General features: G+C 41.3%; 1 protein-coding gene, 1 long non-coding RNA gene and 1 pseudogene across 12 annotated transcripts; 1 reads left to right on the top strand and 2 right to left on the bottom strand.

Annotated features, from left to right (window-relative positions):
• Positions 1-51,945: 51,945 nt before the first annotated feature.
• Positions 51,946-87,077, bottom strand: LOC101012274 (annotated as a pseudogene).
• A 4,032-nt stretch (positions 87,078-91,109) lies between these two features.
• Positions 91,110-279,573, bottom strand: CHD7 (chromodomain helicase DNA binding protein 7). Of its 11 annotated transcripts, XM_021942360.2 has the most exons (40): positions 279,299-279,404; positions 231,956-232,062; positions 215,477-217,315; positions 177,325-177,755; positions 163,355-163,496; positions 158,211-158,348; positions 157,099-157,164; positions 150,393-150,448; positions 142,279-142,393; positions 138,069-138,152; positions 136,343-136,480; positions 136,125-136,246; positions 135,527-135,770; positions 134,274-134,450; positions 129,617-129,760; positions 127,852-128,107; positions 121,869-122,079; positions 121,147-121,342; positions 120,325-120,492; positions 119,904-120,083; positions 116,404-116,514; positions 116,109-116,314; positions 113,094-113,293; positions 112,745-112,904; positions 111,579-111,668; positions 109,568-109,657; positions 109,018-109,121; positions 107,552-107,681; positions 107,069-107,141; positions 106,859-106,916; positions 105,952-106,180; positions 105,496-105,704; positions 104,702-105,373; positions 103,681-103,841; positions 101,989-102,216; positions 101,303-101,746; positions 97,054-97,275; positions 95,832-95,972; positions 95,461-95,565; positions 91,158-93,080 (listed from the first exon to the last, which is right to left on the bottom strand). In XM_021942360.2, exons 3-40 carry the CDS (start codon positions 217,139-217,141, stop codon positions 92,160-92,162), a joined length of 9,087 nt encoding a protein of 3,028 aa, XP_021798052.1. In that variant the 5' UTR covers positions 217,142-217,315; positions 231,956-232,062; positions 279,299-279,404; the 3' UTR covers positions 91,158-92,159. The 11 variants fall into 11 exon arrangements, with proteins under 11 accessions (XP_021798054.1, XP_021798053.1, XP_021798060.1 ...); XM_021942362.2 differs by lacking the exons at positions 231,956-232,062; positions 279,299-279,404 and adding an exon at positions 278,599-278,821 and having other exon boundaries at positions 91,110-93,080; XM_021942361.2 differs by lacking the exons at positions 231,956-232,062; positions 279,299-279,404 and adding an exon at positions 219,294-221,539 and having other exon boundaries at positions 91,110-93,080.
• Positions 94,756-131,541, top strand: LOC108587243. The gene is made up of 5 exons (XR_004185827.1): positions 94,756-94,818; positions 103,202-103,281; positions 125,280-125,340; positions 129,635-129,765; positions 131,455-131,541. It is a non-coding gene; the product is annotated as an uncharacterized LOC108587243 (long non-coding RNA).
• Positions 279,574-288,358: the final 8,785 nt, after the last annotated feature.

Here is a 288,358-nt window from a genome sequence, read left to right as displayed (position 1 = left end):
TCTGGTCATCATTTCACAAGGTATACGTATATCAAAACACAATGTTGTACACTGTAAATATATACTATTTTAATTGTCAATTGTACCTTAATAAAGGTGGAAAATTTTTAATTGTATCCCAGAGAAATCTTAGAAGAAATACAGAGTTCTGAAGTAACTCAAAGGATTAAGTTGTTAAATGCACAAATAGAGCTCCTGTTACAGAGAGAGAGAGAGAGAGAGAGGAGGGAGAGAGAGGGAGGGAGGAAGTCATGGGGAAGGAGGGAGGGAGGGAGGGAGTGATGGGGAGAGAGGGATAGCCTATTGGAAGGAGGAGGCCACTGTAGGTCAGCCTGTCCTTTACATTGTGAAGAGTTTGAAAGAGGCTAATAAACCCAGCAGCCTATGGCAAAGGTAATTTGTTTTATATTCCTAGTCATCACATGCAATATTTTTTGGAGGGGGAGAGCAAATATAATTCAAAGAAAGTGATAAACAGTAAAAACAGTACCTAGTGATGCTTCCACCCCTGTTCTGAGACTGTGTGCCTTCCTTGTCCCTTTTGTGGTGCGTTTCACAGCCTGTTTGCACACCACCATCTTGGAAGTGCCTACCTAACAGGCTGAGAGGGACAGCAACTCTGCCACACCGGGGGTCAGTAGCCCTTCTTGGAGGCGACACAAATCACAAGAGATAACTGACTTCCAGGGGTGGGCACACACATGTCTCACTGGCACCTCCCAGTCCCAGCCCCTGGAAAACACATCTGCTTGGCTCTCAACCAGATCCTGGCTGGGAATAATTACTAAGTGGACAGCTCTCCACCTGGTGGATTCCCTGAGCCCACGTGGAGGACAGCTTCTCCTGGGCTCGGAGAGGCTGAGCCCGCTCCGCTCCCAGCTTGCACTTGCTACATTCTACATGAATGAGGTCACTGGACTGCAGATGAGGTAACAGTGCAGCCTGCCCAAGAGCTGTAAGAGGTTACCATATGACGAGTCATGTAAGCACAGTGAGGTCCCCGTGGGGCCTGAGGACAGCTGGACTCTGCTCCTGGCTGCAGAGTGATGGGAGCTATGGGACTCCAGGAGACTGTCTGCACTCTCAAAAGAGCCAAATTACTGCCTAAGCTCATGTCACACCCACCCAGACATCAGTCTACCAGCCTCAGTTGAGAGCAAGGTTCCTGCAACAGGAGAACTGGCTGGCTCCGTGGAAGGTGTGCATGAGGGCGTGCATGAATAAATGACACAGCCACATGAAAGAAAAGCTTTCCCAGGCAGAAAGACACCTGAGGCCTGTACAGCACTCTGCAAGTGTAGCGCTCCACCTTTCTTCACTCACCTAATGGAGGTGGGCCCACCCTTCCAGCATCTAGACACACCTCCTAATAGTCTCTAAGTTAGAAGCAGGCTTGGGAAACAAGCATTTTAAAAAATCAATAAAGAAATTCACTTATTAAAGATCTTCTAAACAAACTGTAGAACAACAGATGCATTTCTGGAGGTGGAACAGTCCTGCTCAATGGTTCCAGGGTCCTGTACTTCTCAAGGTCAGAATGTTCTTTCCAGGGTCAAATTGGATTAACTAAATTCAGTATCTATCTCATGTATTCCTTATTTATTTCTTTTATACTGAGCACTACCATGTACCCAGCACTGTAGAAAACCCTGGGAATGTTGTAGACAACAGGAGGTCACATGCTAACAGACAGTCTAGGAATGCTTACAGTAGAGGGGCATATGTGTCATGGAGGGGAAATGTGGGGGCCACAAAGGCAGAGGGCATGGGGAGGCCACCTAGAAAACCTCATTAAGTTGAGACCAGATCATGAGAGTCACAGTAAGAGTCACAGCAGCAGTGGAGAGGCTAGCTAACATTCACAAGGGGTTAGGGGGTTCTCAGTGCTATGTGTTACAGGGCACATCACATGCCTCATAACGATTCTGTGAGGTGAGGTCACTGTGATCTCCATTTTACAGATGCTCATAGAGCTTACAAGAAGTTAAGTAAATTGCCTGAGAAAGTAATAAAATCAGGATTTGAACCAAGGGAGTGAGACCCCAGAGCCTGCACTCCAGAATCACTCCACCCCAAACACTATCAAAGGGACACAAAAACAAGTAGACTCTCAAAGCCATGCATGGGGATGGTGCCCTGCAAGCAACAGAGGCAGCTGGGCAGGCAGGCAGGGAGGGGAGACTCTGGCAGAGGAGAGCCAGATGATGGGGAGGGTATTTTGTGTGTGTGTGTGTGTGCATAAGTGTGCATACACATGTGTGCATAAGATTGAGAGATAGACAGATTTTGCAAGCATACCAAATTTCAAAGAATTTGAAATTTCTCCTAAGGGTCACGGCAAATTATTTGCTACGGGTTGAATGTGTCTCCCAAAGTTCATGTGTTGGAAACTTAATTTGCAATGTGACAGTGTTGGGAGGTGGAGTATAAAGGGAGGTGTTTAGGTCATGAATAGATTAATGCCATTATACAAATGGCTTGTGGGAGTGGGTGCAGTCTCCTGTGCTCTTGCCCTTCCACCATGAACTGACACAGCAAGAAGGGCCTCACAAGAGGCCAGCACCTTGATCTTGGACTTCTCAGCCTCTAGAATTGTGAGCAAATAAATTTCTACTCACTACAAATTACCCACTCTCAGATATTCTGTTATAGGAGCACAAAACAGATTAAGACATCATTGAAGGCCTTTAGGCACATTAACAAGATGTTCAGACTAGTTTGAAACATGGCTCTGGCTGCCATGTGGAAAATAGGTTAGAGAGCAGTGAAAGGTGTGTTTGCAATAATTCAACTGAGGGATGATGGCCAGGATTCAAAAGGAGTGGTGAATACAGTACCAATGCAGGAAGTCAAGTTCTATGCAGGAGGTAGGATCTGCAGGCCGTGGTCATGGATTGGACTTGAAGGGTGAGAGAAGAAGGAAGGTGGAAGAGGGAGAAAGATGTTTTCTGATGGAGCTGCAGGATGCTGGAAGAAGATCAGGTTTGGAGGTGCCCATTAGGCACTCAGACGTGCAGATCTGAAGCTCAAGAACAAGATCTGGTCTGAAGATAGAGATTTAGGAGTCATCAATGACCTTATTGCTCAATGAGAACCTTGTTACTTAATGCGACAAAAGTGTCACTAGTAACTTGCATTTTTTGATGTCTTCTGTTAATCAGAAAATAGAAAGGTAATAGCAATAATGGGAAAAATAAATATTCAGAAGAAATTGTTTAAATAACTTGCATTTTTTTGATGCTATAGAAAGGCACATTCTCCCCCACTGGAATACAAGCTACACGAGGACAAGGATTTTTTTCTCTTGTTCTGCTCTTATTTCCCAGTACATGACATATGGGATGTAGAAAATGATCCATAAATACTGTAGAATATAAGAACTAAAGGAAAATGCTTTCTAAAATAAAGATGTAAAAATGATACGAGAAGAGTTTTAAAAGTCTTAAAGCATACCAAAAAAATGAAGATTTAAATTCTCCCTCAAACCTTTGCCCCTCAGACCCACTACATAAGACAAGAAAATAATTGTACCTAGGGCTCATCATTCTCCCATCCTTGGTCAGCTGCGTGCTCACTTCTATAGCATCAGTATTTATAACTATATTTGTCCATATGCTGTATTGTTTATAACTATATTTGGGTCTTCCTTTTTTTGTTAGCATAGATTGACTCTAAAACTTTGACCTTGGAAACCACATCTATAATACTACCTTTATTGCATAAATATCATCTACTGCAGTGCTTAGGAGTATGCTTTTTCTCATAGAAAGTCAGTGCATAACACACACACACACAAACGGTAACAATTAGAAGTAATGGATACATTAATTGGCTTCATTGTGGTGATCATTTCATGATGTATACATGTAACAAAACATCAAGTCATGCATCTTAAGTATATACAATTTTATATGTCAATATCTTAATAAAGCTGTTAAAAAAAAAAACTCAATGTAGTAACCATACCATGTATCACTAAGCCTGTACTGTCTATAGAAAGAAGCACCATACATCAAGATCAAATACTTTCTGTTTAATTAAATCAACTGCTGTCATGCCACATTTCAGCTTACTTCACATTTAAACTATAAATTTATTCTGAATATTTATTTTTCTCATGATTGCCATTACCTTTCTATTTTCTGATTAACAGAAGACGTATGTCTCCATCTTATCATGAAAATCTCCCAGGTTCTTCATTATATCAGGTGTGCCATGTAATCTCCTTTCTCATTCAACCCATTCTTGGGCCCTCAGCTCTCCTGTTCTAATTTGGACCAATTGTTTCCTAAGACTGCTGCACAGCTGTCATCCCCGGGCTCCTTTTCATTGCACTCCTAGGCTAGTCCCACTGTTTCTCAGATTCTCATTTTCTTTTTTCTTTGAGACCTTTTCGTTTTAATTCTGCTATGCCATATCTCAGCCACACTCACATTCTCTCTGACTTCTGAAAATACCAAAAATGTTCCCCTTCCCTCCCCTGCCTCAGATCTTTCCACAGCTTGTTCCTTTATATCATTCAAGTCAGGTTTAAATGCTGCCTCCTCATCCAGCCCTTTATCCATCTAAAACAACAACAATAAAAAACAAAAACAACCTGTTTGTCATTCCCTATTAAAACAACTTCTTTCATCTTCAACATAACACTCTCATTATCTGATATTTTTCTAATTTTATTCGTGTTTTTTTTTGTTTTTGTTTTTGTTTTTTAAGACAGAATTTCACTCGTTGCCCAGGTTGGAGTGCAATGGTACAATATCAGCTCACTGCAACCTCCACCTGCCAGGTTCAAGCGATTCTCCTGCCTCAGCCTCCTGAGTAGCTAGGAGTACAGGCATGTGTCACCACACCCGGCTAATTTTGTATTTTTAGTAGAGATGGGGTTTCTCCATGTTGGTCATGCTGGTTTCAAACTCCCAACCTCAGGTGAATCATCCACTTCGGCCTCCCAAAGTGCTGGGATTACAGGCGTGAGCCACCGCACCTGGCGTATTTATTTTATGTCCCTTTCAATTAAAATACCAAGTCCAAGAGAACAGGTTTTTCTTTTTTTTTTTTTTGGTTCTTTCCACCTGTGAATAATTCTAGGCTGTAGGACAGCAAGAGATACGTAGAAGAGGTTCAATGAACACAACTGAAAAGGCTCTCAGAAGGCCACATTCACACACAATACCCAAGTCTCTTCTATGCATCCTCTGACATGACAGAAGGGAGGTCGGAATCTTAGTATCTCTATTCTGAAATCTTGCTACCCTGAGACTATAAGCTCTCAGAGAGATGAGTAGCTATAAATTGGTGTAACAGGATGCTAAAGGACTAGGGAAGATGCTTAAAGAAAAACAGATGGTTGTCATTTAGCGAATTGTTAGGTTTTGTTTAGCTCAGAGGGTGTGTAAGCCGAAAGAAAGAGATAAATTGTTGGGTTTTGCTACTAGAACTATTTGTTTTTAAAATCCCTCCATTGCAAAGTACTAAAATGCTGGATAAATTGCAATATTAAGTGAATTGGTTAACTCTCAAGATAATAAGGGAAATCCCCAGAAATATAAAGTAAAACAGAACAAAATAAGCCATGAGCAAAAAAGTAAGAAAATCAAGAATCAGGGCTGCTTAGGAAACAAAGGCAATATCAGGATTCTAGAGCAGGGTTGGCAAACTACAGCATACAGGCCAACCATCTGTTTTTGTAAATAAAGTTTTATTGGCACATAGCCATGCCCATTCATCTATGTATGGTCAGTGACTGCTTTTGTGCGCAACAGCAGAGTTAAGTAGTTGTAACAGAGACCATATGGCCCACAGGCCTAAAATATTTACTACCTTACCTGTTCTGAAAACTTTTAATAGTTGTTCAGGGAAATGAATTCTTTTGGGCCTGTACAAAGAAAAGGAGAAACCCGAGACTCATATATAGTTTAGATATTCAAAGTGACACACTCTCTAGGGAAAAAGTGGACTAGAAAAAAAAAAACTATTGGTGAAACAATCCAGAGGGAAATCTACCTTCACCACAGCTTCAAGTAAAAAAATATTATTAATAATAGTAATAGTAATAATAAAAACAATAATGATGGTCTGCCCTGAAAAGTTTTAACCATGAGACTGCCAGTTACAATTTTTACATAGTTCTCAGGTTCAGATTTTTACTGCCCAGTGAATCTTGAAAACTCCAAAGAGAGAAAATAAATGTCTGGCAGAGGGAAGTGCAAATCTCCAGAACAAAGCATTCATTACACAGTTACGTGAGGATTCCCAACAGTTTAAGTTCAATTAAATATGTTTTAAAAAGAGAAAAATTTTACCAAACCTCAAGACAGCCAATGACTACAAGAGAGAGAGTCAACAGAAACAGCAAGTGTGATTGAAACTCCAACAACTTCAAATATTAGAATTACGAGATATAGAATATAACTATGTATGATGTGAATTATATACTTAAAGGCTAACATATTAAATTTTATGTTATATATTGTCTTAGTTTGTTTTCTGTTGCTGTAACAGAATATCATGGACTGGGTAATTTGGTTTTTAAAAAGTTATCTGGCTCATACTCTGGGGGTTGGGAAGTCCAAGAGCAGAGCACTGGCATTTGGCAAGGGTCATCCCATGGAGAAAGGCAGAAGCAAGCACACAAGACAGAGACAAATCAGGCCAAATTTCTTTTTAACAGAACCCACTCCTTCCATAATTAACCTACTCTCACAATAATGACATTAATCCTATTCATGAGAGACAGCCATCATAACCTAATCACCTCTTAAAGGCCCTACCTCTTAATGCTGTTACAATGGCAGTTAAACTTCAACCCAAGTTTTGGTGGAGACATTCAAACCATAGCATATATATTTTACCATAATAAAAACACAAATATACTTATGTTTTCTGTGTCAATTTTTTTCTATCACTTTTTAATTCTTTCAACATTTATAAATATAAGTATAAATATAAATGTATACTTTACCATAATAAAAACACAAATATATATTTTTAAACACAAATATATGTATATATATTTGTGTGTATATATATATTTATGTGTATATCTGTATATATATATTTGTATATATGTGTTTCTGTTTTTAATCATGGTTATATAGAGAGAGCTTGAAAGAAATAAAAGATGATAGAAAAAAATTAATAAGAAAAGAGGACTATCAAAAATGATCAGATTTAACAAAAAGCCAAATAGAATTTATAGAAATAAAACTATATCTAATTAAAATCATATGTATTAAACTACATATATATGTATGTACATGTGTAGATGAAAGATACATAGATGAATGAATGCAAAGATAAACAGATAAACTAATAGATAGGTGAAGCAGCAAAATGAACATGAATGACAAAAGAATTTGTGAACTGAAGACAGATCTTAAGAAAACACTCGGAATGCAGCAAGAAAAAGATGAGAGAATACAATGAATAAGAAAAAGGGAGGAAAGAACGAGAAGTTCTAACATACACCCAGAGTCCCACAATAAAGAATAGAAAAAATGGGGGAGACATTCCAAAAAGATAATGACTAAGGAAATTCTAGAACTAATGAATGACATGAATCCTCAGAGACAGGAAGTATAACGCAGGACAAATTTTCAAATATAGCCTGGGCACCTCAGCTCACACCTGTAATCCCAGCACTTTGGGAGACTGAGGCAGCAGGATTGCTTGAGCTCAGGAGTTTGAGATCAGCCTGGGCAACATAATGAGATCTCAGCTCTACAAAAAAAATTTAAAAATTAGCCAGGTGTGATAGCATGTGCCTGTGGTCCCAAATACTCAAGGTGTTGAGGTGGGAGGATCACTAGAGCCCAGGAGTTAAGGCTGCAGTGAGCCTAGATCATGAGACTGCACTCCAGCCTGAGTGACAGAGTGAGACCCTATCTCAAAAAATGATAACAATAATAATAATAATAATAATATTCACACACACTAGGCACATTATGTGAAACTGTAAAACACCAAAGCAAAAGAGAAAATGGTTTAAGTCACCTGAAATGAAAGATAGATCATCTACTACAAAATGACTGTAGTCTGACAGCAGACCTCTGTCAGAAATCATAAAGCACAAAGACAGTGGAATCATGTCATCAAATGCAGAAAAAAATAACTGTCAATCTAGAACTGTGTCCTCAGAAATACTACCTTTCAAGAATGATAGCAAAATAAAAACATTTTGGTGAAACAATAACTGAGATGGTTTACCACTCATAGCCTCTCAGGAAAGAAACATCTAAAGGATGAATATGTGGAAGAAGGAACATGATCCTTGTAGAATGCTCTGTTAGAACAAGAAACACTGAGCTGAATTGCTCAGTGAATAGAGAGTATTTTGAAACAAGAAAAGAGAGGGAGATAAGAAAGCTGGAAAAGAAAAACGCTTTTTGAAAATCAAGTAATATGTGTAATGGGGGTGTTTTACTGTATTTTTGCAGTGTGAAATGCATTGTGGATTCTTCCTGTTGATGTTCACAATATCTTCAGTAAAATATATTGTATTAGTCTGTTCTCACACTGCTAATAAAGACATACCTGAGACTGGGTAATTTATAAAGAAAAAGAGGTTTAATGAACTCACAGTTCCACGTGGCTGGAGAGGCCTCACAATCATGGCAGAAGGCGAAAGTCATGTCTTACATGGCAGCAGGCAAGACAGAATGAAGACCAAGTGAAAGGGGAAACCCCTTATAAAATCAGCAGATCTTGTGAGACTTATTCACTACCACAAGAACAGTATGAGGGAACCGCCCCCATGATTCAATTATCTGTCACCAAGTCCCTCCCACAACACATGGGAATTATGGGAGCTACAATTCAAGATGAGATTTGGATGGTGCCACAGTCAAACCATATCATATACATTGCCCTTCAGTATTTTCTGGTGTTGAGTCTTTTTCTTGGGATGGCATCAAGAGCCAGATAAACGTTCAATGTATATGTAAAGCATGAGCAGGGTTAACAGGTCCTATATGTTGGGTACTGGTAAAGAAAGGGGCATTTTCTAGATGTGTACCCCAGCTCTAATAGGCACAGCGTAAGGAATTTCTGGTGGGAGCTACTGGCATTATTTCCACAGGGCACTTTCATGTTTTTCTCTCCATACCACTCACCATCAGCAAAAAGGATCACTCACTAGGTTGGATTATGGAGCAATCTTGTTACCAACCGGGATGACTAGGGTTGGACTATGTTTTGGAAGAAAAGTTAAGCAACACCTCCATTTCCACCAAGGCCAGGCCTCATCATTGCTGATGGCAGATTCCAAGCACAACCTTAGAAGAAAAGGGAAATGAAAACTCATATGACTAGGCACCAGGCACTATGTTATGTCATTTAGCCATCACATATAAGGTATATAGGACTACAAGGTGGGTATAGCCATTACATAGTGGGAAGGAGGCATGGAAAAGAGAGGCCACAAAGTGTAATATACCCTACCAATTGGAAATAAGTTTGTTCCTAATAATTACATTTAAAACCAAAACATACTTGATGAGATCAATGATCTAAGAAGTTTTCTAGCTAGATGCAACCTGACTATTGCCTAAATCAAGGGTCAGCAAACTACTGTTTGGCTGTGGCCAAACGCAGCCTACCACCTGTTTTTGTACAGCTATGAGTTAAGATTGGTTTTTATATGTTTATAATGGTTGAAAAATCCACAAGAAGACTATTTTGTGACAAGTGAAAATTAGATAAAATTCAAATTTCAGTCCTGCTATGGTAATGAATAGATAATGGAAGGTATGGCCACCTTTCAAGCCCCAGAGGTCATTGCCCTCACTCTAATTTTGATGATTCATGTGTGACTTATTTGTTATCTATTGCAGATATATAAAAGAATGCTGTTATCCTTTTTATAAGAATCTAAATTCAAATCATCTTTAATATCACCAAGTTTCTACTCCCATCACCCTTCAGAACATTGACATATTAACTTTTTGACCTAACCCAAACCCTCCTGCTACTTCCCAGGATACAAAAAACATATCTGCCGCACAGCTGGGTGCAACGAGGAGCGCCCACACAACAGTGCATTGAAAACAGGTTTGGGAGAACTAAGGGTTAAGTGAAGTCCCCCAGGAATTCCAATCTGTTGCAGGCTGCTAATTCAGAAGCTGCCTGGGGCCTAGGTCTTAATATTTGTATGCCTGAAAATTCACGTGTTGAAGATCTAATCACCTCTGTGTTGGTATTAAGAGGTAGGGCCTTTGGAAGATGATTAGGTCATGAGAGTGGTGCCCTCATGAATGAGATTAGTGCCCTTATAAAAGAAGGCCCAAGCCAGGTGAGGTGGTGCACACCTACAGTCCCAGCTACTCAGGGGACTGAGGAAGGAGGATTGCTTGAGCCCAGTAGTTCGAGGCCACAGTGAGTGATGATCACACCACTGTGCTCCAGCCTGGGTGAAAGAACAAGACTCTATCTCTAAAAAAGAAAACAAACAAAATGAATAAATAAAAGAAGCCCCAGAAGGTTGCCTTTCCTGTTGCATGATGTGAGGACACAGCGAGAAAAAAAACAACAATCTATGAACCAGGAAGCAGGCCGTCATCACTGAACCTGCTTGTTCCTTGACCTTGGGCTTCCCAGCCTCCAGAATGGTACAGTACATTTTGGTTGTTTATAAGCCACTCAGTTGATGGTATTTTGTTATAGCAGCTGGAAAGGACTCAAACAATACCATAAAAAATGTATTGGAACACAGCTGTACTCATTCATATACATAGAGTCTAGGCTGTTTTGGCACTAGAAGAGCAGATTCGAGTAGGTGTGGCAGAAATAACAGAGTAAGGGATGAGCAAGACATAAGAAAAGAGATGGAACCATAATTCCAATAGAAGTAGTGCCCACATGGAAACAAGCACCCCAAACACTCACACTCTCTGCATGTGCCCCAGTGCTCACCTCCTACTTCTGCTGCTCTGTCTTCCTCATCCCTCCCTTAGTTCTGAAGCATGAAGTGCTCCCATGACTTCCCCGTATTTCACATGCCTGCTAGAAGGACTTGACCACAAAGCTACATATTTGCCTTGACCACGGCCACAAGCCCCATGTGGCTCCCACCGACGCAGCTGACTCAACCCTGGTCTGGATGGCCCGTCTGCAGAAGGTACTTGGTTTGGTTGCAACATGAGTCATTCTGGAAAATTATAAGAACTGATAAACTCTGCAGGAACCAAATTCTGCTCTCCCATGAACTAATGCTTCTGTCCCAGTCAAGGTGGATAATGGAAGGTTATGGTCACCTTTCAAGCCCTGCAGAGTTCTGCAGCTCCTCTAGCCACCTGCTCCCTTCAGGAGGCCACAAATATGCCCACCCCAAGTTTGCACTCCAGCATACCTTTCTCTCCTGATATAGCACAGTCAGTGGATTAAGATGGACCTGGTTTAAATCCTAGCTCTCTCACTGGACTGTATGACCTCAGAGAGGCCACCTCACTTCTCTGAACCAGTGTCCTCACCTCCAAAATGATGATGGCAAGCCCCCTCTCTAGACTGTTGAAGTTGGCATGGCAGGCAAGGCTTCCTGGTGCGTTACCTCAGCCCAACCTTCCCACACCCTCCCACTCCCCACCCCACTGGAACTGCCCCCTATGCCTCTGCCTTGCTTCAGTCACTTCCTTTCTTGTTTGCATTTCTCTCTGCTTTTCCTGCCTTCTGTCCTTTCGGTTTCACTTCCCGGGGAAGTTTCCAACACTCTGGATTTCCTGAGTGCCATTTCCCTGTGCTATGTGGCCACCCTGCATACCTATCTCATAGTCCTTACTCTGATGCTTCAAAATTATTTCCACGCCTCCCTGCCTGCCTCGCGAGGTCCTCCAATGTGGGAAATTTGATTCCTTGTTTGCCATTTCCAAACTCACTGCCCGGCACATTGGACTCTAATGAAGGCGGAGGGGAATAGAATAGGAAGTGTTCAAGTCACAGGATTCTTGAGTTCTGGAAATCGAGACAATTTGTCCTTTTCATTGCCTATAACTCTGCAAAATCTCACCTCATTGAACTGAAAACTGCCCTTAAGGGCCCTGTGACACAAGCCATGGCAACTCGGCAGGAAGCCTTGTGTGCGCCCCACCTGCGGGCACCAGCTCTGCAGCTCCAGGTTTCAAAGGCTGAAAATCTGGGGGCTGTCTGTGCTACAGCCCCTGTCACGTGTGTGCACAATCGGCGGCCTCTCCAATACAAACAACCCAGGAAAGACAATACCAGTCTGTTCCAAAGACAGAGGAATTCTAAGCAGTTGCTACTTCCTGGATGACTGAGTCTTCTCTACCCTGACAGCATGGACAGTCTGAACAGAATTTATTCAAAACAGCTTTTCCCCCTAGTTTCAAATTAAGAGGCGCAATGTTACCTCTAACCAGTTTGCAATAGTGGTATCGGAAACAGGGAGGTTTGCAGCGGATATTTCAGTATTGCCACCTCCATGAAGTATGCAAATTCAAGGGTAAAAACCAGAAATGAGAGTGCAGGGAAGAATGCCAACTGCCTGCTCACTGTTTTCTGGGAGACCTGTAGGTATAATTTCTACCTCTGATCAGTGTCATTGTGCAAATGATTTTGCATGTACCATACAGACATTTATTTTTTTTAGCTTGACTATCAGGCGAAGGAGGAAAACACTATGGCCTTTTATAAGGGAAACTGTCTCCCTAAGGAAATAATTGAAGGCCTCAATTGCTCGAGTCTTTCAAAAGACAATGTACAAAGCACCCCTGAAAACACTGCGGGGAATAATTCTGTGTTCACTGGGGAACTGGCTAGATGATCTAATAGGTCTTTGCCCTCACTCTAATTTTGATGATTCATGTGTGACTTATTTAATTGTTATCTATTGCAGATATATAAAAGAATGCTTTTATTCTTTTTTTGAGAATCTAAATTCAAATCATCTTTAATATCACCAAGTTTCTACTCCCATCACCCTTCAGAACATTGACATATTAACTTTTTGACCTACCCCAAACCCTCCTGCTACTTCCCAGGATACAAAAAGCACATCTGCCGCACAGCTGGGTGCAACGAGGAGCCCCCACGCAATAGTGCATTGAAAACAGGTTTGGGAGAACTAAGGGTTAAGTGAAGTTCCCCAGGAATTCCAATCTGTTGCAGGCTGCTAATTCAGAAGCTGCCTGGGGCCTAGGTGTAACCACAGCTAGGAAAACAATGCCGAGCTGCCTTATCCTGAGCAGCATTTAGCATTTATCATGGTCAGAAAACCACCTGTTACTTGGGAGAGATTCAAAAGAATCCTGAGCCATAATTAAAGCAATAATGAATAAAAACATATTGCGAATTGCTACCCAAACCCCAGGCAGATGTGTTATTTAACTGTGGGCTTGATCTGCACTATTAATTTAGAATAAAAATAACAGACAACAAAACATATACAGAATCAAGACCCTGCCTGTGCCGGAGTTTTGTTTCTTTTCAAGTCCTTGGCAGTTGTGGTTAGCAACCCAAATGCAAGCAGAGCTGACTTTCTTGCAAACTGGTGTGGTGTCTGACAATACATTAGAACAGAGCTGGCAGCCAATCAGAGTCAAATGAATCACTGGATCCCTGTGCAGATCCATAAATGACAGTTGAAGGAGATGGGCTAGTGGCATGTGCCAGTTGGGTTTTCATTCTCCCACTTCTGAGGCCTTTTGACCCGGCTGAAGCCAAGAGCAGATTTTCTTCCCCAGGGGAATGCACACCTGAGTACTGGGATCCGGCCAGGAGATACTTCTGGTTGTTCCACTGGGAAACATCTGAAAACACAGTTCTCTGACTATCTGTAGAACTGCAGTTAAACACAGAAACTCGACCAGGCATGGTGGCTCACCCCTGTAATCCTAGCATTTTGGGAGGCTGAGGCCAGCAGAACGCTTGAGCCCAGGAGTTCGAGACCAGCCTGAGCAATATGGCCAAACCCTGTGTCTACAAAAAAATATAAAACTTAGCCAGGCATGGTGGCACACGCCTGTAGTACCAGCTACCTGGGAGTCTAAGGTGGGAGGATGGCTTGAGCCCAGGAGGTCAAGGCTGCAGTGAGCCAAAATCCCACCACTGCATTCCAGTCTGGGCCAGCGAGACCCTATCTCAGAAACAAAACAAAACAAAACAACTCACAGGCAAGGAACAGTGGCAGGGAGAGGTCATCTTCTACTTAAATGTTCTGTTCTGTTTGGCAGTGAATAGTTTGTTACAAAGGCTCTGACTCCATCTCATTAAGCTCTTTCCAAATCTTCTGAGAGGAACATGCTCTTGAGAGGGTGAGGGGAAGGGCATGGGGCTGTGAACTGAAGAAGAGAGGGGCAAAGCAATTTTGTGGTACGCGGGTGTTCATAACTTTGTACTACACATTACTCTTAAAAGAATTCAGATTCAGTTGACAGATCTATGCAAATGTATGAGAAGTGGAAAAAGACAAGCTAGCATTTGTTTCAGAGGTTGAAAGCATCACTTTGATTTGCAATGATTTCCAATCTACCTCTTTTTCCACAAGGAAAAATTACAAAGACAAGATCCCTAAATGTCACAAAAGAAAGCCTGCCAATGTTCTGTTGGCATATAGTTTAATTCTTGAACAATTACCCTGCCATATACATTTATTCTTAAATTTTATATATTGACACATTAAATTTTGAAACTGAAAGAGAAAATGACACATGTAAATACCCTCAAACTCAGAACTGACTTTAAAATTTGATCTATTACTATGTATGCATGAGTGTGTGTGTACTAAACCTATGACAAGTGCAAGTTGCTGGTTTATTGCAATTGATTTAATATCACTCTCAAAGACTGACTGTACATTCTCATTTCCTGAAAAAGTTTTGAGTAGCTCTCTTCTGGGACAGGCTATCATGTATATTTAAGACATGATCTCTACAATAGTAAAAATACGTTGCGCTAATATGAATTCCTAGTTGAGAGTGGCCTTTGTGGCTGCAGGCATACTACCGCCCTGTAGTAGCTCCCCATTGCCATTCACATTCACTGCAGACTGTCCTTCAAGACTGCCCAAGTATGACCTCAAACACCTTTTCTGGATTCACCTTCCATTACTCAACAAACTTCAGATCAGCAATAGTGGACTCCTGGATGCTTTATAAAGCTTGCTTATCTTTTTCCTCTTTATGTTTTTGCTCACCCAATTTCCTCATCTTGAAATGACCTTCCAAACTATCCCCATCCCAGCTGAAGCCTGATCCCAAAGATCATTTTCTGAGTGCCATGACTATGCCTTATTCGTGGCTATGTTCCCAGCAGCCAGCACAATATCTGGCAAGGGGTAAATACTCAATATGCATTGAATGAATGCATTTTCACAGCCTTTTTCCAAAATTAGTTGTTTCAATTAAGTCTTTTCTGATCCTTTCCTCTACAGGACTCCAGAGCATGGTGCTGGAATTCTTTGGTGGGACCTTCCGTGTTCAATGTGGTATTACAGTTACTTGTCTACTCCTCCTCCCAGCTCCTCTCCCATCCTGCCCATCCTAGCCTCCTCAACTTGCTATCTGCTAAAGCTATTAATTCATCCACCTTATACATGTACCTTACATGCATAAAAACAATAATATTATCATTTGAATAATGCAGAAACATTTACAAAGTACTTCACATTCATCATCTTATATCATTCCTACCAAATCAAATAGGAAGGCCACCATTTAATAGATAATAACAATAGGTAACATTTATGGAGGGCTTACTACCTGCATTAAATACACAGCCTTGTTTAACCCTCACAGTCCCATGAGGATAGCTGTTTTTGTCCTCCTTTTACAGAAGAAGAATCTGTGGCTCAATGGGCTAAGTAAAAGATCAAAGGCACCCTGTTGGTAAGGGCCAGGGCTGTGGCAGGTGGGCTAGCTGGGTCTGGCTCCAGAGTCTATGCACCTAGTCATTGCACCCCACTGAAACTTAGAAAGCCTGTCTCAAAATCTCAGTGCTAGGGACAGCAGAATCAAGGCAGGAAGTCAGTTCTTTCTACTACATGCTACTCTTCTTCCTCTCTGGAAAGACTACTGAACAAAGAACTGGATTTAGTTTGAGAGCTGAATGTCAGTGCGTAGTATAGCAAAGTGGGAAGAGCACTGATTCTGGACCCAGATTTCCCAGCTTCAAAGTCCAGCTCTACCACTTACTAGCAGAGGGGCATTGTGCAAGCTGGTTAATTTCTCCAGCCCATAGCTTCCCCTGTGGAGGCAATAATAGTATCTACCACATAAGGATTTTGTGAGCACTAACTGACAATATATGAAAAGCTCACAGTGGTCAGGCACAGTGGCTAACGCCTACAATCCCAGCACTTTGGGAGGCCAAGACGGCAGATCACTTGAGGTCAGGAGTTCGAGATCAGCCTGGCCAACATGTCAAAATCCCCCCTCTAATGAAAATACAAAAATTAGTTGGGTATGGTGGCACACACCTGTAATCCCAGCTACTTGGGAGGCTGAGGCAGGAGAATTGCTTGAACCCTGGAAGCAGAGGTTGCAGTGAACCAATTCCACACCACTGCACTCCAGCCTATATGACACAGCAAGACTCTGTCTCAAAAAAAGAAAAAAAAAATGAAAAGTGCACAGAATAGTACATGCTTTATGCACACTTGGAGCCTTGCCTCACTTAGAGAGGGTTCTGAAGCCAATGAACTGTCAAAAAAAACCTTGTCTTTGCCTGTTTGGGTATCCAGACTCTGTATGCTAGCATCACCCCTAAACATTCCAGAGAATGATTTCACTCCATGCAGAACTGGGTCTCACATCTGAGGCCATCCTGGCCCCAGTATGATGACTTGGTGGTCTCACCTACTCAGCCTCACACGTGTGCACGAGAGCTGACCGGGATGGAGGGTAATGTTTCCTGCCATGGACACACATCTCCCAGTCTAATCCCACCCCAGGCCAACTCCCTCTCAGAATTCACTCTTGGCCCATTAGGAATACACTAACGACCATATAGATGCTCATTTTGTCATTATTTCACACATGGTCCTCCAGATGGGACTGACATTCTACACTATCTCATTTTCCATTTGTGTGCACTTAACCCAACTAAAAGGCCACCAGCGGTGCCTGTCTGCACCAGCTCCAAAGCCCCCTTATCTGTCTATCTCTCTACTCCCGGCTCTCTGCTTCTCTCTTTGTTTCCTTCTGTTTCTCTACCTCCGCCTTTCTCTCTGAGTGTCTCACTCCATCTCTCTTTCTCTGTTTTTCTGCATCTGAGGTTTTTCTCTCCCTTTTTTCTCTCTCTCCCTTTCTGTCTCTCTTTCACACACACACACAGACACACACACACACATACACTCATTCCCCAACATGACATGCTAATTGGGCTCCCAAGTGAGTTTGCCTCACCCCTACAGGCAGAAGTAAGTCGAGATGGGTTAGAGAGGACACACTTCACACCTGTCAATTAAGCTCAATTGCTTGTTGCGTGAAACTAGACCCGAAGCCCAGGGCAGGCCGACCTGGCTGGATGAGGCCAAGCCTCAGCTGTCCCTCCAAAGTGGCCTGAGGAAACAAATGCTCCCTCTGTTCTCAGTGGATGAGAGCATCTCTTGGAATGTCCGGGGAGCAGCTGTGGGCCCCTCCATAGGGTGGACAGAGGGGACTGTTCCCAGCAAGTTTATAGAACTATATGTACTGCAGTTGGTCAGCTATTTTTACAAAATTCCAATTACACAGAAGAAGGACAAACGCTGCATAAGGAGGAAATAGATGATGTCCCTGCTCTGATGTCGCTGGAGTATATCAGTAGCAAGTAAAGGTCTTGAACCTGGACTGGCCATAATAGGAAGGAAATATTACCCAAAACAAAGGTGCCTCTATTAATATATTACTTTCTACTTAAAAAGATCTGCCAATTGGAACAGAGCCCGTCAAGAGTGAACCCTGGATGTTGCTGCAAGGCAAGGGTGGAAATATTTTTAAGAGTGGGCTGAGATCCAAGGCTTCATCTGTCATTTTCTTCACTTGACAATTATTTGCAGACTTACAGTGTTGAAAGCATGGGACTAGCCACAGGGGATGTCCCCCAGCCTCACAAAGCTTATGGTTTAGAGGAGAATAAGGACAAGTGAACAAGAGGTGATCCACTGCGTGCTGAGTGTGGGGAACATGGAAGTCCAGGGTGCTGAGCATGGGGGCCGGGGGTGGGTAATGTAGGTGTGCAGTCAGGAAGGGCCTCCTGAAGGAAGCAGCACAGAAGCTGAGGCCTGACTCATGGGTGCGGGCAGCTCAAAGAACTCAGGGAAACACAAGGAAAGGGAAGCAAACAACAAGCAAAGGGAGGGAAAGAGTGTTCCAGGCAGAAGGGACAGAACATGTAAAGGCCAGCATGAGAGAGGCTGGCGAGGAGAGGGAAACCCCACGACAAAGGATCTCATGGGCCACGTTAAGGAATTTGAGTCACATCCCAAGATCAATGGGAAGTTATTAGAGAACTTTAAGTAGAATGCAAGGGTACGATGTACTCAGAATTGCATTTCAGCAAGATGTCCCCGGCTGCTGTCGGAAGAAAAGAATGAAGGCAAGTGGGTGGCTGCTGTAGTAACCACAGTGGAGAGAATGAAGGAATCAAGAAGCATTTAGGAGGCAAATCATTAGGGTTTGGTGGTTAATTGTATGAAGGGCTGGCTAGAAGAAGGAATTGGAAGCTGGGCACAATGGCTCACACCTATAATCCCAGCATTTTAGGAGGCCAAGGCGGGTGGATCACCTGAGGTCAGTAGTTTGAGACCAGCCAGGCCAACATGGTGAAACCCCATCTGCACTAAAAATACAAAAATTAGTGGGGCATGGTGGCACATGCCTGTAATCCCAGCTACTTGGGAGGCTGAGGCAGGAGAATCACTTGAACCCGGGAGACGGAGGTTGCAGTGAGCCGAGATCACAGCCTGGATGACAGAGTAAGACAGTCTTAAAAAGAAAAAAAAAAGAAAAGAAAAGAAAAAAAGAGGAATCAGGCTTTGGTTTGAATGGTGATGCCATTCCCTCCTGCAGGGACTTATGGAAGAAGAGCAGAGTGGTCAGGAGGTGATGAGTGCCACTTGGGGGGTATTGATGATGGACATCTGTGTCACTCAGACTCTTGGGTTGCCCCATGGTCCATCCTCCTGGTGTTTACCTCCTTGGATAATCCCTTTTCCTTGAGTGTAGGCAGGACTTATGATTTCTTTATAATCAATAGAATGTAACTCCTATAATTATATTAAGTTATGTAAGACTTTTTCTTAGCCTGCTGAAACTAGAGGCTCTACTGAGAACTTTATGAAGCAAAAGCTGTATTGGAAAAGGCCACAGGGCAAGGGGCTGTGAGTACCCTCCAGAACCCGAAGATGGCCCCAGCTGACAGTCAGCAAAAGTCTGGGATCCTTGGTCATATAGGCACAAGGAAATTAATTCTACCAACAATCTGAGTGAGCTTGGAAGCAGATTCTTCCCTAGTCAAGCCTTCAGATGAGCACACAGCCCAACTGACACCTCAACTGCAGCCTCGTGAGAAGGGGCAGAGGATCCAGTCAAGCCATGTCTGGACTCCTGGCCCACGGACACCAGAAGATAATAGATATGTGTTGGTCTAAAATAATACAGCATCTAATTGGAGAGAGCCAACAAGCAATTGGATATTAGGTCTGGACCTCAAGACAGAGGTCAATCTTGGAGTTTATTGGCAATTATTAGCACAAGGATAGTAGCCAAAGTCATGGGAGAGCATGCAGTGACAAGGAGAAGGTCTAGGACAGAAACTAGAGGGCTCATCAACATGAGTAGATAAGAAGCCTCAAAAGATTCTGAGAAAGAATGCCCAGAGAAACAGGAGGAAAACTAGAAATACAGTCATATTCATAATAGCCAACATTTACTTAAATTGTTCCATGTGCCAAGTACTGTTCTAAATGGACAAGAGTTGTTAACTCATTTAATCATTACAGCCCCCCTCTGAGGTAAGTACTATTATGTTAGTACCTTTCCATTACAGATAAGGCAACTGAGGTACAGGGAGGATAAGTAACTTACCCGAGGTCAGGCAGCTAGTAAATGGCAACTCAGGTGGCTGCCTTAAAGCCCACATTCTTACCCACTTAAGCAAACTTGACTCCTTCTGTTATAGGAGCAGAAGCCCAGTGCAAACTGACTTAACCATAAGAGGGAATTTACTGGTTCACCATAACTAAAAAGATGAGGGGTGGAACGTACAACATATAATGTTTCAGGTACACTTGGGGAAATTGGTGCAATGCCATCCTTTCCTCTGCCCTTGCCATCTTCACCCTTGCCTCTCTCCATTTCTCAGATCAGCTTTCCTAGTGTTGCCTTTATTCTCAGACAAGCTCTATTGACAAAGACAACTCCTGGCACATCCAGCCTGACATTATCTTCGAGGAAGAAGCCTTGCCTGTTGCTTACTTGCCTTACACCAATCGTAGGAGCCAGGGAGATGAGTTCCTTTTGTGTGTCCTCCAAATTCATATGTTGAAATGTAATATCTAATATGATGGTATTGGGAGGTAGGGCCTTTGGGAGGTGATTAGGTCACAAGGGTGGAGCCCTTATGAATGAGATTAGTGCCCTTATAAAAGAGACTCCAAAGAGCCACATTGGTCCTTCTTCCATATGAGAACACAGAAATACTGTTTATGAACCAGGAAGTGGGCCATTGCCAGATGCCAAATCTGCCAGCACCTTGGTCTTGATCGTTCCAGCCTCCAGAACTGTGTGAAATAAATTTATATTGTTTGTAAGTCACCCAATCTATAGTACTCTGTTATAGCAGCCTGAAAACTCTGGGACAACTCTCTCCCACCCCAATTTTAGACTCAATTGAGAGATAAGTGTAAGAGGCAGGCAGAGTCCACAGAGTCCACATGTCAGATTTAAAGGTGATGGGGAGGGGAGCTATAGTGGAGACATGACTTACATGTTAAGAATAAAAGTTACCCAAGTCATAGGCCACACGGGACAACTGCCAGCAGGGGCACAGCCTGGGAACACAGGCTACCCAGCTAAGCTGGCCACGTGGCATCCTAATGTATTTTCTCATCATAATGCACCTTCTCTTCAGGCAGAAGAGTGGGAGAATGAAGCTGAGCCACACGTGCCTCCTCCTGAATTTACCTACCTCTTTACCCTCCTTCCCACACACTCCCCACCATCCCCTAGGGAATAATGGAGGCGGGGGGAATCCCACATACGCTCTGATTAGAATGGCTTAAATTTTAAAACCTGACAATACCAAGCGCTGATGAGGACATGGAGCAACTGGAAGTCTTATCCATTGCTGATAAGAACACAAAATAGTAAAGTCACATTGAAAGACTCTTCTTATGAAGTTAAATGTACTTTACCATATAACCCAGCAATCCCATTCCTAAGTATTTACCCAAAAGCAATGAAAATCTATGTCCACACAAAGATCTGTAAGTGAACATTTATAAAAGTTGTATTCATAGTCACCAAAAACTGAAAACCATCCAATATCCCATCAACAGGTGAATGATTAAACAAACTCTAGTATCCACACAATGGAATACTACTCGGCAATAAAAAGAAAACATTACAGATACACACAACAATGTAGATGAATCTCAAAAGTATGGTGATAAGTGAAAGAAGCTAGTCTCAAAGGGCTATATGCTGGATGATGGCATCTGTATGACATTCTGGAAACGGCAAAATTATAGGAACAAAACTCAGATCACTCTTTGCCAGGGGCTGACAGTAGACAGAAAGATTAAATACAAGGGGGGATGAAGGGACCTTCCTGGGTGATAGAAGTATTAGATGGCTCATTAATAATAGCAATTACATGACTGTATGCATTTGTTAAAATTTATAGAATTGTCTATCTTAAAAGGGTGAATATTATAATTTATAAGTTAAACTTTAATAAACCTAAAACAAAACAAAAACAAAATAGGAGTGTTATGGTAGTGCATTGGTTCTCAAATTTTAATGTGCATCAGAGTCACCTGAAGAGCTTAATAAAACAGATTGCTGAGCCTGTTTGGGAATCATTCTCATCAGTGAGTTTGGGTGAGGCCTGAGAACATTCATTTCTAGCACATTCCCAAGGAATGCTGACACCACTGGTGCAGGGGCCATGCTTTGGAAACCAGTGCTCTAGTGAAATCCCTCCACATGGAAACAATTAGCAGGAAACAAAGAGCAAGAAACAAGCATTCCTCCCTAACCAGGCATTTGAGCCAGTCCAGGGCAAGTGGTGGATTGGTGAGGGAGACCAGTGCTTTCATGGACGGTCCCACCAGTAAGGCAGGGGAAGTTTCCAAAAGGAAAAGGGGCTCATTTTCTAAAGGAGGAAGATCAGAAGATAAGTAGCTGTATTAGACTGGGTTCTCAGAGAAATAGTAACAATAAGATAGATACAGATGTAGATATAGATATATAGATATATAGAGAAAGAGAGGTTTACTGTAAGGAATGGGCTCATGTGATTATGGAAGCTGAAAAGTCCACGATCTGTAGTCGGCAAACTGGAGACCCGACAGAGCCAATGTTGTAATTCCAGACAATGTCTGAGTCTGAAGGCAGAAGACAGATGTCCCAGCTTGAAGACAGGCACACAGAAAGTGAATTCTCCCTTACTCGGCCTTTTATTCTGTGAAGGCCCTCAATGGATTGGAGGAGCCTCACCCACACTGGGGAGGACGACCTGCTTTACTCAGTGCACTGATTCCAATGCTACTCTCACCCGGAAACACCCTCACAGACACACCCAGAAATAATGTTTAACCAAATGTGTGGGCACCCCATGGCCCAGTCAGGCTGACACATAAAATTAACCATCACCGTAGTGTACTGGAAAGAGGTCCTGATCCAGACCCCAAGAGAGGGTTCTTGGATCTCATGCGAGAAGGAATTCAAGGCAAGTCCATAGAGCAAAGTGAAAGCAAGTTTATTAAGAAAGTAAAGGAATGAAAAAGAATGGCTACCTCATAGGCAAAGCAGTGGCCTTGGCTGCTCAACTGAGCATACTTATAGTTATTTCCTGGTTATGTGCTAAACCAGGGGTGCATTATTCATGAGTTTTCTTGAAAAGGCATGGGCAACTCCCACAACTGAGGGTTCCTGCCCTTTTTAGACCACATAGGGTAACTTCCTGATGTCGCCATGGCATTTGTAAACTGTCATGGCACTGGTGGAAGTGTTTTTTGGCATGTTAATGTATTGTAACTAGTATATAATGAGCAATGAGGTCAAACACAGGTCACTTTTTTCACCATCTTGGTTTTGATGGCTTTTGGCTGGCTTTTTACCACAATCTATTTTATCAGCAAGGTCTTTGTGACCTGTATCTTGTGCTAAGCTCGTGGCTCATCCTTTGACTTAGAATGCCTAACCTCCTGGGAATGCAGCCCAGTAGTCTCAGCCTCATTTTACCCAGCCCCTGTTCAAGATGGAGTCACTCTGGTTCAAATGCCTCTGACAGTAGCCCAAAACAATGCTGTCTTTGGAGAAGCATCAGAGAAGCCAAAAGAAGTTTTCTATAAGAAAGGAGTGGGAATGCTGTCAGATGCTCAGTTAGACCAAGGAGATAAGGACTCAGGTGCATTCACTACATCTAGCAGCAAGGAGGCTACTGTGACCTTGGAAAGACAAGATTTTAAAGGGTAACAGTGGTGGAGCCAGATTGCTGAGGAGTGGTGATGCAAGGTGGGAAGACAAATGCAGGAACTGACACAACCCATTCAGTAAGCATAGAAGACACATATGGGGAGGTAGGCACAAGGGTTTTGGTGGGGCATTGCATTTCCTTCTCAATATGAGAGATACTTAACTTAGGAAAGCAGTTAGTAGATAACAAAAGGTTGAAATTATAGGAGAAAAAGTATGGTCATGGAGTGAGGTCCCTGAGAAGGCAGGCAAGGAGTGCAAAGAAAGAAGATGGGGTGCAGATGTAGGTAGGTTTGTAAGTTTAGTGGAGGGAAATTGAGTGTGTTCTCATCTGCAGGCTTCTGCTTGTTCTGGGGAGGATGTCCTAGGTCAATCAAGGGAGGCACTGAAACTCTGGATTGCAAAGTTAGTCTCTGGAGTCAGAGCTCAAATTTGCTGCATAATAGTGGACAAGTTTCTCCAGTGCTTGATCAATGTCTATGAAATGGGAATGTTATAGGGCCTTTTCAAATATAAAAGTTTTTCCAGCTGTGCCTGAAACATAGCAAATACTCAGTGTTTGCTCACTGCCAGTGAAGAGTTTGAGGAGTGAAGAGAATATCTGAAGTACAGACTGTTAACAATAGAACTTCGAATAGGTCGCAGCTATCAGAGACAAACTCTACTAAAGGAAGGAGAACCTTTGTTAATCTAGTCAGCTGAGAGTCCAAGCAATCTGGGGAATATTACTAGCAACCCTCTTCAAATTCTCACAAGATAGTTAACCTCATTTGTAAAATTATGGGAGACAATGTGCATGCTGGGGAGGGATTAGAAAGTCCTAGATTCTACTACCCCCTGAGCTACCACCAGCTAGCAGAAGATGAGTGATTTGTAGGCAAGGCCATTATTAAGGTCACCTGTAAAGTTGCATCAAAACCCAACAAGTCGGTGTTTCAGAGGTTCAGAAATTAGTCACCTTTTTACAATTGACACCATCAGATGGATTGATCGTGTAAGATACTCTGGATTAAAAGAGTGGGGGTAGTGGGACTTTAGCTAACCTGGAGAGACTGAAGGGGACTCCCCCACCCCCCAGCTCAGTTCATCAGCCACCGGCTAAGACTGCTGGGAGAATGACACTGCTTGCATTCTGCAAGGTAAGCAAAAAGATAACAGAGCTTTTTTTTTCCCCAAAAACATTCCATCTTCCTTTCTGTGTGCCAGGCTGAGTTTGCATTTCCAAGAGTTTTTCCCCCTTGAATTCTTTGGATAGGAGTACATAAAAGTGCTAACCCAGATGTGGTCCCAATTTAATCACAGGAAAAGCAGAACTGCTCCAGTTCTTTTGCTCCTTTTCCAAAAGGTGAGGCAGTTTCCAAGCTTCTGTTTTTCCCTGTATGGCCTTTTCCTTAGGAAGTCACCAAATGGTAGTTACCATGTTTCATCAGTTCTAAGGCACATGTATTCTTCACCTTTTAACATCTCGGATATGGAGATGCATTTTACAGTCCACGGCACCTCAGCCTTGTGTAATAACAAGTTGGCCCATCTTACAATTAATGTCTTTGTTTTGATGGACTATGGAAATTGTCCTTCAGCAAATGCTTTGGTACAGGGACTTTTTGTTTTTCCTAACTTCACTCACAGCTCCATGCATTTGATACGATATCCTCTATTATAGCAGAACACAAGGATTAGACAGATGTAGTGACCCGCTGAAGGCCACATGGTTAGTAAGTAGCAAGTGGGATAGTGCAAAGTCATGCTGCCTCCTGAAATATTTTAGCTGGATCAGTATCATCAACCAACTATTGAACCACCAACCACCATGAAAAGCAGAGAGGAGATGAACAAGATTCACAGGAGGATTAGACCTTAAACTATATATCGCGGTAATGTATATCAAAATTTCAAAACCAGCTATGGGATGAAGCAACCATAGAATTGTTATACTTTCTGGGCCTCGGCATCCTCATCTACAAATGTGGTCACAAAAACAACAATGGCTACCACTTATTGAGGATCTCCCTATAACGGGAACTGTGTCAAACATTTTACCACATTTTCTTATTTAATTATCGTGATAGCTTTTAAAAGTAGATGTCATTGTTCTTGTTGGAAATGGTTGCTTAGAGTGTTTAGGTAACTCACCCAAGATTACAGATTAGAAGCAAGGGAGCTGGAATTCAGCCCTGCCTTTCTGGCACCAAGGAGTACCTAACCCTTGTCCTATTCAACCCCATCGGGAGAGGTAACTGAACCTGATGACCTCTGATGTCCTATCTCTAACAGGAAATGGTCCTGCTTTCACAAATAAGTACACAATGCCCCTATGGCTGGTGACCATGCACTATGATGAGGTGTTTAATTCTAATCTGGTTTTGTAAAGACTTCAAAAAGTTAAACATGGAATTGCCATATGATCCAGCATTTCAACCTCTAAGTATATACCCCAAAGAATTAAATGCAAGGACCCAAACAGATACTTGTATACTAATGTTAATGGCAGCATTGTACATAGCCAAAAGATAGAAACAATATCATTGATAGAAATGCCCATCAACAGATGAACACATAAATGTATAGAAATACAATGGAATGTTATTCAACCTTAAAAAGGAATGAAGTTCTGACACATGATATAATATGAACAAACCTTAAAAGCATTATGCTGGCCGGGCGCGGTGGCTCAAGCCTGTAATCCCAGCACTTTGGGAGGCCGAGACGGGCGGATCACAAGGTCAGGAGATCGAGACCATCCTGGCTAACACGGTGAAACCCCGTCTCTATTAAGAAATACAAAAAACTAGCCGGGCGAGGTGGCAGGCGCCTGTAGTCCCAGCTACTCGGGAGGCTGAGGCCGGAGAATGGCATGAACCCGGGAGGCAGAGCTTGCAGTGAGCTGAGATCCGGCCACTGCACTCCAGCCTGGGCGACAGAGCGAGACTCCGTCTCAAAAAAAAAAAAAAAAAAAAAAGCATTATGCTAAGTGAAATAAGCCAGTCACAAAAGGACAAATGTTTATGATTCCATTTATATAAGCCAACTAGACTAAGCAAAGTCATACATACAGATAGTAGAATAGAAGCTCCTAAGGACTGGGGATGGGAGAATGAGGAGTTCATGTCTAACATGCAGAGTTTCCTTTTGGGATGATGGAAAATGTGTGGAAATGGATGGTGATGATAGTTGCACAACACTGTGAAAGTCCCTAATGCTACTGAAATGTGCACTTAAAACTGGCTAAAATGGGCCAGGCCTGGTAGCTCACACCAGTAACCCTAGCAGTTTGGGAGGCTGAGGTGTGAGGACCACTTGAGCACAGGAGCTCAAGGCCAGACTGGGCAACATAGTGAAACCTCATCTCGACCAAAAAATTTTAAAATTAGCCAGGTGTGGTGGTGTAATACCTGTAGTTCCAGCTGCTCAGGGTGGCTTGAGCCCAAGGGATCGAGGTTGCAATGAGCCATGATCACGCCATTGCACTCCAGCCTGGGCGACAGAGCAAGACCCTGTCTCAAAAAAAAAAAGAGTGGTGAGAGTGGGCATCCTTGTCTTGTTCTGATTCTGAAGGATAAAGCTTCCAGGTTTTGCCCATCCAGTATGATGTTGGCTGTGGGTTTGTCACAGACTGCTCTTATTTTGAGGTATATTCCTTCAATGCTTAGTTTGTTGAGAGTTTTTAACATGAAGGGATGTTGAATTTTATCAAAAGCCTTTTCTGCATCTATTGAGATGATCATGTGGCTTTTGTTTTTAGTTCTGTTTATGTGATGAATCACATGTATTGATATGTGTGTGTTGAAACAACTCTGCGTCCCAGGGATGAAGCCTACTTGATCATGGTAGATTAGCTTTTCGATGTGCTGCTGGATTTGGTTTGCTAGTATTTTGTTGAGGAGTTTTGCATCTTTGTTTATCAAGGATATTGGCCTGAAGTTTTCTTTTTGTGTCGTGTCTCTGTCAGGTTTTGGTATCAGGATGATGTTGGCTTCATAGAATGAGTTGGGGAGGAGTCCCTCCTTCTCAATTTTTTAGAATCATTTGAGCAGGAATGGTACCAGCTCTTCTTTATACATCTGGTAGAATTCAGTTGGGAATCCATCTGGTCCTGGGCTTTTTCAGATTGGTAGGTCTTTTGTTTTTTGTTTTTTGTTTTTTAAGACAGAGCCTCACCCTGTCACCCAGGCTGGAGTGTAGTGGCACAATAGTGGCACGATCTTAGCTCACTGCACCCTCCGCCTCCCAGGTTCAAGCAATTCTCCTGCCTCAGCCTCCTGAGTAGCTGGGATTACAGACATGCACCACCATGCCTGGCTAATTTTTGTATTTTTAGTAGAGACAGAGTTTCACCATGTTGGCCAGGCTGGTCTTGAACTCCCGACCTTAGGTGACCCACCTGCCTCAGCCTCCCATAGTGTTGGGATTACAGGCATGAGTCACTGTGCCTGGCCTGGTAGGCTTTTTATTACTGATTCAATTTCAGAACACATTATTGGCCTGTTCAGGGATTCAATTTCTTCCTGCATGTTCTCACTTGTAAGTGGGAGCTAAATATTGAGCCACATGGACACAAAAAAGGGAACAGCAGGCACAGGGCCTACTTGATGGTAAAGGGTGGGAGGAGGGTGAGGACTGAAAAACTACCTATCATGTACTACTATGCTGGATGATGAAATAATCTGCACACAAATCCCTGTGACACACAATGTACCTGTGTAACAAACCTGCACATGTACCCCTGAACCTAAACTAAAAGTTTAAAAAATATTAATGAATGAATTAATTAAAATTCTATTTTAAAAATTAGCAAAAGAAAACTAGGTTTTATGGACACAAAGATGGAAACAACAGACACGGAGGACTTCTTGAGGCTGGCAGGTGACAGAGTGTGTGTGTGGGAAGGCAACATACTCAGTACTATGCTCACTACCTTGGTGGTGGGATCATTCGTACACCAAGCCTGGTAATTTACCCACATAACAAACCTGCACATGTACCTTATGAACCTAAAATGAAAGAAAAAAATGGTTAAAATAGTGACTTTTATGTTATGTACATTTTACCACAATTTTTAAAAATTGCTCCCGAAAAGTGACTTGGGACGAATTGTGCTATCCCAAATTAAAAAAAAAAAAAAAAAGAAAGAAAAACTTTGAGACTTGCATAAAGGTAGAAATAAGGAATTATGTTCTGGGAGTATGTTCTGGAGAAGCAGGTAAGGGCAAGAGGGGGAAAATTGCATATTCCGAGAAGAGGGAAGAAACAGAAAAGGCGGAGGACGTGAGTTCTGCTAGACAATCCTGGGCACAGACCCAGAGTGTCTCTGAGCAGATGGCAAGTTTGGTCTTGACAGCAAGGAACGGCTGAGGGATTCTATGTCACTGAGAAATAAACCATCTAGCTCAGGACTCAGGGGAATGACTTTAAAAACACACACACACTAGCCCTTCCACATATCAAACAATACTGTATCCTTCCTCAGACCTATAAACAAACATCTGTGCATCCTAATGGTAATTGCAATAAGGAAGCAGTTGACTTAGAAAGTCACTAGTTGGCCTTCAGGAGACATTCACGCAACCTAAGATGTTAATTCCCATCAGACTCCGAATAGAGAGTGTGGTGCTGCTCATGATAAATGTGTGCTGACGGGCAGTTCCTGTGTTGCAGGAAGTGTTTCCCAGGAGGGCTGTGGTGGAACAGTGGGAAGCCATGAAGGACCAGCTCACGCCACACCTGCCTCCTGTTGAAACAAGCAGCACACAGATCTGGTGCTTTCACATTGTTTTTACAAAGAAAGGAATAAACTACTATGTTCAGAGAATCAGGAAGGACTCTAGTACTCACCCCGTCTCAACTCTTGTTTGTGTGGGCGTTGTGGGCAGAGATGAGAAGGGAGATGAGACAATGCATGTCTCACCTGGGTATTGTGGAGGCTGCGGAAGAGTCTGCACTGGTTTCAAGATTTATCAGAAAAACAAACAAAGGAAAGTATTCTCTGAAACAGTAGCAAAAGTCCCAACTCCGGATCAGAGGACGATCATCTCATGTAATAACTCCAGTCTATTTCCGTCAGCCTGTGTGAGTCTAAGAACCAACCCAGCTACATCCATGCAGTCAGGGGGTTTCACCTGCCCAATGTGGGCAGATGGGGGCCGGGGGTTGGGGCCTGGTCACGGCCTTGGCAGCTCACTCTGTCTTTCTGTGTCTCAACTTCTTATGCTAAAATGAAGAGGTAGAAATAAGTAGTTTCTAATGTGCAATGCCTCTAGTTACTCTGCATTGACAAAATTTAATAATAAGGGTGATGTAACACAGACCAGTAAAATTAATAAAATAGAAACAAATTTAATGACCCTAATTCTACCACCCTAACATAAATACTTTAGTTTTATATTTACCTGTCTTTATTCTGCAGGATAAACAAAGCATAGCTGGTTCTGAAAAACACTAAAATGTTTCTCTGTTTTTTCTTTCTTTTTTTTTTCTAAGACAGGGTGTCGCCATATAACCCAGGCTAGAGTGAAGTGACGTAATCCTGGCTCACTGCAGCCTCAACCTCCCAGGGTGAAGCATTTCTTCTTTTCAGAAAAAAAACAAACAAAAAAATTATTAATACATTTTAGTTTTTTTCGTGGTTAAGCCCCTGTACCTTCTAAACTCCAAGGATCTATTCTGCACTATGGTGACTCTTGATGTGTCTGGTATGGGCCGAATTGTGTCCCCCCAAAATTTATATGTTAATGTCCTGACCCCAGTACTTCAAAATGTGACTGCATTTGGTGATAAAGTTTTTAAAAGAGGTGACTAAGTTAATCGTATTAATAGGGCCACTATAGTAGGCAGTAATCCAATGTGGTTGATGTCCCTAAGGAAGGAGGAGATTGGGACACAGACAGATGTGTACACAGGAAGACCATGTAAGGACACAGGGAGAAGACAGTCATGTGCAAGCCAAAGGAGAGAGGCCCTGGAGAAGCCAACCGTGCTGACGCCTTGATCTCTGACTTCCAGCCTCCAGCACTGTGAGAAAATAACTTTCTGTTGTTTAAGCCACCTAGTCTCCGCTACTTTGTTACGGCAGCCCCAGCAAACTAACCCAGTGAGATATGATTGTCTTTCTTTTTTTTTTTTTTTTTTTGGTTGAGACAGAGTCTTCACTTTGTCGCCCAGGCTAGAGTGCAGTAGCCGGATCTCAGCTCACTGCAAGCTCCGCCTCCCGGGTTCACGCCATTCTCCTGCCTCAGCCTCCCGAGTAGCTGGGACTACAGGCGCCCGCCACCTTGCCTGGCTAGGTTTTTGTAATTTTTTTTTTTTTTTGTAGAGACGGGGTTTCACCATGTTAGCCAGGATGGTCTCGATCTCCTGACCTCATGATCCGCCCGTCTTGGCCTCCCAAAGTGCTAGGATTACAGGCTTGAGCCACCACGCCCGGTCATGATTGTCTTTCTGGGTAAACTATACCAATCACACTAACAGTCATTGACCACAGAAGTGTCTTGTGACCAAGACCTTCCATATAATACCAAGGCACACACCTACACACACATACACACACACACACACACACACACAAGCTGAGCTGTTTTACTAGGTACACACCTATTAAATTGTAACATAAATGTGTTTTGCAACAATTTTTTTTGATCCTGTAACAGAACTAGGGTCTTGCAAAGTAACCACATCCTCTGCCTTCAGCTGCTTCTCCCTTCCTGCCAGCCAGCCACACTCACTAGATACTTTGAGAGGAGCCAGGGACAAGGGGTTAAGTGGACTGTGTCCTTCCAGCCCAGCCTGCCTCTTGAATTCTCTCTGAGAAGGTCTGGCCAACAGTCTATCTACTTCTCCAAAACAGAGACCAGAAACACCCCTCACACTTTCTTCAGGAAGGGTGTAAGCATCTCCAGGGATCAGATGGCTCATTTCTACAGCCCTAAGATGACAAATGTTCCAGGGACTCACCAGCAGTAGCCAGAGCAGCCCCTTTACCTTCCAGGAATGGGGAGGGGGGCTTCCCAGCAGCACTAAGGTTTGCTTTCGGATTCAAATCACCAGCTTCCCCGGCAGAGACCTGGGTATAGAGAGTGGCAGCTGCACAGAGACTCATCTGCGTCATGACCCATACAGTTTTCAACAGGGACAAAGAGAACAGGGGGAGCCAGGCAGTCTTACTTTAGGGAAACATGTCACAAGGCTCTTCAATTTGGAGTTGGTATAGCCAGGAACCCCCAAGAGTTGAGAAGGTAAACAATGCACCTTCCCTATATCATTCTAAGGAGAGCATGGAGGCTGAAAGGAGCGTGGCCCTGGCTGCTCATTTTAGCTACAGCCCAGCACCAGGGATGACCTCCAAAAGGTGGGCAGTATGGAGAAGCACTGGACCACAGCATGCTGAGAAGCACCTGCTGCATGACCAACAGGATGGGGCATGAACACCCCTGAGGATTTCTGGTCTACTAAACAACCAGCAAGAACAGCTAGGACAATTGCTGAAAGGCACAGCAACTGTAATGAATGTAACAACCGGCTGCTGCTGCTGCTGCTGCTGCTGCTGCTGCGGTTACAACCTAGTTTCAGCATTTGCCTCAGCCAGATAACTCATCCTCTTTCTCATGGGGAACTCTCCCCTGACCACTATTACCTCCTCTCATTAAAAATCAGCCTCTGCATTATCACTTCCTTTGCACTGTCACTGAGGCCACAAAAATGTAAGGGAGAGAGTGACACCCCGCCTAGCCCTGCCCATGGGTACTTTGTCCTACCTCCCCAATGACATCATGTTTTTGCAGAGTTAGGGAAGAATGAGCCAGGCTTCCCACTGAGACTCTCCAACAAGCCAGGGCTGACCTAAGGAAGTGTGTAACAGGAAAAACGTCCGCCAAAGCCATCAGAGGAATGCTAACCTTTTATTTGTTCAGCGACGATTTTAGCGACCACAACTTCAGAAGAAGGCATTGACAAGACAAAGGCAAGTGGCTCTATCTCTATGTGCAGCTTTCCACACACATCTTCCCACTTACTCATAAGTATGTGAAATATTAATACCCACATTCAACAGAGGAGGTCCTTTCCATCAGGCCTTTGCCCAGTGTCAATTTCTCAGGGAAGCTTGCCCTGGTTATGCTATCTATCAACACTGGTCAAGTGCGATGGCTCATGCCTGTAATCCCAACGCTTTGGGAGGCCAGGGCAGGAGGACTGCTTGAGCCCAGGAGTTCAAGACCAGCATGGGCAATAGAGAGACCTCATCTTTACAAAAACAACAACAACAAATTTAATAGCTGGGCACAGTCTCATGTGCCTGTAGTCCCAGCTACTCAGAGGGCTGAGGAAGTAGGATCACTTGTACCTGAGAGGTTGAGGCTGTAGTGAACTATGATGGCACCAACGCACTACAGTCTGAGTGACAGAGTGAGATCTTGTTTCAAAACAAAAACAGAAACAAAATATCCATACCAACCCCTACGTAAACACATCTGACCCTGGGTATCACCTTAGCAGTTTATCACTCTGATATGCCATCTTACTTCCCTTATTGTCTGTCTCCCAGGATAAAATATATAATGTCTACAATTACATATTCCAAAAGCTCCATGAAGTCAGGACGATGTCTGTTTTACCCAGTGTTGTATCCCCAGCAGCTGGAATAGCGCCTAGCATGTAGTAAAGGCTCATACAGGTGTGTCGTGTGAATAAATAGGGAACTAATAGGGAACTGAGGCTCCTAAGGTTGAATCCAGCAATGCAAGCTATAAAAAGGCAGAACTCAAATTTGCCAATACCAAATTTTCCCCAGGCACTGGTGGAAGTGGAGAAACTGCTGCATTCACTGGCATCATGGGAGACAGAGAGACCATCAAACAAAAGTAGGTACAATAGGACCCAAGGGGAACAAACACAAGTTGTTTGCATTTCTTTGAGAAAGGCTAGAAAAGCAAAGGCAAGTGGTAGGACTCATGAGAAAATACGAAAGTGACAGCTGATTCCAGGCTGGTGAAGGAAGGAAAACATAGGAAGATGAGGCAATATGAAAATAGGAACAGAGCTCTGGGGTGGAGGAACCTACTCCATCCCTAGGGCTTTCTTTAACAGCAGATAGAAAAATGAAGAATTCATATACTATGCTTGCTTCACGAAGAGTCAGGAAAAGAAAGGGAACAACAACATAAGAGTCTAGGTAGGGCATAGTGGCTCAAGCCTGTAATCCCAGCACTTTGGGAGGCCAAAACAGGCGGATTGACTGAGCTCAAGAGTTCGAGATCAGCCTGGGCAACATGGCAAAACCCTGTCTCTACAAAAAAAAAAAAAAAGTACAAAAATTAACCGGTGTATGTGGCGCATGACTGTAGTCCCAGCTACTTGAGGGGCTGAGGTGGGGGGATCACTTGAGTCTGGGAGGTTGAGGTTTCAGTGAGCCGAATTCGCACCACTGCACTCCAGCCTGGGTGACACAGTAAGACCCCATCTCTAAACGTTTTGTTTGTTTGTTTGTTTTTAAAGTCTAAACTTTGTAACTACCCAAGCGACCTCTGAGGGTTGAGGTGGGGGTAGGACTGGGAGGGGCTGGGATGAGAAAGTTGTGGAAGGAGCAGATGGTATCCTAAACCAGGATGGGGAGGGGAGGAAAAGAAGGGAAGCTTGTTTCGGAGTGGCCCAAAGGAGAGGCAAGGAGACTAGGTAGAGACTGCACACTTAGGACTAGCCAGGTGGAGTCTACGAGAGCACTCGGCGCCTCTCTGGAACAGAAGAAACACAGATAGACAGACTGAGCTAGGGCCCAACAATCAAGGGAGGTTATGACAGATGTCAGAGATGGCCATTCCCAGAAGCTATGCCTGGAATGTCCCTTTTTCCAATCAGGAATTCTAAGGAGGGACAAGTAGCCCAGAGAAGCTCCCCTTGGAGTGTGAGTCCTGGACCTAACTGATGCAAAGAATCCTACGGGCTTGCACTGTTGTGGGTACCACCCCATCCCCGGGCACTCAGAACTCCATACTGGAGGAAGATGCCTTGTTAGGAAAATACCTCAGGGGAGACGATGGTCATGGGAATACATGATGACAGATTGGGAATAATGACCTGAAAATGAAAGATGGGGACCAGGTGGTACACTGACCAGGCCAGGCCAGCTTGCCAGCAGATCCAGTGCTGGTGTTTGGGCACCTGACAATCTTTGCTGGAAAGGAACTCCTGATTATCACTTCCTTTGGTCTAAGTGGTCTCAGAACCAAGATGTGGGCATGGCTTTCCCAGAGAGAGGTACCAGACCCTGCCCCAGTGTGAAATGACCTCAAGGAAGCCTCAACTTCCTACCCCCCCAGCCTGCAGTCCTCTCGGCTTAAGTAACCACCGAACCAAAAATCATCTTATACAGGTGAAATGATAGGATGGCTGGGAATTGCTTTATAATTCTCCAGCAAACCAAACAAACCGTGTGGGGGCGGGGGGATAGAAGGAACAGAGTGGGGAGGTGTTGTACATATTGAAGGTGGGAGAGGGTATAAGGAGATTTATTGGACCAGTGGATGGCAAAGTGCCCTTTCCAAACCAGAAGCAGCACCACCTGGGGGCTCTAACAAGTTGCAAATTCTCAGGAGGGAGCTGACCCCAGATCTACTTAAAAATACACAACAAAAACCTCTAGGGCTAGGGCCCAGCAATCTGTGTTTTAACAAGCCCTCCAGAGGATTTCGCTCAGCGGTCCGGATGCTTGCTCAAATTTGAGACCCACTGCACAATACCTTTCTCTCTCCTTTTGTGCCTCTGCTCTGATTTCCATAATAAAGGGTTTAAAAAACCATCCCTATGGGCATTTTTGTTGTCAAGTTGTTTATTTCTTACATCACTTGTCTTCAATTGCTATTTAACTATTGTTTTGATCTTTTCCTGGAGCCAGAACAGAAAAGCCAGAAAGCAGAAACCACTGCGTCTTTCTCCTGCCGCCCACCCCCCACCCCGCCCCCTACACCAGCCCAGTTTGCAAATACAAACTTCCTGTAAGAGACGCCCCCGGCCGACGCACACACAACTCACACCTGAAGGCTGTGTCTGCAAAGGGGCCCGGGAACGACTCCCAGGGCGACGTGCAGGCCGCATTTCGGAGCTGCCCCACTTTCCCCGGCCTTCACCGGGTGCCCTCAGCGCACGCCGGGGTCCTGGCCCCAGGCGCGCCCGCCTCCCGCAGTCCCAGAGTCCGGGCCCAGGTGGCACTGCCACTCGTCGATCCTGTGTGGGCACCCGGGCCTCGCGAGAGACGACCCCTCTAGGACTGACTTTCGAAATGCAGCTCGAGATATGAGTCCCTTGATCTTTTCCGTTCTCCCTTTCAGAAGTTCTTTAAAAAGACGAGGAAGGAGGCGAGGAGAGTTGGAGGTCGAGTCACAGGGTGGGGCCCTCCAGGCACTGTCGCCTCCTCCCCGCTGTTTCGGGTCCTGGATGAGGGTGCGGAGCTCGGGAGACCTGGGCTGTCGCAGGAGGTGAAGGGTTAAGAAGCGGGGGGCCACCCCCCTCCCTCCGCGTATCCAGTGCCCCTTCCTCCTCCTCCTCTCCCTGTTCCTCCCCCCACCCCCCTTGTGTGCTGTAAAACAATCCCTTTGTTTCCTCTTTAAGACGTTAGCCTCAGGGGCCATTATAGGAAAGAAAGGTAGCCAGGCCCTTTTATCTGCAAGAATCCATTAAGCGTGGCCTCTGTGCAGCAGGCCGCTCGGTTATGGGCTGCTCCGCGAGGGGTTCCAAAGTGGGAGAACCCCTCCCAAGGGAGGAACCAGACGCACCTGTATCCCATCTCACTACCTCCCCCCCTCGGGAACTGGAATCCAGAGGGAGTGGAACACTGGCAGCTTTCAAACGAGAGTGAATATAGAGCCGCGGTGGGTCTCTGGCAGAACCCCAGTTTCACACCTTCCTACCCTCGCGCCGTCTCTTCCCGCACACCCGGGAAAGGGGGTAAACTTTCGACGGCAAGATGGGAAAAGACCCTACCCTTCGTTTCCTCAGCGGGTCTTGGTGCGGGGCTGCCACCGTGCGCGGGAGAGGGGACGCAAGCAGCTGCTGGTCCGGGCGACCAGACGCGCACTTGTCTGCCGGTCCCACCGCTTGTGGGTCGGTCCGAGGGTAGGCGAGGACGCCTCTGTCCCGCAGCCCCGCACGCATTTGATTGTGGTACTGAGCGACAGCTACGAAGTTTGCCACTGGGGGACCGAAAGAGGGCCTTTTACGTTTCTTAGGAAGCTGTGATGCAAAATGCCTGCTGAAAGCACTGGAGGTTTCATGTGTCTCATCAGAAAGTAATCTAACACCAATTCATTATTTATATCCTCCCCCAAGAACCAGTCGTCCCAAATGCCCACTCTGCCCGTGCGCTCTGTCTCACCTAGCCGCCCAGTCACAACAACAAACACCGCCCGCAGGCCCAAAACACAGGCTCAGAGACTGCGGCTCCGTATTCTGGATTTGGGGGCCAGGCGCAGGAGGAGGGGAGAAGGCGTGGCAGCCTGGCCCGGGCCGGGCAAGGGCCAGTGTGATACTTGTATCAAGTTTAGTGGGAGGAATCTTTTCTTTTTTAAATTGCCAATAATTCGGATTGTTGAGAGTAATGGTGGCAGGAAAGCAACAAAAGAAAACTCTTTCTTTAAATTCTCTGTTGTATCCAGGTCAAAGACACAATATCAAGTCAGTGTCTCTTGCTTGAAATCTCTGTGGAGTGACCTTCTTTGGATCTTCTCCTGCTCTTTCACCATGAATATAAATATTTTCTCCACTTACCATATGTTACCCACGCACTTCCACAGACCCCACCACCACCGCCCTGCTGGGCTCCTTGCAAAAGGAAAGTCCGCCCTGCTCTCTCCTCTCAGCCGGGAGGGCAGGGGGAGGAGGGAGCAGTGTTGTTCAAGGGACAATGTCACTTTCCTCTTCATCAAGATTCTTTGTCAATTGCTGGGGAAATAATTGACCTCAAGCTACTTCAGTCACAACCAATAGAAAAATGGAACGGTGATGTGTCCAGCTGTTAAGGGGAGGCAGGCTGGAAAACAAAGGTGGCAAGGAAGGGAGCTGACATGAAAAATATGTAAAGCTTCAAGTGCAAATTCTTGGGAAACAGTGGAATTTCATTTTAAAATAAAACCAAAAACCGGAATTGTGTTCATTTGTCATATATCCAAGGTTGCGGTTCTTGATTTGTGCCTTTGGATAGCTTAAAAGGAGAATCCCAGCACAGAAGCCCTTTCATACAGCTGCAGTCTTTTCAGTTCTCTGACCCTTTCCTTAACTTACACAATGGCACTTTTTCCAACACCCTTCACTCAGTTAGCAGCCAAAATGATTCAGCTCCATCTGATTCAGGGGACCAGGGAATAATTTGGTAGTTCTTTGAGTATTGTTTGGCATTTGTTGTTTTTGGTTTAGTTTTGAGTTTTTTTATTCTGTTTTGTTTTTGTTGTTGTTGTTTATTTGTTAGTTTGTTTTGTAAGTAGCAGGAGAAAGCAGCCTGAAAGAGAAAAGGAAAAGTAGGAGGGGTGAGAGGGATAACCAGAGAAAAAGTCAAGAAGAAATTCAGCAATTGCCTTTCCTTGCTTCCCTTAAAGAGATGATGGTTAGGAGTGGTTTGTTAAAACAAATCTCATATTTCAGCCCACAAGATGTCCCATTTATGAAGCTGATCCTGTTCCGGGTTGGACCAATCAGACAAAAATCAATAAGGACATTCAATGCCACCAATGTGGTAAGAAGCAAGAACAATATCAAACAGCAACTCAGCAAGGCCTCAAACATGAGCTCTTAGCCTGAACTGTGTCTTCTCCAAAGAGGAGAAAAGAGGACTTGGGGTAGTGGAGGGGAGGGGGCCGTGGCAATCCAGATGCTACAAAAACAGCCTGATATCTTCCATGGTACACATTTACCTTCCAGTGTGTGACTAAACCAGTGTAGTGGATGTGTGAGTGCTGATGAGCAGCCACCGTGGAAGAACCAAGGCCCCTGCCTTTTCCAGGCCCAGCACTGAAACACAAAAGGTGAAGAAGAAGAATATTAATACGGCAGAAACCCCTGTCACCTGGCAAAAGAGCTCATCAGACTCACAAATATATTTTTGACAGCTTATATCTTCTCCATGGAGTTGTAGGGAGTGGTGAGTGAGTGATAAGGCCATCCTTAAAAGCAAGCAGAAGAGCACACAGAAAGTAAATGCTATCAGTACAGATGCTCAGTGACAAATATTTGGTATCATTGCAAAAATTTCCCCAAGAGCATGATGCATTTTTCTCTAACAGAATTTTAAAAATTTTTGTCTGCTCTAAGATGTCCCCAGGTAAATGCGATAATGGGTACTATGGTCGGAATGCTTGTGTCCTCCCCAGATTCTGTGGAAATCTTATATCCCAAAGCCATTGTAGTAGGAGGTGGGACCTTCAATAGATAATTAGGTCATGAGATTAGGACCCTTATAAAAGAGGCCTGAAAGAGACTCCTCGCCCCTTCCATGTGATGATGCAGCTAGAAGACACCATCTATGAACCAGGAACCAGGGCCTCACCAGACATTGAAGCTGCCTGCACCTTGATCTTGGAGTTCCTAGTCTCCAGAACTGTGAGCAATAAATGTATGTTGTTGATAAGCCCCTCAGTCTATGGGATTTGGTTATAGCAGGATGACCAGACTAAGACAGTCAGTGTATTTCCAAAATTCTCCAACCTCTCACAAGTGCTTTCCAGATCTTCTCCAAGGCTTATTCATGTCATAGAACAATCAGCAGCTATACTTTACTTCTCTCAGAATTACGAACTCCAACCAGTTGAGTGGTATTTATTTAAGGAAAGACTTCGCTGCTTAAGGAACTCTCTAGTGTTCATCACTGTTTAGAGCTGCTTAACCTGTTTCAATGAATAGAGAGATTTTTACATATAACATACTTGAAAACAGCTGGACTAGTTGTATTCTAGCTGCATCTAGAACGTCACCTAATGGTTCACCTAATGGAACTTCACCTAACGGAACTTCACCTAATAGAAGTTCACCTAATGGTTCAAAGATGAAGCTGTTGAGTTACTGTCTAGTGATGGCAATGGATTTGCATTGAACTCTCTATGTTCTCTTTCAGTCTTCCTTATGACCCCTGGCACTTGTTTTCAAGGTGGGAAACCAGGATTGGGGTAAAATCTGTGGATATAGTAGTAAGGCTAATTGGCTCCTGTGAAAATGAAACATATGGCTTGGCCTCATTAGCCTTGCATTAAATCTAACATCTCAAAGTGCAGTTAAATGGACATAGTTCTTACCTGGAACATATTTGTAATTTGGTAGAATCCAATATGTTCTCACCAAATATTGCCCCATCCTGAGATGTTCTGGGTGAAACAGAGGAAATTAAAATAAGTTGACAATTGATATTCTAAATTAATGAAAATCAAATGCTTTCAAATTATGTTTTTCATTCTGCAAATAATTTAGGTTTAAACATCTTAAAACACATTTTTATTATGTATAAATTATGATTATATTAGTAAAAATTTTTAAAAATGCCTAGAAGAAAAGCTGAAAAGAAATCAAATTGTTTATGTTTTTATTTAGATGGCAAGATTATGAGTAAATGATTTTTTCTCATCTTAATTTTCCAAGATGTTGTTGAGTGGTTACAATTACTTGCCAATGGAATAAAATATATGATCATTCCATAAATATTGGTTAATGTTTATGCATAGGAATCTCTCTAAAAAAGTGACTTGACAAGTACAATTTCTCTTTTCTGAAAAAGCAGTGACTTGAACAAGCATAAGAAGAAGTAACAAGAGGAAAGGAGCAGTCATGAGTGCTTCCTACCATCTGTCGGGCATGTCACAGCGTTATCTCATTTAATTCCCTCTGCTGGTAAAGGAGACACTGATTTTACAGAGCAGGGAATTGAAGCTCTGAGCGTGCATGTAAGTTGCTCAAGATCTCACTGGTAAAGGGGCCACTCACACTCAGTGTTTTATGCTTTCCTCCTGCTACATGAAAGACGTAGCAACAGAAACATTTAATAGGTTAGACAAATAAATAAGTGTAACATCCTGTCTTACCAAAAATTGCTGTATAGAACTGGTCTGACCACACCCCTTACACAGAATCCCCCGCCCTGCCTTACACACACACACTGCTGTCACGGATTGGACCAGAATGGTCACCTGACCCAAAGCTGCTGAACCATTAACTTCTCAGTGACCAATCAGATCCTCTCTTCTCAATAATTTACATAAGGAGATGTATAAATTTTGGTAAAGTCTAGAGTAAGCTTTTCAATTCAGATCTTAGGCCAGTTGGGGGAGTAGAAAGGATTGGCTCTGTAGAGAGCAAAGATAACAGAGGATGGAGGCCTCATGGATAAGCAGAGAAGACGTGCCTACAAAGCAGGGAGAGAAGCAGAAACGGAGGAACAAGAGGCCACATGGTCCTCCTGTGTAGTTCAGAAGAGCTTTTCCCATTCTCACAGCTTCCCTGTGAGCAATGTTTCCCATGGAGGTATTTGAACAATACCACATTTTGTTTGAACTAGCTTGAGTGAATTTCTTCTCTTACAATAAAAATATCTCAAACTACAGAAGCAAGGTGCAGTGGCTCATGCCTGTAATCCCAGCACTTGGGGAGGCCAAGGTGGGAGGCTGGCTTGAGCCCAGGAGTTAGAGACCAGCCAGGGTAACATAGTGGGACCCCTTGTTTCTACACAATTTTTTTAAAAGATTAGCCAGGCATGGTGGTGTGCATCTGTAGTTCCAGCTACTTGGGAGGCTTGCGGTGGGAGGATAGCTTGAGCCTGGGAAGTCAAGGCTGCAGTGAGCTATGATTGTACCAGTGCACTCCAGCTTGAATGACAGAGTGAGAACTTGTCTCAAAAAAAGAAAGAAAGAAAGAAAGAAAGAAAGAAAGAAAGAAAGAAAGAAAGAAAGAAAGAAAGAAAGAAAGAAAGAAAGAAAGAAAGAAAGAAAGAAAGAAAGAAAGGAAGGAAGGAAGGAAAGGAAGGAAGGAAGGAAGATCTCAAACTACAGAAGCAAGAAACACACACTTCGTCAGAATCTCAAGTCACAAGTCTCTGCCTGGCTTTGCCAATGATGATCAGTGCTCCCAAACACATATCCATGTGGATATCTCTCAGGAACCTCAGACTCAGTATTCACTGAGTGAACCTATCCATTTCCCTCCACATGCTCCCAGTGTTTCCAAACTCAATGAATGCCACTAATATCCTCCCAGGTTTCTGACCTGTGAGTTCCCCTCAACCCTTCCTTATTAGCTTCCTATATCCAACCTATCTCAAATTCACTCAAATACTGACCCCATCCTTCTGCTTCTCTGCCCCACCCCAATGCAGGCTCCACCACCTACTATGTTGCAGGCAGCAGCCTCCTTGCTGGTTTCCCTGCCGTGGTCTTGCTGCTCTCCAACAGCCAATACTCAAGTCTGGTCAGTGTACACACACACACACACACACACACACACACACACACACGTGCTTGTGTGCGCAGCAGCATTTAAAACCCTCCCATGGCTTTCCTTTTAGGGTAAAATCAAAACTCATGTGCATGGTCTCCAGGGCCCTGTTCATTGTAACCTCTTCAGTCCTGTGTCTCAGCATCCTGCCCACACTCTGCCCAGGCTGAACTGCTTTCAGTTCCTCAAACTTGTCACGCTTCTCTGCCTGAAGGACTTTTGTGTACCCTGTGCCTCTCAATGTGGAACTCCTCCCCTACTTAGCGGCTCTTACTCTTCTCTTGTGCCTCAGCTTAGATTTCATGCCCTCCACATAGTCTTACCTGATCTTCTGAACTTCAGGTTAAGTATCCCTAGTATGTGGCCCTGTGACTTTCTGTGCCTGACCACCCAGAGTACTTGCCAACCTTCATTGTAATTACTTGATTGTATTGTCTCCCTGGTTTGACTGTAAACTCCCTGCAGGCAGGGCATTGCTCTGTTATATCTCCAATGCTGAGCCCATCTGGTGATCAGAGAAGAGAAAGTGGAACCTGGGGGCCTGGTTATATAGCAACTAGAGCATCACAGCCATGAGGTGCTCAGGATCTAGGTGTGTATGATGGTCTTGGAAAAGAAATAGCTGTAAGAAGGACACAGTAAGAACAAAGAGGCTTTGGACCAGATTCTCAATAGATGAGGACAGTGGTAGAGAAGAAAAGTATTCAGGAGAAGATGGAACCAGTATGACTCCAAGACATTTGGAAGTTGAGAGAGGATTTCTGGTTTAGCAGGAAGATGATAATTTGGTTTTGTGAGAGTCTGATTGGGTTTGTGATGGCACAAGAAGTCCAAGTGACACTTAGAGTGGCAGGACTCCAGCTGCAGAGAAGCAAGGGCCAGAGATGACAATTTGGAGGTAACTTGTCTGGAGGTGATGGTGGAGGAATGAATGAAGGAGCTTCTACAGTGTGAGCCAAATATAGGGCCAACAGGAACTTTCCAGTTAAGTCAAGCAGAGCAGAGACGAAGATGGAAGGAGGACTTCAAGGAATGAGTGAGAAAGCAGAGACTAGAGTCCATCCCCAGAGCATACTATGAAGTTACGAAGGCCAAGAGAGGAGAGAGATTAAGGAGAAGCTAGCTTGCAAGATTCAGTGCTGATTGTTGTAATGGCCAGCATGTATTTGAGCCCTTTGCATGAGCAAGGCATATTTTGAGGAACTCTTCATCAATGACCTTGTTTAATTTTCACAGCAAGTCTATGAGATGGGTGCCACTATTATTCTCACTCTACAAATGAGTTACCTGAGGCTCCAAGAAAGCCTACAGCTTACAGAGGTCAGATGGCCAGAAAGCAGCAGAGCTAAGACTCAGACCCATTGTCTTGGAACTCAGAGCTGGAACTTGGGAGATCAAGGGAAAGATGGAATGGCGGGATCGGGGAAGGGGAATATCAGTTTTCTGTGACTAGATAGCTTGATGAAACAAAGCAGAAATCTCTACTGTAGAAGAAAATTGAAGTTGAAAAAGATAGGAAGCCTAACTTCTCTTCTGATGAGTGGAGCCAGGAGGGGGCGACAGTTAGAGGCCAGGAGAAAAGGAGGCCCAAGGCCTCTAGACCCATGTCCCTGCCTCTGCCCAGCAGCTGCCTCCTGCCCAAAAGAGTGAGCTACGGTGGCTTCTCCAGAGACTTCTCTGCTTCCTGACTGTAAACAGCCCCAGGGTTGCCATTCTGGGTGCTTTTCAACAGGCCAAGGGGCCATTGAGAGCCCGCAGTGCAGAGATGAACAGCTAGCTTCCAATCAACTTCCCAGGGGCCCGTGTGTAAAGCTCCCTGCAGCTCTGGCAGGAGACAGAGGCCCTGAGAGGAACAGGAGGTAGACAGACCCACCCATTTAGAGACCCTACTAGGGGGCCTGCCTGAGGCAAACAGCTGGGGTGCCCACAGCACTCCATTTTAAAAGAGGCCAGAAACAGTCAATCTTAGCGCGTGAGTTTACTTACACCTGACAACAATTCTTCCCCCAACATGGAGACCTGGGGATGAAGGCGGAAGAGTCCTCCCACCCCCACCTCAGCCCCTAGTTCCTCTTCTTTCTGCTGCCTCATTTACTCTTCCTTTATTTCTTCCTCTCCCTCATATTTCTTCCCAAGGACTGGAAAACCCTTGTCCATCAAGAACCTAAGTTTAGGAAAGAGAGAAGCAGGGACCCGGCGCGGTGGCTCACGCCTGTAATCCCAGTACTTTGGGAGGCCGAGGCAGGCAGATCATTTGAAGTCAGGAGTTCCAGACCAGCCTGGCCAATATGGTGAAACCCCTCTCTACCAAAAATACAAAAAAATTAGCAGGGCATGGTGGCATGCGTCTGTAATCCTAGCTACTTGGAAGGCTGAGGTAGGAGAATCACTTGAACCTGGGAGGCGGAGGTTGCACTGAGCCGAGCTGGCGCCACTGCACTCCAGCCTGGGTGACAGAGTGAGACTCTGTCTAAAAAAAAAAAGAAAGGAAAAAAAGAGAGAGAAGCATGAAGGGAGGAGAGAGAACCTCTTTTCCCAGGAACCCCAAGTTGACTTGGTCCTTTTGGGGGGAGAAGAATAAAATCTGTGGACTCACTACCCAGGCCAGGGAGTGTGAGTGAAGAGCCGCAGGCCTCCACAAAGACATGTGGAGGAGATTTGAGGACTGAATTTCAGGCCTCTGGGACATACAGGCACAAGGAGCATCAAAGGAAGAGGAGAAAGGAAGCCATGCCCACGTCAGAGGGGACTGTTCCAGTTGGCACAAAACTTACCTGAGAGAAATACTGGTCCTCCATTGGATGGATCATGGGTCTCTCATCTCAAATCTTTGTAACCCCAGCCCCTCCCACCAGTCTGCCAGCTCCCAAGACACACTCCTTTGCACCTCCCTCCCACAGATCAGACACCATTTATTTGTCTGCTGCTTCTGCTGGTTTCAATAAATATGGCTGGCTTTAAAGTCAAGGCAAAGGAGATTTACATATAAAAGGGATGGGGTCTGAACTTTCAGCTGAGTTGCTGGCTTTGCAACTGGACCTGAGTCACGTAGATGCTGGTTATGTGCAGCCCACAGTAATGTCAGCACCCCTGGGGTTGTGCAAATCACCAACTCTGGTAAGCACAGAGGAGTCGGTGGGTGAAGGGACTCTGAACCCCTTCTCCATTCTATTTCTCCCCATCCCGGTGACAGGGGCCTCCACGCGGCTCATCTCAGCCTCAGGCCTTTATGTGGATCTCTGCCTGGACCATTTCTTCCAAGGGGCACCATGGTTGGCTCAAATATCAACTCCTCTGAGAAACCTCTCTATTCTCTTTTATTATCTTCGTGGCACTTATCCCTATCCAAAAGTTATTTTTAAAATTAATTCCTAGTCCCCACTGCCACCCCATAAAAGTTCCATGTGAGTATGGCCTTGGGGTACCCTATTCTCACCTGCATCTGGGGCACATAGGAGAGCACCTGGCTTTTATCAAGGCTGCTCTGTAGAAGTGTATCAAATTGAATTCACTGAAATGGAAGCTTCAACCCACAAAAAGCAGCCAAATGTTTAAAATGATTGTTTATCAGCAATTAAAATTTAGTTTCAGGTCATTATTTTTGCCCATCTCTCAAAACAATAGCCAATCTTCTCCCTAATCGGTTGCCTCTTTCATCTCGCCAGATCCTACATTTGGAATGTCGAGAATATCTGTAGACTCCTGACAGTTAAAGGAAACCTATGGCTTTAAAAAGACGGTCATCACTGAAGATTGCATTAAATACGCTGTAAAAGGAAAATCTCCAAAGGAGATAAAGGGCCTCAGGGGTGGGTGGTGCCTGCCCAGCTGCCCCACCCCTGCAGGGAAACCTGCCCGCAGCCTCCTTAACCCTTCCGTGGCCCACACCTCAGGAAGATGCTGGGAAAGATCAGAAGAATCCAAGCACTACTTACTGACTGGAAGAAAACAGCAAAAAAAAAAAAAAAAAAAAAAAAGACCGATTCCAGTGTTGCTCCCCACCCCCATCCTTTCTTCTTCCAAAGAGCCTTCTGTTCAGAGAAATTAAAGGACTCTGATAGCAGATCACAAATTCAGGACAGAAAAGCTCCACTATGTAGCCAGAGACTGTATTGTGGGTAACCAGACGTTGGGCACTTTTTTTGCTTATGAACTTTTGGACACCATTCGAATAAAAGACTATTTGTTCCTGGACAAACACTCACCAGCAAAGAAGCTTTTAAGAGGAGGGGATATTTTTGTTTTGCATTTTCTCTTTGTGGAAAAAAAAAAAATGAGAGAGTGAAAGAGATTGAGAGACAGAGACCAAGAGACACTTGCTCTACTTACTTTTCACATAAAAGAACTTAGACTAATTTGTTTACTATTGCTGGGGATTCATGTTTACAAGTTCCTGCAGCATTGTGGTAAAAGAAATGCTATTTTTAAAAAGTAAAAACCCACACAAGCCTCCATATTCAGGGTTCTTCTTCCCCTTCCTGCCTTCCTCACTCCCCACTTTCATTTCACAGATGGCCACAAACACATGAGCCAAGTCGAAGCTCAGGAGGCCCTTGTCTTTCTCTCCCAGACCCCTTTGAGACTCCCCTGTGAAAGGGTCATACCTGAACTTGGAAGGCAATCTCTAGTTCAAGTTCAGTGGAATTCTACTTGCCACAAAAGTCACACCCCACCTGTGCTCCTTTTCAGCAAACCAAACTCCTGGCAGTCCTAAATACACACCCTAGATTTATTTTCCTTATATCCAGGGACCATTTCTGAAATCAAGCTAGCAAGATGTTGAATAATGTCCTTTTTACAAGAGGGTGTGCCATAACTGGGTCACTAACTGTGTGACTAATCACGGGTGCCTGTAACCACAGCGACTGTGGCTTCAACCTGACGTGGTCATTTGTAAACCACAAAATGACCCAGCCATCTGCAGGGGCTGCTGGCTCTGGAGTTTGCGGCTCTTCCCATGCCTGTCCCCTCCTCACCCACGGGAGCAATGGGAGCAGCCCCTGGCTGAAACCACCCTCCCCTTGCCTCTGCACTGGCAGCATCTGGGAGGGAGCTACTCACTTCAAACCTCTTCTTACTCAAGTCTTTACAGGCCTGTGTTGCAGAGACAACCGCAGCAGGCATTTGCAACAGTTGCTCTCTGGCCTGAGTTCCATTTAGCAACACTAAGTCCAAAGGAGAAAAAGAAGGGGTCTAGAATAAATTTCTTTTCAAGAAAAAAGCAAAACAAAACTGGAAAGGTGGCCTGAGAAAAACTTCCCCCAGCTAATTTAGGGCTCTTTGTTGTGCCTAACATTTATTCATTGCACTAAAAGTTGATAAAATCCATAAAGTTTTCCCCAATCACTAAAGCAACTTTAGGAATTTTCAACACTGGAGTATCCTTTTGCCCAAGGGTCCCCAAATGTATCCTAAGTTAGGAGCACTAAGGCTGCAGTGCCTCAATGCAGGTCCCTCCCAGGGATCAGCCCAGATTGGGAAATGCAAGAACAATCAACCCCTTACCCTCTGGAGACCCAAGTTCATTTTGGGGCGTCCTGCAGCGCTTCAAGAATAATCTTGGCCAGGCGCAGGGGCTCACGCCTGTAATCCCAGCACTTTGGGAGGCCGAGGCGGGTGGATCACCTGAGGTCTGGAGTTTGAAACCAGCCAGGCCAATATGGGGAAACCCCGTCTCTACTAAAAATACAAAAATTAACCGGGTGCCAGTGGTGGGCGCCTGTAATCCCAGCTACTCAGGAGGCTGAGGCAGGAGAATCGCTTGAACCTGGGAGGTGGAGGTTGCAGCGAGCCAAGATTGCGCCATTGCACTCCAGCCTGGGTGATAGAGAGAGCCTATGTCTCAAAAAAAAAAAAAAAATTAGAAAGAAAGAAAGAAAAGAAAAAGAAAGAAGAAAAATCTTAGGGCCAAGGGGCTTATTTGTAATTGAGGAGGATGATTGGTGGTAGTGGTAAGGAAGATCTGCTCCCACTGCCTCTCAGCATGAACCCTCCACCCCATCTCTCTGAAAATGGCCTTACTTTTTTCTTCATGGTCTGGGTAAAATTGGTGGAAGGTACACAAAGGACTAAGCAACCTCTCTTTCAGCCCCACCCCCTTACCTGTGTTCACCCATTCCCTTAATCTTCAATCCCATTTTTTTTCTCCTTATCACATTAATTCAGTAGGGCAACTGCTTCTGTCCTGGGGAGGGAAAGAGTTTTCTCCAAAAGGACAGACGGAAGCAACAAATGGGAAGGAAACTGACAACGCTTGTGAAATCCCAAACCGGATTGGTAAGAACGCATCATAAATTATGGATCCCTCGAGCCGCCTCCGGCCTGTCACTGCGTGGTCTGTCTCCACGGCGCTCCCCGGCGCGGGCGACACTTGTCCATGAGCGCGGGTCTCTCGGGCCTCAAATGTCCCCGCCCGGCCCGGCCGCAGCGGTGGCCCAACTTAGGGCCGCGGGGGGCTCTGGGCGCTCAGCCGGGAGGGACGCGCCAGAGGCGGGGACGACCCCCCCAGCCAGCAGAGCACAGGCTCACCATTGTTCCCGAAGACCCCCGCGGGAACACCCTGAGCTGGCCTGGGCGCTCCGATCCGAGGCGCCAAGGCCGAAGAAGGGAATGCGAAAGGCGCCGGGGGCGGGCGGGTGGAGAGGGTGCGGGACGTGCCCGCCACCCCCCGGCGCGCAGGTCCCCCGGCCTTGGTGGGCGGTGTGGCGGGACCCCGGGCAGCGCGCGACATCTGCGCGAGAGCACGGGGGCGGGAGGGGACGTCGTCACACTCAGGACGCCCATCTGGACCGACTTTCCTCCCGTGCCAGAAGCGAGGAGGGAGAAGTCAAGGTTAAACGCTGCGGCGGGGCTGCAGGCGGGCACTGGCGGGGGCACACAAAGCCGCGGGCCCCTCCACTCGCGCCCAGCTCGGAGCACGCCGCCCCCGGCCCGCCAAGAGCCCCGCGCAGGCTACCGTGGCCCCACCTTGCCCTTTGTCTTTCCTCCGGAGCAGATGTGCTGTGACCCCTGTAGCATTCTGGCTGTCAAGATTAAAGGAGCTTCCACTCTGTTTCGAAACTGCAACTCTTGCTCCCCAGACCTCATCAACCCCACCTCTTGCTTTTGTTTTTGTTTTGTGTTTTTGGCCACAAGTCAACCACTCATCATAAGGTGGGCAAACCCCTCGGTCCACATTTAAATTTGTTTGTGTGACAAATTGGCCTGCCGTTCCACCCTCTTAGCTACTGTAACCAGCACCAGAGAAACAATGAATTACGAGATTAAAGTTACGGAAAAACGGCTCATCCTGCAGATGTTGTCTGCTGAAGGCTGCTCTATGGACAAATATGTAAAGGGTCGTGTGTGTGTGTGTGTGTGTGTGTGTGTATGTGTGTGTGCGTAAAGCCAACAGCCTCACATTTGTTCTTTGGTAATTTGTCTTCAATATGCCTCCCCCCCACCCCCATGATGAAAGGTCAATTATCAGACTCAAAAATAAGCAACCTTATCTGGCAAGCCTGTACTCCCAGAAATGAATGGGAGAGCTGGGGTTTCTCATGGGGCAGAGAAAAGGGAACTCCAAATCAAGCTGAATTGTGTGTGAGTCAGACTCTGGAGAAAATCGTGGGTAAAGGAAATGTGGGGGGCGGTTTCCTGGATTTCTGTTGCAGGAAGAAACCACCGAAGGGAGGGAGGGCTGTTAGGGGAAGAAGTGAGGGAGGGGTGGAGGAGGAGAGCGTGGGCCGGGAAGGGAGGGAGAAGAGCCTCCTTAAGGCCGAGGGAGAGGGGCGGGGTGGATCGGTAGGAAGGCTGGGGCTTTCTTTGTTTAGTTGGTGTGGACTGGGGCTGGGCTCAGTGAATGTGCCTAAGTGTGCACCGCGCGGTCAGCTGCCCGGCGAGGTAACAGCTGGCACCTGTGCGCGAAGTGCAGCCTGCATTAGCAGCATCATTATTCAGCATTAGAGCATTACAAAGATAATTACTGCGAGTTAGAAAAGCAGAGGACAGAGGGAATTGAAACCCCAGACCCCTTGGCTTATCAAACTCCCAGGTTACAAGTGTAATTTCAAGCAGCTTTGGGAAAGGCACCTCTCGCAGAGCTGTGAGTCTGCCACGCTAAAGGGAACGTTCGGAAGACCCCACGGCTGGAGCCAGTGGCCCAAGAGCTCTTCTCCAGGTTTCATCCTGGCTCAAGGATCAAATTGGGGTCATAGATAGGATGCTGAAGGTCATCACACTAACATTTTCTGGTCTCCAAAGCAGTTCTACTCAGACTATCAGAACCATCCTTTTTAAATCTAGAATGAAATGGGTCAAATGGAGTAGAGTAGGTACTTTGGTCTTTGAGTAACAATGATAGCCTCAACAATTAACAACTGTCCAGCTCTTTTTGTGTCAGACTGAATGGAAACACATTTATGAATTATTTCCCTCAATCCTCACAGTAACCTTAAAAGGAGGGCATGATTATTACAGCCATTCGATAGATGGGAAAAATGAGGCTTTGAGAAGAGTCAGCAAAGTTCTTCAGCATTTTGCTCCCACATTTACTCGGTGTTTTTTCTTGGTCTAGAGCAGTGATCCCCAACCTTTTCAGCACCAGGGACCATTTTGTGAAACACAAATTTTCCACAGATGCTGGGGGATGGTTTTGGGATGATTCAAGTGCATTACATTTATTGTGCATTTTATACCTATTATTATTACACTGTAATATATAAGGAAATAATTATACAACTCACCATAATGTAGACTCAGCAAGAGCCCTAAGTTTGTTTTCCTGCGACTAAATGGTCCCATCTGGGGGTGATGGGAGACAGTGACAGATTTTCAGGCATTAGATTTTCATAAGGAGCATGCAACCCAGATACCTCACATGCACAACTCACAACAGGGTTTGCACTTCTATGAGAATCTAGTGCCCGGCCGGGCGCGGTGGCTCAAGCCTGTAATCCCAGCACTTTGGGAGGCCGAGACGGGCGGATCACGAGGTCAGGAGATCGAGACCATCCTGGCTAACACGGTGAAACCCCGTCTCTACTAAAAAAAAAAATAAAAAAAAAAAGAGAATCTAGTGCCAACACTGATCTGACAGGAGGTGGGGCTCAGGTGGTAATGGGAGCAATGGGGAGCAGCTACAAAAGCCAATCCTGGTCCATGGCCCAGGGGTTGGGAACCCCTGGTCTAGAGAAGACTCAGGCCTACTGTGCCTCCGATTTCCCACTGGTCAGACAGGAATACCATCCTGCCCTACTGCCTAGAGGTTGAGAAGCACATGCCTTTGGTTTTGGATAGCCAGTAAATCCCTTTCTCAAAACCTGAAATTTGCATGAATGCCAGCTCTCCAAACACACATTCTCTCTGCATGTATCCTTGGTTGGGTCAGAAGTAAATCTCACAAAAGTGAGTACTGTACTGTATTGTGATTTCTGGAAAACAAAGTATTTTTAAGAAGTGCCTTCTTTTATAGATTGGTATACTAATTAGTGAAAAGTGTTTCACAAACTGGCTCGGCAAAAAGTTTGCACTTAGCACGTGCAGCTAACTATGTGGGCCATAATAAGGTGAAGAACTTGGGAATAAAAATTAACTTGAGTTTCATCTAGGCCAGTAAACTCATTTGCCATCTCCTGACTCAGACACAGTAGGCTTGAGTCTTCTCCAAACCCGGGGTTCCCTAATCCCCAGGTCACAGAGTGGGAATTTTTTCTAACAACTTTTTTTCTGACATTGTAGTGAATGAAATCAGAGGGGACATTTAATTTCTGGTGTACACATTGAGTTTATACCGTCAGATTATGATACCTAGGAAGTACTATTATTAATAATATAGATCATAACTATTAACAGAAATGACTAACATGAACTGGGAAATGATGATGGGTCAGTTATGACACCAAATGCTATACATTCATTATCTCATTTAATCCTTACAATGGAAGCCCTGGCTTCTACTCCTTCCCTAGTCCCCTCTCCACCCTCTAGCTAGGAAGCTCTTTTTTTTTTTTCCAGGAACACGTGAACTTTATTGAATGCCGTTGTAGAAACATGTGTGAGGATAAAGGGCTGATACAGGGCAAGGAATGGAAGGTGGAGTGCGTGGGAGACAGGTCATGGTCAGAGCTCCTGGCCTGGATGCTGCTTCCTGTTCTATCGATAGACTTGGAAGATCAACACTGGGATGATGATAAACAGAATGATCATGAGGATGTCCAGAACCAGGGCCCAGATGTTCAGGCACTTGGCAGTGGAGGCATAGGCCTGGGCCCTGATCAGGTCACCAACCATCTTCCTATCCCTAGACTTCATGGAGTAGGCGAATGCTATGAAGCCCAGGCAGCAGGAGTTCATAAAGAGGGTGTTAAACAGGGACCGGATGACATGGTCGGGCACAGAGGTCTCGCTGCAGATGTGGATCATGGTGGATGTTGAGGCAGGAGAGTTGTAGGGCACCCCCAGCACAGCTACCTCTTACTCCTCCTTGAGCATCTCACAGTTGCGGGGTGGCCAGCGTTTGCAGGAGTGAAGAAGGTTTGGACTGTGTGGTTCACAGTGTCCAGCAAAGACCAGCTGTCAGGAGCTCTTTTAAAAATGTGAATGAGGCCCGGCAAGGTGGCTGACACCTATAATCCCAGCACTTTGGGAGGCCGAGGTCGAGAGATCGAAACCATCCTGGCTAACATGGTGAAACCTCTTCTCTATTGAAAAAAAAAAAAAAAAAAATTAGCCGGTAGTGGTGGGCACCTGCAATCCCAGCTACTCTGGAGACTGAGGCAGGAGAATCACTTGAACCCAGGAAGTGGAGGTTGCAGTGAGCCAAGATTACACTACTGCACCCCAGCCAGGGTACAGAGTGAGACTCTGTCTCAAAAAAAAAAAAAAAAAAAAAAAAAAATTGTGAATGAGGTCAAGTCCTGCCCTTGTGTTAAAGGCTTCCAGTGGTTTCCCACTGAACTCAGGAAAATTCCAACTGCTTCTCTGGGCCTACAAGCCAGTGCCACCTGGACCTGCCTACTGCCAGTGGACTCTATCAGCCCACAGCACATGCCTCCACCTGCTTGGGTTTCTGGGCCTTTGCACGCACCCCTTCCTCTGCCTGCAATACCTAGCTCTTACCTGGCTAATTTTTAAAAAAATTCTTCCATTTAAATGTCTCCACCTCTGGGAGGCCTTCCCTCAAATCAATCAAATCACCCTCATAACCCGTTCTTTTTCTTCTTAGCTTAACACCATGTAAAATTATCTTTATCATTGTTGTTATTATTATTATTATTGTGCGTCCTTACATCTCCATTTTTCTCCCTGATCCCTAAGAGCCAGAAAGTCAGGGATAGGCATTGCTCTCCATGTATCTTTAATGCATAACACTTTTGGACCATGCAACAATGTTTGCTAAATTAATCGAGAAGCACCCTCAGAGTTAGATACTATTATTATTATTATTATTATTTTGAGATGGAGTCTCGCTCTGTCACTGAGGCTGAAGTGCAGTGGCATGGTCTTGGCTCACCGCAACCTCCACCTCCCAATTTCAAGCAATTCTCCTGCCTCAGCCTCCCAAGTAGCTGTGATTACAGGCACGTGCCACCACATCTGGCTAATTTTTTATATTTTTGGTAGAGACAGGATTTTACCATGTTGTTCTCGAACTCCTGACCTCAAGGGATCTGCCTGCCTCAGCCTCCCAAAGTGCTGGGATTACTGGCATGAGCCACCGTGCCGGGTCGTAGATACTATTATTATTCCCACTTTATAAATGAGGAAACTGAGACAGGAGAAGGTTAAATAACTTGTTAAAAGTTATACAACTGGACCTGGATGGGCATGTGACTATCTCAGATTGCTACCATTGAATGAAACCAAAAACAAAATGATAAACTCACGTGATCTTGAAAAATAATGTTAAAATCAAATTAGACTCTGTAGAAAATGAAGTTACCTTGTGGACAATTTAAATTATTTACATAAGGGAAATATCTCCAAATACATCAGAGATTAACACATCAGCTTGCACATTTATTCCAGCCACACGGGTTAACATTAGCATATTCTGTGACTTCAGATGCAATGTTTCCTACTATTTCTGATTTCTTAAAAGGTTTTGAAGTATTTGAGCACTTGGACTGTTCTCTTCAAACTGTATGGGCAGGTGGGCATTCCGTCCAGTCATTTCTGCCCTCACCTAAAGGAACAAGCAGAATGTGGTTTTATTGCACAAGAGTAAAAGCCAATGCCACCACAAACCCAGTGACCTTCTAGCTACTTTCTAAATCTTTAAATAACTTAGAAACAGCCCTCACCCAAGGGAAGGGTGGAATTTAAATTAAAGAGAAGGGGCTGATTTTATGCTTACATTGCTGAAGTCCCTTCAAAATCAAGTGTCCCTGGTTTCTCCAGACAGGAAGTAGACAGTTTTTTTGTAACAAGGAAAACACCATGGGTCTTATCTCTGTGTTGCTTTCACAGCTTAGATAAACCTGTGTGCCCTACAGAGGAAATGCAACAGGGTTCCACCAAGAACCTGTATGCTGCGGGAGAAGCTCCCTCCAGGGAACTGAAGTCTTCCGTTTCCTTCCAGCGGGAACCATAGCTGCTCTGTAGGAAAATACAGGAATTTGATTGACATAGAACAAAAACCAACAACCCTGAGGGGTAAGGGGATTTTCCTGAAATAGATGAGTTTCCCTGGTTTCACATGATACTGTGTATGGTTTATACTTCATGTACCACAGAAGGCTGAAAATGGTCATTTCCTGGCCCCTCCGGTGGTGGTTTTCCAGCCAGGAAAGCATTCTGACTAACCAATCAATGCAATTTTTTTTTTTTTTTTTTTTTTTACTTTGAATCTTCATGCTACTGAAAGAAAGCCGACTTGTCCTTGCAGGGGTTGGGTGAGAGGGTGGGGCTTCAGAGAAGCAACCTCGAGTTGGTCTTGTTATCAATCATCTCCGCCTATTGTGAGAGTTTGAACAGGCAAAACCTACCCACACACACTGGCGTGATATGCATTTTCGGTGTGTTACTTAAAGCATAAATGAGACGTCATCTGCTTTTCCATCAGATTAGGTTTGGTTTTTAAATATAAATATTCAGACCAAACTGAGATTTTTAGAACTTTGTAACACACAAACTTGATTGTGAAAATATAGACAAGAAAGATTAAACGTATTTTTAGTGTTTTTAAGTACAAAACTCTGTTTTCACTGGTTTGCTTACCCTTTCATATGTTCAAATGTATATACGTGAGCACCAGTGTGTATATTGAGGGAGGGGAGCTTTCGAATCTTGAGACCTCTACACAACGTTTATTTGCTGTTACACTTAAACGAGGTTGAAGTTCAACAAAGGCAGGCAAAGCAGGCCTTCAGTTTGCTTTGGTTTCATAGACACATCGATCATTTCTTCTGCTTTGTGTGGTCGTTGTCAAAATTGTCTGTACATGGAGGCACCAGCAGGGCCAATTCGGCCCTTCAGGAAGGGCCCCCTGACATGCAGAAACTCTTGGTATACTAGATGCAATCAACTGTCTGCAGAAATGATAGACTCTGGGTAATAGTCACTGAATGCATGGCTTAGAGAAATTTAAGAACCCCAGGCCCAATGGGTGGTGAGCATACATTTCTAGGAAGGCAATATCATGTCACCAAATGGGTCCTTGGGCTGGTCACAGTGAATGAAAAGAACCAATCTCAAGAAAGACTCTTCCAAATTGGAATGATAAACATGGGGACTTTTAGAAAGATAATTTAATCCAGAAATTGTCACTCTCTCCCTAATACTGTTGGGGAGAAGAGGGGGAGGAGGATGGCCTGACCAATGGCTAAAATTATTATGCACCCTGAGATGGACCTCCCTGCAATGGAGAAGGATACAGGAGGCTCTTATGGACAGACACCAGCAGCCAGCAGTGTTACACATATTCTTGACCATTTGGCTGGTATATTTTGCACTAAATATGCATGAACTGGACTTATGTTTCACATGTCAGTTTCTTGTGATTTTGATTAAGCAACAGGCAGTCCTAAGCCAAACACCTCCAGGTAGCCTAACAAATCACTTCTTGCCCTGAGAAGCCAGGACCAGACTAGAGACTCACTTTGGTAGTGCCCCTGGGACACCAGTCTGACCAGCCAAGTGGCCCCCTAGATGACCTCTCTTGCTTCTCTCTAATTCAAACAAACAAGCAAACAAGCACACTGAAATGAAACCTCAGGACATCACAAGAACCCATGAGGAATCCTTGTTAACAATCATTTCTTTACAACGCTCATACCAGAGTTGCAACTCGAACATCTGATGTTTTTTTAACACGATTCATTACTATTCATCAAAAGACAGTTATTTTTCAATACAATTTTGAAAAGATACACCCCTAAGTCGAAGTTTCTAAGGATTTTTTTCCTCCAGGAATAAATGTTTGAGAAAGAATCTTCCTGAATAGACATACATATTTTTAATAGAGCAAGAAGCCTGGAATATGTTCCAAGAAAATTAAAGGAAATGCCATGCTTATCATTATAAGGTATGCTCAATGTGGGGAGTAAGACCTCTTAGGAAGTAGAAGAAGGAATAAATGAATGAGTGAATAGGGTACCTCTCAGTGAGGGAATGAGCGATGACCGCTCCCACTGTTTTCTGGGGAGATATCTGTTCTCAGGACTTTTTTCACTGCTGGAAGGAAAGTTGAGTGAGGTGATTATGCCAAGCAGCCTGGAGACAATTAACCCAGGTTTCCAGAGAACATCCTGGTCCTGTCTAGGCTGGTGCTTGCCTCAAAGGCTTCCTCATCAGCATAGAGTTACTCAGGTGATCCTTCAATTTCCCTGAAGGTGTTAGATGAGTAATGTAAAAATCTAGAAGAATTGAGCTCATAATGTGATAAGTAACAAAACTTTGCAAGCCTATTAGAGGGGAAAATTGGAAAGGTTGCAGCCAATTATTAATAAGACAGATGAACATGAGCTGTCTAGAAAGCACTTGGACTCTGGGACACATTGCCAATGCAGAAATGCACAGAGCAGAGGGGGGCACCTGGCAGCCCCAGACAAACCCAGCCAGGAGGAGTGTTTTGATCATTCATGTTAAGTGAAATAACATAAAATCAAGTTTTTTTGTTTTTTGATTTTTACATTTAGAAAAATTTGCATTTTCACCTCTATCTCACACTTATATGAATGAAATTCATTTTTAGTTTGAGTCTATTAACCCAGGTCAGAAAGAGAAGGATAAAGTGATTGACCTCATCTAAAACACCAAAAAGTTTTTCTTTTAGGAAAATGAAATCACCACACTTCCATTGCAGAGGGTCAGGAGCCCTGGGTGCAATATTTAAGGACGCCTTCACTTTCTAGCTCCTGCAAATGCAGTGTTGGCGCCTGGAGTGAGGGTCTCCTTAAATTTTATGCTAGCCTCATGCTAGTTCTGACTACCAGTAATCACAGTTGGGAGGGAGGAAGACAGCATGGTAGATAAAATGAAGACTCCTTTATTAAAATCAAATTAAAGAACTGTTGGGCTTCCCATTTCTATTAAATTTTAGAACTCAAATTACAAAGCTCCTAAATTTCAATTACACTGAAGTAGTCACGAATCTACGCCATGGCCCTGTGTAAGACTATGCTTTTAGAAGGTTCTCTTACTAGTCCCGCCTGCAGTTTAATAAGATTGTTTCTTGCTACCTTTGAGACCCATCTGCCATGCTGTGCGCTCCCTGTAGGTGTGGAAGAGCTGAGCAACGTCTTTTTTAATCTTTGTTTTTCTTTTTTTGGGGGACAGAGTTTCACTCTTGTTGTCCAGGCTGGAGTGCAATGGCTTGATCTCGGCTCACTGCAACCTCCGCCTCCCAGGTTCAAGCGATTCTCCTGCCTCAGCCTCCTGAGTACCAGGGATTACAGGCACCCGCCACCATGCCTGGCTAACTTCTTTTTTTTTTCTGTATTTTTAGTAGAGAGAGGGTTTCACTTTGTTGGCCCGGCTGATCTCAAACTCCTAACTTCAGATGATCAGCCTGCCTCTGCCTCCCAAAGTGCTAGGATTACAGGCATGAGCCACTGTGCCTGGCCAACCTTTGTTTTTCTAAAAGCGTCTCGTGGTCACCTTTTAGCTTTTCTTACCCTTTTTCGTTTTTTCTTATCCAACTCATCTTCCTTCAGTCATTGAGGTTGTTGGTTTCTAGAGTTTTCATCCAGCTGTGCATCCACCAGTGGTATCATCTAGAGTATGAAAAAGCACATTGCATCTACTCTATAAAGATCTTTCTTTCAGCAAGTGTTATGTTAGGTTTATACAGCATAGACAGAGATAATGAAGGCTGGTCCTTTAGGACAAATACCAAATGTGTTCTTTAGGCCATGAAGCTCTGATTGTTGTACTCTGAGCAAAGCCACCAATGGTCGTACCTTCTATGTGAATGCCTTAATTTATAACATGAGATGTGGCTCTATCATCCTGCTCAATCATCCAAGGCAAAGGCATCGGACCTGAAGGAAGCAATCTGGAGGCTTGTTGGTGGCTGTGAGCTGGCTTCCCATGACCCTGCTGATTGATAGGGACACTCTGTCCTAGATGCTAACAGACCCAGTTAGATACACTTCCAGGGAACTCAATGTCAGGCCGTAAAAGAGGAACAACAGCAGAGTAAGCAGAAATAGGAGGAGGCTCAGAAGAGGAAGTAAACAGGAGGCTTGAGGGCATGAAAATTGGGAGGCAGTAAAAGGCAGAGCTAGTCCAGTGAGGAGGTAGAGAAAAGGAGGCGAGAGAGACTGCATGGTAGTGACTGCAGACATGGAGGCAGGAGAAGTGGGAATGGAGAGGATCTGAGAAGCTGACATAGGTTGCTTTTGCCTGTGAGCATCCATTGCCATTTCTTCGGCCACAGCAGCCTGGGACTTCTTGAGTCCCCCACCCCATCCCGCTCTCAGGCCTTTTGTTTTTTCAGGAAGTGGATTGAACCCAGCACAGCTCCCTGCCCCAGGCCCAGGACTGGCCAATGAGAGCATCACACACACTTTCGTGGCCTGGCCTGGTGCTGGGATTAGCATATGACCCAAACCAAGGCAGCAACAGCCAGTGGAACTGGCTTCCAAAATGCCCACAGTAACTCTCTGCAAAGCAACACTCTCTTTGCTGCAGTGGGCAAGCTAAAATTGCCAGGAGCTGACATATGGAGAAAGTGGGTCCCAAAGTAAAGTCAACCCAGAGAAAAGCAGAGCTGAGTGATGGAAAGAGAAAGGCTGAGTCACAAAGGGGGACTACCTCTAGATGGCTCAGACACAAGAGGTGCTATCAAGGGATGCCGGTGGAATGAATATCGCCTGGCACTTGCTTCTGAGGACAACAACATAACTGGATACAGCAAGGAAGGAATCAGCCACCTTTGTTCCTAGCATATGTATATAATTCCAAAACAATGCCTGCTGAAAGACGGACGCTCAGAACACAGGTGCTGCTTAGCCATTGATGGTTATTTTTATGAGAACATGATACATTTATTATCACCCAGTAGTGTCATATCTCACACTCTCAGAGAACAGTCACAAATTTCCAAAATTACCCTTGAAAACCCCTTAGAAGGCTGCCACTTTGCAAACTGGGGATTCTCCAAAGTCCAAGACATCCAGATTCTCCTCACTGCTGGGCAGATCACTGCTTCTTGAGCAAATCACCAATTGGAGTTGTTGGTCTCCATGTCGAGGCTTGTAGAGAAACCACCTCTTTCAATGCTAGGGTCACTCAGTTCACACCGTGGGAGGCCCTCAGGAACAGAGACCCATGGCGCAGATGACAGACTTCCAACTCCCAGCTTAGCCTTCTTCATGGGGTGTAGTTCACTGAGCAGCACCCAAATATTAACTTCCAGGAGAATCTATCTGGAAAGGAACCTCACATTTGGATTGTCTCTCCCCCAGCATGTTAAGCAAGAAAGTGGCATTTTTCGAAGGTAAACTTTGTGGTAATTCTAAAACAGTTACTGGATTCTTCAAAGTGTAAGAGTGTAGCAACGCAAAGGTTTGGCTTTCCCAAAAAAACTGTAATCATTGATGATAAAACCAATACACGTACCATTTCCTCCCTGACCACCTCTGACCTTATTAAGTGAACATCTTTGTGAGAGCTCTGCCTAGGGGAAACAATGTGGCTAAAATTCTTACCACCAGGACACACGAGGTAAAGGTATTGATTGTGTCCTCCCAGAACCAAAGATTTAGCTTAAAGGAAGAAGCTTGATTCAGTTAGCACACACATTACATTCTGAATGCAGAATAGATGAAGATTGGACATGATTTGAGAGAGCACAGGAGGACCTACAAAAATTGAGACCACAGAGTATTGGCAGGGCTTGGAGGTGGAAGGAAGGAGCTTGGAATGAAGAGTGAAAGTCACTGAAGGCAAATATTCCAATTGACTGGATCCACACCTGGCACCTGGGAGGATTAAGGGGGTGGGGCAATGAGTAGAACCAAAGAATATTCCCTTTTTTTTTTTTTTTCCTGAGACAGGATCTTGCTCTGTTGCCCAGGCTGGAGTGCAGTGGCATGATCACAGGTCACTGCAGCCTCAACCTCACGGGTTCAAGGATCCTCCTGCCTTAGCATCCCAAGTAGCCGGGACTGCAGGTATATGCCACCATGCCCTGGCTGATTTTTTGTTTTTTTTTTTTAAAGAAACAGGGTCTTGCCTTGCTGCCCAAGCCGGCCTTGCAATCCTGTGCTCAAGCAATTCTCCTTCCTTGGCCTCCCAAAGTGCTGAGATTACAGGAATGAGATACCACCCTCGGCCCCAAGGAACATTCTTGACAGGCCAGAAATAATAGTCCAGAAGGCATGGGACCCTATTATTTATTGGCTCCTGGTCTCTCTCTACTCCTCCTCCCTGCAAAATATAGCAGACTAATATAATTCTTAAGAGTTCGGGTCTAAGTCAGGTAAACGTAGATTCAAATCCTGACTCTGTCTCCTGGTAGCTGCATGCCTCGAAGCAAGTTATTTCACTTCTCTTTGCTTCAATTTCCTCATCCTGCCAATGAAGGTGATAATAATTCTTCATATCTCAGAGATTGTCTTGAGGAATATAAGAAATAATGGCACATAGAAAGTGTTTGGTAAATATTCGCTGCTGTAGTATTTTTACCGTCCTTAATTATTTATGCAGTGTCTGTGATAATTTACATGTGTATAGATTATTGAGAAGCCACCATTCTCCTCTGGGCATGCCAAGGCTGTATGGAATGCATAGGATGTCACTTTGATCGTATACGTGTTTACAGTCAGCAGAAATTAATTCACATACTAGATTTGTCTTTTACCGCGGGCTTCTGGGTCTTGCTTAGGAAAGACCTTGAGCAAAGGAAGAAAGAAGCTTCAATGTCAATAAGTGAATTTTAATCTTCATCAGAGTGGGCTCTAATTCAAATGAAGTCAAATGACATGTGAGACTTCTTGGACCAGCCTCCCTTGATAGGCAGGTGGAAGCTTTGGTTTTTACATTCCAGGAGTGAGTTTGTAAGGAACTAGTCTTTTCAAAGACCCCAAAATCACACCAGGAGGAAAACATCTGGAATATCTTCATAACAGCCTCCCTCACACACACACTTGTTGAGAAGTGGTTACTCATCTTTAGAATTTCATATTTCTCTTTGAGGATGAATTTTCCCAATGTTGGTCCCAATAGGGAACTTGCTCTTGTTTTAGAAGAATCAAGAGACATCTTTTGATAAGAATACTACATAGATTGTCTGCTGAATATGTTTTCTGCTGAATACCCGATTAATGGTGGTTTGCTCTCATCTGGGTTTTGCATAAGGAGATTTAGATCCATGAAATCATCTGCTTATCTTTTAGAAAGTAAACCGGTTAAGAAAGTAGGCTCTGGTAATAGGTAATATTCATTACCGTTTCAAACAACTCTTTTTTTTTCTGTTTCATCACAGTCATAATTAATTTCATGGCTCAGGTACACGAAGAGATTTAAAGCGATGTTTATAAAATGAATTAGCCTCTCCCTCATCTTATTTAGAGTTCTCCATTGTGAATATACTCAAATTGTAATGGAGAGGCAATTTATGAGAAAGCTCTCTGGTGTCCTTGATTCTGTATCCTCTAGAGGATTTATTATTTCAGCTCTCCTCCCTTGGGGCCAGAAGACAGACCATGTGGCTAAAAGACAGCAGCTTTGATGCTTTTCATTAAAAAAGAATTGTTCTGGAAACATCCCATTTGGGATATTTTGATGAGGCTGAACAGTGGGAGTTTGGAGACGAGAAATGGGGTACATCTATAACTCATTGGTACCGATGCAGGTTTAACAGGAATGAGGTTGCAAATTTAGGTGTATGAGGCCGTGTGCAATCCTGCACAGCCCTGGAATGGGGCTGGGGAGACCTAGTTCTAGTTCTGCTTCTTCCCCTATCTTGCCCTTGACCCTGGAAAAATCACATATTCCCCTGGTCTCCTACTTTCTTAGCAGTAAATGAGGGGGGTTGAAACAGATGAGTTCTAAGGTTTTTTCCAGCCCTAAAATTCCATGATTCTGGGTACAATTGTAAAAGTATCTGTTTGGCTACTTCTTATTTCCACATATCTTTGGGGTTTGGGTGGTTGATTACATATATACTCATCTTTGAAATTATTTCTCTTTGCTTATATTGATCCATATCATGATTTTTTTAAATATGGTTAAGCTAATCCTTTGAGCTGTGTCCAATAGGCAGCCACTGACTATTTACATTTAAACTTGTCCTGCCGTTACACTGGCTGCATTTCAGGTGCTCCACGGCACATGTGGCTAGTGACAACTGTACAGAAGAGCACAGACACAGAAAATTTCTGTCATCACAGAAATTTCTCCTGGAGAGCACTGTGATGAGGAGGAAACCCATTTCTAAATAAGAGACTGGCTCAGGGGTACAAGACCGGCTCCCTTCCCAGAGGATATTCTTCATTCTAATCCCAGGTTGATAAATCATGATCTCTAAAGCCAGTCCCATAAGCAAACACTCAAATTTTTGGCAGAATTTAAGGCATCCCAAAGGCCTGTTTACAAATACCATCCCGCACACCGCCCGTGTTGCCCACTCTCTCTCTCCCTCACCTCCCCCTCCTTTCTCTCCTCCCTCCACCTGTCATGTCCAGGTAGTGCCAGGGCCACATCCAGTATCCCTGATACACCAGCTCAGAGAGGCAGCAGCTGGAGAGGACAGAACATAGCATTTTCCCTCCATTCAAATGTGCCATTAGTGACAGGGCACAGTATCGTTTGTTTGTGTGTTTGTTGCTGTTTTGTTTAATGAAATATTACTGTGAAATATTACTACTAATGAAATATTACTGTGAAATATTACTTTTCGGTCTTTGACCAGAGGAGGCCCCTGTGTGGGTTGGTGAAAAAAGGAAAGTTGGCTGTCACACGAGTGATGAGCATAAGCAGCTCTTTGTGCCTTTTGAGTTGGATTTGAAAAGAAATAACTTAATTTTCCCATCTTCCATGGCTCTTAAACAGAGACTTCAGAGAGAGTTTTTGGCAGTATGTTTAGGCAATAACTTCTGGTTTCAGTGATTGGGCAAACACCATATTCTGCCCCTCCTGAGCCAAAGCCTGGCAAGTGTCCTAGGTGAGCTGAGTGTTGCCTAGTCCCTGCTGCTCCCATCACCCTATGCTGCTCAACTGAGTTGAGGAAGCAGAAGCTTCACTCTGCAGCTTCATCTCAACTTTCCTGCTGGTCACTGTGGCCTACAGCTTCCCCGTGTCTTTGTTTCTGTCCCATTAAGGGAAAGAAAGTGGCTTTCAGGGTACAGTTCTGCAGGCAGGACAGTCTAAGGTCAAGGGGATGTGTCTGGTAAGAACCTTCTTGCTGTAGGGACTCTCTGAAGAGTCCAGAGGCTGTGCAGGGCATCACATGGGGAAGGGGCTAAATCTCTGTTTTTCGGTTTTAACTTTCTACTTTGAGTTAATTTTAGATGCAAAGATGAGTTGCCAAAATAGTACAAAGTGTTCCTGTATGCTCCTCATACAGCTTCCCCTTTGTTAACCCTGAAGTAACCATAATATAATTATAAAATGAAGAAACTTGTATGATTCTGTTAGTCAAATTGTAGACTTTCATTTGGATTTCACCAGTTTTTTCATTAAGGTCCTTTTTCTGTTCCAGGACCGAATCCAGTGTCCCACCTTGCATGTAGGTGTCATGTCTCCTGCTCCCTGCCCATCTGTGATAGTTGCTCAGCTCAGTCTTTACTTGTCTTTTGAAAAATGCTGCTCAGGTATTGTGTAAAATGCTCCTCAGTTTGGCTGTGCCTGATGTTTTCTCATGACCAGACAAAGGTGATACATTATTGGGAAGATATTACAGAGGGGATGTGGTCTTCTCAGTGTATCATATTATGAGGTACCTGATGCCAATATGTCTTATGACTGTTGATGTTAACCTTGGTCCCTTGGTCAGGGTGAAGTCTGCCAGGTTCCTCCATAGTAACATTATTACTTCTCCCTTTGTAATAAGAAAGGAAGGGGGGAGCAAATGAGATAATCTGAGGCTATGTAAAGGTCCTGTTTCTTTTCAGACTTTCTCTCACTAATTTTATCGTCCCTCAGTACTAAAATTGCCTGCAGCAATATGAATATCTGAGTTGTTCTACACTATTGGTTTAGTAACAACCATGGGGCATTAAGAAAAAAAGCACTATGCTTTTTCTATATATAAATATATATATGTATATATACACACACACATATATATATTTGTGTATATATACGTCTATTTTATATATATTTTATATATATATATATATATTTTTTTTTTTTTTGAGACAGAGTCTCGCTCTGTTGCCCAGGCTAGAATGTAGTGGTGCAATCTTGGCTCACTGCATGTAGGAACCTCTGCCTCCCTGGCTCAAGGGGTCCTCCTGCTTCAGCCTCCCAACTAGCTGGTGTTACAGGCACATGCCACTACCCTCAGCTAATTTTTGTAATTTTAGTAGAGATGGGGTTTTGCCATGTTGGCCAGGCTGGTCTCGAACTCCTGACCTCAGGTGATCTATCCACCTCGACCTCCCAAAATGCTGGGATTACAGGAGTGAGCCACCGCGCCTGGCCAAAAGCACTATATTAAATATGTTTATCAATTATAAGGCCCACCTTGATTTCAGAAATATTAAAATATGAAAAAAGGAGAGACCTTTCTGAATGGTTGAAATTCAGCCAGTTTGCTGATGCTAAAAGTCTGTGAGGCTCCCAGCCGTGGAACTAGTGCCCCCGCGGTTCTCAGGCCCCTCAGTCTACACTGCATTCTGATATAACCCTTTTATGGAAGCAACTGGGTACAGTGGATAAAACAGAATGATAGTTCTCCACAGGTGTCTTTTGAAACACCCATTTCAAGAAATGAGAACTCACGACCAACAAACACGCAGGTTCTGAGAGTTTGTGTCATCTCCAGCTTGTAGAGATTCTCAACGCACATTAAACACTCTTACATTCCCTGAGGCATTTGGCAGTAAAAAAGCATGTTCAACTTTCTTTAACTTAGAGTCCAAACCTGGTTCTTGGCAGGACCCCTTTTTTCATGTGCAAACATTGGCCAGCAGGGACTGTGTGCCAGCAACGTGTTTGAGGAGCCCCAGAGGAGTGTGCGGGTCTGGAGTCAGATATCAGGAGTCTGGCTCCTGCTCAGCTCTTAGTCATGAAATCGTGCTCCCCATCGGCTCCCCTTCTTTGCTTTCCTTCCAAGACTCACTGATGTTTGGGTCCTGCTGCTAGTATTCCACTGACATGCTCAAAAAAGGAGCTGAGTGCCCCACTGCAACTCCTGATTCTTGTAACTCCTTTTCCTTCCCTCTCCTCTCTTTTATTTATAAAAATGTGTTCTCTCCTGCTTTTCCTCTACCTCTCCACCCACTTCTCCAGTCCTTTCCTATTCAAAAATTTAGTGTTGCTGGTCCTGGGAGTTCGCAGTTCTGTCCATTATCCCTAGCCAACCTGGTTGACTCTCAGGCCTGCAACCGCCCGTCTTGTGCCTACGAATCCCAAATCTGTATGTCCAGGCCAGACCACTGGTCTGTAGATCCAACTTTCCAACCCAAATGCCTTTCAAATGCCCCAAACTCTGAAAGTCCATAACCAAATAGCATGTTTTCTTCCTGCACCTGTCACTTCTTCCTGTATTTCAACCTCAGTCAATGGCTTTCCAGCTCAGACATTCAAACCAGAAACATTAGGGTTATCTTTAATTCTTCCCTTTCCTTTGTACTTCATATTCGTTTTATCACTAATATTAATAAATAGTGCTTCCAAAATACTCTCAGTCCAATCCCATCCATCGTCATGACCTTCATGTTTCTTCTGACCCTTGTAATCTCTCGCCATTGGCAACAACTCACTTAACTTTCCTCCTGATCGTGGCCTCCTCCCACTTAAAACCATCTTCCAAGCTTCTCTTTCTAAAACAGAAGTTTTGTATTTTTTTCTTGCTTGCTTAATTGTCTTTACTGGTTCCCCTTAAAGATAAATATCCAGCCTAGTTTTCAAGATCTTGAAATCTATTCTCTATATCCCCCTTTAGCTAGGTTATTCTACTAACTTTGGACTATTCGACATTCCCTGACTATGTCATCAACTTTAATAAATATTTACACTCTAGAATTCTCTCCTTACATGTCCCTCATCCTACGCCTCACTTTTCTTTAATGGGCCCTTATTTAGCCTTCAAGACCCAATGCAAATATCATTCCTTCTACTAAGTCTTCCTTAGTTATCCAAGTTGAAATGAATGATTTCCTCCTCTGCGCTCTCAGGCCCTCATACTTATTTAGATGAGTTTCTCACATAAGACCCTAAACTTTATAATCTTAGGGATTTTATTTTATTCATCTATCTATTCCCAAGGCAATAGGTACTCAATGGTAATTTTTTAAATTGTTGATGTATCCCGTGACATGGTGTAGTATATATGAATCAAAGTTTTGGACAATCCTCTTCCCAGTTTTAGGGAATTCCCACCTCACAAGTTTTTTGAAAAACAGAGCCCAGTTCCCATTATCAGAGCTGAAAATGCCAGGTTTCCTTGGCCGCCCTGATTGCTAGGGCAAAGGGATGACTCAGCTCCACCACGAAATTCACGTGCCCTGCACTAGGAGTCAGAGTGTGGCACAAAGAGGTGGCACCACAAGAAGTTCTCTCTGGTGCAGTAATGGTTGTAGCAAGTCAAGATCCCAGGAGAACAGATCCAGTAGTGTTGGTTCTTGTGTCTCATGAACAAGGTGTCAGGTGTGGGAGAAAAGAGCCATAATCTTCATTGGATACGTTCTGTGATCTGATTTGGGGGAATTATTCCTTGTTCTCTCACACTTCTAGAAATTCTCTGAGATTCATGGTATCTTGTTTAATGAGTTTCTTTTCTGTTTAAATGGACAGTAAGTTCCTGCTGCTTAAAACTAAAAATGCCCACAGATGGGGAAATTGGAACCAGAAGTGGTTATCAGAAACAGACCTTATGGTAATGAGGAGAATCTGGGTTCGGTTATCATGCTTAGTTGGTACAGACAGCAGGAAAAAAAATGCTGGATGTGATTCTGTCAGATCTTATGGCATGGTGGCAAAACGGTTCATCATGACCTGTCATCCTTCAAATAAAATGCCCTTTCCCTAACAGCAAGCTTCAGTGGGGACATGGGTCCCTGCTTACAGTGCTATGAAGGTTATGAGGAATTCAAGATCTAAGAGTGGGGTGGTTGTCTCTACAGAGGGGGACAACTTAAAGAAAATACTCAAATATCTAAATTCTTGACTCAAAGCATCGTCTTTAAACTTGGAGTTGTTATAGCAAACTCTTATTTCGTACAGCCTTAGATATGAGGAGGTCAAAAACTAAACTCAAAGTTGGATACTGTATGCTTATGGATTCACAGCTTTCCTAGTCTCTTATGCAAAATGTAGCACATTGGTTAGGAATGAGTAAAAGCCTGTGACTGAAATGGGGACTTGCGGGGATCCAGTGGACTTCAGAGTGTGAGGATCCCCTGGCTCCCCTTGAGTTCTCCATGCAGACCAGGGAAGTCCATCGTCTCTTTTGCAACAAAGCTATTGCTATCTTGTGGAAGAACCTCCCCAACTACTTCAACTGGGCAAAAATTATCCTTATGACCCACATCTACAACTTTCTTAGACATCTAATTAGCTTTTTAACTAGAGTCAAGCCCCAGAATATTCTGGAAGGCCAAGTAGAATACCAAATCTTAGCCCCCAAGAAATTGCACACCAAAGAAGTAATTTAGTTTAACACAAATCTGACAAATATATATGAAGATGTATTGTGAAGGGCCACATCAAGGTGGGAAGTATACACTTGTAGATTGAACTGAATTTCATGGGTATAGGTATATTTTCCAGAGAGTCTGGATTCTTTGAGCTAGCCCAGACAGCTGGGAACAGATTCAGTTGTTTACTTGTTTGGTCAACAGAAACCTGTACTCAATGATAGTCCCTGCTGAATGAGATTGAGATGCCAGGCATTACCTGGTAAAATATAGTTGAAGGACTCCAAAGATGTGGGGGTTGGAGAGTGAGAAAGGATGGGAGCAGATTTATCATGAGCAAGTAAGTGAAACACATTCCCTCAAACCTTACCACATCTCCAAAGAGGGTCCCAAGAAAACATTCCCTTCACCAAAGCATTGAGAGATGCACGGATCAGGTGAAGACTAATGTTATTTATGGCATCATGGTTCCCATTTTCTACAGGATAGATTGCTGATGCTCTTAGTAAACACCACCTCCTGGAGACCCAGAACACCACTGTGGTCCTCTCATCAAAGAGGGAGCTTTTGGGGAGTGAGGTAAGAAATAGAGTTTTGACCAAAGCCCTCTCCCAGGAGATTCAGTGGAATCCTGAACCCTTTCTCCACTGACTGCACGTGTCATCTCAGTAATCAGTCCAGTCCTCACTTTAACTCTCCCTTAGAGGTGAAGTAAAGGCTACAATGGTGGAAGAACTGAATGGAAGTCCTTGACACATGCTCTCCCTAGCAAATAATAAGTAAAAAACTATGTTCTGTCCTTGGGGGAACCGCAGAGATAAGTTCTTTTACCGAAGACTTTAAAGATGGAGGGGCTATACCATACAGAAATCAGCCAGAGCCAGTTTCTGTTGCTTCGGACTAAGGATGTTCATTGATAAAGGAACTGGAAACAGAAGTAGTGATAAGCAACAGAGCTCAGGGTGATGCAAAAGATAAAAGGGTTCTGGAGAAGGAATGGCAGTGGATTATCATAAGGCTAATAAAATGGTTGCTCTAATTGCCAGCACTGTCCCAGATGTGGTCTTTCTCTACTGAAATAAACCAACTCAGCCCCTGGTATTTTCCATGCAAGTACTGATCTCAAAAATGCTTTTTTCCCATCCTAATAATTACAAAACATCAGAAGAAGATTGTTTTTGGCAGGCTGGACACCAGAAACTTTTCATCTTCTTGCTTTAGGGCTCTGTGCTAAAGGAAAATTGATCATTTTGCTTTTCCAAAAGACATCACATTGGTCTACTACATTGATAACATCAGTATGATAGGACTCAGAGAGCAGAAAATAGCAGGTGCCATAGATTTCTTGGTAAGATAGCATAAGCCAGAGGTATCCCATGAAAATGAAATGAAGAACACATCAGTAAACTTTCTGGGAGATCCATGGGGGCACTGAAGGCATATCTTCTGAAAAGTAAAGAACTAATTGTCTCACCTTGCAGCCCGTAAGAAAGAAGTACAATACTTTGTGAACCTCTTTCGAGTTTGGAGGCAACATATGCCACATTTGGCTGTGCTTTCTCCTCCATGCACCAGGTAATTGAAAGGCTACTAGCTTTAAGGAGGGCCCCACCAGTCTCCAACTGGACAAGTCTGTGGCAGAAAGATCTCTTCCATTTGAGCCTTAAGACTGGATCCAAGGGTGTTCAAAGTGCAGGTTGCAAATGAGGCAACTATATGAAGACTCTGCCAGGCCCTTAGGTTTTAGGAGTAAAGCCACAACCACTTGGCAAGAATTATTTTTCTGTTGAGAAAAGATTGCTACTGGACCCTGATGGATGCTGCAAATTTAATCATAGAAAACCAGGTGAACCTGAGCTCTGCATTATGAAGTAGGTTTTATCTCATCCTTCCAGCCAAAATTCAGGCATTTCCCAAAGCACCATCACTTAGGCTGTGCAGATCCTGAAGGCATAAGAAAATTGTATGGGCAGATGGCTCGCACACGCAGGTACATTGCCTACTACGTTATGACCCTTCCCTCATCCTATACCTAAGCCTCATGGAGAATCCTCCTGATCAGTTGACTGAAAATGGAAAAACAAATCTGTGTGTATATGACTTTGCACAGTGTGTAGGTGTTTGCTGGGAGTAGACTGCTAAAGAGTGACACTGACTCTTGAAAAACAGTAAAGAAAGGCAATCATCCCAGCATAACTAATTGGTTCTTCTCATTCTGTATTTTACCAAGAAGGAGATAGGAGTTGAGGTCAGGCTGTGTGGACAGTGATTAATTGTTTGACCACCTAGTAAAAACTTAGTAAAGAGCAAGACTTAAGAGTTGGTGACCAGATCAGGGAAAGAATATAGACTGACCTCTGAGAACAGGCACCAATAATGCCTTGATAAGACTCACCAAAATTCCTTCCAGTGAAGAAGGCGCTCTTTAATAAGGTGGACATGACCATCCTCTCGGGATATCAGTCAGCCACTATCCCCAGAAACCCAGTGCCACCCAATAGGTACATGACGTGAGAGGCCATGGAGGGAGGAACCTATGCAAGGGCTCAGAGACAAGCATGGGCCCTCACCTGGCTGCATATCCCACTTGCCTACTTCAGTGACAAACCCTGAATGTCAATGTGGCACCAAAATCAGGAGCAGCAGCTTGCCTTCTGGTAGCCTGTTGATTACACTGAATCTTTTCCATAACTGTAGAGGTAGCAATTTGTCATCACTGGAATAAAGACTTATTATGAACCTGGATTGCATTGACATTCCTTCCTAACAAGCTTCTTCCTTCATGGCCCACATGGCCTTCATGAACACCTTATTAATCATGATGGTATCTCATACTCACATAGAATTGCTTCTCACTAAAGCACTTTTTTTGTTTTTGAGATGGAGTCTCACTTTGTCGCCCAGGCTGGAGTGCAGTGGTGCAATCTCTGCTCACTGCAAGCTCTACCTCCCAGGTTCAAACAATACTTCTGCCTCAGGCTCCCGAGTAGCTGGGACTACAGGTGCATGCCAACCTGCCTGGCTTATTGTTTGCATTTTTAGTAGAGACAGGGTTTCACCATGTTAGTCAGGCTGGTCTCGATCTCCTGACCTCAGGTGATCAGCTCGCCTCGGCCTCCCAAAGTGCTGGGATTACAGGCGTGAGCCACCACACCTGGCCTAAAGCAGTTATTTTTGAGTGAAAGAAGACAGGCAACGGGTTGAAGTCTATGGGATTCTCCAAGCTTGCCTTGTAGCCCACATCTCAGAAGTAGCTGCCCTTGTAGAACAGCAGCATAACCAAATGAAGACTCAGTTCTAGAAACAGCAAATGTTGGGGGAAATCCTTGCTCTTAAACTAAATGATATTGCCAGTGAATCATCATTTTTGACCTGCATAAATGATGAGTTCATACCACTCGATGTAACAGTTTGGGACATACAGAAAGTGGGAACCAGCGATCCACACGCAGTGGATCCTTCCTGTGAATAGGGATGGTTGGAGGAATAGTAAAGCCTCACAACCACTTGCAGCTATTTTGTTTTCTGACCCCCTAGTTCTGGGCTTTATTAGAGGTCTTCATAAATAAGGGAAGAATATAAGAAATAAGGCGAGGCAGCAATGGTTCCATTGTAAATTTGAAGCTGAGACTCACACCTGGACATTTCAAAGTCCTCTTGCCACTGGATTGAAAAAACAGTGTAGGCCGAGGCAGGTGGATCACCTGAGGCCAGGAGTTGGAGACCAGCCTGGTCAACATGGTGAAAACCCGTCTCTACTAAAAATACAAAAATTAGCCAGGCATGGTGGTAAGTGCCTGTAGTCCCAGTTACTCAGGAGGCTGAGGCAGGAGAATTGCTTGATCCCAGGAGGCAGAGGGCTGCAGTAAGCTGAGATCACACCACTGCACTCCAGCATGAGACCCTGTCTAAAAAAAAAGAAAGAAAGAAGGAAGGAAAGAAAGAGAAAGAAAGAAAGAAAGAAAGAAAGAAAGAAAGAAAGAAAGAAAGAAAGAAAGAAAGAAAGAAAGAAAGAAAGAAAGAAAGAAAAGGAAAGAAGAAAGAAAGAAAGAAAGAAAGAAAAAGAAAGAAAGAAAGAAAGAAAAAGAAAGAAAGAAAGAAAAAAAGAAGAAAGAAAGAAAAACAAAAAAGGAAGTGTGGTGTGTGAGGGATGGGGGATAATATGGGTTTTGACAGAAGTAATCCATCTACTAAGAAAGAAGAAATGGAGTTCTGCTCTGCAGTGGACAATAGGCGCATAGATAGAGTCAGGGGGATTCCCTGGGGTGCCCCAGAGAACTGCAAGGTTCTTGCAACCTGGAGTTGGTGAGTTTTGCTAGGTTTCCTCTTCCTGCATAAATGAACCAACTCTCTTTCTACGTAAGTGAACCAGAGTTGGTTGCCATAACTTGTATCTGAGAACTCTGCCACACTGGGCTATGCCAGGTCATAGCTGTAAAATGGAGGTAAGAAAATTGACCACGGATAGGCTGATGGTTAAGGACATGGATTTATGTATCAGAGAGTTCTTGATTTGAGTCCTTTCTCTGCCACTGTCTAGTGGCATCATAGGGAAGTTACCTGACATTTCGAAGCCTGTTTTCTCATCTATAAAATAGGAATGATGATAACATCCATATCATAGGCTTTTGTAGGGATTAAATGAGATAATCCATATAAAATGCATATAGCAAGGATTAATAGTGTTAGCTATTATAATCTATGTTTTATTTGAATTGATATGAGTCTTAACAAAAAAATACCCAACATTATACAATGCTACTTATTATCTAGGCTGTATCTGCCCCTTTCTTTTTCCTTCCACACCATCCTTGTTCTTGATGATTAACTACAGTTCACCCTTGCGAAGGTGGGAAGAAGGGCATTTTGTGTGCTGGTGGAAGAACTGGGGTGAGAGAAAGCATACCCGAGTGTTAGTACCTGCCTCTCACCAGCTGGGTGGGCTGAAGAGAGTTGGTTCTTTCTCATAACTTGAATAGGTTGGATTCCTCCAGCTTTTTGCAGCTCCAGCATGTGAGGGCATAAGGGGAAGGCTGTGCTTCTGCTGGACCAACACATCTCTGTGGTATGTCCTGTGATGGGGAAGTTGATAGGTGACAGATAAAATAAAAAATTATTCAGATCCCAACTTTCCCCAGCACCAGACCCAATGACATTTCCCCCCAGATATTTCAGTCAAAAGGATTAGACCTTTCCGAGTTAAGACCTTAATGAGTTAAGACAGAGCAAATACTTAGAATAACTTTAGGGTAACCATATAAGTATAAACCATGATACTACATACTTCTTAGATGTGTAAAGCTCAAAAAAATGTTCCAAGTTATTATTTGTTTCCTTTTAAAAAACAGGAAGTGAAACTGACTTGGAAAAAATAACCCAACCTTTATAGAATAGGCAAGATCTGAGTAATTTACTGAGTAAACAAATAACCTAGGAAAGGAAAAGATCTAGTAACCCTCAGAATGTTGAATGAGGGATAATTACTTGGGATATGATGTCATTACTTTACACATTTTATCTTTAATTCTGATTAAGGTTTTCTGAATTTTATTCCCCTAAATTTATTCTTCTAACTAAGTGTATTTTAAAGTGTTGACTAAACAAAGCATTCTAGAGAAAGGCCCAGCAGGGAGTATACATTTAATAATGCACAGTGACTACATCCTTGTAAATTACAACTCTCCTATTCTTGTCTTTCTCACAGGTATGCTGAAACGACAGAGAGTGATCATTAAGTATCTTTCAAATGTTATTATACTTAACAAAAAAAGTAGCGATGTCTTGAATGACAGGCTCTTAATTTAGGTAATGAAGCTTTCACAGGATTATGGGAAAAATATTTTCTTTCTTTTTCGTTTTTTTTTTTTTTTTTTTTTTAGATGGAGTCTTGCTCTGTTGCCCAGGCTAAAGTGCAGTGGCGTGTTCTTGGTTTGCTGCAAGCTCCGCCTCCTGGGTTCACCCCGTTCTCCTGCCTCAGCCTCCCGGGTAGCTGGGACTACAGGCGCCAGCCATCACGCCCCACTAATTTTTTGTATTTTTAGTAGAGACAGGGTTTCACTGTGTTAGCCAGGATGGTCTTGATCTCCTGACCTCATGATCCGCCCACCTCGGCCTCCCAAAGTGCTGGGATTACAGGTGTGAGCCACCACGCCCGGCTGGGAAAAATGTTTTCTAAAGCAATAAAACTGGCATGGTTTCAGAAAATATTATCATCTATTTAGAAAAAAGAAGGATCAACAACACACCATTAGAACTAATCAAGAGTTTAGAAAGTTTGTCAGTGTGATCAACCTACTAAAATGAATAACAGTTTTTATGCCAGAAAATACCCAACAAGAAATTTAAAAATAAGATCCTTCATTCATAATGGTACCAAAATCTATGAACTGGCCAAGAATCCTGAATTTATCTGTGGAGAAAAGTAAATTTGATTAAAAACGTAAAAGATGATCTGAAAAAATGGGGAGCTATTCCATGCCCTTAGATGGCTAACTTGTTACTGTAAGGATGCAAATGTTTTTAAATTAATCCATGATTTCAATACTATCATAATCATGACTAGGCAGTAAATTTTTGAGGAACTCAAATTTATATTACCATGAATATGGAAGAATAAAACACCTAAATCCATCTTGAAAATAGTCTATCAGGTATTTCACACTATAAAATAAAGCATAGCATAAAGCCACAGTAATAAAAAAGGTGTGATATTGATGCAAGAACAAAGAAACTAATAGAATATTACACGCACACACAGGAACTTAATATATAATAATAGTGGCACTACAAACCATTAAGGGGCAGAAGTTTTAGTAGCTGATAATGGAAAAATTTTCTCACTATGGAGAAAAGATTGCATGTTGACGTGATAACAAAGACGAAGGTGACACCAGATAGATGAAAACCTGAATGCGAAAGGTGAAACTATAAAGTCAAGAAAACCTAGGATAAGTCTTTTCTGATAGAGGGCCGGAGACTGACTTCCTAAATAAAACCAACTTGGAAAACAGTAACACCAATAGAAAAATGGCAAAGGGGCTGAACAGGCAGTTTATAAAGATGAAATCAGAAGGTTAACAAACATGAAGAGATACACAAAACTCACTGGTAATGAGAGAAATGCAAAACACAACCATGGGACGTAGATCTGGCAACAAGAAGGTAAGTGATAGGAAATGTTGGTGAGAAAGTGGAGACAGAAAAGTTCATATGCGGCTGGTGAGGTAGATTGACCAGCACAGCCTTTCTGGAGCGCAAACAGTCGTTTCCCAGCTATAATCACCACAGGCATGCATCAATGATCCTTCAGTGCAATTTCATTTCTGGGCACAAATCCTAAGAAAGTTTGCACATGGCTGGGCACGGTGGCTCACGCCTGTAATCCCAGCACTTTGGGAGGCCGAAGCGGGCAGATCACCTGAGGTCAGGAGTTCGAGACCAGCCTGGCCAACCTGGTGAAGCCCCATCTCTACTAAAAACACAAAAATTAGCCAGGCATTGTCATGGGTGCCTGTAATCCCAGCTCCTTGGGAGGCTGAGGCAGGAGAATCGCTTGAATCTGAGAGGCAGAGGTTGCAGTGAGCCGAGGTCGCACCATTGCACTCCAGCCTAGGCAACAGAGCGAGACTCCATCTCAAAAAAAAAAAAGAAAAAGAAAAGAAAAAGAAAGAAAGAAAGTTTGCACACAAGTTCATAAAAAGACATGAAATGTGAATGCTCTTTGCAGCATTCTTTGTAGTGGTAAGGAGCTGGGGCCAACCTAATGCCTGCCACAGGGAAAGTGGGCCTAAAATGTGGTGGACACAGGCGCTGTGCAGTAGGCTGAACAAGGATCCCCAGAGATGCCCTGCCCTAACTCCTAGAACCTGTGAATGTTACTTTAAATGGCAAAAGCTACTTTACAGATGTGATAAAATTAAGAATCTTGAGATGGGGAGATTATCCTGGGTCACCCAGGTGGCCTGATGTAATCACACCAGTCTATAAAAAGTTCTCGGGAGGAGTCGGGAGAAGGCAGGGTGATGGTTGAAGCAGAGATTGGAGCAACAGGCTTTGAAGATGGAGGAAGGGGTGACAGCCAAAGAATACAAGGGGCCACTAGAAATGGAAAAAGGCAAGGAAGCAGATTCTTCTTTTAGAACTTTCAGAAGGAATCACTTGCCGATACCTTAACTATACCTTAGTAAAATAAATTTCAGACTTCTCCAAAACTGTAAGATAATACATTTGCATTGTTTTCAGTCATTAACTTTGTGATAATTTGTCATAGTAACAATAGTAAACTAAGACATGCTGAGTTCATGCAAGAGTTAGAAGCAATGTAGTATATACACATAGAAACACAAATTAATCTTAAAAATGTCAATGTTACAAGAAAAAAGTTTTTTAAAAATCAGATGTGTGAGTTGGAAAACTCAATTATTTTTAAGATGTCATTCTGCCCAAATTGATACATAGATTCAACATAATCTCAAGCAAACTCTCAGGAGGATTTTTTGCAGAAATTGACAAGTTGATTTTAACATTTATATGGCAATACAGAGGAACTGGAATAGCTAAAACAACTTTGAAAAAGAATAAAGTTGGAGGACTTACATAACTTGACTTCAAGACTTGTCCTAAAGCTACAGTAATCAAGATAGTGTGGTATTTGGCATCAACATAGATTAATAGATCAAGGGAATGAACTCTAAAGTCCAGATGCAACACCAAAAATATGATTCATGGAAGAACAAATTGATAAAATGTGCTTTATCAAAACTCAAAACTTCTGCTTTTCAAAAGACTTTAAAGGGAGTGAAAAGAAGCCACACAGTAGGAGAAGATAGTTGCAAATTAAAGTGTATATATGATAAAGCACTTGTATCCAGATGATAAAAATAACTCCCAAAACTTGATAATGAGAAAACAAGCAGTCTGCCCTACAAACTGGCAAAAGATTTTGAACAGACACATCACCAAGAAGACAGATGAATGGCAAATAAACACATGAAAAGATACTCAACTTCATTAATCATTAGATAAATATAAATTAGAACCATTGTAAGATGCCATGGGCCAGGTGCAGTTGCTCGTGCCTGTAATCCCAGTGCTTTGGGAAGCTGAGGCAGGAAGATTGCTTGAGCTCAGGAGTTTAAGACCAGCCTAGGCAACATAGCGAGCTCCTACCTCTGAAAAAAAAAAAGAAGAAGAAAAAGAAGAAGGAGGAGGAGGAGGGAAAGAAAGAAAAAGAGAAAGAAAGAAAGAAAGAAAAAGAAAGAAAGAAAGAAAGAAAGAAAGAAAGAAAGAAAGAAAGAAAGAAAGAAAGAAAGAAAGAAAGAAAGAGAAAGAAAGAAAGAAAGAAAGAAAGAAAAAGAAAGAAAGAAAGAAAGGAAGGAAGGAAGGAAGGAAGGAAGGAAGGAAGGAAGGAAGGAAGGAAGGGAGGGAAAGAAAGAAGAAGAAAGAAAGAAGAAAGAGAAAGAAAGAGAAAGAAAGAAAAAGAAAGAAAGAAAGAAAGAAAGAGAGAGAAAGAAAAAAGAATGAAAAAGAGGGCAGGGCAGGGCAGGGCAGGGAAGGGAACGAAGGGAAGGGAAGGGAAGGGAAGGGAAGGGAAAGTTAGCATGCACCTCTAGTCCAAGGTATTGGGAAGGCTGAGGCAGGAGGATCGCTTGAGCCCAGGAGGCTGAGGCTGCAGTGAGCTGTGTTCGTGCCACTGCACTCCAGCCTGGGTGACAAAGCAAGACTCTGACTGAAAAAAAAAAAAGAAAGAAAAGAAAAGAAAAAGAAAAAAGAAAAGAAAGAAAAAAGCCACTATGTGCTTTTTAGAATGTCTAAAATTAAAAGAACTGCCTATACCAACTGCTGACAAGTATGTGGAGAAACTAAAACATAAACGTTTCTGATAGGAAAGTATAAGGCTACAACCGCTTTGGCAGAAAAGTTTGACAATTTCTTAAAAAGTTAAACATAGGTTAGGCACAGTGGCTCACACCTGTAATCCCAGCACTTTGGGAAGCCAAAGTGGGCAGATCACCTGAGGTCAGGAGTTCAAGACCAGCCTGGCCAATGTGGTGAAACCTCATCTCTACAAAAATACAAAAATTAGCTGGACATGATGACAGGTGCCTGTAATCCCAGTTACTCGGGAGGCTGAGACAGGAGAATCACTTGAACCTGGGAGGCAGAGGTTGCAGTGAGCCAAGATCGTGCCATTGCACTCCAGCCTGGGCGACAAAGCGAGACTCCATCTCAAAAAAAAAAGGTTACACATAAACCTACCATGTAATCCACACATTCCACTTTCATACATTTATCTAAAAGAAACAAAAGCATATGTCTATTAAAATACTTGTACATGGCCATTCATGGTGGTCTTATTTATAAGAGCTGGAAATCAGACATAACCCAAATGTCCATCCACAGGCGACTAGATAAATAAATGGGTATATTCATACAATGGAATACTCCTCAGCCACAAAAAGAAGTGAACTAATGATGCATACAACATGAATGAATCTCAAGAACAATTATGCTTTGTGAAAGAAGTCAGATAAAAAGTATCATACACCATATAATTCCATTTATGTAAAATTCTTGAAAATACAAACTAACCCACTGAAAGCAGATTAGTGGTTGCCTGGCTATAAGGGGTAGGGGAGGGTAGAGGGTAACAGTAACAGAAACATGAGGAAACCTTAGTGGGAGACAGGTATGTTCGTTATCTTGATTGTTGTGATGCTTCACAGGTGTCAAAAGTTATCTAAACCGGTCGGTATAATGTATGCCAATTAGACTTCAACAGAGTGTTAAGATGAACTTGCACAAGTTTAAAAAATAGAATGAGATACGTAACAAGATACCATTTACAAAATTAAATATGTATGTATATACACACACATACAAACACTACACATTTTGAAAAAATACTAGCAAAAATAAATGCATACATATGTAATGAACACACTAGAAATCTGGCTTCTGGGTGGCTGGGTGGGTGGGTGCTGAGGAACAACACCTGGGGTAAGAGAGAAGAAAGAAACAAAGGAAACAGGAGAGAGATGTCATGCGTGCAGACCAATGATGAGCGAGGAGCACAATGAACTAAACTCTGTATGAACAAAATAAAATTTTCTCTTTATTACAAAAAAAAGTTTCCTAGGTCAACAGGATGCATTTTTGCCTCACTTTAAAAGGGAACTTTTCTGAGATTTTAATGAAGCTGATGCAATAATTTTGTCTCCAAAGAAAGGCAGCTTCCATTTTAGTGCTTTTGGAGATAAGCTTGTGGCTTGTATATACCATATCTCTGAAAATCCTGTTAGAAATTCTGCTAGCGGCAAAATGCTGCAATTCAGTAAGGGCATAATTAGCTTGATGTTTATAAAGCTCCATCATACCTTCTATGTAGGCCCATTGCACAGATGTTTAAGTACCATCAAGCTGTGTTTTCATATGTACAGCTAATAATTCCTAGCTGTGGTTTCCCTTTAAATAAAGCCAAGACTAGCCAGAAGATGCGCTTACCAGAGGTGTCCCCATGCAAAACATAATTTACTTTTAGTTTATTGCAGAAAAATGTAGGTGGGGGGCAGTTAGAAAATAATTAAAAGTGTGTGCTTCCTTATAACATGCTATCTTACTAACTGAACTTCTAACCTGACATAAATACATTGCATACTGTAACCTGTTTCTCCTGATTATTAACCTTGAGCGTGGCAACCTATAAATCATGCCTGAAACAGCTGGCGCTCAGCATTGCCCCAAAGGTACATGATTACGATCGTTTTATATATATCTTGGTATGCAGACATGAAAAATTCATTGAAGAGACTGGTATTGTAAGACTTATTGTAATGAATTTTCTCAAAAACATAGATCATGCTTAAAATAGGTGTCTGCTTATTATAATGCAGCCATTTATATCTTCTTGAATTACCTTGCCCATAGCTCAGCCATTTTCTTAAAGTCAAACATGATGATACCTAAATAGATTTACTGCAGTCACTTTGCACTGCTTAAAAGTAGAAGTTTGCCTTTTTTCCCCCTTTTTTGTTAATACTTAGAGAATCTAAGGGTACAGATTTTTTTTAAAGGGGGGAATTATCTGGAAGACATTCCCTAAAGTCATCCCTATTTACTTGAGTTTGTCAACCATGAACACATAGGGTTGAAAAAAAACCCAAAATATTATGTTTCTCACAACTCACCAAAATGTTGCCCTACTCCTTGCAAAGAATGGCTCATCATATCAACAATTATTAGAATGATAAAATGTTAGAGCCAAAAGGGTCCCCAAGTGTCACTGAGGCCCTCACTGTGCAAATGGAGCAACCCCAGGGAACTGGTGACTTTCAATCAAGGTCGCACATCTGGAAAGGAGGAGGTCCCTGATGTGGCCCCAGATCTCAGGTTTGTAATACTGATAGCTGGGAGAGTGTTTATTAGGTGCGGTTCAGGGCTCAGTGCCTGATGCATGTGAACTGGTGGAATCCTCACTGCAGCCTTCTGAAATGGGCTCTAGCATCCATCCACACCACCATCCGCCTCGTCCTCATTATTGCGACCAGTCATCTGGGGAAACAGGTCCAGAGAAATGACGTGGCTCGCCTGTGGCACACAACCTGCCATTGGCTGAGCAGGACTCAACCAGACTTCCGTCAGCCTGAGCCCATCTAGTGGATCACAGCACAGCGCTGAGTGAACGGCCGCACCACCGGAACTGCTTTCACTTCACCTGATGGTTTCTTTTTCGTTTTCTGATGGGGTTGGCCAGGCTTGTAAACTGTTGCTATATGAGTTCATGAAAGACACAGTTTATTAGTTTGGTGGGGCTGCCATAACCAGGTACCACAGACTGGGTGGCTGAAACAACAGACATCTCTTTTCTCACCGTTCTGGAGGCTGGAAGTCCAAGATCAAGAGGTCAGTAGGGTTGGCTTCTTGGGGGCCTCTCTCCTGGGCTTGTAGATGGCCGCCTTCTTCCCGTGCCCTCAGGAGGTCTTCCCTCCGTCTCTGCCTGTGTCCTAATCTCCTCTTCTTATAGACACCAGTCAGGTTGGAGCAGGACCCATCCATACGAACTCATTTTCCATTAATCCCCTCTTAAAGGCTCTGTCTCTAAATGCAGTCCCATCCTGAGGCGCTGGGGCTCTGGTTTCAGCGCGTTCATCTGGGGAGGACACAGTCCACTCCCTCACACATGTGCCTTCTTCTGGTGAGAACGCTACTTACAAAAACACCAATTAGAAATAAACAGCCTCAGTCGCTGTACATGTATAGATCTTCATTCTTTACCTGACGCGAGCTGTTAAAACCAGCAGCACCTCACTTGCTGTGCCCTTTAAAACTGAGTTTGGGAAGGAAGAGCTAGTTTCCCGCAGAGGCGCTCCATGCCCACCGTGCAGCCCCATCCATCGCACACCTGTGCCCAGCGCGGCCGCAGTCCGCGCTTTCCACCCACCGCGGGACCCAGAGGCGTCACTGCTGTGTGGAGCCCTGGCCTTCACGACTGAACAGCATAGCATCAAATGATATTTATAAAATAAGAGGGCAGAAATTCAGACTCCCCAAAGGTGGGCACCTTATGCAGAAACCCTTTTTCCTTTCACCTTTGCTTCCTCCTGGGAAGGAGGAAAGCTGAGGACAGCTCTCCAGGGCCCGTTGTGTTTTGTTTGATTTTTTGACTGAAGGGTGAGTAACAACAAGAGCGTGGTCCTGAGTGTGCTGGGGCTGAGGGCGTGGCAGCCATGGGCACTGTTTGCCATCTGGCAGGGGCGGGCACACCTTGGCCACCCAGGAACCTGTGTTAGCTTGGCAGGGATGCCAGTCAGGCCCTATGGCCAGCTTCCAGAAGCCAGACAGGGAGAAAGGACTAATTTCTGTCTTCTGGCTTTGTGTGAGGGCCTAGGGGAGGGACCTCAAGGTAGTTCAGATTGCCTAGAAATTCTATCAGCCTCTATACTCATGAATGAGGAAAAGAATTCATTCCACTAAAAACAAACACACACTCACAAAGCACTGGACAGATACAATGGGGACAACACTCTCTGTGGTACTGTCACCATTCAGGGACAGCACGCACAATAGTTGACATTGTGAACGTGTTTATTTTGTACCAGTCTAAGTAGTTCTACAGGCATTATCTCATTCAGTCTTCAAAACTGGCCTGCACGGAAGGTGGTATTACCATCCCCACTTGGTGCAGAAGAAAAAGGAGGCTGTCCCAACTGCTGGCTGTCACACAAGCGGGAAAAGAGTCCCCTGGGCAGGAGGCATTTTGCAGGGAATGTTCCATTTGCCTGTGGTTTCTCCTCTTCAGGGATTGGTTTTTCATCAGTTTTCCATTTCTGAAGTGGCGTTAAAAGTAATCCCCAATCACTCAAAGCTGCTTTTCTGGCTCTCTTATTACCCTCTCACAAAGGACGTCACAGGTGCTTTGAGGCCCAAACGAAATTTAGGGACCCTCTCTCTAGAAAAATACGGGCACACATAACTATGCATCCAAATTCAGGGGATTTAGGGCCATCCACATCCCCTCCCACAAAGCCCATCCACGGACCCAGGTTAAGAACCCTTGTTTTACAGCAGGATTTTTCAAAGTGCAGGCAACTAACAACTACTGCATCATTAAGTCAGTTTAGAGGGGAATGATCTCTTATTTACTTATTCTAATGAAATAGAATACAACAGAAAATATTAGAATGTATTGGAATAAGAGTATTGGGAAGCTTTAAAAACAATTTTCATCTAAATCTGGAAGTGTACGAGGCCCCAGGGCTACTTGTATTGCTCACTGGTGTTTGAGAACTGACTTTCTAGAAGCCTTACCTCTTCCCACTCACTCCAAGCTCAAGTCTGCACTGCTGTCTTCAGCCAAGAACTGCCTGTGTTTCAGGACAGGCAGAAGCCTCATTTCTATAGAACACTCCTTATAAGCCAAAACCACTCCGGCCATTTGCTCAGTGTTTCTAGGCTTCACTCTCCTGTACCACTTCTTTAGAATTTGTCAAATGATGCGAAGTTTTTAAAGTGATCATTTATTGAGTGCCAGTTCAGTGCCAGACGCTAAGAACTTTGCATATTCAGGATTTCTTTTCCTTTTTTATTTTTTCAAGATAGAGTCTTGCTCTGTTGCTCAGGCTGGAGTGCAGTGGCACGATCTCAGCTCACTGCAGCCTCCACCTCCCCGGTTCAAGCAATTCTTCCACCTTAGCCTCCCAGGTAGTTAGGATTACAAGTGTCTGCCACCATGCCTGGCTAATTTTTTGTATTTTTAGTAGAGACGGGGTTTCATCAAGTTGGCCAAGCTGGTCTCAAACTCCTGACCTCAGGTGATCCATCTGCCTCAGCTTCCCAAAGTGCTGGGATTACAGGTGTGAGCTACCGCGCCCGGCCATATTCGGGATTTCTAATCCTCACACAACACTAGAAGGAAGGCATTATCATTATTATGCTTCCAAATTTACAAATGAGGAAGGTGAGACTCAGAGACGAACTTGCTCTACGGCACTGCCACTGTGTGTGTGTGGCGGGAGGTACCTGGTTGCTGTCATTATGTGGTAGAGAAACCACACTATGTGATCTGGAGTCCAAAGACCTGCCTGCAAGATTCAACTAAACCACTTGCTAACCTTGCATCACGGAACCTTATTTCTGTAATCTCTAAAGTCACAACTGGCCTATTTCAAAGTTGTATCCATTGAGACAATGCATGGATAAATGCCCTGAAATCTGCAAAGCACGGGCAGATCTGTTATTTATATTACCTACCTCAGCAACACTCTTAGGCCCTGGAAGAACACTGATTATATGCTTTTTCTCTCACCCTTACCCTCCAACACGCCCCTCCAATTGCACATTAAATACTTCCCAATTGGTTGCTACTTAAGGACGAGAATGTTACCTATTATTCCCTTTGTTTAGCATAACCCTGGCATGGCTTTCAAAAGAAAGTGTCCTTAATACACAAAAAGACTCCATGACATTTGTCCCTAAGACAGCAGAGACTCAATGTGGAAAGGCCGAAAGCAAAACATGGCTGCATTTAGTCCATCAAGCAAGAATGTCTAGATACAGAAGGAAATCCCCTTGTGGACACCAGCAACAGGAAGCCATCCTCAGGGCATTGCTGCCTCCGTTTTTAGGTCACCATCGGCAGCACCTAAGAGAAGGGGAATATCATGATCATGTTGATGCAGGAGAGATGTGAGTCTTAGAAATTTAACTGAAGTTACTAAACTTTTTTCTTTTTTGTAATAATTCAGAAGCCTAGATGGTTTATACTTAAAGCAAAACAAGATTAGTTTAAAGCTGTTCCTGTTCTGGATAGTCATCTGGTGCAGGAAGCTAAAATTACAAGGAGCAAGGACAACCGATCAAATCCACATGTCCTCTCCCAGGGTCTCTGGGCTCAGTACCTTCCTCATTATTCAACGCATTTAGCCACAGCTGACAATCAAGTGGCTAGGATAATTTGTACCTGTAACAGCTATTAGAACAGTAAGTTTGTCTAATCCTTCAAGTTGTTGTGGATTTCAGCATCTCCTTGAAGGCAGGGAGCACATCAAGCCCTGTACATACAATCCATGAGAATAAATGTGCCAGATCAGCATGCACCTAAAATCTGCAGATGCGTGTCCAGAAGCGGGTATATCGTAGTACAAAATAAAATTGTAAACTACTTTGGGTAAGCTTTCTGACCAGGACAGGCATGCTGGAAGCATGTCAGCTGGAGATGACATTTTGGCCATTTAGTCATTTGAGCTCCAAATACAAGAAACACCAAGTGATTCTCAAAGTTGCTCTTCTTCTTGCATATATTTCACAGCATGTTCTCCTAGGCTTATGCACCTTGGAAGGCCACTGTTGTTTTGCTCATTTGGCCTGCCCCCAAACACATAAGAAAGCAACATAAATACAAAAAGCTTTGGTTTCCCCGACATCCACATCGTAAACAATATTCAGGTTCTTGTAGTTACTATCCCCAACCGCAAGATTTTAATGATCATAAACAATTGATACCTGCACAGTCCTCAGCAACAGATGAAATGTAAAGGGACATTTTCTGCTTTAATTTTATCCCCCACTGCCATCACCACGTATTCTGATGGTCAATGAAATTCTTTTCGCAAAGGGGACTAGGCGCTGGGGGCCGATGGGCAAGCCAGCACTTTGTCATTGAGTTGCCACGGCTGTGTTACTAACAGAACACACAGGTTCTATGCAAACTGGGACTCCCAAGAAAAGGAGTTTGCGGGGGGCAGTTTGTAACTTTATGTTTTGGAGAGTAAAATTTTTTTCATGGTTTTAAGTAACCCTTGGGGCAATTCTGAGTCAGTCCAGCTGTTCCTCAGAAGCTAGCCATGGCTGGAGGAGCAGAAACCGGGAGCTGAGAAACAGGCCAGCCTCCTCGGGGGAAGAACAATGCCTCCGCAGTCAGACACAATGGCCGCCTCTCATTTTCCACCAACTCTCACAATAAGATGGAAAGGACCATGGAGCTGCCTTGCAGGGCCCCCTGAGCCTAGAGAGAGAACATTAGCTCTGCAGCTACAGATATGCAAATCCGCTGTGAGAGCTACAATAGCCTAGGAAAGCCCCGTGGGTGGGGACAGATGAAGCAACACTGTTCTGCTGGGGCTATTTTCCATCCTTGTAGGAACCATAGGTTCCAGACTTTGTCATCTCAATTTCTACAAGCTGGGGCTGGCTTTTAGGGCCATTCAGATACAAGGTAGAAGAAAGGGCAATATTCACTATCCAGAAATCCTAGAGAATATCCTCAGTAACGTGCAGAAATATTCAGATTGTCGGTTGCATAGATCATATCATTAACTCAGCATGGATATAAAGCCTGCTTGTTAATTTTTTTTTTTTTTTTTTTTTTTTTACTTGAGCATCTTTCAGGCATTCTTCAATAATCACTTCTGTGATGCAGCATGAGATTCTGGAACTTTCTGATTTGTTCTTCAGATCACACCATCAGTTGTTTATTAAAATACCTTGTAGCTTGATTTATTTTAGGTTTTTGTTTAAGATCCTGGACCTGAATTAACATTGATGATGGGTTTATCCTAAAACAGATGGGCCACAGCTAGCCACCACATTCGCTGGAAAAGTCTGAATTCTAGTTCTGGCCACCACACTTGTGTACTACTCGGCCTTGGGCAAATGACCCTGCCTCACCTGGTGAAGGGGTGGTGGCAACAAGACTGGCCTAACTTACCAGGGTGTGGTGTGGATTAACTCGCCAGTGCCTATTAACAAACACAAATGCTGAATTCTGAAATGTCGAGCTTCCCAATTCCTAGGGAAACATGGTGAAACATGTCAAACAGGATGAGTTTTCCAAACTGTCATGTGCACTCCCTTAAACTATTAAATTTACAGCCTGCTTAGGTTTCAGTCATCCAGCCTATAACCAAGTTGATGTCTCTTGAACTGAGGCTGACAATTATGAGGTTTTGGATTGCAAACCATTGCAGTACCTGGCTCCTGTCACAGAAGAGAATCAGGTTTCTCTCATTTGTAATCTTGAAATCGAGCTTTCAGATCAAAATGCAGAGGCGGCAAGGGGACAATGGAGGAAGCCACCTGGAGTATAAAGTGATTCCTAAGCAGTATTTTGACTTAGTGCTACTATTTATTATACATTAGAAAACTATTAGGCTGTCCTTTAGCTACAACTCCAAATTTATCATGACATTTGTCTTGGAGCCCAGGAAGGACCTCATGAGAAGGGAAGGCTCACAGCAGGATCCAACTGTGGAGAGGCACCAGCACACTTAAGTAGCATGCCTGCAAACATGTGAAATGGGATTCTGCCATCTTTGTTCAAGTGAAGAATATTTCAACCTGCTTAGGAGCTAAACACATTTTTAGAGTAAATCATTCTGCCGGGCGCGGTGGCTCACGCCTGTAAGCCCAGCACTTTGGGAACTGAGGCAGGCAGATCACTTGAGGTCAGGAGTTTGAGACCAGTCTGGCAAACATGGTGAAATCTCATCTCTACTAAACATACAAAAATTAGCCAGGCATGGTGGCAGATGCCTATAGGCCCCGCTATTCAGGAGGCTGAAGCAGGAAAATCTTGAACACGGAAGGCGAAGTTGCAGTGAGCCGAGGTCATGCCACTGCTCTCCGGCCTGGGTGACAGAGCAAGACACCATTAAAAAAAAAAAAAGAGTAAATAGTTCTGAAAGTAAAGATATTAGATGTAAAAATATTTGAAATTTTTTCACTACCTTATTCTTTAATTTCATTTAAATTACATAGTACACATTTGATTAAGGAGATCCAAATTAAAATTCAACTCTACATCTATAGATCCAAAACAAGGTTTATAGACCAATAGATCTATCGGGATGGTGGCGCTATGTTGCACTGCATAAAATAACTTATAATACTTAGAAAACGATCATCCTAACCCTTACCAGAAAATCTTCAAATTAAGCGGCTCCTCTGCCAAAAATCTCAGTGATGAAATGCTTAGAGTCTTACATTAGGTAAAATATTTCAGAAGGTAATTTATTCATCTATTTTGCCAAATGTAGCTTATTTTACTACATCTGTAAAACTGTGGTAAATCTTACCTGTGCTTAAGAAAACATAAAATTGCTCATTAGAGAGCCAAGTTGAATGAATAAGATGTATTCTAACTTTTAAGTGCTTGTTAGAAGTCATTTACATTGTTTTGCTTCCTAATTTAAATTTATTGATGGCCCTAGAGACACAGAGATGTTTGCTGTAACACACATTGCTTCAACAACACTCATTCTCACCTCCTCTGTCAGAAGTAATTTCTAAAAACTCTTCCCACAGATAATTAACAAATAATTTTCATTGAACTAAAAAGAAAATTTTGTAACAGACATGATGGAAAAATTTCTTTTCCCAGTATCTTCTTCTAACAGTAATCACAACATTCTTATTTTAAAAAAACAGCATGGTGAACGTTCTTTATCTGTTAGTTTTTAGTAGTAGTCCTGAAGAATACAAATTATTCACTGAGAAGTTCATTTAAATTGGAGGGTCTACCTCTTCAAAACATATCCCAAGTCCATCCACGGCTTTCATTCTCCATGACTGCCCCCTACCTTGACCCAAGGCTGCTACAGCCATCTCACAACTGGAATTCCTGACTCCCCTTTACAAGGGAGTTTTTAGACATAATGATCTTTCAACAACAAGAAAATGACCATTTTTTCTGCATAAAACCTTCAGAAGACTTTCTACAGCACTTAGCATGAAACCCAAATCCTCCACCAGGGCCATCCAGGCCCTATGTAATCTGACCATGCCTCCCAAGTTTTCAAAGCAGATGGCCTCTCCACTCCTTATTCCAAGCTCATTACCAACTCAAGGTCTTTGCATTTGTCATTCCTTTAGTCTGGACCATTCTCCAACTACATCTCAGTCTGCCTACTGCTCATCACTCAGGTGTGAGCTGTCTCCTCCATAGAGAGCTCTTTCCTGGCCATCCTATCACCTTATTTAAGTCTTCCTTGCTCTGCAAACATTTTATTTGTATTCTGTTATCCATCTCTTCGTACTAGGATATAAGCTGCATGACAGCAGGGGACTAGTCTGTTTGCTTTCATTTCTATATTCCCAGCACAGCCTCTAGCACACAGCACCCAATGTTGCTGATGAATGTTAATTACACTAGCACAGTGCTTAGGAGCCTGGGCTTTGGAGTTAGATCAATCAGGGTTCAAATACCAGGCTAGCAATTTACTATCTCAGTAACTTATTTGGACAAATTCTTTTTAAAGACTTGATTTCTTTATAAAATAGAAGTATTTGTGGGGCAAAATAAATCCAAATTTAAATGAGGTAGGTGGGATTCATTTCCTTAGCCAGAGTTAAGGCTCTAATTCAAGACTTTCTCTTAATTCCCAACCTCAAACTTAAGATGTTATGAAGGGGGAAAAACAGCAAACTTTCAGTCATCCTTATGTCATGATTTTCTTTCAGAGACCTAAAAGTGCAGTGTTTTAGGAGCATATACACAGGCTTCTGCAGTCAGACGGCCTGAGTTCAAGTCCTGCTCCTGCACTTAACTGCTGGCAGTGATACCAACTCCCGGGCCTCAGCCTCCTCAGGGAAGAACAGCACTTCCATCAGGGAGCAATGCCAGGAGAACCCTTGGCACCTCAGTGCTTCCTCCACGCTAGGCACACCATCATACCCATTAGTCTCTCACTGAATTGAAAATACTTCTTACTCATGCCTGTAATTCCAGCACTTTGGGAGGCCGAGGCGGGCGGATCACAAGGGTCAGGAGATCCAGACCATCCTGGCTAACACGGTGAAATCCCGTCTCCACTAAAAATACAAAAAAATTAGCTGAGCATGGTGGCAGGCGCCTGTAGTCCCAGCTACTAGGGAGGCTGAGACAGGAGAATGGCGTGAACGCAGGAGACGGAGCCTGCAGTGAGCCGAGATCACACCACTGCACTCCAGCCTGGGCAACAGTGAGACTCCGCCTAAAAACAACAAAAATAAAATGCTTCTAACTTAGGTAGATTCAAGATCTACTATCAAGAATGAATTTCACTGGAAGAACAAAATGCATTTTCCAATATGAAAATGTGAATGACATTAAAGCCATGTCAACAGATGCTGGAAGGCGCACATAACAAGCCAGTGAGCCCCATCAACTCAGGGGTCCTCTGGCCACGAGCAACTGATGGCTTTGCTTTGAAGATCATCATTGCTCTTCAAATCTTATTCTAACAGTGTCACGTTATATTCTCTATTTACAGAGGCTCATAGGAAAATTTCCAATACTACAAAGAACTTTTAAAAAACACCCTTTAATGACTCATTTTATTAAGCAAATTCTCCCTGCTAACATCTTTGTTACTTAAATACTTAAATTCCCTATACTTTAGGCAGATCTAGTTTTACTTTTCGGTGTTTGAATAATTCCCTTTCAAAAAATATTCTCTTCAAGGCACTTTCCTCCCATGTGCACAGCCCATTCACTTTCAGCAGACAACGGGGATGATAAATAAAAGCCATCACAGGATCTGTAAGGTGGATGGTTCAGGTTGTTCCTTTCCCAGAATCATTAAGGGGCATAAACGAACTGAATCTCATTGTCTGGGAGGAATTTGCACCACCTGTCTGGCAGCACACTGGCTGGGGGTGGACTGTGTGCGGACGTCCTGGGGGCAGGGTGTGGAGGAAGGCAACACACACAAAACACTCTCGTCCACATCCCTTCCTCTGCTTTTTAACTGGATGAAAATACGGCTTTGTGTTGGTTCAGGTGACATAAAAAGGTGAAAACAGTAGATCTCAAATTATATTTTACTTTAAATATCAAAGGTCGAAAAGGGGTCCACAAATCAGTAGCTCCTGAGACCGTGCGTGCGCGCGTGCGTGCTTAAGTCGGTCTGTTTCAATTCCACATGGGTTTTTCCACACACTGGTTCCTGGCATCGAGCGCTGGTCTGCAGGACACCAGAGTGCCTTTGTGTCCCTTGCTGACACTACCGCATTGTGTTTTTCTACCCATTAACCAAGGATAAATGACCTAGATATTGTGCCTATTAAAGCCTCATTTTTCTTTTGCCCTTTTGTTCTTCAGTGTACCACATTATCACATGCTGCACACATTTCTAAGTATTCTCAGTCTCAGATGCCCTTTTGAGGGAGTAATAGGAGCTTTTTGTATGCATTTCTGTTGAGATATCTGGAGTGGAATTATGTGAGAGTAATTCAAGGTTTTCTTTCCTGTCTAGTCTTGGAGACAGTTTAGTGTATTACTAAAAGCTAATCTAGTATAAGAGGATATATCAAGAAACTACAAAAGCCAGAATGCTGTATTTGCATCTATTGCGAATACAAAAAATAGAGTGAACACCAGTTTCCCTATATACTACATTCTATAATTACATCTCTGCATATCATGGGTCACTTTTATTAAAAGCATCATTACTACAGTTGGCAGCAATTTACATTTTATCTTACATGATAGCAGTTTTCCAAGAAAAAAATAAAAGGACATCACAACAAAGAAAAACAATACATTTACAAAGTCATGTCTGTAAACTTCAAGGCTAGTTTAGAGCTGAGGTAATGCTGTTTTAGCTTTGTGGCTAAAGTAACAAAGTCCTTTAATTTAAAAAAGGTACCTGATTCTCTCTTCTCTCACTCTTTATTTATTCATCTATTTATTTTGTTTTTACCAGTGCATTACAAGACCACAAGACAATGGAACTGTAGTTCTGTCTGGCAAGAACCCTCCCAGTAGGTGAGTTTTCCAAAGGGACCCTTCACATTCAACAGCTGCCTTATTATTGCTGCGCCTCGGGACAGAGGCGTTCACACTAGCGTGGAGATTGTCAGAGTGGGTGGATGTGTGTGGATGCGCGAGTGTGGGAACCCCATACAGTCAAAAAGGGAAACAAATGAGCAAGGATGATATGTATGGTAAATTTCAGCTTGACCTTCACAGCAAAAAAATTAAAAATTAAAATTAAAAAATTAAATATATAACTTCATACTTCCTTTGAGCAGCACCTTCTTCCATTAGTGCCACTCAGTTACAAATTGCTCTTTATTATAATACCAATGGTACCAAGAGAAAAAAAAAAGCAGAGCATTATGTAAGTTTCCTTAAAAAGACATGATCACCTCTCAAATTTCATCTCTCCTAGGGATAATAAATAATGCACTGCACAATACTTAATGACCAAGATACCTTTTGACACACCTGTATAACATGACTTGAACTTTTTTTTTTTTTTTTGCTACACTATGTTACAGAACAGCTTATAAAACTAGGTATGAACATTAACTGTGAGTGTAAACAGTAGGACTACCACTTGTCAAAAGTTTTAAACACTTGAACTGGAACTGGTACTGGTTATTCATCATTTTCATTGTTTTCTATTTCGTCCCCCCCATCAAGTGAGTCTAGCTCTTCACCCTGTGCTATTTCGTCTTCTAAGAGGGAGGACTCTGCAGTCTTATCCAGGCTCTCCTCGGCATCGCTGCCTTCAAGGGTCTCTCCATCTTTAAAGGGTCCTCCCTCGGCCTTGTCAGCAGCAGCCTTTTCTTCGCTCGAGCCCACGGCATTCTGAAGTCCTGCCAATGCTGGGAACCCAGGCAGCGTCAATCCCCCCAGTCCTGGAGGTAGAAACATGGATGGGTAGAAGAGGCCTGGGGCCATGGTGGACAGGAGGAAAGGGTTGAAGGCTAGTGGGTTTGAGGGCAATCCGGCCGGGGCAGTAGCAGCACCAACAGATCCATTCGCAGAGTCAGCAGCCGAAACAGCATCTGTGCTTTTCTCAGAGTCTTTGTTCTCGTCTTCATTCTCATTTCCTTTCTCCTCTCCTTTTGAAGTGCTGTCTTCCGGTTCTCCTTGACTAGAAGCAGTAGTGGTGTTTCCAGTAGCAGCTGACAGAGGGTTATTCAACAGCCCGCCCAAGCCAAACACGTTGGGCAGGCCCGCCATTCCTGGCAGCATCAGGGGCAGCACAGCAGCAGGGTTCTTCGCATCGCCTCCGGCGGTGGCAGCTGTTGCCAGTCCTGGAGGGAAGCCCATGAGGCCTGCCAGCTGGAGCGACTGGAGATTCTGGAGATTCTGAAGGCTCGTCAGGTCCATTCCAGCAAACAGGCTGTTCACCAGCAAAGGGTTGATCCCTGACGTGGAGGCCACAGCAGCAGCGGCCGCGGCTGCTCTGGCGATCTCACTTTTGGGCCTTCTTCCTCTTCTGCTCGCTCCCTCTCCCCGCACCACAGGCCCAGTGAGAAGGCGGTCAAACATCGATTCGGGAACAAAACCCTGGAGGAGAGGGGAGGCAAACAATGGCTATAAAGGCTGCCGAAGACAACTTGATCTCAATGTGAGCCTCTGTGGTGAACCTGCCATTCCAAATAGAAATACCTAAGTAGTTCTTCCCTTCTAACAGCTCAATGATAAAACTTAATGACAGCAAAACTTGTTTTTATTATTATGTTAGCTTGCTGAACTGCAGAAAAATTGCTCAAGGCTACTCATCAGTGAGGTAAATGTCAAGTTAGCTGCATCCATAACTAACTCAAGAAATCATACATCAGGAAGTACATGATGGGGTACAAAAATAAAGTTAGACAGGATGAGTAAGATCTAGTTTTCGGTAACACAACAGGGTGACTACATAGTCAACAATAATTTATTGTATGTTTTAAAATAACTAAAAGAGTATAATCGCATTGTTTGTAATACAAAGGGTAAATGCTTGAGGTGATGCATACCTCATCTACCCAAAGTGATTATTATGCACTGTGTGCTTGTACAAAAATATCTCATGTACCCTATATATACACCTACTATGTACCCATAACACATTTTTATAAAGGAAAGTACATAATGTATAATTATATCAAATCATCACTTGAAGCCAGGTGCCGTGGCTCATGCTTGTAATCCCAACACTTTGGGAGGCCAAGATTAGAGAGGATTTCTTGAGCCCAGGAGTCTGAGACCAGCCTGGGGCACATAGCAAGACCCTATCTCTATGAAATTAAAAAAAATTATCCAGGTGTGGTGGCATATGCTTGTCATCTCAGCTACTTGGCTAATCAGGAGGCTGAGATGGGAGGACTGCTTGAGCCCAGGAGTTTGAGGCTGCCAAGTGAGCTATGATTACACCATTGCACTCCAGCCTGGGTGACAGAGCAAGACCCTGTCTCTTAAAAGAAAAAAACACCATGCTGTACACCTTGAATATATATTTGATTCATCAGTTAATTTTTGTCAATTAAATATCTGTCAATTAAAAAAATTTTTTGGCTGGGCAGTGGCTCACACCTGTAATCTGAGCACTTTGGGAGGTCATGGCAGACAGACTGCTTGAGGTGAGTTCGAGACCAGCCTGGGCAATGTGGCAAAATGCCTTCTCTACAAAAAATACAAAAACTAGCCAAGCTTGGTGATGTGTGCCTATAGTCCCAGCTGCTTGGGAGGCTGAGGTGGAGGATTGCTTGAGCCTGGGAGGTTGAGGCTGTAGTAAGCTGTGATTTTGCCACTGCACTCCAGTCTGGGTGACAAAGACCTTGCCTCAAAAAACAAACAAAAAAGATATTGTATGGGAGAAAATTTATGAAATAGTATAACATAATATAAACCCAGGATGTTTTATCCCCTCTATAATGTGTTATTTTGGATATTTCAAATATGTGTAAGAGAAAAAGTATTTTTGAAATATGGAAAATGTAATTATATTTTATTATCTACCCTAGAAAAATGAAAACTTATGTTCACACCAAAACCTGTACACAATTGCTTATAGCAGCTCTAGTCATAGTTTCAAAAATCAGGAAATAACCCAGATGTCCTTCAGCGTGTGAGGGCTAAGCCGTGCAGTGTCACATCTATGCAATGGAGAGAGCTACTCGGCAACAGAAAGGAGCGAACTGTGACACGTGACCATTGATGACCTTCCATATGATGAGCAAAAGAAATTGCTCAGTTCTTCCAAACTTATGTCCTTCATGCTTACATTTTATGACATTCTCAAAAAGACACGGATGGAGAACAGGTCAGTGGCAGCCAGGGGCTGGGGGTAGGGGAAAGGACAGTATGAGGGAACTTGAGGGGATAGGGGGATGGAACCCTATTCTGACTAAGGTGTCAGTTCACAAACTCACACGTGTGTTAAGATTGACAGAACGTTACACTGACAGAAAAGTCAGTTTTAATGTATAATTAAAACAAACAATCAGCATGTCATGAATGAACTTTTAAAAAGCTAGTAATAACAAAATCTTTTAGGTAGAACTGTTGTGTTTTTTTGTTGTTTTTCTTAAATCAGAAATCACAATTAATCTTAATGATCTCAACCACCATACATCCCATTCCACAGGTGAGCTGTTAAGTAGACTTACCTGGGGCAGTTCCCCTTGGAGAAGTCTACCTCCAAGACTGTGAATGTATGTTTCCATACAAACCTTTTAAATTGGAGCTGACAAATGAATTCACTTTGGATTAATGATGTATTGATGTAAGAAATGATATATTAATGATGTATGAAATGATGTATGAAAATGATGTATTATGTCAATTCTTTTAAGCTAAGAATAAGTTACAACTGAATAATTAATGGCCAACAGAAAACAAGAAAGACTCGGGAAAACAGTTTTGTATAGCTACCTTTCTTGACAGAAACGCAGTTTGTACTTACAGATTGCTTAACTATATCAGTCCAGTCTGGAGCAACTGCAAATTCAGGATTTTCTTCCAGCCACCTGGGTAGATCCTTCATCGGAGGCGCCATAGCTCCACCCATCTGGGTAGAGGCATTTGACAAATGATTAAAAACACAGTCTTCCCTCTCCTCTCTGTTAATCTACTCCCTACTCCTTCTATAATACACACACACACACACACACGCAATCTGGCAGACAGGATTCACACACACACACACACACACACACACACACACACGCAATCTGGCAGACAGGATTCTTTTCCCTTATAGAAGAGGGCAGGATAAAACACTTCTTTCTGGGCTAAGAAATCACATAGTGATCAGTTCCCTTTCCCAGCGTTTACCTTCTTCCCATTTCGTTTATTGACAACAGGCACCCTTTCTTCTCCCGTCAAAGTGTTTATATCCAATTTATTAGGGTTTCGACATCTATGTCGTTTCTGTTTCGGTTTCTGAAATGAGGAAAATAGCACATCTGCATTCTTCTGCAAAAGAAAAAACATATTTAGTAAAACTGGTATTTAGTACTTAGTCTTCTCTATATAAATGCCAAAGAAAACTGTCAGATCATCTTCAATTATTATGGAAGTTTCAAGAATCATTTTAATTATTAATATTAGAAACCATATTCTTCTCTTTGAAAGAAAAAACTCCTTCTTTACCCCTGTCCATTAAGGAACATGTAAGTGCTGGCTTTTCCTTTTGTCTATCAATAAGCTCACTTAAAGTTTTTCTTTAAATGTTTAACCAAGTTGTGATATTTTTAAAGGAGGCTTTCTATAGTACTTTTACTAATTTCTAGTTAGTGGCTTGAATGAACACAAGAGATGATACCCCATCAACAACATGAGACTGTCTGTAATGGGAACTAACCAACAAATAGACAGATCTTGTGAGGGGGTAGGGATACATTCTGAGTGGCAAGAACACTAGGCTGAACAAACAAAATAACACAACAAAATAAAATGTAAAACCCTACATTTAAGTTTTTAAAAATCAATCACATAAATTTGGAAAGCAAAAGACTTGCATTGCTAGCTAGCAAACAGTTTGTGTGACAAACCATTTGGAGATATGAACTGTCTAATGTTTAATATAAGGCACCAGCGTTAGTTGCCGTAAAAGCAGCTAATACAATCTTGGGCTGCACTAACTGGTCAAATCTCTGGAAGTAATGGCTTCATAGCACTCTGGGATGGCGGAGCCTTGTCTGGAGACTAGAGAAAGTGCATTCAAGAGTGTTACCCCAATACTAAGACCGCCTGGAAACAATGCCATGGAAAGAATAACTGAAGAAGTCACATGAGTTTGATGGGAGAAGCAAACAGTAAGGAAATGCATAATGCACATCTTCAAATAACCATAAGGCTGCCTTCAGTAAGACAGACCTAAAGCTAGTATCTGAAATGAAGAAGATTCAACAACAAAGACCTGGGAAATGTTTGAGACCAGGAAACATTCAAGGAAAAGGCAGAGGGACCAGCTGTCAGGGATTTCTATGTTGTAAGGGAATGAAGTGGACCGGCCTGCAATATTCCTTCCAACTCTAAACTCTGCAATACTCACTGGTACATAACTTGGCATATCAACAGTGTAAGTAGGGTGCAGCTTCAGCCATTCAACTAAATCCTTATTTTTAGGAGCATCTTCCCCCACCAGCCTTGTCCCATCTTCGAGATTGATAACAGGGATCCGTGTGTCTGGGTCCAGCTGTCCGGGAGAAGGAATGTTTCTTGTTGGTGGGGTCTCTATATCTTCTTCAAAAGCTTTGGTCACCTCAGCATCCTCCTGCAGAAAGTTCACAATGGTATGAATTCTCACACAAAGAGAGAGCCTCTGACAATGTCCTATTTCAAGAAAATGCTATCCTAGAATGGATCTTTGATCAAAAAGGGAAAATAGTTACTAGAAACAATGTCAGTTTGGGAACAGCTATTAAAAGTCAGAAAAAGAGGCTGGGTGCAGTGGCTCACGCTTGTAATCCCAGCACTCTGGGAGACTGAGGTGGATGGATCACCTGAGGTCAGGAGTTATAAAAAATACAAAAAATAGCCAGGCATGGTGGTGCTTGCCTGTAATCCCAGTTACCTGGCAGGCTGGGGCAGGAGAATCACTTGAACTCAGGAGGCAGAGGTTGCAGTGAGCAGAGATTGCGCCACTGCACCCCAGCCTAGGCGATAGAGTGAGACTTTTTCTCAAAAAAAAAAAAAAAAAAAAAGTTAGAAGACGAAACTTTTATATCATTCTTCACACTGTAGAATAGTAAGAAGGTAAAAAATGTATAGTCCACTAAGGTTCCATGCTTTGAAATCCTAAGCCAGCCACTGGGAATACAATATGGGGAGTATAGTCTGAGTTGATATGCATGAAGGGCGGCCTCTCAAGCTCTCTTGGAGATCCCCAAATTAAATTAAAGATAAATTTAATTTATCAAAATAAAGATATTATTTAATAATGTTTAGATATTAATTAATTAACAAAATAAATTGAAGATAATTTATACTAAAGGAATTTCTAAAAGCCAGTTTATATGCAACTTATTGGCAATCTGTGCACAATATAATTTTGCTGGTAGTGGGCCATTTTGTCTCAGGTATGTGTGGCAACATTGGAAAGAACAACACTAACTGAAGTCTACAGTTATTTCAACCTCCAGACACCCATTTCTCCTTCCCCACAGCTCTACCATGGCCCAGGCCTGTGTCACTTCCCACCCAGGTTATTGCAATATTCCTAAATGGTCTCCCTGATTCTAACCCCACCTGTCTTCAATCCAACCTCCACACCACAATGCTGGAGTCAGTTTTCTAAAATGCAGCTTTTCCCAGTTCAAAAAATTATGTCACATCACTCTCCTATTTTTTTCAATAACTGCATTCCTATTACCTCCAGGACAAAATCCAAGTTCTTCCGAATGGCATCAAAGCCCTCCATGATTTGCATCCTGCTTTCTCTCCAAGCTCATCTCTGCTGAAGCTCACTTCCTCAGCAAATTCCTCAGTTCGTCAGACCCAAGAGACTCTCTACTCTTACACATGTTCTCTGCCAACCCTTTTAAAATGACCAACTCCTACATGATCTTCAAAACTTAACTGAAGTACAGCCATCCATAGGGAAACTTCTTCATCTGTTTCTCCCCATATCCTCTTCCCTCTACTCCTAGGCTTCCTTTGGGCTCATAAAGTACCCTAGACATGTCTTGGTCATGGCACACGTGCACAACCAGGACACATTATTATTTATCTGTTACCCCTTCCTAAACACTGCATTCTCTAGTGCAAGCACTTGTCAGGACTGTGTTTTCTGACTCTCAGTGCCGGCACAGGGAATAGTGCCAGCTTGTCCACTGTTGCTGAATGCATTCTTTTTCATGGCAGCACAGTTAGAGTGCTGACAAAATACTAAATTCTAGGATCTGTCCTCTTTCATCCAGGTAACACTGCTGGCCTTTACATCTCTTTCCTACTCGGTTTATTTACAGATCGATCAGTGCTTTCCTTGTATTTTCTGTGCATGCACATCACCCCCGACAACACCAAATGAGGAATCCCTACATTTCAAAATGTGACGGTTAAAAAAAAAAAGTTTTAAAAACACATTCTCTAACTTCAATTAGGAATTTTCTCAGGCTTTCTAAATGTGACTTCAGAAAAATATCAACGAATTCTTAAAGACTTAAAATAGTGAAATGAATAAAATCAGTCACACATTTAAAATAGGGTGTGTAGAAGAAAGCACCTGGGTTGCATTATTCATTCCTAACACCTGGTCCAGAAATAAAGCTGTGTCATGATCCAAATATTGAACATAATTGCCTGTAATCCCAGTACTTCAGGCGGCTGAGGTGGGTGGATTACTTGAGCCCAGAAGTTCGAGACCAGCCTGGGCAACATGGTGAAACCCTGTCCCCACCAAAAATACAAAACAATTAGCCGAGTATGGTGGCACACGCCTATAGTTCCATCTACTCGGGAGGCTGAGGTGGGAGAATCACTTGAGCCCGGGAGGTGAAGGCTGCAGTGAGCCAAGATTGTGCCACTGTGCTCCAGCCCGGGTGACAGAGTGAGACCCTGTCTCAAAAACAAACCCTGTTTCAAAACACAAAAAACCCTACAAATATTGAACATGATAATAAACAAAAAGAAGTGTCAGCTGCAGAAACTTCCTAATTTGTTAAAGTTTGTGGAGAAAGAATTTATCAGTCAACAAAATCTATCAAAGAAGTAGTTTCAAACAGAAAGGCTAATCACTAGTGCTACAACTCTGTTTCAGGGCCATACCCCTAGAAATGGTGTTTTAACTTACAGAAAACATATAAGTCACAGCTAGTCCATTACAAAGTATACTTTTACAGGATTCCGAAAACAATCATACCATCAACAAATGTGACCATTATGATGACTGGTGCATTGGTAATCAATTTTGAAAAAAAAAAATTTTTATTTTTTTGAAACGCAGTCTTGCTCTGTCGCCCAGGCTGGAGTACAGTGGCGCGATTGTGGCTCACTGCAACCTCCACCTCCCGGGTTCAAGCAATTCTCCTGCCTCAGCATCCTGAGTAGCTGGGATCACAGGCACATGCCACCAGGCCAGGCTAATTTTTATAATTTGAGTAGAGGCAAGGTTTTGCCATTTTGGCCAGGCTGGTCTTGAACTCCTGACCTCAAGTGATCTACCTGCCTCGGCCTCCCAGAGTGCTGGGATTACAGGCGTGAGCCACTGTGCCCGGTCCAATTTTGAAAATTTACTCTGAATGCTTCTGTTTTAATTAGACTCCACCAGAGGGCAAACAAATTTCAGTGAATGTTATTTTTCGTTTCTGAACTTCAACTCAACCATGTCTTATCCTGCCTTCTTATTAAGCTTTCTCTGGGTTCAAGAAATAGAAAATGGGCAAATAATAATAGGGATGGAGTAAGAAAAAACATGCTGCAACAGACAACTGTCTTCCCTCAATCTCAAATTTCAGTATTTCCCAAACTATGTCCCACTGCTTGAGGAAGGGGCCAGGACGGCCCAGCACCTGGAAGGCTTCCCAGAGCACCCACTCTTCACAACACAGACAAGGAGCTCCAGCCACTATGGTGACTGGGGCTTCTAGTCAATAGGTTCAAGATATATAGTACTAAACCATTTTTCTAAAAAACACATGTAAATGTGCTCTTTGGGATAAAATTCTGGTCATCAGTGAGTCAGGCACCACATTTTTGGGTGAGATGTAGTTGAAGCAGATTAAGAAAGAAAATCATTTTGATTATACTGCATTCATTTATTTCCTCTGAATTGAGAAAGGGAAAGTCAAAATCCATTGGTTCATACGTTCTATTCAAACCTATTCTAGCAAAGATGCAGCTCAGATTTTTAAAATACTTACGGAGGTAGGAGAATTTGCCGTCACTAGCTTTTTATGTAACAAATCTTAGGTCCAAAACGAAACATTTATACTAATTCTAATAAATGCCAGGCCTAAAACACATCAATAGCTTTAAGAGCAGAAACTTGTTTCACCTCGAGAATTCAGAGATAACAATTCTAGGCTCAGAAGAACATGTTTCTGGGTTGGGCTGTTCTTCTGGGAGCAATCAACACATCAGAACTTGGGAAGAATACATCCTCAAGCTACAGTTCGTTCAGGCCAAGTGATCTGTATCAATGATCAGAATCATGACTGTTCACTGTAAAACTATTTCTTTAGTGGAGGAAGCTGGCTTTCATACCATGCTGCTGAGAGAAACACAGCCCAGCAGCGTGAGCATCACGGGACCCTCAGCTGTCAACATGTGCAATCGCCATGCAGGCAAGCTCCCCGACTTACTGCACTCAATGACGTCCGTTTGTGGCTCATGAAAAGCAGATCAAGGCCCTCCACATTTTTCCTCCTTCCCCGCCTCCTCTTCATAGGAGGCTCTCCATCCACTAGGGAGCCATTAAGGAGATGCCTTGTGGGTGTGCGCGAAAGGCCTGCTTGGAGCAGTTCCATTTGAGTCTTAAAGGCATCAGACACTGGTGTCGAGACATTAGGCAAGATAAACTTTGAAGAAAGAGATGAAAAATTTGAGGTAGAACTTGTTGCCTCTCTTGAGGCCTTCGATAAATCTACAACTTTTTCTTGTCCATTTTCTGAGACCACCTGAGACTCTCGAAGCTGGGCAACCATCTCCATGAGATTTCGCCTCTTGGCAGCTCTTTCGGCCTCAATTTCGATTTTTCTCCTCCTCCTCCTCCGCTGGCGAGGGACAGAGAGGTTGAGGGCATCTTCCTATTGAAAAATTCCAACAGAGTAGGGTTGCAGTGAGCCAGAATTGTATCGGCTATATGGGCTGGTTTTAGAAATAAGGAACAAGAAGGTTAAGGAATTAAGCATTCATGACTGGTGCACAGAGCTGAGGAAACAGCAGCTATCTTATTTCTAAGCAGGACCAGTGAAATATAAGCTCCCAAACTCAGTTAAGGCTTAGAGGGCTCCCTTTTAAGCTGCAGAAACAAGCCATTCTAACTTACTTTTGATAACTGAGGAGAAGTAGTGAGGTCCTCACTCCCACTAATGCTGGCTTGGCCGACCATGGAGAGCTCAGCAAAGCTCCTCTTCTGCAAGGGGCTGTCCACTGTGGTGGGTGTGTAACCTGGGATGAGGCCTTGGAAATCAAACATCTGGCGCCTATTTACTGGCCATTTGCCTTTCAACACTGCTTCACAGATGTTGTCTAATCGGTTTATCATTACTCTATCCTGGAGGGAGAAGAAAAGTCACAAGAAATTTTAACAAAGCCCTGGTTAAAATTACTAGATAAATACATCCATCAAGATGCAAAAGAGCATAAAATGTTTAAAAGTCAACTGGAGGACAAAGAGTAAAAGAAAACAAAAGGCAAGAAACCAAGTAAGAAAGTAAATAAACAAAATCTCCTATAATGGCATTGATCTGGCAGAAGGTCCTAGGTGGCTTCAACACAGAAAACATGCTATTTTAAAATTACAAACACTGAACTTCGTAAAACAGAAAAATGTACTAAATAATCACCACCTTCAAAATATCTTCATATTTAAAAAGTAACTCTTGTACAAGCTCCACAGACCTCTGCTGGTGGACGTCAGTGGATGACAATGGAAACCCTGCATTAGCATCTTGCTGCCCAGGCCCTTCAGATCTACAGGCTGGATTGCAGTCCCAGGAAGTAGGACATCATTAGCGTCACTATTAATAAAGTTCAGCATTATGAAATGGGCACCAACCTAGGAACACCTAATGAATGTCAATTTGCATTCCCTACCTATTATCACTTCAAATTTCATTGAAGCGTGTACACTAAAAATTTCTAATTACAGCTTTAGACTGAGTTTCCCTAGATTAAAAGTGCCTGCTACTATAACCTTTGACTGATCTGGGAAACTCCCTCCTACACTCAATAAAGGAGGTTAGCATAACAGGGGAACTAAAGGGACAGACAGAGGAAAGAAAGTATCTTTGACAGTACATTCTTTGGTCAAAATTTTCACCTTGTTTCTTAAACAACAATAATACTGGGAAAGACCAGCCTGAGGGTAGGCTGACTGAAGCTCATTTTTTGTGTTGTTTTAAACCAGACAGCCCTGTTATGGTGATTAGGATGATTATTTCCTCACCCCGAAAACCAGATCTAAATTATACGGGGAATTATTATAAAATTATACTATTTAGCCAAAAAAGTAATTTCCATTTTGCTTTTGGTTACAGATAACTACATTTGGAATTATCTCATAATGTGTTAAGAGCAAATGGGTCAACAGTATACCCTCTCCCAAGTCAAGAAGCTGGTAGGTTTCCAAAAATATAAAGTTGTCTTAAATCTGAAGGCTTTATTTCACATAAAAAATTTTTAAAACACAGTGATAATCCACAGATTATACTAGACAACAGGGGTAAGTAACCTAAAAGCCACATGGAGCCAAAGATCCATCCATATAAACACTTCTATTTCTTATTATCTTTCTTTCACATCACATTTCTCATCCTATTGGAAAAGTGTTCTACAATTTTTTTCTTTGGGCTTTTTCAGATCATTCTTTAAAAGCGTAAGAAAAATCTATAGTTATCTTCATATACTGTGTCAAAAGTTTACCTTAAAATTATTTGAAAAATCAAGTTAGAAAGATTTCCTCTACCCTAATCCCTTTTGGTCAGCCAAACAACAACAGCAACAAAAACCTGCCAACCTTAGGCCAAAATGAGAAGGCAAATGTTCTTTCATGAAGGAGCTGAGCTACTGAAGGATCTCCGTCCTCCATGTAGAATCCATCTCGGGTTTCATCTCTAGCAGTGCTCATGGAAGCATTGCTTTCTTCATCAAAATTCTTCCCTCTAGAGACAGCTCCTGCTGAGAAATGAGTTAATGTGCATTACTCACAACCACAGTATCAGGGAAACTGAAGTTTAGAAAGGACACGATTAAAAATGTGAATACTAATCAGCTCCATTTTATTGAGTACCTACTACATGGCTAGAATGGTATTAGGCATTGTTGTCTAAAGCTTGTAACAGCCATTTCACATAGATGGTGTTATTTCCATCTTGCAGATGATGACAAGAGGCTGAGAGAGGTTAGTCACTAGCCACCTAGCACTGTGCAAGTAAACCTTACAGGAGGATGACAGCCAACCAAGTCATTGACTCAAGAGCCTATTTTCTTCCTCACAGAAAAAAGGGCTGATCTTCTGGCAAAAGTTGAAGGTTCCAGCTACAGCACAGTATGTGCTTCATTTTTACTTTGGGCCAGTTTCAGCAACCTTACTGCGACTTAAAAAATTGGTTATTTTTAGATTCTATTCCTACTCTTTACTTCTGAATCAAAACATAAGCACCAATTGTTTCAAAATGATTAACAATATTTACTCAGTGAATGACCACCTTCCCTCACATTTGTCAAAATTAAAATCACATAGAATTCTTAATACACTGTCACTACAAGCTAACTTCCATCCTTAAACCAAAAGTTGCTAATGTGTCCATGCAACTCTTCTTAAGAGTTTACGTTGTTCAAAATACCATGGTTAGGTGCCATAAGGTGCCAGGGCAAAACACAGGTATAAGCAAAACTTGAAACTATCCCCTCATGGAAGAAAATGTACACTAAGTACTCGTGAAAAAGAAAAGAGCAGGTGCCATGCTGCCAGAAAGCAACGTATCTCACAACCAGCTGCTGTGGGATCGGGAGAGGGGCCAGTGGTGAGGCCTTACCTTCAGGCTGGGAAGACTCTTCCGACTTATCGTCATCCTCCAGCTTTTCCTCTTCATCCTCTTCGGAACCTTTCTCTGAGATAGATTTGGACCCAGCGTCTACGCCGACCTCGACACCTTTCAGTTCATTTTTCGCAGAGCTGGCCTCCGCCTCACATTCCTGCTTGCTCTCCTTTCCGCTGCCGTCGGTTTCTTCTTCCTCTTCTTTGCCCTCACCTTTCTCCTTAGCAGTTGAGTTTTCAGACTCCTCCACTTTGCCTTCCGCTTGTTCCAGTACCTTCTCATCTTGAATGTGAGCAGATGACATGACTGGAGGAGTCTGGCCAAATCCAACTGCCAGTGGATTCAAGGAAGATGTATTACCTGCTCCTCTGTTTTGAGCAAAGTTTTTATGTGCATCCAAGAAGGATAACTCAGGGTCATTGAGGATGTGATAATCTGTCCGACTGACCCCATGTTTAGCAGCACCAACCAGCAAGTCTCGGTCATGCCGTCCACACTCCCACCACTCTGGCAGATCCAAGCTTGGCTGGCAGAGCTTAAGCCTCTCTCCCAGCTGGGGGTGATGGAGAACCTGCTCGCGGATCTTCCGTAGTAGCTCAATGCGGTACAGAGTTCGAGAGGCTCGCTCCTCTGTGATCGGCTCAATTATGGAGGAGAGGTCTGGCGGTTCTATAACACAGAAGGGCTCATATTTACTTGGGAAGAACTCAAAAGCAGTCTACATTGTACACTTTCTTATGTTTCACTTTACTGGTCTTTTCACATAGAGCTTTGTTGCTAAATGTACCTACCATCATCTGGCTTGACAGGCATTCGACATACTCGCCTACACATGGCCACAAAACAACTGAAGTATTTCTCCAAACTTTCATCAGACTTTTTGTCAAGCCTGGCAAAGGCTCGAAATTGATTCCAGTCAAATTGCTGTTTCACAGGGTCAAAAATAACCCCAAAGGTAGATACCACACGGTAAAAATCAGCCTCTTCTCTTCTTGTCCACCTGTTAGAAAGATTACATTAGCTTGCATCACACTTCAGGAAAAGACTTAATATTTACTGTTTCTTTTCCCCTTTCTCCCAGACTTTATACATGGTAGTTATTTGGGGGTGGGGAGACAGACTGCTTTGCTGGAGTGAGCCTTTCTTTGGCAGTCACTCTTTGATATGAGTCCCATCTCCTGTGGGTCTACAGGAGCAGGGCAGAAGGGAATGTACCAGGAGCTGAGTGAAACCCTGAAGAAACTCACTTTTGCCGCTTCTCAGATATAATAGCTTCCCTTTCCGCTTCCAGAGCTCTCACTTCCTCTCGAGGCCGCCGTCTGCGCCGGTCAGTCTTCATTAGGGCCTCTTGCCTCATCTGTTGCCTTTTATAGCTGCGCTGATAGGCAGTAATGAGCCGGCGCAGACGTGTAGTCAGGGTTGAAGTGTTAGGCCAGTAAAGTTGGCCTAACTCAGCATTACTCTCACTGTGCTTGCCTGCGGAAGTGGAAAAACATTTTTGAAATGTGTAGCTGAAATCTTGCAACACACAGAGTATTCCAACAAAACAGGATGACTCGTTAAGATTCAAATGACAGTGTGGGTAAGGGCATCTCAGTGCCCTCATTTTAAAAATATAAATAAGTAATAACATTCGCTTGGAACGTATACACTTATTTCTTTTTTAATTCCTTAGAGGGGGTGAAAACATTATTTATTAGTCCTACATAAAGAAACACACTTTACAGCATAAACTTCCTTATAAGGTACTCTCCTCTAATGTATGTGCAATAATCATCTTGAGTATAAAAAATAACTGCATAATTGTTGTGTAATGATTTTATTCGGTAAAAGGTCAATATTCTAAATAAACTGAAAATATTTTAGGTAAATACAGAGCAAATTCTCTATTCCCAAGAGTTATAGTTTAGATACTTAAAATTTTTCACTAATTAGTGTAAAATATAAATCAGCTAATTATCATCAAAGAAACAGTTATCCTAGCTAAGAAATTCAATGTAATGAAAACACAACCATTAACAAGAATTAAAATGATTCACAAAACAGGTCAGTGTAGAAGAAACAAGGTGTTAAGACACTGCCATTGTGAAGCAGGACAGTCCCTACCACATGAACAATGACTGCTCAGCTGCACGAGCTTTTCTGGGGCCTTACCTGTGGCATGTATTTCCATGGATTCTTCCTTATCCTCTGGAGGAGAATTTGCAAATTCCTTGAAAGCAAAGAAACAGAATGACTTTAATTTGGGGTCTCATTTTTCTTTGTCTTTTAAAGAAAAGGTCATTATCTATAAAGTTTAACAAGTCTTATATGGGCATATAATATTTAATGGAGCTATAAAAGCCAATATACTCAAGTTCATACATCTATTTCATCTTTGAATGGTGTTCTGGTTGGTTTATATTCTGGGTCTTCATCTTCTCTATCAAATTCTCCCCTATGTAAAACAAACATAAAAATTGTTCGAATGATACTGATAAGCAAGAGAGGGAAGGCGGGGTGGGTAGGAAAGAGTAACAATCTATCCAGTGCTACTTTTAATTATGGGTTTGACATCAAAAGCAACTCTATCAGTATTTAAAACATGCAGCCGTGGCAGGGTGGTGGAGGGGGTCTGGAGAGGTCGGGGGAAATGACATTTGGAAAAGAAAAACAAGTTTCAGATTATCAAGATAATGTACATCCTTTAAACAGTCATTACAACACACAAATAGAGTAGACTGGTAAACAGCACTTGAACTTCAAATCTGACACAATACAGTGTGTAGTGCAGGGTAAGAACTGAACGCTGCCAATAGATGTGAAACTGACATAAAGTTTATTCAAATTTTAAAATGTCCTTCTTACCCGTCACCACCATCTGCTAGCATGTCTGTTCCTCTTTGCTCGGCAGCTATGGCCTTGGCATCAGGCATACCAACTCGTTCCAGAAAGCACAGTGCGGGGTCAGCTCGCATGGAGTTGTACTTCTCATAGCCTGTGCCGTGCCCATCCGTGCACAGAAAACACAGAAACAAAGAAAGGCCCCATCACAGGCAAAATCACAGCACTGCCACAACACAAGTTTGTTTCTCAGTCAAGGTTAGCATCTATGTTGAATCTAAGTGGACCTTGTTTTAGTAGAGGATACTATGGAATGCTCCTTCTAGGGAAGGTACTGGGGGCCAAGTTACACCTCAGGGATATTATCAGAATTACCACAAACACTAATAGAAAAACAGGTTCAGAATAACTGCAAGATGCCTGGGAGGATTTCTGAACCTATTTTCCCCCAGATCTAATTTTGCTTGACATTTAGAAGGCTTCGCAATGTTCCTTTATGACCTCTGCAGGGGTGCGCTGAGTCCACCCCCATCCACCCTGTGAATAGCATCAGTCCTGCAGGAACTCGCATGGCTGGCTGAAAAATCCCCATATACGTAAGGCCAGCGAACCTGTCTTATTAGGTTTAGGATGATGCATGTCAGTAAGATGACACCGTTCCCTCTATGGTTTTCAAACTGCAATTTGCTTTTTGACTGCCCAAGTTGACTAGATGGAAAATGGCAGATCCCAACAGTGCACTGCGGGAAAATGATTTTGAGGCTGAGCTCACAAAACGCGGCTGCAGTACATAGGCAGAACAGCACAATTCAATTAGGATGTGTACTACAACACACCGCTCCTAACTGCTGTAGAGCCGCAAGCCAAACTGTAATCATGAAAGGTTTTATAAGCCATCATTCTCCCCTTTAGTCAGGCTGGACTGCTGAGAATACCTCCACGACCTCCAGAGAATTGGGATTATAATCAGGAATCGCTCACTGTATATATCATGCCAGTTCTGCATCCCCAGCCTTTCAAAGTTAACAAGGCTGCATCCCACTCAGGGGAGCCACGAGTTCTCAGCACTGACATTTGTGAAATATTGCTTGGAACAAAGCCCAGGAGGCACTTGTACAGATTAATAGCAGAGGTTAAGCCCACCGTCCACTTTGACACTGGTTGGCAGAGTTAGCAAGGGAAGCCATGCTGGAAGCAAAGTTTAGGGAGAGCTATAGTACAACTTGGCTATTATTAAAACAAATATGGTTTGGGTTTTATTTACAGCCAAGAAAGAAATGTTTTCTTCTCAAATGCTCAACAAACATTCAAAAACAGCATCTGATATTTACAGTTCATATTAGATTTTTAGTACAGAAAAATGGTAGACGCCAAGAGTCCTTTGGAACTATCCTCATTAATATTATGACTTTGGAAAAGAGTATGTAAAGAGTTCTAAATAAAGACCAAGCCATACAGTCGAGATGTATTCAAACAGAAACGTCACTTACCATGTTTGAACACTCCAATTAAGAGGGATTTGTCTGCTTCCTTATCCCACCAATCTGCAGGAACTTCAGCATGGAAAGGTTCAGGGATCCACACATCGGCTTCACTGAAAGACAACATTTATAAGAAATATTAGTATTAAAAAAGAATTCCAAGTAATGAATGTGATACACGGCTCACGTGCCCTCTCTCCCACAATAAACATCTGAGCATGGTGGGGAGGTATCAGCAAAGGTAAAAAGAAAGGGCATGAGTCAGTAGCCCTCTGCTATGACCAGAAAGAACTTTATCACATGGTATCCCATTTTAAGGGTCATCTCAGAACACCAGTGCTTTAGTTCGCACCTCTTTACACTACAAACATAAATACAAACAGCCTTTTCCTGATTCTCATCACATCCCCAAGCAGGAAGGACAAATACCGCATTCAAGATGCAAAAAAGGAGATGGGTTACTAGTGGTTTACGAAGGTTCTGAAACACAATCCATGATGCTTTCCGGCTACCCAGATTATCTCACTGAGGTTGAGTACAAACGTGAGCTCGCACTAACCTTGAGTCAGCACCCTCTAAGATCTTATCTGCCTGGTCTCCTATCACTTCTTGTCTTAGGTAGTACAGCATGCGGACACGCAGCAGGACCCTGGAGAGGAAGACAGAGGGGGGAAAAAGTTCTTAACTTCAGGACTGTTTGCCAACAGTGGCTTTTGGCAGCTGCTGCTGTTCATCCATCATCCTGCCAAGGCTGATTAGCCATGCTGTATGGTAGGCTTGAAGCGTGACAGATGGTGGCACATAATCACCTCTGTGTGGTGCTTTCTGCTGGCTTCCAACAGGCCTGCCTGGCAACCGCTCACACTGCACAGAGAGGGCCCAAGCTCAGCCCAGCCCAGGCGCACTTCATTTAGTTCTACCTAGTGCAGCTTGTGAAGTTTAGACACGTACCCTACCATTGCCTCTGAAGTATTGAAGCAAGTTTGTAAACAACTGAGCAGATGGCTTTCAGTAACTGTTCTGCTTCATTATCTCATAAAATTTCCTCAGCTGCTGCCTTAATACCATTTTTGGAAGCACATCAGAAGTTGTAGGAATAAACGAGATATAAAATCTGGTTTTACTACCTTACAATAAACCCTCAATATGGAATGTCAGGTTTTTCAGATTATACAACTTTGCTTCCGAGAAAAGAAGATGGCGACAGGGTTGGGTAGAAGGTGTGTCCTTGCTCTTCTCCTGTATGAAATACTATGTTAGACATTTTTATTCCTTCTAGTTTTTTGTACCTGGGAACTTAAGTTGTAGTAGCTTGAAAAAAAAATTAGAAAATTAAAATGTGTCCAATTCATTGACATTCTTAATCATTCTCAAGAAATCGATTTTTTAAAACGCTTGGAATTCTAGGAACTAGATTTTCAATCCTGCTTGGAGTTCCTCAATGGCTAAAACATAATTCTTTCAAGAAAGTCCACCTGGTAAGTCCCAAAAGCCAGTGTCTACCAAAGCTAGTATCCCCTGCTGCACAGCCCTGGTGTGCATTGGGGACTGACAGGTGAATCGTGGCCTTCTTGGCCATGAGTACATGATAATACAAATGTTATTTCCCCAGCTGAGTAATCCCATCATGTACTTGTACAGCACTTTACAACCAATGTCTCACACTTATACTAGCCCTTTTGATCTTCACAACAACCCTATGATGAAGCAGGGCAAGTTATAATTTCCACTTTCAAATGGGAAAACTGATGGTAGCAGAAGATAAGTGACAAATCCAAGGCCACAGAGTTACCTTGCACATGGGACAATTGGAACTAGGTCTTCAGGCTCTACTACACCATGCTGTTTTCAGGGTGTGGAAACTGTCCCTAAAACTTCAAAATAACAACTAGGATTCACCACAACAGACAACTCCCGATCACACATCAACAGATGCTCCCCAACAGGCCTTCCCCCAACCACGAGCCTACTCATGGCCAGCATGGGCTCTGGATAGGTCAAGCATGAGCTTGTAAATCCCTGAAGAGACTCACTTTGGATAACTCATTTCTATTTCTTTAGATTTTTTTTCTCTTGTGAACTCATGAGATTAAACATTAACTGTACCATACTGAACAGACATTTTCTAAGAGTGTGAGTGGGGTAGGATTTTAGGAAGCACTTTTATGCCACAGCAGTAACCACCAAGTTTCTGAGATACCAAAAGGGTTGGAGGTAATGGTTCTGAAGATGCCTTGGAGCCTCACCACAGCTCTGAGGAGCAGAGAAGACTTCCGAGCTGAGGCTGCCCTCATCTACTTGGGTTCAAACCTGGTTCTGCCCCTTAACTGGCTGAGGGTCCTTGAGGAGGTTACTCAACTTTAGTTTCAGTTTCCTTGTCAGTTAAATGGGGATAAAAGTCATACTAATCTTAGACAACTCAAACAGATAAGCCATACAAAGCGCTTGGCACGCTGCCAGTATTATGTGCTCAGACTTTGTTGCTGCTACTTTTACAGAGAGAAATGCATACTTATTTACATCCTGCCTCATCCAGCTGAGATCTTGCTGCCGAGGTTTACTGGACTCACCAGGAAAGTGAGTCCTCAAGAGGCTGAATAACTTGCTCAAGGTCACACGAAGCTAGGACATAGAGCTGATCAGTAGCATTGTTGCCTGAACTAGTGATACGGAAAAACGCATATTCAGAATAAGGAAACAACATATGCAGATGTTAGTTTAATAGGAACTGTTAACAGAACTCCAAGCAATGAAATAAATTTAGGTTCAATATTCTTCAATTATCTATAATCAGTTTTTGGAAATAAACGTAAGAAATATGATTCTAAGCTCATAGGCAGAAAAAATGGACCCAGCAACTGAGGTAATATTAAGCAAAAAATAATACATGAACTCCCCAGTCCTCCCTCCACTGTACGCAGCTAGTTGAAGGTGGGATCATATAACGCTGACTACAATTATCTAACAGATACTGGTTAAAAACCAGTCCTCTACAATGTTCATAGCACCATTATTCACAACAGCTATGATAACCAGCCCAAGTGTCTGTCAACAGATGACTGAGACAAACAAAACGTGGCATATACACACAATGGAATACTATTCAGCCATAAACAGGAATGAAATTCTGATACCGTAACACAAATGAACCTTGAAAATATTAAGTGAAGTAAGCCAGGCACAGAAAGACAAATAATCTGTGATTCCCCTTAGGAGACATATAGGACAGACAAACTAATAGAAACAGAACATAGAATGGTAATTGCCAGGGGCCAGGCAAGTTACTGTTTAATTGATATAGTATTTACATTTGGGATGATGGAAACATTTCAGGTACAGTATTGTGAGTGTAAATAATGCCAACGAATTGATCACTTATAAACGGTAAAAATGGTAAATGTTGTGTTGTGTATCTTACCATGTTAAAAAATAATCAGTCACCTAAACGTATGCTCTCCTGTAACTTGACACCACATTTCAAGAAAAATGGTAAGGCTGTGCAAAGGCAACAACTACACCATTTAAAAGTCTTAATAACAGAGCTGTCCCTCCATATCCACAGGAGTATGGTTCCAGGACACCCCTCAGACACCAAGATCCGCAGATGCTCAGGTCCCTCAGTTGGCCCTCCAAATCTGCGAGTTCTGCATCTGCAGACGTGAACGGCCGACTGCATGCATTTTTTAAAGAATAAAAAGGGAATTAAACTCTCCAGGTCCACCCTCTAATAACATACTTGTTACAGTGATGCTTCAGGTGTTTCTTGTAGCTGTCCTCCTGGAACAGGGCATCTGGGTTGCAGCTGGCCAGCCAGTCGGCATCCTGCACCACCGGCTGTGTGCTCTGGGCTTTCACCTTCTTTCCCTTCCTTCCCCTTGGCACAGGGGCTGATAAACCTAGAATCACCATCATAATAATAATAGAAGCCTTTTACATTCCAATTATAGTGTCAATGGCAGAGAGGCAGGGAATGCATGAGGCAGGGAAATACGGGGTGTATGTCACATCTCTTTATCAACAGTGTGTCACGAAGGATCCTGATGGCTTTGTGACCCTGTAGCACAAACAACATGGCGGAAACCTACCAGAATGGTTGACCAAGGCTCGAGTCTGGCCATCCGCTGTGGGTGTGATCAGATCCCAGATGAAGCTTTTGATATTCTCATCGCCTTTGTAATGATTAAGACAGTATACCAGGATGGTTCTGCAGATAGTTTCGACATCTTGCTCAGTGAGCTGGCGTTTATAGCGTCCGTGGGAAAGAATGTCTGTCCACCGTCCCCAACTGCAAAGCAAATATTCAGCATGCCGAGGTGTCTGTGAGTTTTGATTTACGGCTTTACTTTAACAGTCAGGTAGCAGTGTTGGGAAATCCTGGGTCAAAACTAGCAACAATTCACACTGGATGACAGGAAAGCAATCCAGGGTGCAAGAGTTAAAAATACTCCCTTACACAGCAAGCTGCCCCTCAGTTCACTGCTCCTAAGCACAGGAGTTGAAATGCCACAAGAATAACCCCCACAAAGCTAACCTTGGCTTTTCCAGGTACATGCAGGCTGCAACAGTGCAATTTTCAGGACATGAGTTCAACCGAGGGCCTGGAAATTACGGACTTTGCTTCATACTGTCATGATTAGTACATTTTGATGTTGACCAACCATCTGAGATAAAAGGCAACTCAAGATAAAAGGTGTGACTACCCCAAAATCAAGGATGTGATGCTGAGCAGTATATGGCTGCATCGACCCACCTCTAAGGGGATGCCACAGTCACTGGTGAAAGGTTCTGGAAAGTTCTGAGGTTCCTTTTGAAACGGGGAGTAATAACCCCAAGCATAAGAACCCTCACAGGCAAGATGTTCTGCCAACCCTCAGATCCTCATGAGAAATGAGTGGGAGAAAGGACTACGGACAGAAAACAGAGGCAAACAGACAACATGCCATGGGGCCTGACTGCCTGTTTCGTGTTATAATCCCAGACTAAACAGTGCTGTGCTGTTTCATCTGGGAGCTGTGGGGTAAGACCACACAACAAATAGGTACGGGGGCAGGCAGCAGTAGGTGCTGTCTGAGCCATGTCTTCTCCCAGGCCACAGCAGACTGAGCCACCAAGGCAGTGCTCATGGTATGAACAGCCCTCCGCTGCAGACTGAGAGTTGTGTCTGGAGCAGAGAGCAGCTCACATCCTCCCTCAGGCCCTGCTTCTCACCCTGACTTGGTCTCTTGTCACTCCCTGGTCCTCTCTGGCTCCTGTGAACTTCTTGAAGTTTCTCCAACCACAAGGCTAGCTCTCACTGATGGCCTTGGAACACACTGCTCTGTCTGCTGGGATCTTACTTCCCTTCCCTACCCAAATCCCAGCACTCCCTCTTACCCTGGCTGATTTGTGATATCCACCAAGTCACAGGCTGTGTGACTTTTTGTGGAATTCCTCCTTTCACTCCTCCTAACCCCAGAGGTGGGGAGACAACACTGGAGCTGTGTCTTAACAGTGAGCTGACAGGCTCTATGCTCCACAGCAGAGTGCTTCCTTGTCACAGTCTGCACCACTTCTGCTTGCTCACCTGCCTGCCTGAGCCATGACTGTTTTGCTCAGAGCTCCACCCCAAGTGACTGAGAGGATCCTAGACAGTGACCAGCACATAGGTGTTCAGTACATAGTGACGACTATGGGAAGGGGGAAGGACCTGACTGAAAGACAATCTGTGCTAAGCACACTTCTTAGCTGTAGGAGTTATTTATGTGTTCCATTCCTAAAGTTACCCACAGAACTCTCAAATCGGATGATTGTGCTGAAACATGGCAGCAGGCGAGGGTAGCAAAAGGCTTTTGGGGGGCAGGATGTGAGTCTCTGCCCCATGTAAGAAGAGACAAGAGAGGATGCCCAGCTTGCACAGATAATGAGGATGGACTTCTGATGAACAAGCATTTATCAGCACTATGTGTCTGCTCACACTGCACTACGCACTGAGGGCACAAAGAAGGAGCCTCCATCCTCAAGCAGCTGCAAACAGAATCTAGCAAAAGAGGGAGGTGACTCAAAAATCGTAAACAACATGATGAGTGTGATGGGAAGTATAGGCCAGACTCGGTTGCAGAGCACAAGCTGATGCCTGCATCGGACACCCACAGAGAGCAGAAGGGAGGCAGGTCACCTCCCAGTGGAGGTGCACGTGGGGGGTCCTCTAGGCAGTGGGAAGAGCTTGTGCAAAGACACAGATGAGATGGAGCGTGGCACATTGAAGGAGATGAAGCCGTCTGTCCTAACAGAAGCTTGCACTGCCCATGGGAAAGAAACCAACAGAAGACAAGGGCCTAGAAGAGCTCTGGATGCCATGTCAGCATATGTTTGTGTTTACTCTGAAACTAATGGTAATCCATTGGAAGAAATCATCCAAGACAGGACGTCATCAGATCTGTAGAAAGGTTACTCTAGTAGCAGTTTTTTTGGTTTGTTTTGTTTTTTTAACAGGAGTTGCCTATAGTCCCACAATCTGTTAGAGAACTCTTATTGACCGATTCAGATATTTACTGAGCACCGTGCCATTCGAAGTACTGCTTCGGGCGTCACAGTGATTCAGAGATAAATTAGACATGGATCCTGCCTTTTAGAAACTTGTAGTCCAGCAGGAAAAATACAACACTTTCACAAAGTTCAAATGACCATTCATGGTTCACATGAGTTGCAAGGAAGAATTTAACAAGTGAGATTATTGCCTTTGACAATTTTTTATAAGAGAAATATTAAAAGCTTACGACAGTCACAAATTTTATGCAAAGCTTGTAAAGTGAGAAAAGATTTTGTAATTTTGACACTTTGTTCTTATTAATAATCAACATGTAAATCTGGATCTGGCATAATTCCTTAAGGTACACGCAAGCACCCTAACTTCAGGTGACCTCTGAATCCAGAAGCATCTGAACAACTTAGATTATGTTAACCAAATGGCTCCAAAGCCCTGTAAAGTTACTGCAGAAGCATTCATTTGACTGTGCAAAGGGGTGTCACACAAATTCGAACACAAATATAGCTCTATACCAGTTGGGAATTCTAACTATCGTTAGAACAAAATTCCATCTTACGTAGTGAGTCCTACTTACCCATAGACAAGCAGATTCTTCTCCACCCTGAAACACTCACTCCTTGCATAGCCCTGTGACTTATCCTGGGGGCGCCGTGGCTTTGCGCAGGGCTTTTCTTCAGAATCACTTTCCAAGTCTGAGAACTCCATCAGCTCATCTTCCTTCACTGCACTGTAGAGCCTGGTCTGCTTTCTCACTCTTGGAGTATCAATAACCAGGTTGTTCTAACAAAAGAGGAGATACATTTGAAATTTCTGAAAGAGTGGCTCTTGGTTTAGATCAGATAGGTGTTTGAATGGGACTTCTTACTCACCCTCCCATTTAAGGCATCAATATCCAATTCAGCCTTCTTAGCCCACTTTTGCCAGAAATTTGGATCATCCAAGGAAATATCTGTCCTATTTCCAGATGCAACAAAACTGGCCTACAGAGAAAAAAGAAACACATTACTTTGAGAGGTTTTTCTCAGAAGTAGAATGTAAAGCAGCTTTTGTTTATTCATTTGCTCCAATATTGTGCGTTCCTCCACTTGTGCTAGACACTACAGTAGATGGGACTAGAATGACAGACGGGCCCTCAGGCAACTGACTGACCAGGAGCTGAGACCAAACCAAAGAATTACACTGCAGCATGATACATGACAGGGAGCAAAGGTATAGACCAGTGCAGGTGATATACAGAGGAGGGGCCCCTAACCTGGTTCAGGCGGGGCATTGCTGGAAACTGAGAAGAAAAGGCTCTCCCATAAAATGATGCCTGAACCATTTTAAAACATTCATAAAACAGGAAAGCATGTGGACATGTTCACAGCAGAGCATGTGCCATGGCACAGAGGAGAGTAAAGGGGAAAAGGGTAGTCAGGGAAGAAGAGCCAGAGGTCGAGCTGGTGAGGGAGAGGGAAGCTAGGTGAAGCAGTGTCTTCTATGTGTTGTTAACAGAGTTTGAACTCTATCCCGAGGGAACCAGGGACTATTTGAAACTGGGAATAATCTCATTATGGACACAATCATATCTAGAGTCACAAGTTGGAAAGGTCATACCAATGCTTGGAGCATGGAGGTCAGAACACAGCAGAAGAGGCCACTGTAATAATTTACAGAAGAAATAACAAAATGGAGAAAAGAAGGTGGTTTAGAAACATATTCTTTAGGCCAGGCATGGTGGCTCACGCCTATAATCCCAGCACTTTGGGAGGTCAAGGTGGGCCGATGGTTTGAGGTCAGGAGTTTGAGACCATCCTGGCTAACATGGTGAAACCCTGTCTCTACTAAAAATGCAAAAATTAGCCAGACATGGTGGTGCACGCCTGTAATGCCAGGTACTCGGGAAGCTGAGGCAAGAGAATCACTTGAACCCAGGAGGAAGAGGTTACAGCGAGTCGAGATTGCGCCACTGCACTCCCACTGCACTCCCACAAAGCAAGACTCTGTCAAAAATAAAATAAAATAAAATAAAAACAAAAAAATTTTTAAAAAAAGAAACATATTCTTTAAAAGGTAAAATTCTTGGGAAGCTGAAGGTGGAAGGTGACTTGAGCCATGTGTTCAAGTCTAGCCTGGGCAACACAGTGAGACATCATCCCTAAAAATAAAAAAGGCAAAATTAATTAGAGTCAGAATCTGGGTGTATGTGAAATATGAAAGAGGAAGCCAGGAAAAACTTCAGCATCCATTTCAGGCATCTGAATGATGTCAGTCAGGTGGACAAACAGATGGCGGTAGGGGGAGAGACAGGGATGGTAAGTTTGGCTGTGAGCTCTGAGAAAATAATCTGACATAAAGCTGAAAGATGTAAGGGAGAAGATGTGGGTCTCAAAGCCCACAGGAGAAGAGCCTTTCCAGATTGGAGGAGCTGGGATAACTGGACAGCCACATGCAAAAGGAAGGTTGGACCCCTACCTCACACCATACACAAAACTCTATTCAAATGGAATCACAGACCAAAATGTAAGAGTTAAAAACTACAAATCTTGGAATCTAAGTTATGCTAGTGAATAACATTATGCTAACTGAATGAAGCCAGACACAAAAGATCATATACCACATGATTCCATTTATATGAACTGACCACTGTCCAGAGTAGGCAAATCTGTAGAAAACATAAATCTCTGTGAGCTTGGGTTTGACAATGCACTAAAACACAAGCGATAAAAGAAAAAGATGGTAAACTGGGCTTCATTAAAATTACACGCTATTAAGAAAAGAGGAGAAAATATCTGCAATCATATTAATACAGAACTTTCATACAGAACATATTTTAAGTCTGAAATATTAATAACAAGAAACTCAAAAAATGAACAAAGAACTTGAATAGAATTTTTTCCAGAGATGATCTACATCTGGCCAATAAGCACATGAAAAGATGCTCAATATCATCAGAGAAATGCAAATAAAAACAAGAGTGGGATATGACCTCACACCCATTAGAACGGCAAAAACTAAAAACTCAGATAATAAAAAGTATTGGGGAGGATATGGAGTTCCATTTCCTCCATATCCTCATCTATACTTCTTACTATTTGACTTGGAAAGAAAATAGTACAGTCACTTTAGAAAACAGTCTGGCAGTTCCTCAAAGGGTCAAACATGAAGTTAACATAGGACCCAGCAATTCTACTCCTGGTATATACTCAAGAAAAATGAAAACAAGTCTATATAAAAACTTGTACACAAATATCCATAACAACATTCTTCATAATAACCAACAGTAAAAACAACCCAGATGTCCATTATCAACAAATAAATGTGGTATACCCATAAAATGGAATACTGTTCAGCAATAAAAAGGAATGAATTACTGATTCATACTACAATATGGATGAACCTGAAAAACATTATGCTAAGTGAATGAAGTCAGACACAAAAGATCATACATCATATGATTCCATTTATGTGAACTGTCCACTGTCCAGAGAAGGCAAATCTGTAGAAAAATAAAGTAGATTCATGCTTTCCAGATATGGGAGACTGGTACGGATAGGAATAGGGAATGACTGCTAATGAGCATAAGGACCTTTCTGGGGTAATGGAAATGTTTCAAACTTAGATTGTGGTAGTATGTGCTCACGTCTGTAATATGGTAAAGGCACTGAATTGTACACTTAAGACAGGTTAACTGTATAGTCAGTTAATTACATTTCAGTAAAGCTGTTAAAAATAAAAGTACAGAGTGGGCCTTAGTGAGATGGCTAGAACAAAATGCAGGCAAAACCTCAGAAGGGGCTCTCAGGTGGAACCATTGGATGTACTCAGTGGTGACCCTGGCCAGAGCAGCTCTGATAGAGAGGCAGGGAACGGGTGCAAGCTGGACGCTGAAAAAGCTGAAAAATAAGTAGAAAGGGAGACAGTAGAGACAGCTGGAGTAGATTACGTTTGTGTGGATTTTAGCTCTGAAAAGAGTTTATGTATGGAGACAGAGTTAAAGGGGAAAATAGTGGACAGGTATTTTTAAAGGAGGGAGTTGATCATTCTTATAGGCTGTTTCAGAAACCAGAATCTGGGGAGAGAAGGAAGATGCCAATGGAGCAGGATCTCAGAAGTGGAGAGGATGGAGTCAAGAACACAACTGAGGGATTAGCCTCAGGAGCTGGGAAGTAGATACAAGGATGACAAGGCGAGGGCAAATACCAGTGGCAGGTACACAGAAGAGAAACCAAAGCATAAAGCAAGCTTCATGTGCCAGGGGTTCCACAGGGAGTTAATGATTAATTTGATTAATTCCCAATGCATCTTGTAAGCACTTTTACAAGGTACTTTTCACATGAACTCTGTTATGTTTCTATGGAAAACCTGGCCTCTTCAGATCGATTCACACCTTAGCAAACGTGGAACCTTTCCCTTCTGACTCAATGGTAATGGTGTGGGTTCGACGTAGGAGGATCTGATCAATATCTTCTTCACAGAATTTAGACCCTTCATCCTCCTCATCCATGAGTGCACCATAGGCCCCTTTTCGTAGAAGATCCTCTATTTCTTTCTTGGAAAGCTGTTGTACCTGTTTTAGAGAAATATTTAAAATACTCAAAATAATTTAGAATTAAAAGATTTGTAGACTAAACAAATGCTGCATTTTTCTCAAAGAGAGTAAACCTAAATTATAACAAAGGAAAGTGTTACAAAAATACACTTAAAATATTGAGGTCGAAAAATAATCAAAAGCTGAGTAATTTTTTATAATTAGTTAAATAAAGAAAAGTGCCAGAATAAATGAATGGTTTGGGCAAGGGTGGTTTTACCCCATTGGTAGCATTTTCTCTTCCACTCATAGACTGTAGCACAGCTTTATCCAGCCCCAGCTTCAAACTAGCCTTGTCAAACATTTCCCTTTCATAGGAATTTCTTGTAATCAGCCTGTAGATTTTCACAGATTTGCTCTGTCCTATTCTATGACATCTAGCCTGAGCCTGGAAGAAAAATGAAATTAATAGTTATTGCAATGAACTGAATGTTTGTGTCTCCCCACCAAATTCATATGCTGAAACCCTCATTCCAATTGTGATGATATTTGGAGGTGGAGCCTTAGGGAAGTAATTAGGTCATGAGGGTGGAGTCCTCACGAACGGGATTAGTGTTCATATAAAGAGACAAGAGAGCTGGCTCTCGTTAAGCTGGGTGAGGACACAGCAAGATGATGACTGTCCGTAAACCAGGAAGAGGGCCCTCACCAAGAACCTGACTCTGCTGGCACTCTGGTCTTGGACCTCCAACCTCCAGAACCGTGAGAAATAAATGTCTGCTGTTTAAGCCAACCAATTTATGGTATTTTGTTAAGGAGACCTGAGCTAAGACGGCTACCAGCGAATGACAAGACGCAACTGCCAGTTATAAGACCCTATCTATGTGCCAATAAATAGAGGTGCCATTTAGAAGAAGGTTAAAACTAAAAAGTTTCTTCTCACATTATTAATCAATAAGTTACTAGTTGGTTACTTGCTCTGAGTCATAGGATACAGCCTGAGTGACAACGCAACATTAATTTATGGGTCTGACTGGGACTCTGTCATAGTAAGCAGAATGACTTCTTTTTTAAAGGCATCAGGACTTTCTTGTGCATTTACCTGGAGGTCATTTTGGGGATTCCAGTCTGAATCAAAGATGATGCAGGTATCAGCAGCAGTGAGGTTAATGCCTAAACCTCCTGCCCTTGTACACAGGAGGAAAACAAACCTATCAGAATCAGGTTTGGAGAATCTGTCGATAGCTGCCTGGCGGAGGTTGCCTCTTACTCGGCCGTCAATCCTTTCATATGGGTACCTAGAAATCATCAGTGTGAACAAGGAGGCCTGACACACAGCGACAACATACTTGCTCCTTTTTAAAAAATTTTATTACAATATGGAATATATATTTAAAAGACTAATATGACTTAACAGAGCTAATCTCAGAGCAAACAGGGTTTATTGGAGTTTTTTATATAATTGATTGAATGATCAACGATTAAATTTTATTTTACTTCCTCTCCAGGGAAATAGCTAAATTCTAAAAACAGCTGACACCTATAACAGTAAGATAACAAATAATTTCAATTTTAAGTAAGAAATATTCTCCCTTACTCAAATAAAGGCAATGGGGAAATAAAATTGCCTAAAAAAGTATGCAATGTCCTCCTGTAGTCATCATATAAAATAATCATGTACATCTATAGTTTTAAAAATGACATGTGATACATTTTCCCCATTCTATCCCCTTTATCATAGATACCACTTTTAGTGGACTGCTTGGAACCCTGTGAAGGTAATTTTAGATTTCCTTTTTATTATTCTGATATGGTGGCCCTCACCGTCTTTGAATGAGGTAGTCTTCCAGTATGTCCAAGCAGCGCACCATCTGGGAAAAGATAAGCACCCTGTGGCCACCAGCCTTCAGTTTTGGCAGCAGCTTGTCAATCAGCACTAGCTTGCCAGCAGCCTGGATCATTGCCTGGAGCTGAAAATCTGGAGACTCTGCATTGTGTGTTTCTTTAAACTCTTCCAAAATTTTCTCTTCAGCACCTGCAGAGATTGGACAGCATAACGTGAATACTGTAAAAGGTTTTTATTACTAAAAACAATGAACTTGCTTTCAAAACCCATTGCAAACTGTAGGGACCAGAACACCAAACTCCTGCTTATGAACAAGAATCCATCCACTTACTCATACTTGGGTCTATACAAAACTGTGGATGCACAAAAGGGATAAAAGTTTTAAGCATAACACATTGAGGCATTTAGGGGGAAAACCACATTTTTCAACAAACAAATGTTTGCTGTCTGTAAAAACGGAATTTCAACAACAGACTGTCAAGCCAGAAGTGGCAGAAACAAGCCAAGGGCCAGATACCTACAAAAAATTTGGAACCTAAATTGCTAAAGAAATGAAGAAATGTTTACTAGCTGAACATAAACACAAACAACAAAATCTGTTCCGAAATGAAAAAACAAAGGAATAGAGTCCTAACAATTACAGCGTAAGAGCAGTAGTAGTTTGGGTCTACAATTGCATATTAATATAGGCAAAGGAACTACAAAAAGAGGAATTTACTTCCAGGATAATTTCTTGGAATATCTGTTGGGGACCTAAGCATACATCTATTGTAATCTCTAAATCTCCCTCCACATTCATTCTCATCTGGTCATTTTTCCTAAGATACAAAATTCTATCTTGAACTATCCAAACCTTTTAAAATTAAAAACAAATAAACTTTTAAGTGTTTGACACAAGACTTCTGAATGCTTACACCCTTCTTTTCTCCCTCATAGCCCCACATGGATTTTTGCTGGTCCAAAGACTTGGGTACACTGGCAAGAGGCCTCAAGAAGATGACATCTTCCTAAGGAAAGATGCCCCACCACATCCCTGCCTGACACACGCTTATTCAGGAAGCCGCAGGCTAAGCTTCCTTCAACTGCTTAGGTGGCTTAACTAGAATTACGCAGCATTGGTCTGGCCTCCTCCTGCCTCTGGGGTTAATCAGGACATAGCTGTTGTGTTCAGCTCCTTTCTCTGAGGGTGGAGGATGTGTTCAACTATTCTTTAGAAAATACACACACACACATTCATCTTAATGGGATTGTCTCCCAGACTTTAACTGTGCCAGAAACTTAAAACTACCTTCCTACCACTAGTTTTTAACATGTGAACTAACTATACACAAGATGGGGATATATAAATCTCACAGAGGCTTTAAAGGTTGGGTTAGTGGGACAGGCCACCACAGCCTCTCACATGGTACTGCTGCAACAAGCACAGATGTAACAAAAGTGCAATCCTATCTGTACTTTAAGGTTGTATGTAGAAATTACCTTATGGCACGGTCAAATGCAGAAATACAGCTTGTTAATTATTAATCAACAAATAATTTACTGAGAACAGATTAAAGTCACTTAATGTCTTCCCAAGCACTAAGGCCTTCCACAAAATACACTGACTTCCTATGAAGGGGGCCTGGTCCTCACACCTTTCTTAAAGTGAATGAAAAGGTAATATTCACAATTTTTCTTTATGGAAAATAAATGTAAGAGTAAAGAGCAAAATGCTGTTTAAGAGCATTAGCAAGAATGTTCTTGAATAAAGTTTAATATTTTTTAAAACATGAAATTTAGAAACCCAGGTTCTAGATTCAGGACAAGCCCCTCAAGAGACAGGGGAAACAGATTTAAGTGCACATGTTACATTAGGTCTCTTTCGAGTGTGTTCTTGTACAATATACCATAAGCTCTGAAATTCAGAAATAAATTTTACTCTTATGTTATCTGGTCAACTATGTTTTGTCCATACTAAGTTAAAATCCACAATAATATAAATATAGTATTTTAGCCATTTAAAACAAATTAATGGCCAATGAATATTTTTCAAAAAGGAAATAATCATTTTGACAAAATAAACATCAGATATGTTTGAGTTTCAGTTAAAATTTTTTTAATACAAATAATTTGGTCAAATTTGCAGAGAAATTTAATTTTAAATTTATTCAGAGATTAAAAAAATAATTTTTGCCTTTTTTATACCACCAAAAAGAATAGTCCAAAAAAAAATCCATTCTTTCTTACCTGACAAAAGCTACTGCTGAATTAATTAATTCAGCTCTTTGTTATGAATTCAGGTTCTTACAACTGGCAGCCAGTTTATACTAATAATATTTCATTCAAAAATAGTATCAGCAAACATCTTTCCTATATGATTGTCTTGACATTTTATTGTCGCAACATTGAAGGAAAGAGGGTGGGAAGAGTGTTGCAGAGGAAGGCAACTGCTACCTTCTGACATCATAGCTAAATTTTCAAGATTACCAGTTAACGTTTGATACCCAATTTGTAAACATCAATCCAAAAATTAACTGGAAATGGGTTATGACAACCCAAAACACTTTGTTGGTTCCATCCTAAATTAATGTATGGCTGGTACTACATTGGAAAGTGTGTATATCAAAGACAACTTGAAACAAGTGTGCACTCACTTACAGCTTGAAGTCTTTTCACTTCAACAGATGGTCACTGTCGGGACAGTAACTGCAATGTCCTCTAGCTATATAAAAGCCACGAACAAACAAGAAAATATTTTGTTCTTGACGATTACCAGAAAAAAACAAGTTACTATTTTCTCTCTGAAATTCACTCCATCACGTAAGCCTCATTCTTGTTTTCTTTTTGCCCACTCTTCTCTACACGCCCCCTGCCTCAAACAATAACCAGCAATGACTCTTAAGTCAGCTCTAACCAGCAGGGTACCTTGGACATGTTTTCAACATTATTCTTAACTTCACATTACAAAACCGAGAAATTGGAAATTCCATTGAAATAAAGCTTGGGCCAATAATAGTAACTCCATTTATGTCACTCAGTTAGTTACCTTCACTTGTTTAACTTTCTTGCTTAACTTTTTAGCAAGAAAACAACTAGCAGAGGACCTAGAGTGTGCCAGACACTGTTCCAAGCATTGAAGTAAAAATATTAAGGGTCACATTAAAAATATTGTCTCATTTATATATAGTTTGTGTTCTACCAACACTTCTAAACTTTTTTCCTTGTGCTGTGCTTATGTTACTTTCAACTCATACATATAAAATTGCTTCTATTTTTCATAATCCTGGAAATGTGTTTTGTTGAATGTTGATTGAGGCTTCTTTGCTCTGCCACAACCCATTCAAATTTCAGTGTAATCTCCCAAATTAAAGAATTTCCTTTTAAATGCTGGATATATGTTTTTACTCCAGACTGTGGATGAAAATGAACAGTACTGGCCCTGGAGCAACTTCTACACAATACGATGTCTACGTAAGTTATCTGGGCAACTGCGTGCGCTTAGATTGTAGGTTATCTATACTTTTTCACCTTAACTTCCCCAAATTTAGGAACAAGGACACCTGCTTAACAGACACTTCTTAACTTGTCAGGACAGAAAAGCTGACCTCAAGGTGTGACCAATTAGGACAACTGCCACAGATGCCAAGCCTTAGGGAGTCCTGAGGGGCTCCTGGCGAACAAATATGCTATAGAGAATGACCCTGGAAAGCAATCAGCAGAGGAAGAGACACACCAGCTGTGTTTTGGGGGAAAACAACCCACAATGTTCAATGCATATAATTAACATATGACCAAACAGGGTAAACTTGCTGGAACTGGGGGTGGCAATCTAACTACCATTGCTGAGATCTCCCCTTTCACACACATCCTGCTGGTAGCATTCAGACTCTTTTGTATCTCCTTTTCTTTTCTTTCCCCTTGGAGCCTATTATTTCTTTTCTTTTGTACCAGCTATTAAATGCAAACGCGTGTATGTGCACAGTGCATGCACACACGTGTCCTCATCTCGCTCCATCAGTTGCCCTAAGCTCTGTCTTGCCAACTCACGACCTGGCTAGTTAACACTCACCATAACGGTTGTACAAGCTCCTAAACATACTGTGATTAGCAGGTTGGCAATATCAGATACATAATCATCACACAGGATACTCTCTTTAGAAGACAAAACTAAAAGCACAAAAAGAAATTCACTGGCTGGGCACGGTGGCTCACACCTGTATTCCCAGCACTTTGGGAGGCTGAGGTAGGCAGATCACTTGAGCTCAGGAGTTCGCTACCAGCCTGGGCAACATGGAGAAACCCCATCTCTACAAAAAATAAAAAAAAAAAAATTAGCTGCACGTTGTGGCACATGCCTGTAGTCCCAGCTACTCGGGAGGCTGAGGTGGGAGGGATGCTTGAGCCTGGGAGGTCAAGGCTGCAGTGAGCTGAGATCATGCCTCTGCACTACAGCCTGGGTGCCAGAGACAGACCCTATTCAAGAAAAAAAAAATGTGTTCATATGTGTGTGTTTTGTGTGTGTGTGTATATACACATACACATATATATATATAAAGAAATTCACTGATTTGTCGCACCACACCAACAATCCCAGGTGCAACCCTCTGAGACTGTCTTCCAGGCGTGGACTACTCTGTCCATTAGCAATGGAGACTTCTGAATCTGGGGTCTGATGAGTTATAAGTTATTAAAAGGGGAAAGATTAGAAATTCTTTAAATTAGCTGTCCTTGAACCTCATAAACTGTGATAAAGACAGACCAGGTTGTGCTCCCTCTTCCTTGAAAAGGCATCTAATTGCACTGCTGGCCAACCATCATCGTGTACAAGTCTCCCAAATTAGCCTGCCACCACCTTTCTTTAACCCACATTAACTTCTGCCCAGAATACAATAGCCTCTGAGCTGGTCCTTCTGCTTGTCTGTCTTTCCTCCTCCCATCCTTTTTATGCAACGTTGCCTGACGCATCACCCTGAATCATATTTCTTATCAATGCTCAGCTCAAACACTAGTTGTGGTTCTTCACTGCCTGCAGAGGAGAGCGGAGGTTCCATGCACTTGCCTTTAAGGAATTCTGCAGCAGGGTCCAAGCCATGACTAAGGTGCATTTCTTATGTGTGCCTTTTACTTTGGGCAAGTTCCTCATTGTTTTCCTGATCCCCTCTCTTTGCTTGTATCATTACTTCAGCCTAAACATCCTTTCTTTTTCTAACTCTCCTGGGAAAATCCTTTCTACCCCTGCAGACTTGCCTTAAAAGGCCATCTCCTTCTAAAGACTCCCCCAATCTCAATCTCTCAGCTAATTGAAGACTGCTTGTGGCGAATGCTCCCTTCTTATTTACCTTTGTATTCTCCAGAGTATCTTATACAACATAAGCATGAAATATTTATCACCTTAATGATTTCCAAAAATGCATAATAAAGGTTTTAAGCCATGAGTTATATAACACTATCAATTTAGTTAAGAAAAGAGGAGGCCCATAAATTATCAAAGCTTTAAGTTAATCTTTTTGTTCTCAGAGGACAGAGGTGCTAGATGACTCTGGACTGAGAGGAAGATGAGGACATTTTCTATCAAAGGCTTGAGACAGCTGTTAGCTGTCTGCCCACACCTAAGTTCCTCTTTAACATCTCTGATTTAAATACACACACCCCAAGAAAACCTCCATTAGGGGTTAATTTCTCTTTGGCTGTTAGCACTTCAGATGACTTCTAGCCATGGAAAACTAATGCCTCTTTTCAAGCACAGGGAGGTAGGAGAAAGGCAAAGTGAGATTCCATTTTAGCAGTTGCTGGGGCAATGGTCACTCGCCTTCAGCAAACACAGAAGGAGGCATCACAGAAAGTGGGAAGCTGGTGAAATCCATGCTGAGTGGACAGGAGACAGGAATGACTATATACCATGAAATCCTCAGTCTGGGGGCAGAAAAGGATTTCTGGGCTTCAACCGTCACTTAAGCAAGTTTGTGAGCAGAGCAGGCTTACCATTAATAAGGTACGGATGATTGCAGCACTTCCGCAATTCCATCATAGTGTTTAACAGGTTAGGTACGTTAGCTTGCCCACCGCCTTTGGAAAGAAATGTGAAATTCTTCTCAAGGATGGCTCGGTAATATTTCTTCTGAATATTTGTTAGCTCAACTTCAATAATAGTTTCTTCTTTGGGGGCCAAGTTCTTTTCTACATCCTCTTTGAGACGTCTCAACATCATTGGCTTTAGAATAGCTTGAAGTTTTTGCACCTAAAAAAGGACCTTAAGTAAATACTTGTGTCATGATTTGATGGTAAGTTAAAACATATTCTAACATGAAACATCAGGATTATCTCATTCATTAACCATCCATTTTCATTTTTCAAAGCCCAGTGAGAGAATGAAGGAGCTCATCTTTCAGCTTTCATAAGAGCAGTGCACGAAGGTTGGATGATTCTATGTCAAATGAACTATTTCATCCATCCAGGAGCCCTGAACAGCCAGAAGGCTTGAAAAGTACCCAGCAGAAATCCAACATATTCATGTAGCTTTCCATTCTGTTTGCTCTAAGCCATAGGGAAGATAGAGAAGAGCGACAAGACAGTGTCATGGCAATGCTCTGTTTCTATTCTCTTCCTTTCTAGGCAGAGCTAAAGAATGAGAGGAAGTGAGCCAGGAGCAATCTAGTCCCTGCAGGAAGGAGCCAGCAGAGACATCTCTCCCTGGTTCTCTTTTCTATTGATTGGCAAGAGAACTGAGTACTCCATACGGTTTTTATTTTAGAAAAGAAAAACAAAACAGACCTTACTCTGAACCGAGCTAAGAGGTTTTAGACAGTAAGTCAGGGGAGATGGCACATAAAAACCAAGATTTCACGTCTATCTCCATATTTATTTCAAATACAGCACACACATTATAACTAATACCCACATAACTCTTACAGCATATAAAATAGCCAAGCACTTTTTTTTTTTCTTTTTTTTTGAGACCAAGTCTCACTCTGTCGCCCAGGCTGGAGTGCAGTGGCGTGATCTTGGCTCACTGCAACCTCTGCCTCCCAGGTTCAAGCTAGTCTCCTGCCTCAGTCTCCACAGTAGCTGGGACTACAGGCGCCCACCACCACGCCCGGCTAATTTTTGTATTTTTTTTTTTTTAGTAGAGACGGGGTTTCACCATATTGGTCAGGCTGGTCTCAAACTCTTGACCTCATGATCCACCTGCCTCAGCCTCCCAAAGTGCTGGGATTACAGGCATGAGCCACCATGCCTGGCCCAAGCACTTTTCATACACAATACTTCATTCATTTCTCACAGAAATACTGTGCAGTGGTTATGCCCTAAGTTTCTAAAGTGAAAATATGTAGGCTTGAAGAAGTAAGCATTGTGGCTGAGTATAGATGCTTCACAAAGAACAGAGACTCAAAACTGCAGTAGGCAAACAACTCTATCACTGTCAGTGGCATCTGACATCATCCCCAAAACTACACATACATAGCAAAACTACCAACCTGCACAGCACAACTATCTCTGAAAATTATATCAACAGGTATGTAACCTCTCTATAAATCTCAACAGTCCTTCACAAGAGCAAACAAACAAATAAAGAAGAAAACCTTTACGATGATGACCTAGAAAGTCCAAGGAAAGGGTATCTAAGGTTCTGTGTACTAGGTGGGAAAAACTGTAATATAATCACACTTTAAAATAACTTAATATTTTGCTGTTTCATGGGCTAATCTTCAATTTTATGAGTGAAATACAAAGTAGAGGTGATAAATACCTGCTCTTCTGTTTTTAGATCACCAAATTCTTGCATAAATGTGGTTTCTGAAGGGAAGCGACTTGGTTCCAAGAAATGAAGCAAGCTGAAGAGTTCTTCCACAGTGTTCTGGAGTGGGGTTCCCGTCAGCAGCACTTTGTGTTCCTGAGGTAACGCAAGGAAAACCACTAATCAAATTGTAACAAAAACACTTTCTTAAAACCAGAGCCTCTCACTAGATATCCACTGTTCTACTCCTACTCATCTATCCTATGAAAAGTATAGGAATCAGGCATGAAAACAGAGATATTAGAACACGATTTCTGTGTCAGGTAAACAGATCTGGGGACAGTCCTCTCCAGAACTCTACAGGGTCCTTAAATGTGTCTTGCCATTTTGTTTCTTCCTGGAGTTATAGGTCAGTATTTTAGTGCCATGGCTTTTTAAGTCCCCAAGTCTCAATGCTTTTATCCCCACCAGTTAAGTTTTTTTCCTAGAATCCCTAGATTCAGATGAAACATGCATGCTTCTTTCTGCTCTCTACATCAACAGTGCTCTCATCTCTCCATCTGCTTCCTGCATGACTCACTTCATAGAGACAAAAGAAGTTCCACATGCAACAGCATATGAAAAACTATTTTGTTCTGCAAAAATTTCCAACTAGCAAAGAGGTCAACTTGGTTGTAAATACCACAATCACTTTTTTTTTAAAATCAGATGCTATTTATAAATTTGTCTCTTTGAACCAAGTTAGGTATTTCTTTAATTAATTCTTCCTGTTTACGAACTCTTTCCCCAGCTTTCCTCATGCAGTTGTACCCTGTCCTCCTATTTCTATATATGCAATACAGAGGAGCTGTTTTACAATGGCCAGTCTTAACAATAGTGAGATATTAATCTTAAGAACCCTATTATTTTCTGCTTTCTCTGGCCATTTGGTACACAGCACAGCTAACAAAACTATTTCAGAAAGTAATTATACCTCCCAGTAGTTGAGAAAGCAATATTCTGACTTAACTCGGAACCTGAGAAGTCTTGGTTGCCAAGCAGAGTATACGCTCAGTAGATACTAGATGAATGACGTAAGAACATGCTAATTTTCTTAATATCTACCATGTCATATCTGTCAATGAAGCTCTTTGAAAGTGAGGTAAAGGAGTTCAATATACTTGTATTCCTCTTCCTCTTCCCTTTGAATAAAGTCTCTGAGGCAGTTTCGTGGACCACCATCATCTTCAGACTCAGTAAATTCAAAAACAGTAGGGATCAATCAATCAATTTTTTTCTAATGTACCACCACACTTGTGGATAGCCTGGGCCACAATCACTGACATACCCAAGTCCTGGATTACTGTATGCAAGAACTTTTTTTTAAGCCCCATCACATATTCAGGAAAGAGTTACTGCAGTAGATGAGCTGTATTGATTATCGTGTCTCCCAGTTTTTTCATATCCTTTATTACTACATTAAATTAAATCTTGACTGCCTAACCAAATATTTTAAAAGTCAAAGCCTTTTTAACTTATTAATTTCAAAATAAACTTATTTGAAAAAAGGAAAGCACTCCTTTCTTAGGCAGCTTCCCTTCAATTATAGTTACACCAAATGATTATACACAAAATCCTTTCATACAGTTACCTACAAATAGTGGAATAAAACGAGGTATCAATTTGAAAGTGGGTAACAATAAAAAAAATACACAATTACTATGCACAGTCTCACAAAACATCATGTAAGAAACTCAGTCGATGGACCTTATCACCTCCACCTATGCCAGCAGATGTGCTTCTGCCTTGACAACATTACTATTCTTTTTAGCTCCGATGAAGTGATGTCCATTTAATTTCATTTTAAGCAGACTCTGTGTGTCAGGTTTCCTGACAATGAAAGAGATACCAGAATCAATGAAGAACTACCATGACCTCCACAGCATCCCCTCCTCGTGGATGGGGGACAACGAGATGGCTGTTTTCCCAGAGCTCCTGTGGAGGACTGTGAAGACGGTGACTGCCCCTCAACGTATCATCTTTACAAACATTTCCTTGGTGCCTGCAGAGCTGAAGACACTCATTGGTCTTCCTTTCTGGGAATGCACTTGGAGATAATCCTCATCAAGCACATTTTCATCGCAAGTAAGTCTAGTGCAGGTAACAGCAGTTCCCTATGGCCTGTGCCGTAGCCGGATATAGTTACTATCCACTATTTTGACTGTGACTTATTGTAGGAAAGAATAAAAAGTAGAAAGTGGCTAAGTTATCAAGATGCTTACTTTTTAAGTAAGGATTTAAAGACCAGACAATGAGCTGTTCGGAATTGGACAAATACAATTATATTCTGAACAACAATGTGTTCCATCTTGAAAACATTTCTTCTCAAATAAATACTCCCGATCATTAGAAAAATAAATATTTTGTTCATGTGCTAATCAGAGCTTCCCAGTTGGTGAGCCAAGGATGAGTACAGGTTATAAGTCCTTGGGGAAGGTCAGGACACCCAGGACTGGTGGTGTCCTGTGGCAGTAGGCAGCCTTCTGTTTTTACCCAAGTGTGGCATTCATTTTCTGTATGTGCCATCATGTGAAAAAGCTTAAGAACACTGCAATATGTAATAGGAAAATTATTTGGATAACAGATTCTAATCCATTAATCAAATGTTAGTATAAATAATAGAAAACTCTTTGAACTAGCCCAAAGATTGTGGGAGGCTGTGGGAGGGATAGCATTAGGAGAAATACCTAATGTAAATGACAAGTTGATGGTTGCAGCAAACCAACATGGCACATGTACACCTATGTAACAAACGGGCACATTCTGCACATGCACCCTAGAACTTAAATTAAAAAAAAAATAGCCCAGTGACAATCAGATTGTTTGATGTTGACAGAGTTAAATTAATGTGTACTCACCAATGAAAGAATGTTTTACAGTAAGAATCTACTATCTGGGAACACATGAACTAATAATAGAACACAACTCAGATAAGCTCAGTCAGATAACTGTTTAAGCCTTCAGGAAATGGTCACATAACTGTCTCTTAGTAGAAAACTATGAAGGTGGATCCCTACTGAGAAGATATATTTAGATTATATCATAAGCATTAGTGTTTACCTGCAAATACAAGTTTACTTCATTTTAATGCTTAAGTATCACCTGGAGTGAACAAATGCAAACACAGAGTTTCTCTTTTCCATATGCTTACCAAGGTCCCTGAGACTATTCACTGTTTCTAAGCACTCTCACTTGTTTTGTGGATTGGCCACCAAATAATAGTCAACTGCTTTGAGACAGATCTTAGGATAGCTTTAATAATAATTCATTAGGAAGAAAAATGGGAAATCCCATCCTAAATAGGATAATTCAGTCAGACTTTTTCCTTTAAGCAAAACTAGATTTTGTTTGTTTTAAACTAAAAGCAAAGCTGGCAAATCTAATCTCTTTAAGAATAAAATAAGCTGCTTCAGAGAATCAGCTGCAACAAAAAGCTTTTAGGTGTTTTTTGGTAATAACAGTCTTCAGCTAAAAATATATGGCCATGAATACATAGAACACTCCTTCTCATCTCAAACTCTCAGTTAACAAAAGATCAAATTAGCATTAAAAATATTTTAGCATTAAAAATATTTTAAAAACCTTTCTGTACTTCCATGAAACTTATCAAATCATCCAAGGCATGCTAAACGACAGTAGCTTTGCTTTCAAAATGTACATTAAAAATAAAATATAAGTGATCATAACCACGATATAAACTGTGGAGCGAAAAGAAGCCTGAGGATGACAGGTCATGTTGAAATTCCCACTAGGAAATCATACACACAGCAATATTAGACAGAAAATAAATCAAATCCTTCTACTCTTATGATATGCTATTCCATGATGCTCCTACTGAAAAAAAATCTAGAAAATCTACTCAGGAAGACCTGATCATCTCTTGGGAAGCTGGAAAAGTATGGGACAAGCATGGTGTAAAACTCCAGATTAAATCTGAGGCATTGTAATGCCCCAAACTTCTAAGCATCTGTGCGAACTAAAGCAACCCCAGATATCCTACTCAACTCATTGAGAACTTGCATCTACAAGTCCTGCTGGCCACAGTATGACAAAACCTATGAGCCATGGAAAATAACTGGACTATCATCACTGAAGTAAAGCTTGGCCCAACACTTAATGAAATGGCAGTACAAGTTAAGTATCCCTTATCCAAAATTCTTGGGACCAAAGTGTTTCAGGTTTCAGATATTTTTAGATTTTGGAATATCTGCATTTATACTTACGGGCTGAACATCCCAAATGAGAAAATCCAAAATCCGAAATGCTCCAATGAGCATTTCCTTTGAGCATTATGTGGGTACTCAAAAAGTTTTGGATTCTGGGATTTTTGTATTTGGTATGATCAACCTGTATTTATGAACAAAGGGTAAAACAAAAACTTGAAACTCACTTTAGTGAAGATATCATGATTACACTCTGCTATAAGACAACTGTTTAATAGACACTAGCCAACAATGTAAGAATCCAAAAGGCAACAACTTTTGAATAACTGAAAGTTCCAGAGAATATACCACAATATTTGACAAGCTTTTCAAATACTGTTTACAGGCATCAAATTCAGAGCAGTGGGACTATCAAGTCAGCAACAATTCTATTCAGGTTCAGTGCAGTCACCAATATGATCACTGACCAAGTCCATCATCTTGAGTCCCTCCAACAGCTTGCAGTTCCTGTTCTTCAGCCTGTGGGCTTCATCAATGACTACACAGCGCCATGGAATATTCCGCAGCTCAGGACAATCAGTCAAAATCATCTCAAATGTAGTGATGATGGCATGAAACTTATAGGACCCCTTTATCACTCGACCCTATAAGAACAACTCTGAATTATTATTAAGCATTAATGACTACATAAATAACTTTAAGGATGAATAAATAGCATAAACATATATATTTATCCCTTTGGAGATCTCTTTATTTTAGGTGACATACATCTGTTTTCAAGTTATTTTGGCAGTTTTAAACTATATGGTAAAACAGAATTGTAAAACAAATGACAAAACTGTCAGTAAATTTTGGATCTAATCTCCTAATAAAGCATGTGCATCACTTACCACTAAGTATACCCATTCTAGTCACACATTCACATATGACAAAATTTATAATAATTTCCCAAATCTAAAGATACAGACTTCAATATTTTTTCTCCTTTAGTTATTTAATTGTAGGTCAGATTTTATACTTAGAATACACACACACATCTATCTCTCTCTCTATATATAAATATATATATATATAGCAAAACATATATATATAGCAAAAGTCCTATTTGCAATTACAGGACTTCCATTTACTACCCATAACATAAAACTATTTTAGCATATATTATTCTTCCTTATCATGTCATTTATAACGCTTCACTGTTGATACACGCTAATGGCATAAAGGTAACTAGAATAAGAAAAAATTAAAGCAATTGCTACTAACAGCCAAAGCATAAATTCCTCCCTTGGGATATATTTCATTCAATGTGTCATATATTTCAAGGACTTTTTACATCTTACTGTTTTTCACTTCTAGCAATAGCATAATAAAATATTCTTTCTATTCACATTTAATATTACCATTTTTTGTTTAGTTTTCTCTTAGGCTTGCGAAATAAAACTAACATATCAAAGCATTAAACAGATTTCAGTGATCATTCAAGGCAAAAAATTTCATTCCTTCTAATCTAATAATCAGAAAAACCAAAGCTATAAAAATAAAGAGCTGTTTTTTTTATCTATAGACACAGATAATACAAATGTAAATTGAGTCAGATATCTAAAGCAAATTTCTCAATTTGGCAAAATTTAGGCCTTCCCAAGTCACCAAGACTTTGTTTTCTTTTAACACCTTAAAATGCACAGAATAAGCACACAGAATACAACCTGTGACAGTTTACCTGGGGATCTTTGAAGTACATTTCATACAACTGAATGGTCCGACGACTAGCTTGACTCCCATGATACACAACCACGTTCAACTCTGTCCAGGTTCGGAATTCCCTTTCCCAGTTGGGGATTGTGGACAATGGGGCAATTACTAAAAAAGGGCCATGGATTCCTTTCAAATATATCTCATAGAGAAATGTAATGGACTGGATAGTTTTTCCCAAACCCATTTCATCTGCTAAAATGCAGTTTCGCCTTTTGGAGGAAAATAAAGTACAAAAGTTTAATGAGTATGGATATGAGACACTGCTGTCATTTCACAAAATATATACCATTGTACTCACAAATGCATACTCAAAGGCTTTAGATGTTCTCTTAGATTCAACAAAATATATTTTCAAACAAAATTCTCAAAGAATAAAAATTATTTTATATACTTATATCAATCTGTTTAATATCTGTTAAATAAACGTTACATATATTTTCAATGCTTTTTTAAAAAGTTCTTATTAGAGTTAAAACATTAAAGTTCTTTTTTATTATTTCCAACAACTAAAGGAAAGGAACTACAGATATATTTAAAAGTGAAGAAAAACTTGTTTTACATACATGTTGTACCAATTGAAAAGTAGCCAGTTTACTCCCTCCAACTGGTATTCCCTGAGTTTGTTATTGTTTTTATACTCCCTGGAACTCTCCGATTTCTTCCAATCATCAGCAGGAGGTCGCTCCTGTTTCAAATATAGTAAATCCCATTAGTGGTTTCCCAAAGACCACACCACTATGCTATTTTCAAATTAAATTCTCTACCATCAGCCAATTCTTACCACACGCTCTGTTTCCGGCTCCCTGGACATTAGTTTCTCAAACTCCTCGATCTTTGCTTGATCTATGTCCTGCCTCCGCTCCCATGTGCTGTCTTCATAAGGAAGTGAACACCACTTCACCAGATAGTGAGTCACAGGCTGGACCAGATTTAAATAAATCAGAATTGGATTAATTTGACCACATACATACACACACACATATATATGTGTGTATATGTATATATGTGTGTATATATGTGTATATATACACACACGTTTATACCTATACATATATACATATACATGTATACTTACATATACATTAAGGAAAAGCATGCTCTACTTCATTTATCAATAGACATTATCCTGGCATGAGTAAGTCTGAATTGACAAAAATTTAAAAACTATGGCCATAAAACAGCTGTTCCTAGTTAAGAGTCTCAAGTCTAAACTGGAAACAGTATTACTGGGTATTATCAGAACAAATTAGCCTTTTATCAAAATCATTGGTAAGTGATGTTCGAAAGCCAGGAAGTATAAAGAAATAGCTAGTAAACAGTAAAGCTGAATTTGAGATTTTTTTTTATCTGCACAAATCATTCATCAGGAGTTTGATTCAGACTTACATGGTAAATCATCTTAGCATATTTAAATGTTTACATAATTGGCTGGTTTCTTTAAAAATGAGACATACACTTAAATTTATTAGGATCTCCACCTTTTCCTTAAAAAGAGTGATACTGTTTGTATCCAATCACACTAAAATAACGTATTTGAGCTTTAGAAGGGTGGAGTGCAAAATATTTCAGGTAATGCAGATCAACAGGATTTCCTTTGTCTCTCCTCTAGAAAACACTTGGGTTTGTTGACCTTCATTTCAGGACCAAAGTATGCTGACCTGGTCGTAAAGTGAAAAATATTTGCTGTGCAATGTAAATATGCTATGAAACAATTTTTTGAAGTATAACTAAGGAAAACTAGAAAAATAAAGATCATGTTACAGATATGGTCTTGGAAACATCATAGAGTGTCATGACACAGAGTTTGGAAGAAAATGGGAGTTCTTTGCAGACCCTTCCTAGACAAGCAAGATCCAAACACTGTATATATAAAATTCAATTTACATGGAGAAGCCAGGAAAGACAGAACTCATGGTGGGTGGGCACATCATTATCAAGACACAATACTCAGAAGTCACTACATTTGTCTTCATTCTTACTTCCCTATCAAACATCCCTTATAATCTCACAGAGTTTTGCAAAGCAAAATGAGAGTGTTGAGACTGGGATCTTTTAAGAGAAATAACGTCCATTAGCCTCTGTGCACTGCATTAAATGAATTCATCAACTTCACTAATGATGCCCAATTCTAAATAACCTTAAACTCCATTCTGCCACAAGAGACACTCAATTATATAAGGATACTTTGTGCTACATGACAGAATTATACCAAAATGTACTGAATTCTTTATCATATTGTGGAATTGTGCAAAACGTCAATGTGTTTCTTTCATATTGAAAATCAATTTTTTAAAAAGCTCTCAGACTAAACATAAAACATATTTAGCACTATTATTTATTAAGTCATAAAACTAATAATAAATCATTAAATTTCAGTTAAATTTAGGCCAAGTGTGTCATAGTCCAAGGCTCTGACCAAGACCAGGTCTAGGATTCTACCATCTTCTCTATAAACATGTATGGACTGCCTGAATCACCACTTCGTAATACAAATGATCTCCTGTTACCTCTCCCCGGTCATCTGTGCTACGTGCAAAGTCCATTATCCGGTCAACCTCCACATAATCTGGATTAAAAAGCTCATCCTCAATCTACACCAAAGGGGAAAAAAGAGTTAAAGGTTTATTTATTTCCCAAGATGAAATACTATTCCACTTTTCACCAAGCAATAATATTTTGGGTCATAGCAATACAACACTTAAATTTGCCAAATTCTATTATATTAATTGAAATGCTACAATTTAGCAAAATCATTCCCCATGAGGAAATCAGACTTCTCAGACTTTGTTAACTGGGTCTTTTAATTACCGTGTGAAACCTTTTACTGTGAGAGAATGTTTAAGAATATTTTAAATGAAGTGTGAAATTACAATTCACTAATGAGCAATCCAAAAGGCTTATGGCATGCGATGCATTTAGCATTCCTGAAACTACAGTTTGCAATGAAGAATCAGAGTCATGCAAAGTAAGTGTTACTTGGAATCTCATAACTCCTGGAGTTGTCCGATGCCTTATAGCATCATTTACAAAATGTTATTCAAAAGCCAAATACACTGAAACCAGCTAATTTCATATTTTAGCATGATCAGAGTTTATAATGTTTGGTAGTATTTGTCAATCAATATTAGTACCTCATTTAGAATCACAGTCTTATCATTAATCTAAGTTTTCTAATGATTTACACTGAATATAGTGTGTTTAGGTAAAAGTATTAAGGATAAAGAAATAAGGCCTAAATAATTGGCTTATTTAACCAATATATTAAATAATCTTACAAAAGTAAAGTAATATTGCTGCTTGCAAAGGCATCTCATATAAAAGACTAGAATTTGGCTCAAAAAAAAAGTTATAGGCTGGGTGCGGTGGCTCATGCCTGTAATCTCAGGACTTTGGGAGGCCAAGGCGGGCGGATGACGAGGTCAGGAGCTCAAGACCAGTCTGGCCAACGTGGTGAAACCCCGTCTCTACTAAAAATACAAAAAATTAGCTGGGTGTGATGGCAGATGCCTGTAATCCCAGCTACTTGGGAGGCTGAGGCAGGAGAATTGCTTGAACTTGGGAGGCGGAGGTTGCAGTGAGCCGAGATCGCACCACTGCACTCCAGCCCGGGTGACAGAGCGACACTTTGTCTCAAAAAAAAAAAAGAAAAGAAAAAAAAGTTATAGACTAAGCCATACCCAAAAGAAGTTAGGGTCAGACAAGTTTCAGATATTAGAAAACAAAAGACACATTTTATTATGTGTACCTCTCAATTAACTTATCAATAATATAACTGCATTAAAATATTTTGTGGCCGGGCGCGGTGGCTCAAGCCTGTAATCCCAGCACTTTGGGAGGCCGAGACGGGTGGATCACGAGGTCAGGAGATCGAGACCATCCTGGCTAACATGGTGAAACCCCGTCTCTACTAAAAAATAACAAAAAACTAGCCGGGCGATGTGGCGGACGCCTGTAGTCCCAGCTACTCGGGAGGCTGAGGCAGGAGAATGGCGTGAACCCGGGAGGCGGAGCTTGCAGTGAGCTGAGATCCAGCCACTGCACTCCAGCCTGGGCAACAAAGCAAGACTCTGTCTCAAAAAAAAAAAAAAAAAAAAATTTTGCAAAAGGCAAACTAGAAATCACTTAGACACCATTCATATCCCTTGAATTGCAGGTTGAAAAGATAAGCAGTTCAGTCATCATCTGCTCAAGAGCAACAAACTGTCCCTGGCTACTCGGCCCTCTTAAAACACCCACTTGGGAAGCTTTGAACTGTGAATTATGAAACAGAAAGCAGAAACACAAATACATGTCTCAACTACCTCAGGCTTTTATACAGAGGTGATTAGTAAGGAAAAAAAAATCCATTGAAATGTTCAATTAATATAAAGTATTAGTATATTAATAAACTGGCTTTTCAAAAGCTTCTAGACTTAGGTAAACACACATGTTATCCATGTACAGCAGAAACACTTAAACTTTCTCAAAACCACGTTTTGATAGCAAAAATTCCCTCTAAGAAAACTTGTTCTTAAACACGAGCTTTCATAGTCAGTGCTGAATTAAAATCCTTAACTTTTCCTAAACATTTCTACCCTTTAAGTGAGTAATCTGCAGCATCACACATGTGATGAAATTTCCAGTCTAAATGATGTTTTTGAATAGAGATTTTTAGTTGCAGCAGGCTTGTAAGGCAGCCTAAGTAGAAACAAAGAAGTAAAAGCAGCTGAAACTGAAAATCTTAAAGCAGAACAGCCATGGAACACTTGAAGCCATGATCATGTATGGGATGAAACAAATGGGGGCATGTGCATTTTCATGCGTAAAAGAGAGGGAGGAAGGGGATTGCCATCCTTCTCTGCTAACTCCCACTCAGGACAGAAACTAAGATTTCTAGCTGCCAAGTTACCAGGTAAATAATGTACATTCAACTTTGGTATGTACAGCTAGGGCTAGGCACAATTTCCTAAAGACTGTGTGACTACAGGAGACAGAATACAAATAAACTTCATAAACAGGACCAGGATTTAGGGATGGGGGGAAAGCTACCATTGTGCTTCTGCCTGTCTCCCTCTCCCTGGCCCACAGAAAAGGTCAGCAGAACATATGGTGTCTCCTTCTAAAAGGAGGCTAATGATTTCAGCTCATCCAATGTCCCAAAAATTCAACTCTGATTTCTTAAGAAGGGCATGAAAAATAGAACCTCATAGCATTGTTCTCAAAATCAAATATTAAGATTCTTTCTTCAAAAGAATTTTCCTGGCGGGGCACGGTGGCTCAAGCCTGTAATCCCAGCACTTTGGGAGGCCGAGATGGGCGGATCACGAGGTCAGGAGATCGAGACCATCCTGGCTAACACGGTGAAACCCCGTCTCTATTAAGAAATACAAAAAACTAGCCGGGCGAGGTGGCGGGTGCCTGTAGTCCCAGCTACTCGGGAGGCTGAGGCCGGAGAATGGCGTGAACCCGGAAGGCGGAGCTTGCAGTGAGCTGAGATCCGGCCACTGCACTCCAGCCTGGGCGACAGAGCCAGACTCTGTCTCAAAAAAAAGAATTTTCCTCCAAGTTCTTTGAAGAATCTTAATATTCTCCAAGATCTATGAATTGAGTCACATTCGAGTAACCCCATTCCACTCAGTCCAAACCACTGCACTGCCAAAAATGCTGCACACTCAGAGTGCCAGGGGTAGTGATGCAGACATGTGTCCAGTAAAAGAACAACCACATGATCTCCCATCGAACGCAGACTTTACCATAGGCCAGCTGGGATCATGGAAATCAAAACCCAAAAGAACACAGACTTGTTACCTGATAGTATAAGGATTTTATGACATAAAAGTACTAAGTGTTCTTCTGTCCCACTTTCCTTCATCTCCAAAAAGGGGTGGCAGTGCAAAGCAGGTTGTTAAACAGATACTATTTTGCATCAAATTGTATGCTTCTTTACATAAAGTCTACATTCTGTCAACTCTTTTATGAAAAGAGGAACTAATAAATCAGCAAGTCTTATCTTTCAATGTTAGGGTTTTTCTTTTATCTACTTGAGGCTGTTAAGTGAAACCAAATTGACAATCAAAAGTCCAGAGACCCTAGTAAGCAGCTTGTGAAAGCACTTTTAAAAAAATGTAACTGACTATACTGCGGAGGCAGAGGGCAGAACTGGCACTTCTAGTAAATGCAGATGTTCTTCCCTGACGTACTATTGCTGTATTTCCAGACTGATACCTGGGATAAAGGGACACAGGCAAAGATATTATTACCAGTTTCTATGCTACAACACAGCATTTGCGAAAATGAGTTTAGTGAACTCTCTGTGATTAGGCATTGACATGAACAAAATAAATTTGCCACATACTTTCCCCAACACAAGTTAAGCTTTTGTATCTTAGAACTTGTACTTAACATTTACCATAGAGTTCTTAACCTGCTAAATCTCAATAGAACTTCTGTCCACTTAATTTCATCGCCTACTAACTGTACTTTCATTACAAGATTTTTATCATACCATCACCACTATTTCCACATAATATCATAAGGACCCATATCTTCTAGCCTAAGCAACAGGAAGAATGAGAAATTTCCTGTTTACAAATTTGTTAGCAAGAACCAGTTACCAATATGCAAGTAACAGCACCAAATGAGACTAACTATTTTTTCTTAATTCACGGAACTAAAATTTTAAATTTAGAACATTTTAACAAAGTAAATACTTTGGAAAAGTAAGCAGGTATTTCGTACCTCTGAAAGGAACTTGTTCTGGCCCTGCTTTGCCTTAAATCGTTTAATTTTTTGCTGAATTCTCTTATCTTTTTCCAGGTCTTCTACGGATGCCCACTGACAATGAAGATAAGAGCTGAAAGAACAAAATAATATCCTTGAAATATGTAGAATATAATTAATCCGTTATTATGTCTTATTCAAAAAAGTCAACTAAACAGATAATTAAAATAACCTGCTTAATTACTCATTAAGGCTGCTGAGCAACATTTAATATACCCAATAATGTTTAGAATAAGAAGAGAAACTCAATATTAGTGCCTAAAATTTGCCTTCTGTCCTAAGCCTCCAGCTCTCTTACCAGCTACCAATGGAGAGAGACAGTGACAGAGACAGAGAGAGAGAGACAGACAGACACAAGAGACAGAGAGAGAATGGCCTAATAACGATCTATTTCCATAAGTGACTGGGTTACACTTCAACATAAAATTAGCACTACATGGTGGCCTTAATTCTGAATTTATACTTTGAATCTCCTACCATTGAGAAATAGGTTTTTATCAAGTTAAAATAATTCAAATTTAAAACAGCAGTTTCTTTGGAGTTAAGAGGTGTAGGGTACCCTAGAGTCATCCAAGGCCTACCATACTGGTCCCAAAGGGAAACCTAACCTGGTCCTTCTAGAACAATCTAGGAGGCAAGAACCACTGTTTGCTCCTGGAACAGTGGGCCATGCCCCTAACCAGCTCTTTATCAGTTGCTGGTCTCCCAGGCTGTGTTCCTCCAGGCGTTCTGCAATGATATCCCTTGGTCCCCTGTGAATGTTTCACTTGCTATCATCTGTACCTGCACGAGGCAACCCCCACCCCCGGCCTCGCCACCCCCTGCTCTGAGCATGTATGGTGTCTTCCCTCACCTGAACTGGAATACATTTATACTTCCCTTTTCTTCTCCAACACTCACAGGTACACAGTTAATGTTTTATGGCAACTCTGACATTCTTTTGTTTAGTTCTTCAATATTATTTTGTCCCATCACCCTCTCCCTGCCCTTCAAATAGCCTTGACAATCTCTTATTTCTCTTTCTGGTGATGACATTAAAAAGAAATTATATGCTTGAATATATATATCTCTTTCAGAATCAACATACTAGTACTCTTAGAAATTGTGCTTTAGTTCACAGAAGTCAGAAGTTTAAAACAAGTAAAAAAAAAAATTATACAACCATTACAAATTTTTCAAAAATGATTCATGATAAAGGAAATGCTTATGATATTAAGTAACACATAACTGATATCCATGTCTAATACGATTTTCAAAGATAGGACTCATTTAGTCCTTCTATAATTGAGGGAGAATAGGATTTTAAATACATATGAGTTATATAGCTATGAATTGATATAAATGCTATATACACACACAGAAAATATACTAGATAAAATTGTATCAAAATGCTAATACACGTTGACCATCCCAAATGTGAAAATCCAAAATTCAAAATGCTCTAAAACTCGAAACTTTTTGAGCACCAACATGATACTTGAAGGAAATGCTCAATGGAGCATTTTGGATTTCAGATTTGGGATGTTTAACTACTAAAGTATAATGCAAATATTCCAAATTTGAAAAAATCAAAAATTCAAAACACTTCTGATCTCAACCATTCCAGATAAGGGATACTCAACCTGTATTGATTATTTCTGGGTACTAGGACTGCAAGTATTTTATTTTCTGCTTTCAACTTGTAGTTTCCAAATTTCCAATAAATAATATGCAATACTGTCATAATCAGAAACACATATTATATGAGGCAGGCAGATCACCTGAGGCCAGGAGTTCGAGACCAGCCTGACCAATATGGTGAAACCCCAACTCTATTAAAAAATACAAAAATCAGCTAGGCCGTGGTGGCATGTGCCTGTAATCCCAGCGACTCAGGAAGCTGAGGCAGGGAAATTGCTTGAACCCCAGAGGTGGAGGTTGCAGTGAGCTGAGATCATGCCACTGCATTCAAGCCTGGGCGACAGAGGGAGACCCTGTTCCCCCTGCCACACATACACAAAAAGAAACACATATTATAAAAATAATCTGCTCTAGTCTCCAAATTATTTGACAGAAAAAGGCACAAGTGCAGTCAGTCAGTATTCTTGTCTTGGCTGAGGTGCAAAAGCCTTCAAAGCACCATCTGTGTAGCCTTGAACCGGACACAGGCATATATGCAAGTGGCTCCAGCCCTGCTTTATCTGCTATAAACTGGGATGAAACTTTTAGTGGGACTCTGCTTTCTAGACCCTGATGATAACCCACTCTGGAGGCTTAGTCAGGAAGAAGAGGAAGGAAGAATAAAGGGTCAAAAATAGACTGCTTTGTCTTAATAGATTAAGGCAAGAGAAAGTTCTAACTGAACTAGAACTACATTTTTTTTAAAAGTTATGAAGAAGTAAATGTAAGAAAAATATTATGAAGCTAATAAGAAATAATCTGAACTAGGCCCTACAGATAATAAAGTTTATGGTCACTTTGGAAAACAAAATTTCATTTAAAAATAAAATGTAATGACTATGAAACAGGTATACATTTACACCTAATCTTGACAGTTTAAAAAAAAAAAAAAAGCGCATATCCCTTACCCATATCAGTGCAAAGTAGTAAATATTTATATTTATAATACTTATAAATATTTATATTTATAAATAAATATAAGTAAAATATTAACAAACACGACTCCGCATCACATTAAGAAAATAATACGTCATGACCAAGTAGTTATTTCAGGAATGCAAGGTTGGTTCAATATTAGGAAATTCACTAAAAATACACAATATTAATATATCTAAGGAGAAAAATCACACAGTTATTTCTATTGACATGGAAAAAACATTTGATGAAATTTAACACCCATAATGGATTTTTTAAAACTTAGGAAGACAGGAATTGATAGGTATTTTGTTAACACATATTTGAAGATTTTAGTTCTAAAAACAAGATCTTACTAAATGAAGAAACACCACAGTTTTCCACAAAAATCAGAAAGCATGGATACCTACTATCTCCACTATTATTCAATATTGTATTTGAGGTTATTAGCCAATGTCACTGACAAGTCAAAACAATAAGAGACATAATAATTAGAAAATAATAAGTAAAGCTATCTCTGTTTGCAGATTATATGATCAGGTACCTGGAAAACCCTAGAGAATCAATTAGAAAACTAATTCAAATAATAAAATAATACAGCAATGTAGCAGAATATAAAATTAGCATACAGAAGCCAACAAATTGTCTTCATTCACAACAACAATTACCAATAAGGAGATATGTTAGAGAAAACCTCTTTCACAATACCAACAAAGATAAAATACTTAGCAATAAATTTAATTAAAAATGTGTAAAATTTGTATAAGAAAATATTTAAAACTCTTATAAGACACAAAAGTAGAACTGGACCACTGAAAAGACATCATTTTCACACTGTGTAACTCAACATCATACATCATACAGTTGTAAATTTAACACAATGTAAATAAATAAAATGCAAACAGGCATTTATATGGGGCTAAACAATACTAAATTTTATATATAAAAATAAACATGCAAGAATATCCAGGAAAACATTAAAAGAGAAAAGCTACTAGGGAAATAGATCTACCAGATACTAAAACACACTCTAAAGACTCCCTAAGTAAACAGTGAGGTATTGGCTTATAAATAGACAAGCAGTTCAAAGGCATAAAGTATAGATAAATTAAAAAATAAATAAAATAAATAAAACTTTAGGACATAATAAAGTTTGGATCTCAAATCACTTGAGTCAAAAATGGACTCTTTTTTTTTTTCTTTCTTTTTTTTTGAGATGGAGTCTCACACTGTCGCCCAGCTGGAGTGCAGTGGTGCAATCTTGGCTCACTGCAACCTCTGCCTCCCAGGTTCAAGCGACTCTCCTGCCTCAGTCTCCCGAGTAGCTGGGATTACAGGTGCCTGCCACCATGCTCGGCTAATTTTTTGTATTTTTAGTAGAGATGGGTTTCACTATGTTGGCCAGGCTGGTCTCAAGCTCCCGACCTCATGATCAGCCCACCTTGGCCTCCCAAAGTGCTGGGATTACAGGCATGAGCCACTGCGCCTGGCCAAAAATTGACTCTTTAATAATGGTGCTAGAATAACAATTGAAAAAAATTAATTTAGAGCCATGACTTACACAATACACAAGAATAAACACCAAATGGATCAGGCACCTAAATAGATAAAATGAAACCACAAGGAAAGCATGGACAAATTCCTCTGTAATCTGGATATAGGGAAAGGCTTTCTAGCTATGACACAAAAGCTAGAAACAATAAAAGAAAAAACTAATAAATCTGACTGTACAAAAAATTTTAATGGACAATGCAATAAGCACCATAAAGTCAAAAGACAATTGAAACCGAGAACAGATAGCTGCAACCCAGATAAAGAACTAATATCCCTTATATATAAAGAGCTCTTAAAAGTTAAGAGCATGACAGAAAATGAGCAAAAGACACAGACAACTGACAAAGCAAGATGTAAAAAGCGACCATTAAACTTATGAAAAGGTGTTCTTATTCACAGTAAGAGAAAATGCTAATTAAAACCTCAACTGAAATACAATTTCTTACAAAAATTAAAAAGTAAAACAGCACACTATATTAGAAAGATTGTGGGGAAATAGGTATCCGCATACATTTCTGACAGGAACACAAATTCATACAACCTGAAGGAAGGGAATTTGGCAGTATCTCTCAAAAATACACACATGTTTGCCTTTTGTATCTAGCAAACCCCCTTCTGGGAATTCACCTGGAAGCCATGCCTCCAACAACTTGAAAATAGAGAGATATGTATGAGAATATATATTGTAGCATTATCTGTAATTGGAAAACATCAGAAGCCACTTACACACCCACATACACAGGAGGTTGGTTGAATGGTTATGGCACAGTCATGCAATGGAATACTATACAGCTGAAACAAAGAATGAGGAGGACCCCTATGAACTGAGGTAGAGTGATTTCCAGAATGTGATGTGAAAAAAAGCAAAGCACAAAAATATACTAACAGTACACCAATTTCTTTTTTTGTAAGAAAGAGGAGGAAATCATACCTGCATGCTCAGGCCAAATTTTACAGAAAGGATAAACCTGGGATTAGTAAGGAAGCAAGCAGGAATGGGGTGGAAAGGAAGGGAGGACTACACTTCTTTTTTGTATAGTTCTAACTTTTGTAACATATTAATATTTCACAAACTTGAAAAACAATAAAAATCAACAAGCAGGGGCTAAAATGGAATACAAATACAAACCAAAACTAAGGAAACACACTGTGTATCAAATAAATCATGAGGCCCCAACCTTTTTGGCACTAGGGACCAGTTTCATGGAAAACCTAGATCCCTCGCATGCACAGTTCACAATAGGGTTCACGTTCCTATGAGAATCTAATGCTGTGCTGATCTGACAAGAGGCAGAGCTCAGGTGATAATGGTTAGTCGCCTGCCGCTCACCTCCTGCTGTACGGCCAGGTTCCTAACAGGACACTGACCAGTACTGATCCACGACCTGGGGACTGGGCACGCCTGAAATAAGTAACAAACCACACTGGTGGGGTAGGAAAAGAGAATAACCAACCTAAGGAAATTTTGGATAAAGTTTTAGTCCCTATGCCCTCAAACTAAAGACAAAAAACTAAGCAAATATAGGCTTCTTTTTCAGAGAAATACGGACTAGTAATTCTGAAATCACTTCCTATATATGTTAGGACTGACAAAAAAGCAAATATAAAAAATAAAAGAGCCAGGTTTACTCTGGTTGAAGAAGGGAATTACTAATATTAAAGGGGAAAGGAGAGAACAAACTCTGAGCTGCCACCTGGTCAGGAACTCGGAGCCCATCTGTAAGTATCAATATATAGGCATTGTTTTTGCTGTTGTGTTGGAGAGGTAGGTAAATATGTGTGTGTATATGATAAACAGATAAGTGTGTGTGTAACTCGATATATGTATATATACACACAGACATACATACACACACACACACGTGTACACTCTCCCAGTCCCATCCACTGAGAGGCACTAGAAGCAACAATTCCTCAGCAACAAGGAACACCTAAAGCCCAAATCTTGGTTTCTCAGTGCCCCCCATTCACTGAAAACAACCAAGCCTTCTTGGAGAAGTAACTGATTCCATAACTAAAACAGGGAAGTTACGAGACAAGCCTGGAACATCCTCTGGTGCCAGAAAGCAAGAAAGTGTTCAAAGAAAAATGAAGACAAGGCAAAAGGACAGAAGAGCCAGTCTGAAGGGGCTCCCACTGGCCAAATCTGGTATAATGTGGGCAAAGTAAATACTACAACAGTAAAGGGTTATAATCCCTTGAATAAAATGAGAAGCCACAAGTCCGCTCAGCTATAAATTAACAAATGGACAAGAGGGTAAAGCTCTTCCCTACAGTAAAACCCAACCAATCAATGTAGAAGAAATGATGGAATTAGTAAATCATCCCTTCGCAACCATTACCATATTTAAGTCTTAAAGTACCTTTCCAGAAGACACACATTAACTACAAAAAGAAAAACAGAAATTCTTTGTACTATTTTTACAATTTTTCTATAAATGTGAAATTGTGTACAAATATAAGGCTAACAAAAACTCGTAGTTTTATGGAAATCTTCTCTTAGCTCTCAATAACAACAGTCAGAAAAGCTATTTTTTTTTTTTTCCAAAACTCCCTTTACCTCATCTCAAATGACTTTTGAGAAGGGCTAGAGTCTCCTGGTCTGGCAGTGCCACCTGGTCAGGAACTCGGAGCCCATCTCTGGGGTCACTAACAGGCTAACTGGAAGGAGGCAGCTCAGGCCTCACTGTCACACACTGATCTGGAGGTCTCTCTGGTAGTACCATTATTTTGGTGATTGATATTTGAACTCCTATGCTCTTGTTTCAATTTGGTAAATCTACAAGGGAACTCTCTCCCTTTGGTTTACTTAGTTTACCTCCTCCTTACCATAGGAAATCGTGTTGTAGGCATAATTTCCACATGTGTAAACTGACATGCTCTGAGGACAAAAGAATGACGACAGTTAACATTTTCCGAGCATTTTTAAAATTGTCAGACTGTATTTCATTGAACTCTCATGATAAAACTGATAGAGATTTCTTTATCTTTTTACTTGATAAAAGGTTTTACTCACAACTTCTTCAGAAGCGCATCAATCTATTAACAGTGCCAACTACAACAAGAGAGAATGATAGAAAACCCATGGCACCTGATGCTTTCATTTTCTAGGGTGGGGTAAATTTTCTGAGGCTGTTTTCACAGCAACTCACAAAAGCCTCTCTTTAAAGCCCTAAGAATGTATTAATATGGTGGTTTAGTCCTTTGTCTTAAAAGGGGTAAAAAAATAAATTTAGTGTTTACATTATCAATGAACATTTTGTCCTTGTTCTGTGATTGTTATTTAGGTTACAAAATGGCCTCAGTCTTCTTCAGCAGAATGATTACTGACTCTGAAAACACCCTAGCTCATCGCAATGTCTGTCTGGGCCAGGTGTACTGCTTACAACAGAATCTACAAGGACAACAACTCACTGTGTTTTTCAATTCAGATTTTTAGTTATGAATTCAAATCTACTAAATAAATATCAAAAACAAACAAAAATAGATAAACCTATAGCTCACTGCATTTTAGAACCTGAGTGATGCCATGGTTCTCTAGAACTTTCATTCCACAGGAGAGTTCTTGTGTCTAGGGCCTTGCACCCTATGCACAGGTGAAGGGACGAAGTGTAGCCCCACAGGGTAGAATTCATGATCAGAGGACAGGGAAGTATTGCTTTATTCATTTTTCTATTATTGTAGAAGTTTTTATCCTCTCTAAAAAAATACTTATTGATTATATACGGAAGTTAGTCAACTTTTACACCAATTACACATTTTCCAGAAAAATTCACAAAATATCAAACATACAAAAGTTAGTTAAAAAATGGCATCCCAGGCCATGATGACTAAAGAAATCATACCAAAGTTTCTTAATTCACCAACTTAAAAAAAAAAAAAATGGTTGCTTACTACTTGGAAAATATAGCCCCCCAATAAAAACAAAATCACAATTTACTTACAAGTTTTTGTATTTCACATAGAATTCCTCAATTTCTACCTCCTCTCCAGATTCCTTCTGCAACAAAAGAAAATTTCAGGCACATACTTAAAACCATCTACTACAATATTTTAAAAGTAATGATTTACTCCCATATGAGCACAAAACAGGACTGAGAAGAGCAGCACAGGCCCTTCATGTAAGATGAGCACGCTGTGAGCTGGGAGGCGGCCAGGGCCACGGAGACTGCCACGCTCAGGCCCATGCACGCACCTCTGCCCGACGTGCAAGAGCTTCTAAGACATGAATCACTTTAACTCCTCCCTAACCACATGCAGCTTCATTCACAACAACCTGACCCCACATTTGGCTTTCTGCCAAACCCACAGTGTTAAGTAGACGCCAAGTGTACCATTTTCTCAGGCAGCAGCCAATTAGCAACTGCTCTCCTGAATGCCATATGTATTATTTTTGGCTGCCTCATGGCAACTTTACATTGTGGGTTTTGTAATGTTTTAAAATATTTAAAAGACATTTATTTCTCCATATACTTAATAACTCTAAACAAGAAACCATATAAAACTAAACCTTGTTCTTATGCTATAATTTCAGTGCATCACTATTCATAGTTTCACTCAATGGTACAATTAAAATCTCTCAGACAAGATGTCTCACACACATAGCAGCCAAATAAAATTAACACTCCAAATACTACATTTAGGTAAGGTTAAAATTGTGATACATGTCAGCCAAATCAAGAGTTTTCAGTAGTAAGATTATCTATAATATCTCCCTTGATCCTACCTGCTGTAGTGTATGCAGAAGTTAATGTTCAGATGATATTTTAGGCATCTCTTTTTATTCCCCTTTTGGTTTTAGGCTCTTAAGCAAGTCATAATATGTAATTTCCTTCTGGAACATTTGATCAGATAAATCAGGGATCTAAAATATAAACACCACTTACAGATGTTTGGGGATTGCTTTTATACTCTTACAAGAGACCCCAAGCCTGCCTTGAGGGTCATGTATGGCTGTTCAGCCACCTCCAAAATGCTTCGAAGAAAATCAAGGCAAGTAGGAACATGGCAAAGAACAAACGAAAGAGCAAAGGCTTCTACTGGATAACAGACGGGCACAGATCTGTTCAAAGGTACTAGTCCCCTCAATCTCTAACCTTCAAACTATTTTCAAAGATTGTGAACTTAAACTTTTCTTTGAAACTCTCACTTATAACAGTTAAACCTAATTTTTTTTCTTTCTTTTCTGAGATAGGATTTGCTTTGTTACCCAGGCTTGAGTGAAGTGGTGCAAACATGGCTCACTGCAACCCCAACCTCCCAGGCTCAAGAAACCCTCCTGCCTCAGCAACCCCTGCGCCTCCCTGCCACCTCCCCAGGTAGCTGAGACTACAGGTACACACCACCATGCTCAGCTAATTTTGTATTTTCTGTAGGCTGGGTTTTACACCATGTTGCCCAGGCTGGTCTCAAACTCTTAGGCTCAAGCAATCCCTCCGTCTCAGCCTCCCAAAGTGATGTGATTACAGGCATGAGCCACTGCACCCAGCTAAACCTATATTTTAAGTAGTTTTGGCCTGTCTAGAAATCATCAAGAAGGAGTCTGGACATGCAGGAGTGGTCAATATCTATTAATATCTGGTTGTGACCTAATGGATCTATGAAAGGTGATAACTATAAAGCATTATTTTAAACTAATGTATTCAGAATGCCTTCTATGTCATAGACTTTTAGTTATCCAAAATAAAAATAAATGTTTGTTGGATGGCTTCAAGAACCAGCAACATAAATGGAACATGGAATTAATTTGTAAATAAATACTATCAAGTTCAAGTGGCAATCCATCCAAGATCCACCCTACTTTTTTCTCTAGTCTTAATATTTCCCCATTCTACTTCCATTTCTTTTTCTTTTTCTTTCTTTCTTTTTTTTTTTTTTTCCTTGAGATGGAGTCTTGCTCTTCTCTGTTACCCAGGGTGGAGTGCAGTGGCGCAATCCTGGCTTACTGCATGCTCCGCCTCCCAGGTTCACACCATTCTCCTGCCTCAGCCTCCCGAGTAGCTGGGACTACAGGTCCCGCCACCATGCCCTGCTAATTTTTTTTGTATTTTTAATAGAGACGAGGTTTCACCGTGTTTGCCAGGATGGTCTTGATCTGACCTCCTGATCCGCCCGCCTCGGCCTCCCAAAGTGCTGGGATTACAGGCTTGAGCCACGGCACCCGGCCTCCCATTTCAAGATATATTATCTTTATAGAGAACCAGACATTCCAGCAGAAAGACAAAAAGATAGTAGATGATCAGGGAAAAAGAGAAGCAAGAAGCAAGGATGAAACTAGATCCTTTGATTCTTCACACAGCATTACCATGAAATTCAAATCAAGAATGGAACTCAAAGGTCTGAGCTTTTGCCCTTCTGATAATAATTATATTTTTTCAATTTTAAAGGCATTTTCAAAACCATGTATCATTTATATAACTGATATATGTTATAAATCATAAACAAGATTTATCATGTCTATGCTCTTATTATTTCTCCTGATTCTTCTATCTGATCTTTTCTCTCATACTGTCCCTTTCCTTCTCATTCTAAATGGTCTCATCATCCCATAATTCTAAGTGGGCACCAAAACATACAGGATCAAATCTTGAACAGTAAAGACAGTTTTTATTCTGTCTCAAGTCTGTTCCCAGAAAGCTCTGACTCTTACAGCCATCTGTCCCCAACTCTCATTACTACCCACTTTCTTGTCATGATAGCTATTCCTCTGGGAACCTGCTGTGAAGATGCCTGACAAGAGAGTCTAGGGCTGCCTAGGAGGAACCAACTAGGTTCTGAAACTTCATTTAGCAGCACCTGGAGCTGGTACAGAATGTCCCAGGGCTTGTTATCTTTAGGATGTTTCAGAATACAATACTTTGTTCTGTTTAACGGACCACACATATTGGATCACCACCTTCTTGCCCCTAAAACTATAAATAGAGCTGTTTTTCACTGTTTCTTTCACATAAATACGATCATGCTGACCTCTTTTCTTTTACTGAACAGTAAAACAATTTAACAAAAGTGTGTGAATTCATAAGCCCTCAGAAACATCATTTCAATTATTTACTAAATGGGAGGCAGTTTGACCAGCCTCTGATGACAGCTTACAACAGCCTCCACCCCAAAACCTCTCACCTTTAAGCCCCATTTTCAGAAGCCATTCTACAATGGGCATAGGCAACGAATAACTAAGTCACAGCACTATTCCCATACATACACACACATATACACACAACACTCAGATTTATTTCTTGAGCAGCTACCATTAAATTTGAGAATCCAGTAATATTATGAATTAAACAGAATTTTTCTGAGAAATGTATACACCTTTTCATTAGTTCCAAAATTAGTCTATGGAAATCCTTATTATTCATATGAAATTTAAAGTTTCAAACATACTAAGCCATACTTGTCCCACTGTTCAAACAAACCAGAAATGTTGAGAAGGCAATAAATGAGTTCTCCAGCCACTTGGATTCTAAATAGCCACCCAGAGTGTAGGCCTAACTTAGGCCTTTTCTATGCGTCCTACTACTAAATTAAGTAGTCATAGTCAAGAAACTAAACTACAGAGAAAAAAAAAAGAAAATTTTGTTAAATAATACACAAAAGAATGAAAAAGCACCTCAATAAAGTTATCAATAAGGCATGGGTATGAATCCCTTTTGACTTCTGGCCCAATCTACCGTATTACTTTACTAGAGACACCAAATCACAGTTCACTTAGGGAAACAACAAGGACATAATAATGGATGAGATTAAGAGTTTTGCCTTCTTTACACTCTAGGAGGCTCAACTAAAGAATTAAAACACACACTCTGAAAATACATCCTGTAGTTAACTTAAAGAAAAATAAAGAATTTTAGGGAATACAGTCACAATTCACTTTTAAAACTACTTTTGGCCTTCTGATACAAAAAAAAAAGAATCTTTGAATTATTCTCCAAAGATGAATGGCTCAAAGCAGAAACAGCTACAGGCTGACTAAACAAGGAAAACAAAATAATAAGCCTTTATACAATCCAAGTATCTACTCATATATCTACCTCAAAATTCAAATAGGCACCAACTACCTCATGCAACTAGGTGTCATAGACATTAACCTGGGTTTAGAACAACATAAATGCTTGAGCTACCCCTATTTAATATGAGGTGCTGAATTAGGGTGCCTCTGCCAAGTGAGTTTTATGTTTGCACAACTCCATCATAATGGATCATGATGCTTCTCAGGCCATAGTGATGAGGTCACCTGACTTTGAAAAACATGGAGTCTCTACTCTGTGTCAACACCATGCAGAGCTCATAGCCAGTTTCTACAGTGCTGCCTGGCAGAGATAAAGACACCTTCTCACAGCCAATTATTAAATTATTCATGGTAATAAGAAACAGACCAGCAGGCACAGATCGAATCCACAAAAAATCTCAAATTTCCTTTTGTTTCTATTCGCAACACTTTCTTCCAATGTTATTAAAGGTGATAACTAAACTACCTACTTCGAGAATATTAGCAGTTTAAAAAGTTAGCACCTGTTAATGTTTAGTACTTTCTAACGCTTTTTTATTGCCCTTTAAGAAATACCAGTAACTGACAAGTAATTCCATGAGCTCCACATCTCTTCTTTATTTTAAATCATACCTCAAAGCATATCTCCCTTCCAGAATAATTTTTTCCATTAATTTTCTCCAGCTTCAAATTCACCAACTCAACAAATGTCCACCCTCCTGTACAGTGATTTTTAATCTCCTATGATAAGATAAACCCAATCATCAGTAAATGGTTAACAGTATCTACTCCTAAACCATGGGTACCTATCTTTAAAGGGTAGCTAAAGAGGAAAAGAAAACAAAAACCCTAAAGTGGGCAAAACAGAAAGAAAAAGCAGTGTTCTACATAATGTATAGTGTAAGTAGCTCTGAATAATAGAGCTAATTATAATTTGCAACCCCTAAACCTGCTGAGTATGCCTGCTGAAGCACTATCAATTGAATGAAAATTAATATATCCCATCTAAACGACATGCTATTTACTCAAACAAGTCACTTCAATTCAGAGAAGGGGATTGTTCTTCAAAGCATGTCAAGTATTTAAATTTTACCATATATCTACAATTCATAAATTAGTAGTTCTAGAGTCATTAGTAGGACAAAAATGCAACCTTCTAATGAGTTAAATAGTGCTTGTTTCTACTTGAGCAGGTGGAAAATTTGGCTGAGATTTTATCATTTCATTCATCAGGAAACCTTCACATTCAAAAAGTCACCAAGATAGCCAGTCACTCCATACACCGTATCCCCTATACTCAACTGGAAAACACCCTGACATATTGCTCTTGTTTTCTTACAAACTAGAGATACATATTTCGATAAAAATTCATACCTTGAATCACACGATAGCAAAGCACACAGTATTAACATGAAAGTAAAGAGAAGTTTACCTGCTGGTGCAATAACATGTTCAAGGATCACTCAATAGCAGTATTTGAATGGTAATGGTTTCCTATTTGATAAGCCTGGGATCGCACTTTATTATAGGACTCTCACTGAGTCCTGTAAATCCTCCATTCCTCAACTCTCTTACTGGGAGATACTTTGTATACATTTTACTAAAAATAAACAACTTTAGGCACTATGGCTCACACCTGTAATTCCAGCACTTTGGGGGACCAAGGCAGGAGAATTGTTTGAGCCCAGGAGTTCGTAGCTAGACCATGTCTTTACATTTTATTTTTTAATTTTTTGAAGTTTGTTTTACATGCTGAAACATGAAGTTGTAGTTCCACCCTCCTTGAAAGCAAATACAAAGAAAGAACTGTGTGGAATCAATAACGACTGAAGGTGCGACACAGACACCTATGTCTAAAGCAGACTACTTCCTAGAGACACAAAAAATTGCATGTTGTAATACCTAATGCACCTGCAGGTTTATGTAATTATTCAAACTAAGCAAAGCATCTTCTCAAAGTGGGCTGTAAGAAGGGAGGTGGCTAAAACAGGGAATTTTCATCAGTAAAAGAAAACACGGTGTCACTGGCATTTTTTGTTAAAGAGCATATGAGTACCTCAATGACAAAGCAATCAGACTAGTGACAGATACTTAGAGCTCACCTTTGCAGATCAACAGAAACTTTGAATAACTCTGAAGTACTAAGTCAAAACTATTTTTTAAAATTACACTGAAAATAGACCTGTATTTCACTTTTGCACTGGCAAGAAAGAAATGAAAAACTGTATATGAGAAAATGTTACAATACACATGAGAAAACACCTACTTGCTAAAATGACCGAATTTCCATCCTAACATGAAAGAGGGGGGAAAACCGTCCTAAGAGAGATTAGAAGTAAATTCATGTTTTGATTTTTATGAATAATATTTATGAAAAAGGCAGTCTACAACTTTGAAAGTCCCATACATTTATTTGGAGACTTTTGAGTTTCTAGTTCACTCTAAATGGTGTAATAAAGCACTGACTGCTTGATATATTTTAATTTCATTTGGGGTCAAATATCCCAAAGATTCATATTGGGTTAACAAATTAGACAGGATTAAAATTATTACTAGAAGTTTTATTTTACAATATTAGAATTTTAAAAGAAAATTACAAAGCCAACAATTCTGTAAGAGTTGCATACACCTCACAGATTTTAATCGTTCCAAATGGCACTCACCTGCTTTTTTACTGAACGACTGCTCATAATTTTTTCTACCACGGGGCCTTCTGCATCAACAGATTCCTTAAAAAAAAAAAAAAAAGAGTCCTGTGAATCAATTCAAATAGAAAACATCTCATCTCAAGCTATAAGAGCAAGAAATCTTTCCCTTTTGCTACCACCTCCACACCTTTTAAGTCACTGGGCACAAAGTTATCAGTGAGACACACGACTGAAAGGAACAAAAATCTCACTCTACTGAAAGGCAAAAGGAAGATTTGTGCTTATTACTTCATGATTATATGGTTTAATTATGTGGACCAACCTAGGTCCCTAAAGCTAGAGAGCAATCAGAAATTCTAGCCACCAAGACAAAATAATTTCTACATGTTAGCAGTCAAAAATACAACTTTTCTTCATCTATACCCATGGGGTAAAGATACTCATCATTCTGCTATAGTAGGCATCTTTTATCTATGGAGGTCACATAAAACATTATGTAACAACTTAACATAGAAAAAATTACCAAATAAAACGCAAAGGTGCATTTAATACACTTTTCAACGGGTTACCAGTTTGTTAACTAAAGTACAGTAATGGTAAGAAAAAAGCATTTTTTTAAAAAAAAAAGATCTTTATAATGATCAATCCTACACTACCCATATTTTATACAAACTGTTTTATCCATCATTTACATTGCACAGAGAATAAAGTACACCCTGCTGGGTACTACAAGGCAGTAATTTCATAAAGGGGTTCTCACAGTGCCTAACAGCAGGAGACAAGCTTGAGTGGTTTATTAAAGTCCCAGAAGCCACAGCACTGAATTCTCAGAGGTATATTCAGCCTCCTTATATTTTAACTCTGGCTCTTCCTCAGCATAGACCATTAATTCTCCAAAATTGTGTCAAATTACATATCACAGGCTTATATAAAAATAAATTGCAGTGAACAGGGCTTTTTAAAAGATACTGCTAAACAACGTATTTCCCATAGCACATTATCCAACATTAGGTGGATGTTCCCTTGCTGAAAGTACAAAGCTTCCACTGCACTTCTCAGATTGCAGCAATGAAATTTCCAGTCCATCTTTAAAATGCATCCATAAATCCCACAAATCTGGCACTAACCTGCTGTTCTGACTGCGAGGTGTTGGAGGGGGAATCCCTCCCAGCAGCATCTGCATCATCTGCCTCCTCATCGGAAATCTTGAACTCCAGGTCTTCAGTGTAGCGCTTTCTCTTCACCTGTCTGCTGGACCGTCTCTTCTAAAACAAAAACCCAACACAGTGGCCTTGAACTTAATGATTAAAAAGAAAAATGCTCTTTATAATGGCACCGAGTGGAAGGATGAATTTTTAAAAAATTAATCTTAAGGAAAAGGTGATAATGTTAATCCTATAAATGATGTGAAAAGATCACAGTGGTAACAAATAAAATAGAAATGGGTGGAAATCTGGAGTCAGACGCCTGGAACAGCTGTAGCCCTGCCACTCCCAGCTACGTGCCCTTCAACTGGGAAAATGGAAATAACAACAAATCTGGTTCCTCACTCAGTCAGTATGTCCATCAAAAGTGGCAGCAATACTGGAGCTGGCTAATGAATCTACAGGGGTTCATTATACTATTCCTTCTACCTTTGTACATTTTAACATTTTTCCCATATAAAAAGTCCAAAAAAAATCAGTGCATTAGAAGATAATCTGTAAATTATAAAGTTCTATACAAATATTGTTATAATGCTATCCAAGGTACCCAAAACATTTCAGGCCATTTTCAATGAAAGGTTTTTGTATTTTAATCTTGATCCTAAAAGAAATACTCTGAAAATTTCTGAAGAGATGAAGGGTTAAATGGCAAAATTCATAATGAATGACTATGAAAAGTAATTTTACTTTAAAAAATATGTTTTTAGCATAGTGGTTAAAATTAAAAAGATTGGTAACAGCCAGTATTAGCAGGATTACTGGCAAACTGGGTATTCTCACAATCCTGTGGTCAAAATGCAACCCATACAGTCCTTGCAGGACAATGTGGTCCTATCCATCAAAACTTACACACGCAGACTCTTTGCCTCACTACCTTCACTTCCAGGAAGTTTGGGAATATCTGCAAGATAAACTGTAAAATAAAAAGAAAAACAAGCCACATAACAAGAAGTAGCTTAAGATTCTATTTAAGATAAATAAAAAAATGTTATCTATTTAGATGTGTGCAGCTCATTGATATATTAACTTCTTAAGACAAAAAGACTGCATATCTTGTTTACTTCTCTATGCCTCAATGAGTATTTGCTAAAAAAATGAATGTATATGTATATGGCTTTAAACAAAGGAATCTGAAAAAACACACAACAGACTATTAATAGTTATAAAGATGGGGAAAGAAGCAAATGGAGCAGAACAAGAGGTTCTGAACTCTTTGTTCATAATAATTCTATACTATTTAACTGTTTTGTCAAATAATTCATTTTGCAAGCTAATTAAAAATAAGGAGAAATAACCTTTTTATTGATATATGTATGTGAAATCTAAATTTGAAAATGACACATGTAAAATTTTAAGCTGCTAATGAATTCAAGAATATTACAACCTATAGAATGAGTTTGCAAAGCACACAGAAGAAATAAAAATATTGAGAAAAATTTTTATACAAAATTTTTTCTAAGAATTATGAAATAAAACTTTTTAAAGAGTCTGATGAATGCTAAAGTTGAGACAGTAAGGAAGAGAGCGGCAAAACATACATTGTGCGCACCTAAAGCAAGACAGGCACTACCAACTCTCAAGTCAGGATGAACACAATCCCAGTACTTTTCCCCAAAGAGTGGTACTGATTGATTTAAATCTTATTAAGTTTGTGTTCTCCCTGCTCTTAAAAAGGGATTTGAGACAGTTCACAATATGAACTTGGTATAATATGACCATCAAATAGATTGTTAGAGACTGTTAGCTACAAGCCACACACAGCTGTGGCCACAGAGGTGCAAAGTACTTTTCTGACGTGAGACCACTCTAGAAAAACTTTATTAAGAGACTTCCCTGTGGCTTACACGGAGGGAGTAGTGACATGGGCCAGAGGTTCCTCCTGGGACCCTCCTCTACAGGACAAAGCTTTGGCACTGCCCAAATCAACCCCAGGTGGAGGCAATAGAGATTTCAGCAGAGTCTTTTGCCATCTGCAATCCTTCCCCATATCTCAGGTGGCAATTTGATCTTGTAAGTCCTAGAACGAAGAGCTCTTGTTTGAACTGGCCTCGACTCTTACCATGTGACTCTTATCATGTGACCTTGGACAAGTAATTTTGTGGATGACTCTTGGTCTGTAGAATGCGGTTAATGACAGTAACTACCTCATATGAATACTGTGAAGATCACATAAGGGAATTCATTCAAAGCTTTTAGAACAGTACATGGTAAATAATGTGAGACGTAATTAGTAGGACTAAAGTTATCATTAATCAGCCCCAGCTTTCCAAAGAAAAATGGCCCAGTTACCTTGTACAGCTTCCCTTTTCTTTCCAAAGCTGACCTACTTACTCCTGCTCTCATGCCCACTTTACCATTCCTCACTTCTGGACCACCAATTTCTTCAAGATATAAAAGGCCATTATCAAGAACAATTTTAATACTGCAAAATTTAGCATATGCTGTATTTCATTTGATATGTCAATTTAACTCAATTTAAATGGATTCATTTATATTTCCATCTTTACACCATTCCAGTAAGAAGGAATGGGCTCCTAGTGATCTGCCTGCAGATGTTTCATCAGGTTTCCCTGCTTAAGGCCCCACTGTCACAGTGTTGTGCCATATAAGTAACTGGATAGGGTTTAAGACAAATCCACTTTATGCTAAATCCTACCCTGACGTTAAAGAAGGGTTCCATCCAGTGCAATAAGACAGAGTGCTTTCTTCTTTTTAAACAGAAATTTATGAGTTGGTAAGTATAACTTTTAAAATATAAGTTCCTCCTCATATCAACTTTGTGATATAAATCTGGGCAATAGTGATGGAGTTAGTTAGCAGTGGATACAAGGTCACTTCATATGTAAAAACACCCCAAAATACAATTATAACTCAATTTTATACAAATTTTTAAATGTTACATGGCTTCTCTAGTTTTAAAATAATAGTTGATCTTACATTTATTTTGAGTATCAAGGTTCCTTTCACAATTCCCCAATGTAAAATTAAATTATCTAATACACAATGTTTCTATTGTGATCTGGTAAACTATTATTATCTGAAAGATTTTTGCGAATCAAAATGAAATATAAGAACTGTCTTTAAACCATAATTCAAAACTTTTGAATTGACACTAAAATAATAGATCGACTTTTTAAACTCAGATTGCTTTAGAAAAGATACTTAAAACAGGTATAACAAATAGAACATTTAAATGCTTCCATGACCTCACTGTTGAAGTAACTTGTGACACAATTTTGAGTTAGTTAAAATTATATGACATGGACCTTAGTAAATCAATCACAAAACTCAAGAATTTTAATGCTAAGCCCTTCATGCATGTGTTACAGGAAGAAATATAATAAACAACAAGTCAGCATCACTTCCTGTGTCAGACATATTAAGAAAGCACAACTTTCAAAGTCAGATCTTGTGTGGCTGCTTATATTAGCTATTGAACACGTAACAGTTAGGCCCTAGTCAATTAGAAAGGTTACACCAATGTTCACTTGAATTGATTAGCAGTTTTCCATATTTGAAATGCAGCAGGAAAAAACAAAAAAAACCCTAAAGCTAGTATTTCATAAGGTCCATCTGGGTCTGAATTAATATAAACATACTTTTAAAAAAACAATAGCAGTATTTGTGAAAGAACAACAGAATTTCCTCTACTGACGTAAACAAATTCTTAATGTTGTCCAAATACTATTGACATAAAGGTCCTACTTTAAGCAAACATAAATCAGGAGAAAATATCCTTAAGGATAAAAAAAAAAAAAAAAACACCTCAAAATCATTAAAACATTTGATTCGGTAAGCCCAGATCCCAGTAAAAAAATAAAAATCATTAAAACGCTTTAGTTGTAAAACAGCCTACGCAATTAAAAAATGATATCTACTTACCTTCCCAGTATCTTTCCATTGATGTATAAAATAAAATCACAAAATAACCCACACTGCCAAAAGTATCACTATGTTAGTTACACAACCAAACCAAACCAAACCAAAACGCATTCATTCACTCCATCTCTCTCTCTCTCCCTCCCTTTCAGGTCCAGCTTAAGGCTATTCTGTGAAGTTACAGATATCAGGGAGTTCTACTCTAACAAACAAAAAGCCAAACCCAAAAATATCTGAAATTCTTTGGAATAGAGCTGCACACTACAAATAGTTTGTTTCTGACTGGTGAGGGTACAGGTGGAAAGTCCTGAGTGTGTACTAAACGATAAGAAAAAGTCCAGTAAGCTTCTAGAGGCTGGCTTCCTCCTGCAGGACAACTCTTCAGGAACTGCTCCTTGGCAAGTTAGATGTCATTCACATAAGTTACATTCTCAGCCATCCCAGTGGACTACACTGGCATGCTTCCAGGGAACCTAACAAGGAAATAATTTTTAACTGTCACGTGTAAGGGTCCTTCTCAGTCCAATCAGTGAAGGCAATATGCTTCACACACAAGAACCTACATTCCTCACGTTCACTTCAGGGGTTAGCCTTTCAACTCATTCCTATAAAACTCTCCTAATGTCGGGAGAATATTCTGCAGAGTTGCCATTTGGAAAGTCACTGGCTTGTTCTTAGAAACTTTAGTATTACATGAGTTACATTACATGAATATATCTCAACTTTGACTGTCAGATGTCAGAAACTTTAGACAAGCTACTACAAACTATATCTTGATTTTTAATTCTGCAAAATTAAAAAAAGTGACAATCAACCAAACTTTAGAGAAATTTTAAAATGTGAATGAAGTTTTATATGAGCCTGTATATTCACAAAATGTTCAACAATATGTTAACAATAACATAGACAGCAAAATGTACATTTACAGAAATAAATGAAGAATCTCTGCCTTATTAATTATAGAATCAAAGATAGCAAAATCAAGCCACTCTCGTCAGGAGTGTAATTTCTTGTTCCACGCCCGCTCCCCCTCCCCACATCACTATGGAGATAATGTTCCAGACTACAATAAAGACATCTCAAAAGCATCTCTATAACAAGATAGCAGAGGTCTTGTGTACTTCATACATGGCTAAAGTTACCTATGTTAAATGACCAAGGCTCGGGGATCACAATAATTATATTACCTGAACACCTGGGTCCTCGTCTTCTTCAGGAGGAGGAGATGGTGGGGGTGTTTTATCTAAGTCTGAATTTTCAGAACCTTCTGTTTTTCCCTTGTTGACCTTTTTCTTCAAAGCACTTGCTTCTGAGTCAGGTTTCTTATTACTAGAATTCAAAGTGGATCACTTAGTGTTCACTTTTAATGTGTCTCTGCATGTCTCTTATATTTCCCACATTAATATCCCAAAAGTATCAATGACAATTGTTAAGTTCATACATATTGGCTATTTACAGTTAAATACAACTTCCAATTAAGTTTTCCTGGCAAAACTCCATATTAATGACTTTTAGCAAATATATGACCTAATTAAAAATAAATTGCATGCAAAAACTTATACCACACATAGTATATTTGTGCAAAATGCCCCCCAGAACATCAAGCCATAATAAAAAATCAGATTAAGAAGTAGTTTTGCTATCAAGTTTTTAAGGTACACAACACTTTTTTAATTGTCATGAAAAATGATATCATGATCATCTCTTTGTATCTTTTGTGGATAGTTTTACACACTTATTTAAGTACTCTTTCGACCAGTACTAGAAGGTATCCTCTTTTATACCATCCAGTTACATTTTTGTTCAACTTATAATCTTTTAGAATATAATCAAAATATATAGCAATTTCCTGTTGTACATAATTTTAGTTAGTGTTGTGTTCTTAATTAAATATAAGCTTTATTTTGGTGCTATATGTTTTTTGAGATAATCACAATTAGCCCTTTTTTTGAAAGATAGTTCTCTGAAAAATAAAAATACAGTAAAGCAACCCTAATAAAGTGCATGTTTCATAGTATGCTGCTGACAAATGTTAGCAGAATTTGAATATCATATAAGACAAAGGACATAAACTTTAAGAAAAAAAATGTTTTAAGTTTGCCATTACCTCTAGAACCTTTACCTGATTTTCTTTCAGAATGTATATTTAGTGTTACCTTCCATTTCTATTTCCAAATCAGCTCCAATTTTTTTTGTTTTTTTTTTTTGAGACGGAGTTTCGCTTTTGTTGCCCAGGTTAGAGTGCAATGGCACGATCTTGGCTCACTGCAACTTCCGCCTCCCAGGTTCAAGCGATTCTCCTACCTCAGCCTCTCAAGCAGCCTGGATTACAGGCATGCACCACCACGCCCAGCTAATTTTGTATTTTTAGTAGAGATGGGCTTTCACCATGTTGGTCAGACTGGTCTTGAACTCCTGACCTCAGGTGATCCACCTGCCTTGGCCTCCCAAAGTGCTGAGATTACAGGCCTGAGTCACTGCGCCTGGCCATCAGCTCCAAATTTTCTAACACCAATTACTATTTGTTATCCAACACTGAAAATAATCCAACCTCAGTAATGATATTTTTCAAAAATATTTCTAGGGAGCCTCAAATTCCAATAAATTGTGAAAAACAAAAGCTGTATTTCAAAAACCTTCAAAAAGTTTATTTATTGAAATGTGTAAGTTCTTAGGAAAATGTGCTGACACAATGCATTAAACAGCATGTTTTTACCGTCGGCTACTACAAAAGGAAGAAGCCAAGATATCTATAAGGCTTTCAGAATAAAGCATATGTCATGTAAAATATTTCAAAAGTATTGTTAATAAAGTACCCATCACACACCTAAAATGGATTTTTTCAACTAAATAAAATATCTGATCATCTTAAATTAGTTATTCTTAATACTCAGAGTTTTATTTTATTTTGTTAACATTTTAGCATAGTAAATAGCTACATAAGAAAATAGCAATTCAAGATTATAGCAAATGGCAGTTAAGTTTAAAAAGCTATTTTTATTTAAAAGAAAAGAAAAAGGAAATGCTCTAAAAACTTTGTCTTCAAAAGATCCACAGAAAGCATAATATTTTTAAAATTAAAAAAAAAAATCCATACAACCGTTCCTCATCCAACTGTCCTAGTGTTTACGCTACACATGGACAGAAGTCTCCCCTACTATGAGGTTCCATTTCCAGCATTTATTTCCGCTCTAACTGCCACAAATTATACAATACTACAGCTGAACACTGGGCCCCTTTCCTTTCATCTGCACGCCAAGAGCAATCAGATTACCCTGGTAACCAGCGGTCACATGACCAGCACCTGCTCTTTTGGCTGGATGCCACTGACTAAAGCCATCTGCTTCCCTCAATCAGCTTTCAAACATTCTCAACACCTGCGCTGCAGTGTTTTGTGGTTTCTTTTATCAAATCAGTGCAAAACTGCTTCCAAAACTTTACATATTTCTCAAATTTGTTTAAATCAGAGGTAGGCCTGTCAAAGAGTTGAACCACTGCCAGGTAAAGTGAGTTGGCAGCTCATGCTTTTCACGGTGACCTCTCTATACCAGAGTGAAGTACACGGTTTAATTTAGAGGGCTGCCGGGCCCTGTATGCATGGTCCTACAGGAGTAAAAGGCTTACTATCTGGAAACCGACCAGAGCCCAGGTTTGAAGAAACATCAATTTGCTGAAGGAGAGAAGTGCTAATGATTTTCCGTCTGCCCTTCCAAAGAATGAACTGTATGGAACCTCCAAGATAGCTGAAAGTCAGAGAGGCCCTCTCCAAATGTTTAGACAAAAAGCCTACAGCCAAGGGAAGCACTTATCCCAGATCTGAGTATGGAAAGATTTCTAAACTCATCAGACCTTGCACTACTCATGTTGTTAAGGGACAGCTAAGCATTTCCATGCATCAATATACAAATCAAAGAACACTCTAGGAAGTGAAAAAAAAGCAACAAAATCTTCAGTGTCCACCCTACAACATTACCATCAAGGACAAAATTAAGTTATGTAAATTAAATTGCCTTTGCTACTATTCTGCAATAAGCTAATTGTGATTTTCAACTAAGTGTTGTATTAAAACTGCTTTGCCCAAAAATATCCAAGTCAAGATTTTTCTTTTAACAAACAAAGGTAATCTAGAATGGTGGATATGAGCATTGACTTGAGTCAAGACAAACCTTAGTTCCAGTTCGAACTGTCATTTATAGGCTGTGACCATGGATAAGTTACTTAATTTGAGCCTCAGTTTCCTCATCTGTAAAATAAGGTTAATATTTATACAGTCTTCCAAGATTTATTATGAGGTTTAAATGAGAAAATGGCACAGACAGTTAACATCCACACCCATGTGAAAAACAAGCAGCTGAGTCTGGGAAGTATTCTCTGGTCATGGCTCAGACCCATTTGGGCCCATTCAGCTGCAGAGACTTACAGACAGGACCCCACCTTCACCAAGGATGACTTCATTCAAGCAACATACATAGAAGGAAGAGCCTTCATCAATATTACTACGCAGTTGCTAAAAGAACATGCAAGCAAACAGACCCACAATGCACTCCTCCCCATGCCCATGACCACTGCTTTAGTTCAGACACATATCATTTCCCGCCCAGGCTATTAATCACAACAGCTCCCCACTGCCTCATCACCCTCATGCCCCACTTGCAGGGCTATACAACATCAGACTGGTGGAGAAAGGACAGAGAGTCCACATGCATAGTTATCGTTTATATCTGTAAGCGTAAAAACTAGTCTTTTATAACATCAAATCCAAAACATAGACATATATTCCTCTTCCAAATTACAATAGAAGCTGGAATTATAAAAACGGCCAGTGTTCTAGGTAGGGGGGATGAGAATGTCTTTAAGAAGTAACATCACTTAAACCAACATTGCAATATTGAAGATAAGGCCACTCTGCTGCCTGACGCAGATACAGAACCATAAGACTCCTCTAACAGCTGCAGTGATGGCTACTCATGGGCCTAGCTCAGGCCGACAGCCACGTGGCAGCCTGTGAGTGGGAAGAATAACTAGGCCATGTGCAGGGAACACCTGTAAATTCCATCCCTGAATGGCACCAGCCCAGAAGAAATCAGGTCTGCCCTCATTCCTCTCCTAAACCTGCTGTGCCTTCTGCATTTCCCACCTCAGCATCATGGTAATGCCACCAAAACATCACCTGAAAACTCATCTCAAGTCACCAGAGTAACCAGCTGAAATGCAAATCTGACTGGGGCATTCCTCTGCTTCAAACCTCTACATATAATGTCTGAGATTCTCCATATGGGGGTACCAGACCCTTTGCCTCTTATGCTTCCAGGCATACAGAACTATTCTCCAAAACACACATGTATCTCTTCTACCTATACTTTTATCCCAATCTACTCATCTGCAAGACTCAGCATAGACACCACTCATTTCAGGAAGCATTTTCTAATCACCACGGTCTGGATCAGATATGATCTCCTCACTCCACCCTGGATGGTGTCACATGATGTACCCCATACAAAGGATATGTAAAATACACACAAGTTGGTGGTAACATTACTGCAATGTATTAAAATCAAAGTACTATATGTGTGTCTTTCTCCAACTATCATGTAAGCTCAAGCAGAGAAGGAACTGTGTCTTACTATGTTTGTATTTCTAGAGCCTACCCTGGTAGGTTACTTATAATTGTTAACTGGTCTAGTTACAACAGTACAAGTAATAGCAATAACAACAGCGGAAACATACATAGCCCTGGGTATGTACCAGGCACTACTCTAAATATTTTTCTCATTAACTCATATAAGAACTCCCCACATAGCACCTACCTTGATGAAACACCTATAAAGCTCAGTAAAATCGGGCTAAAGTTTAAAAACATAGAGTGAAACCTAGCATTTTAAAAAAAACCAATAGAAAAGAATACCATCTACATACCTTGCCTTCATACTCACAAACTTCTTTTGTGATCCTTATCTCACATCATTACTGATAATGACCAAAAAGCAGGCCACCCCTCCTGAGGCTAGAGGTTGAGACACAGAGCCATCCACTCATGAAGCTAGAGAGACATGGAGCCATCCACTCACGAGGCCAGAGAGATGTGGAGTCATCCACTCACGAGGCTAGAGAGACGTGGAGCCATCCTCTCCTGAGGCTAGAGAGATGCAGAGCCATCCACTCGTGAGGCTAGAGAGACTCGGAGCCATCTATTTGTGAGGCTAGAGAGACGCGGAACCATTCACTCATGAGGCTACAGAGACGTAGAGCCATCCACTTTTGAGGCTAAAGAGACACAGAGCCATCCACTCCTGAGGCTAGAGACTAACACACAGAGCCATCCACTCATGAGGCAAGACAATGAGATATACAGCCATCTACTCATTTTAGACAAGCCCTTGTAATCAGATGGAGAACATTTTCTGAGGATGCTGCTGGAGGTTCGAAGGGCCCCTGTTCCTCCTCCAGCCTTACTTACATTTCACATTTCATCACAAGAGCTGGGTTACACTGGTAGGTAGTTGGATGTGCTCAGGGTCCATAGCTAAGCGACCAACGTCTTAAGTTCTGCAGTCACCCCCAATGGCACCAAAGCATACACCAACTTAATGCAAACTTTTAGAAGCAGGCATTAGAAGAACACAAACTTTATATTCAGAGAGCAGTATTTGTCGCATGGAGAGACAGTCTAGGCAATCTACCTTTATGCAAGGAGTCATGTTCAGCTTACAACTGTAAGTCCATAAGGACGGCCTAGTCATATTACCTGAAATGGGGTTGGATGGATTCAGTATAGACAACTAATTCCTTCTGTTGGCTTTCTAAACAAAGCTTGATACAAAGGGCCATAGCTCACTGGAAAGCCAGGTAGCTGCCCTGATTTATTACAAAATAGAACACAGTTAAACACTGATTAGTGTCAGCCTAATGATCTAAGTCCTGAATAGAAAGAAAACTCGAAAAAGAACCAGATTGTGGACCCAAATGTGATGAGAATATGGTCAGCTAATGAGAATGTTTGGAAAATGGGAAGGAGTTCTCAATCAGTCTCTTCAGATGGGATAAGTTAGTGAAGTTTCTCACCATATTAGGAAAACTTAACCTTAAGGCTTAGGTCAGGAGGATTAATCAGGTTTGTTTTCAGAGACTCAAGCTTCTCCAAAATGTTACATTATAATCTTTTTGAAGAGTGAAAGGTATTAAAGCATATTCTTACACTTTATATCCTGAAAAGGCTTTGAATAAAGAAATGAACCTAATGGATAAGAAGTAAAAGAGATGTTTTTGTGGCATGGGATGCCACACAGAATGTGATGCAGGGTGTTTGTGGCAAAATACAACTCTAAAATGATCTGAGCTGCCACACTAAAATACACAGCTAGATGTTAGAGGCCAAGGGCTCAATGCTGGCAGAGGAGAGTATCTAGCCTCTCAACTTAAGAGCAGAGGATTTCCTTTAAGCCCTGTCTACTATTCGGTAAGTTTTTTTAGACAATGAAAAAGAAAATTAAAAGACAAAAAGGCAAACTAAAAAAAGATAAAGTGTGAAGTTCTAAAAAGCCAATTAAAGCAGCATAAAATCTGGTACATCACAGAGTAAAATCAACCCCACAAAATAAAAATCTTAAAGAAAGTCCTAACACTAAAATTTAATAGCTAAACTAGAATGTAATAAAATGTAGACGACAGAATAAACTAATGAGGAAGGGGACAAATCAAACTCTGAATGACAGATAATAAACCCAGAGGTCAAAAACTTCACACCAAGACATCCAGCATCCTTTTGGCGAAGGTCCCAGTAGTGCTCAGTGCGCTGCCCAGATGTCTGCAATTCTGCACCCAGCAGCCTGAGGCACCCTCGGTTCTCAAGCGCCAGACCTGGCACCCACATGCTTCACTCCAAGCAGGTGCCTCGCCACCCTCAACTCCTAAACCCCAGCCACAAATTATTTACCCTACTCTTCTAGTTGAAAAAGAAAGAGGAAAGCCGTTAGCAAGAAAGGAAGAGGGAAGAATTCTGTTTTACTTACGGACAACAAATGTACAAGTTCAATGAAGAATTAATAAATGTCTTAAGTTCTTTAAAATTAGTCACCAGCTGGGTACAGTGGCTCAAGCATGTAAACCCAGCACTTTGGGAAGCCAAGGCAGGTGGACCGTTTGAGGCCAGGAGTTGGAGACCAGCCTGGGTAACACGACAAAACCTCATCTCTATAAAAAATACAAAAAAAAAAAAATCTCTGTAGGTCTGGATCTGAAAGAAACAAAAAAAAAAAAAAAAAAAAGAGAGACTGAGGTGGGAGGAGGGAAGACTGCTTGAGCCCAGGAGGCTGAGGCTGCAGTGAGCTGAGACTGTGTTACTGCACGTTGGCCTAGATGACAGAGCAAGACCCTGTCTCAAAAACAAACAAACAAACAAACAAAAAAAAGTCACCTGGGGCTGGGTGCAGTGACTCACACCTGTAATCCCAGCACTTTGGGAGACCGAGGCAGGCAGATCACTTGAGGACAGGCATTTGAGACCAGCCTGGCCAACACGGTGAAACCCCAACTCTACTAAAAATACAAAAATTAGCAGGGCGTGGTGGTGCACCCCTGTAGTCCCAAGCTACTAGGGAGGCTGAGGCAGTAGAATCGCTTGAACCCGAGGTTGCAGCGAGCCGAGATCATGCCACTGCCCTCCAGCCTGGGCAACAGAGCGATTCCGTTTCAAAAAAAACAAAAACAAAAAAAAAAAGAAAAAGAAAAGAAAAGAAAAGAAAGAAAATCTATAAGAGTTACCAAGTTTTATGGATTAAATTCAGATCTGCCAGAAGTAACATGGAAAAGAAGTCTAGTTAGCTAATGAGCTATCTGATCATAGAAGCTTAACACCGACATTAACACTTTGGCTACGTGGCATCATCTGGCATTATAATGGAAGCCAAACTCCCACGAAATTATATTGTTCCTATAGAAGTCAGGGCTACAAATAAAATTAGTATTCTAATGGAAATTTAAGGGTGTTGTCTTACTTTAAAAAAAAAAAGTGCCTTTTTTCTTGATTCACACTCTCCATTTCCTAGACATAACATAAAGAATTAAACCAATTAGACACTACAAAACTGATGCAAAAAGTAGGCCCTTCAATGGCCTTTTATCATAGTGTATCTTTCCAAGTGCCAAACTATAGGGCACACATTTGACTACCTGTGCCACATTTTAAGATGCCACTCTTATTCATGCACAGCAATCCTATGAAGTAGGAAGGGGGACTCTGGCAGTCAAAACCCCCTCCCTAGATTCATCATTATGGTCTCTAATCTGCCAGGGAGGCTAACACAACAAATGAGCCATGCTGCCCACCCACATTTCAATCAGGTACCACAGATGAGATGAGACTTCGGCAGATTAAATAAATGGTAAAAACAACAAAGAAGAAACTACCATCATCCACCCCAACAGGAGTAACCAAACTCCCACAAAATTATATTATTCCTATACAAGTCAGGGCTACACATAAAATTAGTATTCTATGGAAGTTTAAGGGTGTGGTCTAACTTAAAAACAACAACAACAAAAAAGAACAGTGTCTTTTTTCTTGATTTGCACTCTCCATTTCCTACGTAACGTCTGAAAGCTGTCACACAGACTTCTACATAAAGGTGGCTGAAGTGAGGGCTGGCATTTCAGATGACTGATGCTCTGCACAGTGGCTCTGCACAAGTACCAGAAGACTCAAAGGGGCCTTCGTCCAGGCAGAAGACAACTAACATAAAGATCTTCACATATCAGATGCAAACTGCATTTGTACAGAATTTCATTTTTCAAAAGCACTTCATTTTCACATACATAGACTTATTTAAATAAAAGATAAAATCAGCCTATGATTCCTTCTGCTCTTTACCTGCCAGCCCTAACATCATAACCACATGTACTGTATGGTAACATACACTCCACCTGAAAACTCCACTTAGGACTTTCAAGGAATGTGCCTCCAGAAAAATCTCCCTTTAATATCCCACTGTGGCTCATGGCCTCCTCACATCTGAACTTCCATTTGATAGGTGCAGTGGGAGTTGAAAGTGGGATCTACACCACCTTCTTCCATGTAAACCAAAGTGGCAACAAGGCCACTGCTTTGGAGTCCACTGCAGTTCTCTGGATGGGCAAAAACAAATTTCCAGCAGGCCCAATGTAGCCCACCCTGCATCTGGCACAGACAATGAGTTGGCAAACTTGCTTTCAAAGTCAGTATTATTAGGCATTCTCTTCCCTTGATGGATATGAACTGAACCACACATGTCAAAGGCACCGGGCTCTGTACTAAAAGCGGCTGATGACTCTCTCACCCTGCTTACTCAGCCAGTTTAAGATGAAATCAAAAAGAGGAAGGGCCACAGTGGGGCCACTGAGGCTGGCTGGCAAAAGGAAGGCCTTGAGGTGGTTACCCTAAAGGAAAGAAGGATTCGGGATTTAAAAGATCCTATGGTCCTTTTGTTGAAGAAAAGACAGCCTTTGTGACAGCAGGAAAGGGAGCACGAGCTTGGATTTAATGAACCAGAGACTGGGTAGGACAGGTCGGGAGACAGAGCCACACTATGTTCATGGGCACCAACACTGAAAGGGCTCAAAGATTCATTTATCATCACACATGTAAGAAATCTCTACCCTCTTCCACAGGCACAGGGTGCAAAACATTTAGTTCTGTCTTTTCAAATGTCCAATGTCTCGCATCAAGAGTAAATCATAGCATGTGAGTAAAATAAAGAATAAAAAAAATCATCAGGACAGCTACAAAAAAAAAAAAAAAAAAAAAGCAAAGAAAGGCTGAGGGTTTAATTTACTTTATTACCCATGTACCTGACGGGAAGACATCTGTCTAGATTTTTGTACTTACTAGCAAAATTAGCATAATGGGTTACTTTTGTGCCTAATCTCTATTAAGAAATTTCATATATACAAGAGTACAGCATAAAATATGTATTAGTTTATAAAAACACACCACCATTGGACTTGGTGGCTGAATAAAAGTATTTCTCAGGTAAACGTTGCTACTCTCTAAGCTCATAACTGAGAAAGCAATATTTGAAAAGCTAAGTTCCTCCGAGAAAGCTGCTACATAAAAACTATTACTATTAATGATAATGATAGTATGATTTGCAAAAAGCTCCCTCACATGTTTCTGGTACTGTATGTGCTTTTTTTTTTTAAATAAGAGTAGTATGTAAAAACAATACTTCACTCTTAATTGAAAAGTAACATTTTAGTTTTCTACTAAGTTTAATTCTAGGGACAGAGTACAGAACAAGGAACGAAAGGGATTCCTAGAAACTGCAGTAGCAGCAAGTCTGTGTTGTTTCATTTAACTTCAGCTTCAGTAGTCAAGTCACAATCTTTGGCCAAGTTCCCTTCTTTCTGTACATTCAAAGAATCTTTATATAGCTAAATGGACCATTAAATCCTTCAAGAGTCATTCAAAGGAAGCACTTCCTCTAAATTCTTTCTCATCGCACAAGGCACATGCATGCACAACAGAAAATGCATTGAAAAGGATGCAAATCCTCATATTCTAGCTCCATGAATCCTTCCATATGCAAAACGGCATCCTCTCCAACCCACAAATGGTTTCGCTGTTATTTTCAATATTAACAACCAATATTTGAAAGCTGTAAGGACAACTGGGGAGAGCATTAGAAAAATCGACAGAAAAAATATATATTTAACATAAAACGGGAAAGGGAAAAAAGATACGGCCAGAATAGAGAAGAGGAATGTGGCCCATTTTTCTCATCAAGGTTTTACATGTCTTTTTCTGTGATGCTGAACTCTTTTCCTGTTTCACCACCACTCTATGTAACAGTTTCTGGGCAGATTCTTTTAGGTCCTCCTGCAGAGGAAAGACATGTATGATCATATTTCAGTAGTCAAAAAGGCCAGTTCTCTGGCAATGGTCACAAATTCAAGCTTCTGCCATTTTACAGAACAAGATGGGGTGCCAGGCAGTGAGGAGACATGCAAGGAAAATCAGCCCCTGACAACAGCCAGCCTTCACATGTCTTTTACCATGGTGAGTGTTAAGTGATGCAGACCAAGCTCTCTCCCTGACAGTGACACAGCACAGAGAAAGCTAGCCCACCCTCGGGCCGCTTCCTTTACCTCCCGCTCAAAGAACAGCACACTTGTTTGTATAACACAGCAATGATATGGCATACAGGGCTGCAGAGTAAAGATGTGAGCAGTTCTGTGCTAAATGTTTCATTTCAGTTCTGTTTATTCCCTCTATTTTAGCTCTCTGTAGGAAAATTATTTTCTGTATAAACAAATTCATCAAGTTAACTTATTCAAGGATGGAAATAACTGGTATCACATAACATTTTGCAAAACAAAATTGCCACTGTTGTATTCCAGTGCTTAAAAGCAAACTGCTACGGCAATTCAAATCCAGTACTAACATAACCCAAACCCCCTATTACCTTCATCACTGCATATTCAATTTACATAATTATTCTACTATGCTATTCAGAATTTACATGTAGTTGTATGCACTCTAGTTATCCTTGCTCCAGGGATGCTGTTTCCTTTCTACACTTAGTATAACAACACTACAACGCAACATACTCAATTTATCAGATCAAGAGAAACAATGAGGTTCAACAAAATAATGGTCTGGTTTGTTAATTTACTTAAAACCTCAATTCAAGTACCGTATGCTTGGACAGCCATCCCTGTCTGACTGTCAACAACAGGGAAGTTCAGGAATGTCCTTACCACACTTCACTGTAAATCAGTAGTGGCCCTATAAGTGATCAAGTAACCAGGGCCAACAGAGGTGCCACCAACACTCTTTATGCCCCGCTCCCCAGTGTAGCATCCTAAGTCTTTGGGCCACACTGCAGCAGCTCCCGTTTAACCTGTAAATCCACAGGCTCATCAGATGTGTTCCATCCAATTATTTTCACACCACTTAGGGTAAAATAACTGTTGCCTATAGCAGGCATTGACTGAGACTATTAGTCAAAAGCGGCAAGAGTGCGGACGGTATTAGACACTTTTTCAGAGAAAATACACCCTTTTCTTCCTACCAAAAGCTTGTGATTCTAGTGCAAAGCCAATACTCAGATTCAGCAATGCCAAGCACTTACTCTGCACAGACTCTGATTCATACTTCAGAGTGGATAGCAAGCCTATGAGGCTTGCACTGAACATTTCTCTAGTGGATAAACACAGGGTCTGTATCAGCACCAAGAAGACATGGCATGCCTGGGACTAACTAGATTTGGTGCTCCAACTTTCAAACAGTTTCTTACAGTTGTTAGGAAAATGTTAACAAATTTCATTGTTAAATACAGCATTTTAATATCTGCCCCAAAAGACTCTACAAGAGGTAAGGGTATGTATGCTAAGTAAGTTTTTAAACATAGAGCCAGTCTGATGTAGATTCAGAACTTGAAAGGATATACTTGGAAATTCGTAACAATATCCAATACAGAGTGTTATTTTCTTTTTTTAATCCATTTTTACCATTAGGAGATAAATTTAAAAATTAAGATGAAAACTGGAATCAGATATATATCTTGATGCTAAGATTAATACTGATGATGTATTTCCTGAGCTCCAAAAAGCTTCTTTAGAACACAGACTCCTATGTTTTAAGTTAAAGAAAAAAGATTATAGTCTTTTTGAGATTTTTGCTTCGATTTCTTTCTCCTTGGGAGAAATAGGCTTATGCTTTCTCCTACCAAAAGCATAATACCTAGATTTAATTACTTATTTTTTAAACTACCTCACAAAGTCAAACTAAAATTTTACCCATGTCTTTCTTCCTCACCCTTATATCCCTAACGCTTAAAACAGTACGTGCAAATAATAAGCACTTAATATTTCTTAAATAAAAACAGATTTTATAATGTGTTAAGTTTAAAAACATGTTCACAAAGAGGGAAAAAAAAGGTGATGGTTTTCAATTAGGAGACCACACACTGAGGCATCAAAGAAAATTCACGAGTAAATGCAAATATTAAGTTATCTGTAAGATTGAGCTACTGAATGTAATCGAGTTACTTTGGCACCATAAAAGGTATTGAGGGCAAAATTTCCTAAATGGCTATGATTCAAACTTTTAAAACATCAAATAATAATGTATTTGGAGTTGTTTAGATTATTTTTAGCAGGAAGTTGTAAGTCCAAGTTTGTCCTTTCACTTCAAGGCAACATCATTTTAGCCACAAAATTAATCTCCTCTGTTTGTGTACTTGGGCATGCACACACAGAGCAGCAATCTCAAAAAGTTCACAGGAAATGCAGAATTGACTGGTGCATACACAGGTGTGTGTTTACACGTGCACATGAGGGTATGGGGTGGGCGTGTTTTCTAATGGAGTTTGCAAACAGATTCAGATTAACCAAGGCTGACCACAGTTCCATCTGGAAACTATATTTTCTAACATGAGCCACATTCTGAAAAACAGATTCAGATGTCTGGATCTGGTTCAGAACAGTTGTAAGAAACATTCACTACAAATGAAAAAAATTAGTCTTCAATGTCTTCTCCTCTCAGCTTTTCTTACTGAATAAATATGCTTTTTGGGGGAGCGGTCAGAGAACTGATGGGGGGAGTATGGAGTGAAAGAGGGTCTTCCCTAGAACCTAAAATTCATACTACTCTTGAATTCATATCCCATGGACAAGTACTATTTGATTTCTCTTGCGCTGCTCACTAGGATTTCAACCCTGCTCCTGGAAGGCTTACTCTGCCAAGTAGAGAGAATTAACAATCCTGGTTCAACCTCTGGGAAGAAGGGCTGAAATGCTTAGTGAAATATAGTGACCTTTCTTCTATAATCCTTCCTCTCCAGTTTTATATCATCACTGAAAATGAGGTTGCTAGTCTATTCTTACAAATAATTATACTGCTAACTTCATTCCATTTGCTAAATAAGTTTTCACAAAAATATAAAAAATTGATTTTTAATTTGTATCTAGTAAGATCTGTGTATCAACAGTTCACAACAATACGTCCTAACTTTCAGAATGCGTAAAAGTCTTAGCTTTTTAGTTTGGATATTAGGGAAAGAAGCTCAATGATGACAAAAATCATTGTGTCCCCTCCCACCCCTCATTTCATAGGCTGTAACTATTTGGCGCTAATTGCTGTACTCTCAATGTTTTGCAACTGTTGTTTCTGCCCACAGCCTACCTTGACTTTTTGCTGGATTTGGGTTTTGGCGTGGCAGTTTTTGCTTTCTTTTCCTTTGGCTCTTTGGGAATCTTAGGGGCTTTCGGGGTCTTGGGTTCCTTGGGCTCTTTTTTCTCCTTAGGTTCTTTCGGTTCCTTCGGATCTTTTTTTGCCTTTGACCTTTTCTTTTTCTTTTTTTCTTCTTGGGACCCATCCAGTGAGTTCCTATTTAGTTCTTGGTTATCTACCCCACCAGGGAAGTCATCTTTACCAAAACCTTTACTGGGATCCTCTGCTACAATGTGGTTGTTTTTCTTTTTCTTCTTCTTTTGTTGTGGCTGCTGTTCTATTGATGGCAGGTAATCATCACTCTTCACTAGCTGAGCATTCGGTCCACTAACCTGAGTCATATCCGGCACTGGTTTCTCTAGAAAGGGCTCCGACGGCGAATGCTAAGAGACACAAATAGCAATTGAAATTAGTTTATCATTCTTCACAGTAAAGAAAAGAACTGAAAGTTAGTGGCTGATGTTTCTGAAACTTAATCTATACTTAAGTAGAAAATATTTTTCCAACTATACAGTTGTAGAATCTATCATCTTCTCACATCCAAAAAAAAAATATGTTTCTTTAAGAGACAATCTTTTAAGTAAGAAAGTTTTAAAATAGCACTTTAGTTAATACAGTAAAAAAATCAGTTCGGGAAGTAAAAATTAATCCAACTTAAGACACTGTCCATTTTTCAAACAGCCTACATGAAAATGGTGAATGGTAAAACAGCAGCAAAACTAAGCCACAAAGAATACATCTAAGTTGAGTTCTAGCCCCATGTGGGAATGGGAACTCAAATTAAAGGTATATAATTTGGCCATTTTTAAAATGAGCAAGTATACTGAACATTTCAAGATATTCTAGTACTGTAAAAGTCTGAAATAAAAGTGTAAACATAATATAAATCTTACTCAAGTCATTTCTGGTTTAAACAACATTAAAATATCAAATTAAAACCACATACCCAAACTTGATGATTTTGGGTTGGTGAAATTTCTTGCATTGACATGAAAGGTAGAACATGCTTTTCTTAACCTCTTTAAGCTTTGTATTTCAAAATTTCACCAAGGGAGAGATAACCCAAATAAATTAATGTGACATGCCTTTGGGAGGTTCTTGACATCCACTAGGGATACACCCAGACACTATCTTAAATAGAGTTGAAAACTAACCACATTTAGGATGGGATTCTTAGTGGTCAGCCAAGATCGGAGGAAGTGACTCCTGCACACAACAGCCTCCCTCATAGCTCACCATCCAAACCAGAGCAGGGCTGCCTGGATTATCATCTATACCATAAATTATGACATCTAACGAATATTTACATTTCAACAAAATACTTGAAAATATTAAATCTACATATGTCTCTCATTTCCTGCCTTTTTCATATGCTGCTTCTGGCATGCAACACTAACTGTAATATAAACGATCTACTATGTGCCAGGCATATATGCTTTATGTCTTGGTACCATTCAATCCTCACACCAGCCCTAAGCGTTAGGTGATTCTTCTAATTTTATAGTTGAAGACACTGCCACTCTAAGATGAAGTAATTTGCCCGAGGTACAGATGTTAAGTGACAGAACTGAGACTGACATCAGAGCCAATAGTTCCAGGGTCCTCACTCCTCAGCACATGACCTACAGAAGAGGAGCAGGCAGGTGAGCCCAGGCCCACATCTCCAGAGCCTTGTGACTACTGTACATGCCAAGGCTTACTACGAGAAAAGGAGGAAGGTTAGAACTAAACATTAAAATACAGGTACTGTAAATTCAATTCCAATACATCTAATATTTATTGAGCAGCTATTTGATGCCATGCACCAAGCTACGTTATGTTTGCTAGATGTGTTAATTCCCCTGAATCTCACAACAAAAAAGTGATAATTTACCCCCATCTTTCAGAAAGGAAAAGTCCAAGAAGGTGATGTGGCTACCCCAGGTCACACAGTTAGTGACAGAGCTAAGATTTGAATCTAGTTTCCTAACTCTAGTACTTTCTGATTCTGTCCACCTCTTCCTAACATCTTCTACACAGCATCTTTCTGGGAAACGCTCACAGGTTTCACTCAATTGCCCTGGTATAAGAGAAAGAGCCCAGAACTCTGAGTTAAGAGATTAAAATTCAAGTACAGGCCCTACCATCAGCTATATCATCTGGGAAAAAAATCACTTCACCTATTTGGAGTTAGTTTCTTTTTCTGCAAAATGACGGTTTGGGGTTAGGTGATTGATAGGTGATTTTCAAAGTTTCTTCTAAAATCCGGTGGCATTAAAAAATCTTAAAGTACTTATTGCCCTTTCCTGGTCACAGCTAAGGGAGAATGAGGCTGAAAAAAGAGTAACGATACATAGGAAACACAGAGGCAAGGTCAAAGTTTGAAGAATACATAGATGTAGATCTACATGAGCAGATTTCCATGCAGGGATAACACAGCTAACTAAACACTGCCAAAATTACCCCCTGCCCCTCTATCCTTTCCTCACAAACACTCTTACGCATCAACAGAGGCACTGTCCAAATTATCATTACCTAAGTATCAAGGGGACTTGATGTAACTGTTTTATATTTAGTTTGCATAAGTCAAGTTAGTTTGTACCTATTTTTTCCTAATGTAATTAAAAAGGAAAAAGCCCTATATTTTTTGCACAGGACACAGAGATCAAACTTATTTGGGACAAGCTATTTTTCAGGAAATGAAAGAAAAAGTTGTTCCTGGAAAGAGAGGAAAAGAGGAAAGTCTAAACAATGATTAAAACTTAGAATGGAGAAATAATACCAGGTATGTTTACCTTTCTTTAATCTGCATGGCATTCGCTCCAGTAATAGAACACCAGCTTCTAATGAGAGATTCCCCGGTACACAGTAATGAATTAGAAAAAGCATAAAACACGTAACACAAAAAGATTTAAAGTTTATCTACACACTTTAGCATACAAATCATGTTAGATGCTCCTTTTAGTAATAAATGAAGCCATAAATTAATAACTCAGTAAAAAATTTAATCTTGCATAAGGAGGAAAAAAGTGAAGATCAAATACAAAAAAAGTATTAACTCTATTTGATATGCAGCAGAATTATGTTTTGGTACTATCTGAAATAGGGTGAAAAAGGTGCTCAGAAATATTATAGTGTTTACCAGACCCACATCTCCTTAAATCTTTTAGAGAAAAGCTGTTTTTGTAAACATTTAACAAAGAACAGATGGCCTGCCTTAATCATGTGGGGAAAAAAACCTGGAGCTCCCAGTAATACCCTGACAAAGTCTCTCAGGCCCAGCCATGTCCCCCCCTCCACCCCCCACCCACCAGATGCATGGTACAGTCTTCTCTAATGCTATTTAATTTTACAGCAGACATTTTCCCATCAATTCCCACTGCCTGACAGGTAATCAATGCCATTAACATCTGATATTACCATGTAGGGCATTCCTAAAACCTCTCATTTATTAGAGCAAACATGGAGAATGTTAGATACCAAAGGTATTTTTAAATAACATCCTGTCAAACTTTCTGCTTGACATATATTCTACTATAATTCCATATGCCATTTGGAACATTATGGAATATATAAAGACTGCCATGAACTTTTGGAACTGAAACAGCATAACTGATACTTAAACTATAAATAAAAACGATCTAAGGTGAGTGTGTTTTGTTGAAAAAATTACCATAAGCTAAAGACAATTATTCGTTTCTTTAACTCCATTGTTCACAACATATAAATTAGAAAAGACATACAACTAAATTATCATATATAAAACAGCAGAATGGACAAGATGCAAATTTAACCAAAGGAGACCCAGTGGGGGAAGTGAGGGCAATCCCTCTGCTTCTTTCAAGCAAATCCAACCCAAAATGATAGGAGAATCATGAAAGAAAATGAAAAGATATGTAAAAAAGCAACTTTTTATTTATCTCAGTGTGATTTCTTCCACAATTCATCAGTACTTTCTGGCTTAAAAAGCTATCTAATTTTATCATGTTTTGCCTTAATTATACTGCTGAAGCCTCAGCCTGTTAGCAATTTTGAGTATAGCATGAGCAAGTGATGCAATGTTAACAGTGTGTGCCATGCTTTCAACATGTATGATCTCTGCAAACCAACATTTTGTAATACAGGGCACCCAAGGATAAACATTTTATTTACAGACAAATGTATTTATTTACATGTGTATTTACATACAAACAAGTCTAAAATCAAAACAATGATTTATAGAAAAAGAAAAGACGGTACCAAGGGGACCAGAATAACATGGTACTTATGAAAACAAAAGCCTCCCCACAAATTAAGCTAAAGGGAGGCAATGAGGAGGAGGCACTTGTGCTCTCAGAGAAAATAAGATTCTGGTGAAGAAGAGGCAGGCCAATTAAGTCCCAAGAAGCACAAATACAAGCTTTAAGAACACTAAACTATTGCTTAAATGGCTCATGAAAATACAAATATCAAGTAGTCATTTAAGATTGAAACGTACTATTTGGTATCTTAAAAATGGCTTTGGAGACACATTTTTATTACAAACATTCTTAATTTTTATTTTTTCCAGTATTCCCCAGGTTCTTGACCCTTCTACACTCTTCAAAAAAGGAATTCTGGTATGAAAATTGACACTTGATCTTCAGCCAGAAGAGTGTGCAATGATTCAAAAGAACATTTAGCAAAGTTTCAGCAAGTCCTACTGAGATTGTAACAATGACACTGATAAAAAAGAAGATGCATTTGGTATCTAGTACCCAATTCATGTATTTATTCAACAAATATTTGAGGCTCTAACAGTGAACAAGGCAGCCATAGTACCTGCTGGGAAAGACTGCAGAGCACCTGACCCAGGCTGAGACCAGGGAGGCTTTCTACAAACTGTCCCAGGCTGAGAGACAGGGGGAGGCAAAGGAACCAGCTTGAACAACAAATCCTGCCTAAGACTGGGTGACTGGAGACATGCAAAGGCTTCACAAGCAAGCTTTTAAAATCTGCTTTGTAAGGGAGGAGATCAAGATGAGCGGATAACAGTTTGAATGGTCAATTGGGATAATAAACTTTAATTATTTGATATAAAATAAAAAGCACAAAAATATTCTTAAGAGGATCAAGGACTGAAATATTTTCTGCTTGGTTAAAAATCAGTATCAATGATACTCAGGGCCCTGAGTTCAAGTTTTTTTATATGCCAGTTAGTTTTATTCAGCTCATTCTTAACAATTTCCAGGAAAACATATTTATATTGAATGACTATATGAATTAATTGAGAAGGCAAAGAGTACAGAACAAGTTAAGGATATTCAAATGTGTCACATAAAAACAGGTCTCAGGTAACATGAGTTTAAAGAATTCTGTGACAGGCTAAGCGCGGTGGCTCACGCCTGTAATCCTAGCACTTTGGGAGGCCGAGGTAGGCAGATTACCTGAGGTCAGGAGTTGGAGACCAGCCCGGCCAACATAGTGAAACCCCATCTGTACTAAAAATACAAAAAATTAGCCGGGCATGGTGGTATGCACCTGTAATCCCAGTTACTTGGGAGGCCGAGGCAGGAGAATTGCTTAAACCCGGGAGGTGGAGGCTGCAGCAAGCTGAGATCACACCACTGCACTCCAGCCTAGGCAACAGAGCAAGACTCCATTTCAAAAAAAAAGAATTCTGTGCTAACCAAAATTCAGTTTTCTTCACTGCAGGACTTTCCAAGCCCTTAATTACTGGGAAAAGGGGCACTGGAGACAGTACAGAGAGTGTCCTACGGGTGTTTAGCCATGGCTTCCCTTCTTTCCATGAAGATTTTAAATGTCCATCAAAATATCCTTTTGATTACACTGATACAGCGATAGCATGGCAAATTCATCACCTTCTCTAGCACAGGGGTACGTAAGTATGTGTATCTGTCCATCTTTCTTTCTCAAAACATTGATTATCAAATGTTTTAAAAGATAGCATATTACACTATGCACAAATATAACTTTATATAAAATGCACTGAAACAGCTCGCTGAATTGGCTGTTTATTTTATTCTCAAGTCACTGGTAGGAATAAACTAGTATAATCATATAAGAATGACTTGTATAATTTTTGTTACACACACAGTCAAAATAATTACAAACTTAAATAAAATGAATTTTGATATAGCATAATGAAATAATTTATCTTAGCATGTACCTCAGAATCATTAAATTTTATAAATAAAAATTTTAAATTACTGTTGAAATATCTAGTTGAAAAATTATCTGAAGGCATTTTTGAACCTTTGGCTTTCTGCTTGTGTTTTAAAGCTGTCCTTAGAATAGATTAACCATACGAACAAAATCTTAAATGGCTAGAAATTAACATGAGCCACCTTTATGGCATCTAAATTATAAACACATTCTGAATTAGTAGTATCCAAAACAATGGAAATAATGAACCAAGCAGTCATGTTGAAAAGTTTCACATCAGAAACAGAATACCAAGCATGTTCTCCATATTTAGGAGTGGAGTGATACCACAGGAACTGTCCAACAGCATTTATAATGTGTAAAACACTACTCTGTGGTGTTTCTATAGTCCGATTGACTGGGATAATATAAGCAGTGAACTCTGACAATGCTAAACCCTTTTCTAAACATCTGAGGAATTCTAACTGAAACAAGGCTCCCCCCAAGTGGAGGAGAACAGGGCGTTTGCCCTCAGCTCCTTCACCCTCTGCCATATCCACCACTGCCCTTCCAGCCGTCTCCCCTTTCCTGTCTCTCTGTTCTCCACCAACATGATTCTGACCAGTTGTCCACCCTTGCCTGGTGCTGCCCTGCAGGTCCAGGGGTACCAGTGGGCAAGGGTCAGCTCTGCAAGCACAGAGCCATGCTGCTGGGCCAGCAAGGCTGCCCCAGCCTGGTCCTCCTAGGGCAATGGGAAGAGGGTGCTGAGCAGAGAGACAGCACCAAGGTACCAGTCCTAAAGCCATCCTGCAACACTGTACTGAATGACGTTTCCTTTAATCATCTCTTGTATAGTTACATGCAGCATGTGCTCTGCTAAGCATTTTACATACCTCTTGTCTTCAGTTTCCTGTAATAACCCTATGAGGCTGGTGAGGTGAGTTATATTGTTGCTGCTTTATAAATGATGGAATTGAAACCTTAAGATTAATTTACCCAAAGTTACACAGCTAGAAAATGGCAAAACTGGAATCCTAACACAGGAGCTATTGCTACAAAATCCACATACTTTACCAAGCCTCTTGTGAGAAGGTCCTGGTATGTGACCAGGACCCCCAACAGTGGTGTCCTCAGCCAAAGGGGGTGGCTGTGGAGTTCTCCAACCCTAGTTGTAGCTGCAGCACAAGCCTAGGGAGCAGACTGCAGTCCTTCTCCAAAACCGTAAAGGCCTTACTTCTATTTAAGATCCTAACCCTAATCTGCAGGTTAAGATGGCTACAAAATTTAACACAAATTTGAGGTTTTTGCCTTCAAAGGGTCGGAGAAGAACTCTAGTTCCAAACTAAAGCTGTAGAGAATCACTAACCTTTTACTCAAAGATAACGATGTAGGTGAGAACTGGTATTCTTACTGTGTTTTGCAGCCAACAAACATTATCCACTATGATTCTCAAAATCACTCCACTGGCATAATTCAATGCAATCAATATTGAGGCCTACTTTGTCCCAGGGACTGAACCAATTCCTCAAGAACCACAAAAAAATAAGCCCGCTCCTTGCCCTGCCTTGAAAACTCTCCCCACCCCAAATCACCATCTACTATATTTCAAAGACTGTAACACAGCCAGTTCTTTTCTCCATCTTTGTCACAGATTCATTGCTACTTCTTAGGAAAAGTACCAGATGAAGTCACAGGCTTGCATTTAGGGGCCATATAGTTGAAACAGCCTGTTTATCTATACACACACCCCTAGGGCACAGAGTTGAGCTAATGCTAAATTGAACATGCTTTTGATGTGTCTCTGTTGCTTCATAAATGCTTGCAAAAATTAGCTTGTTTATACGAGACTTGAATGATGTTTTTACATGTGCTAGCCTTCTAAAAAGGGTATGCCAGTATTTAGATTGTGTTCCTGATCTTACATCTCCTATCCCTGCAGTAATTTTGAGGGAAAAAAGAGGGCCAACAGAACCATCACTTCTCTGGGCAGGGAAGAAACAAAAACCACCACAAGTGCAACACAATGCGAAGTTTATTGCAGTTAAGAGTGAGTAACTTCCTACATCTCCCAGGCCACAAGCAGAGGGGTAGCCCCCTGAGGCAGCAGGCCTGCCCACCTATTCTCTCTGCTGAACATTTTATATACCTCTTCTCTTGGATTCATATAATAACCCTATGAGGTTGGTGAAGTGGGTGATATTGTTGTTGCTTTATAAATGATCGAATGGAAATGACAGAACAAGAGCAACAACTCAAGAAAAGGCAGGGTCTCCAATGTGAACATCATGGTGCCTCTGACTAATCACAAGCAAACCAAAATATGAGCCCATTAGAGGAATCTGAGACACAGTCATACTTTCACCCTCTTGTTCTAAATTTCTGAGCTCCTTAGGGCAGTAAATCAGCAAATGTTCTTCTACTGAACATTATTTTCTAGAAGTAAAAATGGCAAATATAGTATGTTCATGGGCCTTAACAAAGTAAATTTCATTCTCTCCCTTCTCTCTTTTCTTCACCACCTTGCATAAATTGCCCTTCCCTTAGTGGGCTCACCTTAGTAACTATACATGAATGAGAACTATACATGAATATAGAATTGGTTCTACAGAACCAATTTCAGTCTCAAGGCATCTGTCTTGTTTATTTCAAGTTAGCCCTAAGGTCCATAGTGTTCTCAAAGAGGTGTCTAGAAGTTTGAATTTGGCAGTGGACACCCATACTTGAAGCTACCCAGCTTACTAAGGATCAAACTCGGCAAAACAAAAGACAACAACAGTGCTTCCTGGCTGGTCAAAATGCTTTGCAGGTTTAATCTTTAAACTGGAAAGAAGAAATGCAGAGTTTGGTTCTGGTAAAGCAATTTTTACCAAATTTGCATTTAAGTTTCTACTACCTTAAAAGGGTCAATATTAAAAGTAACTTACTATGCTGTTCTTAAGAATTTTAAAAGTCAAACTTCAAAGACTATCGAAGGTGTGTCTGCAACACTGAACAATCCCAGGGGTTTGTGCAGAATTGGGAACAGAACAATTTTTGAAGGGGAAAAAAATCAATTTACAAGTAGCACAGTGATAAAGTTAATTTACACACTCTAGTCAAGTTCTCCAGGATTCAAAGACTGAGAGTCTAGCAAATTTAGTTTTCAATAATTGCTTAATGACAGACTACTCTTGTCCTATAAAAACTCACGTATATCTTGTGGGGAGGCAGAATTCCAAGATGGTCCCATTATCTCTATCTTCTGAGTGTAGAGGGACCTGTGACCCTCAAGCCAACAGAATACAGTGAAGGTAAAAGGATTTCACATGTGTGATCAAGATTTCCAAATCAATTGGTTTGGAGTTACTTAAAGGGCAATTATTCTGGCTAGGTCTGACTGGGGGATGCTTTTAAAGAGGGTGGAGACCCTTCTTGAGGGTGGGAACTCTGCATTGCTGGGGAACCCAACATGGTGCAGAACTTCAGGAGCTGAAGGTGGCCCCAGGCAACAGCCAGCAGTTACTGAAGTCCCCTGTCCAAGTCATATAGCACGGGAAATGAATCCTGTGGGCAACCTGAATGAACCTGAATGTGGATTCCTCCCTAGTCAAGACTCCAGATGAGAACACCGTCCTAACGACTTCTGACTGCAGTCTTGTGAGGCGTGAGCAGAGGACCCAGCTAAACCATGCCCGAACTCTGATCTATGGAAGCTGAGAGAGGAAACAGATATTGTTTTAAGCCATAAAGTTTGTGGTACAGAGTGAGTATCCCTAATCCAAAAATCTGAAATCCAAATGCTCCGAAATCTGAAACTTTCTGAGTACTGAAATACCACTCAAAGGATACGCTCAATGGAGCATTTTGAATTTCAGATATTCGAATTAGGGATGATCAACAAATAAACATAATGCAAATATTCCAAAATCTGAAACAAATCTGAAATCCAAAACACTTCTCAATCCAAGCATTTTGAATGAGATAGTCAACCTGTAAAGTGTCACATAACAATAAATAACTAATGTATACTGTAAAATCTTTTGCAACTCTCATCTGAAATTGTTTTTCTACGTAGGATTGCCCTTTCCTAGTGAGATATTTATCCTTTCACATAAGGACAGCAGAGCAGGACTTCCTTTATTAAGCCTTTGTAAAGAGGCCACTGCTGTGACATCACTGAGCACCTCTGTGCCCAGCACTGTTCCAGACAACCAATGAAGTCATCACCATTTTACAGATGGGGAAATGAAGTCATTCAAAGAGGTTAAGAAATTTGCTGCACATCACAAAAAGTTGGTTATAAGAAGAATCGGCCGGGCGCGGTGGCTCAAGCCTGTAATCCCAGCACTTTGGGAGGCCGAGACGGGTGGATCACGAGGTCAGGAGATCGAGACCATCCTGGCTAACCCGGTGAAACCCCGTCTCTACTAAAAAAATACAAAAAATTAGCTGGGCGAGGTGGCGGGCGCCTGTAGTCCCAGCTACTCGGGAGGCTGAGGCAGGAGAATGGCGTAAACCCGGGAGGCGGAGCTTGCAATGAGCTGAGATCCGGCCACTGCACTCCAGCCTGGGTGACAGAGTGAGACTCCGTCTCAAAAAAAAAAAAAAAAGAAGAATCAAGATTCAAACCAGGCAACCTCTGGCAAAGCCCACATTCTCAACCATTATGCCTCATTTCAGATACCTAACTACCTAATCGCTGTAGCTCATACAATTCTGCTGAAGTTTCTCCAAAGAAGTGGAAGATGCAATGGCAAAGAGAACTGGATGTAAGATAACAGCCGGGCAGAGGTAGGACCCGTTCAGACAGGAAGAGTCCAGGTGAGATAAAGGGAGTGCCTATGATAAGCAAAAAAAGCTAGAGTCTAACAAGTTAGATAGTTAACTACCACATAAATCATCACAGGGAGATTAGAAAAGAAAACACACAAACAAAAAAAAACCTCTTCATTTTCAAGCAAAAAACTCTAAGCAGCCATGTTATAAGCAATATTAAAGGTTCCTGATACTTACTTGGAAAGAAAGTTTGATACATATTACAGTCAGTTTAACACTTAGAGGGGACTGTGTCCCCATGACTCCTTCCAGCTGGAACTACGCACAAAACAGAAGACACCAAAGCAATTAAGTGTTTTATAAACACTGCTGAGGGGTCAAAAAGAGGGAGGTTCATTCACTAACTAATAACGCAATAATAAACAAACAGCAGTGTTGTGCAACTGAGAAAATTATTATAATTGAATCTACACAGCTGGGCAAGAATAGAAGCCTGGTTATGTATATCAGCTCACAAATGTTTTGTGTGGGTAGGTTTTAGTTTTAGAATTGTTCAGATTTGAGACCCTTTTACAGTCAGATTTTCTCTCTTATCTGAATACAATCCCGCAATTACAACTGCAGAACAGAATAACTTAAAAAACTGTCCCACCAATTATTTGCTAATTTATTTTCACAACAGAGAAAGCAATGTGTATGTACACAGTGGTTAGGCAGTTAAGCTGTCCTGAGATGTACTCGTTTTAGAACTCTTCTAGAGTCACTGCACCTTGTTTGCGTAGCACAATATGAATAATGAATGGCTGTGACATGCTCAAATACTGGAAGGAAAAACCCAGAATGAACTAGCTTTTCACATCTTAACATTTAGTTTCCAGTGTGTTCTTGGAGTTTCCTTCACACTTTGATATTTTCCCCTTTGCAGGGCTTTATTTTTGTCTATAAGTATACACCAAAATATAGCCAGAGAAACATCTCCAATTACCACACTTAAACAGATGTGTCGAATAGGGACAGAAGAGTGATTCAAGTATTTCCTTGAATCACTGAAGTCACAGTATTAGAATCACAGAAACACTATTCTCTTTCAAGAAAGAGATTAGTAAAAATCTACCATCGTTCCATCAATTAAATGTAGTTAAAAGGCAAACCAAAACAAAATAAGCTTTATCTTGGAAGACATTCTAGTTAGATATTGCCCTTATTACTACATGGAATTTTTTTCTTAATTAAATGACTAAATCTGAACAAATTTGTGATCTATGTCATATTCCCATCTGCATAAAACCTAACTAACTTCAAACTCAAATGGCTGATTGGCTAACTATAAGGGCAGAGGTACACATGTATCTTCAATAGGCACACATTTTACATCAATGATATCTATTTTTATGAGATAAAAGTACTAAAGCTTTAATGGTGGCAATTAAAACAGCCAAGAGTTTGAGTAGCTCGATGGCTGAGTCACAGACCTTTTACCTATAATGGGATCCATTATATCCCTGAACCCAGTTTGAGGGAGTAAAAGAGGAACACATTTTTAAATATGGTTATAAAACAGCAGTACCCTCTGAACTGAGCTGTTTCAGTTTAAACGGCTGTGTGATTTAGCCTGGCCTCAGCGTCAACAACTATTTGGCAGCCTTAGTTAAAGTTCTTAAACATGTGTTTATTTGGAAATACCTGAACTCTTTGAAAAATACTACAGAGATGCTATTACAAAAGGATTTGTATTTGAGGTTTGCTTCTATTTCAACTTGTTTATATCAAAGAATCATCCCTACTTTGAAAATATATTACTTTAGATGACTTATGACAGAATATCTTCATTTCAGCCTAAAATACAAATACTTAATGTTCTGATATTCTCACTTAAAATACAATTTGGGGTAATGAATAAGAATGCAATTAGTCACATAAGATGGGGTGTTTTAGCAGTATTTATGTATGAATTATTGCAAACAAAGGAGTGCAGGTTTTTTTTTTTCATGGTAGCTTAACATTATTGTTCAAAATTATTTGAATAAGCTCTGTAGTACCAAAATGTAATAGTGGTCTGATATCTAGTCCAGTGCTGACCAAGAACCTAAAGATTTTCTCTTCAGTTTCTACTACAGCAAATTCAGAAATGTAAATAGCAATTACTTGGGGAGCAATCTCACAGGTTTTTGAATCTATCACCATCCCCACCATCCCCAGGGACAGCTGGCAAACAGGAAACAACATGCAGAACGAATTTATCTCAATGAGGAAGGACCAAACTAATACAAGCTGGAGGACAGGGTCAGAGCAGTGCTGGCCCAGATGGCCCTAACACTGGACGGCCCATGGTATTGCAGGGTGGCAGCCACCCCATCCAAGTACACCAGCCACTGCATGTGAGTGGCTCCTTTTAGAGAAGTTGTTAGAAGGAAGGATAGTAAAACTTGAAGGATTTAATATTAGGTTTAGTTTCCGACCATAACAAACAAATGGGAAAACAACTCAAGACGCCTCAACTTCCTCGTCTAGAATGGAAGTGGATGAACTGATCTCTATGAAGTCTCTTCTAACTCTCAGACCATCTGGGGGTCTCTGCTCTGGTCCTGCTTCAATGATAACCATCTCCACACTTCAAAAATGAAAATGAAGTAAGGAATGAAGTATTTGTAAGAGGGGGTGGGGGAAGTAAAAATGATTTCAGAGGGGAGTATTAAGGAAGTTTCTCAGATACACACAGAAAAATAAAATTGATTTGAAAAACTATGAAACGCCAGAAAAAAAATAAAATATACTAGAATTACAAATCTAAACCAAACCTTCAAATACAATTTACTTTTCCCATATAAAAATTTGCAGAACAACATTCCTATAATACACCATCTCATTTCAGATACCTAACTAACATCTGTGAGGTTTGCTCACAGTAACTTTAGTCTATGTTGAACACATGTCATAAAATAATAATTATTAGACAGTTCACCATGCACAGAATAATTATGCTTAAGTATAAAAACTTCATTCATGTTTGTGAACCTCTGAAGTCCTAGATCCACAGCAAATAAACCACAAAGAGAGAGGGGAGAAGAAAGGGAAAGCAGAAAGGACAAGAACCAGCAGTCACTCAGAGTCCCAGAACCGTGAGGAGTCCCACACAGAGCTGCCGGGCAGGGGGACAGCATTGACTTCAGGGAGTTAAGGGCAGGAAGCCTCTGGGGACCCAAATTCTTCCCAGCACAGCTGAGCATGTGGCTGCGACAGCACAGATATCCACCATCAGAGTGCCATGAGCTTCGGCAGCTACTGAGCACCACCCAAGGCAAGCTCTGCGCTGGCTTTCAGTCACTCTAACACAGAACACCCTTGTAGCAACAATTCTTTCAAACAGCCGTTTAAAACAAGTCTGCCTCAAGGACTAATTTAAACAACTATCTCCTCCAAAGTGATCTACCAACCTACTTTTGAATTTGCCTCCTACCTGACCTTCCTTCCCGCTCTACATCCTTCTACCTCACCTTCTTCACTTCTTCAAGCATCTACAGAGCCTCTCAACACATCTTCCTCCAGCTCGGCTCCTCTTTAGTGCAGAATCCTTGAAACAGCAACAATATTTGCGGTTTTCACTTCCTCTCCTCCCATTAACTCTTGAAGTTGCTCTGACTGCACACTAACATTCCACAAAAGTTGCTCTCACCAAGGTGCCCTCCAAGGCTCTCCTCTCTCATCCCACCTGACCTATCGGCAGCACCTGTCACAGCTGCTCACTCCTCGCTTCTTCGCATGACATGCAGGACAGCCCTCTCCTCCTGCCTTCTGCGCTCCTCCTGGTTTCTCATCAACTTCTCGACCTATAATTTCTGGGGCACTCCAAGCCTCCGAGTTTGGATCTCAACTCTATCTGTGCTTTTTTTTCTCTCACAGCGAGAGAATCTACTTATCACTTTAAATACTACCTATATATCAATGATTCTTAAAGTCCTTTCTCCAATCCAGACCACTTCCTTCAACTCTAGACTTCTCTATCCAGCTGTCTACTCCATATAGCCACACAGATATCCCAACGGCTACCTCAAATTTAATGCATTCCAAAGCAGGTTCTTGGTTTCTCCACAAACTGTTACTGCACCAGCAGCAGAAGCCAAAAACTTGAGTCACCCTTGACCCTTCTCTTAGTCTTACATTTGAATCACCTCTAATCCATTCTGTAAATCACGCTGCCTCCTCCTTCAACAGAGACAAAGGACATACTCCTAGTGGCCTCTCCCCGCTACTATCCTTGTTCAGGTGACATCAAGACCCTGCCTGGACTACAGCAGTCACCTCTCTACCTGACCTCCTGTTGCTAGGCCTACCCTCCACCCTGGTTAATCCACTACACAGTCTGGGCAATTCTTTCAAAATGCAAATCAGATCGTATCACGTTTCTCTTAAAGATCTCCAGTACCTTCTCATCTCCTTCACGGGAAAATCTGAAGTCCTCACCTCACCATGGCCTGCAAGGCCCTCAAACATATGGACCTCTGCCACCTCCCTAACACCTCTCCTATAATTCTCCCCCTTTCTCTCACTCCAGCCACATCAATTCCTTACCGGTAGACAACAAGCTACACATCCTTCTACCTCAGGGCCTTTGCACAGGCTACCTCTGCCCTCAGAGTTCTTGCCAAAATATCTCCATGGCCACCTCCCTTGCTTCCTTCAGGAGGGCAATGGCAGTAACAGATTAAAGCAAAAGTGACAAAGTGTTAGCAACTGTTAGTTCTGGGTGAATGATAAGCAGGTGTGCACTGTATTATTCATTTAATTTTTCTGTGGATTTCAAGTTTTTCAAAAACCAAAGTTGGGGAAACCCTTTGCTACTACACCATTACTCTCTGTCATATCTTGTCACTGATGATTCTTCCCTCTTCCATCCTTTCCTGACTTGGTTCCTCTACGTTCTCCCTTAAGTCTGGGTGGTCATCAGGATTCCATATCTGCATGGCACAGTCAGATGCTTATTTCCACCTGAGACTGGATGTTTCCTTCTGGCATCTCAAGATCAGCTTGCCAAAAATCAGAATCACCTTCTTTTGCCATCCACCCATTTCCCCAGCTTGGTTAATGTTGCCGTGATATGCAGTCACCCAACCAAGAGAAAACATGGTTTCTTCCCCACCCTCACTGGCCATGTCCACCTGGTAATGAAGACCTGCCTCCCCACGAACCTTCCCAGTAGCCGTTTCCTCCACCTGTGCTTCTCCAGTCCAGGCCCGAACCAAAGGGCTTCTTCATGTGTCTTCCTCCTGCTGGTCTCATCTTTGTCAACGAATCTTCTGATTTCAGCAAGATCATTCTAAAATGTAAAGCGCCCATGCTTCTGTACAACTGACTGGTGATTCCCTGTGAACCACACTGAAAGCCGAAACCCTCAGCGCCACTGGTGTGGGGCCGCCCCAGGCCCTCCTGGCCCATGTCCTCCTCTCCACCTCACATGCTGTGCCCTGCCAAGCTCAGCAGCAGCAGCCACACAAAGGCACTTTGCTCTTTCCCAGCTTAGTGCTTGTGGATTTATCAGCCCTCCTACCTAGAATGTCCTTTCCCACTCTCTTCTCCAAGTTAATTCCTACTCAACCTTCAAAACTCAGTTTAAACATACCCTCTTCCCAAGGCCTTCCCCGATCTCTCCAGGTGGAGTCAAGTGCTCCCACAAGGCCAAGTAACATCATGTTGCTTGACTATTATTAGATCCTCTAGTCCTCTGGACTGTGAGGCGCTGAAGGACAGCAGCATGTTATACTCTTGCCATTTACATATATATGTGTGTGTATGTATGCATGTATATTAATATGTGTGTGTGCATGCATGCATGCATATGTGTGTGGGGGTGTGTGTGTATGCATGTATATAAATATGTGTGTGTGCGTGCAGGTGTGTGCATATGTGTGTGGGGTGTGTGTGTCTATGCATATCCCCAACATCTAATGCAGGGACTGACACATACCAGAGGCCTATTGTCTGCAGGTAGAATATCAAAGTCCCATGATGCCTTCAAATGTTAATGTGGATGTCACATCTCCTCAGTCTGGGTACCGCAGCTGCTCGTGTGCTCTCTGCTCTTGAAAAGGGCACTCATGCTGCCTCGTGCATTTACACCTTAAAGCAGCTGTACCTCCAGAGCGCTCAATACAGTGCCTTGAACCTTTTGTAGAACTAACAAATGCACACATAAATGAAGGCACATTTTGAAGACTGTTCCAAGGCAATATTGCAACATTTGCTCTTCTCTGAAAGCTACATGTTCTGTACTATGTCTGCATAAGTTTCTCCTTCATTACCCCTTTCACCTGGCTCAAGCTTCACCTTCCTTTCTGGCCCTGCATTTCTTCTCCCATACAAGTCTGCATTTATCTCTTTGTTGCAGTTATATCACTACACGGTAACTGGGATTTTTAAAGGGAAGAACAGCTTATTTCTTCAGGATCTCACATAGCAGCCAGCACATTGTAAATGCACAACAATGTTGATTGGTGAATGAATGAATGAATGAATGAATGGCTGAATAGATGGATGAGCTTCTTACCTCATCTTTGAATATTCTAAATAAGAGTCAACAAGCAACAAATCTTCATTCCCTTTCTGCCATGAACTAATTGCAATCCCTCATCTCATTCCCACAGAGACACTGCCAAACAAAAGTACTGCTAGAAAGAGACCCAGAAAAAGTTCTCAGAATTTGATATCAAAAATAAAAAGGTACAGACATTTTCCAGTAGTAGTTGAACTACCTCAATCTTACTTCTTTTCAATCCAAAATGGCTTGTGATTTCATTGTACATAACTTTAAAATAAACTTTAAAATCCGAATGGCTCATGAACTATGAAATATTTCAGTCAGGCCGGGCGCAGCGGCTCACGCCTGTAATCCCAACACTTTGGGAAGCCAAGGCGGGCGGATCACGAGGTCAGGAGATCGAGACCATCCTGGCTAACACAGTGAAATCCCGTCTCTACTAAAAATACAAAAAAAATAATTAGTCGGGCGTGGTGGCAGGTGCCTGCAGTCCCAGCTACTCGGAAGGCTGAGGCAGGAGAATGGCGTCAACCCGGGACGCAGAGCTTGCAGTGAGCCAAGATCGCGCCACTGCACTCCAGCCTGGGCAACAGAGCGAGACTCCGTCTCAAAAAAAAAAAAAAAAAGAAATATTTCAGTCACTTCAGAAGAAGGTTAAGGCATGTTTGTGAACTCAGACCCATGTATGCTTCTCTTTTCCTCTCTGGCCACAGCCCACTGACTGGTGGGGGTGGGTGGTGATTATCTATCTTCCACTGAAGCCCAAGAAGACAGCCCTCAAGCCAGAGAAAGGATGGGAGCAGTGACAGGACGTCCAAGTGAGTGGTGGGCTCAGCTCAGGAGGAGAAGGGACAGGTCAGGGGGTCTTTGTTGGGCTTAAAGAGCTTCTGCTCCTCTTCCCAGGCCTCAAGATCATAAACTCTCTACTACGCTCCATATCCACAAGGTCCAATGTCCCAACTAAATCTCAAACTCTAAACCTTAACTCATCTTACTTCCTGCCCCTTTATTCCTGAAAAATATTAAATAAATAAACCTTGTGTTTTTTTCCTAAATTCTTCCATCAACTGGGAAGTCACCACTCATCTACTAAGCAAGAGACATGGCAGCCCTCCTGTAAAGTTCTACTACCCTGACCGCTCTGACAGTAGAGGTAGTTCTACTACCCTCACCCACACTGACACTGTCTTAACTCAAAACCCATTACCTCTCAACTGTCTTCTACCAAGCCATGCTGTCCGACGTGGCAGCCACCAGACATGTGTGGCTATCGAGTACCTGGAATGTGGCCAGTCCAAACTGAGATGTGCTATAAGTACAAAAGCACCAGATCTCAAAGACTTAGTACAAAAACAATGTAAAATATCTCATCAGTATTTCTCTATTAAATATGATTTGTTGAAATGATGCTTAAATATTACATGTTGAAACAATCTTTTGGATATACCTTGCATTAAATGAAATATACCACAGTTAATTTTGCTTGTTTCTTTTTGCTCTCTTACCATGGTGACTAGATAATTTTACACGGCACATGTGGCCACACCCTGCTCCCACTAGACCGACCTGCCCAGCATGACTCCCAGTTTCTTTGCTGGCCTCACCTCTGCAGTCCCATCTTCTCCCACCTCCCGCCGCCCCCTAACCACCACCCAGGGGGCCTCTGTGCTGCTGTCATGTGATCCTTGGTCCTGGCTAGCTTCTGCCCATCAGGTATAGCTCAGCCCTGAAGACATGTCCTCGAGCAGGAGGCCTCAGAATGCCACTGTCTCCCCACCCTGCAAGATCCCTCTTTGCTCCCATTCCTCTGTCCTAGCATATCACACATTCAACGAGCACCTATAGAATGTATGTGCTGACATACTGAAGCTATGACAGAGAAAATGAGGGGCAGAAACCCTGACCTCGCTCAACTCAGAGTACGGTGGTTGCAACAGAGTATACTAGCAAAAACAGATTTCTAGTAGCAGCAAAAATAGTAATAATATGGCATCAATAGCAGTAATAATTTATAGACAATTTACTATATATCGAGCACAATTCTAAGCACAGTACATGTATTATCTCAATCTTTCTAACAACACGGTTAAATAGGTCCAAGTATGATTCCCATTTTAGAGGTGAGAAAACTGAGGCACAGAGAAGCTATATAATTCACCCCAGGCCACACAGCTCACTAAGTGACAGAGTCGGGACTCCAGGGCCATGCTCTTCAACACTGTGCTGTGCTGCCTTCCCAGGTGTGCAGAGAAGCAATAATCGTAACAGAGACAACAAGACTGGTGTGGAGGAGCAGCCTAGACCCCACATTCAGCAGTGTCAGCAGAAGCTTTGCAGACAGAAGGATTTCTAAATTAGGGGTGAGTGTTATGGGCCAGAAGCTCAGGGGTGAAAAGGTTGTGAAGAACTAAAATCAGTTCACTGTGCCTGGAGCAGCAGTTAGAGGAAGATGGGGCTTTTGTTTATTTGTGCTTTAAGAAGGACTTTACTGAGAGGACCTACACAGACAGGGGACGCTAAGGGCCCATGAAGACATGACACAGACTAAAACTCAAGAGTCTGGTGAAGGACTGATTAAAAATGTGGGGCAGAGACCCCCTCTAATGGCAATTGGAAAGGAAGTAAAGAGAATACAACAGTGCTTATATCAGATACTGACCACCTCAGCCAGAACCTCAGCATCTCTTACCAAAGGGAAGCCCAAGTGAGCCCAGTTCTCTAGAAGAAATTCTCAGGCAGATGTTCTATATACTGACACTGGCCAAGAGCTCCTGAAGATCCTACTTTATCCAACTTAGATGTACGTCTAAATTTTAAGAAAATTTCTGATTAATTAATTAATCTATTTATTAACAGGAGGGGCAGGATCTGGTAGCAGCCCAAAAAACATTCACTTAGCCATTTAGCCAACAAGTTCTAGGAAATACGTGGATTATGGAAATCCTTCTACCAGAAAGACCTCTGCTGTGTGGCAGAGATACAGGGAAGCCTGGATGAACATCCTAGATAAACCTCAGAAACATAAACCCCTTTTGCTCCCACTCTGTTCCCACCAAACATGGTCTGATTATGAATTGGAGTTCCCATGTACCCTGAGAGCAGAAAAAGGCAATGGTGAAACTGGAAATATTGTTAAGGTCTATAAAGCACTAACTGGCCTCCACCGTCTTCAGATACCAGCTCCTAGGACCATCTTATGGAGTCAATCCCAAAGTGCCTCATCAACTCTGAGTGTACATATATTTCAGATTTCCAAAGCTGATAATCTCTGGGAAGCCTTGTCTAACCCCAAACTTAATGGTCTGCCTCTGCCCTGAACTAACGTGTGCTCCCTCTCACCAACATTATTACACAGCAATCCAAATGCATGCTTACCACTCAGTGGGAGCCACAGCTGAGCTTCTTGGCAGCAAGAAAAAGACAGCATTTAGCATTATATTCTCGGCGTGTATCACATACTAGGCAGTCACTAAATATCCGATGAATGGATGGATGAATGAATGAACGAATGACCTCACTAAGACCCAGCCATCCTCCAAGTCTCACCTACATAGCTGTCCTCCATTCTCAACAACCTTATTTTTCATACTGTAGCTTAAACTCATTATTTAACACATGATTTTCACTAAGAGAATTTTTAAATCCCATACTAGAGACATGAGTAAGAAGAGACTTGCATGGTGGGTTCTACTTTTCTGGGGCAGCAGAGTCTAGGCATGACTGACGGGGGGCTTACCTCTGCAGAGCAACAGGAACACCTCCTAATTACCCAGTACCAGGCCTCCATTTAAAGTGAGTTGTTTGCCATAAAGGCTCTCTCACCAGAAGGTTAGAAAGGGAGAGAGAGAGAGAAGCAAACAGTATCAGAAACAATAGGTTCACTCAAGAACAAAAACCAATCCATTCGCTGTCTTCTCTCACAGGCATCCAACTCATTGCAGCTCAAGACATGACCTGGCAGTGGTGGCCAGCATCCCAGCTGCACTTTACCTTCCCACCCCCAAACACAGATTTTTTTCTAGATAAAAATGGGTTTTCAACTTTGTAAGAAAAAGTTACTGTTTGGAACTTCCCTTTAAACCAGCAGTCTTCAAAGTGTGGTCCCTGAGACTCTTTCAGGACATCCACAGAATCAGCACTTTTTCATAATATACTAAGACATCGCTGCCCTTTCCACTGTGTTGACATTTACATCAATGGTGCAAGTACAATCAAGGCAGTGACAGAAAAATACACTGGTAATTGTTATTCTTGCCATGGCCACCAACTCACATTAAGAAAAAAAGTAAGCCAACTCATTTAAGGATGTCCTTGACAAAATAGTAAAACTTGATTTTTGTTATTCCTGACCCTTTTTAATCTTTTCTGTGAGGAAACAGGAAGTGCACATGAGGGTATCTGCTGCTCACCAAAGCACCAAGGAAGGCTATCACCAAGAACAGCACTTGGGCAACTGCCTAGAGTTGTGAGTTGAACGGGCCACCCTTTTTTTTTTTCTCAAAGACTATTGTTTTTACTTGAAAGACTAACTCAAAGACAAACCACAGATATTCAGACTCAAGTATCTGGCAGTACTTCTCTTGAAATAAAGTGAGTCAATCACTTCAACGAAAGTAACTCATGGTGCTTATCTACAATAATAAAAAATGAGCTCTCAAACAAGTGAGAATTTTGAAAACACCCACGAGCTCAACAACTTCTCAATCTTTAAAGACTTTTCTGAGAAGTCAGTGGTAATATCAACAAATGTGATTAAAAAAAAAAATTGTATACTGGGCACAGTGGCTCACCCCTGTAATCCTAGCACTTAGGGAGGCCAAGGGGTGTGGATCACTTGAGCTCAGGAGTTTGAGACTAGCCTGGGCAACATGGTGAAACTGCATCTCCACAAAAGATACAAAAAAATTAGCCAAGTGGGTAGTCCCAACTACTAAGGAGGCTGAGGTAGGAGGATTGCTTGAGCCTGGGAGGTAGAGGACACAGTGAGCCGAGATCATGCCACTGCACTCCAGCCTGGGCAACAGAGTGAGACCATCTCAAAAAAAAAAAAAAATATATATATATATATATATACACAAAAATCAGAAGATTGGCATAATTCAATGAAACAATAAGGGGATTATTATTATTTTTAAATGAATAAATGTATTTTTTAAATTTCCTAGTTTTCATTTCTGATATGGTAAATAATAATAGATAAAAACCAGAATAAACAAAAGCTCTTTGGAGTTCTCAATATTTAAGAGCATCAGGATTCCAAAACCAAAACATTTGAGACCTATTACTTTAAATAAAACAATTGTAAACAGATAAGCAGTTACCTGAACATATTTGTCTCATGTATTAAATAATCTGGATGAATGCCCCCACCTGCCTCAGTAGCAGAAAGTTTACGTGTTCTTTCTTATACTACTTATGCCTCGTTTTATTATCTAAAATAGTTCTGGTATCTAAGTATCAAACCAGAATGGCTCAAAATACATTCTATCAGAACTAACACTTTCGTCTTTGGTATCTATTCTTTAAAAGTCCCCTTTTCCACCTTCCTTTTTACAATCACTTCTCTTTACCAAAAAGGCTTTCACTCATCCCAAATATTATTACAGTGTGTTGCCCTGGAGTATAAAAACCTCTGGGACACCAATCTCTTTAGGAAGAGTCACTTGGCAGCAAAGCAGAGTTAAGAAATATCAAGAAGGCAGTCCTTCATGTCATCCAGGTGACAAATGCCTGTTTAGTGAGGTAATTGTCATGCAAACACATTTTAATGCATATATTTAAACTGAAAAAGAGAATTTTTTTAAAAATTCTAAATTCTTTTTTAAAAGTTTTTAAAAATTGCACTGTCCAATAGTAGTCAGTAGCCAAATATGACTTTAAGTTGGTTAAAATTAAATAAAATTTAAAATTCAGTTCCTCTCTCATACTAGCCCCATTTCAAGTGCTTCCTAATCACAAGTGCCTACAGGCTACCATACTGGACACCAAAAAGAACACATCTATCATCCCAGAAAATTCCACTGGACAGAGCTCTCTGGAATCTTGACTTAATAAAGGGCTGGATTTACTACAGTCATTTTTTAAGGCCCTAATCCCAGCAGAATGTGGGAAATTTCCATCCAGGTGAGGACAAATGTTAGAGACTCAATATAGAATATTCATCTCGCGCCACTGCACTCCAGCCTGGGCGACAGAGCGAGACTCCGTCTCAAAAAAAAAAAAAAAAAAAATATTCATCCTACGATCCTCTTTTCTGGTTTTCAAAGAATGGAGCTCTTCTCTCCAGCAGTAAGATATAAAATTAGTACTTTAGACCTTTTTTAAAAATCAAGTTGAGATTCATGTAACATAAAATTAAGCATTTTAAAGTGAGCACTTAAATGGCATTTAATATATTCTCTTAGACTCGATGACCTAAAGGATTTGACAAATTATTTTCTATCAAGGTCCTACCCATGACCTAATTAATAAACGAAAAATCTAGTAGATATTATCTAAGATATGCAATGCACCCACCCCATCCATTTTGAGAGAGAGAGAGACAGAGAGAGAGACAGAGAGAATGTGTGTGTGTGTGTGTGTGTGTGTGTGTAAGAGACAGTCTCACTATGTTGCCCAGACTGGAGTGCAGTGGCTATTCACAGGCGCAATTATGGCACACTGTGGCCTCCTCACACTCCTGGGCCCAAGCAATCCTCCTGACTCAGTCCTCAGATAGCTGGGCTACAGGTGCACACCACCGTGCCTGGCCTTAAATATTTTATATGAAGCATTTGTGATGGGGACTTCTTTGGGATTAACAACTTTCTAAAATATCACTTATACCATAAAACAAGATGCTGTACTTGCATTAGTTAAAACAATATGCTGTGTTTAACAATTGGCTAATACCGAGCAAAAATTTATTCCAAAAATAATGAAGTAACTTATGTCAGCATTTACCAGGTACGGATGACTATATCCTATCACTACATCACAAGGCCAAAGACAGGAGATACCCATGGTTTCAGGGCCACCTAGTAAGAGGTGAGAGAATAAAAGTGGAAACACAAAGCTTACACTGGTTACATATGCAACAAAAAACTCTCCGTTCTATGTTTAATTGTGCTCTACATCTTATTTTCTGACACTTGAAATAATTTGGCTTGTGTGGTTATACTTCAGTGTTCCTATATGAAAGTCACTAGCCTCATGGCTACTTAAATTAAAATCAAATAAAATTAAAATTTCAGTTCCTCAGCCTCACTAGCCCCATTTCAAGGGTACGGTAGCCATTTGTGGCTAGTGGCTAGTGGCTACCATATTGGACTGAGCAAATACAGAACATTTTCATGACAGAAAGATCACGGACAGTACTAAGTTATACATTTTCTACAAACATTCATTATTAGCATGATATCAAAGTACACGGCAAACTTTCTTTAAAAAATAATTTGGAAAATCCTAGATACTTTCTGACAAATTTCAGTACACGGTTATATTTAAAAGGCTTTTCTTTCCTTAAACCTTGAGTTCACTGAACATATATGACAGCCTGGATTGCAACCACTCTATAGTATAAAATTCAGGAAACACTTCATATAGATTACAATTCATTAAAATACATATAAACAGTATACACATTATTTAGTAAACATATTACAACTGATGGACATTAAATAGGTTTTCTGTTTACTGTTTTCAATCTCATTTTTATCAATATTTTTATTTAAAAATACATTAAAATATTGTTAAAATATTTAAAAGCTATAGTGTGTAAAGTTTGAAGACAATAAACAAAACGGTCTTCTCCCTATATTTAAATTTGAGCAAAGATAGAACCACTCTTTCTTGCAGAGAAAGCCTGGCTCCAAGCTCAATTCTTACACAAGTCTCTTCTCGCTCTAAAAAACAATGGCAATGGTGTTACAGTATTGCCCATAAACTTTTTTATGGATAAAAACTGTCTCCAAAAATGTAAACCTTCCTTACTTATTTGAAAAAATGTGAACTGCCTTATTTTTTAAAAAAATTTAGGTGCTAAATTACACTGCAGCCATCCTTTCAATTTTCTTTTGTCTTCCATACTTTAAAACATACGAAGTTACTTTTTAAGAAAAACAAATAGATTAGGGTAAAGAAGCATTATAAAAATCTTGAGTGCGACAGCCTTCATAAATCAACTGGGTTCACAACAGGGCCTTCAGTGCCAGTCAACAGGAACCCATCCACTAAAGTATAATATCACCTCAGGGTTTTGGAGAGCACACCATGAAAACATGGTAAGGTGCTAGTAACAACAAGGGGGTGAAGTGGATCACTGGATTTAAGGAATTTGTAAGATTAAAGTTATATTTAACAAAGACTTAGTACTACTGAACTCTCTCTGTGCAGACCTATATACATTATAGGTCAGTGGGTGAACTTCTTGCATGCTAGAGGGAATACCAGCAACCATCCCTAGCAATAGGAAACAGGGTGTCAACTTAACCTGCCATTTGAAGTTTCTGAAAACTAAGTGATGGTTTTCACCTTGGTTGAAGTTAGAAATTAAACACTTAGAAAGCAGCTAGTATCTTATATATAGTAATATTTCCTAGAGATTCAACTGAAAAGAAATACAGCAGTGTGATGGTAATTTTTGCTCCCCCCTATAAAACATTACGAATTTCTGTCTGCTTTATGGAGACTCTAGTAAGTTGATTTTTAAGGCATTAATAGATGATGTCCTGTTTTCCAAAATAAAGGAAAGTCGGTCTACTTCAAAGTGAAAGAGTAGAAAGTGAAAAAATAAAGAATTCCAAAAGCTCATTTTGATAACCACTACAACAGTAGTTACAATAAAAAATATTTAACATTTATTGGGCATGTACTACATGCCACATGCTGTGCTAAAAACTTTACAGTCATTATCTCATTTAATTCTCATAATTCTGTGTAATCGGTACAATTATTGTATCAGGAAACTGAGGTTTAAGCAAGTATGTATTTAAGATGACTTAAGAAAAAAATGGAAGAGCCACATTCAAATGGAGTTCTCGGTGTATATGAAGCCTGTGGTCTTTACAACCTTGTGCTCCTGCCTGCCCAGCAACCTGTACTAGCAGTGAGGGGCAGAGTCCTGGCAGCTCCACCTAGTGTGTGACCACTACACAGAATAGTGGAGGGGTGAGAAGCTAAAAAAATGACAGAGAAAACATTAAATGAAAGAAATAAACTGACACTTGTCTCTCTGCATTTACTTACTTTGGAATTAAATTTATATTCAGTATGAAATACCACTCTAGGATCTAACATGGCTCTTTGATGTGGGGAGCTTATTAAAACCGATTTAATGATTTGCAGCAGGGCGCAGTGGCTCACACCTATATAATCCCAGCACTTTCGGAGGCTGAGGCAGGTGAATCACCTAAGGTCAGGAGTTCGAGACCAGCCTGTCCAACATGGTGAAACCCCATCTCTGCTAAAAATACAAAAATCAGCCAGGTGTAGTAGTGGGCACTTGTAGTCCCAGGTACTCTGGAGGCTGAAGTGGGAGGATCACTTGAGCCCAGGAGATGGAGTCTGCAGTGAGCCAAGATCGCGCCACTGCAAACTCCATCTCCTGAGTGACACAAAAAGACTTCATCTCAAAAGAAAACAAAACAAAAAAACTGATCTTATTATTGGGCTCCTTTTTATTCTATGAATGGTTAGTTTCTTACTGTTGTCATTTTATTGTTTTCTTCATCAATGATATCCTAGCTTAGAGACCTTATTTATGTGTGAATATTGGTTTTGAACTTCCTTGCAAAAAATAAAACTGCAAACCTTAAGCTCAGATCTAAGGAAAGAAGTTTTCCAAAATTAGACTAAATTATTTCCTTCTTTGATCTAGGTCTTCTACTATGGTTTTCAAGTAAGCAAGACACGTTGTTGCATCAGAGGTCAGGTTAGGCACTGAGCACAAGGGTTCCCACAGCACCTTATTCCAATATGAAGATGACTACTCCCTTGACATGTCCCACTCTCTGGATAAATATAATTAAAGTGAACAGAAAAAACATTCAGAGAAATCGATGACAAAAATGACATGCTACTTAGCATCTTACTTAAATCAAACACTTCCCCTAAAAAACTCTGACTTATCTTCTTTTTTTTTTTTTTTTTTTTTTTTTTTGAGACGGAGTCTCGCTCTGTCGCCCAGGCTGGAGTGCAGTGGCGCGATCTCGGCTCACTGCAAGCTCCGCCTCCCGGGTTCACGCCATTCTCCTGCCTCAGCCTCCTGAGTAGCTGGGACTACAGGCGCCCGCCACCGCGCCCGGCTAATTTTTTGTATTTTTAGTAGAGACGGGGTTTCACCGTGGTCTCGATCTCCTGACCTTGTGATCCGCCCGCCTCGGCCTCCCAAAGTGCTGGGATTACAGGCGTGAGCCACCGCGCCCGGCCACGACTTATCTTCTTTAATTCAAGTTATGTCTTCATGCATTTCAACAGCTCTCATTCATGGAAATGTCTCTGACATATTTGAGCAGCCAAAAATAGAGTTAGCTTAGTAATGGACCAATTTAAAGCAAAGTCAGCATATTCTACTTATTTATTGCCCAGTTCCATTTCTCCCTGTGGTTACTTAGAGATTATCTACAGATTTACAGCTGTAACTACAGAGAATGGAGGGTAACATTAAGATGTCAAGATCAAGGAAAATTCTCCAAGTTAGTTCCCCACAGTTTATTTCCAGCAGGCTCCAAAGTGGTTAAACTTGGTATCTCTTCATGCTAAACTTGTTTTTAAAAATAACAGTGAAAACAAACACATGACAACTTGCAAAAATCCCACAATTTCCTATTATTGTTTTTTAATGGAAGAAAATGTTCAAGTTACAAGAGTCCATCAAGAAACATGATCTAAAAATTAAACTCTAATTTCAAGTATTTCTATATTCAATAAGAATTTTAAGTCTATACCCTCCCCTTTCATTAAAGAGCACACTTAGATACATAACTTCAAAAAACAAAAAGCTTTCAGAAAAAGAATGATCTAAAGTTCCTTGCCTGTTCACAAGAAAGGATATGCACCCTGCAACCTCCCAACCCTCTAAACTGAGCGGCCGCTGGCAAGAGGCCAAAACACTTCATAGCCCACCAAATGGGTGAGAGTGGAATTCCTATGCTAATATTGCAAACCTGTTTCAGCCAGTCTATGAATAGATTAGACAGGAAAGGCACAAGTTAAGCTAGAACACTTGCCATTCGAAAAAGCCTCCACACAGTTTCCCAGCACCACTGCTTGCACCTCCTCAATATTCTCCAACGCTTTATACCCATGGCCAGAACAAAAAAACTCTTAAAATCAATAACACTTGCTTAAGCCCTAAAACAATTGTTTTTTTGCTTTCACACAGTGAGCCAAATTACACAGTTAACATTAAGTTAAGGTTAACGTCTAGGACTCCTGACACCTATGGTACAGAATGATTTAGAACTAAACACAGAAGGCAGTAGAGGAAAACAGGACAAATACACTTTAAAGAATAACAGAAATGTTATAGTCTTCATTAATATTAAGGAGCATCAAAAACGCATGTTTTTGATCCAATCTTTAAAATAAGAGGTAAGGAAATGCCTTGCAGCCTTCCCTGGCCATCGCTCTCATCGTCCTGGAAATTGTCCAGGATAAAAAACAAGCAAGATGATGTGGGTAGTCCTGTATCTATGTTGACTTTCTTAAACGCAATGCTGTCAATTTCTTGGCATTTTGCCAGCTTCCTTTAAGTTATCCATCACTACCACTTCTGCTGTCATGTCCTAGGGCTTGAAGGTTCTCCTCCATTTTTCACACGAAGTGAAGAAAAACCAAAATAAAACCTCACTCCTGGTGACACACCATGAACCACTAAAGTTTTACAAGGCAAAAGGACAAGTACAAGTTTGCTACTGACTGTCTTCACTGATAAAAGAGCTGCATTCAGCAACAAAGGAAATACCAGGACCATCTCTGCATGGCTACTTAGGGATTATCTATAGATTTACAGCTGTAACTACAGAGAATGGAAAATAACATTAAGATGTCAAGGGTAGGGTAAATTCTCCAGATTAGTTCTCACAATGCTGTTCCCCTAATTGTCCCCCTAACCCACTTCCTAGTTCTCCTTCCTCAGCTAACTATTGCTCTGCTGTACCAGAGACCGCCTTTCTGAAAGATTATTAAAACAGGGAAGAAAAAAGCAGCACAGAAGAAAAAAATGAAAGACATGGGGAGGGGAGAGTATGCATATTAATAAAAATGAAGGCTTTTTCCCTTATCCTGGAGAGTCAATTTCATGAAGAAACAAGCAATTCTATTAAAGACAGAGAGGCGAAAAGCTGGGGGATAGAGGTGAGGAGTTAACTACCAAAAGTATCCAAACACCACACAAAGCTAAAATCTTGAAAATGTCTGTAATCTACCTTTCAGAGAAACACGCTATTTTTTTCCACAGGACAAACACCATTTAGGTAGCCTTCTTTGAAACTCAAACAAATGAAATCAAACTTCAATAATGTATCTTGTCAAGAACTGATACTAATATCCCTAACACAGGCACACCCCCCAGTACTGCATTTATTCATGATACCTAAAAACACTGCTACTACTTCCTTAACCTTACAGCAAAGTGGGTAACACCTGTCTTGGAGGATGACTGTCATAATTAGACTAACAATTTTACATTTATTTATATGTGAATAAAATTATTTATACTCTGACTTGTTTTTAAAAAGAATATGCAGCAACTGATACGGAAAGAGTATAGCCTGTGCTGTTTAATATGCAGCCACCAGCCATGTGTGGTCACTGAGCAACTGAGATGCAGCTCACGCAATCTGTGTAAAATACATATCAGGTTTTAAATTCTTGTGTAAAATATCTCACAAGCAATTTTTTATACTGATTACATGTTGAAATAATGTCTTGGATATGTTGGTTTAATTAAACGTATTACTAAAATTAGTTTTACCAGCTTCTTTAATGGTAAAATGCGGTTACCAGAAAATCTGTATCAACATAAACGCATTGTATTTGTAGCTCCCATCATATAACTGGACAGTTCTGGTCTAAAACATAGTAAGTACGCAAAGATAGGACAGCCAGAATGTTATACTTAAAAAACAAAATTCCCTTTTCACCTCAGTGGGGTCCTCTGTCTCCTCCCTGCCTTCCACCATACCAGCAATCTCTCCTTAACACAGTCCTTGGCACATAACAGGCACTAAATAAGTATTTCTTTCATACGGTACTGCCTTTCATGAAGACACCTAAGATACCAAGATGAAAATGCAGCATCAAAAGTGGCTTCTTTTAAGAATATCAATTGGCTACCTGGGACACCTAGCAGAGGCCTAATATCCAGGCTTCAAAGGTAAACTAACAAACTAAATTCTTATCACCTACAATATTTTTGATGTCACATAAAACAATACTCTTTTACAAAATAAAAGCCATCTAAGGGGCAAGGCTATCAGGTATTCATGCTTTCAGACTATGGGGTGAAAGGACAGACAGAGCAAAATTTTCTCTGTGCTTTAACTTGACACTTGGTATAATTCTGACCTCTGGGATAAACGAGCTTGTTGGATGTTGAGGAAAAACGTAGACAGGTTACTCAATAAGCTGTAGTATATACAAATTGAGGTAGTCAGAAGAAATACTTTAAGAGTCTTCGTGAGAAACGATGAGTCTGTTGAGAGCACCCTATGGCCCAGGAATGAGAGACCAGTAAAGGCTGGATGGTTTGCTTTAACTAAAGGTCTCACGAAGAACTAGCAGTGGGCCAAAGCAAGTGGGAAAGCAGTGATGTCTTCTGCCTTCTGTCTGTGAGCACCAGAGGGTGCAACCTGCTCCAATGAGGTCCAGCCTGGGTGCCTGTTTTCTGAAGGTGGGTACACTTGCAAAAGCCCCTAAATACCACTTAGGTAAAAGCTAATTTTTTTAAAGAGACATTTTGTTTTCCCATCTTCCCCAGACATCTTTAGAAGTGAGAAAGGTAGTATTGATAAGATACATCTGCTCTCCATTAAAAAGGTATTTTTGTCTATTTCTGCTTACAACCTGCATACATAATCCTTAAGAAATATAGCCACCTTTTTCCATAAATTTACTTAGTAGTTGCCAATTACTCTGCCCATGTCTGTAATTCTTCTTTTTTCTTCTTTTTTTTTTTGAGATAGAATCTCGCTCTCTTGCCCAGGTTGGAATGCAGTGGCGTAATCTTGGCTCACCACAAACTCCATCTCCCGGGTTCAAGTGATTCTCCTGCCTCAGCCTCCCAGTAGCTGCGATTTCAGGCATGCACCACCTCGCCTAGCTAATTTTTGTATTTTTAGTAGAGACGGGGTTTCACTATGTTGGCCAGGCTAGAGTCTCGAGCTCCTGATCTTGTGATCCGCCCACCTCGACCTCCCAAAGTGCTGGGATTACAGGCATGAGCCAGCCACCATGCCCGGCCTTGTAATTCTTTATTTACTGGGTAAACTTAAAGAGTCTCAGTATAAGATTGATGCTGCTTTAGATTTACCAATAAAAGCTTTTCTCAGAAAGGCTGTTTTTTTTTGAAAAAAAAAAAATTGTACCACTGATTCTTCCAGGTATTTTTTTAATCTCAAGGGAAAATGAGGAGATGGGAAATTATTACTTATCACCTTAATCTTAGTAGCCTTTAAATTTTTTTTCTACTTCTGTTTCATGATGACTGTATTTCAGGACCAAATTAATGAAAAAGTCACAAATGTATCTAAAATAAATTTATTTTAAGGACACATTGTTGCAGATCCTAAAAATTCAACTAGAACTTTCCATTTAAGAGCGTAATCCGTGATCTGGGATACGTCTATGGACTGTGCAGTATAAATTCTATCCAGAAACTCAGGGACTTGCCTGTAACCTTAAGGACAATCCACTTAACCAGTCTTTCTTCAGATAAGCTCTTCAAATGAACAAAATACTGCTCTGTGCCTTCCTTCTAGATTGTTCTCATCCATGTTCACAGTGTACTGATAAATATTTCATTTTTGGTTCCACCGCCTCTCCACTCTCTTCATACTCCTGGGTGCTGCAGAGAGCCCCATGGTGCTGTGTCCATGTTGAAAACACCTCCTAGAGCCCTCCAGTGGCATGGGCCCGGGACCATGCAGCTTTCTGTCCACTAAGCCCCAGACCTACATTCCGGCAATACGAGGGACACTCAAGGCCCAAAGGGCTTTCTGATCTTTGCACTCATTGTTTCCTAAATCTTAAATTCCTTTCCCTCCTCTTTTATCCATCCTTCCCTCAACTTAGACTGATCCTTCACATCTCAGCAAAGACATCACTGCCCCCAGAAAGCCCTCCCAGACCCCCACCTCACCCACTTTAAGACTGATCTTAAAGATCAGTGCTGATCACTACAGTGTGCTTTTCACGGCATATCCTTGCCTGCATCTTCCTGCTCACACAGCAAGATTGTTCTCCCTCCCTCAAAGCACATAGGAAGCCTCAATATTTGATAAGTGTTCACTAAAACCAAGGATATAAAGTCAAACAACTATGAAAATGTTTAACATTGAAATACGTAAGATTCTTCTTAAAACTTTGCAACAGGCAATTCTGAACACTTGCTAGATGTGTCATTTTTGAGTCCGCACTGTTAACCACTTAAAAGACATTGCTAGTAATCTCACTGAGCCTCTAACCAGGAAGGCATATGAATCCTCACTTCAGAGATAATGAAATGACATCCTGACATCCTTACTAACATCAGGTGGTGATGTTAAGCAGTGGTGCTTCTATTCAAAAGCTCAGACTCCAAAGCCTGTACTCTTTCCTTCATGCCAGTGGTTCTAAAATTGTGGGCCAGGGTCTGTAGGGTCTGCGAGATCAGAAAACTATTTCCACATGATCCTGAGATGTTATTTGCTTTTTCATCCTCATTTTCTCCAAATGAGCAGTAAACTTTTCCAGAGGCTTATGACTAGCACACAGACTACATTCAGAAGCAGATGTGAGAATCAATATTTAATAAATATAAAACAATGCCACTAATTTTTTGTCTTGGGAAAAGTTATCTTTCGTTTTTAAAAAAAGTTATCTTTCATTTAAAAAGTATTATGTATGTTAACACATAATGATTTATTTATTTATTTTTTGTATTTATTTATTTATTTATTTTTGAGACGGAGTCTCACTCTGTCACCCAGGCTGGAGTGCAGTGGCTGGATCTCGGCTCACTGCAAGCTCCTCCTCCCACGTTTATGCCTTTCTCCTGCCTCAGCCTCCCGAGTAGCTGGGACTACAGGCGCCCACCACCACGCCTGGCTAGTTTTTTTGTATTTTTTTGTAGAGACTGGGTTTCACCATGTTAGCCAAGATGATCTCGATCTCCTGACCTTGTGATCCGCCCGTCTCGGCCTCCCAAAATGCTGGGATTACAAGCTTGAGCCACCGCGCCCAGCCGATTTATTATTTTTAAATAATTAACAAATCAATATTTTAAACTTTCATCAATATTTTAGCTGGGCGCGGTGGCTCATGCCTGTAATCCCAGCACTTTGGGAGGCCATGGCGGGTGGATCATCTGAGGTCAGGAGTTCAAGACCAGCCTGGCCAACATGGTGAAACCCCATCTCTACTAGTAGTGAAATCCCAACTACTAGGGAGACTGAGGCAGGAGAATTGCTTGAACCTGGGAGGAGGAGGTTGCAGTGAGCCAAGAACGCGCCACCGCCCTCTAGCCTGGGCAGAAGAGTAAGACTGTCTCAAAAATAAATAAAAACATAAATACATAAATAATAAAAAAATTAAAAAGTTCTGAGACAGTTAATATCAATACATATAACTCACATAGCTAATACACACTCTGGAGTCCCCAACAATTTTTAAGAATGTATAGAGGTCTGAGATGAAAAGGTTTGAGAAAAACTGTTCTAATTAGCTATTGAAAAAGAAATATAAGCTAGGGTTTTTCCCTTCCCTGTAAATCTTATCAAATAATCGAAAGTCTAGCACTTCCATTAAAGAAGTGTCCATACACCAAAATGTGTAATTTTTCATTTTCATCGGATGAACTGTGGCCTTTTTGTTCTAATATTTTTTCTTTGTTGACTTTTCAATATAAAGTTAAACTTATCTTTAAAGATACTTACACGTGTTTCATAATTTAGGAAATATCCATTCAGAAGTCAGGAAACACATAAAGAGCATAATTTCTATTTTTAAAAAGCAAAAAACTCAAGAATGAGTTAAGTCTACCTGAACGTGATAATTCCATTATCAAGTTAAATGGACATTTCAACCTAATCTGGTATCTTCCCTGATACCTGGTATAGTATTGAGCCACTACTCCATCATATATAAAATTTGAAATAATTTTAGTAGCTCTAAAGTAAAACATAATTAAATAAAAATATTTCCTAGGGTAGAATGTCAATCATTCAGAGACAGAGATTTTAAAGGTGTAGGATAGTATTTTGAATTACCCATATCATTATCCTCCTCACATGTGGCAACACAAGCTAAAAGGGGGATAATATTTGCACAAATCAAATTTAGTTATTTCATAACTAAGGCTGTATTACATAATATTTAACCTATCCTTAAAAATAAAGTTAATTTTGATGAAACCCCGTGTCCACTAAAAATACAAAAATTAGCTGGGCATGGTGGTGCACGCCTGTAGTGCCAGCTACTCAGGAGGCTGAGGCAGGAGAATCACTTGAACCTGGGAGGCGGAGGCTGCAGTGAGCCAAGATTGCGCCACTGACTCCAGCCTGGCAACAGAGTGAGACTTCATCTCAAAAAGCAATAAATAATAAACAAAGTCAATTTTACACTGTAACTACATGGGAAATGACATAATTATGTAGCAAGGTTTGCACTTCAGGAGATCAGAAGCTAAAATTAGAAAAGAATTAACATATATACCATCGAGTGGACATTATACTAGGCACTCCGTCTATGTTAAGCCCACTTAATTTAACACCCTTTGTGGTGGGTGCTATTTTTCCTGCTTAACTAATACAAACTCTGAGGTAAACAGAAGTTAAATGCTTTGCCTAAGATCACCAGGTTAATAAATGATAGAGCTGGACTCCACATACCTTTCTACCTTTAAAGTCTATGTTCTGTGCCTAAGACTTCACACCGCCATAGCCTTATGTTCAAAAGTGAGTGTTTCAAAATCTGAAGAGAATGCAAAGTTAAGCAGAAATAAGAAAGCAAATAATAATGAGCAAAATGGAAAACATAATTGTACTTAGAATGAAAATACCTCAAATGTCCTAGTTTACATCCCTGTAAAGATCCGGAGTTTGCCTATAATGACATAGTCAAAGAAGGAGGGAATGCATGTGGGCTCTCCTGAAGTCTAGCACAGGACACAGCATGCATGGAGCCTCCACTGCTCAAGGGCTCACATGCCACAGACTCACACATGTCCTCTGAAAAAGCCATTGAGGTATCTGTACTCTTAAAACCCAGGAAATCTGGAGGACAGCAACAGTTCTCATCCAGAGATCAGATTATAATCACAGCAGGTCTCCAAACAGTGCTCACCCTCTGGTGAAGACAGAGGATGCCAGAATGAGAAGTCTGAGAAACCACTGCTCTAAAATATCCCTTGCTTATTAAGAAACTTTCCAGGGAATAATAATTCCTAAAAACTAAGTCACATTCATTTCTATCCTAAAAGCCTCCCATGTCTGCTGGCCTCAGGGACAGTACTTTTGGTCTGCTCTGAGGAGAGGCGTTTTGCCCTGAGGTTATGTAAGAATCACCAAGGGTGGTTATATGAGGATCACCAAAGTCTTCAGGGAAGTTGCCCTGCCCACCGGCTGAGGGCAACTTTCCTGAAGCCACTACTTGTCCTGTGGTCCCAGGAGTCTTCCTGACCTCCACTCCCCCAGCCCAGCTTAGGACGAAGCTTCAGAGGCTCTGTATTAAATGCCTGGCTGAAACTAAAACAAAAAACAACAAAAAAAATTTTTTTGAGATGGAGTCTCACTCTGTTGCCCAGGCTGGAGTGCAGTAGCATGATCTCAGCTCACTGCAACATCAACCTCCCGGGTTCAGGTGTCTCTCCTGCCTCAGCCTCCCGAGTAGCTGGGACTACAGGTGTGCACCACCATGCCCAGCTAATTTTTTGTATTTTTTAAAAGAGATGGTGTTTCACCATGTTGGCCAGTTTGGCCTTGAACTCCTGACCTCAGATGATCTGCCTGCCTCGGCCTCCCAGAGTGCTGGGATTACAAGCATGAGCCACCGTGTCCGGCCTAAAATACTCTTTTTTTTTTTTTTTTTTTTTTAAATGAACTGACAAAAAGCATAAAAGACAATTATCACCACTAAAAAAAAAAAAAGCTGCTCTGAGATGCCCTGAGTGGCTTTGTTTACTGACCAAACCCTTTTACTTTCAACACTGCTTTCAATCCCTTCTGCTCTCAGTTTGACCCTTCTGGTCCAAACTGTCCTCAAAGGCCTGGACGACAGGTTCATACTTCATCTTCTGCTTCTCCATCTGTCCTGTGGACTGTCTAATCAATATCACTGGCTCCCCCCTCCTTTTAAGTCCAAATTCCTTAAAAAGGAATCCAAGATCACAACAATCTGGCCCTGACTGATACTTTCCAACCTATTACCTGCAGCAAGCTTGACTTCCTGTGCCCTTGTCTAGCAAACCATCCCTCAATCTGAACTGCTGACCTGGGTTCACCTCCCTGGGTAAGGCGTACCCAAATTCCAAACACCCTCAACTACAGGTTATCTCCTCTCTCTGGACACTTGTCACATAATCATGCCTGGTCTTTCACTCTTTTGTATTTTCACATGAGGTCTTATTTCCCCAAAATTGATAATAAGTGCATCAAAACAATCACTATGCTTTATAGCACTAAAATCAGCTACTGTGCACCCCAAAAACAGAACTGTAATTCTGGTAGATAATAAGTATATATTTTTGAATAGCACTAAGAATAATCTGTATACATAGGCATTAATTTATCTTTCACAGATCTAGGGCATAAACAGCAAAATTTATAATGGAAAGATGTCTTTGTGAATATGATAATTTAAAACTTAAATCTGTTCTTTTATAAATTCTAAATGATAACAAAAATATCAGCTTACAAAAAAGGAAGATTCCCTACTTCAGTGCAGGGTACCCAAATCTTTTAGAGACCAAACATCTTCTGTGAATTATCATTTACTGTGATTTTCTACAGTTTGCAATTTAAACTCATATTAACAAATTCAACAGTTAGTAAAATAAGTGTCACAGAAGTATACATTTTGCAGCTTCCCAAGAAAAATATCAATATAAAAGGAGAGATGGAGGAGACTACCACACACACATAAATCTTTGCTAGAAACCAAGTGTCAGTGTATTTTTAAAACACACACACACAAAGAAAGAAAAAGAATAAAAAAGAATTCAGAGAAGGAAACAAAAGCATATGTCTCATGAGCATTCTGAGTCTCTGTCCATCTCCCTGCTAGTGGCGACCTAGCTCCTTGTCGGCAGGGACTCAAGTCTTAGTTATCTACATACCCTTAACATCTAGCACAATCCCTGGGACAGGGAGATTCAAGAATTCTTGCCTGAATAAAATAAATGCATAAGTCAATAACAAATAAAAATTAAGGCACTCATAATGGAAAAGATTTTCATAGCTTAAAGAAAAATTCGATTACACAAGTTAGCCATGTTGAATTTCACATTGCAATGCAGAGGCAGGCTCTGTGTCCCCTTACCTGATGCACAGGCACTTTCTGCGGGGTGTTCTGGGGTGACGGGTGGAGCTGTGCCCAAGGCTGGTGATGAGGGTGTGGGGGTGAAGACTGGTGGTGCAAGCCCGGGTGGGGCTGCAGTGGAGGACAGGTTGGCAACTGCTGAAAAGACGGCTGTTGACCAGGATGTTGTTGGCCAGGTATCAGTCGTTCCTGGATTGCTTGTGGGTCTCCAAGGCCAACACCAGGACAACCATTTGGCCTCATGTGCCCAGTCAACTCCCTTGGTGCCGAGGATATGCCTATAAATGGACGAGACTGCTGCATGTTTCTGGGGCCCATATTCCTCTGTCCGATTCCCATGGCACCAGGGGGCTGGTGAGATGGCTGAGGATGGGGCATATTTGGATAACTGCCAACTTCCATTGGTATCCCAGCACTTCCCGGCCTGACTTGTGGAGGAGGAGTGCCTGCTGGATTACTCATTGCTTTCATGGGTGACATGGGAGGTGGAGAGGCATAAGTTCCCTGAGGCTGTGAAGGATGCATAGTTTGTGTGTTCATTTGGTTAAGTGAGCCACTGGGGTGGATGGGCTGCTGGTGCATTAGTCCTTGACCACTGTTTGATGGGAATCCTACAGCATTGGGGTATCTTGGTACGGACTGATTCATTGGAGTATTATTTGTAAGGCCTAAATTTTGATTCATCCCTGTATTGTTAACTAATCCCTGATTTAGGTTACTGTAAGGATATCGAGAATACTGCCCTGAGTTGTTTATAGTAGGAGAGGGGACTGTCTGGCTCCGAGAACTAAAGTTAAGGGTTTGTGGCCTAACAGCCCCTTGTTGGGGAGGATTCGGGGAGAATCTGGGACTGTGGGCAACTGATTCTCCATGGAGAGCAGTAGGGGGGTGGTGATGGAACTGCTGCACCGAGTGACGCAAGGAAGGTGCCATGCTGGGATTCTGCTGGGGCACGTGGGACAAGTGGCCGGGTCCTGAGGTGGCAATAAAAGGATTTCCCTGATTGAGGCCCTCTTGGCCTTGGGAAAACTGGCTCATCCTCTGCTGTGGCTGACCATGCTGCTGCATGGAAAAATCCCCACGTGCCATATAGCTGCCCATCTGCTGCATGTGCTGAGGGTGGCCCTGTGCAGGGGGCCCTGACGGAGCTGGCTGCGGTGGCTGTGGTTGTGGCTGCTGCTGCTGGTAGGGGGCTCGTATCTGGTCTGGTACCTGAACAGCCCTGGGGCCCCACATGGAGCTGCTGTCCACAAAGGATTGCCCATGCCTCTCATTCTGCATGCCAGGGTAGACACCCATCTGACCGCCACCACTGCCACCATGGGGCACCTGAGGAACGGGTGGGGTGTGATACTGCGAGTGCGGAGACGCGAGTCCGTTCCCAGGGGTGTTGCTCATCATTCTGTTCGGCTGATCCATCAGATGCATCTTTTGTTGTTCATACTGATTATAGTGATCAAAATGTGTCAGCTTTGTTTGATTTTGATTAGTAGAAGGATGATGAAGGGATGGCTGTAAAGAGGCAAAGCCTTGGTCTATTGGCATTTGCTGACCCATAGGATTTACTGGATTTTCCGGGTAACCACATTCTCCGAGGCCTTCAAGACCTTCACTGAAAATATTCCCATCCTCGCCAAAAAGACTCATCATTCCTGGATCTGCCATCTTCTTCCAACACACAGCTCCTCCAAACCACAGCTCAGGAGCTTGCCTGTGCTTCACTTCACTGAGGTGTTTGCCCTCAAAGCCTATAATCCTTAACTAATCTTCTTCATGTCATTCCATATTTCTTTAATTCTCTTGGACCCTGCAGTGTCAGGCAAAGTCTGGATATAGGTCCTAGAAGGGAGTTGGGGGTGGGAGAGAAGAAGGAAGAAAACAAAGAATTAGGATCCGATGATAAAACTGCCAGTATTTTGTACATCTGAATTTGGTCCCCATCAACAATACTAATCTAGCTCCCTCACTGAGCTGTATTTTATAAATTTAGTTCACTTTAAGAGAAACTCATTAGTTTCTACCAGAAGCATCATTATGATCAGTTACTTAGAAAGCAAGCAAAACACTAACCTTAACCTTAAATTAATCCATTCACTACACTTCCTAGCGTTCCATTCTTGAATGGAACAGAACAAAAGAACACAACATGAAGCAGCAGCAGCTGCCACAGCAGGCAAGCAGATGTATGAATATAGCCAAGCAGCTCATCTGCTAAACTAAAGCCCTAGAAATGCTCTGGTTACCAACAGCCCGCCCTTAACCTTATTCCCCTGAGCAGTGTAATCAGATGAGCAACAGCAGCACCAAGGGCTGTGAAAAGCTCAACTTAGTTAAATTGACTAGAGGATTATACAAATACCAAAATCGGTCATTTCATATGAATTAGATATTTACAGCCCACATACAACTATGTAACTGCAACAGAGGCATCTAACAAGAAAGTGTTCATAATGATGTTGAAAAGCAACCTTGAGAACAGGACAATAAATACATAATTTCATTATGTTTAATGGCAGAAATATACAAGATTCAGAAGGAGACTAAAAGAAAAGCTTTCATTCTCCAAGAGGACCAATTTCACTCGTGGCTCTGAGCCTACCATGGTCCCAGTCTGCACTGACACAGAGCAGCCCAATTACCAGGCTCATTACTCACCCGCAGGCACGCTGGGCTCTGGTGGACCAGAATCCCATGTGACCACTCAAGAGGAAACTAGTTGAGTGGATACTTTGTAGACAATGACTATTCTCATAACTAGAAACACAACTTTCTCCAGAACTGACAATTATTTTAACAGAATAAAGTTCAAAATATGCTCTCTTCACCATTGCCTTAAGTCCTTTTGGGATAAGGCAGGACCTAAGCAGGTAGGGAGACAAGTGGGCAGGCACTTGTGTTCGCACCCTAAGTGCTTCCAGTGCACAGTATACACTATGTAACATGCTGCATTTTATTCAGTCTTCCTAACGACCCTGTGTCAGATTAAAATAACTAATTTAAAGAATGCTTTGACAATCTAAACAGGAAAGTGTTTTTGTTGAGTGCTAATTAAATCAACGGCCTAATAAAGAACTAATTCATATAGAGAAAATGACTGAAATCTCAAACATCTTTGGAATTTCACTCATTTTTTTCTCTTTTATAAGGATATTAAGCATTGTGTGATACTAGCCCACTTGAAAAAACAGTATCTTGAAGAATTTCCAAAGTGATGCTATAAACAGGCACACTCATAAATTCTACTGACACGCTTCCATAAGAGCATGGGAATGAACAATGGGCTAACCAACACTCCTGAGAACTTACCAGTAAGACACATAAAAATTCTGTTTCTGCCTGCCCTATTCTAACACATTCCTAACAAGGGGAGAATTTTGCTTACAGAAAATGTAAACAACATTCCTGTTCACTGTCAGAACTACAGACATAACACCTGAGAGGGTCTCCAGGTCCGTAGTTTTCAGGTGACAGCTGTCAGCTAAAGTCAAAGGTCTCTTCACTCCGCCGCTAACTGCCATGAATTTTCTGATCTACTTTCTCCAAATGCAGAGGTCAGATGGGTGAAAATAAGGTGAACATGAAAGCCATTTTACTGAAAACACGCTGCTCTACTATGCAACTATTTTAAAATCCAAAATAAAGAGAAGTAGACATCTCCAGTGCCAGTTGCAACAAATATTCATAAAATTAAATACACTCCTAAGAAGGCTAAGCAGTCAGTTGTCATTTATTCAAGGCTCATTTTAACTTTGAAAGAAATAAATACTGGAATGGACTTGATAATAGCTTAAACCAGCCATGCAGACCAACCACTTACCAAAACAACCTTTCAAATTAGCTTTAGGAAAGTCACATCTACATATGTGTCCTGGGGAGCAGCTTCATCCTCCAGGGTCTGCCAACTGTTACGGGAAGAAATGCTACTGACTGGATGGGGCTCCAGGCCAGCTCCAGGTAAAAGTGATCCGAGAGGGAGTGGATGGCTTAGCCCACTGGTGACCTTCTGTTGCAAGCCCACTGAGCCCAGAGGCAGAGAGGCAGAGCCAGATCAAGCTTGGAGAAGTGGCGATGAAGTTGGTGCTTACTTTTTATCAGCTTAAGATTCAGAAGAAGGACAAGTTGCCTAACGGCATTAGTAGGGAAAAAACAGCCCTCCCTGACAGTAACCATACTGACCCTTGGCTGTACTCCTCTTCCTGTTCCCTACACCCTTCTACTAAGTGTCCATCTCCCAGAGGCATGAAAAACGCCAGCATTATATGGTATCAACTAAGCATGTCGCTCACCACAACTACAATCATGCTCAGGTAAGGTCCAGGCAGAGAAGTTCAAAAACTGGCTTTGTAGTCTGTCATTAGTGACCACTCACTGGGACAGCCACCAACGCCTTCCTGCCCCTTTTCTGACCTCAAGACCCAGCTGGCAACTATGCCAGGAATCCATCTGGTAGCTGCATTTCATATTTCTGATTTGAGCTAATCTAATTAATTTGTTTTGGTCCTTTTTTTAAATTTGATCAAGACCATCTGAAAGCCCACTTTCCCAAGTCGCAGCTGCAACGTATAATTTTGTGTTTCTATAAAAGATATTCATTCAAAGCCCTATTTTGAAAGCTTCTCCCTTGTCTACAGACAATATCTAGATTTTCTGTGTCTAGATGAACGCTGTTCAATGGGCCACAAATGCGAGCCATTACATGTAATTTTTAGTTTTCTAGTAGCTACATTTTAAAAGTAGACCAAAAAAGTGAAATCCATTTTATCAATTTCTATTTAACCCAATAAATGCATAATACTGTCATTTCAACAGGTAATCAATACGAAAAAATGAATAAGCTAGTTCACATATTTTGGTATTGAGTCTTTGAAACCCAGTAGGTAATTTATACTTACAGTATATCTCAATTCCTATTAGCTACATTTCAAGTGAAAAAATGTACATATGGGGCTGTGGCTTCCATACTGGACAGCATAAAGTATTTAAAAAGAAGAAACAGAAATAACAAATTAGCAATGACATTTTTTTAAGTCTCATAATTATCACCTGGGTAATAAACATTTGAGTTGCATTTATGTTTTATTTGGCTTTACATAAAAATTAACTCTCAAATCACAATCATTTATTCAAAATGTATTTGAATATTTACTGAGCACTGCTGTGATCCAGGCACTAGTCTAAGAGCTGGAGAGAGATCAGTGAATAAAACAAAATTCCCTCTTGTCCTCATGGAGCTTATATATCTGTAAATGATGAATCTCCTAAATAAGAACTAAGATTCAGGGCTTATGTTATTAAAAACATCAGTTACCATTTTACAAAATACTTCTCAGTAACTTCTGATAAGGAATAGTCTAACTAAATGTGAGAATATGAAGCAAACGGTACAGATGCATATAATGGAGACATAGTAATTCAAGTTTCTACTCAGTGCCCTATTGGCTAGCATTTTCTGAGATGTGAACGAAAGGACGGTTCAGAAGATGCATGTGTTTGGGGGTGAGGAGGGGTCACAATGAGACCACTCAACTAACAGAATCATCAACATTAGAGGCACACTGTGAAACCAATTACAAACATTTTAGAGTTAGCAAGCACTCTGAAGACCTTCTAATCCAAATCCCTCCTCATTTAACTGATGAAAAAAATCCTTTTATAGACTGAGAGGAGTAAACTTCTTCTACCAAACATTTTAGTGACAGTTCCCAAACATGAAAGAAATGAATGACTGAAATGGCAGCTTACTAGCGAGGACAAAATATTAAAGGCCTACATCAAGTCTGTTTTATTCAGAGAATCACTAAAACAATGCTGCCATCATCAAATAGAAGTGAATTTCCTTTCCAAAAATGTTTTTAAATTATACCATATATTACTTTTAGGAAACAAGCATATATCAACACCAAATTGGAGCTATTGGTAAATTTTACTGGAAAATAGTCAAATGAAAAATGGGCAGATCCAAGCACAGAATCAATGATAAAAGCAATGGGTGCGCAAGAAACCAAGATGAAAGAAATGTCACCGAAAACATTAATATTTTGAAAAAATATATGTATATATAAAATTTGTTAATCATAACTCATTTAAAATTTTTACTTACTACATTTATTTTATATATAGTGATTTTCTGACCTTTCAAAACAACATAAACAATTATTTACTACACTCTTCTCAAAGTAGAATGGTATTTGTATAGCTGAGTTTTAATTTGGTAGTGACACAGAACCTTTTTGTGTTACAGGTATGGGCTAGAAACCTAGCAAGGAGATAGGCGAATAATACCATCTTTCGCATGCAAGTATCCCCTACAGCTCAACCACTATACGTCCAATTGTGTAAGTAAAATGTCATCCAAGGGAAACTTTTTTGATAAACAGCCAACAAGTGGGCAACAGTGAAATCATAGAATATTGCCTATTGGAACCTGAAGACTATTTTGCTGTTTATGGTTTGAATTTGTTCAAAATCAAACAAATTTCAAATAGAAATCTGTTCTACTCAAATTTCTCTCTTCTACCTCCAAAGAGCGTAAGGTATAGAACACAGCTGTGGTAATGATTCTGGGGATGAGGGTGGAGCATGAATCAGAATTTCCAAGGAAGCATCGTGCAGCTGAAAAAACAGCACATCACAACCCTCATCATAACCCATAGAGACACCTCTCAATCATCAAGGCTACAAAACATATCAAGAGGGGCAAAGAATCCACACACTGGTAGGTGGACAGACCGAAGATAAAGGGTTCACACTGCTGAGTTTCCACTCAAAGTAAAGTCCTTTCAGCTAGATCCTGAAGCCAGTTAACAGCAATCTCCTCCCCCTGCCCCACCCACAACCCAGCCCCCGACAGCCACTTGGGAACATCTAGCAGGGCCAATGCTTGCTGGTGAAGAAGACATCTATCCAACTGACAAGAACCTGGATAAAGAATCAGGAAGTGCCCCCCAAGTCACCAACACCAGCATATCAGTTCACCACAAAGTATTTTCCGTATTTGCTTCATGGGTCAAATGATGCCCTTCCTGAACCCCCTGGGTTGGCCAGCGGGGCCAAGACCACGTTTTCTTCCTGGTCAAGACCACATTTTCTTCCTCATTAGTATGCTAGGACATTGCCAATACCCTATGACTGTACTGTGTAATCCAGCAGCCACCAGCCACATGTTGCTATTTAAACTACTTAAACTAAATAAAACTTAAAATTCAGTTCCTCAGTCGTACAAGTCACATTCAAGTTCTCAAAAGCCACATGTGGTTGGTGGCTACCTACTTGATAGTGCCCATAACGAACATTTCCATCACTGCAGAAAATTCTATGGATAGCACTCCTATATATTTCTTCTTAGAGGTAACACGTTTTAACAAAGACCGTATTAAATAGCAGCAATCCTCTTTCATAAAAAAATATTTTCTCCTCTTTCGGAGATTAGTATTCTTTTAAAGGTCCATATTTACCCTTTGGGATGAAATATATGGTATGTTTCCATATATCATATTTTATGTTAACTATACTTACAACCTATGTCTCCTTTCTGTATTATCTCCCAACATATATTCCTATTTCTTCATAAATAATTTTCAATCTGTTAGGAATAATTCTCAACTATATAAAATTCAGAAAAAGATTAAGAAAAAAAAAAGAAGTATGTGAAGTCCTTCTAAGGTCTGTTTGTCCCCAAGCATCATATTAAAAATAAAACCATAGAAAGCAATAAGGATTGCACTGGTAACCTCCATTCATATTACTAGGTTATCTCCCATTTTGCTGATATTAACAGAAGAGACACATTTTTAATAAGGAAAACCACTGACATCGTATAGCGCAACGCTACGCCTTATGTTAGCATTCCCTATGACAGCAACATCATCCCCATCTACCTCTTCGACCTAGCCAAAAAATGGGAAATAAGCCTAGATCCTTCCTGTCATCATTCATTTAAAAAATATTCAAGGTTAACAGACACTGTGTATACAGTGTTGAACGAAACAGATGTGGCCCTGTCTTCATGCAGCTCGCAGTTTGAATAAATGCCCCGGTACATCCCACATATTCAGTGCATTTCCCAACCTGCTAATGCTCTCTCCCAGATATTTATGGGTCTACCTCCTCCTCCCTGTTTACACTAGCTCTGAAGTAATCAGGCCTTCATGGTTTAGTGAACCACAAAAAATTAGAAATCTAATCGGTTCTCCCAAGTCTGGTCTCAACACTTTCACACTACCAACTGAATGATCTTATAAAACACAGATTACATCATACCGCTCCCTGATTAAAATCCTTAAAGGACCTCCCATAGCTTTCAGGTTCCACTCCAAATGCTCCAGCATGCTTGAAGGTATTAATAATCAAATCCTTATTGACCTGTCCATTCTCAACTCCCTTAACTCCCTTCCCTCTGTCCCCTGAAGCACTCACAAACACCCCCATTAGGTATATCAAACTACTGAAAGTTTACCAACCATCCATCAGCTATCTCACACTTTCTTCGCCTTCACACCCATGGTCTCTTCTCTGGCCTCCTTATCCCCTCACTGTACAACCTGGCCTCTTTTTCATCTCAGTTCCTTTGTTAAAACCCATCTCTGGAAGCTTCCTGACCCTCAACCCTCCCTCTTCAGGCTGATTCCAAAGCCCTCACTGGCACTAGCACCACATCAACATGAGCAGAAGCTACAAAAGTGCCAAGCACTCTACTGTCCTTATGTGTTCAGCTCCCTCTCTTTCTGGAGACTGGACCCTGGCCATGTGAAGTGGAGTCCTGAAAGACAGGACCCCCGGCACCCCTGGGAGCTGGTAAGAGACACAGAGTCTCAGGCTCACCTCAGACCTCCTGCACCAGAATCTGCCTTTTATTAACAAGGGCCCCAGGTGATTCCTGTGCATGTGAAAGTTTGGGAAGTCCTGCTCTCAGACTCTGAGCTCCTCCTATAGCACAGCACACACTGACCACTCGGTTAATATAATGGATCAACAACAAATGACACATGTTACAAATAATATTACAAAGTAATACAAAGATATGTCACTTAAAGAAAGTAGTCTTGACATTTGCGTCTGACAAATAAACAATACTGACTTCATTCAAAGAATTATGAACAGCCCTTAGTGAAAAATTTAATCTGTAACAGTTTACAAGGAGTGGGTATCTAAAGATGGTTAATTTTAAAGATATGCCCATCTGTTTGCCAATCATTTGTGCAAGTCAAAAAAATGCAGTTAACATTAATATCTAATGCTATGTTACATAACATACTATTTCACAGGTTTCTTGCAGAAATCTTTCAGTTATTTCTACATAACTTTGAAGAGTCTGGATATTCTGAGTAGCCTTTATGATAAAAAAAAAAAAAAAAAAAAGTTGTTCTTCTGTTCCTTCATGCAGTATTGACGCTAATATGTTTCTTTCAAGGCAACTAATGAAATAGCACTTGGCTAACAGCTTATACTAAGTGCATGCCCACAGCACTAGCTTTTTCCTAAGTGGTCAAAAGGAGTATATTACCCCATACATAAGTTATGCCACAAAAGCACAAGGATCATGGAAATTTATGTCCTTTAGAGAATGGCCTTTACACCCTGCAATTCAAAATTCAAATACCACTCTCTGAAGCTAACTCCTAAAAGCTAAGCCCACTGAGAAGGTGGCCAGCACCTTGACCCTAACGTGGAGACAGCTGACCTGCTGCCCCAGTGCAGACACCAAGAAAATATGTCCAGCAGGGTCTTCATTCCATGTACACAACATGGCCTAGCAACATATGGGCACACATTCTAATAGCACCTGAAGCACTCAACACTGTATGGCAAAACAGAAATGATGACAAACATGTATCCATATATACCATATCTAGGTGTAGATCAAATATGTAGCTATGTAAAACATGTGTATCTATCCCATATCTTTTTTTTTTTTTTTTTTAAGAGACAGGGTCTCACTCTGTCACTCAGGCTGGAGTGCAATGGCACAATCACAGCTCACTGCAGTCTCCAACTCCTGGGCTCAAGTGATCCTTCCACCACAGCTTCCCAAGTAGCTGGGACTATAGTTGTGTACCACCACACCCAGCTAAAAATTTTTTTTTTTTTCCTGGGAAACAAAGTCTTATTATGTTGCCCAAACCGGTCTTGAACTCCTAGGCTCAAGCAATCCTCCTGCCTCGGCCTCTTAAAGTGCTGGGGTTACAGGTATGAGCCATCGCACCAGATCTCATATCTTTTGAATGTTATCCTAATTAATTGTAATATGATAAAGAAGAAAATCAAATGAAGAGCTAGGTCTAGAAATAAGTAAATGAAAATTGTTAAAGTAACTTATTTTGGACAGGAAAAAAATTAAATTTCAGAAATATATTTCAACCCACCTGGCAAGAATGCTTACAGTGCAGACTTATGGAAGAGTCATGCACAGTTTACAAAATTTGCTGATTGCTAGTATGTATCTTGCTTAATATTATAAAATATCCTGAGTTTTGTAAAGCCCAGGGTGGTGTATAAAGGTTAATGACACCATGTTTATTAGCCTGATTTTTTTAAATCACCATTAGGAAAGATTTTCCCACTTATTCTAGACTTATTTCAAGCTACTGACTTGACATACACACACAGAAGCCTACAAAAAGTGAGGGTGGAACAGAAGGAAGGGAAGGAAGGAGCTGCCCTGTGGCCATGCTCTGTCTGGGGACCCCCTGGCAATCACCAGCTCCTATAAGGCTGACACTGAACCTCTGGAGGAGGAGGCAGAGGTGAGGCAAGGGCAAGCATGCAGAGGGGCCGAGAAAGCAGCAAACAGCCAGCTGCTCTTGTAAGAAGCATGCACTTCGTGTACTTACTGCAGTTGTCACTGATTAACTAACTGATTTGGCAATTTCCTACATTCTTTTACATTTTAAAAAATTTCTGGAAAGCTGAAAAGGGATCTTTTTTCATATTCCAGTGGAGTTAGAAGTGTACTCAATCCTGCCTGGTTTGAAAGGAAAGGGATAGAAAGGGTGTAAACAATCTTTTCTGATATACACCACCAACATTCTTTTCCTTAAAGGGAAAAAAAAAAACAAAACAAACCCTGCACAACATCAGAACTGAAAAGAATTTGTCTATTCTCTTTGCTAGAGCAGTGCACATGTGATAGGAAGGGAGCCTTATCCATCACGAATAAACCTAAGCACAGGACAGGCAAAGCATCACAGCATACCAATGGCAGGGTTCACACAAGGCGCTCCAGGGCTTTCAAAGACCCATGCCTGTTAAGGCAATGCAAAAAAGAAATAACAGGAATTATAAAAATTCAGATTTCTATCAGGGAAGCAAGCAATACAAACAGGAGTTCAAACTGTAAAGGAAGGTTGAGATCTTTGGAAGAGTATTAGAAAAAGTATTTTGGAAAACTGCACCCAATCTCAAAAAGGTAAATCTACAGGAAGAAAAAAAAAAAAAAATGAAGAAAACAAATGTAACTTATTCGGTGACTATGATACTAAATTTTGGTTTCAAATCAAGTTATATTTGACAAAGGAGATGGAATTAAGGCTGAAATACAGAGTTAACAGTTTCACATCTGATATTTCACAATCATTTCAATTTATAACAAATTTGGGAAACATTTTTTCTATGCATTAGTCCCCCTTCATCCTGGGGATATGTACCAAGACCTCTAGTGGACACTCAAAACCATGCACAGTACCAAACCCCATTGCTGTCAGTTGGAACACGTTTCTATCCATGTCTTCCACCCACAAATTTAATGTATTTTCCCTCTTAACTAAGCACCTATCAGGCACTGTGGCTGTAACTTTTGCAGTTTGTGGTACAACAGCAAAATTAGCACAAATTTGTTTTTCCTTCCCCACAATTTGACAGAAGACTCATTCTTACCACAAATAATACTTGCGATTTATTTATAAGGTGTATATCTCAATACACAAACTTTTTTCTTTCTTTACGAGCTTTCACCTTTCCATTTAAAAGAAGCATTTTCCTGTTTATCTATGGCATATCCAAATCTACTACTCTTGCACTCTGGAGCCATTCTGAAGTAAAACAAGGGTGACTGGAACACAAGCACATTGACACTGCCACGGTTGACCTGATAACCATAAGATGGCTACAAAATGACTGATGGGCAGGTAGCATCTATAGCGTGGGTATGCTGGACAGAGGAATAATTTATGTCCTGGATGGGACAATGCAGGTCAGTGAAAGACTTCATCATGCTACTCAGAAGGGCACACAATTAAAAACTTAGGAGTTGTTTATTTCTGGAATTTTCCATTTTTCTTTCTTTTTGAGACAGAGTCTCACTCTGTCGCCCAGGCTGGAGTACAGTGGCACCATCTCAGCTCACTGCAAGCTCCGCCTCCCAGGTTCACGCCATTCTCCTGCCTCAGCCTCCTGAGTAGCTGGGATTACAGGCGCCCACCACCATGCCCGGCTAATTTTTTGTATTTTTAATAAAGACAGGGTTTCACCATGTTAGCCAGGATGGTCTCGATCTCCTGACCTCGTGATCCACCCGCCTTGGCCTCCCAAAGTACTGGGATTACAGGCATGAGCCACCACGCCCGGCCTCCATTTAATATTTCTATACCAAAGTTGATCGCAGGTAACTGAAACCACTGAAACTGAAACCATGGAAAGCTGAAACTGAGGCGGGGCAGGGGGTCTACTGTACCTACATTTATCATAAATGCAAGTAGGTTCTACAACGCCACCATAATCAAAACTATAAATATCATACAGCGAAACATGCCATCTTTTGGCCAAATTAAATGTCTTCATTCATATTAGCCTATGATAAAAGACAAAGTTTTATCCACAAACTCTGTATATTTAACTTAACATCTTTCTACATCTTCAACAAAGGTTCAACCCCAAACTGGCCTCTCTCCTTATTCCCCAGCAGTCATCTGGGTTTCCTTCCTCCAGACAGTCGTGTACTGGCGGAAAACTAACTTCAAGAAACATCTTTTATAATATTAACAGTAATTAACTCATAAGTTACATCTATGTTTTTTAAAACTATAATACAAAGCATTTTGTAACAAATTCTTTTATTACTTTTTTTGCACCACCATGCTATTCTACATCATTGAGCACTGACAGTAATGACATGCTTCTGGCTCACATATTTTCCCTAAAAATCATTTGACTAACCAATTCTAAGTAGTTTATACATATGAGTGTACAAGACTCTTGATACTAGGACAGCATTCTAACTTGTAGGTAAACTTCAGATTTCAGATTGAAAAAAGATCACACTTAAGTAGTCATAAATTTCTACATTGTGTCCATTTTGATCACAGATCAATATTTAAGTACACATCAAGTTAGCAAAGAGAATGTAATACAAGAAAAAGTGCAGTGAGAAGACAAGCTATTACCAGACATGACATTTGTTTTGCATAATGAGAATGATGAAAATAATTTAAGTCTACCTATGAAGCTTTGAATTTTGTACTTGGTTTAATCAAAGATTACAAAAAGAAGCAGGCACCTACTCAGTTTTAAAATACAGTGTTTACTAAGGCCTAAGACTGCTGCACCCACTCATCTATATGATCTTAATGAGTTTAACTACCATAAATCAGTTGATAATAAAATTATGATCCAGATAAGGAAACCTAAATAATTAGGTATCATCAGGGATAATACTTGCATCATACTATACCTACCCACATTTTCAAGTTTCCTCCCCCATACCTGCTGCATCTCCAAACATACCAAATTCCCTACTTTATGCCCATTTCTCAGAAATCATTTGAAATGTCACTATCCCATTAAATAAATCTGAAGAATATAAATAAATGTTTGGCAAAAAAAAAAAAAATGTTCTGACAGACCACATATCTAAATTTTCTACTTCAAAAGCACACTCACAAGCACTCTGTGCTTTGGTTGGGCACCTGTCTGGAGCTCTCCGTGTTCAAATGCCAAATTTCCTCAGCCCCAAAATCCTGCCATCCTAAGACAGTGAGATAACTTATGGCAAAAGTTCTTAAATACCACTTTGTACTCAAAACTGCTTAGATCATCATATCCAAATAACTTTTACTAGCTACATACAAACTGGTTATTTAGTAACTTTTAACCTTTCAGAATCATGTATAACACTTGTAGAATAAATCTAATTTTTCTGTTATTGACACTGGGGTCTACTTGAGGGTGGTGGGTGGGAGGAGAGAGAGGAACAGAAAAGATAACTCTTGGGTACTGGGCTTAATTCCTGGGTAATGAAATAATCTGTACAAAAAAACCCTATAAGTTTATCTATGTGACAACCTTCACATGTACCCCCAAACTTAAAAGTTAAAATAAACCTTGTTATCTTAATTTTGAAAGAATTCTTTTTCATTTTTTCACATTTTTCTTTGAAAAAATGATATCTTCTTTAAAGGTCAACCTGTAAATATAGACTATATTTCAATATTTCTTTCATCATAAAACATTTCAATGTCCCCATTATATCTCTATAAATGTGCACAGTGTCCCCAGGTAGGCAGGCACATCAAGACCTTGCTCGTTGCAGTGGGCCGAGATAGTGCCATTGCTCTCCAGCCTGGGCGACAGAGCGAGACTCTGTCTCAAAAAAAAGAAAGACCTTGCCTTTTATATCTCTCACTTGTACCCCCAATGCCAGACACAGTGCCTTAAAATAGCTGTGGAATTAGCCATTACCTAACATCTCAGTATATCACTAACACTCCTTCCTCCTGCCACAAAAACATGGAAGAGTCAATGACTGTATGGGTTTCTTAAGACTTTATTCACATAAGTGAGGGTGGGTTTTGGATTGGGGTGGGGAATTAAAGCATCTTTCATCTCTCTGCTAATACTATACCATTCAAAAGAACTGCACACTGATGATACCTTTCCAGCTTTACAATTCCTTGTTTGTGTAGAGACCTGTTCCAGCTTTCAGAGTAGAACCTCCAAGGTAACATGGTCTGGCAAATTTCCCATCAACAGGGTCAAAGAATCCACAGTTTTTAAGCTATGCTTTTTTAGAGAGTTGTGCATTTTACTTAGCTGTGGAGCACAGACTGGAAGAGAAAGGTATGAGACTGGAACCAGGAAGACAAATTCAAGGGCTCATACAGGAGTTCGGTAAAAGACGATGGTGCTACAAAGAAGGAGACAGATATACTCAAGAGAGAGACTTGTTTCTGGATGAAGGAGAGTCTGGGATGATAACGAGGACTGTGACTTGAGTAACTGAGCAGATGGTAAAAACCATTCACTGAAATGTGGGGAACAGGAGAGAAGCAGGATTTATTTATTTGGTATGGAAGAGAGGTATAGAAAAAAATTCACACAGAGCTCTCCAGGAGACAGTACGATATGAAAGTAGAGAGCTCAAGAGAGAATGCTGAGCTGAGATATGGCCATTTAAGTCACTGACAAACAAAAGGAAGACAAAGTTGCAGCAGATGAGGTCAACCCAAAAGCATATTTAGAATGACAAGAGAAAAGAGCAAGGACAGAATCCTGAAGAATATCAACACTCAGAGGGCAGGCAGAGGAATCAGCCAACAAGGTAAGGGCAAACACCAAGAGAAAGCTTTAAGAAGGAAGTGACCAACTAGTTCAAATGCTACAGAGAAAGAAGCAAGGTAAGACAAGTGTCCATCAGATTCAACAAGTTGGATATTAACTCTGTTAAAAGTAGTTACTATGGGCTAGGCACAGTGGCTCATGCCTGTAATCCCAGCACTTTGGGAGGCCTAGGCGGGGGGATCACTTGAGGTCAGGAGTTCAAGACCAGCCTGGCCAACATGGGGAAACCTCATCTCTACTAAAAATACAAAAATTAGCCGGGCAGGGGTGGCACACGCCTGTTATCCCAGCTACTTGGGAGGCTGAGGTGGAAGGATCCCTTGAGCCTAGGAGGTCGAGGCTGCAATGAGCCATGATCGAGCCACTGCACTACAGCCTGGGCAACAAGCAAGACCCTATCTCAAAATAAATAAATAAATAAATAAATAATAAAATAAAATGGGGATAATAATAGTATTTATTTCAGAATTATTAGGAGCATTAAGTACATTAGTATTTGTAAAGCACTTAGAACAATGTCTGCCACTTAGCACTATGTAAGCATTTGCTACATAAAATATACAATTAAACACTAACAGAAGTAGGCACGGAGGGAGAGAGGAGTAAGAAGGGGCAAAGACACAAAGCGGGAAATTAAGGAAACGTCTCCGAAGAGATGAGATGGGAGAGGCAGAACCCCCTGGGACACACAGGAAGGTGGGTGCAGATGGCGGAAGGAAATCAGCAGTGGATGTGCTTCCACTCTGATGGCTACAATTGGCTCAATGAGTTACGCAGGGTGTAGTGGTCATGAGGTGCTTATGTTAAAGAAAGAATCAACAGAACACTCTGGGCCCAATGAAGGTCTGAGACTGACTCTGAACTATAACTGAACCTGCACTACAAATAAATTCCTTTTCTCATTTGTAAAATACATATGATACCACCTACCTTTAATTCATCAGGCCAAATTAGATTGTGTGATGTAATGCACTTAACGCGATACTTGGTAGATAATTAGCACTCAGTGCAGATGATCACACATTTCGTGTTTTAACCTGAAAAATTTAAATACACAAAATATTAAACTAGGCCATGTGGCCTTGATCCAGTTACTTAACCTCTCTGATTCTTGATGTATCTCCAGAATGGGGAAGTGGAAAGGAGGCTGAAGAGAATGGCAAAAGTCCCTTCACTCTCAGATACTAACTTTACTAGCTTCACAATTGGAAATACGCTAAGTATAGCTGTCCTCTTCTGAAATCCACACTTCTGGTGAAAGAAAAATATTTCAAATTTCAAGAAGCACAGATAATGGATAAAACATAATTATATAAATAAATCAAATACACATGTTACGTAAATGATTCAGTGAAGCTTCAGTTTTAAATGCAAAATTACATTTTATGGGATATTTACCAGGAAACTATTAGAAATCAGAAAGTAACTGCTCCTCCCTGCAGGTAAATTAGAACCTGGTTTTGGTAGTAAACTTGTATACTTCTGATGCCAACTGTTATAAACCATCACTTCTCAGAACACATTCGCTTGTTCTCATTGGAGGAAATCCCCCTGCTCCCCACCTAAAGGAAGGGAAGTTGGCACTGGAACGCCTGCCAGCACCACCTCCAGGAAAATGGCTCAGGTACCTCTCAGACCCAGTCCCATAAGCCTGGAGTGTTGGTCCTGAAACAAGTAAGTCAGCTGAAGCAATTTTCTCAGAAGAGTGAAACCTCTCACTACCCTTTACTCCTAAACAGGTCTGGCAGTACACAATCTCTCCCTAATCACCAACAATATAAGCTCTCTGCCACACAACTGTAACCCTTCCATCAAAATAACAGTTCAAGGGTTCAGAATGTAACTGCAAGGGCATCCTATAATGCAGACGCTTAACATATTCTTTCCATTTCCCAATTATTTGCTGAAAAAATCTGAGTGAGAAGCAACCTCCATAATTTCCTTTTCCAATAATAAAATAGCTTAATGTCAACTGTCATCCCCAGGGATGCTGTGAGGATGACTTAACTACTTCGAATCCCTAACAAAAAATATGCTTAGCAATATAAAAAATATATAAAAATTCAACTCTCTGCTAGATCTGTCTTGATGGTACACTTTGGGATACTACTCAGAATTCTTAAGTATGCAGATAGTAGAGAGATCTCATTAAGAAACCACAAGAAATTTCATCTTCATCCTTGATCTTGACTTCCACAATTTTTAAAAACCTTCAGGAGAGATAACCGAACATTCCTTTAAGACATCTTCATCCCTAACAACCTGCCATCAGTACATTTCCCCACATCTGGAATCTGGAATTTAAGAACTCAAGCTGCTGGTTGGGAGCCCTGTGGCTCTGAGGCCCTGGGCCATGGGCTCCTGCCCCTCTTTATCCCCAGGACTTATCGCTGTGACTAGGATAAAGCAGGTACATGAATGCACTTGTTGAAGGAGTAAAAGATAATAGTTCTTTTAAACAAATAATCCACCAAAATTTGAATTTCTGTTCTTAATATGGAAAGGCAAATTGGAAACACTTGAATACCAGATTTGCACATTCTGTCCTTGCTTGTCCCAAAGCTTATCTGCCCTCAATTTCACATATCTAATAGCCCTGGGCCATCTATTTCAACACAGGCCTATGACTTAACATAAGCATTTTCTTTTCTTTAGTTTTTATTGACCTTTATCAAAAATTAAGTTTATAAATGTTAAAGTTTATAAAATCACCACTTCTCAAAGATTAATGATGTCCAATTGTGACATTTCTCCAACACTTTAGAACAGCTTAAAACAGTCATAGAGAAAAATGAAAAAAAAGGAATATAATGGCTGGGAAGAGATGCAGGAAAAAAGGAGAAATTTGGGGGGAACCAGTTGTAAAAAGCCAGCTAGATCTGGCTCAAACACTCTCTTTACCTCAGGCAAATTAAAGTAGCTCTTGAGAAACTTCAGCTTCCTCATCTATGAAAATTCGCATTCCATCACCTCCACCACCTCCCTCACAAGGCTACTTGGAAGCGATTCATTTAACTGTCACAAGTGGCTATTAACAAAATGCCTTGCATATGGCAGTCGGCAAACGTCAGTTGTTCTCCCTGCCAGTTGTTCTCCCTGCCGTCCTGCACCAACCTTAATCTAGTCACCCAACTTTCCTTGCTCCCAGTTTAACCCCAAATATACAGGGTATCTCTGTAGGAGCTGATAATCTACAATACGCAAATGCTGTTACCCAAGTTCTTGTGCTGTAATAAGAATTAAACACTGCCTTTAAAAAATCACAACCACAGGAAGCCTGCTGTCTTCCTAGGCCAGAAACATGCTGGCCAAAAGGGACAGGAAGGCTGTGAAGCAAACCCCCTGAAGAACCACCTTCCCAGATTATGAAGGGAATCCTCCTGTCATGCCTCTAGAATCTCTGAATCATTGAACATGAGGGCTAAAAGACTTGAGACCTAAGCCAACTATTTAACCTCACAGAGAAATAGTAAGAAGGCAAATGCTTTGTTCAAGGCCACCCAGCCAGTCAGTGGCAGAGCAGAGGTGAGAACCCAGGCCTGCCTCTGAGAATTATGCTTGCATGGGCTGGGTCCTGTGTGATAAATATCCTAAATTGTTAAAAAATGTGTCCACAATTTCTCCACTATGCAATAGGGTCTTCACAGACTAGACAACTATATTCAGATATAATTGGGAAAAACTTAACAAGCATTTGAGGCCTTACAACTTTAAAACAGTACATCTAAACACAATCTATGGAGGAAGCTTAAAGTCACAACTTGAAGCAATTCCAAACAAGGTGGCATTCTAAAAACGTTCTAACTGTTGGCATTATCACTGAATGTGATGTCCTGTCTCCAAGGTCACTATGTTGAAGGAAACAACATTCATTTACATAATTTCTGGCATATTAAGTCAACTATGTTAGGTTTTTTGCTTTTAACCAGCAGAGTACTTGCTTCCTCCAAATGGCTCTGAGTAGCCTGTCTATACACAGAGACGTGCTCTCTATGCCATCATTCCTACATTCCTTCTAGATGGTGGTTAAATGTCAGTAACCATTCCATTTGAGGGAGAGGAGAAGTAGATTGTATAACTGAGGTGCAGGCTTTTTTCAAAGACCACCAGTTTTACCTAGGGGAGAAAAAAAACAACTGAAAAACTACGGTTATACAGACTTGAGTATTTGGCAAACATTTCAAAAATGAACAAAATAAGCCTGTTACTTCCAAGAAAACAATTGACAGTTTTGTTGCCAATGATAAAATAAAATGAGTATTCGAATAAAATGGGAATTTTGGAAAACCTGTATCTACCACCAAGAATTTGACAGTTTTCTGATACTTAAAAGGCTTTCTGATTAGATAGGTGGTAACACAAACACAATTTTTAAAAAATGATAAAATATGCCAGCATTTGAAAGATTTATGTAATTCATTAAACCAATAATTTCCAAATTACCAATGAACAATGTTATAAAACCATGAATGGTGAAAAGATCCATTCAAAGTGCAAGATAGATCAACAGATTTTAATGAACTCAAGCACAGAAATTTCACTCATACACTTTCAGATTCCACATTGAAACTACCTTTAAGCAGCTACCCCTTGTAGAGTTTTGATGTAGTGTCTAATTATCTAAGAAGGCTAAAAATTCCTCCCTTTTTAATTACATGTCCACATGAGACCAGATTTTCTTTATGTTCTTCAACCGAAACAACATATTATAAAAGACTGAATGTAGAAGCAGCTATGAGAATCTAGCTGTTTTCTCAAACCAGGCATTAAAGAGATTTATAAAAATAGGAAAGAATGTCACTCATTCTCAATAAACTTTTGTTTCAAAAAACAAAAGTTACGCTATTTATATTAACTTGCACTGGATTTATGTTGATTTTAAATAAACTAAATATTTTTACACTTCTCAGATTTAATTTCAAATGCAGTAATTATCCATAGATCTAACCAACATAAACCAAAGCTCTTTGGGGTTCTCATGTGAAAACCATAGCTCTAAATGATTAGCAATCTTATTATGGGTTGATAACACTGTCGAAAATACAATATGCCAGTAATTATATATTTAAAACTTATACAACACAAAACATTTTAAGCACGGCAAAACAAATCCAAAAAAGACCTTTCAACTACAATACCCTGGACATGAAAAGCATGACCACAATCGTACCCATGGAGTAGAACTAGAAACTCAGTAATTTCCACTGTCTCAATCACCAAAAAAGCCACAGGCATCCTTGACAAGGCAGGGCCAGAATAAGGAGCCACAGATACTGTAATAAAGGGTTCTTAGCTAAACTGCCTGGCTTTCAAGAGAAGTTGCTGTGGGGATTGCAGAGAAGAGAAGTGGGTAAAGACCAAAGTCCAAGCAGTCAGCAAATCAGATGACCAGGCCGTATCTGGTGAAGAAAAGGAAGGAAATACCTTACTTTTGCTTTGTAATTTACTATTAGAATACTTCAGCATTTTATTTGTTCTTCTCTTTATGCAAAAAGAATGCAACATCCCTGACCCCAGTCCTATTCTGTATGAAACTACTCTGTATGAAAAGCAGGAGGACCTAAAAACTTTCATTTATGCATCTGACTTCAATAATCCCATGAAATAAGTAGAATAAATACTATCACCCTTTTACAGATAATGAAACTGAGGCTCTGAGTTTAAATAACTTCCTAGTTGGGTGGAAGAGCCACTATCCCTACCCCATCTCCCAGCGTTTGCCTGAAGCCTCTCCGACACACCACCTAAACCAGTGGTTCTCCAAACATGGACCAGAATCGGCAGCATCAGCACTGCTGGGGAACTGGTTAGAAATGTGACTTCTCATGTCAATCCTAAATCTGAAATTCTTGGAGTAAGCCCTGGCAGTCTGCTTTACCAAGCATTTTGATGCACAAACCACTGGCCTAGAAACAATAATGCCTGAGGCAGGCACCCAACCACCAGGACTGTGGTTCTCCAACAATCTGTCTGCCAGAGCTCCATAACAAACTCCATAGCCTGGGTGGTTTAAACAGAAATTTATTTCTCACAGTTCTGGAGACTGAAGTCCAAGACGAAGGTACTGGCAAGGCAGGATTCATTCTCAGGCCTCTTCTCTTGGCTTAGAGGCAGCCACCATCTCACTGTGTGCGCACTTGGCCTCTTTTTTGTTAACTGGGAGAGCCAGCTCTCTCTTCTCCTCTTTGTATAAGGCCACCAGTCCCATCAGATCATGATCCTACCTTATGACCACCTTATGACCTCATGTAATCTTAATTACTTCCCTAAAGGCCCTATCTCCAAATACAATTGCCTTGGGGATTAGGGGTTTCAACATATGAGTTTGGGTGGGAGAGAGTGACACAATTCAATCCATAAGACCAACCAGAAGGAAAATGCCCAGGCTCCAAGCCAAAGCTGATGGGACCTCACTTCACAGGCCTCAACATGGAGTGACAAAGAGAAAAGGGTCCACTTGGAAAAGCAGCAGCTGCCAAGAGAATCCCAGCACTGATGAAGATCCAGGTTGCTGAGCAGGGCTCTCAGGGACTCCCACAGAAAAAGGAGGAGGGAAAGTAATTTCCCACACAGGTGCTGCTGCTGACGGTGGCAAGCATTTCCTGGACATTACTCACATGCCAGGCCCTGTGCTAAGGCTTCAGATGCACTCGTTCGTTTAATCCTTGTTACCCCCATTAGAGGAATGGAAACTGAAACGCTCAAAGGTTAAGTAGCCTGCCAAGAGGCCACTGCTGGCGAGCAGCAGCAATGGGAATAATCCCTGAGACTGCTTTCAGAGACAGCCGTCTTAGCCTCTACTCTCTCTCTACCAGAATGGAGAAGGGTGCACAGGCTCGAGGCGATGATATTCAGTCACGGAAGGCGATCACAGAAGCTGGAGGCTCAAGAGCACAATGGTGCAGAGGACAGGCTTTAAGGAAACACAGAGGGTCAAAAACACACATGGAATGATACTTGACTTCACTGGTAATAAAAGAAAGGCACCTATCAAATTGGCAAAAGACACTAAGGTCCACAGTTGGTGAGTGCAAAGAAAAAAACAAAAAGGGTAACTCGTACACCAATGAAAGGAGTGTGAACTGATATGGCCTTTCTGGGGTCAATCCAGGAACATGTACCATATTTAAAATGAACATGGTCTGTGACCCTGTAATACCCCTTTCTAGGAATTTATCCCAATGTGCAAAGAGAGGTATATAAAAGGCTAATGATCTTTACAGCCGTGCCATTTTCAATAGTGAAACACTGAAATGAACCAACTGGCCATTGAAAGAGGACAGATAAGTGAAATTATATGGAACAGGACACAGTCATTTGACCTAGCTGAAAAAAATCAGAGCTCTGTGTGTTGGTATGAAAAGATCAGCCACAGTATTTTGGGAAAAAAGGAGCTGCATATCTATAATATGCTCACACTCTGCAACCTTTCTCCCATTAAAAACCTAAAAGATTAATTAAGGTATCTGAATTTATCAGGAGTGGGGGCTTTCACTTTCTACTTCATGAATGTTTTATGGCTTGAATATTTTGGAATAAGCATACTTACAATCAGCCAGATGTTAGAAAAATAATTAATTATAATTTTTTTGCCTTTGTCAAACAGATCTGGTGTCCATCCAAGTTCTGCTAGCTGATAACCCTCACAAGGCCTCAGTTTCCTTTCAGGTTAGCGGGAAGACCTGTGGGGATGAGAAGTTGGTTGCCCGATTTTATCTCACAATGGACTCTCTGCTCTTTCACAGGACTCACTGGAGCTGGGCTTCACAGACTGCCATTTGAGGAGGGTCCCCCAGTGCTGGAGCTCCCTGAGGGCAGCTGCAGAATGTGCCTTGTACACCTTTATTACCCCAGGGCTTTATTTATTACCCAGGGCTCCCAGAGTGCGCAGTACAAAGGTTTGATCCACTAATAATTCATGGAGAAGACAGACTAGCTCCTAACATATTTAATCAATACTAATAATGTAAGAATGTGTCAGTCTGGGACTGATGTCCATTTCAAGAAAATTCTGAAAAAAAAGAAGTTTATAAATCTTTGATCCCCCTCACATGTTCCAAACATTTTAAAGACATAAAATCAATGAATCTACCTAAATCTAACAATTGTGGAACTTCAAAATGAAAGGTGTCCAAATTTTCCATATTCCTGCTCTGGAACTTTACAAAATATTTTCAGCCTACTCATCTGAAATCATAATTTAGACTTACTTGAATCAAAAAAGGAAGTCTGCCAATCTCCAAAGCTTCCTACACTGTGGGTGACAAAAATCCTTTCCCATATCCAAATAGTGTCATGCATCACTCCAGTGTTAGTTTAGAATGCAAGAGGCTACCTGTAAACATAGTCATGTGTCACCTAATGATGAGGATATTGTCTGAGAAATGTGTCGCTAAGTGATTTTGTCTTTGTGCGAACATCACAGAGTGCACTTACACAAACCTAGATGGTACAGCCTCCTACACACCTAGGCAATATGATACAGCCTATTGCTCCTAGGCTGCAAACCTGTGCAACATGTTGCAGAATACTGTAGGCAACTGCAACACAGTGGTATCTAAACATAGAAAAGGTACAGCAAGGCCGGGCGTGGTGGCTCAAGCCTGTAATCCCGGCACTTTGGGAGGCCGAGACAGGCGGATCACGAGGTCAGGAGATCGAGACCATCCTGGCTAATACGGTGAAACCCCGTCTCTACTAAAAATACAAAAAACTAGCCGGGCGCAGTGGCGGGCGCCTGTAGTCCCAGCTACTCGGGAGCCTGAGGCAGGAGAATGGCGTAAACCCGGGAGGCGGAGCTTGCAGTGAGCTGAGATCCGGCCACTGCACTCCAGCCTGGGCGACAGAGCAAGACACTGTCTCAAAAAAAAAAAAAAAAGAAAAAAAAAAAAGAAAAGGTACAGCAAAAATACAATATAAAAGATTAAAAGCGATACACTTGTATAGGGCACTTACCATGAATGAAGCTTGTAAACTAGAAGTTGCCCTGGGAGAGTCAGTGAGTGAGTGGTGGGTGAGTGAATATGAAGGCCTAGGACGTTACTGCACACTGCTGTAGACTTTAGAAACATTGTATACCTAGACTATAATGAATTTATGAAAATTCTTTCTTCAATAAATTTACCTGTTTACTGTAACTTTATTCTATAGACTTTCCTTAACCTTTTGACTCTTTTACAACTTAAAAAAAGAACACATTGTATAGTCATACAAAAGTATTTTCTTTATGTCTTTATTCCAAAAGCTTTTTCCTATTTTTAAATGTTTAATTTAGTTTTTTACTTTTCAAACTTTTTTTTTTTTTTAAGATGGAGTCTCACTCTGTCTCCCAGGCTGGAGTGCAATGGCACAATCTTGGCTCACTGCAACCTCCACCTCCCAGGTTCAAGAGATTCTCCTGCCTCAGCCTCCTGAGTATCTGAGATTACCGCCTGCCACCACACCCAAGCTAATTTATTTTTTTAGTAGAGATGGGGTTTCGCTATGTTGGCCAGGCTGGTCTCCAACTCCTGACCTCAGTCGTGATCCACCCAGCTTGGCCTCCCAAAGTGTTGGGATTACAGGCACGAGCCACCACGCCCGGCTTCAAACCTTCTTGCTAAAAACTAAGACAGAAATACACATTAGCCTAAACCTACACAGGCTGGGATCTTCAATATCACTGTCTTCCACCTCCACATTCTGTCCCACTTTGAAGACTGGAAGGTCTTCGGAGGCCATAACAGGCATGGAACTGTCATCTCCAATGATAACAATGCCTTCTGGAATATCCCCGAAGGACCTGCCTGAAGATGTTTTACAGTTAAATAAAAAAAAAAAAGGGTAAAAGAGGTATACTCCAAAATAACAATAAAAAGTATAGTATAGCAAATACAAGAACTAGTAACATAGTTGTTTACTGTTATTATCAAATATTATGTACTGTGCATAATTTTACATGCTGTATTTTTATAAGACTAGCAGTACAGTAGGTTTGTTTATACCACCATCACCACAAACCCATGGGTAATGTGTTGCTCTATATTATGATGACTACAGTGTCACTGGACAACAGAAGTTTTCAGCTCCATTACGGTCTCATGAGACCACTGTTGTATATGTAGCCCATCGCTGACCAAAACATCATTACATGGCACATGACCGTATAATGAACCTTCAATCAGTCAACTTTCAGGGCTAGTTACTTTATACTTTTCAGCCCATGCCACCTGCCCTTCCCCTACACCCGTAAGGTTTAACTACATAACCACCTAAGTGGCAGCATGACCAAAAGGAAAGTAACAGTAAAGAAGCTAGGGTCACATACTGTGCCACTGCAAGGCCTGACCTATATCAAGACCACAGTTACTTTCTCTCTAGATAAACAAAATACATAGCGCTAGAAATACTCTTGAAACAAAAATGTGAAATAACTTTGTGCCCTCAGAAAAGTTCTACACAAAGTTACTGCCAGGTCTAATACCTAACCAAAGTGTTTACCTGCAGCAAACAAGTAACTAAATGGAAAACACCACAATGATAAACTATCTTTCATTTACAAGCAAGTAAATCACTATAATTCCAACTTGACAGTAAACTAATGTTATTCTAATAATTTTCTTTTCAAATGAAATAACTCACCTTTACCAAGTGATCAAACTAAATATCACCAGTAAATGGGACAAATGAACATTATGTACCCAGATGCAATGACCTGAGGGAAGATATATCATCATTCATGCATTACTCCAGGAAAAAAAAAAAAAAAAAAAAAGGCTTAAGGTAGATGTAACATGAGGGGAAAAAATGTGTAATTTGCTGATTAGGACTGTCTCAAAGAGAAACACTGTCTTTAATTTCTGAAAGTCACTATAACAATATTTGCTATCTTGCTTACAAAGTTTCATCAGCTATACTATGCCAAAAAGTGTGCTACAGAGAACTGAAGACATTTTTCCCTGTAATGAACAGCTCCCATATAATTTTAAGTGACAAATACGTATTGTGCACCTACCATCTGTCAAACACTGTTCTAGGCACTGGAGATCCATCAGTAAACATTATAGACAATGATTCCTTCATGTAGCTTAATTAAATTCTAGTGTGGAGAGAGTCAAGTAAGTAAATAACTAAAAAGTAAGACAGAAAAACCAAATCACAGCAGGCGGACAGGTTGGAGGAAGGGGGTGCAATTTTAAATTGGGTGGTGAGGGGTTGCCTCACAGGGAAGATAGTTATGTATGATCGTGAAGGAACTGAGTCAGCCCAGTAGGCCCTAAGAGGCCCTGACAGTGTCTGAGGAGGTCAGAGCAACTGTGGAGACTGAGAGGGGAACTGGTACCTGAGCATCTAAAGGACAGCAAGGACAAAATGCGGTGTCCCATGAGATACTGGATGGGGGAGGCTGGAGCAGAGGGTGCTTCTGTGAGGGCTGAGGTTTTGCCTGAAGAAGGTGGGTCACGGAAGTGTTTTCAGCAGAGGAGAGACATGATCCAACTCTGGCTCTGAGAGATGACTTTGACTGCTAACATTGGAAACAGACTGCAGGCAACACAGGCAGCAGCAGGGAGAGCAGTTGAGGAGCTACTGCAGTAACACCGCCAAGGAAAAAAGGCCGCGGAGCCGGGTGGAAGAAGTGGAGAGAAAAGGTATCAGATTCTGCATATACTCCGAAGGCAGAGCCAGAGGCTCAAATTCAATGTAGCCTGTGAAAGAGTCAAGGAGGACTCCAAGGTTTCAAATACCACAATGTGATGAAGGTTCTGAAAACAACTGTCTCTGAAAGTACTTTAACATCTGCTGTCTCATTTTGCACCAAAGTCATATGAAGTAGGCTGTGAAGGTGCAGTGTCACCACCTTTCACGAAGGAAGACACAGGGCATGGGGAGAGTTAACTGTTCTGTCCATATACATAGTGGTATTAGAAACAAAATAATAGCCTGTACTTTCTAGCCCAAGTTTGGGTTTTTTTCCCATTATACCATGTGGCTAGACGTTTTGTTTTGTTTTTCTAAGGTAGAGTGTTGCCATATACTGGAGAAATCCTGCTCCAGGGAGTTTCAGATGGCTCCCTTGATCCAGCGGCTAACATGATTCAGTCGCGGCCCCAAAGGGAAGCTCCTGTGGCCAAGTGGAAGCCAAAAAGAGGAAGGGGCCGGGCACGGTGGCTCACGCCTGTAATCTCAGCACTTTGGGAGGCCAAGGAGGGCGGATACCCTGAGGTCAGGGTTTGAGACCAGCCTGGCCAACATGGTGAAAATCTGTCTCTACTAAAATACAAAAAGTAGCTGGGCATGGTGGCAGGTGCCTGTAATCCCAGCTACTCGGGAGGCTGATGCAGAATCCCTTGAACTCAGCAGGCGGAGGTTGCAGTGAGGTAAGATCCGCCATTGCACTCCAGCCTGGGCGACAGACCAAGACTCCCCCCGCCAAAAAACAGGCAGAGCCCTCTGTGTGCTGGAAAGGCCCCTCCCTGAGTTGGTGTCTGATTCTATGAGGGATACATACAATTGGAAAGCCAGCAATAGTTCATCTAGCCTTATTAATAAAAATGCACTCGAACGTTTAGCCCAAAGCTGTTAGCTCTTCACTCTCATCGGTCTCAGGAAGCAAATCGTGTCAATGTGGCTGCTCTTATTTTTTAACATCAGCTATAAAACTCTAATGTCTTTCTCCGGTCACATTTCTCACTGATCAAGAAGAGCCATGCATTGAGCAATCCCACCAACACAAAAAACAAACCATTCGGACAGAGTATTTCTCTTTCCTATTCCTGTGGCTGCCGGCACACTATTCCCTCCTGCCCCTCCCCGCTATGGCGCCTGCGCCCTCATGCTCCACTGCATTCATTCATTCATCCACCGAGCACCTTTCTGATAGAGCTATGTCAGCAACAGGCATTACCACCCCCTTCTCCCCAGGGCAGACCTGGAACACAGATTTACAAGTGGGCTGTGGGCTACGAAGGCAAAACAGGCTGCTGAGGTCAAGTTACGGGGACCTAGCCGGGGATCCATCCAGAGAAGGCCTCCCGAGACGACCAGAGTGAGGAAGAGCGGGAGCCATGAGGGAGGGCAGGTGGCAAGCAGGGCTCCGGCTCAGAGCAGAGGGCGTGGCCTGTGCAGCACCTGAGGCCAAGAAAGGGCGGAACCAGGCCGAGAAGGGGGGATAGTGTGGCCATTTCGAGAAGCCCAGGGGCCAGGAGGGCTGAGGGCTGAGCCAGGTGCCAGCGCTGGAAATGACCCTACAGCGGTGCGCACGGGCGCGAGGTGGCCTCGCTGACTCCTGCCCACTTCGCGCCCAGTCTCAGCGTCCGGGGGCCCGGCAGTGTGGGGGCCTTCTCCCGGCCGCCATGTTGTCAGGCCAGGTGGGGCTCGGCCTTCCGGTCAGGAAGTGGCCGGAGCTCCGGGGCCCGAGCCACTGAGGCGGGCACGAGGTGAAACGAGCGCCCCGAGTGGGTGGGAGGCCACGGTGCCGGCAGCGAGGGCCTTGCGAGGGCCTTCCGCGTGCCAGCGATGACCCCGCTCCGCCCTGCGTCCCCAGGGGACGCCCCGCCCCCGGGGGGCCCACTCGCCGTCCTCATGTCCTGGCGCGGGCTCCGGGCGCTGACCCATCCCGGAAGCGCGGCCCAGCCCGGCCCACCCCGCCCGCCGAGGCCTGGCTCTGCCCCAGCCCTCCCCCCAAGCAGCCCTGGGAGTCTGAATCTGGGGTTTTGGAATGAAGGCATGCCTTTTTTTCTTAACTGCCTTTTTATTGAATATTATTTACGTCTGCTATCTTTCTACAAAGAAAGAAAACGGGGGTTGGGAGTGGAGGCGGGAGGGGGAAGCAAAATAAGGAAAGGAAAGAAATCACATCGAAATTCCTGACTCATATTCAGGCAGGGAATGAGAAGCCGATCTAAGATGTTAAGCTGAGAAGTGACAAGACCTGGTCTTGTGGGAAAGGTCACTTAGATCCCAGTGGGATGCATTTTCCCTGGCTTCTCCTGGAATCCGTGTTGGTTTACCCTAGGCAGCAACAGCTCTAGAAGAGCTCCTCATCAACGCCCACCACCTCCTCCAAACCTCTGGCCGCCAAACAATCTTAATACTGACACACTAGAGAGAACGTTCCTTTTGTAAATAAAATAATGTTTTGACCCTGTCATTCTCTTTTCAGAATTCTACGATTGCTGCTGAAATCAAATCAAACCTACTGATCCTAACTGTCTAACAATTGCCTATCACCCTCTATACTCTAGCTAAGAAAGCATGCTTACGAATCCCTTCTCAAATATAGTACTGCCTTTCAATTAAAAAAAAAAAAATTTCTGGCCGGGGGCAGTGGCTCACGCCTGTAATCCCAGCACTTTGGGAGGCCAAGGCAGGCGGGTCACGAGGTCAGAAGTCGAGACCAGCCTGGCCAATATGATGAAACCCCGTCTCTACTAAAAATACAAAAATTAGCCAGGCATGGTGGCGTACGCCTGTAATCCCAGCTACTAGTGAGGCTGAGGCAGGAGAATCGCTTGAACCCAGGAGGCAGAGGTTGCAGTGAGTGGAGATGGCGTCACTGAGTCCAGTCAGGGCGACAGAGTGAGACTGTCTCAACAACGACAAAAAAACAAAATGTCCACAAAAATCTCTATAGCAATTTAATCTGGAAATAATTCTTCCTTTTTTTTTTTTTTTTTTTTTTTGAGACAGAGTTTCACTCTGTTGCCCAGGCTGGAGTACAGTGGCACAATCTCAGCTCACTGCAACGTTGCACTCCACCTCCGGGTTCAAAAGCAATTCTCCTGCCTCAGCCTCCCCAGTGGCTGGAATTACACATACCTGCCAACATGCCCAGCTTTTTGTTTTTTTTGAGATGGAGTCTTACTCTGTCACCCAGGCTGGAGAGAAGTGGTGTGATCTCGGCTCACGGCAACCTCCGCCTCCCAGGTTCAAGCAATTCTCCTGTCTCAGCCCCCCAGGTATTTGGGATCACAGCCACACGCCACCACACCCAGCTACTTTTTTGTACTTTTGGTGGAGAAGGAGTTTCACCATATTAGCCAGGCTAGTCTCGAACTCCTGACCTTGGGTGATCTCCCAAAGTGCTGGGATACAGGCGTGAGCCACCGCACCCAGCCATTTTTATATATTTAGTAGAGATGGGGTTTCACCATGTTGGCCAGGCTGGTCTCGAACTCCTGACCTCAAGTGATCTGCCCGCCTCAGCCTCCCAAAGTGCTGGCATTGCAGGCATGAGCCACTGCACCCAGCCAGCTTCCCTTTTACTGATACAACTTGAAGTATTTTAAAATAAAATACTATGCTACCTGGGATTTGCTGCTAAATAATACAGGATATGGAAAACACCAATGAGAATGTGAATAAACAAGGTAGGCCTGAGTTAATGGACTTTATGAGGGATGCAGGAGGGCCGATTCTGCTGGTGTCTACTTTTACATGTTAGAAAGGTTCTGCTATTTGGGTATCTGAAGCATCTCAGAGTCCTCAAACATTGTAAAAATTCTTCTTTTTTCCTATTACTTTTCCCTATAAAATATGATGTTGCTTAGAATAATACCAAACACCACCCTCTGTGATTAAGCTGTAGAAGTTCAGTCAACAAACATTTCAAAAAAAACTAATTTTAAAGCAAGTTATGCAATGAAGTATCTGTAATTATTTTTTCAAAACTGTCCTGCCTAAACGTCTTCCTTCCACCAAAATTATTGTAATGAAACAACTGTAGTTGCCATTTGCAGCTTTAAAAGCTACCGTTAATCTGTGTTAACATATACCTATGTATTTCCAAATAACCTTCTTAAATCAACTATGTATCTTCCACATCATTTGGAACACCCACCTCTGCATATGGAAGATGTTCATCAAATGTGGTGCACCAACTTACACAATCAGTGACTTTCAAGGTTGAAAAGGACAGTCAAGGCTCTCTATAATCAGCCAGCCATTTGGTGGTTTTGTTTTCAGATTAATGTGTACACGCAATCTGTTAAGGTTGAATGGGTAACTTTGTTCTGGATACTATGTATCACATACAGTAGGAAAAATGGGAGACCAACAAAAGCATCCTCAATCTACAATGGTAGGATCAACTGCCTTCCTAATACCTCACTCTAAATAATTATCACTCTAGAAAATAAAATAACGCTAATATGTCTGTGTCATATTATAACTTCTATGGTAGGCAATTATAGGCTACAAAGAAATTTTGTACTTGACATCTTCCGAATCACATTTTTTACCACAGAGTGTTCAGTTGTTGGAGGTGCCCCACAATTAGCGAGAGGAATAACACCATTTCTATTCCTCGCTCAACACTTAAAGTCAAAGTCATCAAATAACGAAAGATTTCATTACCACCCTGTACTGACAGAGACCAATATTAATTATTATTTGAATTAACCTCTGAGCCATGGTTTTCATCAGTACTCAGAAAAGACAGGGACAATTTCTAATTACATGCCACCCTCATTATAAGTCACTAGGCCGCCAAGCTGTATCTGATGAGACTGCTACAGTTTGTTTTGAAACTGCTCTGGACTCCATTATAACCTTCTCATCTCCTCCACAAGGAAATGGAATTCTGCAGGCCACAGAGATGCTTTCCCCAGGAGTTATCACTTTTTCCTTTAAAATTGTGACGTGGGACTATAATTAAGCCTACTACTAAAAGTCCTTAAATACAAAGTAAATAGTTATTTGATGTTTACACTTTAAAGCTGGACAGTCACAGTCTTTTAATAGCCCTCCTTGTCCACAAGATCTTAGAGGTACTTGTACATGGAGCAGAACTGTAGGGAACACAGGTTTTCACAGCCTCACGCTCACCAAATGTCAACTGGTCTATTTTACTTAGTGTAAAAGTAACTTTTGATATAAAAAAGGACAAAAACCCAACAGTAAAGACGACGAAGAACCAAAAAAATATATTTTATTACCCTCTTTCATTGCCTAGTGTAACTTTCCAAAGCTAACAAACTCAATAGTTTCCTGTGCATCCCTTCCTGCCTAGGTGAGCTTGTGCAGATGGGTGTCTGCACATAGTATGCATTTTCCAGTTCTTTTTTACGCAGGACACTAAGAGCTGGCCATCACAGCCATACATCGCCATCACAGCTGGAGCTGTTCCTAAGTGAAGTCTTGGTGTTGCCCTCTTACAATTACACTGCTCTCTGAGGTACACACTGTATTCTATTCTTTTAAAATGCACCATTTTTAAATCCAACAGGCTTCAGGCTAATCATCCATGACAAATATTTGCATTTAAAATACCTCAAGATTAAGGATTTGGGTATGGAAAACAATGTCAAAGGGTAGTGGAAAGCAGATAAAAATGAATCTGGGTTCTTAACAACAGAAAAGACGCTGAGTTTTTGAATCTTGAAATCAACTGCACGCTAGAAAGGCAATTTACCAACTTGCACGCAGATGGTACAGTGAAGAAGGAAAGATGTCCATCTTTCACAGGCAGAGACAGAGCTACATGGGGTGTCTTGAGTGAATCGATGACGTACATGACTATGCGCACTGCAGGCATGGCGCCTGCCCTCTATGGGCTGACTAGTGCTTCCAGCATGAGTGACTTCTGTGTTGCCAAAAAGAATATAGCTACTTGGACTATCACCATCAGTATGACCAAAAAAAAGTTTTCATTTCAAAGTCTGCACAAGAATTATGATCAACTAAGAACATGTATTTTGAAATCTAAAATGTCTTTCTTGAATACCCTCTTCCCCACTGCCTCCTCTCACTGTTGTGAACAGAAGAGAATATTTCATCTAAACAAAGTGTAAAGAAAAAAGTGACACTGGGAGAATTCTTTCCCCCAAAATGGAGTGGATTTTTGTAATTACTCCAAGAACAACTATTATAAGCAATACTAAGGGAATAAAAATCTGAAATTTAAAAAAATAATGAAAAGTATTCCCAGTAACCCATCTTTACAATCTCCAATCTTAAATACTCCATTACTAACAAATCAGGTATACATATATTTATACAAATTATTACTATAAGACACATTTTAAACTCTGTAGGAGAACTGCTATCTTTAAATGGTATTTTCTATTATCATTGCTATTGAAGATTAAATTGGGCTTTGAAAATTGTATTTAAGGTACAACATGATGCTTCCATATACTTATAGTGAAATGGCTACTATACAGTCCAGCAAATTAAAATATCGATCATCTCAAATAGTTTCCCTTTTTTGAGATATGAATAAATTATAACTAAAGATTTCTTTTACACTCAAATACAGTTTAAATTTCTATTTAAAAACTTAAATATACATAGGATGTGTCAGATTGAACTTGCTGCTATAAATTAAAAGTAAACAAGGAATTCTTCATGAACTCAATCTAGTCAGAAAAGCAAAAAAGAAAGTAACAATGACACTCATTCAGCATATTTCAGTTGCAAGTAACTTTTACCTAAGAGTTTTTATTAATTTTCGATTCAACCAAAACCTGTAAACCTACTATTCTAAGCTGTATGCTGGCTGCTACAGGGATACAAAAATAAAGTGAATAAACGTTGGTGATTTTTACACTATGTTTATCATCTCCACCTTCCTCTAACTTAGCTGAGTTCCAGTCAAGCATACGCAAGATTTCCTTCTTTAAGGGCATCCACCATTTTATCAAGTTATCAAAATATTACAAGCTACACAAATGCACCTGGGTTATTGCTTAGGTAACGTTACAATGAAGCTACCTATTTTAGAAATCAGATCTTAACCCTTTAATAGGAAAATACGAAAACAGCCCTAGGCTGCCTTCAAAGAACTTGTAATGTAAAAGAAGAAAACAGGAACGTAGATAATGAAGTGCAATAAAATCTTAGGAATTATGCAAAAGGAAAGAGCCCCAGTCAAAGAGAGGAGAAACAGAGCAATGAGTCACCCCAGGAAAGGAAGGGCCAGCAAAGTCTCCACAGGGACAGGCGAGCCACTAGGGCGTTGTAAGACGCTGCCCTATTTACCTCTGCACCTCACTTGTGTGTTTACTGGCTGCACAGCCTAGGTACATAGGGACATGTGCCCCCAAAAAACTAGAATGAAAGGACAATGTAAGGTAAGGAAGTTGCATTCAGTTGAAAAGAGTCAGAAATGGCTTTACAGAAGAGGTAGTATTTGAAACAGAACCTGAAAATAAGCAGAATTTCGACAGGCAACGCTGGGTTTCAGTGGACAAAATGGTACTTGAAATAGGGCGAAGCAAAAGCAAGAGGCATGAAAGAGGGAAATGACTGAGTGTTTAGGGACCATGAATAATCCAGTTAGGCCTGTTGTGGACTATACTTAAAGAAGAGCAGATCCAACAGTTAGAAATGTAGCGAGGCAGTAGGGGAGGCCTGCATCCCAGGTGAAGGGAGGCAATCTGTTTTCAAGGGTTAAATGCAAAGCTGGGTGTCCAGAAGTGTGAGCCGATAAGATGCAGGCACCAGAGAGACTGAGAAGTCTCTGCACAAGTCCAGAAGAGAAGGCAGTAGACACTGAAAGGCAGGCAGGATGTGAGAGGCAATGTGGGGAGATAAAATCTACAGACTTTGCCAACATTCTGGATATAGAGGATTGCAACAGAAGAGAAAGTCAGAGATGAAATGGCGATTGTATTCCTGGGTGACTTGGAGAATGGTTGGGGAGAAAGCCAGGTGTGATTTTAAATACCTCATACTCAAAGCACAGCTCAGCTGTCACCCTTCCCAGTGTAAAAATAGTCCCAGATTCATTCAAAAAGTCCTCCTTGGGCATCTTCGCGTCTTCTCTATTTCACCTAGACCAAATTCTTCCTGGTTCCTAAATACAAAACTTGGCTGCTTTACGCACCGCCCTTCTACCTTTATCACCGCTCTCTCTGGTTATAGTACATTCTTTAAATCCTGCACAAAAGCTAATTCCTCCAGGAACCCTCACCCACACTTTAACTGGCTACATATAATAAACACTTGAGGTCTTAATGCTTTGACAGACTATACACAGCATTTTATTCAAACTTGCATGTACCTGGCATCCTGCTTTGCCATAGTAGGTTGTCGGTAAGTGCTGGTCATCGATTAATAGTTACCCAATTCTGGTCATCAATTCTTCACAGTTACTATTAAAATCCCTCAAAGTAGATTCTTATACAAGGGGAACTTGTAAACTTTTTTTATTTATCCAATCCATTAGTAAGTAAATGAGCTATCAGTTACATTAAGACAGACATCTAAGTTGGTTCACAGGGAACATGTGCATGAACTAAGTCAGACAGTAAATGATGACCTCCAAATCCAGCAGGACCACAGAAGAGCACTCCAGGAAAAGCAAGCAAATTCCTTTCCACAGAAGAGCTGCCAGTCAAGGGAGACTGCTGGATGTAGAGGTTCACACTACTGTAATTGAAATCACTATCAATAAATCTAGTTTTGTCAATATTTGCATATTTCATCCTCTGTGGATGCATGAATAAGCAAGTTTCAAGACCACATCAGACAGCATCAAAAGGTGTTTCTTACTAATATTTATCAGATTTTATATCATATTCAGAGCTCCTATGCAGAATCTTAATACTAATATGTTATTTTAAAAGATCTTTGTAGGTTACTAAGCAAAGTTAAAATAACTTCCTTTTTTCATATATAAAAACTAACTTTCAACATGCAATGAAAACTAACTTTCAACATGTCAACTTTTTTAAATGGCAAAATATTTCCACTGAGGTGTTTCAAACTTCTTAAATCACCAAATCATAAATTACTATAGTTTTGTCCTCATAATTTGAAGATAAATGTGATACTCTTAAATTTGTCTTTTTATATGCTACAGCTCTAATTCCTACTTCTGAGTATTCAATAATTAGAGCAAAATCCTCTATTTAAAAGAAGTTTCATAATATGTAATTATATAACAAGTAGTCTAGTATTACCCCTTGTTCTTTCATCACCTACACTGTTCAGATATTGTTCCAGGATATTGTTTAAATTATTTTTATTAAACTATATGCAAAATTCTAGTCAAGCACAAAAATATTTCGTGGTATCACAAAACTCACTCTTTTATCAACTGTGTAAAAATATTAAATACTACCAAGATGTGCCATATGAAATTATCCCTTACTACTTCCTTAACATTATCAACTTAAGCAATCCATAATGGTTCAACTATCTAACCCAAATTCAAAATTTAAATAATTTCACACAAAACATATGAATCATCAAGCTTGCTACATCACTCAACAGCAATCAGATCCAATGAATGTAATCACCACGGTGTAAAAGGGTCTGTGTGTTTCCATTAGATTTTCCATGTCCTTTGTAACTGCATAGCTCAGGATAATTAAAAAAAAAAAAGTATCCTTTTAGGATGCCCAGGGTGAAAGGCTCTTGACTTTCCTTTGGGGTCCTGAGACCTAGAATCAAGGATGTCTCATCCATCTACTATATGCATGGTCTTGAGGAAATCCAAAGTTTCTTTTATAAAATGGAAAATATGGATTACTATGGATTACTATGCCAGCAAGTATTAAAATGCCTGGTAAGCAATAAAACACAGTACAAATGTGACTCATTTTATTATATAATGTTAATCAATTCATAGGAGTTGATATAAAGAGCTATTTTCCAGGTAGTTCACTTTTCTCCATTTCTCTTCTACATGCATCACCATTATCTTTATACTTTATTTTTAAATCTCAAAGTATAGGTGGTGTGCATTTCTCTAAAGCCAAGGCACCAAACTGTTGGCACAAATTCTGCCATTTTTATTCAATAAGGTTTATTTATGGATATCTAATCATAAATTAAACTGGTAACATTCAGGAAGTAGTTAGCAATAATTTAATATGGCCCCTATTTACCGAGTTTAATATTTTTTCAAACTGGGTGAGTCATCTTTTAGATGCAATGTCTTATTAACCCTAACTAACAAGTCTGATTTTTCAGTGACTCCAATTTTCAATGAAATCCAACATTAAGTATCAAAATTGTACTGTGAAAAAACAAATAAGCATGTTTATACATACATACGTTTTTGTCCTCAATGAATTTATACTCTGGTTAAAGAAGCAAGACATAAACAAGTAATGTCATTTCCTGCTTTGCAGACAAAATAGGAACCCCTCTGATAGGTAACTGTGGGGGTTCCTAGAGTCAAATGCACAGGCTCACTAACATCTCTGTACCCATCCATTCCTCCTGCCTCCTTGTTTCCAGGAGAGCTATGCTCTTCCAGGCCGAGACCTATTCCCTCACTTTTAGACTCCACACTTAACTACCTTTCAGGACTCTTAAACCATCAATTACCCTTTACTCTCTCCCTACTATATAGTCCTTTATAGCTCACCTCTCAATTGGATCAGATTTTATATCACACTCAGAGCTCCTAAACAGATGAGATTCCTATCCTAACCAGGTGAGAAAGAAAGCTAGAAAGCCTACATGTCAGTGACTGGCCAGGGGCTGCTGGAGTAAGGCATGTGACTGAATAGTCCCTTCACTACACAAGGGACTACTACAGGAAGCAAGTGAGTATAAAATTCCAGCCAGTATTCCACTAGCCAAGCCATGTGCTCAAGAGAAAGGGTACCTCTTGTTAAGTTGCAAAGGCACCATATGGGTTAGGGGTGGCCCCATGAATATCAGCCATTTAGGCAAAGCAGCAATCCATGTGTCACCCAGGACACATTCTGCCCCTGTGCTTTCCCATACCCAACTCATAATCAGATCTTTTTTATTTTACCTGCTAAATCTTTCTCAGACCCACCCAATTCTGCTTACAGCCGGACCACACCACACTAGATCAAATCGCTACCACCTCTCACCTGGACTATGCAACGGTCTTCCCCTTCCAGGCCTTCCAATCGATGCACGTGGTGCAACCAGAGTAACTCCTTCCCATTGCTCTTGGGGTACAGACCAAGCTCTCCCAGTGTAGCTGAAGAACCTTTGGGCAAGAAGACCCCAGCCCAAGCTTGCCTTCCTCAGGTGAGTCTTTCTACATCTTCTGAACTAAGTTAAATGTCTCTGTTACCCACTCCATGACATCACCTACTGCTCCTTTTTTTCAAGCAATTACTACAGCTGTACTTTCACAGGTTTGTGTGGTTATTTGGCCCACTGTCCCCCAGCCTTGGGCGCCTGGTATAACTGTGTTCCCCCCTGCATCCCCAACACTCATCATGGTGCCCAGCCTACAGGTATACATGAATACTTTTTTGGATTAATAAATAAAATACAAAACAATAAATTCTATAGCTAATACCTTGGGAAGAGTAACACAAAATATATGACATGAGTACTGAGGAAACTCAAACAAGGGAGGAATTTTTCTGTGAGTAGGTTTAACAACAGGAATGTTCTTTTAAAGGGGCAGGGGGAGCATCAAGGGAAGAAAGCCCTAAGATGGCATAAGTCAGAGAATGGCACAAGTGGAGCTGGGCCACACTGGAGAAGAACAAAATAACTGCACGAAAGAAAGGGTGCAAGCAGAGGGCCTTGAAAGATTAAGAGAAAGTTTTACACTGTGGATCCAGGAACTGAGGCATGGTTAAATCGAGATTCACCTGGCAGAGCGAAGTTGTATCTGACTTCACTCAGGGAGAGGTAGGAGTTTATGAGCTGTTTCAGAGATGCAGCAGCAGAACAGACCAGGCTTGGTAACTGGCTCGATGAAGGGAAGGTGGGCAGTTTAGGCAATTAAAATCCAAAGCAGCAGCCAAGATGATCCCAGGATGGGAGGGCTATTTGTTGGCAGGACAGTCCTTCCATAAAGGGGTGGGACAAGATCATGGATCCGCTTGTATTCACAGACAGAAATTAACATTAATTTTACAATGTGGCTAAACAAAATGAGAGAGTTTCATGGTTCCAGTTACTGAAGTATCACGAATTTGGTTTTCGATTGGGTGGTGGGAGGACAGTAGAAAATGAAAGCACAAGTAGTCTTCTGTTTTTGTTTTGTTTTTTTCTTTCATTTTCATTTCCTATCCATAACCCTACCTTGACCAATAAGAGGAAGAGAAAGCAATGAATTTTAACATGTTCTTACCCAGGCCTTTCATTCTGGTGCCATGACCAATCACTAGTCAAAGGCATTTTACAGAAGAATTAAGAGATATGCACCTGGGGAAGTGAAATGGGTATAAAATTTCAGTTTTATAAGAGATATGGAGATGATGCTGGTGATGGATGCATAACATTATGAATATGCATTTAGTATCACTGAACTGTACACTTAAAAATGGTTAAGATGTGTATTTTACCACAGTAAGAAAAAGGAAGGGGGAGGAGAAAGAGAGAGAGACGCACATTCTCTGCAGAAGATGGTTGCAGTGGTGGCCCAATACGTTGGGCTTCCCTGGAGTATTCCCTCTCACACTGCCTGGCCATGTAACTTGCTTTGGCCAGAGAGACAATAGCAAACTTCAGGCAAACAGACCTGAAGAGTGCTTGAGCACCAGAGTTGCCTTCTTTTCTGCCACCATGTCAATAAGCCTAGGCCAATCTGCTGGAATGTGTGGCGCGCTCTTGCTTGCTCGCTCACTCTCACAGGCAAACATACGGCCCCAGTTAACTATCAGCCACCAGCTGACCACAGATGCAGGGGTGAGTCCAGCTGAAACTAATCCAAACTGCCAACCCACAAAAAAAGTATGTACTAAATAGATGGCTTCTCTTTTAAGCCACCAAGTTTCAGGGTAGTTTGTTACACAGCAAAAGATAACTAATAAGATTCACTAAGAGAATGAGGCTATACGTCCCTAAGAATATATGCAAATTCTTTGTCACTTTTGCATTTTATTCACCAGCAACTGGAAAGCTATAACTGGGAAAAGACTGGTGTAAGAGATTTTCCTTTTAAGTTTACAACCAAGATCACAGTCTCCACCTTCTCACTTTATTGCTTAATGGTCTTGGCATTAAAAGCTTTATTTACTTAAGAGACTACATAGATTCCAGTTGTTCTGTAAAGTCGGAAAGGACAGTCAGAGAAAACCAAAACAAAAGCTATAAGACACAACTTGTGGTATGAATACAATAACTACATTTACACCAAAGTAAAAATTAGGAGGGATACCTAGTCTAAAAAGAAAGAATATCTAAAATAAGAATATCCTATATTTTCCAGATTATATACACACCACATAGAGAAAATTAGTATTGGCCGGGCGCGGTGGCTCAAGCCTGTAATCCCAGCACTTTGGGAGGCCGAGACGGGCGGATCACGAGGTCAGGAGATCGAGACCATCCTGGCTAACATGGTGAAACCCCATCTCTACTAAAAAATACAAAAAAACTAGCCAGGCGAGGTGGCGGGCACCTGTAGTCCCAGCTACTCGGGAGGCTGAGGCAGGAGAATGGCATAAACTCGGGAGGCGGAGCTTGCAGTGAGCTGAGATCCGGCCACTGCACTCCAGCCCGGGCGACAGAGCGAGACTCCGTCTCAAAAAAAAAAATAAAAGAAAATTAGTATTAAAGCAGAAGAAAAAGTAATTAACATTTAGTAAGTGCTCCCTATGGAAAAGGCACTGCACTAGGGGCTTTGCATCATACACCCTCTCACCCACCCACACACCACCTGCCCCCATATAACCCTCACAACTATGCCTGAATATTATCTGCCTATATTTTGTAAATGAGGAAACCAAAAGCAATTAAGTGACTCTTCCCAAATCACAAAACTAGTGAGTGGAGGAGCTGGTATTTGATTCTAGGTCCCACTGCTTTTAAGGTCCATGTTTTTTCTCTATTTTGTTCTATCATACCTCCAGAAAACATCACTGCAGGGAGGCACAGCCTCCACTCCTCATGACTGTGCAGAGCACAACGCCAGAACTTAAGGACTGGCACTGGGTGCAGAAAACAACCGTACATCAAGACACATGTGCCCTACAGAAAAATTAAACAAGCCACAATGATGATGCCTTCCTCTCACCAAAAAGAGTGCAGGATAAACTTTTCAAGATCTCCAGGAAGGTTAAAAATATTTAATAGGTTCACATGGAACTGTTACTAAACCAGATACCTTTCAAACCAACAGTGTTTTTTCCTTACCCAAGCCTACCTTTCTAAATAAAATTCACTCTTTAAAAATTGTAATTGTCTGATAAAAAGGTGTCCAACAAAAGAATATCAGGAAATATTTCCATTATATAAGGTAGACAGTTACACAAAAGGAAGAACTATGATACGATAAAGTAATCCACACTGTAATGACTATGTGTGGAGAGGCCACAATTAACGTTCAGGTAAGGAATGCCCTTTCCATTAAAACTAGCGAATCCCATCTGTCCTAACCAAACATCCAAGTATAACTATCTAGAAAAACAGAGGCAAAAATAATCCACCTAACCTTAAGGACTTACACTTATTTTGGGAAACAAAAGGGATAGTCCACAAATAAAGATACTGATTATAGACTTTCCACAAATGAATGAATCCATGTGACTGAAAAGACTGGTGATCTGTGCCAGGATCTCTTCTACCATGATGACCATTTACTGAGGACTTTACTGCAAACTCGGTACTACACAACCTGGGAACATTTTACACACAGCTCTCTCTTGGAAACAGAGACTAAACTGTGGCTGCTGCTCACCAAGATGTATCAGTTGTGAATCTTTTTTTAAAAACTGTACCTATAGTCTGCTGAGTTGGTCAGATTGTTGCTACCTGTTACTTTCACATAACAGATTCTGAATCGCATCAAGTATAAGTCAGCATGTATCTTGTATTCACTTTCCTTCAGATTACTTTCCAACTCAAACATAATGTTATCACAACCTCACTCAGCTCAAAACCTGAGACAGAATTCAAATGAGCAGCCTGTGCTCTGTGAGCAGCGTGCCACTTGTGAGAAGCACCGTGCTCTGAGGCAGTGACAACCTGCCAAAGCTGTACCCCTGATGCCTCACTGCCATCACTGTCCTTGTTGCACTTACAGTGTGTGTGTCTGGCACTGGGCCCTCTTCAGAACTTAAGTCGCTTTCCCAAGATACTATGGTACAGTGAGGAGTCTAAATTAGAACCAGGTTCTAACTGCAGGACCCACTCTTAATTGTTAGGTTATACTGCCTCCAATGGCTGCCAACAGCAGATCTGGCATTAGAAAGCTGCATGCTGATAGACCATGTGACTGGCTAAATGGGCACCAGCCGGCACCCAACCAGGCAGGACTTTTAGGTTGCTACCTAAAATGAGCAACATCATAGTTGCTACCAACTATTCAGTCACCTGACATGGCATCATCTCATTGTGTTAGGCCAAATGCAGTAATCTTCCATGGTGCTGATGCCTTGGGGCTTAATATTGTCTTTATCTTCTAGTTTGGACTGAGATATGGATGAAATCTTAGTTCTTGTGAGGTCAGTACACTCTCAACATAGCATCAGCTGACAAGCTCCACAACCTGTTAAGTAACATACACCTACTCCAGAACAATCACCGGCAGTTATAATTATTCTAAGATGGTAAGCTTCTAGAAATGTCCCAGACATTTTGTGAAAGTAAAAAGCTGCCAATATGGTTAGAAAGAGCCTAAGGCAAGCAATCACCAAGTACTAATTTAGTATTTAGTTTCATTCATAATGATCTTCTAAAATTTGGCTGTTTGGAATTTAAAATATTTCCATAGAAAGAATCTCAAGTTGCCAGGCACAGGGGCTCACGCCTATAATCCCAGTACTTTGGGAGGCCAAGGTGGGCAGATCACCTGAGGTCGGGAGTTCGAGAGCAGCCTAGCAGCCTAACCAACATGGAGAAACCCCATTCCTACTAAAAATACAAAATTAGCCAGGCATGGTGGCGCATGCCTTTACTCCCAGCTACTTGGGAGGCTGAGGCAAGAGAATCACTTGAACTTGGGAGGGTGTGGTGAGCCGAGATCTCGCCATTGCACTCCAGCCTGGGCAACAAAAGCAAAACTCCATCTCGAAAAAGAAAGAAAGAGAAAGAAAGGGGCGGGGGGAGGGTGGGAGAGAGAGAGAGAGAGAAAGAGAAAGAGAAAGAGAAAGAGAAAGAGAAAGAGAGAGAGAGAGAAAGAAAAAGAAAGAGAAAGAAAGAAAGAGAAAAAGAGAAAGAGAGAGAGAAAGAGAGAAAGAGAGAGAGAGAGAAAGAAAGAAAGAAAGAAAGAAAGAAAGAAAGAAAGAATTTCAAGTCATCAAACAACAAACAAGAAAAAACAATGCCATCTAATCCGTTATGCAGGTGAGAGCAGAATGTGACGGATGACACGTGAAGTCAGGGAGCATGGGGTAGAAATGTAGATGGACTACAAACTCCTTAAGGTCTTGCCCTATTTATTATAATTTTCTACAGCTTCTACCACCTCATGCAAGAGTACCGACAGGCTCTAGGGAAGGAAATAGAGCAGCTACAGTATATTCCATAGCAATGGGACAGACAATGAGCTGGTTCTGAAACAGGCTACTCCAGGATTTAAAAAAAAAAAAAGACATTTTAAAGTGAAATGTAATAAATAGGACCTATCACATTATCCTGGCTCCCTCTAGGTGATTAGAAACAAAACAGTTAAATCATCAGTGTTTGAAATCATTTCACTTCTTCTGGATGATCACATAATTTGTTGGTGACATTAAGATATTGGATTATATCACCTAAGACAAATAAATCTATGGAACAAAATAGATATGCCATTGTCATCTCATACAAAGCATAGCTCCTACACTTCATTATATCTTAAATCCACGCTGCCATGTTAAAACCACTCCATATTTAACCACATGACACATGGGGAAATTTAGAAAACTCTGACCAAGATACCACCAGCAAAATGTTCTATAGGTAGTTGCCACAATCATACTTTCACAATATTTTATTTTAAATATGCTAATATCTAATTGCTCTCAAGTTGCATACCGTTCACTATAACACCAAGAAATGTGTTATGTACCACGTTGAATGCTTCATTGTCGGCCGGGGCAGTGGCCCACACCTGTAATCCCGCCTCTTTAGGAGGATCACCTGAGCCACACGGTGAAACCCCATCTCTCCAAATATACAAACTAGCCAGGCATGGTGGTATGTGCGGATAGTCCCAGCTACTCTGGAGGCTGAGGTGGAAGGATGACTTGAGCCCAGGAGGTGAAGGTTGCAGTGAGCTGTGATTGTGCCACTGCACTCCAGCCTGTGAGACAGACCAAGACCCTGCCTCAAAGAGAAAGAAAAGAAAAAGAAAGAAGAAATGAGAAGTCAAGTCATACTACTAGACACCAAGGCTCTGCAAATCTTTACACGGCTCACTTCCATGTTCTCTTTAGTAAGAAACAAAGCAAGCCTTAACAATATTAACTATAGTTCAATTCAGTGAATGTTTGGTATAAAATATGCCAGGCATTGAGGAAGGGACTATCAGCTACCTTATTTATAAGCAAGAAAACAGGAACAGATTATCTGCCCAAGATCCCAAAGGCAGAGAGTACTTTGAACCCAGGCAGTCTAACTCCAGAGCCCTTGCCTCTAACCTTTACGCCGTATTACCTCCTCCAACCTCTAATTATATATTTGAGAAATCTTTAAATTGCCATCATTTTATATGAAATTATTCTTTCCTATGGCTGGTGGAGGAGGAATCTCTGACATCATTATAATTGGTCCACCTACCCTATATTCTTCCTGTATTGGCCTCACCCTAACTGATGCAAAAATCCTCTCAAATTATCCTCGATACAGAAAGGTAAAGGGGGTCTTTCCCTGCTTTGAATTGCTGAGTAATTTGATTTTAAATTTCTGACAAACAGGAACCATTCATTTTCCAACTTTTGCTTATGTACAAGGTAAGTGAAGCTTAGAGTGCATACTCAAATACTTGATAATTGTCAAGTTAGGCTGTAAGTGGTTAGCAGTACATTTCTTATTTTACCGTGTTTTAATAGATTTTTGGCATCACTCCTGTGGAACAGTCTTGGTGACACTGTTTAATGGTACCCAGTGTGTTGACAGCAGTCTGGCAGATTAACACTATAAAAAGTTGACCACTGTTTACATTCGGCCCAGTAGCTGAGGAGGGTCATGTTCAAACACCTAACTCATGAGTGCGCCTATGCTGTACTCTACGTGCTGTGCACAACATAAGGAGCAAGATCAGAGGTGGCACCACGTGTGATTAAAGTGGCATACATAGCTGGGACATCTTTTTGCTAAAGATTAAAGTCCAATTTCAGATGCATTCAGGTGAGTTTCCTTTTTGTTCCATACACCAAATTGAAAAATATAAGTGACTGCAAACTGACATTTTTGTGTTTTTTTTAACTACTAGATTTCATCAATTCCATGACCTTTTTTTTGGTATTTCAATGTATCAGAAATAGAACACATCTTACTACTGACACCATCTTAAATTTAATGCAATACAGTAATAAAATGAAGTTGCATATATTCTGGATTCTATGGTTTTCAAGTCTTATGTTACCAACAACCCATTTATTAATAATTTTGGGAACACTGTTAACAATTTGTCTCTGTTTTTCCTTTTCTTATCCTCCTCTGTTTGCTATAGAAGATATAATAATGTTTGAGTGTAAATTAAAGGTAACATAACTTCAAGGAGACAAAAACTTTGAAGCTATTTTATTATAAGTGCAAAGCTATTGCCCTCCTGTGAAGAAAATATAGCCTGAAAGCTTTTCCAGGCTGTCTGCAGCTCAAATGTGTTTCTTCTATGAGAAAGATACAATTCCAAGGTGAAAGAGCCCAGATGTTAAAGTCTTCCTACTAACCTACACCAACTAACTCCAAGACAGAATAAGCTGTTTAACTTCAGTTCAAAAGTCTCAAGAGGCTTCTCTTCAACCTCCCAAATATCAAAATCATGCTCACATATTTAAACAATTAGGTGAGATGCACAGAAGTTACCACTAAATAGGTCTGAAATCTGAGTGCTAAATATGCAGCTAATATTAATCAAATTCAGATTTCACCTGCAGAAAATTTTTAAAACTTATTCTTATGTTCCTTGATTTCAGGAAACTTAAAAAAAAAAAGTGGGGGAGGTTCCAATTAAACTTAACTTACTGTAAAACAAAATTTCTTTGGGATTAAAAAAAGAAGCCAAAACTGCCAAGCAATCTAGAAAAGGAAAAAAAAAAAAAAACACACAAAATTTGAAAGTATTGTTTCAGATGTATCACTGGTTAAAATTATGGAAAATTATGGTACCTAAAAAAAGATTTCTCTGCCTATACCACAAAATTACTGAAAACCTGTCAGAGTCCTTCCTTCCATATACAGTATCAGAGAGTTTGAGTTTTACAATCCTTTCAGTATAAAATTTAGAATATTTAAAAAGTGGAAAGACTGAAGTTTAAAAAAAAAACTACCTGCAATCCAAATAATTAACATTAGTTGTGGGCTAATGATGCAACAAGCACTGTTGGAGCATTACTGTACTTATTGGACTGTTACTGCTCCCATGTCACAGTTGAAGAAACTGAGTCTTAGATCAATTAAGTAATTGGCCTGTGGTCTTGGAGCTAGTAAGTCATATAGAACTAATAAGTCACTATCCAAGGTCACACAGTTAGTTAAGTGGTCAGGAAGATTCAAACCACATCTGTTTAACTGTGGAATCATAGCTTTTAACTAAGTGAAACTGCCAATCCCTGAAACTAATAATTTTTAAATTGATATATTTCCCCTAGTCTTTTCTTATGTTTATAATTTAACTTGTATTGTTGTAGATACCTGGTCATAGAAATATTTAAAAAATTAAAAAGTAAAAATGTAATTTGTATAAAACTATTCATGATACAGTTAATATGTTCTTTTGTACTCTTTTAAGCTTCGTATTTTTCAAAAACATGATTTTCAGTGCCTGCATGATATTCTAGCATGACTATAACATAAATTTAACCATTCTCAGTTTTTCAATGTCAAAAAGAAATGCTTTGGCTTATAACAGTTGACTGGATTTTCCATTTTTCCTTGGGATAGATGACTGATACAACAGGAATGGCCATTTGTAAAGATCTTTATACACACAGTCTCTACTTTCTTTACAAAAAAAAAAAAGTTTATACTTATGAAACTTCAGGCAACAGTGAGTGTGCAGGTCTCACCATATTCTAGCAGCATAAAAAATATTTTAAAGTCTTAGCTAATTTAATAAGGGGGAGAAGTTTATCATTTTAATTTAATTTGCATTTTTAAATTATTCCATAATTTGGAAATGTTTGTGGTTATTGACAATTACATTTTCTTTCTATACATTACCTACTTATATCCTTGGCTGCTTTTCTTTCAGACTGCAATTGTTTCTCTGTTGTATTCGCTCACAGAACATGTTGATGTGCCTTTTTAATAGACCCATACACAAGTATTAGAGTTGTTTAAGCATAAAACATGAGACAATGCTTCCCAACGTTACAACACACACATCCCAAAGAAAGGTCAAGTATGCTAAAATGATAAACTTCAATTTCTAGTACCTGCATTTCTGTAGCCCTCTTGTGCTATTATCATTGTACTATTTTTATTCTGAAAGTATAATACTAATATCAAATTGACATATTATTCTGACTGTACCCAATGTTATAAGGATATTTATAAAAACAATGTCAAATTATATGCTTCAAAATCATTTTTATAAGAAGTTTATTTTAAAACTTGTTTTTAATTGTTAGATACCTATTTTCTTGACCTGTAAGTTGCAGACGTTTACCAGTGGAGTAGCTTTATTTCTAAACCTGTCTAAGGTGATCTTTTTATACATCTCTCCCTGCTCAAATGTTTCCTATTTTGGATCAAATCTAAGTTTCAAATGTCAACCTTACTTCTCTTGAAAGGAGGCTTTCTAAGCTATTCTTCGCTCCATGCCAGGCCTTGTGGAGCAGCTCCTTGTCCCTGTTCCCTACACCCTGAATGTCCATGGCTGCATCTTTTCCTCTCTCAGTCCATTTTCCCTGGCTAGCCAAAGCTCTACCACCTCCTGGTTGGGCTATTTCAACAGCCTCTGACTTTTTGCCTCTAGTTTCTCTTCAACTGCAATCCATCACATGTTGCCAAACTAACCTTTCAACTCCATTTCCATCACATAATATAAGTCAGAATCTCACTCAGTCCAAGCTTCCAATTTCACCATTGCTCAACCTCTCCCTACCTATCCAACCTGCTGCCCCTCTCCTCAGGGCAGGCTAACTGATCTTCCTTGAGTCCCAGAAGACTGGTCCTTGAATTAAATGTTGAGGTGGGGAGGGGACAGAAGGTGGCAGTGGCTGTGCTGCTCTCCCTGGGGGCCATAGCTCCTGCAAAGCTGCCCTCCCAGGAGGACACCAGCGACAAAGGGCTCCTGCCCTGGTCCTTGAAGGATGTTCTGGACTGGCCACCTGCTCCCTGCCAGGACCCTTGGCTGACAGCCTCTCCATGATTGTTTTCACATTATCACTCAGTTCCTCTAAATTATCAAAGGAGAGGGCAAGTCACGCTTCCTGATTTCTTTCTCCACTATACAATGACTATACCACATCACACCTTCTTAGCACTTAATTACAGACTGTGCTGTCCTGTTCCACAGGGTCGTAAGTGTGTTAACCTGCTCTACCTAGCTAGGAGTAACATTTTTAGTATCTCCCACAGAGCTTAACAAAGCCATAATCTCACATCTGCACACCTTCACACATTAAAGTTATACCGACAAGTTAGTAGCAACAGCCTAAAGATGTGCCTGTTCATAGTTCTTATTTATCTTCGAAAAAAGTTAATAAAGTAACATTTTTCACCAGGCACATCTACATTTCCAAAAGCCAAAAAGATTTTGTAATAAGTCTCACACCAAAATTGCCATTTGCTCTTTAGAGATGTAAATCTGAAAACATTATCGAATTCTTTCTTTGTCGTTAGTGGCCATGCCTTTGCATTCATTAAAGTCCTTAGAATTGCCATGGTCATGGTTCTTATGTAAAAGTTCACGCTTATGAGTTTGGATAGGCCCAGTTTTCTGAAACCCACCCGAGGGCCCACTGGCAAAGCAGGTGACTGCTCTGATGCTTGCGCCACCAAATGTGCCACCAAATGTCATACCACCCATGGTGCTGGTATAACACTCTACAGGACAGTTCCCCAGGGGGCTCACAGGAGCAAGCAGCTCCTCCCCAAAAGGCCTTCAGCTGCTAGTTGAATCACTTTCCCTCGGATATAACATTATACTATTGACACTGTTGTGCTAACCTACAAAAGTACTGGGCTAACCCACGGTGTCCCACCAGTGCCTAACCATAATAACACTACCATGGGAAAATGTGTTCCAATCAGATGCCAGGAATGTGGTAATGGGTTTGAGGAGGCCAGAATAACTCACCTCCTCTCCCCACCCACATTCTAATCCAGCTAGGAGAGGGCCAAGCAGGGGCCAGCACCTCTGTCGCAGAGGAGGCCAAGGAAGAACAGGCCACAGGCACAGAGCAACCTTGCCCTGCCAAAGACAGGGAACCTGGACACTAAACTGTTGGGGCTCAGCAGCAACAGAGACCTTGCCTGTGGAAGGCACCCCACAAGCACTGCCAGAGGAGCAGAATTGGAGGGGGGACCCTCTCTCTGCAGGTGCCCCAAGGAGGGCTGAGCGGCAGGAGCAATGGGGTGGTAAGGTCTGAAGGGCGCAGCACACAGACAGGGACTTGTTCCACAGGGGAGCAGGAAGGAAGCAAGGAAAGGCTCTCCCTAACATGGGTCTTTGCTGTACTCTCCCCACCTATGCAAGTTTACAGTGACCATAATGGCCTAGTAGGCCTAGGACTGCACTCTGACCACCAAGGGGGTGTTGGGGAGGGCACAACATAATGGAAGGAACAAGGATGCCAACAGTCCAGGACACAGAAAGTGGAGTCCGAAGCAGCCCATCAGCTGGGCCACCAGGACCTGATACCACCAGAGCAGACTTGCAGACTTGCAGTGCAGAGCCTAAGTTCAAGAGAAAGGGCTGGGCTTGAAGTTTCACACTTTTGTTTCGTGCTTTTGCAGGAAGAAGTTGTTACGATGACATCGGTTTTAAACAGATTGGGAACATTAAGGATAGCAGTTTGGGGGAGACATAAGAAATAAGAATACAGACGTAGAAGTTAGTAGAAAATGAGGCTGCTGTGGGCCTGAACTAGACCCAGAGGATGCCAGGATCAAACCCCTGAGAACAGGTTATATTTAGGGGGTAGGAAGAAAAGGAATAAGGAACTGAGGCAGCATGGAAGGGAAAGCTCAGGACCCTAATGATGCCTTCAGCCAAGGTCCAGGACAACCTGAGGCGTCAGGAAGAGGAGTGGTCAGTATGGCCTCTAGCCAAAAGGGAGGGGAATGGGGGGAAGGGCCAGGAAAAAAGCTGCTTTATGTGCTTCCTTTATGCCTTTCATATAAGCATCCTGTCTTACACGAAATTATGCTAACAAGTCCTCCAAGAAAACACTAACCCACTCACTAAATTACGTTTTAAGATGATTCTCATTTTAAATGTATTATATGCCCATGGAAATAACACTGGCTTGAAATGGTTGCCCCAAAATAGTTACTGTAGCTTAACAAATCTATTAGTTTTGCAGACATCTACCATTTAAACCAGAACTACACACAGAACAAGCTTTTAATTACTCAGTGGTAGAAATGAAAATAAAATTTAACAAATAAATACAAAGCAATCTATCTTCTACCCTTTTAGCGCCACCTTTAAAGACTACGATTTCAAACTCTTAATCGGTCATCCATCTTCACCTTTACAGTAACTGGTGTGTCAAACAGCAGCCACATTCATTCAATTACGTGTAAGAGAATAACATTACTTTCAATATTCCAAAATACACTGTAAGAATTTTTGCAATTCTTATAACATGAATGATGGACAAACATATTTCTTGCCATTTTCTAAATTTTTCGTATTTCCGAAGTACGTTCATTACATAACACATTGGTCTAAGCACATTGCTTCGTAAGTTTCAGAGTACATCAGACGTACCTTGATAAAAATTCAGATTCTAGATGACCCAGGGAGATTTAATTCAATAAATCTGGTGTGGAATTGAGGAATCTACATTTTTAACAAGCACTCTAAGTGACTGTGTAATTCTAACTCCCAATAAATATCTATTTTTTCAGTCATTCTAAGCTTACCAGATAAACTTTTTACAAATTCCACAGGGTCTTTAAAACAATCTAAAACAAACCCATTTTATGGGTTTCTTGGAGAAAACAGGTAAGAAAGTTACCTCAGTCCAGCTCACCATTCTAATCTTCCTTAAAGACCAATGGATGCATTATTTCTGCAAAACAACTCTGTACCTTCTCAATCCCAGCACTGTGAGAGGCCGAGGCGGGTGGATCAGCTGAAGTGAGGAGTTCAAGACCAGCCTGGCCAACATAGCGAAACCCCATCTCTACTAAAAATATAAAAATGAGCCAGGAGTGGTGGCACAACCTGTAATCCCAGCTACTCGGGAGGCTGAAGCACACCAGGAGGTGGAGGTAGCAGTGAGCCGAGATCACGCCACTGCACTCCAGCCTGGGAGACAGAGCAACACTCCATCTCACAAAAAAAAAAAAAAAAAAAAAAAGAAGAAGAAGAAGAAGAAGAAGAATGATGCCAATGACATGGGCAGCTCCCTGAGTCCTGGAAATACTGAGCTGCAGAAAGTGACAGGGAGTCATTGACTGTCAACCATTCTGCTAGGTACAGCCTGGGTATTGCGCCACTCCTATAGCCCAACCATTCACCACACTGAGACAACAGTAAACCAACAACACAAATGAACATTGTGGTGCTACAGCAGTACTGCCTGCCAGCCAGCAATTCAGCTACAGCAGTATCACCACCTGTGCCCTCCACAGTGTGGGGAAATTACTTGTGTCCTTGAATTGTGTCCTTATTAATGTATTTGACAGCATATAAGACAGTTCTGCTTATCCTGCCGGCCTTCAGCAGCTAAATGGAAGGCTCTCAGCACCCCAGCGTAGCCACAAAGTTCCCTATAAAACTGGAGGTTTGCTTCATATACCAGCCCAGATGTTTATTTTTATTCTTGTTTTTTAATAAGTGGGAACATTGAAAAATTAACATACTAAATCTGGTGATAAACACAGCTCTGAAAATTAACACAATTAAGACATATATTAAAATATTAAGTGCACCAAAAATAGCAAAATTTACATTTTAGGTGGAGGCTTATACTGAAGCTAGTCTACAGTTTATTCAATTGTGAAAAGAAAAAAAGTATAAACATATACAAAATCCAAAAATATACCATTACAGACTATTCGTATGGGAGAAAGCAGTATTAAGACATGGGATTTTTGTTAATCCCCTGGCAAAGGAATATCCATCCACCCTACAAGACTACTGATTTATATTTGAACTCTATACCTATTTGAGAATATGACTGAGCGTATGACTGTGGAAGACAGTCTGTTGTCCTGTGTGTTCACAGAAGCAGTATGCAAACATTTCATGGAGGCTGCATATTCACATAAGTTAACGCAAATACGAATAACAAGTACTGTGATCTAGAGCCAAGTAGTATCCTGAGTTTTTTCGAAGGCAACTCTAGTCCTGTGCAGTGAGATAAAGATGCTAAGTGAACTACATCTTGGATAAACATTGAGAGAAACTTTGAGGAAGTCAATTCTGCAATAAGCTGAATACTTTGATGTCGGCTACGTCTTAGACTGATAAGTGAAAACAGGGTTGGAGCACTAGTAAGTCTTGTAACGAGCATGTGTCTTTCAGGTTGAAAGTGTCTGCCATTGATAAGATACAACATCTGAGGAAAGAGGCCTCACTGACTATAATCTGTTAACAGACACCGTTCAGCCTCTCGATTTTTCTCCAGGAGCTGGTGCTAGAAAGTGCAGGTGTGTAAGATCATGACATTTGTTGTTCCTATCCTTCTAAGACCTAGGTTATTTTGATGGGACTATCCAAAGTAATTTCTGCAGAGCAGTTAATGCTACAGGCTGTTAAATGAGCCTGTCTTGCTTTGAGTCCCAACACCACTCATTAAAAGCTATGATCTTAGACAAATTTATTAAACAACCTCCTCACCTGTAAAATAGCAATTATTGTTCCTACCTCAGCATTTTGACTAATCCTACTTTAGGATTCAGTAAAAATAGTTCATGTAAATAGTTTAGCAAAATGCTGACACAAACTCTATGCTCCACAAATGTTAGTTACTGACATCAACCCCTTGGAGTCACTGTTCTTTTAAAACTTTTGATATTGATACAGTTGCAAACTTGCAGTAAAGTTAGAATAGTACAAGGATCTCCCATAAATCCACACTTAGCCGTTATTTACTTTTTGTGTCATTTATTTTGTTATCCCAAGTCATTTTCAAGTAAAGACATAGAATAGAATAAAATGAAAATCGTCTATACTCCATCTCTTCCATTTCCCTGCCAATCTGGGTAGCAGTAAGATTCTAAGTAGGCTACCTCAGAGCCTTCCCTTTCCTACGAAACATTCTTATGTTCTAGTTGCTACTCACATCCCTGCCCCCAACCCAAACCTACTCCCATTTCAGATACCATCTTGTCTCCTCTTTACATAGTAAAGAGAACTTGGGGGGAAGGAACTGAGGAATCAGAGGTTCTGAGATTTGAGAATCTGGAGTTTCTATAGATTTTGAGAACACCCCATGGCCTCTGGTCTAAATCAGAAAAACATAATATCAAAGAGCTGATCAAACATGCCCACAACACTGATCATCTAGCCACCATGTTTGGAGAATTGTAGATTTGGGACAAAAAAGAAATGACTGTTTCACTAGAAGGACAGCCATAACTCTGGTAGGAGATGAACATCTTCATGACGAGATGAAGAAGCGCTCCCTCAAACCTATCACTTTTAGTACCTGGGATATCTGAGTCAACTCTATATATATAATCAACAAGAGAATTAGGAAAATAACATCCGGTTGCACTGATGGACAAAGGTACATAACGATGTTATTTTCAAATGTCTTCTCCTGAAGAAAAATGAAAACTGTGTAGCCAGTCACCATCTTGGGCCACTCATTCTTGTCCGGTCATCTGTAGAATTATGATTTGAAGGACTTTTTAAACCAAAAGTAAAATCAATACATATGATTTGATAAGTTCAATGATTAAACTGAACTAATAAAAATAGTAACTACTCAATAAATATGCCATATGCTATACCAAATGTGTTAGGTAGAGTATCTCACTTAATCTTCACCATAACTCTGGGCAGTTGGGAGAATTTATTATATCCATTTTTATGATTCACACCCTGATCTGACATCAAAACTCAAATTCTCAGCCACCTCAGAAGGAAACCTCCACAAGAACAACTCTTCTCCATGTGAGAAGAAGGGCCTTAAGTGCGAAAGGCAAGGACCTGGTCACTTTAGGTACGAAGACATATCGTGACATATGGCCCCACAACTACAGCAGGCACCAACAAAGAAAGTACAGAAAAAAATAGCCTGGGCTGGTAAAACATAGCAATAGGCAGCATCACAGCATGGCATGGGTATTTTTAACACACCTTTGTCTATTAAGATGGCAACAATGCAAGCTCCCGAGCTGGTCCAGGTGGCAAGAGCAGCACGATGGTTATGAACTCAGACTGTGGAGTCTAGCTAATCTGGATTCAAATTCCTCCTCCACCACGTGCTAGAAATGTATGGCCCGGGTAATTTAAGTTCTCATCCCTTTTAGTCTCCTCATCTGTAAAATGGGAATAATAATTCTACCTATTAGAGTTGCTCTGATGAGGAAATGAAATGATCCACGACAACACTCAGCTGAGAACCCAGCTGGAAATAACAGCCGGTCATTATGGTTATTACTGTTATTTTTAATATTGTTTCATTATTTCTGCACTATTTTACTTGATTGGCCCAACACATACTTAAGGGTGGGGTACACTGTTAATCAAGATTTTGAAATTCTTAAGATGAGCATACACGACTTTTCTTGCAAGATTGGTACACTTGCAATTAGTGAAAGCAAAATTTCAAGCACAAACAAGGCCAAGTATACAAGAACATAAAACACTGTAACAGAGACTTTTAAAAAATTATTTAAGGACGTGGGCTTAACAATTTCAATATAGTGCCAGTTCTAACCATAAATAATTGCTAGGCTTATACACTTCAAAATACATCACCAACTGAGGTATTTTTTTTATCATATTCCTGTGCTCAAACTGATTTTATTATTCACTTAGTATGCTAGCAAGCACTGCCTTGGAAACTAAAGGCATGCTTTTAATTCTTCAAGGGACTTCTCACTATTTGACTGCTTAGTATTATGTTAAACATGTTTAATAGTTTTTAGGTGTGTTGAAATAATATGCACATTTGCTAATTATGTTTTAAATATCAACAGAGCAGATTTCTAAAATGTTTATGTAACAGGGCACAACGGTGCATGCCAGTAATCCCAGCTACTTGGGAGGCTGAGGCAGGAACAGCCTTTGAACTCAGGAATTAGAATCCAGCCTGGACAATATTGTGAGACTCCATCTCGAAACTGAAACAAAACGAAAATGGATAATAAACAAAATGTTTGTGGTTTCTTTCAAAATGATGAAAAGAGGAGACAGCGGCCTCTAATAAGTTAAAGTAGTTCCCCAAACTTGCTGCAGAACTAGAGGGAAAATTAACCACTAAGGCCCCATGTATGCTTTTTTAGACATACTGTAAATATGGTATAGAAACCTGACTGTTTTCCATTGAGGATACTAGGGAAGTAGGTGATGTGTCCAAACTAACACGTGTCTAATTCCATGCCTTTCCCTACACAAAGGCTGAGTGTGGAAACTCAGGTCGCATACGGTTCCTGCTCAGCAGCAGGTGGCTATTTGCCCAACCTCATCCTGATAAAATACATCGTGGAAAACTCAAATCCACCACATGACCTCTGCTGCCTCCTCGGCCACTGCAGATGCCAGGAGAGAAGGCAGGCCCCAAAAAAGCTTCCCCTCTATTCCTCCATCAAAGCCACATCCACAGGAGCCTGTGTGCGCCTTTCCATTCAATGTCTACACCTCTTAGTAACAATCTCTTACACCCTAAGAACACACTGCTGGCCGGACCTAATGACAGAATGTATTTTAAAGGTGTTTTTTTTTTTTTTTAATTGCAAGTTGAACAAATAGTATTAGATACAAATTGCCACAGAGTAGTTGGCACAAGCCCATCTGAAGCTGAAGTTAGTGCACCAAGTTTTCCTGCCATTCCACACATGGAAACATTACAATTTCTCCTGAATTTAAACGTATTCAAATAATCACTCAAAACTCCTGCAGGTGAAGGCAAACTTTCACATGAAGCATGTCCCTACAACCAAGGCAAGACAGAAAAGAACCCAGAGGACTTGACTGAGTCACAATGGCCACCAAGAAGGCCCATGAGGAACACACAATGACAATAAAAGTATCTTTGAAACAGATCCCTAATTAAAGACACTGAGTCCCAGGAAGGTTATCTTTATGCATACAAGAACAAAATCTGATCTATAACAAAACAGATAACATTATCACCCATATTAGCTGGCAAACACAAAAATACAAATACTTCCCTAAAAAAAGCTTCAAAATTTATGTTCCAGATTTTCATAATTTATCTTATATAATATTAAAGTCAGCAATTCAGAAGCTTTTCTGGGTGTAACAGCATCGCTCATTTGCCACCAGTAACCATGCTGTACAATCTACTTTTTATAATAATTGAACAAAGTAACTTTGAAGGTAATTTACTTATTAAACTGGTTTATACATATACTCCACTAAAAACCAGGTAAGTATTCTGATCAACACTGGTATTCTTCTCCACATCTATTTAAATAATGTATTCACTCCTACCTTGCCTCTGTATGACTACAACCATCTTCTAAAATACAACTCTCTCCGAGGGAGACTGCAGCCCTGAGAACATGGGGGACCTGCCAGCCACATATCGGGAACCCAAAGACCTTGCCCTAATATGTAACTAGCAACAGAAAGCAGCCTCCATAAGCGGAGATATAGAAGAAGAAAATGTGCCAAGGTCTGGTTACCACAGGATTCTATGCTTAACCTGGAATGAGCAAACTCCTACAAAGTGCTATGTATCAGGCAAGTAACAAGCAAAGTGCTATGTGTTCAGCAAGTAAAGCTTCCCTCCCGTCTCCCATTTCACTGAACCCATTCACATTCCTTGATGGACTCCCCACATGCCAATATCTTTTGGTTAAAGCTAGCAGATTATTTTTTTTTTAAGTTCTGGAATATCACTAGCAATGCAAAGGATAAAACAATGTTATCATGGTCCATTATCAGCTACCGCAATCATATGCTACAAGAACTCATGAGCTTCCTTCTCAAATCTTCAGCAAAGCTGATTCCTGCCTCTGTGAATAGCATCAGCAGCCAACCAGCCAAGCAGGGAACATGCTAGAAACCTATATGCCCTGAGATCTCCCTCTTGAAAGCGCATCTATCCCCAAGTCCTGTTCATTCAAACTGTTAAACATCTCTCAAATCTGTCCATTTCTCTCCATTCCCAAGGCCACCACCAATCTAGTCCAAATCATTGTCATTTCCTCATCCCACAGACCACAACAAAAGCAGGCAGGACATTGTCTCCAACCTATTGTCCTCTCTGCACCCACCAATTCAATCTTCTTCAAAACACAACTCTGCTTGTGTCAAACACTGCTTAACATTCATCAGTGGTTCCTATTGCTTTTTGCAAAAATCCCAAATTTGATATCCTGAAAGCCCTGACCAAGTTGGATACTGCCTACCTCGAGTCTCATCTTGCAGTTCTTTGAGTGCCTCAAACACACAGCCTCCCTGCAGGTGAGGGGCACTGCCTGAAGTGCCCTCACCCCTTCTTCTACCATCATTCAGATGGCAATGCTAAAGCCACTTCCTAAGGGGTAATACCCCACCCAACTGACCGAATCCCCAAGTCCCAAGCTCTCATTCCTCCTGGCACCCGCTGCATCACACTTATGACCTTAAGGTAGCCCGTTTTTGTGGGAGTTTACCATTTCCTCTCATGTCATCACTATATTGCCAATTCATAGCATTGCATCTTTCAGGTTGCAGGTACCCAACAAACAGCTGAATCAATGAGCAAAACCACAGATGAAACAGGAAGACTAATCACAGTCCAGATTCTGTGGCCATGAAAACCAATCCTGACGTGCACAGAGGAACCAAGGCTCAAAGGGTCACTTTAAAAAGTGCCTTAGATTGCACATTAGCATAAACAAACAAGCCTGAGAGTGAACCAGCCTTTACTGCCAAGTTATGTTTCCTCATAAATATCTACATTATTTTTTACTTTTAAAAAGATATTTCTAAGTTTCAAAGTAAAAGCAGAACAGAAACCCCCAAAAAATCCTCCTCTGAAAAAACAATCATGTTTGCAGTCAGTCACCTAACATTAGTTAAAAAGCAACAGGAATCTAGTTATGGTGATCAATACATGCATCTAAAGTGAAAACAGTTACCAAATCTTGAAGTAATTATCTCTGCATTTTTCTAACTGGATAATCATAGTTTAAAAAATAAAACCTCCAAAAACAGAAGCAAATTATTGTTGGTTTAGGAACACCTTTAAGAGCTATGTTGTCCTATGCTGTAGGATTCTAAAGCCAGAAGGTACCTTTGAGTCAGAACATGAGCAAGAGCTGTACTCTCACAGAGCCAACAAAGACAAGGCCAGCATCCCTCCTGCACCGGCACCATGCTAGGCACTAGGAAGACAACTGTAACTGAGATAAGCTCTGCAACGGTAGGTGGCCAGTCAGAGGCAGTTCATTTAATTAATCTCTCTGGGCTTTACTTTCTTAATCTGTAAAATGAGAAAGTTCAATTAGCTCTCTAAGGTCCTCACACTCTAAATATCCAATGATTCTCTAATGAGTATAAAATGAATTTTTATTTGACAATATCATTACAACTTCCTGTTTCTATTTCTTTTTTATATGCAGATGTGATTTCATTTAAAATTTTTAATATATTGATAAAAGTAAAATACGGACACATAGTCAGTGTTTTAAATTACCTTCCCAGTTCTTAACAACCACCATAATCAGCTATGGACTTCTGCCATCACTGCAACCTGAGTGATACCCAAATTGAAATAAATCATTCTGTCTTTGTATTTTTTGTAGAAAAACCAAGTGATTATTGATTTTCAATTTCTTTTCTATTTTAAAATCATTCACCTTTGAATGTCAACAATTTTTTTAAGACTAAATAAAGTTTTATAGATAAAGGGGAAATTTTTATCTCCTGAACTAATGAAACTATAGTGGTTCTGGAAACCTGTCTAGAAAAATGCCAAATTCTGAATTTCCAATCGCATGAAAAGAATGCATTTTTTTTAAGACACACAAATATGAACACATGGGTGACCAAGACAACTGAAAGGGTCCCATAGAGCCAATATATTCCTGACATCATCTTAGTATCACCTAAGATGTTCCTTCTCCACCCTTTTCGGTGAATTTAGCTATGTGACTATGTGCTTACTACTTATATGTAGAAATCATTTGCTGAAAAAGAATCACTGTCTTACAAAGGTGAAGTTTTAAGAGCCATTTGCTCAGACCTGACTAAACATTTTTATTCTTGCAATGCCATATTTATATTAGATGTTTCTAAGATGGCCATGGTGTCTGCTATCAAACCCAAAAGGTTGTATTTAGTTAATGAAAGATGAAAGATATCTATTACTTATAAGTTTATCTTAAAAATCAAATGTGAATATTTGTTTACCTATAGAACTCTCTCTGAGACAGTACACTCCCTGAGGGAAAGTACTGCCTTTTATTGTTTTAACCATGGAAGGCTTGCCAAGGTTTGCTGAATCAAAATTAACTAAAGGCATAGTGACTGTGTGGCAAGCAAACTTTTTCAAGCATGTGGAACACAATGCTGTAATATTAGGTTTGAGAGAACTACACTAACTCGGCACTTACATTGCTTTTATGGGTTACACAGCAGGCACGCAGAAGCATTTACAGTGTATTCTCTCATAACAAAATATTCCTGCTATTTTGACCTAACTGCTTAAAAACTATAACGTTACTGACTTCGCATCTGTATGAAGAAACGGTTGTAATATTTCCTTGATGTTACTGTATTATAAAGGAACTCTTCATGGTATTCATTTTAACTCAATAAAAGTAAGGCTAACCTAGAAGACTCATTATGAAAAAAGTTTGGGAAATGTTTCTGTAAGTTGAACTGATGAAAAACTAGACCAAATACTGGCGAATCTATGAAAGTACTATTTTAAAACTAAGTTACTGAATACATTGTTATAAATTTGACTTCTGTATTTTCAACTTGGGAAAAAAAGTTAATTATTTCCTCGAAAGAGGAAAATAATATTTGGGTTTTTAAACATCACCTCTACAACCATTCTATCATTCCTCTATTCTGCCTTCTATGTTAAGACATACAAAAGAAAGTAATTTTTTAAAAAAAAACTAATTTAAAACTAAGGCCATTGATTAAATGAATATAACAATTTAAAATTCATATACCAGTCTTTTAAAAGTATAATTTATTTCTTATCTGAAAACTCATTTGAATCTCGAAAGCATAAACCCAGGATACAATTCATCATGGTTCAATTTAGTGACTCGCACAGGAGAAAAAATTAGAAAATATAAAGAGAATAAAACCCACAGTGCTAGAAAACAATCCCAATTCTTGAGTGCCAAGATGAGGAAATTCACCTGTTACAAGCCTGACAAAAATCCATTATGTCCTTTTATCAGCAGATTACCAAAAAAGAGAAAATGCCAGATTTCCACTATTGGGCAAAATAAGAAAATTTACCTTCCGAAATTTGCTAGCAGCTCAAGCCCTTACCCATTTCCAAATTATTTTACTTTGTAACTTTTTTCCACGAGACAGATTTTTCAGGGAAAATAAACTTTTCCTGAGCAAACTGGAAGACATAAAATGTCTCCTACTTATCACCTAGAAAGGCAAATCAAGTCCTACTCCATGCCCCAAGCATCTAGCTTTCAGCCTCTTTATTATCATTGTCAATGAATGGGCCCCAGTCAAATGAAAGCTGCCATTTTAGGGTAAAGACTGGAGGGCTTCTGTTGTGCAACAGCAAGACAAAAACACTGCGCGACAGATGTACTCTGGGGGCTGGGAGAAGGATTCAACTTCGTAAAATCACTGCTCAAGTTATTTCTGAAATAGGAATTACCTAGTACTTAGACATTACTGCAATCTAAACGTAATTATAACTGGGATAAATCAGGTACCAATGCTGCTAAGGTCACAGTCACTAAGATATTTTTTGACATCGTTAGACAAGATCAGTGAAGAAATGAAGACACGTATTTTGTTTCCTCTTTGCTACGTATACTGAGTACTCCCTCCCTTACCGAAAGAAAATTGGGGTGAAATAACACTCAACCCTTTAGAAAGGTATCGCGCACTGCAAAGACGGCTTAAATTAAAATTTTTAGAAAATAAAAAATTAGGGCCTCACGAAATCCTTTAAAAATAAATTAAGACATGTAATGTATTCCACAAATTAAGCCCCCAAAAGAGACACTTTTTAAGATAACTTATTTAAATCGATTGCTAGATAATATACAATGGGAAACTAAAAAGTATACTTAGCAAGTGGAGCGCTGGATAGTGTATCTAATTCTAGCAATTCAAAAGGAAACTCTCTCCATGTGGGTTGCTACTTTTCTTTTGTCCATTGTCTGTTCAGAAGAGGGGGAAAAAAACTAGTTTAAACCAAGGCGTGAACAGTCTCTAAAAGTGACCTCCAGGAAAAGAGTCCGACCCATAGCAGGAGCACTCTCCGCGCCGCTCGCTCCACGGGGGCGCTCACAAAGCGGGCGGCCGGCCGGGAGTTTGGGGTGCGCTCCCACGGCTCCGGGCTCCTCGAAGCAGAGCCATCCGGAGAAAGGCGGCTCGGTAATGATGGCTGCTCGGGGCCGGCGGCTCCTTCCCCAGAGCCTCCCGACCAGCGCCCCCACCCCCGCCCGGGATCCGCCGCCACCCCCCCTCCCCCGCGACCTCGCCAGCCCCGCGCCGCCGCGCCCGCCCAGCACCGCAGCCCAGCCGGTGCCCGCGCCCCCGCCCCCGCCCGAGCCCCGCGCCCCCAGCGAGCCCAATCCCCGGTGCGAACCAAACAAACAACGCGTTCCCCACCGCCCTCCTTTCCTCTCCCCGCTGACCGCTTGGCCTCCAGCCACCTCGGCCGTTCACGCTCCAAGCCGCGGCTCTCCGCGAGGGCAGAGCGCACCCGGGTCACCTCGGGGGCCACCTGGTGACCCCCCCCACCGGCGCTGACCCCCGGCGGGCTGGGGGGCGGGAGAGCCGAGTTGCGTTGGGAGGTTAAAGTCGCTATTATGCAGCTGCCGCCGCCGGCGGCCCGGCCAGCTCGGCAAGGTGGGGTCCCCTCCTTGCCGCGCCTCCCGGCGCTCGCCCCGGCCCCGCTCCCTTTCTTCTCCTCCTCGCGCACTTAGGAGCCGCCGGGGAGCCCCAAGAGCCCCCAACTCCGGGCTCACAACTCCGCGCCCGCGACCGGCACTGGCTGGGCTCGGGACGCCTCCCGCGCCGCGTGTTCGCGCTGCCCCCGCCCCACGCGGCGCCCCGCGCACTTTCCCCGCCGCCGACCCACCTCGGTCGGTGGCGGTCCCCGCGCGGGCTGGCGCCGCCGCGCCGGGAGGGACGCACTTTGTTCGCGCCGGTGCGGCCGCCGCTCCCGACCAGCGCGGCGTGGTCGGTCCGGAGCGGGGGGCGGGGGCGGGAGGCGGGGGTCGCCGCCGTCCCCGAGCCGCCGCCGCCGCTGCTCAGCCGCCCCGCGCCCGCGCGCCCATCGCCCGCTCGCACTTGAGTTGGAGCCCAACTTTTCCTCCTTCCTTTTTCTCTCGAATGGAGCCGGCAACTCGTGCTCGGCGCCGGCGGGAGGAAACGCGCTCGCGCTCCCCCGCGCGCAGACACGCTCCCTCCTGCCCCCCCCCCCCCCCCCCCACGCCGGCAGCACAACAAAAAGCCATTTACATGCGAGGAAGTGACCCTCGGCCACACCGCGCGCCCCCGCCGCCGCCGGCCCCGCGGACGCAGGCAAAAGTTGGGGCGCCGGGCGGCGCTCGGGGCGCGGGTTCGGGCCCCGCGGGCGGCGACGCTGGCGACACCGCGCGGGCGGCGCTGCGCTCCTGCGCTGGCCCCGGCCCCCTCCTGCCCTCGCCCCTCGCCCCTCGCCCCGCACACGCCCAACTCCTCGATCCCAACTCCTCGCGCGGCCCCGGCCCGGAGCGATTTCCTGCTGCCGCCGCCGCCGCCCCTCCCGGGGGCGCAGGGTGAACTCTCGCGCTTACCGGGTCGGTCGGGCTCCTCCGCTGCCTAGTGCCGAGGGGAAAACAAAACGCAGAGCGGGCTCCGGAGTTGGCTCGGCAGCTGCGGCCAGGGGGCTGAATCCACGGGCACGGAGTTGGCCGGGGGCGAACGGGGCTCTGGTGAGTTTCAGGGTCTCCGGGTCCCCGGGCCGCCTCCTCCGCGGCGCTCCTTTGTGTAATTTCACTCGATTCAAGTTTAATCCGATAGTTCCCGAGCACGAGCGCGTCCGCACCACCACGGCTCAACCCCCGCGCCGCCGCCGCTGCCGCCGCCGCTGCCGCCGCCGCCGCCGCCGCGGCTTCCGACACGCCAGCGCCTGCGCGCGTCCGGCACGCCGCGCGCACCCAGACCGCGGGGCCGCGCGCATATCCGCCACTCGGCTCCTCCGGGCCGCCATCCGCGCCCGCGCGCCGCCACCTGACGTCAGGCGCGCCTGGCATAATTTATGCAAGAATTCGGCCGGGGTGGCGGAGGCCGAGGGAGAGGCCGAGAGAAAGGGGGCGGCGCGGAGCTGCAGGGGCCGCGAACCCGCAGGCCGCAAAGGCGGCCGAGGCGCCGCTTTGCCGCTTACGCTTGCGCGCTTGCTTTATGTCCCGTCCCCGGGCGGGCGCCGGCGCTGCAGGCGGGTCCGCCGGCCGGTGCGCCGCTGCCCCGCAGCCTTCCTTGCCCAGCTGCTCGGAGCGCTCGGCCGCGGAGCCCAGGCGCGGGCAGGAGGGGCTGCTGCCACGTCTCCCGCGCAGCACCTTCCCGGAGCCGGGTGCGCCGCCCCGGGGCAGGAAGCGGGGCTCCTCGCCGGCTGCGACCCTCCTGGCCGCGGCGAAGGGTTTCCAACGCTGCGCGGCCGGCGGCGGCCGGAGGTGTCTGGCCGTCTCTGCAGTAATTATCCTTCAACTTGAAATTATTTTCCCACATGAAATTATTCGGAATGGACACGTTCCATTCCAGATGGGTTCATGCCTGCTTCTCCACATCGCTTTTCCCATCTCTTCGTGGATAGGACACTGGATCCACTACTTAATCAAAAAGTTTAACTAGATGGCATTGATTTTGTCAAATTTGTTACCATACCAAAAAAGAGGGAAAGCAGAGAGCGCAATGATTATGAAACAAAGAAATAGGATGCATGCTCATTATTAAACGTGTCGGGACTAGAATGTTTTACTCATTCTTTGGCCAAAATGGCACTTGTATATGATTGCATAGTCTTAAAAATCCGAGCCTCTTATTCCATTTCTCTTCCCGGTACAAAATGAATATTAAACCTGAAGAAAAAAACATTTTTTATTAATTTTTATTTTAGGAAACAGATTTACAAACATGGATTAAGCCTCTTCTATCTGCAAAATACGGAGCTATGTGTTTAAACCATCAATTGTAAACTTTAAGATAATTTTATTAGGTTAAAGATTGCACTTATTTTTAAATCAAGAAAGGAACTCATATCAACCAAAGATTGTCCTATGGCAGGTGCAGACTGAATGGTTATCACTGGACTCCAAAATAAACTGAGAAAATAGCAAAACTGTGTAAAATGTACTAATCTCACTCGCTGTTTGATGGTTACACTACCTGTAGTGCTAAGCCTGTAATCACAATATTGTCATTTGGACAAAAGATTAATCAAAACTATCTCATTATGTAACTACTACAACTATTCAGTAAGTTTGATTATCCTAATCACTAAGACATTTATTTTCTGATTTTAGTAATAATTTTATAAATGTCACATTGTATTGTAGTTTGTTAAATGCACTGCTTTTAGCTTGCTTTCATCATATACTTGAGTTTTGTTCTAAAAGAAATGTTTTAATGTTTAAGGAACTTATAGATAATCAAAAAGAAGATAGAAGACAGTACAGAAAGAATTCTGACATTTAAAAAGTTGAAAACACTAAAATCAACTTCCGTCTGTTTTAAACCGGGTATCACAAACGAAGAATCACAATTCTGAGGTTAGACTACTGTTTCCATTAAGTTTATATTTCCCAATGAAAGCATATGAAAGGTGCTTTAGGGGTGTATGGGGCGGGGGGTTAAAAACAGGACACAATGTCTAGAAAAAAATCACTAGTACTTGACTATATTAGAATACATTTTTAAAATAATGTGCCATAAAAAATTATGTCTTATCTTTTACAGTGTACCACAGCTCCATGGCAGATGTGCATTTATTTCAAGGCAATTCACAGGAGAAAAAAACATGACATCTACATATAGTGAAATTACAATATTACAAATAACTTGTTATCAACAAATAGTGCCTATGAGGAGATTCCCTGTGCTCTTGTACATTTAACTCAAAAGCTAGGAAACTTCCTTTTAAAATATACCAGTGCCAATGTAAAAACAGTCCTACAGAATGTAAGTCCTCTGACTTATAGTCTATAGTCTACTTATCCTGATCACTGCCCTGAGCCATCATGAAGTCTCTAAGCTTTTAGATGTTGTGGTGGTGTGGCACGTAAGGGGCCTTAAAAAGTAGAAGCCCTCAGGGGCAAACTCCTAGGCAGATCTGGCCTACCTAAATCATACTTCTTACCACACCACCATCACCTCCGCACCCCAACCCCGCCGCAGCCCCCGCCCCGCGCATTCCCCTTTAGGCTGAGATGTTTTCTCCATTTTGCTTCACTATTGAAGTTTTCCCAATGAGAGTAATTTGAATTCACAAGCTTTCCCTTTAAGTATGCAAATACCTTAGGGTGAGATAAGGGGCTACTGGTCTTTCACAGATGATTGTAAATTGGTTCAATGGGTTGCTTTCCTCCCAACACCTAGCCAGGCTAACAAATTTAGAGACTTAGCCATTCATTCAACTTCGAGTGCCTAAGAGGTTCCAGGATTGGTTCTAGGTACTGGAGATATAGTAGTGAACAAAACAGACAATATGTCCTTCCCTCGTAGAGTTTACAATCTAGTGGATTGGTAGTTTTGATTTGGTGATAAAAGAATGGTAATTTTGGAGTCTGAGCCCTGGAGGAATAGGACAGGCCTGAGTTCCTTGTAGCCAGAGGGCAGTGGAAAGGTACCAAGGACCTGGGAAGGAGGGCATTGAAGAATGGAGTGGGCCAAGCAGAAAGCAATTGAGAAAAATTCCAAAGAAAACATGACCTACTACAAAAAGGTTGTCTAGGCCCTAGGACATGAATAGAAATAGTCTATTTGAAGAGCTCAGACTTAATACTGAATTCCACAGACAAATAAATATCTCTGGAAAAATAGCCCAGAATGTATCCACCTATAATACTTGGTGTGGGGGAGGTAATGTGCGCATCTAAAATAACTGAAAAAACACTCCAACTTCTCAAACACTTAAAAGTCAAGTCCTATCTATATTAAATGTTTCCAACTTTAAAATATTATGTAAATTACACTAATTCCAGTGTTAAGGGCATCCTTCAATACATTTTTGGAACTCATCTTTTGAAATTGTGTTCAGAACCAATTTGCAAGTACTGGAAAATAACTCTCTTTACCACCATATATTTTTCCCGCTCTAAAAACTATTATTCTTCTTCGTTCACCAAATTTACATCCAAATGACTTTGGCTAGCTCCAAACAATATATTTTGCCTCTAAATGATGAAGGTTTACTGCCATTGAAGATACATAAAAAATTAAAATATAGATATAGGGAGGAGTATAAATGCTGAAGAAAGCAGCAAAAAGAAAAGTCTAAAAAACTTTTTCTGCTTCACTGGGATAATGGCATAATCCTCCTCTGTAATTTTTCTTTTTCTTTTTTTTTTTTTTTTTTTTGAGATGGAGTCTCGCTCTGTCGCCCAGGCTGGAGTGCAGTGGCACAATCTCGGCTCACTGCAAGCTCCGTCTCCCGGGTTCACGTGATTCTCCTGCCTCAGCCTCCCAAGTAGCTGGGACCACAGGCGCCTGCCACCACACCAGGATAATTTTTTTTTTTTTTTTTTTTTTTGTATTCTTGTATTTTTAGAAGAGACGGGGTTTCACCATGTTAGCCAGAATGGTCTCCATCTCCTGACCTCATAATCCACCCATCTCGGCCTCCCAAAGTGCTAGGATTACAGGCGTGAGCCACCACGCCCGACCTGTAATTTTTTCATGAAGAAGCTGGCCAGGCACGGTGGCTCATGCCTGTAATCCCAGCACTTCGGGAGCTGAACTGGGTGGATCACTTGAGGTCAGGAGTTTGAGACCAGCCTAGCCCACATGGTGAAAACCTACCTCACTAAAAACACAAAGAAGTTAGCTGGGTGTGGTGGCAGTTGCCTGTAATGCCAGCTACTCTAGAGGCTGAGGCAGGAGAATCACTTGAACTGGAAGGTGGAGGTTGCAGTGAGCCAAGATCACACCATTGCACTCCAGCCAGGGCAACAAGAGCGAAACTCTGTCTCAAAAAGTAGTAATAATAAATAAAAATAAGAAAGAAGCTAGTTGGATATGTAAGTGCTGCTGTATTTGTTAGAAAATTGGTCACTTACCTTTTCATTAAAAAGTTCTATTATGAGGCCAGACACAGTGGCTCACACCTGTAATCCCAGCACTCTGGGAGGCCAAGGCGGAAGGGTCGCTTGAGCTCAGGAGTTTGAGACCAGCCTGGGCAACATAGTGAGACCTCGCCTCTATAAAAAAAAATAAAAATTAGCTAAGTGTGGTGGCCCATTCCGGGTGTAGTCCCAGCTACCTGGGAGGTTGAGGCAGGAGGATCACCTGAACCCAGGAGGTTGAGTCTGCAGTGAGCCAAGATCACACCACTACACTCCAGCCTGGGTGACAGAGCGATACCCCATCTTAAAAAAACAAAAAATTCTATAATTTCATATAGTCTAAAATTATAGTTGCCTATGTGATGTTGCCTTTTCCTTATTAGTTGTACTGCTTTAAAGTTTCTATTTATTTCCTCTTGTACTAATTGAAGTGTACCTGGCTTTGGTTCCTCTTAAAAAAAAAAAAAAAAAAAAAAATTTCTTTGTTAGATTTCTGCTCCCAGGTTTTCAACATAGAGAGTATATGAGTATGAATTGATTACATTATTTTTCAAAATATTTTCTTATACTATACTTGTAGTATCTTCCTGGACTATTTTATTTATTGGGTATATATGTTGTAAAACTTTTTAGTAATTGGCCCATAGTATAGTATCTTTTAATTAAGCAGATAGTATATTGGTTGAAAAACTATTAGCTACAATTCCCATTTTATCTCTATTAGCCCAGAACACTGCTAGGAGCTTTTGCTGGCAATGGTCAAGGTTGGTAAGGTCAATATATCAGGTGAAAAGAAAACCACTATGGCTAGAACTTGGCCGTTGTTGGCTCCTAAACAAAACATGTTCAGCTGAGTTTGAGCCATTCTTTCAGCAAACATTTGTTGAATGCTTACAGTGTGCCAGACTCTAAAATAGCATTGGAGACATGGTAAGGTCCTGTCCTCAAGGAGCTCATGCTGTGTGGCAGCATAAAGTAATAAGTGAGGCTGGGCGTGGTGGTGGCATGTGCTTGTAGTCCCAGCTACTGGAAAGCTGAGGTGGGAGGACCTGCATTCCTGAGTGCAGGAGTTTGAGGCCAGCCTGTGGGTCTCTAAAATATATATATATATATACTCATTTTTAGAAGATTCCAGATTCATCTCCTGCATCAGAAAAAAAAAAAAAAACAAACAGGAAGTGATTTTTGCTACCTGGGACATCAGGGACAGCTTCCTAGAAGATGAGAGCCTTACATTGTGTCTTCAGTAAGCACAATAACTCATCAGAATAGGGAGGTTCATCAGAACAAGCAGGGGAAGAGGGATTCCCAAGAAGACAACAGTGGTTTCATAGCCCAATGAGTCCAGGCCACTGCAAGTGGATCTATTGGGAGTGGAACATGGAGGTTGAGCCAATCTTCCTCCACAATGTTCTCTGATCCTCTCAGGATGGGTTGGCTGTTCTTCCTTTGTTCTCCCAAGGATGCCCATCTCCATCGATACACACTTATGTTGAATTATAGTTAATTCTTATTCTATCTTACCATTGGTCTGTAAGCTTCTGGGGAACAATGACTGTGCCCTGTCTTTTAGTACCCCCAGGTCCCATAGAGCCTTCCATGTAGAAGGAACTCAGTAAACGCTTCCACATTTGTTTAAGTGGCAGGGGTAAGGAGGTAGTAGATTAGACTAGATAAGTAGAAAGGTCCAAGGAGAGCTCTAGACTTCTCCCCAAAGGTTATGGACAGCCATTGGAGAGTCTTCATGTGAGAGAGTAACAGGTCAGATCTGTACTTCGAAATATCTCTCTGGTAGGGTGAAGAATGTGGAAAACTAGACTGGAAGCAGGGAGAAAAGTGAGGAAGACCTTCTAAGACAAGAAGAGGGAAGATATAAAAGCTACTGCCTATTTCTTTGCACTGTCTAGACTCAAGATTATTACTAACTGCGTGTCGTGTGGGCTGACTTCTGATGAGAGAAGAGAAAACAGAAGCAAAGGCCCGCTCCGCCCTGTGGTAGAGGACGGCAGTGCTCTGTCTAGAGGGAGCAGTGATAGGGAGCTCTAGGGGCAACAGTTCTAAAGTGGCACTGCCTCCAACCTGGACTGTGCCCCTTTGGCTCTTCTCCCCTCAGTTGCCAGTTCCAGTATTCTATAACTTGCTGTTACCCACCTTAATCTAAGTAATATTGGGCCACTCATTGTGTCCATTTCTAGTCTAATAAGTGGACATTTCTACTGCTAACTTAACTAATTATGAAATATTTTTACAAAGCGTTTAAACTGAAAAAGTATAGTGTATGATTCACCAATGGTTATTGGCACTTACTGTGCATTGTACACTGTGCTGGGTGCTGTAAACACAATAATAAAGCAAACCCCACCCTGGAGGGGGTTCTGTGCATCTATTGGGGGGGCAGGAATTTAAGCATGTCTTTACAACTAAAATGTGTGCAATTGTGGTATTATTGGGTACAGTGATAGCTCAGAAGATGGGATGACTAAGTCTGAGCAGGAGAGGCTTCAACAGAGGAGATGACATTTAAACTGAGCCGAGCCTGGCTGGACTCTGCAGATGGCAGAGTGTGGGGAGGCCCACCAGGCAGGAAAGCCAGCAGAGACATGCATGGGACAGATGGGACAGCACCAGGCTAGTGTCAGCACTGCAAGTAATTTGGCTCAGTTAGAGCACAGCACACACAGGGGGAAAAAGTGAAGATTGAAGGGACAAGTTAGAAAGGGTTTGTAGCATATGAAGAAATGTTTACCTTATCCTCTAGGTCATGAGGAGGCACAAAAAGATAGTGAGCAGGAAAACGATGGGAACAGAGAACCAAACTGCAGGGTAGGTTGAGGGTGAGTAAACATCAGTGACATGCCCAGCACGTGATGGGGCCCTAGACCAGGGCAGCATTTGAGGTGGGAGAGATCAAGGAATAGATGTGAGAGATGTTTAGGTGATGTGTTTGGTAAGATTTGATGAATGGCTGAAGTTGGGAAGTGAATGAAAGGGAAGGGTGAAGATTCCCTTTTAGGTTTCCACCGGCCTTGCATCACTAACCAAGATAAGAAATGGAGGCGAGAACAGCTTGTGGAAAAACACAGAGCTTTGGTGTGGGAATTCCTTTAGAGGCGGTTTGTGGAATATTCAAATGGGGATGTCTGTTAAGTAAAAAACGGGAACTTAGAAGGTTAATCTGGCCTGGAGATACAGGTGTAAGAATTATGAGGTATGAACAGTACTTAAGTCCACTGAAATGGATGGGATTGAGTGGGAACTCATGTGACAGGTGAGGAAATCAGGCTGATGAAAGGGATCGTTTTTATTTTCTATTACTGTATATAGAACCACTCCAAAATTTACTGGCTTAAAACAAATTATGATTTATCTGGTGGGTTACCTGGGGGTTGCACTCAATTAAAAAAGCCGGGGTAGTTGAGCCTCTCTCTCTGCCTATCTCTATCTCTGTCTCTCTCCACTTGCTTTTTCATCTTGGTCATCCTGATGACATAGCAGTCTCTGTTTCAATAAGGCAAGCCCCAGTACACAAGCACTTATCAGTCCTTTGCCTGCTTCGGGTTTGCTGATGTTCTACTGGCCAAAGCAATCCCACGGTCAAGCCCAGAATCAATGTGGAAAGGAATTGGAAACCCCTAGAGGTGACATTCATTGGGGAACACTGCTTATAGGCAGAAAAACTAATAAAAGATGACATTAAAAGATAAGCCAATGAAGAAAAATTACAGAGATCAGTCTGAAAGGAAAAGTGAGACCTCGAGGTAAAAGTGCTTCTAGAAGGGAAGGAGCAATGGTGTCAAAGGTCATGGAGAGATCAGGTAGGAAACAAATGAAAAGCCTCCATTGGATTTGGTTGTTGTTAACCTTTTCAGTTTCAAGTGTTGAGAGTAGAAGGTAGATTGCAAAGGGGTGAGAAGTTAGTGGGAGTTGAGGACATAGACAGCTGTTTTATTAGAAGCTTGGTTATAAAATGAAGAGACCTGGGATAGTGTATAGAAAGAACTTACATTAAAGAGAGGCTAGTAGCTTTTTGTTTTTGTTTTGTTGTTTTAATATCAAAGTGATAAGCATTCTTCTAGACTAAGAGACAGGAGCCAGGGGTAGGGAGAGAACAACTACATAGGAGAGTAAGGTTTTGGGGGCCAGGAGAGGAGATCAAGTTCAGGGTTGATGGGAGCAGTTATACCTATTTTTCTGAAATCAAAGAAAGATTGGTTAAAATGGCGGTAAGTTTATAGGTTGGAGTGCAGACAGGTGGAAGACTGCTTAGCAAATTCATTTATAATATCTTCTATTTTTCTTACCAATTCAGTGGTTAATCACCTGCTGAGATTATAATGTTCACAGGTGGTCAAGAGACACGAGGAGAGTGTTCAAGTTTTGCAGTAGCCACTACAGGGAAGAAAGAAGTTACAGGAAGAAAGTAAAAAGTCTCTTCTTGAGTCCTGAGCTGAGATTGTAGCAGCAACAAGTTGTTATGCAACTTTCTTAGGTGTGGTTCACCCCTGCGGGGGAGGAGTATACACAGCGAATTAGCAGAATCACCCAAGGAGTCATTCCCTTCTTCAGAGAGAGACCCAG

This window comes from Papio anubis, chromosome 8, assembly GCF_008728515.1.
Source record: "Papio anubis isolate 15944 chromosome 8, Panubis1.0, whole genome shotgun sequence".
NCBI classification, from domain to species: Eukaryota; Metazoa; Chordata; class Mammalia; order Primates; family Cercopithecidae; genus Papio; species Papio anubis.
Note: the sequence above shows the minus strand (reverse complement) of the source record. Positions and strands in the feature narration are given on the sequence as shown.

Excerpts from the sequence above, each read along its gene's own strand:
- CHD7 (XM_021942359.2), bottom strand. The coding sequence starts at position 217,141 with ATGGCAGATCCAGGAATGATGAGTCTTTTTGGCGAGGATGGGAATATT. Across the intron at positions 157,165-158,210 it reads CCTCGCAGTCAGAACAGCAG|GAATCTGTTGATGCAGAAGG; the intron begins GTTAGTGCCAGA and ends TTTTTTTTTAAG. Across the intron at positions 136,481-138,068 it reads GCACAGATGACCGGGGAGAG|CCTGTGACTCACTATCTGGT; the intron begins GTAACAGGAGAT and ends AATCTGGTCCAG.